We start from the raw sequence: 288358 nt of genomic DNA on the forward strand, positions 1-288358 counted from the left end.
TTTTTGCAATTCTTTTAAAAAACGATATCTTCAATGTTAATGTTCTTTAATATTAATGTTTTTTAAATTATCAAAATTGGTTGTCGTTTTATATCATTAATATTTTGATAAGTTTGTCCTAACCGTGGGATATTAGGTTAAAATAGAACTTTAAGAATATGAAGCATATGAGATTTATTTATTTATTTATTTTAATTTTCAAATTTTAGGTGGCAAAGCGATTTATGTATTAAATAATATTGAGAATATATATATGTGGGGTAGTTTAATAGTGTAAGTTATTAATATTTTTAGTGAATTTAATGTATAGGTCTAGGGTGGGTTTTTGTTGATGTATTTGGCTTGTTTTATATCATGCTTTGAGTTTGGAGCGCGGTGGTGGTGTCAAGTCCACCATCTTCCTACATTTAAAGTGCATTGTGATTTTATTTGGTGTCTGACATCCCTCATTCCTCATTAAAACGTTGGGAGCTCTTGACAGGGCCATCATTTCCTCTAGTCGCGCGAACGTGGTTATTTCGCTTAGCTTCAAAGCTTTGCATTTGGTTTCTCTACAACTATGGTCTGAGAATGATGGGGGACTAACAGAGGTGGTCGTGGGCGAGGTTGACTTCCTCACCCTCCCTAACATGGGCACGGGGATGTACATTTTAATTGTGGTATTTTAGACCACTTCAGAGGAATGGTGGCAGATGTTGAAGCATGTGAACTATGGGTCTTGGGTGACCATTTTTGGGCCTTGTGCAACGTCCTAGGACGCCATTATTGAGACCAGGAAGACACTAACATGTGTGTTGGAAGGAAATGTGTTGGACCTGGAATGCCATTTACATCATGCAAAGTTTGTTTATCGCCAAATTGCCCAATTCTTGGGTATGCAACTTTAGGGTTCATATTATCTCTCGTCTGATATAATGGATGACTCCTCGCTTTCTCTAGTGCATGTAGACACTCCCTGTGACAGGCCTCGTAGCCTCTCGCTACATCGACGCTAGTCATGCAGCGAGTCAAAACATGTCTCTCTCTATTCGGGTCCCTCCTGTGGAAAAAGCAGTAGCCACAACAGTCAAGTCAATGGTTATGAAGGCCATGTCAGCGACACTCTAAGTTTCCAACCTCCTCAAGGCTCCCTCTATTAGATGATCCAGACTACTACAAACCATGCCTCGTGGTCTAGGAGGACCCCCTTAAGCGTTAACTAACATTGTTGGTCTTTCAAGGTAGCGTTGTTATATGTCTTGTGTTCTTGGCTTTAGTTATAGTTTTGTATATTTTGTTGCAATGTAACCGAAGGGAGGCTCTCTAGTTTCTCCTTTGTGAGTAGAGACCTCCCCATATCTGCTTCCATCATATGCTTCCTCAATCTCAGGGCCATGTTCATGGTCTGTCTTTGTTGAGCTCTAATGCTTTGAAGAATGCACTATTGTGTAATTCTACTTTAATACAAAGTCCCTTTACTATATTTATTGTCATATATGTATGTATGTATGTGTATATAATAAGTTAGTTGATGAAGTTTTTATATTAGTTAAAAGAAAAAATGTTTAATAACCATGATTGTTGACTTATAAGTAGGGAAACCAAACCAACAAAAAAAGTGGTGTCTTAATCCACCTTTTTTTAGCTAAGCAATCCTAGTTGAGGCTATACATAAGGAAATTATGTATAGAAGAGTAATTTGTCCATTCTATTATTTCTAGTCATCAATTTAACATTAGAATTGTTATTTCTGTATGAAAAAAACAAAACAAAAATGAAATTAATCAGAAGGAATATTAATGTCCTCCTATGAAGCTTGAGCATTAACATTTTCATCTTTCCGTACCTCGTACTCAAAGTCTTTTTGGTTGAATTTGTGACTTTGTTATCCACTCCCTTAACTTGAAGTTGTAGCTCATTTAGTTGAAGAAGAATCTCTTGGTAAGCTTCATTCCTCTCCATTAGGAATTTATTAATTATGATCTTAATTTGCTAATATAGCTCCATAATTTTTAGATATTTAGTGTCTTTGTTTATGGTGTTTCCAATATCTAAAACTCTAGGTGCAATGGCCTTTTTATTTTTGCATCACACATAAATCCCCTTTCCATCTGTGTCTCTACTTCAATGGATTCCATCTCAAAATGAACCTCTAGTTTAGTCTGCGCCCAAAAAGTGTGGTCGAAGATGAAGCCCCTATTGGGCGTGAGACACAGGTTGATGGCGTCTTCCACTTCATCCTCTTCTGCCATAATTGTGACAAGCCATATCTCTATAGTCTAGGATACAAAGACCAAAAGTATTAAGAAGGGAAGAAACCCCTTGCTCGAGCCTACAAAGAAGAAACAATAGAGAGCAATGTAGAGCAATACATTGGTACCACACAGAAAGCAAACATATGCAATTGCTTGGTAGCAAGGCATAAAAGGTCCAGCTCACTATTCTTTCACTAGTCATAGAAATCATAACAAAATTTAGATATCGAAACCAGTGAAACTAAATGATAATCAAACTAGTTACCATCTCACAGACAAAAATTATGGTAATAATGTCTTGATCCTCCCCTCCAATACCATTAAATCCTACAAGTTACAATTTACTGTGAAAACTCCAAACATTATGTCAATCCTCGAAAAATATATATATATATTACTCTAAATATATATATTTTTAACTAACCCTAATTTGTAAAAACGTATCCACATATGTATGGATCAATGTCCCCTTTCTCATGCTTCATATTAGCCTTACATTGTGCCGAAATTTGTGTTACCCGTGTATTGTAAAATGCCAAACTCTACACCATGGAGAATTCCCACCAATAACGAAGTCAAAGAAACAAAACTTCGTACTCACACCTACTATACATTGCAGAAGACGAATCTGTGTACCTATGCCTTTAACAAAGTCAATTAATATATCACTACTCCATCGGAAATTTTCTGACTTGCAACACACTAACGAGGAAGAGTAGTTGAATAACTAAGTACACCTGTCATATAATCAAGAAGACAAAGCTTTGTACTTGGTTCGTTTACAAAGTCAATCAATATATTCCCCACTTACTTTATTATTTTTCCACAATGCTATTTGGAAATATATTTTTTGCTTTTTTATATAATATATATTCTCTTTTTAATGAGTGAGAAAAGTCATTTGGCACTTAAAATTGTTGACTTAAGTTTTCTCATTACAATCTTCAAATTTTGATGTCCAATTATATATTTTTTGTGCAAATAAAATTGGTTAATTTTTATTTTTACAAAATTCTTTTAGATTTTGAGTTGATAATATGTTTAGTTATGAAAATTAGTATTGGTAAATTATTAGTAATTTAAAGTTGTAAAAAATGTTTAATATATATATATTTTTCAAAGGAATAGGTTTTTTATTAAAAAGGAAATTTGGTTTTTGGGCTTGTATTTTTATATAATTTATTTTTTTCACTGTAATGTTATTTTGAGAGGTGCAAAATTTTAGGATTCTATTATGGCAATTTTTTTTTGCTTATGATTAGAAATAGATGTTTGTTATAGATTATGTAATAAATTCTTAGATATAAGCAAAATCTACATAATATTAATGACTTGAAACATATAAAAGAGTAACAACATTAGAAATAGATGTTTGTTATAGATTATGTAATAAGCTCTTAGAAATAAGCAAAATCTACATAATATTAATGACTTGAAACATATAAAAGAGTAACAACATGTTCACTTTCTAGACTTGGAATTTTTTTAAGTTGAGGATATTTACTCAGCTTGACTGCTCTAGTTCTTGATTCTCTTACTCTTCTTCCTTATTGCATCTTCACTAGCCTCACCTTCTGTTGGGGTTAACTAGAAACCTACAGTAAACAATTCTTCCATTTCTACCAATTTGCAGTGTATGGCTACCACTTCATTTTCAAGTTCATTCTAGAGTCGGTATAACTTAAGTTGCATCAATTCTAACTTTGAGTTTGTTAATAGTTGGAGGGATTTGTGTTCTTTTTCGACAACTACATTTTGTTGGTGGAAGGCACTCAACATGCCCTCCATCGCCACTAGCACTGTGTCGGTTACCTGATTGATGCCAACAACTGTGCATAATGAGGAACCTGGATTCCCCATTACAAGCTTAAGCGACGATAACACTTGTATGCATGTGTTTACTCTACATGCATTTAACAAATATTTATATTAAAATAAAGTTAAAATTAAGATATAAAACTTAAATCAAAAACTAAATTTTGTTATATATAGTAACAATAATAATAGATTTTTAAGGTCACGAACAAATTGGTGTATGGCACCCCCTTGTTTGTGGGATAAGGGACCCACCTCCGTGTAATGATTTGACTGCTAAAGTCTATGGGAATGTACATACTTTATCCCACTTCGAACTTGAACCTATGACCTCTTAGTGGAAAAGAGACATGTTCTTAACCATTAGACCCACTTAAGTTGTATATTATATATTTACACACATAGTTTTTCTAAAAATATTAAAAATAAATAAAATTATTTAGAATTTTTCATTTTTATTAATGAATAATCCATATTTGTAACAAACATCTCTTATATGTATATTTGAATAAAATATCACTAATTTATTTGTGAAAATCCATTCTTCTTCTTCAAAACATTATTTTTTCTTTTATCTAATTTGAAACAAATTACTATAATAAAAATTGAAATTGGTTTAAATTATCATTATTAATAATCAGCTTAGATCCATCTTAACTTTGGACCTATCAAGCTTCGAGAGGAATCAAATCTCTTAAAGTGCAATCTTCTTTGATCACTCTCAGCCCTTGATAGATTAGGAGTTAAGATGAATCTAGGTTGGTTATATATATATATATATATATATATAATCTTTACTTTATTTTTATTTGTTTGAGTCAAAATATTTATTTTTCAAAGTCAACAGAGTCACATAAATATACATCTCTTTGTCCTTTCCAAAAGAGAGAAGTCACATAAACATACATCTATGTGTTTGTGGTCAATACCAAACGTCTCAACTCTTGCTTAGTCATTATTGTCCAAAAGAAAAGAGGGAGATAAATAATCTCTAAAATATTTTAAAGATTTTTCAAAATTTATTTGTATATTTAAAAATATAATTTAAACGATATAAAATTATTTCATGAAAAAATATATTATTAAATTTAAATAGCAATTAAAAATTGAGTTGTTTAACTCTTATATGTTATGGTAGTCTTGAGGGTTAGCTCAATTGGTCGAGTACGCATCGCATAAGCATCTCGCTATGAGATGTCACAGGGTCAATGCTCCTCCACACCCTCGGGGTTAGGTTCCAATATGATCCAGTGGGGTTGATTGTAGAAATTCCTTGTAGATTCAAACTGCTAATTGTAGTTTACTAAAACAATAGACTTGAATATACTCTACTCATCACCGAAAATAATTAAAGGATTGTGAAATCACAAAGCATACAAGAGAAAGAATTCAATCAACACATTACACAATGATTTCCTAGGGAAAGCCACAGCTAAAAACCCCTGCTATCTATGTATTGCATTAGTCATAAAATATGAAAAGATTAAAATGCTTTGCTTAAGCCCGAGCAACCTCTGCATTATCTTTATTTATCTGACTGCTTCCTAGACAAGCCCAGGCCAATACTTAACCAATTTTCTGCTTGCCCAAGTCCCTATTTCCTTATGTTGTTCCTCAAGGAATTAGACCCCTATTAATTAGGGAAATTCCTTAATATCAATTACGCAATATTCATAGGTCTTCCTCTAACTGCATGTGCCACCTGTACTATTCAGATGTTCATACAAGTAATAGTACACTGTCCCTGAACTCCAATCTCAATTGGGTCTTTCTCAGATCTGACATGCATGAGTTGATTATGAGTGAATCTCCATTTAACTAGTTGATCACTGCAAGCAACACCACACTACTAGACCTCCCACTAGTTCCTCCATCAGTTGGAACTACTTTAACTGATTTTAACTCAGTTAAACTAAATTAATTAATTACAACTCAAAATAAACTCAACCAGGGCTCCTAAAGTGTAGGAGACACTATACATGACTCTAGTTAGACCCTGACCTCGAATTAACTGATCCAACTAAGTCAAATTACCTTAGCTAACTAATACAAGTTGTCATGAGATGTGGAATTACAAGTTTATTCCCAATTTAATTCAAGGATAAAATTGAATTAGGATTTTCTTGTTGCATTTTCAACATTTCTTGTTGCTATTTTCAACACTCCCTCTCAACAAGAAAGGGATTCACATCTATCCCAATTCATTACGTTTGGAATGTTTTGCATGCAAGACTTGTCACTATTTTTGTTGCTATTGCAACATATGCAACTAAAAAGCATCCAAAAAAAACAAAATAAATTTAATCAACTATGTCTGCAACTATCTACTAGGAAAAATTGTGTTGTTGTTGACTCTGCTACTGAGCCTCCTGCTCTACACTCCTCAGTATCTGACTGAAACTGATCCTCCTACTACTGAATATTGTGGGCACCCGTACCAAGGTAATGATCTATGCGACAAAGAAACCTCAATGGATCCTACCCAAATTTATGCACTCTTGGGACTATTGCTTCACATTGCCCCACCTCTCACCTAGAGGTATGGTTACATGTGCTCCCTTTGCCCACTTAGCTTGAAATTCCCCCCTATTGGAGGTTTATTCTTGAGTGGATGTCTTTACTCGGCCTCCTCTTTGCTTGTCCATTTGTGACTGCTCCACAACTTGCTAAGGTTTCTTCTGAGGCTGCATGTTGAGAGGGTAATTCATGCTCCCTCTCAACCACCAAGTCTCTAACATTTGCCTTGCTCCTCAAGGCTTTGCATGCATCTTATACCTCAAGTGCATACAGGTTCTTGACTCACACACCGATCAATTTCACCTTTCTTATGGCGATGTGTCTAAGGAAAACTTTTCCTTTGCTAAATATCACATCATAGCCATGGTCTTCCAATACTGCGAGGGAAACAAGATTCTTCTTTAGTCCATGAACATACATCACATCTGTGAGTTTATGAGGGGATCCAGACTCCCTATGAAAAGTAATTGTACTGATACCAATCGCGCTATACCTCCCATCATCTCCAAACTCTATGTTTTGCTTGAAGTCTTTCTCCTCCAAGTCACTGAAGAGATATTTATTCCCTGTCATATGGAACGAGGCACCACTATCGAGATACCACATGCTTCCCATTATAGTGATTTTCATGCATGTAATGAGAGTAAAATTAAGCTTTAATTGTGAAGCTAGAGCCTCACTTGATGTTGCTACTGCAAGCTCCTTCTTGCTTGCCTTCTTCTATGGACATTTCGTGGCATAGTGCCCGAACTCATGATAATGAAAACACTTGATGTTGGACAAGTCTTTCTTCTTTCCCTCCTCACCTTAGGACTACTTTCCCTTGGATTTATTTTCTTTGTTGAATAATGCAAAATCCTCTTCCACTTCTTTGGATGAGGTCCCATCTTTGGTGTTCCACCGAATCTCTTCTTGCACCAAGTCATACCACAAACGTTCCCACTCTAGTAGCTTCTCCCTCCCATTTGTTGAGTCCTAGTAGTTGTGCCAGCTCTAGGGAAGGCCTAGAAGTGTTAGGTTGACCAGATTGTCTTCAGAAATTATCACGCCAACACTTCCAAGCTCATCCCAACATTAGGTGAACTTGGTCAATTACTTTGGTATTGTGTCACCCTTCTCCATCTTGATTTTCCTAAACTTGTCCTTCAGTGCTAGCTTCCTGTGGTCACTATTGTTTTGAAACAGATTTGTCAAGGCCTTCCACATTGCATATGGAATTTCCTTACCATGGAGGTTCGAGACAATATGATATCGAACTCCTTCTAGGATAATCCTTCTCACCTTTGCAACACATTTTCTCCACTATGCCAGATCTTGAGCATCAATTGCTGGAGGCTTAGGAATATCTTTGTCTATGAATTCCTTAAGCTCGTTGTCTTCCAACATTGCCTCCATCATGTCCTTCCAAGCAATATAGTTCGAACTACCCTCAAGGGCATATTCGAGTCTCAATCCGTAGAACGACATCCTGCTGGCTCTGAAGTATGATACTACAAATTCAATTTCACCTACAAAAGACAAACTCGTATTCTCCTCTTCTAGAGTGATTTTTGCTCTGATACCATGTAGAAATTCCTTGTAGATTCAAACTACTAATTGTAATTTACAAAAACAATAAACTTGTTTCTACTCTACTCATTAGTGGAAACAATTAAACGATCTTGAAGTCACAAAGCATACAAGAGAAAGAATTCAATCAACACATTACACAATGGTTCCTGGGGAAAGCCACAGCTAAAACCCCTGCTATTTGTATATTGCATTAGTCAGAAAATATGAGAAAATTACAATGCTTTTCTCAAACCCTAGCAACCTCTACATTATCTCTATCTGTCTCATTACTTCCTAGACAAGCCCAGACCAATACTTAACCAATTTTCTGCTTGCCCAATCCCTATTTCCTTATGTTGTTCCTCGAGGAATTAGCCCCCTATTAATTAGGGAAATTCCTCAATATGAATTGTGCAATCTTCATAGGCCTTCCTTTGATTGCATTCACCACCTGTACAATTCAGATGATCATACAACTGATAGTACACTGTCCCTGAACTCCAATCTCAACTGGGTCTTTCTTAGATCTAACATGCAAGAGTTACTTATGAGTGAATCTTCAGTTTATTGGTTGGTCATTGCAGGCAGTACCACACTCCATTAGAGGCAACACCACACTATTAGACCTCCCACTAGTTCCTCCATCAGTTGGAACTCGTTTAACTGACTTTAACTCAATTAAACTGAATTAATTAATTATAACTCAAAATAAACTCAACCAGGGCTCCTATAATGTAGGATACACTATACATGACTCTAGTTAGACCCTCAACTCGAATTAACTGAGCCAACTAAGTTAAATTAACTTAATTAACTAATACAGGTTGTCATTAGATGTGGAATTACAATTTTATTTCCAATTTTATTAAAGGACAAAATTAAACTAGGATTTTCTTGTTGTATTTTCAACATTTCTTATTGTTATTTTCAACACTGATCCCTTCGGGTGGATCCACTCGGGACCATTTTCGTGGACGTAGCGGTCATTGATCTTTGGAGTCCGTGAACCCAATCCAAAAAAAAAACTCTTATATGTTATGCCTTTTTATTATTTAAAATCAGATGATATCATTTTTGGGCTAGAGTATGATCTTTTGTTATTCAAAATGTATTTTTGAATGCATAAATGGATTTAATGCCCTTAGAAAGCTTTGGGCTACTTAGATTATACATACTACATAGCTCAAACATGTGATTCTAACAAATCCTTGCCATATTTTGAACAAACTTAAGTAGAAGATATACCAAAAAAAAAAGGGTCAAAGCCTAGAAGAGTTAGACTACAACATTGAAAACAAAACCCCAAAAAATAAAATGTTTAACTTATCACTTTAAAATATTTGTATGTTTAAAAATACAATTTAAACGACATAAAACTACTTCCCTAATAATTATATTATCAAATTTAAATAATAATTAAAAATTATGTTGTCTATCTCTTCTACATTTTGGTTTTTTTAGTTCGGTGATACAATTTTAGATGAAATTATGATCTTTCTTTATTCAAAACACATTTTAAAATGCATAAATAGATTCAATGCCTTCAAAAAGTTAAAATTAAATTATTGCACCTAGGCGCTCTCTAGTCCAGTATGGAAGAGATGTTGTAAGGTTATGTTATGTTATGTAAACATTTTGACTCGTAAAATTACACTCCCAATAAAATAAGTACAATTACAAATAAATAAATTAAATTAAATTAAACAAATAATTATAATTATCAACTATTAATTATTAAACCACCCTAGATCTATCTTAACTACTGATCTACCAAGAGAGGGATCAAATCTCTTGAAGTGCAAACCTCTTTTAGAGTGAAAAGAGATATCCCTCTAGGCGCTTAGTAGATCCAAAGTTAAGATGGATATACTACATAGCTCAAATGATTCTAACAAATAATTACCAAAAAAAAAAAAACTAATCAAAACCTTAAAAAATTAAACAACAACATTGAAAACAAAACTCTAAAAATAAAATGAGTGTAGTCTAACCTCTCTTTTTTTTTTTTTTTTTTTTTTTTTTTTTTTTTTTTTTTTCGGGGAGAAAAAGCGTAATTTTCATTGATTTTAGAAAATTACATGTTGTAAATGCAAAAAGCATATGCAAAATAGTGGGTAGAGCCACTTACACTTCAATACTCCAAACAAAGTATTCGTGAAAAAACCTGAAGTACAGTCTTCAGGGCAAAAGACAATATGAAACCCCAGCAATCCTGCAGAAACAAGTGCCCAGAAACCCCAAAGGGGCAAAATACTGAGCCCCGGAGCAGTCTTGTAGAGGGTAATAGAGAAACCCCATACCCACTACAAAACACATCAAATAAATAGCAGTGGTGCAGCCCCAAGAGAGAGACGACAGAACCAACTGGACCACGAACAGCTCAGACTCGGCACCGAACCACCACAGGCGAAAACACTCCTGAGAAAAGAATCCGTGACAGGTAAGCTCAAACCCTGGCAGCCCAGACAATAAAGAGAGGCACAAAATGGGGGAAAAAGCTACCTGGGTAGCCACTCCTCCCCTGCCTCCTCAAACTCTCCTCCTGTATCACACGAACCAGAAAATAAACAAGCTGCCATCTATCTTCCACAGCAGCCTTCAGAAGCCCCAACACACCCAACCAAGTTGCAACGGCATGAAACAAGAACAGTGTCGGCCAGGTCCTCCACGCCCATGTTCCCTCAACGCTCCAAATCTTAGCAAAAGAGAGGCCAGCGCATGACCAACTTGCACCGTCTGCAGCAACGAAAACCATCGGATCCCGGCCAAGATGCAGAGGCGAAACTGGGGGTAGAGGTGGCTAGGGTTCAGCCTCCTCACCCCCGCACAGTGGAAGATCCTTGTTAGCGGAAGCGAAAAAATTTTTGCCGTGCAGGAGCCAAAAGTCCAAGTGTAGTCTAACTTATAGATAAAATAGGCTTTTTCACCTTAAAACAATTTCAAGAAAAAAAATGTGGTTTTTTGTTGTTTAAAATGCATTATTTAGACTTTTTGAGCAGAATCCGATCAAACAATTTCAAGAAAGAATGTGGTTTTTTTGTTTTTTTAAATGCATTATTCAGCACCTCGAGTACTCCAATTCTATTAAACAACTTAAACTCAAGCTTTTAAAAATATCTATGGGATTTTGGTTAAAATTAACCCAAAAAAATACCCTGAAAAATGTCATTTTGTCTATAAATTAGACTATGCCAATAAAATGTTTAAATTATCACACTAAAATATATAATTGTTACATTCAAAAGCCCTTTGAGCACAATATAGTAGAAATGTTGTCATGTTTAACATTTTGACTTAGTCAAAAAATATAAAAATTATAATTATCAATAAAACATTTTAACTTCGTCAGATTACATAAAACTAAAAAGAAAGATAAACATAAAAACATAACATTAATAATTATAATTACAATTAATAGTTAAACTAGTCTAGGTCTATTTAATTTTAGATCCATTAAGTATCTAGAAATATCAAATCTCACATACAAGTCAAATTTAATCTCTTAACACTCCATAAATTCAAAATTAAAATAAACTAAACTAGTATATATTAAAAATAAAAATATGTAATATGTAATATTAAATATTAAATATTAAATTTATAATAAAAATATAAAATATGTAATATTAAATATTAAAAATAACAATATAAAATATGTAGTATTAAATATTAAAAATTTAAATATTGAATTATAAATTTAATAAGATAAAAATAATACCTAATTTTTATATCAAGGTGGAGCAGATTGCAAAGGACTTATGGTATTTTTGGAATAGTAAAAGTCAATTATCCCCGCCTTTAACCACATTGGATCTTGCGTTTGGTAAGAAAAGTTGACAATGTGGACCACAACTAAACGTTAAAATATCAAAAGCCCCAACTAACACATGACCAACGTAACATTTTCCCATGATGGAAAATGATGTCACTCTTTCATTTTTCAATTCCTTCATCTAATCAACGAACTTTTGGGGATTCCCTTTTTTAATATATTTTTAAGTATCCCTTAGTCAGCTTTGAGATTAATCGATCGTTTGACCGTAATTAACGACGATTTTCTAGTTTAATTATTAAGATTATGTAATTTAAACTTTTATATATAATTTATTTTATGTTTATTGTGATTAATAGATATTGAGTTTTTATATATATAATTATATAATTTAAGTTAGAGTTAATGTTAATGTTGATGGAAAAAATAATTTATTCACATATAAAATGGTGTTATTGGAATTATGTTATATTTAATTAAAATATAAATGTGTTGATAGGTTTTTTTGGGTAGCTCAATTTGCAATGGTCATGGAAATGAAGTCTCACAGAACTCAAAGTCTTGCTATTCTTCGATGGGAGTGAGAAGTTGGACATGATAAGATGTAGTCTTACCAAACATACAAAAAAATGTTGATGGAAAAATAATTTATTAAAATATAAAATGTCATTAGAATTATGCTAAGAAATATAAGTGTCTTTTAAAACGATATTCTACAAATAACTCTCACTTTCTATCTCTTCTCATAAAATTTAAACCTAAAAATTGATGAGACTAAACTTTATACAAATTAATTAACTTACACTTAATATGTATCACCATTCTTACTTCCAATTAAATATTCTTAAAATTGGCTCATCACTGTTATTCAAAAAAAACTATATCCCTAAATTACTCACTCGAAACAAATTTTTGTTCCTAATCAAATACTTATCAAATAACTAAAATTTTCATATATATTTAATTAAAATTATTTATAAATAATAATATTTAATTTATATAAACTCCATATTTAATTAAAATTATTTATAAATAATTATATTTAATTTATTTAAACTCCTTTTCAGAAATTTCGCTTCAACAAATCTCTATTAAAGGTTCGCCTAATCTCGCGTCATGGAATTTTGTACTCCAACAAATCTCAAGGTTCGACCCCTCCTTTTGACTACGATGGTTTTGTTGAACTTTCACATCTTCCATACGATAAAACAAATTTATTGTATTTTTATAAGTTTACGCAAAGAAGAAAGGTTACAAACGGTCACTGTTTTTACAAGTTATATTATTTTTTAATAATATATGGTGGATGCTTTAATTAATATAGTATTATAATTATTGTATGAAGTTAGAAGTTATATATTATTAATAAATAAATGTTAGGAGGTAGTTTAGTTTTTTTGTAGTTTAAGTTAAAAATTATATTTTAAAAGATTATAATTTATATTGGTCAATTTTAAATTAATAAGTCAGTAGGTAAATTTTGTTCTAAAGTCTTGTTTTAGTAGAAACTCATAAATTGACTTGCATAAATTTAGTGGGTAGTAATCACTAGCAAGTCTACATATTTACAATTTTATTCCTACGTAAGTGCTAAGCAAGACATAAATAATGGTGGGAAGCAACTCATGGTAAGTATTTATTTACATCTTGTTCTTGTCCCTTTTTTATGCAAATACTTGCTTAAATCATGGTGAGATGTAATTGATTCTAAAGATGTTATTGTGTTGAGGCGCTCTCTATCACCGTATGGTAGAAAATTTTTAATGTCCTATAAACATTTTGGCTCTATAAAAATAAAATAAAAATAACCCTATATTAAATACAAATAATTTCAAACTAAAATTCTATGTTGTTGTTCTTGTTATTTGTTGAGTAGTTAACGTAAACTTCACTTGGTAAAGTTACTATGGATCAATATTATGGGTTATCATAAACCCATAGTATTGATCCATGGTATTCATGTGGAATATAATCTATTTAAAGGGGGAATAAAACACCTAAATCCATCTTAACTCTGAATCTACCAAGGATCAAATCTCTTGATATGCAAACCTCTTTTAGAGTGAACGGAGATTTGATCCCCTTCGATGCTTGGTAGATCTAGAGCTAAGATGAATCTAGACTAGTTTACCTTAATATGAGCTATTATCAAATATTTTGATTTTGGATGATTTTCTTAAGAATAAAAAATCACCGCACAAATATCTAAAAATCATGCATGAACATTATAATCATATCCATAAATTATGGCATAAAATATGTGAGTTAGTTATCCACATGGCATTGTATTGTGCAAATGCTACACTAAGAGCTTCAAGTTATGGTCCAATCAAATGTTTGAATTTATTTTTTTAATAATATTGAAAAATAAATATTAATTTTTTAAAGTTAAACATTAATTTTTTCAAGAAATCTAACTATGGGAAGTTTGAATCATTTTTTTATGGCGGAAATGAATTCAATGCCATCAAGAACCTGTGGGGCACCCAAAATCTTAAAACTTGATAGCTGTAATGTAGATTTTCAAAAAATTCCAAAATTTTTCACCGAAATTTCTATTGTTTTTTAGGAGAAAGCTTAAGCTTATTATTTTTAATTAGAAATTGATAAATAAAAAATGATTTAAATAACAATTTACCTAACTTAAATTGTAATTTAAAATATATAACTAAATTTAAAATCTTAAAATTAATTTAAAATAACAATTTTGTTAGAATTAAAAAATCCAATGGAATTTTGATTATAAAAAAAACAAAAAAAAACCAAAATCAAAAAAGGAAACAATAATACAGTTTCATATCTCATTCTTTGTATAAAAACAAGAACCAATTATCATGAAATTTTATCGTAAAGGTAAGTTTTATTTATTTTTAAGTTACTCATTAAAAAGAGGTAATACAAGTCTATATCTCTAAGTCTATCAATAAGAAAACTAGATAATAAGTATAAAAATAAGTCTATAATCATGAATATCACATCAAAAATTCGAAAATACTTTGTATAGATAGAATACAAACCACATAAATGTTTAACTAGGTTATGAAGGTTGTGAATTCTTCTAAAAGCAAAAACAATTTAAAGATATTACCAAAATTGTCCATGTGGGAGGGTATTGGTGGTTGATCATTTTCTTCATTACTATGGAAATTCAGGTTGTCTAGTTTTTTGGTTTAAATTGATATTTTGTTGTCCAATTTATTGATCTATTGTTGCAAGGCATTAATGCACAAAATAATTTCTTCTTGGGCTACATTTTTCTCAACCAAAACTTTGCCCATTATGGTCTTTATCTGCCAGTATGAATCTATTGTCTACATGCACTGATATTGTTGGGAACAAGTGTTGTTAGTGACAGGCACCCATTGAAACTTTTCTCCGCCTAAATGTCTAAAAGAAATTTATGATCGACCCATGCCTCCTGTTATGCAATGTCAATCTTTTCATGGGTGGTCCAAGTGGCATGCTCCTAATAATGGTTGGTCAAGGCCCGAGTTCAAGTAAAAATATATTTCATGTTGTGACCTTGTTTGGAGTGTGAGTGACCTTGACAGGGCTTTATAAGACACTAGGAAGAGCCTGGGAAATAAAAAGAGGAGCAAGCTATTTGAACCAACAAGAACTAACACCCCATGATAGTTATGAAGGAATTGATAACAAGAAGGAGATTTATACAATGGGAGGACAAAAGCTAGAGAACAGAGGGGGAGCGATGAAGTAGAGAGAGGAGGCCTGGGAAAAGCACAGGTAAGTTTAAAGAATAAAACAATGGAAGGAAAATGTTAAATAGGATACAAAGTCTTCCAAAGTAGTAGAAGAAAATATAGAAATGACGAACAAGACATGGAGACGCATGAGTGCTTACACAAAGTAGGTTATGCAAAGAGAGGCAAATAATAACTGTAGTGATATCATTATATCATGCCACGAAAGACCTAGAATCCCCATCCTCAATGTAGGATTGCAACCACTCCATATGAGGTGATATTTCAACTCATGGTAAATCATGATAGAAACTAAGGAAAGCTTTAAATAATTGATGTTCTCATCAGACAATGGCCTTCTTACATGCATTGCATTAATCCTTACCAATTGTCCCTGGGCCAAGAGTAGAGAAGGTGGCATTGTCGGCATACATGAGATCACAACTAATTTTTCTTAATAGCTAACTTTTGTGAGAAGCATAAAAGTATGTTATTATAGAGATATTTTTTAATTTGATATGTAAATAATAAGAAGAGATGTTTTATATTGGCGCCATCTTTTTTTTTTAAGTAAGGATTCATTAGATTACTAAAAATTTACATATAGTACAAACTTCAAGATTCTTTGTTAGACATCGTCCAAACTTAGCATGTGCAAAAAACTAAAGTGCATATCTAGCTTAGAACTAGTCTAGGGATGACCATCTGCCCATATATGGTAAACCAAATGGGCTCCCTGAATGTTCTGAAACTAGTTTGTGTCATTAAAAAAACCAAATTAACATGCAAATAAACACAAGAAGTTGAGAAAGGCTTTCTTGATTCTTGGTTGCAATCAAGGCCATGACGAGAGTTAACTTAAGGGATCATCCTGACCTTTCTTCAACCAAGGTGGTCATTCCCATTCAACTAATGTCAGGCTGAAGCTTTTGTTTACACCCTGCTATGGGTTCACCTCATGTTGCTTATCTCTTGCTACTGCCTAGCTGTTGGTGGCTTGTGTCCTCCACTTTGTTGCTCAATGGTCCTAGTTCTTCACATGTCTTCTCCTTAAAACTGCTCGTTGGCCTTTGTTTTATAGAGGATTTTTGCTCCCTATTCGTTGGCCCCAACTCCTCGGGACTAGATAGTTTAGTCCCTTGCAAGACTGAATCTGGAGGACTCGTGGAAGAGGAATTGTCTAAAGAGTTGGAGGATGTTGGAGGTGGATAGAATTGGATCCCATGGCTCCGACCAGAACATGCAGAGTTGCTCGAGGCTGGACCATATGAAATTCAAGATTGATAACTTGACTTTCCGCCACAATCGTGACCTCTTCCTGATCTCGTAGGTGTCGTCCAAGAAGATTACTCAGCACCCAGAGGCCACCTCCTGTATTTTCGATCTCCTAAGCCTCTATTTTAGCGACCATGTGTCACGCGTGTTGCAAAATATCATCGTAGAATCACTGAGCCCCATGGACATGTCGGGGAGGAGGTGATTGACGACCTCTGCCTCTCCCCCCTCGCCTAGGATGCCCATTCTACCAAACCATGTCTACTGGCTTCTGGCAACTTGAATTGCACCTACCAACTCCTCCAACCTTTGCTCTGGTCTCAATTGTGTAGATGAATGAGTGTATGGGCCACACCACTGTAAAACATATTTCTGTATCTTGATCCAACAACAAATGCCAATTCCTTGCCATTTAGCCACCCCAACGCATACAATGCATAGGGCCTATGGAGATGGTAGGCAAGTAGTGTCGCCATCCTTCAACCATAAATGTAGTTGAATTAGCTGTCCTGAAGGCCCTGAATGCCTTTAGGCGCCACTTGAACATCCAAATTCAGGGTATATTAGTGCAGTCTAACTTTTAGATGTTTTTGGATTTTTTGTCGAAATTTGACGACATAATTTTTGGCAAGATCATGAATTTAAGCTATTTAAAATACATTTTTCCATGCATAATTGCATTCAATTTACTCAAAAACCCTTTGGGATGCTTGAAATCTAAAAATTAAACAGCCAAATCTCCAGATTTCAAGCAAAATTAACTTAAAAAAAATTGAATAAACAAAAACATTTAATAATCAAATCACTGTTTTAATATCTATTCTTGAAACTTTTCCAAATTAAAATATATTTAATTGATTATTTTTAATATACTTTTTACAATAATAAAAAAATAAATTCAATATATTTGATAATAAAATGTTATTTAAATTGTTAATTTACCATTTAAATGTTTTATGTTTTTAATTATTTTTAGATACATTAGAGTGTCTCAAGTTTGTTTGTGTTTGTTTTTGTTTTTTGTTTTGATATTTTTTTAATTGTAATTTTTATTTGTTGAGATTAGTTGAAATTATATAATTAAGGTGAATTCAGATTTTTGAGGATGTTGATTTTATTTATATATTCAAAAATATGATTAAAATTAGAAACTTTGTAATCTTAAATTTTAATTAGTCACGATCATATAATTAAAGTGCTTTAAATTTTTTGAAAATGTTAAATTCATTTATGCATTCAAAATTGTGATTTTCATTAATAACTATGATACTAATTATAAAAAAAAAATAACTCAAAACAAAAACAAAAACAAAAACAAAAACAAAACAACAACAACAACGATGTCTAGATTCATCTAATTAATTCAATCAGAATTCTACATTAATGAGAACTTTGAATTTTTAAAATTGTCCAAATGTAGAAAGATTCAAAAATTCAATTAGAATTCTACATTAATGAGGACTTTGATTTTTTTAAATTGTCCAATTGTAAAAAGATTTAATTAGAATTTTAGATTAATTGGAACTTTAAATACTTGTGTAATTGTATTTTGACAATTAAAAAAAATATTACAAAATGAAAATGAAAATGAAAAGTCTGCTATTGTTTACAAAAGAAAAAAATATGTTCTCACATTCATATATGTGATTCAAAGCTAACAATCAACTAGATTAATGGTTCTATTTCACGCATGAATATTTATTTGAGGCTTATTATTGAGGGAATTTCTTTTATTATAGTTTCATTTTCATATTTCTTATGTTTACACATTTACAGGGAAAGGAACTAAGAAGTAGGCAATCTATCTAATGTTGACGCCCAAATTGTTATAATTCTTCTATACCCGTTACAATATTTTTGCACTTTCAATTGTTACAATTCTTCTAAGGACAAGAAAGACCATAATTCCTTGAAGATTTGGGTTAGAACATGCATGATCAACCCAAAACCTTACTAGAGAACTCCTTGCTACAAGAAATTTGTTCCCATTCCAACTATAAACTTTCGAAAAGACCCCTAAAATCCAGATAAATTTGCATCCCATTCTCAACTTAAATTTTGTTCTTTGAATGGCTTCTCATTATCCTTGGAGAGTTGCTTTTCGTCTTTTTTCCCACTTGGATCCAACCCAAGTTTTATGCAGAGTTAGTCATATCACCCTTTTTGAGGAACTTCTATTGACATTTTCCTTCTTTTTACCGAAAGAAGGATATTCCACTTCTGCCCGATCAGCCCAAGAGGAATTTGAAATTTAAAGCTATGTTCCTATCCTTGTCCAAAATTGGATGAACATCCCCAGTAGTCTTTCTTCCAAGTGAAATCTCTAGAGAAACATTTGAATTACTAGTTTTAATTGTGGAATTAGAAGCCTCCACACTATTGCTTATCTTTTTCTTATTTTACCACTGAAACTTCTTGATCTTGAGGAGGATCAATCTTGAGCTCTGATGATTTGATGTCTTTTTGCAAGTAATCCTCATTGCGGTGAACTAGAGGAGGATGTTACTTTGAGGTTGTATAATAATCATAATCGAAACTGATCCGAACTTATGCAGGATAGCAACAGAGCACAAATATAAACATAAATACAGAGATGCAACAAAAATAAAACTTCATTTCATTAACATCAAAGAACTGAAATATGCTTACACACAAAATGGAAATACGCTAGCTCAAGCGATGGTAGCTTATCTTTGAGAAGAGATGTGGTGGTTACATGCCTTTGAATTGTGTTACAATGAGGCTCGAAGGCTTGTTATTATTGAGAAACAATGGAAAACCCTAAACATCCAAAAACCTAACCCTAAGAGTTGAAGCGCCAAAACTATGGGCCCCGTTGGGGTAAATTGGTACATAAACTTCCTAGGGTCGTAACTTTGGCATACGATCTCTGTTTGACACGCACGATACCTCATTAGAAAGATCCATCAGAGGAATTCAACATTCGAGTGCAATCATCTATTAAAAATTTATATTTTCCCGTTTTCCAAAAACACGTCATTTAGGGCCTCAAAATGGCTTTGGAAGTTCAAAACTCGAAAACTACCAAAAATAGTAAATTGTGCTACAATTACAGAAACTGAAAGAAGTAATAGTACAATGGTGGGGGTCTAAGTGGAATAGACGGGTGACCACCAATATCCACCTGGATCAGTCCTCCCCCTTAGGAAGTAATGGCCCCCATTGCGTTGAGTGCCTCAATGAGATGGGGAAACTTTTGTCGAACTTGGTCCCTCGTGAGTCACTTACCTTGGTGCAAGAGTTGGCCATCTTTGACAACCCGCTACAGTGGGATCTTCTGTTGGTGAGTGGTCTTTATCTACGTGTCCATGATCCGATAAGTGCTTGCTTCTTCCATGCAGTCTGGGTTTAACTTTGTTGGTGTGAGTTGTTCTGCAATGTCTAATGTGTCCAATAATGGTGGAAAGTATGGCTGAAGGTGATCCACATTGAGCATTGAGTGCAAGCCAAGGAATGGTGGAATGTTGAGCTCGAAAGCATTGTCTCCTATAGACTTAGTTATGGTGTAAGGCCCATATCGCAGCGGGCGAAGCTTGCTATGGGCCCCAACAAGGTGCTCCTTTTGCAAATGTAACCAAACTTTGTCTCCCACCTAGAACTTGTGTGGCACTAGATGTTGATCATGACATTGCTTGTATTTTGCATTTTCTATGTCCAATATGTCATGGACTTGCTGACAGATGTGTTGAATGCGCTCAATGAAGTTGTTAGCCTTGTCAGCTTCAGATTGGACATGAGTCAAATCTGCGTGAGTAGCTGCAAATGGTATGATGATAGCAATGGGACATAGTGGTTGGAATATCAATCCCACCTGAAAGGGGTTGTGGCTAGTTGAGTTGTGGAGAGCCCTATTGTAGTTGTGTTGGACATATGAGAGGCTCTCATCCCATGCGTGTGGGTTCTTTGAGTTGTACATGCACAAGATGTGCATAATCATCCTATTGACGACCTTTGTTTGACCATCAGTTTTGGGGTGAAAGGTTGTGGACTTAGTGAGATTGGTATTCAACAACAACTAGAGGGTTGAGAAAAATGAATTTAGGAATTGACTGTACCGATCTAAGGTAATGGACTTTGGGATCCTGAAGTGTACCCATACTCGTTCAAAGAAGAGTTTGGCAGTGTCTTGTGTTGTGATACTCTTCTTGCAGGGCGCCATAATGGCCATCTTAGAGAATCTGTTGACGACCACAAAAACATAGTCGTTGCCATGCTTAGTAGAAGGAAGACTCGACATGTAATCCATGGAGATGGATTCCTAGGGTCGAACAGGAGTAGGCATAGGAATATACAGGTCTTACTTCTTGATTGTAGGTTTTCTAATGGCTCAGGCAGTGCAGGATCTGATGTACTTCCCAACATCCTGTCGAAGGTTTGGCCAATAAAAATATTTTTGTAGTACTGTCATTGTCTTTTCTACCCCAAACTGTCTAGCGATTCGACTATAGTGCGCCTCCCAAATCATCTTGGCATGATTGCTTGAAGGTACACAGAGGTGCCCTAGGTGGCATAATAACGCGTCCTTGAGGTGAAAGTCTGGAACCTGCTTACGTTCCAGGAGAATCTGGTATATGGTGTCAAGTTCTGGATCACTCTTGTAAAGATGTGGCCATTTTGAAGTATCGTGTCCACAAGAGTCGAGTACAATGGTCAGCGCCATGATCGACGGTAAGTTGAGGCGGTCTGCAACATTATTGATGTTGCCTTTCTTGTACTTAATGTTCAAATGGAACTGTTGTAGGTATGCGGACCACTTCTGATGGCGATCATTCTGCAACTTTCCTTGTGTTTGTATGAACTACAAGGGTTGGTGTTCTATGTGGATGACCGTTTGATTCCCCATATTGTAATGATTTCATTATCAACAAGCCTGCACAATGGAATACATTTCTTTGTCATAGGTGGGATACTTTCAGACTATGTATGAAAGTGTCTCCTGTGATATGCCACCAGATGCCCCTGCTGAGTAAGAACTGCATCAATAACATAGTCGGAGGCATCTGTCTCAATCTCAAATGGTTGTTGCAGGTCTGGTAATGTGAGAACTGGTGCAGAGCAGAGGTGATGTGTTAACTTGGTAAACACCTTCTATTGAGATTTCGACCAAAATAATTTTGCTTTTGCTTCGCCCTTGGTGACTTGACTCAAATGCCAAGTGATATGAGAGAAACCCAACATGAATCTGAGGTAGAAATTGGCAAGACCTAGAACGCTGCGAAGCTCTGTTAGAGTGGTTGGGGATGGGCAATCCCAAATAACTTGTATCTTGGTTGGGTCCACATGAACACCTCGTTCATCAATGATGTACCCTAGATATTGAACTTGGGTCATACCAAAAGTGCATTTCTCCAAATTGGCACACAATTTGTGTTGACACAAGGTTTGGAGGACCTGTCGAATATGGTGAAGGTGCTCTTCCCAACTTTGGTTGAAGATCAAGATGTCGTCCCAATACACTACCACAAATGAGTTAGTGAAGGGCCGCAAGATGTCATCCATCAACCTCACGAAGTTGTGGGGCCATTCGTCAACTCGAAAGGCATGACCAACCATTCAAAAAGGACCTCCTTGGATTTGAAGGCAGTCTTCCATACATCATACGGTTCAATTGGTACCTAGTGATAATCAGACTTCAAGTCAATCTTGCTGAAATATTTGGCTCCCTTGAGCTGGTCCAGAAGGTCATCAATCCATGGGATTAGATGCCTATTTCGTATAGTGATCTTATTCAACGCCTGATAGTTAATGCAGAGTCTCCAAGTCCTATCCTTCTTCAGTGCCAATGCGATCGGACTCCCACAGGGTGATGAACTTGGCATGATGTGCCCTTTCTACAACAACTCCTAAATCTGCCTCTTGATTTCATCGTTCTCAAGAACAGAGCATCAATAGATTGATCCGTTGGGTAGCGGCACGCCGGGGTCAAACCGATGGAGTGCTTAACCTAATAGTGTAGGGGTACCCCTATGGGTGAGGTGAAGATGTCCCTGTACTCCTCCACAACCTTGTCCATTTGTTGCTGCCATGTGGAGGAGCCTATCTAGAGGCCCTCGATGTGGCCACAATCTTGTTCTTGCCTTGAGGACGAATCATAAGGAAGACACATTTCCCAGTCTGGGAAATGATCTTATTGCATTACTTCGCAGAGATCAAAGAGATGGCGATAAGCGGTGCTACCTCTAATATCATGTATAACTTATTGCCCAAAGTAAGAATAACAGTGCGAGGCCTAGACTCATACACAACATGACACTTCCACAAGTATGGTTGGCCTAATAATATATCACAAATTTCAAGAGGAAAAACATCACACAAGACCTCATATGTGAAGGGCTTGATGTTGTAGGGAAGGCGACAATATTGGCTGACCCAAAGATCTCATCCTTGGTGAAGGCACCTAATGATGTATGATTATGGGTGTGGTGTGCCTAGTAGGCCCAACCTCTTAATGACCTCTGTTGAAATGAGGTTCTTTTGGCTTTCATTGTTGATAATGAATTACAGCAGAGACCCCTTCACCCACATTTGTGAGTGGAAGAGTCAATCCCCCTCCTTTGGATCTTCAAGCTCAATCTTCTCGATCTTGGTGGTGGCAACGATGGCACTTGGCTCCGCATCAATAATCTGCTTCCTTTTTCATTCCCCTTATCGGGTTCTGACTCAGATTTGGAACGAGCATCTGATTCGGAAGCCTCCAGCTCAACCACCAATGGCTACTTGACTCGACACTCACTTATGTTGTGAGTGGGGCTCTTATAGAACTCACACTGTTTTCCTATGTCCTTCTTTGATTTCGTGGTGTTATTCTTTGCTTGCAGTTTCAACGGTTGTCCTGGCTCACCCCGACTTGTTTTTGTCCTTTGTTATGCGGTTTGGGGGCGCCTTTCCCTTGCTTCAGATTCGCAGACCCAAAGTCTCACTTCCTCTGTTTAAATTAATGCTCGATATTAACAACGTATAGATAGCTGGTGCTAATAAAGGAGATGTCTAAGAATTCCATCTCATCCTAGATGTACTTGTGTAGATAGCTGCGGTACTTGAGTACCAAATGCCGGTTAGAATCATTGATACCCAACTTCATGCGAAGGGTATGAAAAATATTTGTGAACTCTAACACGTCTTGGTCCCTTCCCTACCGTAGCGTGGTCCACTTTATGTATTTATCTTCATAGCTCCCGATAGGGTAATATTGTTCCTTGATGATGTCTCAGAAATAATTCCAAGTGGATGCGGCTAAAAACAACGAGGGTTCCCTCTCGTCCTTCTGTTCACAGTAGGTTTCCCACCAGTCCTTGACATGGGGGGCGACTTTGAGGAGTGCAAAAGTAATCTTTTCCCGATTGGAAAAGTCATGAACCGAAAAATATCTTTCCAACAAATTTAACAATCTATCTACGATGTCTACATCTATCTGACCTTCAAATATGAGAATGCCAAAGTTGTCTTGTCCCTTAAAGGGAGTGGCGCCGCCAAAGTGGCTGTTGGATGAAGATGCGTCGCCTGTGGGTAGCTGCTGAAGGATCTAGGCAAAGTTGTCCATCATCGCGTTCCTTCATCACTCGAGGGCTTCTTCGAGCAATATTTTGAAAGGATCTCTTACTCCCTCATCTTTATTTTCTTCCACAATGGGAGGCTGTTGAGGTTTGCGTGGCTAGTCCTTAAAAAGTTCAACCAGTTCGAGCCCTAACTCCTTATACCTTGACCGTTTTAGGGACATGCAAAGAAAAACAGAGAAGGAGCAAACATCTCTGATACCACTGATCCATACTAATGCAAGAATGCAATAGAAGACAGATATAAACATAAACACAGAGATGCAACATAAATGAAAGTTCATTCAATTAACACCAAAGCACTAAAATATGCTTACATACAGAATTGAAATAAGCTAGCTTAGGCGATGGTAGCTTATCTCTGAGAAGAGATGTGGTGGCTACATGCCTTTGAACTGTGTTACAATGAGACTTGCAGGCCTATTTATTATTGAGAAATAATGGAAAACCCTAAACATCCAAAAACCTAACCCTAGGAGATGAAGCACCAAAACTGTGGGCCCCGTTGGGGTAAATTGGTACATCAACTTCCCAGTGTCGTAACTTTGGCATACAATCTCCGTTTAATGCGCAAAATACCTCATTAGAAAGATCTATTTAAGAAATACAACTACAAAGGCCCATCTTTGACAGTTTTCTGGAAAAAAATGTCGTTTAGGGCCTCAAAACGACTCCTAAAGTTTAGGACCCGCAAAACTGCCAAAAATTACGAAAATCGGAAAAAAATAATGTACAATGGTGGGGGTCCAAGTGGAATAGGCGGGTGGCCGCCAATATCCACTTGGATTAGGCACCCTCCCACCATCTTGGTTTTCAGTTGTTTTTCTTTGTTTTGATCTTCCCAGCTTTGGGACAATTTTCGAGGGAATGCTTGGTCGTGTAGCACGCTCTACAACAAAAATATATGTTTTTGTAATCTAGTTTTTGCACCAATGAATAACCAAGTCCTATTAACTTAATTCAACAAGAACTCCCTTGCTGAAATCCATTTCCACACAAATGCGAGCATATGTGGGCTTCAAGTAGTATTTTGTGTCTTTGCTTCGACAAAAGAATATGCCTAGGGCATTACCAATTGAAGTTAAGGAAGTTAGATTCCACATATGTAAAGGAAGATTGAGGAGCCTTACCCAAACCATAGTAGTCGAGATTGATGCCAAAAGAGGATCGACGGAAGGTAACAAAGAGAGTCCTGCACTGCCCCAGAACCACGGACCATAATCAGAAATCAACTCATGGTCTTCAAGTTTGTCAAAAACTGCGATAAAGAAACTTCTTGCCAAAGGGTATATGTTCAAATCATCAGAGATTAAAGGCTTCCGTTGCTTAGAAATCCAAGAATGGAGGTCTACAAGCCTCATCCACATACCATTGAACCTGCAGATTAGACCTGCCTCTAATTTTTTGTTGTTGCATCACTTAAAGTGTTAGCCACAAAGGGAACCTTAATCGAGGGAGCTTTATGAACAGCATCCCAGAGGACGGGGAGCCAAACACAGGGATCAACATATCATGATACGACCTAAAGGGAAGATTGCAAGAAACATATTTCACAATTTCGCTGAAAGACAGAGGGGGCACCATCTGACGAGAGCTCTCCTGGCTCGAGGAAGGAGCGACACCCACCAGAAATAGAAATAGAGGGCAAGACTAATCCAACTACCAATGTCGTAGAGGGACCCTTGGTAGCGCTAGAAACTGAAGCTGAGGACAAAGGAAGCCAACTGCTGAGGAGCAAGGCAAACTCTTGCTTAAAACTGAAAGCAAAGACATGATTCTAAACGCCGAGAGGGCATGATTAAAGCATGAAGTGGGGTAATAGGCAGAGATGCAAGTGAGCTTGAGAGTTCAAATGCCAAAAAGCCTATAATGCATCCCTCCATCTACAAAATACTTAAGAAAAAAAGAGAAAGTGACTAGCTAGAATTAAACCCGCTGGTGCACCTAAGAGGAACCACTTTTTTTCCTTTTAAATTAAAATTTTAATAAATTAATTAAAAAATATGTAAATTTTGATACGTACACCATCATGAGCTCAATGATTTCATTACATTCATTTATTGGGTCCACAATATTCTCTTTAATAATTATCATCCATAGGATATTTTTTCCAATATTCAATGTTAAAAAGTACTTTTACAAAAACATCTTTCTTCTCAATTTTTTTTGATTAATTGCATTTTTATTTTCTCTTATTATCTTAACTTACAATTCTAAAATCCAGTACCTAATTTAAACGGTTAACAAAACATAACCCTAAAACTATCACTGGACATAACAATAAATAATAAATAATTTTAGATATTATTCTTTAAATTAAAGAAAATGAATTAAATCTAAATATTTAGAAGCACTTTAAATCTTAATATCCAATCTAAATTAAATTAATTAGATAACAAAAATTTGTCCGACAAAAACATCCAAACTGAACCAACGCACACGGTTCACACACAGCGTCAAATCAAAACTCTGCGAGGAGAGTTTTTCTCCCCAGAACTTCGAGACTCAGCGAAGGTCCACCAGGGATGACAGTGAGACAACTAGCTATTACAATATTATTACGGGAGTGAGGGTGCATGGCGTCGGAGGAACCAAACGCGTTGCGTTGGATCCGGCAGCCGAAAATAAAATATTAAATGAATGACCGGTATGTCCGTCGAAGGACCATCGAGTGTCTATGTCTGAATCCGATCTTTAATGGCATCCTATAAATAACTGTAGCTGCATAATTTAAGTGTATCATTTAATCGAACGACACAACCTTTATTTCCCTCCGAGCGTACGAAAAAAACAAAATCATTGAATGGTTTTCATTCAATTCTCGTCTCCCAAGCTTTGGTCTCTGGCCATCTGCATTCATTTTGTTTCACACAGTACAGCTGGAATTGTTGGTGATATCCCGAACCGATACGTTTTTCGATAGAGGCAGGCTCGCATTCACAGCCTTGAGCTCAACTATGTCCCGGAAATACCCGCTTGGGGTACTTGTTCTTTGCCGTGCTTAGTAAGCAGTGTGAGGACGGGACCGCAAAGCGAAGAATACAAATTTTTGTGAGCTTGTTCTGTCATGGTAATGTTCAGTTTCTTGTATTTTTGCAGTCATGGCTGGTAAATTGACCAGCATTGCTAGCTTTTGTAGGGTTTGGAGAAGTTTCAGTAAGGGTTTGCGTTGATTTCAGGATCGTAGTCGAAGGACATGAGGTCCAGTTCGATGGATATTGTAGCAGAGAACGTTAAAGGGGACAGCCCTTTCGAACATCTTTCGGAGCGAGGCCTTTCGCCGGCTCTATGGAAGGGTAATGTTAGTATGCCGAGCGAAAATGGGAATCGGTTGAGCAGCCAGGCTATGTCTAGCTATCATTCGCGATCGAAAAGGTAACATTATCCTAGAACCGTAAGCTGATCATTTTCTGGATTCCCGGGAAACTAAGACATCATCTATTCCCGGGAAAATGGTAAGTCTAAAATATGAAATATGTAGGCTGTTGGTAAGCATTTCAGAAAAATAAGTATTTCACTGTCGATTCATCCGAGGTCTGAAATGCCTGTAGGGAGTTTGATATCACATGTTTTGAAGTTTTGGAGGGAATATTAACAATTATTAAATGATTTGCTAACTTAAATTTGAGGAAATGCTTAAGATCTCCGCAGTCGGAGGAAAATAGCTCATGTAATTTTCTTCGGGCTGAATCAAGGTGTTAAAGTGGCAAATTCAGGGACTTCATTTTCTAGAAATCTTTTTCGATTTTGATTTTGAGCCGCCGAAGCTCAGGGGCCTCCAACGTAGCTCCATCCGTACAGTTATCAGGTACCCACATCCTCACCATGGCATGGGAGGTTTACACAGGCTGCTTATAAAGATTTGACTGTTATGGTCTATCCCCTTATAATTCTGCTCGAAGCCATCTTAGGGACATGGGCACACCTTCCAAATCACCCTCATCCGAAAGGATCCAACAAAGTTGCTTGAAAGAGCAGAGTGAATGGTAAAAGCCCATTAGCCAGTCTTTGCATACCCTGAATAGGGCGGGCTCTATTTGTATGTGTATTGGTTGGTTGAAGTTTTTTGGGGTTGTTGCAGGCAACTTTATGATGACAGGGAAGTAAGTTTGATTATTCACTTAACATGGTGTTTCTATCAATGCAGTAGAATTCCACGGGGACTCCATGGAAGCCAAACTACTCTCCTCACTGCTGTTCTGCCATCAAGATTTTCATTGTGTCTTGAGCTATTATTAAAATTTATAACTTTGGGGATTCATATGTGGAATCATACCGGCCCTAGGGACACGGGCATCTTCCAATTGACCCTCATTTAAAAGGATCTAACAACGTTGCTTGAAAGAGCAAAGTGAATGGTAAAAGCCCATTAGCCTGTCTTTGCATGTTCGGAATAGGGCGTGTTCTATTTGTATGGGTGTTGGTTGGTTGAAATTTTTTTGGGGTTGTTGCAGGCAACTTTATGAAGACAGGGAAGTAAGCTTGATTATTTACTTAACATAGCTTTTCTATCAATGGAGTAGGATTCAACGGGGACTACATAGAAGTCAAACTACTCACCTCGCTGCTGTTCTAGCATTAAGATATTCATTGTGTCTCGAGCTATTGTTGAAATTTATACCATCAGGGATTCATATTTGTGATCGTGCTTGATTTTTTATAGTCATCCATGCCTGTAAGACAGTTCGAATGGTCATCTTTCATGTGGGTTGGTTTTGTTCTGTCATTTTGAAGTTCACCATAGACCACATGTTGGCTTTTTGCAGATAATACCCTCATAGCAAAAAACTACTTAGATCATTGGTGAAAAGTTAACTAGATGCAATTATGTAATGCAGGTAGATCTGCAGGTCCCTGCAAAATGGAATATGCAGTGGGCATAATAAGTCCTCCACTATGCACTTTTACTTAACAGATTTCTCATTACTCTCTCACAAATGCACTCCCAGCCTTTGGACTCTCTGCAGTAGCAACCTTCTGTCTCTTGTTTTCTGCAACAGGCTTAAAGTAGCGTTCCTATTGGAAAACACAATCCATCCATTTGAAGGCATTCGAGCCTTCCTCTCTTCTGGCATTGGACTCTTCTCGAGCCTCATATCTCCATGATCTCTTTGGCATATTTACTACACATATGACATTATGGAGGCACAAACAGGCATCCCCCTCATACATGCTAAATTCTTCAGCAATAGCATTACAAATGATGCAATCTCTTTCTTTAAATCAATTTCGTGCTCATTTAGCCATCATGGTTTCATAAATGCCATTCAGCCATTGACTGGTAGACTGATGCATAGTATACACATATATATTCTCACTATGATCAAAACATTCTCAGAGCCATCGCTGTCAAGCTCTCAAATTTCAGAAGACAATATCTTTAACAGGCATTCTTATAAACATTTGGAAAACCATCTACTCATTTATCAATGAAAATCGGAAATAGAACAGAATTACAAATATCACTCAGGCACTTGGCCTTCTTTCAACTCATCTAGCTCTATCTATCTACTCTTTGCTGCTAGGCCAGATGTTATGGCAGCTTAAATGTCCCTATAGCTGCACCCAATCTCAATCTTTTTGATCTCCCTTTATAGATCTCATTCTTTTGCTTTTATTATTATGTCTGTGGCGATTAGTCTTCTTGTTTTTCCTTTTGTTCATAGTTTTCACGGCAGTTCAATTCTTGGCCTTCTTGTATCCTCTTCATGCACTTAATGGTTCTAGCTCTAGTTCTTCAAAACTGTAACGATTTCAACCTTGGTGCTCTCTCTAAATCACCTCGGGTTCTACACATAACAGCTGCAAGTCTGCTTGTGTTTGATTCCCTCCAATCTCTTCGTCTTTTGACTGCTATTGATGCTCTGTTCCCCTGTCAATGCCTTGACATCTGCTCTTCTTCTGTTTCAATGCCCACATGGCATCCATCTTTGTAATGTTCTTGTGCCTGTTCCTTCCTGACAATATCAGGAGGCTTTGCAATATACATTGCCATTTGTCCACTCTAACGAGTGGATCACATTTTCTAATTGGATGTCCAGAAGCATATAAATTTATGACTGATAGATGTGTAAATGATTTTTTTTTGTTGGCAGATTCATAACTACTTTATCTGCTTGCAGATAATATAATAATAAAACCAATGGATCACATGTTCTGGTCAACCATCAGATAATCAGAAATATAGAAATTTATGATGGATAGATGTGTAAATGGACAACGTCTATTCTCTTGGAGCTTGCAAGAGATAGAGACCTATCGCGCCTTCAAGTATTTTTTGTTTTTTTTCGATGAGAAACAATCATATAGTGATATGGTAAACCATGAAAATGAAAATGATCAGCAAGGAAGCTATAACATATGGTATAAAATACAGAAATCACTAATTAAAGGATATCCTTTCTCTAACAATATCGCCTTAAAAGGATTACTGTTCAATTGTAATTCATACAAAAGTAAAGGATCAACAATTTGATCATACAAAATAACCAAATCTCTCTACTATACTTGATCTTCTATTATTTTGACTAGTGATGCATTGAATACAATATGTTGATGTAGCAATATTTCTTATCAATTCTAAAGGGAGACCTGATGTTATGATAATTTTAGATCTACTTTGTCTTCTGTTTGGAAACGTCTTTCATAGTTTTCTGTTCGGCAGTGCTTCAGATAACAAAGGAGCCTCTCCAAACTGGGACATATTTGTTGCCAAAGCTGGGAAGACAGCAAGGAAGGTGAGGATTACTAATGTGCATCAGCTATATCCAGTCCCATTTTCATCTAATGCCTACTGTATTTTCTAGAATCTTTTCCCAAAACAAGTGTCAAACTTTGAGCAAAGTTCACTATATTTCCCTAGTAGAAAGAAGGTCAAAAAACAAAAAAAAGGGTAAATGCTCTCTTTTTTTATTCATAAATATTTTGATTATAAAATATATATGGAAAGTTGGTTTCCTCTTTTTATTTGCCAATATATCTAATCCCTTCTTTTTTGTTTTCCTGTATGATCTACTAGGGATCAGGAACTCGTTTAAATCCAAATGCTAAAGATATAGCAAGGTGCACACCATCAGAACGACGAGCTGCATTGGAACATGATGTGAGAGCCAATTATCATGTTCTTGCTTCCTTGTTTACTGTATTGCAATTGAAGTTGGAACTTATATTATGTCAAATCCAACAATAATTCAACTTCAATCTGGCTCTAGTTCAGTTGGAGTATTAACTGGTGGTACGTTGTGGTTTGGATGATTGAAATGTTATGCCACTCGTTATGATAATCTAAAAAATGGATGATAGCAGCACTTAGAGCCAATAAGTTGATAATACTAATCCTTAGAAGTTATTGATATTGCAACTGGTTGCAATCTGACTTCAACATTGCAATCTGGCTTCAACATTCTATTCTTCTTTTGTGAATTTTGAAACTTCTTTCTCCTATAGATTTGCAATTTCTCATTCCAATTCATTTTCTGTTTTTCTTGCAAAAATTGAGGTGCTGACAAAGGAGCTTTTACAATCTTCCCACAATTTTTCTTCAGAAGATGTCCTTTCTTTCTTCTGCAGTCTAATGAGTTATAAATCTCCTATGCCTTGCGAGCAAAGTTTGCAGAAAGAACTAGATATACCTCTCATGGTTGCATTTTCAAGGGTTCCTTGCCTTTTTCAGCATGTTGTGAACTGTTTCCTTATGAAATTTCTTGTGTAGATGCTTTCCCTACTACCATTTTGTTGAGTTTTTGCATTGTCCACATTCAAATGAACAGTACTTTTGTTGTAACTTGAACTATTAATTGCAGTTAACCTCCAATTTTACACTCTTAACTTTTGTTCTACAATTTCAAATTTCTCCTTATCTTTTGTTGCAATTGTCAATTTGTTGCCTTGCATAGGATAATTGCCAGGCCCATGTTAAATTCTTCAAGTCCATCTTCAACACTCTGTTTGTGCTAGTAGCCCACACATCTTCGCATGGTAAAGCTAGCATGATTTTGTATGAATACTGATGACCTCTATAGTTATGTTAAACTTTGTCATCGCACACCAATGCTTTGCGGTAACCTTGTGCTGAAGTTGTGGAGTTTGATGTTTTGAGTGAGCTACAGAGAGATAGAGAAACACACATCACCCATCATCAGAGAAATGAGAGAAACACATGATATGTGAAGGTTATTATATATAATTAAGTTTTTGTTATATGTTTAAATATATAGGTTGGCTAAGATAAATAGAAGGCAGGCTATATATATATATATATATATATGCTGTTATTAATATTAAATTTGATTAATAATGTTATTATTGTTGTCAATATTGTTTTTTACTGCAATGTGTAAAGACCGTTAATTGCAAGTTTCCGAGGACAACTGATTCCAACTTTATCTTCCTTCTTAATCTAGAAGTCTCATGTTTTTTGGCAGGGGCACTTCATTTTGTTGACACTAGTAGAATGCTTGTTCTTATTTGAATGCTCTGTGAAAGCTATTTTTTTTTCTGCTTCCATGGAAAAAGACATATATATGAAGAAAATAAAATATACACAGCAAAGTGCCTTTCTGATGCCCCTGAGAGTTAGGTCTCTCTCCTTCTTCAAAACCTTAAGCTTAAATTATCTAAAAGATCTGCTTATACAGTCATCCAAATTGATCTTGACAATGAATACTGAAACAAAATTTACAACTTACAACTAAGAATTAGTGAGCTCTATAAGTTCTAATCGCTTCACAACTTTTCAGTACGGAACAAATTTTACACTTATCCACAGTCCGTCGGTATATGGATAACACTGCTTCAGGTGCAAAATCTTCTTCCGAAGTTTCTGCTACAAACAACTGTCCTTGAAGTCATATTTTTTCCTTAGATAATTTATCAGCCTTCTGATTTTAATACCCTGAATACATGTTGAAAATGACAAGGACAAACAGATGCCTTACCTCTCTTATCTTTTCCACAATCAGAATGAGTATTAAAAATTATCTAGCTTGTTCATTCTATTTGCCCTAAGCTTCGAATCACCCAGAATTTAAATATTGGATGTACCTCCGTCTGATGCAATATTTAGTAAGAGAAGCAAATAACTCAGCCCGATCATTGGTGCCTTGTTCACTAGCTGATTTAAATGCAATAAAAGGATTTTCTGATAGGTGTAGAACACCTCCTGCACCACAGATACTTGGAGAACCTTGGCTTGCACCGTAAAAATAATCCCCAAGCCATACATTGATCTATATCTGGAGCTTTAAGTACTCTTGGATTCTGCAATGTCCCCGCAAGGATATCTCACCTGGTGGCTCACCTGAATTGGCATTATCTCTTTTCCTTGGAATGCCATTTTGTTCCTTGGTAGCCAGCTTTACCATACTCTAGTACACGACAGATCCTTTATGATCTGAAATTGTTTTTTCTTTATACCATCTATTAAGGCATTCAGAAATATTTTCTCCGTCTCATATCCCCTTTCCATTAGTCAGTTTATAGACATCAGATGACACTTCTTTCGAGAGAAGACAATGCACAAAAAGGTGATCTATTGTTTCATTATTCAATTTTCATGGAACAGACCTACCAGGAGCTTGCCATGTCCTCTTTATCTTTCATCTTCATCTTTTTACTTAATCTTTTAACATTACCATGACATGGCTTAGGATGTTCGAGAGTGGTTCCAACCTCATTGGATTTCATACGGAGAAAGTAGAATTTTAGATTTCAATAAAAATCCAACAAACTTAATGGTTTTTCAGGATTTCAGGATTGGGGTTTCCATTGGATTTTCTGATGTACAAGGGTATGGAACTAGTATTTAATAAAGAGCACCAAGCTCTCTATGTACTTTGATGTTAGTGGCATTGGTTGTCGAACTTGTCTATCATGACTCTACTAAAAATGTACTCATCACTCAAACAAAATCTTGACATAGCATGCTACGCTTTTTCTATGTTATTTTAATGCTTAGAGGGTTATATTGATGACAAAGATCCCAATATAGGCAATGGTTTTGATGATATGTAGGCATTTGTTGTAGCATACTAGCATGATTTTATTTGGATGCTAGAGGCCATATAGAGTCTATTTGTTGATGTATTTTTGGTTATGTGCACCCTTACATGCTATATAAATGAGAACTTTTGCTTATTCGTGCATAAATGGTTTGGATTCGTTTGGATTCATATGGATGCACATGTATATATATGTTTTTCTTTTAAATTTGAATATTTTATGTGTTTTTGGTCAATTGGTTTTTTGGTCTGGTTTTTTTAACCAGTTTTGGTCCAGTTCCGACTAGTTCCCGGTCCACAAGGTTTTCCGGTTCGGTTCTGATAACATTGTTATTTTCTCTGAATTCAGGTTTCTATGATTCATGATTTATACAAAGACTCTTCGGATAAATCACATAAAGGTTTTAAAGTCGACGCGTTTTGAACCACTCACTGTGGTTCATCATTAAGACAAATATGGAGAGTCTGATTCAAGCAAACAAATAAATACAGTAGAGATGCAATGGTTAAGACGTAACGAAAAGAAAAAGAATAATATTATATTCCAAAGAGACATTAAAATATAAAATTAAAAATAGAGATTTTAAGGAAAAAAAAGAAATAATATTTTACTAATTGAGATGTTAAGAAAAACACAAAAAAGTAAAGTAAAAATAAAAAAAAATAATTAAAAATGAAATTCATTTATATATATATATAAACAAAGATAAAAATATAAAGAAAACAAATCAGAAGTCAAAGAAAGATAAGAAGGTCAAAAACCAATAGCTTAAGACCTAACGGAAAAAATAATAATAATATATTTTAATGAGACGTTATAAAATATAAAATTTAAAAATATAGAAAACTTGAGAAAAAAGAAAATAAATAATATTTAACTAAATAAAACATTAAAAAAAACATAAAAAATCGAATAGCAATACGCAATGAAAAAAATCGAAATAATATAAAAATGAAAACATATATCGAAAATAATACAAATAAAAATAAAAGAGAAGAAAAAAGAAGTCAACGAAAATCAGAAAAGCTTGACATTAAAAAACAAATTTAAGATCTAAAAAATATTATTATAAATTGAAGAAAGACGAAAAGAAATAAAATGAAAATCAAGATAATTTAATTATAATAATACTCTTAAAAAATAAATTTTTATTTATTTTTATGAAATACAAGGAATAAATAAAAATATTATTACATAATATTTTATGTGATTTATCCAGAAGAGTCTTTGTATAAAACGATGTTATTTACTTTTTATTTATTTTCACTTTTTGATGCTCATTTTATTTTCAAAGTTCATTGTCTATTATTTATATTCAATTTTACCTTTTGACTTTTCACTGATGACGTCAGATTGAGTTTTTGACTTGTCACTGTTCACTACTTTTGAGTTTGAGTAATTTCAATTTACTATTTCAGACTTCAATATCTACTGATTTTTCTTGTCACTGTTCACTATTTTGAGTTTGAGAATTTCAATTTACTATTTCAGATTCAATATTACTATTTTTCTTAGTACTAATTAGATTCTAGAATGATGAATTTAATTCAATACATCAGGATTTTTACTATTTCTGTTTCATTTATCATTATACAGTTTAATTAGAATTGAATACTATTTTACGGTTTACTGTTTAGTATTTATATTGTACAATGATGAACTTGCATGGGCTGAATTGTTATTATTGAGATTTTATCATTATTTTTTTTATTTTTATATTTTTAGAGACAAGGACCTCTATGCTAGGGACTCTGATGTCGTCTTGTCCCCTTGAATTTCCCAATTCTTTGGGTCTGCTTCCACATGTCACCCGCGTGCGCCTCCCCACTCCCACACTCTCCTGTCCTGGAAACTTGGTGAAACATTGGTTAGAATTCTATAAGATAACTCCCATCATAAAAATGTCCTTGTTTTTAATGGGTATTTCAGTTTCCAAATGGACTTCTGCCACTTCTTTTCTCCCGCTTTATCTTCCATCCTGACCTCATATAGTTTCACTTGTAATTTCACGAGGACGTATTAATTGACCAGATAATTACAACATCTTCATTTTTTAATTTCTTAGCACTGTGTTTTAGATTGAAGATATACTATATCCTTTTTTCTCCTAGTTCCCCTTGGATATCTACCTGTGAAGCAGTTTTCCATCCTTGGTCCCATACACAACTATTGCCTTGATCTGCAATGCCAGCGATACTGCATATTGCCATGTTATGCAGAGTTTGTAGTAATGATCTACATGGTATCCCATACACAACTATTGCCTTGATCTGCAATGCCAGTGATACTGCATATTGCCATGTTATGCAGAGTTTGTAGTAATGATCTACATGGTTTAAAAATTCCTGTGCATCTCATCCATGGATCCTCCCCTATATTTGCTTTATTTTTACTTCATATCTTCTACTCTGGCCACCTCCCAATCAACGGAAATGATTTCACCAGAGCCTTCCAGATAATAGAGCCTCCTCCAATATAATTAGCTCTTTCTTGATCCACTTCTTCATTTTTCTTTGTGCTATATATTTTTCATTCACAATTTTTCCCTAAAACCTTCATTTTATAACATTCTTCATACTCAAACAAGTGTATTCCCTTCAACCCCCAAACTCCGATATCTTTCAGCTTTGCAAGCTCTTTCCACTTTACCAAAGGGAAACCCTTCTTTTCCTTTACTTGTCCACAAAAAATTTAACAATTTTCCTTATATTTTTCCGTGTTTCATTTGGAATGTGGGATAAAGATGGCCAATGAATCATAATCCCTGCCAATGCTGATTTGACTAAGGCTGACCTGCCTCCTCTAGATAACCATCTATGACGCCATCTTGTCAACCTCTGTTCAATCTTTTCATAGAGCCAAATTTAGATCTGTAATCTAAATTTGGCAACTGCCTTCTTCTCCTCCATTCTGCTAGCTTGCTACTCCTCTCATGCTGGTGATAGCACACGTTTGGGGCAGGAGCTTTATGGGTGTGAGTTAGGCAGTAAACTCTTATGTCCCTCCACGTTAGCCATATGTGAATAATCCTATGATCAATGAAACAGTGGCAGCCTCCTGACTATCATGAATAACATGACTGATAGGAAATAGTTAATGCCATCATTTTACAGTGCCATTGCAGATTCTGATCTGATCCCATGTCTATCAGGATATGGTTGAAGTCTGAACTCCAATATATTAATCTGCCAATTACCGACACTCTTGTCTGCATTAACAATATTTTTGGAATGCTTGAGTTGATTATGCTTACGTTGGATTGCGTTATATTGTCAGGTTGAAGAGCTACAGATGCGTCTGGAATATGAAAAATCAATGCGGAATACACTTGAAAGAGCCATGGGTCGAGCTTCAAGTGCCATTTCACCAGGGCACCATCATTTTGCCTCTCAGGTAGTTGGAATTCTGCCTTGGTGCAAGAAGCATACCTAGTTTACACTTGCTTCTTGCATGGAAAAAAAATTCTATGCTTTCTCTAAAATTTTGAATTATAATTTGTAATATGTGTAAGTTCATATGGTTGTAAATGTATCTGTACATTGCCATGCATTTACCAGATAATAAATCAAGGAATATGGTATGTCACAGTCAACAGAATAAGATGCAAACATTCTTCATAAAATTTACACAAAAAAGTTGACTTTTTTTTTCAGAATATTTAAAATTTTTAAATGAAAGTGGTCAAATGGTGTCTAGAATAATTATTTATCATTGCTCTCTGAAGTTTCCAGGATGCAGGAGAGGGAAAATGCATCTGGGGGATGTGTAGAAGCACCTCCCCAATTGTGGGGAACATCATAGGGGATGTTGGGGTCTCCAACATAGGGGACCTTGCCTGAAATACTAGGAAATATAAATTAAAATATTTGAAAACTGAACATAATTCACTGAAATCTTATACATAACAGTGTGCCAATAACATTCATCATTACATGTAGCCATAGTTATCAAAATCAGAACTGGTTGAGGTCTGACTAGTACGGAACCAGAATTTGATGGTGAACTGGTGTACCAAAAAGTACATAAAATATGCAAATTATATATATATATATATATATATATATATATATATATAGAAAAGAAGATCTGATCTATTTTATTATAACACAAATTTACATAAATACATTACAGTCCAAAAAACATCCATACTAGGCTCTCCTGGTATAAATTCACTGCCTGATAGGACTTGGGAGTTATCCAGATTGTTTGTAACGTAGAGAAGTTATCAGAAAATAAAGGAGAGGAATAGGCCCGCCCTAAGGGAAACTAGGCCATAACATGACAGTCATTGTACTCGGAAAAGGGTCACTGTGAAGACAAAATGGAACCATTCCACCACAAGGGAAAGCAGAAACAGTGTATAGAACAAACAGAAACAGCATATGAAATACGCAAAACAGAAACAGCACATGAAATAAGCAAAAGTGTAATCAACCCAATTTAAACTAGAGACCATGACTAGAGGAATTTGGAACATTGCCTTATTCATTCGCCTGCTGCATTGGAACTGAAATAGCAGTATCTCAGGAGATTCCTTCTAGAACAGTCTGCACAATGCTGCCATTTTTTTGAATGAGCAAAGAACACAGAGTAATCAATGGACAGTTCTGTCGTTCCAGAAAGTCAAGTTGATGGCAAATTTTGTGGTGGTAGGAATCCTTGGCAAGCAGGGTGAAGTCCTCGGTGTGCCAATTGAGCTCCACTGTTGGAGATAATTTTGTATCCCTGGTGTGACTGAAGTCTAAATCAGGGATGAAATTGGAAGCAGCCTGATTAACCATTGCATCCTCCGTGTAGGTCCTTGTAAATTTTGGCATCCTCTTCTACCTCTTGGATTGCTCGCTGAAGATTTGGAGGGATGGAATCTCTGTAAGCCCATTTGTAGCATCTTCCGCATCCTGCTGAACCAAAGTCTTGTGTTGTCGGTAGCTTGTAGCAGCCTTGTGCTTCCAAGTGCCTGTTGGAGCCATCTGTTGAAGAGCTGATGTTAAGATCTAATTGCCCGAATTATTGGGAGTAGATCAGGCGATTATCTTGCCTTGTGGGAACCAAAGAATGAAATGGAGAGGCAACTGTAATTCCTGGCAGTCATGGAACTTAATGCGACAATGCAGCATAATGGTCTAGATGTGTGCTGTGTTTATGGCTGCAGCCCTCTGCATGATCCTCCCCTGTACCTTCGACATCGTTCAAACAACTTTCCACTTTTGAAGTGAATACACCCAAAACAGAATCCAGTGGTGCATGCAAGTGGAGGTCAGGGTTTGCATTGGGATGTTGAAATCTTTCTTATTTTTAGATCTTGGTAATTATTGCCTTATGATCAATAATTACACACTTGAAAAATTCTCAACCTTTATTTCATTTTTACGATTGAGTAAACATTATTAGATTGATATAAGATATATGATATATTTATTGATGTCTAATTATGATTGAGAGCCCCGATAATATACATAGTCAGGGTGTCTTTTCATTAATAGACATGTCTTATTGAAAATACATATTTTTTTTCTCCTTTTTATTATTATTAATTAATTATTGATTATTTATATATATATATATATTATATTATATTATATATATATTGTTGTACATAATATAATGTATATTATACATTGTTATTCGAAAGGGAATATCTTCCACTGCGATATAAAACATCAACACTTGCTCTTAGTGAGGAGGGTATTATTCCATGATGTTCTCCTCTAGTAGTGCCAGCCACACCCAACCACTTCACATGGTACGGGTAGGACTACCACCATAGTCTCAAGACTACGCCGCCAATACCTATGATGTTTCTCCTCTCCTAGTAGTCCCAATCACACCTAGCCACTTCACATGGCATAGGCAAAACTTGTACCAGGGTACTCATTACTCCCTCAGTCACTTCACATCACTGATCTGGGAAACCCTTGGCTAGACGGAGAGTATCTGCCTGCTGTAGGAGAAACATCACAACTCCCTCTCAACGAGGGTGGACATTTTGCATCACGCCAAGCTTGTCTCTGAAGTATTCAAACTTCACTTTAGATAAAGGCTTGGTGAGAATGTCTGTTGTCTGCTCATCTGTGGATATGTACCAGAGTTCCACTGCTCCTTTTTGGTACCATGTCTCGGCTGAAATGGTATTTGATCCCTATATGTTTTGACTTGTCATGAAAGAATGGATTCTCTGAAAGCTTCACACAACTTTGATTATCACAGTGTATCAAAGTTGGCTCTAACTCTAGATTAAATAACCCTGCAAGCAATTTCCGAAGCCACACTGCTTCGCTGGCTGCCATATATTCTGCCTCTGCTGTATTGAATGCCACTGACAATAATTTTATGCTAAACCATGAGATCACACCTAATCCCAAACCGAAGCAACATCCCGATGTGCTTTTCCTGTCTACAACATTCCTTGTCTAGTCAGAGTGTGTACAAGCTTGCAACTTTACTTCACTGTCCGAGACATCTGAGTCCATATCCAACTGTATCATGGAGGTACCTCAATACATGCTTTGCTGCTACCAATGTACATGTCTAGGCTCAACCATGTATTGACTCAATGTGTTTACTGCAAAGCATATATCCGGCCTGGTATTAACTAGGTACATCAAGGACCCGATCAACTGTCTGTATATCGTGGGAACAACCAAATTTGAAGAAGAATCACTCAAGAACTTCAGATTCGTAACCATAGGTGTGGCCATGGACTTGCAGTCCATCATCCCGAATCTCTGCAAGATCTCAATTGTATACTTCCCTTGGCTAAGGAAGATATCATCTAGTCTCTGCCACAGTTCTAATCCCAAGAAATAGTGCATTAAACCCATATCCTTCATTTCGAACTCTGAAGTGAGCTTCCTCTTGCAGTGTGCACCCATCTATGATCTTTTCATCTCTGTAAGAAACATGCCATCTACATATAGTACCAATATCAAGGGGCAATCATCTTCAACCTTGTAGTAAAGGTTGGGATCTGCATTACTCTTGGTCAACCCCAAGCTCATCAAATAACTGTCTATTCTGGCAAATAATACCTTGGGTTCCTGCTTAAGCCCGTACAAAACTTTCTTTAATTTACAAACATGGGACTCCTTCCCATGGATCACAAAACCTTGTGGCTTCTCTATGTACACTTCTTCTTCAATTACACCATTCAAGAAGGCAGTCTTTACATCCATCTGGTGTAATTTCCAACCCATAACAGAAGCAATAGAGATGATAGATCTAATAGAAATGTATCTGGCTACTGGAGCAAATGTTTCATTACAATCTTTTCCTTCTTTCTAGGAGAATCCTATAGCCAAAAATCTAGCCTTGTACTTTTATATGCTGCCATCTGCAGCATGCTTGATCTTGTAGATCCATTTTGAAGTCACCACTGACTTCCCTTCTGGTCTTGGAACCATGTCCCACACATCATTTTTCATGATGGATTGGTACTCTTCCATCATAGCATCCTTCCACACTTGTTGTTTTCCGTCTTCCTCATAAGTTGCAGGTTCTGAATCAATAATCTTACGCATTAGCGCCACATAGCTGGAAAACTTGTGTGGTCTCTTGCTCTATTTGAAGGAGCCTCTGGGAGCTGCATGTTTTCTGCTTCCTGCAACGTGTTGGGTTTGGCTGAGCAAAGTTTAGAAACATCTTTGGCAAACATCCATGTACAATCTGTTGATCTCATTTGTGGAATTGCCGGTTGTGATAAAATCACGAGTGCATTGATCCTTTAGTGAACTGTACAAGTCATGGGATAACAAGTCTGAAAAACGTCATGCTCCAACAAATAATTACATATCATCCAAACAATCGCTTATATTGGGATCCTCATCATTGAGTCACCCCTTGCATCAACATTGTTCTCCAGGGACAGTAGTCAACACTGTCCAATTTTGATGAAACTGTCTAACCCAAGCCTTGAAATATGGTAGAAAAAACTTAACATTACTAATTATTGATTTTGCCTTGAGTGAAGGGTACATTTCCCCTAAAATCATGACAGGGGAGTTGAATGATCAAGACCACCAACATCAGGGTACATAGAGGGCTTGGTGCTCTTGATTAAATGGCAGATGCATTACCTTCATATATAATAGAATCCAAAGGAAATGCTTCAATCTTGCCAATCCTGAAATCCTGGAGATTGTTTAGTCTGCTAAATTTTGTATGGGATATGAAATTCTATTTTCTCCATATGGAGTTCAATGAGGTTGAAACCACTCAGACATCCTGGAACAATTAATGGTAATGTTAATAATCCAAGTAAAAATTTATACTATCTTTTATCCTTCTTTTCAAGAAAAATTAAATAGAATATCAACTTTTACTTCAGGAATTAAATTTTATTGGTAATTGCTAGGAGGGGTGGTTCAAAACAGTGGACATTTGTAAAAAGGGAGCATGTGAATGTCTCAATTTTTGAGGGGGCCATTCCTTAGTGCATTTCCTTGCATCCCTGTCAAAAGACGACATGTGGAAACATCACCCTTGGAGTACCCATGTCCTGAGAGCATGGGGGGCATGCCCCCCCACCCTTGGAACATGCCCCTGTGTAACGTTGTCATTCACAAATCATAGGCGCAATGCAAACTTAAAATCTACTTTTCTGGAGTGGTTCTTTCTAGAAAGAGACTGTAAGTCACATTAATTTGTGTTAGTTAAATTAATTTTTAATTTCTGTGTTTGATGGAGAATACTTCCTTAACAGTGGATGTCTGTTCCTGTACTTTGCCTCCTTAAGTATATCCTTCCCTAAAACAAGCTCTCTTCAAAAGATTTCAACATAACATGGAAAACAGAGTATACTGCAAGACAAGTCTTTTTAAAAAATCAGGCAGGAAATTGTGCACAGAAAACTGTGTTTAAAAAGAAGCTAGTTGGATTCTGTTATCTGTCATGTTAACCTCGAAGCATACAAATGAAAGGGAAGAGAGTTTAATGATGCATAGGATTATTATTGCTGTATTTGATACATAGTTTAAAAACTGGCCGGTTTGAAATGGTAACCTGTCGAATCGGCTGACGGCTAGTCAGAGACCCTCAACCAATGAACTGGCAGAAAAATTTCATTTGGGTCCAGTTGGTACCTAACCAGTACCAACCAGCCCAAACTGGCCTGTTCCGCTCCAAACCTTGGTGGTCTGTACGATGGCACATGTGGTGAATTGTGGGACCTGCAAGTGGTTTTTGGAGTGGTTTCTAAGGAAACCAGGGACTGTTTCTAGTTCTGTTAGGCCTAGTTTTGCTGCTACTACTGCTGAGGTTGTAGAGGAGTCTGAGCCATGAGGAGTCCTCAGACTCTGAGCTAGATGATGTTTATGCGGCTCCTGGTGATGATCCAATGCCTAGTAGTGGTGAATCTGGTGATGAGTTTGATGAGTGACCACGTTAATCAGTGACTTGTAGTAGGCCAATGACTCAGTAGCTTGTAGCCTTGTTTTGGACTCTACAGGCCATTTAGAGCTGCATTGATTATATGTTTTGTTGATGATATGCTTTGCATTTGGTGTGATTTTGATGTATGCACCCTTACATGTATATAGATGAGCAAATTTGGCATGTTTTGTCTCTAATGGTTTGGAATCGTTGTTTGAAATCTTAAAAATAATTATTTTATGTATTTTTTTCAATTTTGGTTTTTTGAATTCAGTTCTGGTTTGAACCCCAGTTTGATAGGTGACTGGTTGAAAACCCGGTTCTGGTTTTTAAAACTATGAATTGATTATCTATTCCGAACGACTTAAAGGTTGAGGCAAAGGGTAGTCATGCTTTTATGATGATGTTCATTTATGAAGTACTCTTTAATTTTGCCGAGTGTTTATGGAAGCACAGGCATCCATATATATGCTTATCCAATTTTGCTTCACTTGTGTGTTTTGTAGAAGTTAACATATCCTTAGGTCTATGTCTTGTTACCTTCCGTTAATGTGCAAATATGGGTGTTTACTTTTAGCATTATTGTGTGAACCAAGCGTTGTGTTCTAATTAGGTGTTTGCATCAAGCTACCCAGGTTTTGAAGACCAGTAGTTGACAGTGAGTTTGTGGTTCTCAGAATCATACAGAGAGGCAGGTGATTGACTTTTTGTTGTGTGATGCAGACAAAGGAGCTAATAACGGAGATATCCGTGCTTGAAGAGGAAGTCACTAATCGCGAGCAGTACATTCTTTCTCTCTATCGAAATATTTTTGATCAATGCATAGCTGGATCATTGTCAACACAAAATTCAAATAAAACATCACCAGCACATGCGAATTATGAAGATAAAATTCTTCCAAGTACTATTTCAAGGACTTTGTTTACATCAAACAAGCTTCCCCCTCCACACCATTATGTGTCTGCCTCCAACCAAGGTTCTCAGATTGCAAATACACAGTTGCACTCAAAGACAATGCACGCCTCATTATTGAGTACGCCATCAACCATGGATGAAAGAATTCAGAGTCCGCATTCTCAATCTGCTTCCAGGGGGCAGGTATAAGCAACACACTTGGTGCTAAGCTCTTCTCAATTAGTTTCTTTTCCTATTACATATGATTTTTCTTAAAAGTAGCTTGATTAATCAAGCTAAAGCAGAGCCTAGCACTCATCTATTTGTTACGTGTAATATATAGATTTTAGAGTCATCTAATTAAGGCTTCTGAATTTTGAATCCTTATCTTTGTTGATATGATCTTAAATGGTTGAGCCTTTTTTATTAACAAAGTACTTGAAGTGGCAGTGTTGGAACAGAATTTTTAAAATTTTAGAGTTCAACAATAGATAAAGTGAAGTGTCCCCTTTCCTGCAAACAGAAATCTCTCACAGGCAAAAATAGAACTTGGCTGTTTCCTCACAAATGTTATTGGGAACACTTGTTTAGCTTACTCAATATGCTCAGTAATTTCAGATCTGAAATTATAGAGAAATCACTGACTGTCAGCATCACTGGGTAGGAAAACTCACTTTGTCACCAGCCACTTTCTAGGTTATTCTAGGTTTCTCTACTTGAATTTCAATAATAAAGTAGAAATGAAAACCAAATCTGGGAGCCAAAACACTTGGGAGGTCCCATCTGGCACTGCCTTTTAGCAATGCACAGAGTGAGACACTAATTGGCCCACTGTTTCACCAACAATGGCTGCCTGATTTTTCATAAATGATAGTTCTCGAAGAATTAGATAGCTGAAGTTGTATCCTGATAGTTTCATTCAAAATGATAATCAAAGAATATAAATAGCTGTCCAAGATGTTCTTTATATTTTAAACTCCTACGAGTTCTAATTGTTATATTTTTACCTTGCTTAGCTCTGGTAGCCTTTTCCACAGCACCAGGATGCACGTAGTCAGCTGGTACAGCAGCAGCAGAAGTAGGTGTATTTAATGCAGGTCTGTACAGCAGCAGCAGAAAGAGGTGTATTTAATGCTGGTGTATACAGCAGCATTTATGGCAGCAGTTTGCCTAGGTTCTTGTGTGTGGCAGAGCACGAGGGAGGTGTACTTATATAGGATATGAGGGCACATGCATGCTTTCTGCATCCATATGCCAATGTTGGTTTATTTTTAGTTTTCCCACCTTCATTTGAACTCAGTTCACTCCTGTTCTAGATTTAACAGGTTCCAGTCTCTAGTTCAGTCGTTCAGTTTGGTTCTGTTTTTAGAATAAGTTCTATTTCTTACTTAGAGACTGTTACTGCAAAGTCTAGCAGGCCAAGTGCAGAGCCTCACTAGGCAGAACTAGACCTCGTGGCAACAAGGTATCGACCACCGCTGTCACCTCATCAGGCTTTCTCCAGCTATTTAGTGGTAATTGAACTGCAAGGGAGGCTTCCCTATATACTGACCATCTAAAGGATATTCAACAAGAAGTATTCAAGGTGATGGATGAGGTCTAACTATTGGGATAGGGTATTGGTGGAGCCAGGAGGGCTAAGATATTCTTTACCAAAGCACAAACACTCTATCCTTAGACAACTTAAGCAAATTAGAGGGCTGTTATAAGTTACGGTTTGATATATTTTCAATGATAGGTCATCATATCGCAGCCAGAAGAAATAGCCTTAATCAATAAATGAGTAAGACTATCAATTAGATATGCAAGGTTTAGGGTTTGTAATGGAGTTTTTATAGCTGAGAAATGTATAAAACAACATTATAATGATGATATCAGCCCTATAACTAATGTTTTACAATGCAATAAATGCTAGATTTTGCTTTTTATCTATTATTTAATGCAATCCCTATTAAATGGGAAATAACACATCAAGTAGGATTACTTTTAGCGATATTTCAAAGAAACTCTAACTGTAACCCTAGATATCTAGAGTTTTAGAGAGGAGAGCGTGTTGATTTTCCATAGGACTTCTAAACTAGTAATTAATCCTTATGATTTCTTTAGTTACTCTTTTCTTGCATTCATATTTATCATAAAGCAATTACACAGAAGATCTCAACAATAGAAACTAAATGCTAGTAGGATCATAAAGAGACAACCAAACAAGAACACAAGCATTAACCCTTGGGAAAAAACCAAACAACCTTTTTCTTAGTGAAATTCTTCAGTTCAACAAGAGACACACCCATATCTTCTAGTCAATTACAAAGTCAAACTGACCAGCAAAGTAGACTTGGTCAAACCTGGTCCAACTCCCTCCTAGTCAAGTCAAACATATGCCCAATAGACTTGGTTTGGTCTGTACTGCTAGGGCCGAATTTCAGCCTCCTTTTGCACCCAAAAATCTCGGTCTTGTAGCTCTGTTATACCTTAGAAGTTTGGTCCTTTTTGTCACACGTGCGAGGTCACAAAAGGAGATCAGATCCACACGTGCAAGGGCTAATGGAGAGAGTGAGAGCTTGGTCTTCTTTTGATCAACTTGGCCTTCCTTATCGTTTTCTCCTTCGCTTGATAAATAGAAAGGTATTTGTTTGTGTGTTCCAAATGCTGGAGGATGAGTGTCTTTATATAGTCTTCTGGCTGGGCGAATGGGTGCCTCTTTGACCCAGGCCAACTTGACGAGGAGGGGGGCCAACTTGGCTTGTTTGGAGCCAAAAATTCAAATATCAAAATTCAAATTTTCTCTTTTGAAAATGACATGACGAACATGCCTTAAAATTTCTCTTTTGACAATAGCATGAAGAACAGGCTTTAAATATTTATCATTACAGATACACAAGGGCTAAAAATATTAATTATGAATACCGACCATAGCTACACAATTCAACACTCCCTCAGCTAGGGAGATATTCATAATGACTATCTAGATGTTATCATGTTGACAAATTTCTCTAAGAAAATGTTACAACAATTCATCATCAACATTAGCATCATCCAATTACCACAATCCTGGTCAACAACTATAACACATGGTAAATTATCAACATCAACAAGTTACCATAATTCCAGTCAATACCTCTGACCTATGGTGTATCCTCACCATAGTCCCGGCTGGTACCCTTGACACATGGTACATCATTAGAATTAACTAGTCACCATAATTCCGGTGTATTTAACACATGGTATACAGACTAGTCTTGGTTCACCATCATTATGGTCAATAACTTTGACACATGGTGAATCTCCAAAGGCCATACTCTACTTGAGTAATGCTGATTTTCTTCCTTGGCACTTCAGAATCAGGTCTACGTCTAAAACACGATCACAAACACACTGAAATACCCACAATATACTAGCACTTTGCACAACAAAAATCTTCAGCAGTGAAATCAATTTAGTGCACAGAGATATGAGCCCAAAGCTCAATTATTTTATTACTTCATTAACAAAAGAATTATAGGGTTCCCATACCAGGGATCATGGCCCTTGATCTTTGATTCAAATGCATACATAGTATACAACTAGGGCTTGCAATTTGCAGCATTAGATTTGCAATTTGCACACACAAAAATAAACAAGAACAAACACACAACTTACTTGATGAAGTAGCCCATCTAGATCAACCCTTTCTGCACTTGTTGTCCTTGACACACTTGGTAGGTCCTCTGCCTCCTTTGATCGGCTGCTGCTCACAAGGGTTCTGCTGTTCCAAAATCATTGCACACTTCAACTCCACAACTTACCTTCTCTCAGTGACTATGTTGCTCCAAGACTCACTCAACATAGGCTCCACAAATTTGGCCTCTCACAGTGATTTGCCACTACAAATGCCACTGTATAACAACCCTCATCAGATCTGTGTTCACCCAGTGATCTTGCTGCTCCAAGAGTCACTGTACACAGGGTACACAAGTCTGCCTTCTAATAGTGGATTTGCTTCATCAGGTCACTGTACATAGGGCAACAATATACCAACAACTCACAGTCGGTATGCCTGATCAAATACCACTGTATAATATATGTCAGCTCATTAAACACGCTGTTCATAATTGCATTTATGAACAACGTTAGAGATTTATGCTCAAAATCTCCTCATAGTCCTTGTCTTAGATCCAGGGCTTGGATCACTTTCATAGCCCTAGCATACCTTTGATCTGCCCTTAGCAACCAACCATCACTGAACATAAGCCTCATATATCTCTGTTATACTATTCATTTAGGCCTCTTCAAGATGTATCAGGGTCTCAACCCTCCTTTATTGGATCTGCCTAGATCTGAGGCCTTACAACCTTGCTGTGCCAACCTGAGTCCCTTATGACCCTCTCCTAACAGAACTGAGGGCCTTTTTTCCATGCTGTAGCATACACTGGTCTTGACCTCCTCCACAGGGCTTCGATCCTCCCTTTCAGGCAGAACGGACTCATGGCAACCCCTTTCTAACTCTATCTTGCTCAGAACACATGGCAAAGATAGCTTGTCCAATCTTCCTTAGGTCAAACTACTTAGACTTCATATAAACTCGTCCTTATTCCAACTTGTCCTTCTAAGGGTTTGCGGTTAGCTCTTATTCACATATGGCTAATTTCCCTTGGCATTCACTCTACCCACGGTGCCCTCCCTGATACTTTTGTTCACTTGGTCAAGTAACTTGAAACCCTCGACCTGCATACTTCAGGCCTCGACCTTCTATTTCACCCTACGGTGACCCTTTTCATAACCTTTTTCCTGTGCTATATCTCCTACATATGGATCCGAGGGAAGTCAACCCTAATAACAGCGTTTCAACACTCCTTCCACAAATATTTAGGGCCACGACCCTCTCCAAAACTACAACGAAACTAGACACCTTCCATACCTACTCGATCTCCTTAGACCAGGAGTATTTTAGATTCCTAGGGCTCTCTCAGCACAAGAGCGATTACATATTCTCTTGCACTTCACATCACATGAACCTCACCTTAGGCTCTTTAAATACTTTTCCTTGGGTCACTTAGGAAAACTTCTAGATCTAAGGTTTTCACTTCTTTGACCCTTAGAATAAATTATTATTTTCTCTTTTGGTCCTAAACCCCATCTTGGGTCCAAAACCCCATTTTGGGTAAATCGCCCAACAAACAACTTATTGATGGGTTGTCCTCTCTTGGAAATACCTTTCGAGCTACCAAAAAATTTAACACTCCCTCTTAGTGAGGAAGGTATTTCCTTCATGCTTCCAGCTCCATGACTTTCCTTGCATGCTCATGATCATCCTCGCATGAGTCGTGACTTTCCTTGCATAGCCATATCTGCCCATGTATGTGCCACAACTTCTTTGTACTAGGCCTAACTTTGTCTTGCATGGTGCCTGAATATTCTCGCATGTAGCATGACTTTTCCAGTGTGATCCTTGCCCGCCCTTGCAAGATCAATTACTTTCCTTTCAACACCATGAATGATCTTTCATGGTCTGTGACTGTCCTTGCACGGGCTAAAAACATCTCGAAATCGCTTGAACCTAAAGATTCGAACTTCCATAGGGCATCTGACAATTCTTCACAGTCTTCCTCTGAAGCTAGACTTCCTCTGAGTCTACACAACCTTCATTGGAACACTCTGCTTCTTGCGCTCACTCTGATCCCTGTGCTCTTCAAAGTAGCTTTGATACCATGTTGACTTTTTCCTTGGCACTTCAGAATTAGTTCTATGTCTAAAATACGATCACAAACACACTGAAATACCCACAATCTACTAGCACTTTGCCCAACGGAAATCTTCAGCAGTGAAGTCAATTTAGTTCATAGAGATATGAGCCCAAAGCTCAATTATTTTATTACTTCATTAATAAAAGAAACATGGAGCTCTTGTACCAAGGATCATAGATCTGCAATCTGGCCCCACAGAAATAGACAAGAACAAACACATAACTTGTTGAAGTAGTGTTAAAATTGGCAACTAGGGCCAAACTCCATGTGGGTCTACTTATTTATGGCAGCTGATATTTTTCTTGGATTCCTCTTGTCAAGAGACACGCATTGAGCTAAAGATCATCCGATTCCGACATGTATTCATAGAGATATGAATTTATTTGTGTTATGTGACAATTCTTCAAGGTCGGCCAGCGATCAAATTACCCCCACTTATCCTCATTGTTGCACTATAAATAGAAGAGGTTTGCAAGTCATTTGAGACACACTTTCACACCTCTTGTGATCTCTTCTTCTCCACTCGTTTGGGTTTTGGTGGAAGGAGAAATCACCAAGAGTATACGCTGCCCTAAAAGGGAGAAGCCTTAGCCCTAATGCAGACATGGAAGTGAACCTAATGCTGTCATGGAAAGAGCCCTAACCGCAGTTCTATTTGTGCCCTAGTCACAGTTCAGATACGCCCTAACTGCTGGCCTTATTCCACACTAGAAGCTGCCCTACATTCGCAATTAAAGAAGGCTCTTAGACGCTGGGAAGAAGAGGTCTCTTCCGTAGTCAAATGAGGGTTCTATGCAGCGAGAGGAGGATCCCTTCACGCTGTTCTAAAGGATACCTTTACACGCAACAAGGAGAAGTCTATATACGCTGCCAATGGATGCTCCAAAAGGAGCCCTAGTTGTTGTCTCTCACATAGTTAGATGCAGTCATAAAGAGAGAATATACCCTAGCCACATATAATAATGAGAGCTCTTTGCTATCAATGAAGGAGCTCTATGAACGCTGTCCTAATGAAGGATGATCATCACATTGACAAGGAGGCTCCTACGCAGTCATAGGAGAAGCTTTATCATAGGTATGGAGATGACCTAGGAGCAGTCACAAACTCGGATGTATGGAACATGTTTGGATACATTCTTGAAGCATGACAAGGAGCAATATCCTATCTCGGTATATGTATAGACAACATACCTGTAGGTGCTGTCTTCACAATCAAATGGATGGAGCAGAAGACCTTAAGACCTGTAACAAGAAGTAGAACAATCTCGGCATAGCTACAGTCTTGGGTGTAGGATCCCGGTGACTAGGTGTAGTCATAGAAGGAGCCTAGACAACATGGGATCTGACAGTGGTGCAGCCTCAAAGGGAAGGTCAAACAAGTCTGTCTAGGATGAGCTGTTCAAGGGTCAAGTTAGTTGGGTGCTGTGTGTAGACTTAACTTGCTGCTGGGCTAGGCCGCAGGCCATAGCCAACAACATAGAGTATTAAGGGTTGCACAAATCAGTGTGCCAGTGCTGGAACCTCTCTTGGATCACTGCAACCTTTGAAGGCCTGTTGTTGACTGTATCAAGGATGGACTGAAGTTTTATATAACATGATGTAGGTGTCAGCATGATGGGTGCAACATAGTGATGATGAAGTGCAGCATGATGGGTGCAGCACAGTGATGATGGATGTAGTATGATGAGTGCAACATAGTGTAATGAAGTGCAACACAGTGATGGGTATAGCATGGTGATGGAATCGCTCGTGTTTAGATCTGCTACCTCATGTGTCATATTCTTGGAGAAGATCGCTTCTGTTATTTTTGACAAGTCAAAATGGTGACTTCGGATGTATATGTACTATCTCTCGCTCTGCTGAACTATTGAAGAACATACGAAGAATTGATCAAGGGTTTCCCCACATTGGGGTTTGTCCCTGGCTGGCGCCACATCTTGTGTCCTATTGTCTTGGCTTGTCTTCTGTGATTTATGTTTATGTTCTATTTACATTTTACAATCATGCTAAATGTGATTGCTAATCTGGAATTGACATTAAGCTAATATGGAAAATTGAAGTAAATTTTCTCTCAGCATAGAACATACCTAAAATTAACAAGTAGCCCATCTAGATAAGCCCTTTCTGCATTTGTTGTCCTTGACACTTGCTAGGTCCTTTGCCTCCCTCGATTAGCTGCTCACAAGGGTTTTGCTGCTCCAAACGCCTTGCACACTTCAGCTCCACAACTCTACCTTCTCTTAGTGACTATGTTGCTCTAAGGTTCACTAAACATAGGCTCAACAAATCTGGCCTCTCACAGTGATTTGCCACTACAAATGCCACTGTATAAAAACCCTCATCAAATCTGCCTTCACACAATGATCTTGATGCTCCAAGAGTCAGTGTACACATGGCTTTACAAGTCTGCCCTCTAACAATGGTTTTGCTTCATCAAGTCATTGTACATAGGGTAACAATATACTAACAACTCATAGTGGGTTTGCCTCATCAAATACCACTGAATAATATATATCAACTCACTAAACACGCTGTTAGCAATTGCGTTCGTGAACAACCTTTGAGATTTATGCCTAGAATCTACTCACATTCCTTCTTGCCTTAGATCTAGGGCTTGGATCACTCCCATAGCCCTAGTAGACCTTGGATATGCCCTTAGCAACTAACCATCTCTAAATGCAAGCCTCATATATCTCTGTTACACTTTTCATTCAGTCCTCTTCAAGATGGATCAGGGGTTCAACCCTCCTCTACCAGATTTGCCTAGATCTGAGGCCTAATGACCTTGCTGTGCCAACCTGAGGCCCTCGCCCCTTACGACCCTCTCCTAACAAAATTGAGGGCCTTTTTGGCCTGCTGGAGCATACACAATGGTCTCAGCCTCCTCCATAGGGCTTTGACCCTCCCTTTCAGGCAGAACAGACTCATGGCAACCCCTTTTTAACTCGATCTTGCTCAGAACACATGGCAAAGATAACTCATCCAATCTTCCTTAGGTAAAATTGCTCATAATTCATATAGACTCATCCTTCTTCCAACTCAACCTTCTAAGGGTCTGCGACTAGCTCTTGTTCACATATGGCTGATTGCTCTTGGTATTGGCTCTGCCCATAGTGCCCTTCATCATATTTATGTTCATTTGGTTAAGTAGCCTGAAACCCTTGGCCTACATACTTCAGGCCTCGACCTCTTATTTCAGCTTGCGATCCTCCTCTTCTTAGCCTTAGTCTTGTGCTATATCTCTTGCATATGGATTTGAGGGAATTCGAGCCTAATACTAGCCTTTCGAACTCCTTTTGCAAGTCCAACAAACTTTGTAATGTGTAAGATCTCTTGGCCACTGCGTCAACATTACTGGCGATGATACTTTCACAAATATGTATTATTAGCTAAACATTGATTTTGACTTTTTCAACCCAGGCGCTTATCCTTCAGCATAGCAGTAGTAATAATAAGGGTACATCAAGTTCTGCAAATGACTCATCTTACTTGAAAGGATTTTGGTCTCTAGACTTGAAAGGGTACTAAGCCTCTTTTTCATGTCCAATGAACTTACATCATCAAAGTGTGCTTTCTTCAAATGCATATTAGTGACAATGTTCCTTTTCATTCAAAGAATAGATTCCAGGATTGAGCATCCATATTTCATATTTGCTAAATATGTCTCATTCTTTAGTACCAAAATACCCTGGCATCAACAATCAATATTGGCAACAAATGTAATGCATCTTTCAGGGCCTTTTCTTAACAATGCAAGGTCCAACAAATAACATTGATACTTCAAGAGTTTTCAAAACATCTTGCTACTGAACACATGCAAAGCAACGTCTTCAAAGAAGGGTACAAGTTTGTTATCCCATATTTCCTTAATTGACCTTGTCTTGCCTTGAGCCATGATCTGATTTGAGAAGCTGTCATTACTTCTTGAAATGTCAAGATAAATTTTGTGCTTCAGATCAAAGGTGTGTTTAGCTCCTTAAACATCCATATTTGTCTTTCTCCAAGGATAACTGTTGTAATGACAACAGATTAGACCTTTGCTATAGAGTCTAGACTTGTGATATGATTTACATTCTAGGCATCAAACAAAATTTTTATAGCTTTGCTGGCCCTTTTTATAGTTCTTTAAGTCTCATTAAACATCCCATCATTGTCGTGTGCTTGTGCAATAGAGTCCTTCAGACTATGGATTGCATAATATGCCTAGTTGACAGAACAAATCTTCAAGAAGAACTAATCAAAAGTTACATGAAACACTTCAACTTTGCCATTGATACTAAAGAATCAACCCTTCTCTTAAGAACAATTTCTTCCACAAAATTCTTTACTCTTGGATCCGCATTATGACATATGGTACAATCTTCTTGCTTGTACTTGAGATTTAGGTGAGATTCCCCTTGTTGACTTGTAATGCAAGTATATTTTAGTGAACTTTTGAAGACACCTTTGCTAGCTTTGTTATTGACTGAGGTATCTCAGACTACTTTGGATCTCCTCCTGAGAATAGGTCTTCATATCTTTCATCTGAGGTCTTTCGACCTTGTAGCAGACCTATAACCCTTTTTCGTACCTTCACACATAAGCTTGACCTTTATCCTTCTTACAAAATTTTGGACTAGAACTTCTAGAGACTTTGATTGAGATAGGTAACCTTAACAACAAATCTCAAAAAAGATCATTAGTAACTTTTGTTGAAGCATATTGGTCTGTCTGAGATAACTAGTTTGATCTCAAATGAGTTTTCTGGAGATCAATTGAAATAAGTCTCTAGACCTTTTGATAGTCAACTTCGACTTCTTTTTAGATTCTATTGGTCCTGTGGCCTAGTCTGAGATTCTTTTGATTCTCTTGAGGATTCTTGGTCTCTTGTAATAGGTCTTGTTGACCTGTTGAGACAAATTTTGAGGCCTTTCGGGCTATCTTCAAATAAATTGAGGCTTCTTATCGACCTACTTATTTCAGGGCTTTGTCGTTCTTTATTTTGGGCTATCTTCAAACAAATTGAGGCTTCTTTTCGACCTACTTATTTCAGGACTTTGTCTTTCTTTGTTCTTGACCAATGAGCATAAAAGAAAAATTTCAAACTCTCATAGCATTGGTCTCTTGGAGTTTGGAGGGCTAATTCAAGCCCAAGATTTGACTTTTTACAAAGGTTGCTCTTCCACCATAGCTCTAATACCATGTTGATTTTTCATAGGATCTTCTAAACTGATAATTACTTAATATGATTTCTTTAGTTACTCTTTTCTTTCTTTCATATTCATCATAAAGCAATTACAGAAAATATCTCAACAGTAGAAACTAAATGCTAGTAGGATCATAAAGAGACAACCAAACAATAACACAAGCATGTACCCTTGGGGAAACCCACACGGGGAAAAAACCCAACAACATTTTCCTTAGAGAAATACTTCAGTTCAACAAAAGACACACCTAGATCTTTTAGTTAATTACAAAGTCGAACCTACCAACAAAGTAGACTTGGTCAAACCTAGTCCAACTCCCTCCTAGTCAAGTCAAACATTTGCCCAATAGAATCGACCTAGTTTGTTTTGCTAGGGCTGAATTTCGACCTTATTTTGCACCCAAAAGTCTCAATCATGCAACTTTGTTATGCCTCAAAAGTTCGGTTCTTTTCGTCACGCGTGCAACGTCATAGAAGGAGGTCAGGTCCACACGTGCGAGTGCTAATTGAGAGAGAGAGAGCTTGGTCTTCTTTTGATCAACTTCGACTTTCCTTATCCTTATCTCCTTTGCTTGATAAACAAAAAGATACTTGTTTGTGTGTTCCAGATGATGGAGGACGAGTGTCTTTATATAGTCTTCCAGCTGGGCGAATGGGTGCTTCTTTGACTGGGGCTGACTTGATTAGGAGGAGGGCCGAATTGGCTTGTCTGGAGACAAGAATTCAAATATCAAAATTCAAAATTTCTCTTTTGAAAGGACATGAAGAACATGCCTTAAAATTTCTCTTTTGACAATAGCATTAAGACCATGTTTTATATTTATCATTACAAGTATATAAGGGCTAAAAATATTAATTATGAAGACTGACCATAACATCAAAATTCAACAGAGAGAACATAGTTAAAGTAGCGAGATTGAGCACCACCATCTAGACTAGTCGCTTGTTCTAAATGGGTAATGGAGTTACCTAGGGAAAAGTTGATGGAGACAACCTTAATGAACAGGGTGAGAGGGCTAAAGTCTCTTCTTGCAAACCCTAGCAACTTTCTTAAGATGGAGAATTTAAATTCAAGACACGCACAATTTAGAGTTCTCTTGAAGGATTGAAGGAAAACAATCTTGCATAGCATAAGGAATCAATATTTCAAGATAAATATAGCAACTTTAACCACGATACATTTAGAAACCCTAAGTCACATTAGATAACATGTTAAATATAGAAATATGCAATCAACTTAGAAAATTTCTATAAGAATCTCTTCAATCAATCCCAAGAAACCATCCTTGAGTAGTAATCCTTCTCCAAGAGCAATTCACACCATAGAATCACATTGCGGCCAAGTACAAAAGAAGATAAGAGCTAGTGCACACTTCTAATGAGAGAGAAGTGTGATGATGAATGATGATGAACAAGTGAATAAGACCCCCCTTTATTTAAACAAGGCTAACAAAGCCTTGTTTCACTAATTTTACAAGCAAAGCCCTAAAAAAAGTTTACTTGAGTGTTCAAATAGGTCAAAGGTCACATGCTGACCTTGAAATAGCTTTAAAACATAACAAAATGCCAAAAATAACCAACATGTGTGGGAGAAAAATGGTCTCCATTATGACGTCATCCTCCAAAATAGGCAATAAGGCATCAAGGAATTGAGGCAAGGGTCCAAGAGTACCCCTCACTCCAAGAAAGTCCCAAAGTGCATATGTACATCTTCAAAAGTTGCCGCCTCCACCATGTTGTCATCTAAGAAAAACCTTATGTCATCCTTTTCATGCATGTGGGAGTGACGTGGCACCTCTAAATGGCAAGCATCGGCATAAAAGAGGGATGTGTTAGCCCTCCAAGTCGCCTCATTGATAACCATCCTCATCGGGGCTCTAGAACAAGGTACTGTCCATCAAACCAGGTCAAGTCTAGCCTGGGGGCATCCTGTGTCTATTGGGGCACATCATTAAATAGTCCAACGCCCAAGCTTTCAAGCTCATAGTTTCAGCATTTGGAGGCTCAGCAAGAGGTGTCGTAGCATGTGGAAGCTACCCATGGCCCAACACACATATCTTGGAGGGGAAATGTTGGGGCCATGCAGTCATGCTTGCTCTCAAAAAGGGGCAAAGAACCCACTGGAAGGTGCTAAAACATTCAAACTATCCCACAAGCTACATGTATGGAACCACCTGAATGAAACTTCTCAAGATCAAGTGAGATCATCTTCTTTTTTTTCCCAAGGAAAAATCGCAATTTTATTCATTTTGAACAAAATTACATATTGTAGATGCTAAAAAGCATATGTAGAAAAACAACAGATCCTGGTAACCAAGATCAGTAACAACTCATTAGAGAGTTACACTAGTCTACTCTTTTCTACCTTTCTTTTTTTCTACTTTCCGCCAACCACTAGAGTTGGGTGTGGATGATACAATAGTCATTTGAGTTTCTTTTACATTTGCTGGGACTTCTTTATCTGAATCTGAAATTTCTGATACATGAGTTCATTTGGTACCAATTAACTCTTTTTCTGAAGTAATCATCTCAATCTGCTATTGTTGTTCTGAAGGTATTGGAACTAATGTAGAGTTATTCTCGGCCTCGTCCTTCTGCGAAGTGTCCTGAGATTTCTGTTCGTTTATGTTTGTGGTGTTTTTTGTGGTTTCAGGACCTTCTGTTTCTACTTCCCGAGTTTTTGAGAACTGCCAACCTTTTGGCTTTTGAGGTTGTCTCTTTTTTCTTTTGGGGTCTTTTTTGACTTGAGGACAAGCACTTTGAATATGACTGGTTTGAAGACATGTGCAACATCGAAAAGCCGTGTTCTCATAGTCAAGGGGTTGTGCCCACTGTAGATTGTTGTGAAACAACAATATGTGATCAGGTAAACCTTTACTAAGGTCTACCTCTACGCAAATTCTGGCAAAGGTGAAAATGCCTTTTGAAACTCGTTCTGCATCCACCTTTAAGAATTTCCCCAATGAATTCCCAATCCCTTATAATACTTTGTGGTGCCAAAAATGCAATGGTAGATTATGTAACCTGACCCATACTGGCATTTTGGAAACCACCATGGTATTTGCATAAAAACCTGGAAACCAAGGAATCATGAATAGGCACATATTGCCCCAAAACCATGTTCCCTCGTTTAAAACATAATCCTTATCTTTTGCTGTATCAAACTTTACCATGAAAAAACCCCTAGAACATAGATGTATATCACAATTTTCTGTCCATGTTGAGAAGATCCATTGATGTAGCACCTGCGATTTGGGCCAAAAGCCATTAAATCTACATATAACTACTATGGCATGGAAATCCGCATAAATCTCGTTTACCTCAGGCAAGTTGACTGTCAATGCTGGCACCTGGTCATCTGCTCCACGATATAGGGACCAGGAAGGGTGGGTGCCTGTTCTCATTGTGGCTTCGCCTTCCCTTTCACTGCATCTTTGAAAGAAATCGGGCCTTTTGAGCTAGAACCAGGGCATCCTCCAAGAAGTCTTAAGTTAAGGATGATGGTTGAATCAGGACCAATGCCATAATCTTGCACCTTGTAGTCCTCTTGCATTGATTTCCCTGCATATATCAGATTTTGTAGTCTTGCTGGGATACCCATTTGCTCTTGAATCTTTTGTTTTAGAGCTTGTAAGTGTTCCCAGTTCCAGAGCCTCATACAAACAGTTTTCCCGGTTAGTGTTTTGATAAAAATTTGGATCTAGGCTTCTTTGGGCTGATCTCGTGATTGTTCTTCAAGATCCTTCCACTTATTAATCTCATCTAGTTTACTCTCTCCTCCTGCATTCAATTCGTGCTGCAAATCATGGGCATTACCATACCTGTCTTTTGCTTCCCACAACCATACATACACTGCAATACCAGAAACGCCGTAGAAAAATCCTCCAGCTAGAAGCCTGACTTCATTAAAGGGCAGTGGATCACAATACTGGTGCAGATCTCGGATCCAGAGGCACTGTTTTGTAGATCCCATGCAAGGATTTGGAAAGTGCTGTGAGTATAACCCATTCGAGGGCTTGGAGCCTATGTTTTGAAAAGGGTAAACAGATTTGGATCTAATCACTTCGCCGGAGGTTCCTTTATTCAGAATATTGGGAAATCCAAGTTAAAACAATGAGATCGATGTTTTGTGTGTAGGAATCGGTGCTTGTTGTGATACCTCCATCTTTGCTTGTCTATTTATGTTCTTGAGAGATCGATGGATGCTGCACACGTCTGTGGCATCAAACCCCACGATTTGGAAAAACCCAAAACTTTTCTTTAGTAACCTCTCTGCTTCCTTAACTTGCTGGGTAGATCGAGCAGTTGATTCGAATTTGGGGGCTTCCACTGCACTAATGGAAGTGTAGAAGACCACAACCAAGGTCTCTTTAGGGCTTCTGCAGTCTGCATTCGATTCGAAGAGTATCATCGTCGTGGGAGTTATGAAACAACAACGCTCTCCGTGCTCCTCGCCATGGAAGAACAATTCAAGAAAATTCCAACGATTGGACTTTTTGCCCGCTCATGCGACGATCGAAACTATATGACAACCAATGATAGATCTTGCCTCTGTAGACATAAGTGGGACAAACTTCAAGGAAGGTGCCACAACCATGAGACCAGCTAATGGGGGGCCAACATTCTAATTGTAATGATGTAAGGAGGGAGCAATCATGGTGGCATGAGTTATGCCTTTCCTCGACTTGCTTTTTCCACCCCTCTAGTGTGTCTTTTACTTAATGATTTGTCTTTATTTGGTGCATATTTTAGGAACCCAAGCTTGCTTTATGCTTTCTAATAACCCTTTAAGATGTAGAAATTTTTCGCTCATTGGGTTAGAGACATTCAAGAGTTCTTTACTGAAATGAAACATTAAATGTTTGAGGAATTGGGTGATGGCTAATGAGGGGGGTAGAGCTCATGCTAGGCTTTTAGCCCATGCGCTAAATGTTGTCTAAGCCATATTTTGCATTTTACATTTTCTTTTATTGTGGCTCTGCATGATTTTGACTTTCTTTCAGCTGCATTAACATCTTGGGCCCTGACTCAAGGACATGGACATAGGGTGCCAATCTCAGTGACCAATGACTAACAACATGAAGAATGGAGATGGATAACAGGGAGAGATGGAAAGTGGTAAATATGGATCAGCTTAGACACACTTTATCAATCAATGCCTTCCCAGTAATGCCCCTCCTAAACCATAAGGCTGTTGAAATTCTATGGCAAATGTAGTAGAATACAATTTTCTGCCTGATAATTACTTCGTAATGATTTTCAAACAGTTTTTTTATGCCACTGCTATCATTGAATAATTATACTTGGAAAATCTCAACAGTAAATGCGGCGAAAACAATGAAGGTCATAGGAAGACAACCATGCATAGTAGACACACAAATTTTCACTTGGGAAACACAACCATGGGAGAAAACCCATTAATCTTTTCTGGAAGAGAAATTGTCTTTCAACAAGGTTTACAAATTAGATACTTGTTTAGAAATTCATGCCAATATACAAGTAAAAATGCCAGTCATACCTGGTCAATCAACTGCTGTTCAAACCTGTCAAAATACTCTGAAGTGAACGATGGTCAAATGGTCTGGTCAAATTGCCTTGTAGTCAACTCTCGACACTGGTCAGAAGTCTGCGGTCAAAATTTTGGACGAGTGGCCCTTGTTGAATGGTGTTGTCATTGATGCCAATGTCGGTCCTTGAACGCTCTTAATATTTTGTCAAGTTTACATCAATTGGAAGCTCCAAATGACAAGAAACCGTAGAAGCCCCACTTTTGTTGACCAAAATGACGAGGAAAATCAAGTCTCTTAAGCTCATGACCATCATCATTTGATTCTCCTTGTCATGCCAATTCCAATGGTATGTGGCGCGTCATGAGGCTCCTCACAGTTTGGGAGATATGCCCTTTTAAAGATTGAAGCCCCAACTTTGGTCAAAGGAGCCCCATGGATATACTACAAGCAAATTTTACAATATCCAAGAAAATTAACCTATCAGGGATTATACCAGCCAAATTCAAAAAGAAGGGATTTTTATTGAAAAAAATTAATCAAAAATTGAATTGAAGTAGGCCTCCAAAATAAACTTACTTTTGGCTCCAAATTGAAATTTGAAATTTATTTTCCCTCCTTCAAGTCGGCTCCCTCCAAAAATGAAGGTCGGCCAACCCTCGTACATGCCCTCTTGATCAGTATAAAAAGGAGGCTCGTTTGCTCACAAAGGTAAGACATGAATGCTGATCTTAGGTGAGATATCTCTGCAGCCCGTGTAGTCTTGAAGATCAATTTGGGAGGTCTAATTGGAGGATTGGTTTTTGGATCTTATTTTCATGGCTATTTGCTGAGGTCGGTCTATCTTTCAGAAGGGAAATTCGGGCTTCCTCAAGCAGGATCTGAGGCTTGTCTAAGTGAAAATTTAGGCCTCGGTGGTCACGTCTGAGGTCATTTGGGCTCTGTCTGCAACAATCCTGAGGTAAGTTCTTTAGACTTCAAGAAGTCACCTTTTGGCACATGATGACAAGTTTTTGTTACAGTTTATGGCTCACCTTTTTTAAGAAACCTAGGATTGTTTCACCTAAAGTCTGAGCATCTTATTGGTTGAGTTCTAGAATATTTCGGAGCCTCTGAGAATAGGTCTGTCAACTGGTTAGGGCAATCTGAAATAAATCATGAAATATTTTTGAAGTTCGGTTGTGGCACAAACATTCAGCCATAGCTTCTTTATCAATTTGGTGGCTTGTAGCTCAATTCTGTTGTCTACATAATCTTCTTTCTGTGGCATAACCATGCAGACCTGATCAGCTCTATGATCTATGCACATGAATTTTTGGCCTTGAAAACCCTTATCTATGACTGTTTCGGTCCAACAATTGATTTATTTCTGAGTTTTCTTATGAAGCAAGGGTACTAATTTCCTCCTCAAGCCGCTCTTATTTCTAGCTTTGTGGCATTGCAAGAGCATGAATTGTTGAAGACTAAACTGAAGCTTTAGTGTGGGATCAAGATCAAAGGCCAAGGATAAAAGTCTGTAGTTGACAACATCAAGCAATTTGGCCATCATCATCTCAGGGAAGATTTGAGGGTACAACTCTGAGCACATTTTGGTTAATGGTTTTTGCTAAACCTCTATGGCCATTCTTCCTTCCTTTTCAAGCCAGAAATGAAGGTGATTTGCACAGAATTTTCGGTCCCAATAGAAGGTTATTCGGCCTCTTTCCTGAAGCAAGTCACATACAAATTGTGGCTGTAGTTGAAGGTCTCCTGTGGCACATTTTTGAGTCATTCTTGTGAAGATTCCAGTGGGCAGATCTGAAGGCTTAAGGTGAGTTCTATAGAGAAGTTCTGAAGTGAACGAACCAATGGATAACTCAGTATGGCCTTAGGGTTTTGACCAGATTAAGGGTGCCATTTGTATATAAGCATTAGAACGTCCTTCTCTGAGAAATTCTTCAGGAATCAGAGCACTTTTGATGGCAGAAACCAGTAGGCCTTTGAGGTAAGCCTTGTTTAGCTTATTGAAGTATTTATCAAAGTTTGGACTATGGTGTGAATCTGATGCTTAAGTTCATTATAAAGTTGGTGGAAAAATCCTTGGTTTATGATGTTGTAAGTCAACTGCAGTAAGGTCAGATTGTTGCTTTCGCAGGCCTCATTATTAGTGTGAAGTTTGAACTATGTCAAGGTGACTCCAAATGTTTTGTTAAGGATTGTTGTGATGCATATGTTTTGATTCCTCTAAAAGGAGGTTCAATCTACAGCAGAAAACCTCAAGTGCAGAGACACTGGTATAGTAAATTCAGGACAAGAGCAGAAGAGTGAAGACAGTATCCTTTTAGAGATTTTAAGCAGCTGGCCAGTTCTGAAGTTATCTACAGGCTTGATATGTGACAGTCATTAGCACAGGGAAGATCAGTGGAAATTGAGGTATGATTTGTTTCCCAAAGAGCAGCTCTGTAATTGTTTGCATATCAACATTTTGATTAGTTCTGAAGTTGGGCATTATTGTGCATCTGTTAGTAGTTTGAGTTTTGTTGAGTTTGAATTGTTGTGAAGTTGGGTTTTGAGTATCTTGTAAGTAGGCCATTATCCCTGGTACGGCAGCTTACATATATATGTCAGAGCTTGTTGCAGTAAAAAGGGGCAGAGATAGTGTAGGAGAGCAGTAACAGTACAGTGACAAATGTTGTAGTAACATTAACAAGAGTTGTAGACTGTAAGACATTTGCAGTTATTGGACAGTGAGCAGAGTGCAGTGATCAAGAACAGTGATTAGCGTTTGCTATTGACACACATATTGAGTAGAAGCAGCAGAGATTGTTTTGACGTTAAATAGATATTGAGCACATTTGGATCCAGTCTGAAAACTGTGAAACATGGTCGCAGTGGTGAGCTGAAGGTTGGAGCCTTTAGGGCAAGTGGCAGCTTGCTGAGCAGGGTGGTGCAAGGCAAGAGAGTGGAGTCTCTTTCAAGTTTCAGGTCATAGCTTGAGAACACTTCAGGGTGGAAGGGTGGTGCTAGGGCAGGTTGGAGCCTGCGCAAGGTGTTGGAGTGTCCTTCCAGTTGGAGCTGGTAAACAGGGTGTTGGAACATCCTTTAGGTTGGACCCTGTAAACCAAGGCGTTGGAGCGTCCTTCTAGTTGGAGCTGGTAAACAAAGTGTTGGAGCGTCTTTTAGGTTGGAGCTTGTAAACCAGGGTGTTGGAGCTAGTAAACAAAATGTTGGAGCATCCTTTCAGTGGGTGCTGGTAAATTTGGAAGTTGGAGCTTTCTAATTGATGTAAATTGTTGAAGACCTATGTTAAGAAGCATTCAGTGGTTTTTCTCTCGGAAGAGTTTCCACCTAAAAATCCTGTGTCTATTGTCTCTTATATTGTGCATTGTTGAATGCTGTTGATTTATGTTTTAATATGATACTAATGTTAATTAATGCTCTGTGAAGTTAAAAATTAACTAATTGAAAGGAAATACTGATTCACCCCCCTCTCAATATTTCCAACAGCCCTGCAGCCAAATTGCGACTAGTCAAACCCTCGCACTGTGGCCTTCCTGCAGCCAACTTTCGGTCAAACTACTTGGTCAATTTTGGTCAAAGTCGGCTATATGGATCAATCAACATTGGTCAAATTTGGCTGTCAAAGTGTTGGTTAACAGTCGATCTTCTCACATGTGTGACCTCTAATGAGAGATAGAAATGATGAAGAAAAGATGAAGTACAAATTTCTCTTTTAGCTGAAATTTCTCCTCCACTAGAAAAGATCAAATGAGCTTGCTATGTTGTTATTTTGCCTCTCACATGTCTATTTATATAGAGCTCTAATGTTGATTGGAGGCCCATCAAGGTGGCTCCTCGTCATAAGAAACCCCTTCACTAATGGAGTCTACATCACAACTCAACATTAGACTAGAATTGTTTACCCCACTGTTGGGTGAAAAACCCCAATCAATAAACAATTCAAACACGCTCTATAAAAAATATCTCCCCATCCCGAAGCACAATGCGAGTATTTTGGGCCATTCACCCCTAGCCAAGTCAGCATGGCCTTGTGGGTGAATATATCAATCTCGCCTAGTCAAATCTACATGACCCCATTTGAGAATGTCTGCCCCTAGGTCATTCACCCCTAGCCAAATCAATATGGCCCCATGGGTGAATGTATCATTCCCCCACTAGTAAAATTAGCATGACCCACTGAAGAATGTCTGCCTGATGCTACAAAAACATCAACACTCCCTCTTAGCGAGGGGGACATTCCACATCACAACAAACTTGTCTCGGAAGTATACAAACTCCCCCCTAGACAAAGGCTTGGTGAGAATGTTCGCAATTTTCTTGTGTGGATATGTACTGGAGCTTCACTACTCCCTTTTGCACCATGTCTCTTGATGAAGTGATATTTGATTTCAATGTGCTTCGACCTGTCATGAAATACTGAATTCTCTGAAAGGTTGACTCAACTTTGATTGTCACAATATATCAAGGTTGTCTTTAGAACCTAATCAAATAGCCTTGCAAGCAGCTTCCGAAGCCACATTGCTTCTTGAGTTGCGACACTAGTTGCGATATACCCCACTTTTGCTGTACTGAGTGTGATAAAATTTTGCTTTCTGCTAAACCAGGATATTGTAACTGACCCCAAGCAAAAACAACACCCCGAGGTGCTCTTTTTGTCCACTGCACTCTCGGCCTAATCAGAATTAGCATATTGCTACAGCCTCACTTCATCACCTGAGATATACCATGCAGATGCCTCAACACATGTTTTGTTGCAACTAATGTACTTGCCTTAGCTCAACCATATATTGGCTTTGGGTGTTCACTATAAAGCAAATATCTGGCCTGATGTTAACCAGGTACATCGAGGATCTGATCATCTGCTTGTACATAGTGGGATCCACCAAATATGAATCTAAAGCAGAATCACTCAACTTCTTCCAATTGGTCACCATAGGTGTAGCCATGGACTTGCATTCCATCATACTGAAACTCGTCAAGATCTATATTGTGTACTTCCCTTTTCTAAGGAAGATCTCACTAGGTGTTTGCCACACCTTCAATCTCAAGAAATAATGCACTAAGCCAAGATCCTTCATCTTGAACTTCAAAGCCAACTCCTTCTTGCACTCGACAATGAGCCTCTCTATTGCAGTAAGGAACAAATCATCAACATACAACACCAAGATCAAGGGATCACCATCAACAACCATGAAGTAAAGGTCAGGATCCACATCACTCTTGGTGAAGCCCAAACTCATCAAGTATCCATTATTTGGAATACCATGCCATGGGTGCCTACTTGAGTCCATACAAAGCCTTCTTCAATCTGCAGACATGAGAGAGATTTGACCAGAAGAATGGGTGGAGAACTATGGCATAATGCTATGTGTTGACCATCATGGCACTGTTGGTTGGTTGTTTGTCAAATGAAGGGAAAATTTTTCTCCTATAGGTTACGCACTTTGGATAGGTAATAGGGACTATTTCTATCATTGTACTCATGCTGGTTTCTTTCTTTATATTATTTTCTACATTTTCTAGGAGTTGTACTTGCACTTCCACATTGTATTCATATTGCTTGTATTCCTCAGTCTCATTGACCTACTTTTGTGGTCATTCTTGACACATGAATACACTTATTTTATCTAGGATTAATCTCCATGATAGTGTACTAGATAGGTTCTCACATGCAGGATAGGCACATCAATCTAGGCCAGAATTAGGGCTTCTTACCTAACTTAAAACAAATTGATTTAGGGTTTGTGATTGTAAACCTTAGTTGTGTTTCCTATTGTATAAAGAAGATAGAGGGTAGATATCTAAGATGGTTAACAAGTTTATGTTTATTAGCCATAGCCTTAGAGTTTACTATTTTCCAGATATAATAAAACAATGATGCAAATTTTGAGAGTTCCATTTGATATTCTATGTCTTTCCAACAACTTGTGTTTGTAGATTTTAGTTTGTAGAGATAGATTTCACTTTTTCTTAAGCTGTTTAGGGTTTAATAGTGCTTCGATTTCAGAGTTTACTAACCATGCTTTGGGAAATTTCAATATGGTATTGGTGCTTATTTTTTCGAACTGTTCTGGAATCTGTGTATGGATAGGATTGCAACACATGAGAGGGAGTTATTCGAGGGTTTCAGGGGTGGGATGCTTGAGTTTTAGTAAGTAAAGCTAATCCAAACTTGTGAATGATTATGGGGTGTGATTCGTTAGTTGCTCCAAGGATTGGAGTGTTATTTTGTGTGCTTGAGAAAGACGATATGCATGGATAAGAGGCTACAGATCTATTTGAGTTTTTGATATATTGTAGTGTTTGTTTGAAGAGTTATGGTGATGACCATTCACCGCCAATCACAATTTTTGAGATTGTCACATGTTGGAGGGTGCTTCCAACTTTGTTCCATAGAAGTCCACGTTGCATATGTTGAAAATGTAACTAGTGTCGACCTCCATAATGTAATTCAAATGTACTATTTATTATAGTCATTATTATTATTTTTATTTCTACTCAAAGCATGTTCTTCATGCTTATAGGGTCAATTGAGTCAAAATAAAATTTAGTATGAGTCAAAGAAATGTAATTGAGTCAAGTTCCCATTTGGACTTCTTGTAAGAAAAGGAAAATTATTTTTGTCTTGAGTCAAAGAGTCAAAATGTCATCCACAAGACCAAATCGGCCCTCCTTGGTCAAGTTGGCCTAAAGAGGCAACTATTCGACCTCTTGGAAAACTATAAATATGAGTCAACTCGACCACTTGAGGAGCAATTCATTCACTCATCCACACACATCGATTTATGTGCAAGAAAAGGAAGAAAATCAGTGAAAGTCAAAGGAGAGAGAAATCCAAGTTTTTGCCCTAATTCTGTCCACACATGCGAGATTGTTTGAGGTTTTTTTGAGGCTATTACAGGGCTAAAATTCGGCCTTCATTGTAAGATCGAAATTTTCTGCAGTTTGACCATAATTTCAGAGGTTTGACCAGAGTTGACTTTGACTTGTTGGAGAAGACTTGGAGGAGGGCTGACTTGGGGTCTTTGTGGTAGTCTTGGTTTTATCTTGGGTCTTGGATATCTCACTTTGATTTGATTCTATAAGAAGAGGATTTCTTGGGATTTCCCCCTTGTGGGGTTTTGTTTTTCCCTAGCTTGGAGCCTAATTTTTGTTTCTTTTGTCTGTTTTTGATCTTCATGTTTTGTATATTTTGGTAATTGTTTGATGAAGAGAATACAAATTTAATAAGAAGCCAACAAACTTTCACAAGTAATTATCAATTTAAGAGAAATCAATCTTAATATACTAGCATCTTGGTTTCTGAACATGGTATGAAAGCTAAGGTAAAAGAAAGGCAGCTTGAAGATCACAATTTGTTGGCAACTTGAAGGCTCTATTATAGCAGATATCTCTCCCTCTCATAAAACAAAAGAAGAAAGTTTTGAAGACTTTATTGCAATACTTATACTTGTAGACATCATTACAATTGTTACATCCCTTTCTATCATGGCAAAAGAAGAAGACTTGAAGAATCAACCATCACTCACTTTTGAAGAAGATCATTGAAGCAACAATGTCTCTCTTGAAGATATCATTGAAGGGTCTTGGAAACATTATCAAGTTCCTACTCATTCATCACCCTTTATTGAAGGAGTCATTATAACAACTTGAAGACATTATTATAGCAGCCTTTGAAGACATCATTATAACAACCACCACTCAAGAACATCTTTTGAGACTCTTGGAAGCAACATCAACATTCTTGGAAGCACTCTTATAACAACCTCTTCTTCTTTGACAAGTAAGCATTTTACTATACTCTATGTCTTAGCCTCCTAGCCATTTACTCTATGTCTCAGCCTCCTAGTCAAATGGCATCTATTTGTAAGGAAGGCAACAAACTTGATGGAGCCTCTAATTTCAAGGCTTGGAAAAAGAGAATTGATTTGGTTCTCATAGAAAATGGAGTCATGGATTTCATTCTAGGCAAAGTTCCAGTGCCAGACAAGAGCAATGCTCAAAAGAGGCCAAATACAGTAAGAGAGAAATTAGGGCTCAAAGAATCCTCTTTGAGTCTATCAAGGATCACCTCATCTCTTTTGTTTCAGACCTGTCCACATCTAGAGAAGCCTATGACAGATTGGTGAAACTATATTTTGTCAATACTACCGGTCAAAAGATTTCACTAAAGAGACAATTTTATAGAACAAGGATATCAAAAGATGAAGATGTTGCCTCAGACCTCATGAAAGTCTCAAAATTAAAGGATCAACTTCAAGGGCTTGGAGAAATAATATTTGATTTTGAATTAATCACTTCCATACTCAATGCTCTACCTCCAGATTGGAGTGGTTTTGTAAGTAGTATCTACTCGAGAAAATATACTCTTAACATTTGAAGAACTTTGGGCTTTGTGTTCTAAAAGATGCTAGGCTGAAGGATAAGGACGACACCGAACCCAATAATGAAAAATCTTAAGCATTTGTTGCTAGATCGAGGAGTAAGTTTGGAAGATTTGGACCTCTTCGTAGATCCAACAACAACAAGAAGTCACATGGAAACTGAGACATGTCTAAAGTGCAATGGTTTGGTTGCAATGAATATGGACATTATAAAACAGATTGTCTCAAGGATCCTAAGAACAAGAAAAACAACAAGAGGAAAAAGTGAAGTGAATCACATATTGCAGAAGATGAAGAAGCCGAAAAGAAACCTAAGGTTGAAGACAACAAGGATCTTTACTATTGAAGTTGGTGAATACCAGGTTTGCAAGCAGTTTGTTTTCATTTCTTACTAAAAGATAGCGGTTAGAGTAGCATTAACAATTACATTTGAAGTATAGAATATTCTTGGGGTTCGCAAATTATAGAGTCATTGAAGAATCTTATAGCATGGGAAGAAATGGAGTTCTAGAAGGAACACTTAGTTGCATCTTATCACAAAGAGTTGAAAGAAATAATCTTATCATTTAGCAAGCAAGAATAGAGGAGTTTGGGTCATCAAAATTGTCTACGCATTATTCCATAGTCACAAGTATTCTACAATCACGTAGTAGATAAATATATTAAAATTCATCATGAAGACTTAGATCACTGATGCGATGGATCGGTAGCATTACCCCAAATGCGGATGGTTTGGCGAGACCATGGTGATGAGACTGGTGAATGAAACAACCCAACCCGATGTGATACAGAGGAAAAGTGTCATGTTCAAGAGCGACTTGCTACCATTAAAGCTTTGAGGTTCTCCCAATTTTTCCCCAGTCATTTCTGACCAGTACCTCTTTATTTTTGTCAACATCTCTTGAAATTTAAAATTTTTTCTACTACGTGAAAAATATATATGCAAAAACTATATATATTGGGTTAACATATGTGTATATTGTTTGCTTACTAAATGACTGTCACTTAAGGTAAATTTTTCACGTAGTAGAAATTTTTTTAATTTCATCATGAAGACTTAGAAGCAGTCATTTAGTAAGCAAGGACTACAAGATTTACAATGGAAGCATAACAATAGTAGGGTCAAGGTCATTATGCAACATTATAGAAGTCTCTCCAGCATGATATTTTGTTTCAAGCATCAACCTAGCGATACTACTGAAATTTAACATTTGAATGGAAGAATCATATAACCATAGTAGAAGTCTATTCTATAAGAAGAGCATGCAACTTACCAATATTCATTGAAAAAAATCCAAAAGCAACTTGGAAGCATAAATGAGGTTACTCTTATCAAAGAAGGAATCTCATCACTCTACATTTCATGGACATCATCTTCAAGGAAGTCTAAAGAAATAGCTTGATCAAAGAAGTCAGTTAAATAAGAACATGCAAGGAAGAAGTACACATACTTTAGAGGAAGTTTACATAAATACCTTGCAATCAACTATCTCAAAAGGAGACTTACATCTTCAGAGGGAGTTAAAAAAAGAACATGATGCATATAGATCAGAAATATACTTGGGCAAAAGGTCAATAGCAAAGGCATGATATGTCTTGATTAGATAGTTGAAAGGAAAGTCAAATCATTAAGACTCTCCTAGATGGTTGTTTTGACATATGATAAACATCATTAACCTTGGTCTAACAACAAAGTACATTATTGGCAAAACTCACGTTGACACAACTATTGGTTGTTATTCAATATGAAGATAGATAATGTGAAGGAAGTAATGATTGATATCAGAGGGAACTAGCAACAAGAATTGGCATGAAGAATCCTACAACTTGACTCGAGATTATATATCGATTGTTTTGGAAAACTCTAGGAAAGATATCAATAATGTTTGGGATATGATATGATTTAATGGAACAATAGTAGCAGAAGTGTGAACACTATAGAGGTAGAAAAAGACAAGATTATGATCAAAAAGGACAAGATGACAAATCGACGACAACACCCTTTAGCAAGAAGTTGAAGAACTCCGATATTGTATCGACAATTGATTGGTTAATAGTATTGATGATGGTAGAGATATTGTTGATGATTGGGCGCTGATATGGTTTCTTGAAAGTGCGTGAAGTAGAATTCTATACAAAGAAAGAAGATGTAAAAGCTTGAGTAATCAGCTGTGAAGAAAGTTTGGCTCCATAAGACGTTTGATGAACTACTTGATGCAGGAAAATTGACAGAGAACCAAGGAAGTCGAAGTGCTTTATGATTTGCAGACAGATGTAGGATGAAGTCACGAAGCTGCAGTATGTCTGCATTGATGAAGCGGATAGCCGATGTATTGATGATATTCCTTTCTATGAAAAGAAATGGGACAAGCTTGGACTTGTGTATGTCTCCTCCCTGGTTGAGAGGGAGTGAGGATGGACATCGTATTCTCCTTGTGTCATGTACTATGGCTAGGACTAATAGTCGTAAGCCTAGTAAAGGCACAAAGGAGAATGGTGGATTGGATAAGCATTTGGCACTGATATTCTTTGAGGATTTGTATCCAAGATAAGAATAGTCTCGAGTGTTGGAAATTGTAACTAGGTTCGGTCTTCATTAATGTATTTGAGTTATCATGTAATGAGAATAAATAAAAGAATTTATAATTATTATTATTATGACTTATTAAAGCATGGGTGTCATGCTTGGGTCATCATGTTTTAGGTCAAAGTCCCCATTGAGGACTTCTAGGATTTAATCTGAGTCAATAGAGTCATTGTACTTTTAAGGAGACCCTTCTTGGGCTTTTGAATCATGTAGAAAGGTTAATTATTGAGTCAAATATGAATTATGTTATCTCCACATCAAATTAGTGTTAAGATGATCAAGTCGGCCTCAAAGAAGGCTATTCGAACCCACCTAAGGACTATAAATGAAGCAGTTCGAATTCCATTTGGAGGACATTCACACCAAGCAAGTTCGTTATCTCTTGAAGTTGGGAAAAAGTGAGAAGTGGAGGAAAGGAGGCAAAAGGAGTGCGAGTTTGGTCTAGAAGAAGGAAGGAAGGAAAATCAAAGTTTTGGTGTATCTACCTCTCTCTCGTGCCCTGGTTTGGAAGATCAAAGTTCTCTTGTTGATGCCGTAGTCAGTTTCTGCATGTTGCTGCTGCTATAGGTTGAAGTTGCTATTGTTGGGTGCTGTTGCCTCGAGAAGCTATATTGGGCCAAGATCGAGGTCCCTAGGTAAAGATCGAAGCCTTCCAGTGAAGATCAAAGTCTCCAAAGCAAGGTTGAAGAAAGTGCTGCTACTGCCAGGTCAAGAAGGATTATCTGCAAAAGGTAGAAAAAGGCTGACTTGGTGTGGAGGAAAGCTTGTGTCAAGGTCTAGAGTCTTGGAATATCTTAGGAAAACTATTGAAGGAAGAATTACTGATTGGGTTTTCCCCTAGAGAGGGATTTTGCCCTGGCTGTGAGCTTATATCTGGTGTCCATTGATTTATGTGCTATTGCTTTGGTAATTGCTTGATGAACTAAAAGAAAGAAGATATAAAGAAACCTAATAAGAAATTAAGAACATCACAAGTAATTATCAAGTATAAGAAAATCTTTCTGCTTTTCTGATTTTCTAACATGGTATCAAAGCTTTGGTGATGAAAGAAGCTAAAGGCAGTCTCAAGCACTTGATCAAGGAATCATTTAAAAGGATTATTTCAGGGAAGAAGTCTGCTATATTCAAGGAAGATGTCTAACATAATCAAGGGAGAGAACAAACTCGAAGGAGCCTTTAATTATAGATCTTGGAAGAAGAGGACTAATCTCATCCTTGAAAAGAACAAGGTACTTTACTTAGTGAAAGGAAAAGTAAAGAAGCCTACAAAAGACTCTAGTGACACTGATAAAGTGAAGTTCAAAGATTTGGAATTAGTAGCCATGAACCTAATGTTAGAAGGAATAAAGGACAATCTTGTCCCATTTATAGCCAACATTGACCATGCTCAAGAAATTTATGAGGATTTGTTAAAGTTATTCACTATTAAGAACATTGGTCCAGTAGCAAGCTTGAAGAATGAACTAAGGACCGCAAAGATGACTAAAGAAGATACAATGGACTCCTTCTTTGTGAAGAGAGCAAGAACCAGAGATGATCTTTTGGCCATTGATGAAATTGTTCCAAGCAAAGAACTTGTGATCATTGCTATCCTAGGATTGCCACCTACTTGGGGTGCATTTGCTGCAGGACTCAACAGTTGGAAGGAAGCTCCCACTTTTGAAGAACTATGGATTGTTTGTAGTCAAGAAGAATTAATGATCTCATTAGTTCCCAACCCTGAGGGAGTGTCAAATGCCTATGCTGCTCAACGTAGAGGAAAATTCTGTTGAAATTTGGTACCAGAGGACAGGAGGTTCCTTAAGGCTTTGATCTTTGGCCTAGGGAAAAGTGTCCAAAAGAATTTAATTTTTCTCCTAAAGTAACTTTATAATTTTTATAAAGTTAAATCTAATTTGAAAGTGACTTTAAGTGATAAAGTTGCTAAGTCTAATTTTAAAGTGACTTTATAAAGTCAATGAAAAATTAGAAAGGAAAAGTGACTTTGGAAATAAATGACTAAGTGGGTCTTTATTAAAGTGGGGTGAATTAAAAAATAGAAAGTGAGATTTAAATGAGCATTTAATCTCAGCCATTGATCTAAATCTATTTCAGCCATTGGACTTAGGGATCACCCAAAAGTCATTTAGGGTTGGGTTAAGGGAGGAAAAGGAGGGAAAAGATCATTCATTCTTTCATGAGCAGATTGGGAGAAGGAGAGCAAGAGAGCAAAGGAGATTTCTGGACAAGGAGGAGAAAGAGGCAGCAGTTTGGCACACATACCAAGGCAGCACTTCAGCAAATCCGTACAGCTCAAAGAACAAGCAAGAAAAGGCAGATTTAGTGAGCAAAACAGTGAAAAAAATTGATTTTCAGCACGAATATCGAGGAGGCGATTTTCTGCACGAATTTCGAGGTCTGTCCGTACGGCCGTCCGTACAGTCCGTACATCCGTACGGTCCGTATAGCTCGTACAACCATTTTCCAGATTGTCTGTTAGCTGAAAAACAGATAAGTTTGCTTGCTGGAAAAATTTCTGTTTTGCTGATTTTTCGCTGAAAAATTTTCTCTGTAAAAGGCATTTTCAGAAATAAAGAAGAGCTCTCAAACTGGTTTTCCCCAAGAGTTGTAGGGGGTTTTTCCAGGGTCAAGTTGACAAAAAATCACTGAGTTTAAATGTGTTTTAATGGCTGTTTTTAATTGCTGATTTTTATTTCTGCAATTTCCAGCACTCTGAAAAATTTCCAGAATTTGTGTTTTCAGCAATATTTATTTTTTCAGTCTGTTAAATGTATGGCTATGGGAATGGGCATTTAACTACATGGGAGAAATAAGGTGAAACTGAAAACCGGGGTGGGAAAACAGAAAATTTCCACATGGTATCAGAGCTCGAGTGCTGAAGGGCAGTTTGGGACAGCAAAAGGAAAAAATACAGCTGCTGATTTTTTCACTCAGAAAATTCCAGCAAGCTGATTTTTCATAAACAACAGTTTTATCTTTACCACAGCAGTGCTATTTTTCAGTTTTAGGACAGCAAGATGTCATTGGGATTGAGGGTGGAGGATAGGTTGGATGGGCATACAAATTACAGCGTTTGGAAGGAGAGAATGCAGAGTATCTTTGAGGAGGCAGAAGTCTGGGATATCATGGTGCATACAGCACAGCACCCTGTTGTTGTGCCTACTGATGCAACTCAGTTGACAGCTTATAATAAAAAGAACAACAAGGGTAAGAGGTTGATTCTAGACGGAATCAAAGACCATTGCATTCCTCATGTGAGAGGAAAGAGCAATGCCCATGAGATGTGGACAGCATTGTCCAATCTCTACCAGAGTACCAATGAGAACCGGAAGATGGTCCTGAAGGAGAAGCTGAAGAACATTAAGATGGGGAATGATAGTGCAGCTGGATATCTCACAAAGATTACCAATGTGAGAGATGAGTTGGCAGCGATTGGAGAGGCCATTCCATCCACTAAGTTGGTGCGTATTGCAGTGAATGGCCTCCCCCGTTCATAGTTGAACTTTGCTGATGGGGTTTGTGCACGTGAGACCCTTCCCACATGGGAGAGTTTTTGGGATGATTGCATTCAGACAGAGATCAGGAAATGACAGCTTGGGGCAGCCAAGCCAGTTGAGCAGGATGAGGACGTAGCACTGGTGGCAGGAGGCAAGAAAGGCAAAGGGAAGAAGCAGGCTTCCACAAGCGGTGGTGGAGGCAAAGACAAAGGTAAAGGTAAACAGGGTAACTCACAGAAGGACTATTCCAAGGTGAAGTGTTGGAATTGTCAGAAGATGGGACATTATGCAGTTGTGTGTCCGGAGAAGAAGAAGAAGAAGGGGAAGAACCAGGATGTGGCAGCTTCAGCTGAGATTGAGGACTTTGCAGGTCGTTTTGACCGGGAGTTTGCGTTCATTACATGTGAGTCCTCTAGTGCAGGATCACCTGCCACACAGGTTCAGAGGGAGCATGCTTTTCCCTCGATTAGCGGAGCATCTACAGGTATCTGGTATGTGGACAGTGGGGCTTCATGCCACATGACAGGAGTCTGGGAGTACTTCTCAGAGCTTTCAGAGAGTGGCACTGATATTGAGGTAGTACTCGGTGATGACAGAGTTGTTAGAGCAATCGGGGTGGGTACACTGACATTTCAGAGGGAGTCCAGACCTCCCTTGAAAGTGTCAGATGTTCTTTATGTGCCAGGGATGAGGAAGAACCTCATATCCGTCTCAGCTTTGGAGGACAGAGGGTATGAGGTACTGTTCAGGGGAGGACAGGTGTTGATGTATCCCAGGGGCACTCCAGCTGATTCAGTTAGAGTGATAGGTGTACGCCATGCAAAGGTGTACAAGTTTGCATTCCAGCCCCTTTTGGCATTGAGCAGTAGTACCGACAGCAGAGCTAGCAGTTCTGAGCTGTGTGTGATTTGGCACCGCAGGATGGGGCACATGTCTCATGGAGCCTTGAGGACATTGCGGGAGATCACTACAGGTGTGCCAGATTTCAGTACTGATCACCATGATACTTGCAGAGGTTGTGCGATGGGCAAGTTTGCCAAATCCCCTTTTCCCAGCAGTGACAGCAGAGCGACGTGGATACTTGATTTGATTCATTCCGATGTGAGCGGTCGGATGTCTCATGTTTCCTTGAGTGGATATGAGTACTATGTCTTATTCATTGATGATCACTCCAGGAGGACCTGGATTTATTTCTTGAAGACCAAGAGTGAGGTCTTCAAGCGGTTTCAGGAGTTCAGAGCTCTTGTGGAGACACAGACAGGTCGGAAGATCAAGTCCTTGAGGTCGGACAATGGAGGAGAGTACACCCTTGGAGAGTTTGTTGACTATTGTGCGGAGGCAGGCATTAGGAGGGAGTTCACTGTTCCTTACAACCCCCAGCAGAATGGGGTTGCAGAGAGGAAGAACAGATCCATCATAGGGGCTGCTAAAGCCATGTTACATGATCAGGGGTTGCCATTGTTCTTGTGGGCAGAGGCCTGCAACACAGCTGTTTACTTGCAGAACAGGAGTCCGCATCGTGCCTTGGGGCACATGACTCCGGAGGAGGCTTTCTCTGGGAAGAAGCCTGATCTTGGTCATCTTCATATCTTTGGATGCATTACATACTCCTATATACCCAAGGAGAAGAGGACCAAACTAGAGCCCACCGCAGAGAAGGGTATCTTTGTGGGCTACAGTGAGACCTCAAAGGCCTTTCGGATTTACATTCCTGCACAGAGGAGAGTTGTTGTCAGACGGGATGTGAAGTTCGAGGAGGACAGGGCCTTTAGGAGGTCACGGGAGTTAGAGTATCTGGATCAGCCAGACCCTCAACAGCAGTTGAGTCAGTCGCAGGGATCCAGTGGGCAGGGATCAGGAGGATCCGGAGGTACATCTATGAGGATGTCAGGTCCATCAGTGAGCAGTGGCTCGCCGAGCCAGAGGGGTGGTGCTCCGGGCAGCGTGCAGAGCAGTTCACAGAGCAGTTCACTAGGGAGTCCACTGATGGACAGTTCACACGGTACCTCAGCTTCTACAGGTTCAGGTGCAGGCAGGAGGACAACAGACAGACAGTCAGTAGTTCAGGCTACTGATGGTGATGAGGAGGAGTTTCATTCTCCTATGGGAGAAGCATGCTCAGGGAAGAGGAAGCCCAAGTGGCTTCAGGACACCTTGAGAGATGCCACATCTGTTGCTGAGCCGAAGAGGCCGGTCAGAGAGAGTAGACCACCTGAGAGGTTTTGTAGTTATATGGCGATGGTTACCAGCATCCTTGACTCTGAGCCTTCTAGCTATGAGGAGGCAGCTAGCCAGCAGGTCTGGAGAGAGGCCATGCAGGAGGAGTATTCTTCTATCATGAAGAATGATGTTTGGGAGGTGGTGCCGAGGCCTGAGGGCAAATCCGTGGTTACTTCCAGATGGCTTTACAAGGTAAAGCATGATGCAGATGGCAACATTGAGAAATTCAAAGCGAGGTTTGTGGCTAGAGGGTTCTCCCAGGTAGAGGGAGTTGATTATGAGGAGACCTTCGCTCCCGTGGCTCGATATACTTCGATCCGCTCCATTATATCGATAGCAGCAGAGATGGGTTGGAAGATCCACCAGATGGATGTGAAGACCACATTTCTCAATGGCTTCATACAGGAGGAGGTGTACATTGAGCAGCCACAGGGCTTTGAGGTGCATGGGAAGGAGTCCCATGTGTGCAGATTGAAGAAGGCCCTTTATGGCCTAAAGCAAGCTCCCAGAGCTTGGTACTCCAGGATAGATGCATACTTGCAGGGGATGGGTTTCACAAAGAGTGAGGCAGATCCGAACCTTTACTTTATTGTGATTGGTGAGGAGCCTCTCATTCTGGTGCTGTATGTGGATGACTTGATCATTACAGGTGCAGAGAGACTCATAGAGCACTGCAAGAGAGATCTTGCGACGGAGTTTGAGATGAAGGACATCGGCTTGATGCATTACTTTTTGGGTTTGGAGGTGTGGCAGGAGGAGGGGCATTTTTTCCTGGGGCAGGGGAAGTATATTGTGGACATCCTTAGCAGATTCCACATGGAGGATTGTAGACCCATGTCGACACCGATGATCACCAACTGGAAGATGCTTCATGCTTCGGATTCCGAGTTGGTGGATCCCACATTGTACAGGCAGCTGATTGGTTCCTTGATGTATTTGGTCAACACTAGATCAGATATCTGTTTTGCAGTCAACACGATGAGTCAGTTTATGTGTGAGCCTAGGAAGGTTCACTGGGTGGCTGCAAAACACATTTTGCGGTACTTGCAGGGGACAGTGGATTATGGTCTGGACTACAGGCAGGGAGATGGAGTGAGATTGGCAGGATACACTGATTCTGATTGGGCAGGTTGTGCTTCTGATAAGAAGAGCACTTCAGGGTGTTGTTTTGGGTTGGGTTCAGCAGTAGTGTCATGGTTCAGCCGGAAGCAGCAGTCAGTAGCACTGAGTTCAGCGGAAGCAGAGTATATGGCAGCCAGTCTAGCTAGTTGTGAGGCCATCTGGCTTCGCAAGATGTTGTTTGGCTTATTTGGTCAGCCGTTGAGACCTTCAGTGATTTACTGTGATAATCAGAGTTGCATTAAACTCACGGAGAATCCAGTATTTCATGACAGGTCAAAGCATATCGGGATCAGATATCATTTCATCAGAGACTATGTTCAGAAGGGAGCTGTGAAGCTTGAGTATATTTCCACTGATGAGCAGGTTGCAGATATTCTTACCAAAGCCTTACCACGGGGCAAGCATGTCTACTTCAGAGACAAGATGGGTGTGGTGAGGAACACCTTCCTCGGTAAGAGGGAGTGTTGAAATTTGGTACCAGAGGACAGGTGGTTCCCTAAGGCTTTGATCTTTGGCCTAGGGAAAAGTGTCCAAAAGAATTTAATTTTTCTCCTAAAGTAACTTTATAATTTTTATAAAGTTAAATCTAATTTGAAAGTGACTTTAAGTGATAAAGTTGCTAAGTCTAATTTTAAAGTGACTTTATAAAGTCAATGAAAAATTAGAAAGGAAAAGTGACTTTGGAAATAAATGACTACGTGGGTCTTTATTAAAGTGGGGTGAATTAAAAAATAGAAAGTGAGATTTAAATGAGCATTTAATCTCAGCCATTGATCTAAATCTATTTCAGCCATTGGATTTAGGGATCACCCAAAAGTCATTTAGGGTTGGGTTAAGGGAGGAAAAGGAGGGAAAAGATCATTCATTCTTTCATGAGCAGATTGGGAGAAGGAGAGCAAGAGAGCAAAGGAGATTTTTGGACAAGGAGGAGAAAGAGGCAGCAGTTTGGCACACATACCAAGGCAGCACTTCAGCAAATCCGTACAGCTCAAAGAACAAGCAGAAAAAGGCAGATTTAGTGAGCAAAACAGTGAAAAAAATTGATTTTCAGCACGAATATCGAGGAGGCGATTTTCTGCACGAATTTCGAGGTCTGTCCGTACAAGTCCGTACGGCCGTCCGTACGGTCCGTACAGCTCGTACAGCCATTTTCCAGATTGTCTGTTAGCTGAAAAACAGATAAGTTTGCTTGCTGGAAAAATTTCTGTTTTGCTGATTTTTTGCTGAAAATTTTTCTCTCTGTAAAAGGCATTTTCAGAAATAAAAAAGAGCTCTCAAACTGGTTTTCCCCAAGAGTTGTAGGGGGTTTTTCCAGGGTCAAGTTGACCAAAAATCACTGAGTTTAAATGTGTTTTAATGGCTGTTTTTAATTGCTGATTTTTATTTCTGCAATTTCCAGCACTCTGAAAAATTTCCAGAATTTGTGTTTTCAGCAATATTTATTTTTTCAGTCTGTTAAATGTATGGCTATGGGAATGGGCATTTAACTACATGGGAGAAATAAGGTGAAACTGAAAACCGGGGTGGGAAAACAGAAAATTTCCACAAATTCAAGAAAGGACCGAAGAGGGAGGCTGACATGTCCAAAGTAGAATGCTATCAATGTCATAAGAAGGGTCACTACAGGAGTGATTGTCCCGACAATCCAAGAAGCAAGAAGAGAAAAAGAGATCAAGCCAATGTTGCTGAAGAAGACCTAAAGAAAGCTAATCCCGAAGAGTCTGATATAAGGGACTTGCACTACTATGTCCTTTGCTTCTAGTTTTAGATATTATATTTTGTATTTTTGATGTTTGAAATTTATAAGTTTTAACATGTTTTTGGAAAAGACATTTTTTGTTTGATAAGTTTATAGGTGCCCCTCAAGCTTTGGAGGGAGCCCACAACATCTCCCAAAGGTAAGTATCTCCTTTCCTTTCAAATTTATATACTTATTTAAGTTTTGATTATGTTAAATATTAAACACCATTCTCCCTCTATTGTCTTGATTAGGAAAACATTTGCTGTGGAAGGTCTCCCAAGACAAGGTTTGTCAAGGAACAAAGGTATGCCTCAAACTACAAAACATTGATTTCTTTTATAGTAAATGTTTATTGATTCGATAATCTGCTAATAACATCGTTATGTCTAGCTGTATTGAACCTTAATGATTCTTGTTTTGGGTGATTCATCACTTGATAAATCTACCCCCCTCATATTCTTAATTGACTTTATAGAACCCTAGACGGGTTCTCTGGAAAACCCTATCGTAAGGGTATGATAATGTTAATGCTTGAAATTTCTTAGGGTTATTGGGAAATGTTATTTGAATTTTTTGTTGATGTCATGTTTGGGGTTTTGGTATGATCATGAAAACCTTAAATTGTTAGGGTTGAAATGATGTTGTTTGAAATCCCGCCCCTTTGAAGTTTTGGCATAGTAGGGTTTGCTTTGCTAAGTTATGAAATCCTAGATCTTTAGGATTTGGTTGGGCCTATAAGAAAAACCTTTAATATGTAATGTAAGATCCTAGGAATGTAGTCCTAGGTTTATATATGTGTCCATGTGATTGAAACCCTAGCTTGGTCTAGGTCGGTATATGTCTAATGTGTTAATATTGTCTAACATATGTTATGCTTATGATTAATGATGAATTCATGAATATGTATATTGACCTAATTATTGTTGGTCATGAGTCTTAGGGATTAATATAAGCCCTTGTTTGAGTTGGATATTTTAAGATGATGCTGTTTGGTAAATCTAGGGTTTTGCACCTAAACCCTAGTAATAAATTCTCTAGTATGTGTGATATGACAATCTGAAATCTATGAATCTATATGGTGATCTAAGCTAACCCTAGTGGATGCTATTCATATTGTTGATTGAGTTGTTGTTGGTTGTTAACAACCTATATATGAAATCTAGAGGTTGTATGAAGCCCTAGTAGGAAGTCTAACATATGAATTCTAGGAGTTGATTTGTAGTTCTATATTCGATTTGTTTCTAAGGTTTGCTATATGTTGTAGCTCTGAAAGAGACATGGAAACCCTAGATGTAATGAAAGTTGATAAGCATTGGTAAAATACTCTAGGGTTTATCCCTTGTTTGGGTATCTGATATATATTGAGTTGAAATGCTTTTGTGATTAATTTCATGCTTCTATAGTTTTGGTTGTACTTGCTATCTAATTTGTGCAGGTACACAATCTTCAAGATGTGAAGATGATTGAAAAGGTTGATGTGACAAGAATAACTCTGATAAGATGGATGGAAGCCACAAAAGATTCTCCGATGTCGAAAAGAAGAAGTTGATTTCCCTAGGTTAAGAGGGAGCTTGGATAGAGAAAATCTCCCTGGTTGAGAGGGAGAGCATAGTTTTGATTGGAGAATGAAGTTTGAAGGACATGTTGCTGTATGAAAAGAAAAGTATTAAAGATTTGGTTGATAAGCTATTGTGTTTGAAAAGCAACATCAGGAAAACCTCGAAGGTTTGTGTTTATTTATGAATATTTAAAAGTATATTATTGATTGGGGTTGTGTTTGTACAGGTAAATCTCTCGAAGGTTTTGATAGCATGTTGGTTACCAATCAGTTTGATTGGGAGAGATTTGTTGTCCTCGATCTACTAGATCAAGGAGTGTTGAGGCTTTGTGAGTGAAGCATTGCTTGGGAGGACATTTGGCTGGCACTTTGTGTTGATGTCTAGGTCCCGAATTTGGAAAGGTGGTGTTGGTTATAGAGCTTTGATTTCAGATACACACCAGGATCCCTGGGTTGATGGTTAGCAAGTAAGACTGATGGTACCTATAGAGGATGGAAGCTTGAGTCCATTTTAGTCCCACTTAGATAGATTGCCTTGGTCAGGAATCTAGTCCATGGCATTGCGGTGCCTAAAAATTCTTCATGGTTCATATAGTTGAGATCTTTTGTAATTGTTTATAATGAATACCTCCCTAGTTAAGAGGGAGTGTTGGAAATTGTAACTAAGTTCGGTCTTCATTTATGTATTTGAGTTATCATGGAATGAGAATAAAGAAAATTATTATTATTATTATTATGACTTATTAAAGCATGGTTTTCATGCTTTTGTCATCATGGAATGAGAATAAAGAAAATTATTATTATTACTATTATGACTTATTAAAGCATGGTTTTCATGCTTCGGTCATCATGTTTTAGGTCAAAGCCCCCATTGAGGACTTCTAGGATTTAGTCTGAGTCAATAGAGTCATTGTTTTTAAAGAGACCTTTCTTGGGCTTTTGAATCATGTAAAAAGGTCAAGTATTGAGTCAAATATGAATTATGTTACCTGCACATCAAGTCGGCCTTAAGATGATTAAGTCAGCCTCAAAGAAGGGTATTTGGCCCCACCTAAGGACTATAAATGAAGCAGTTCGAATTCCATTTGGAGGACATTCACACCAAGCAAGTTCGATATCTCATGAAGCTAGGAAACAGTGCGAAGTGGAGGAAAGGAGGCAAAAGGAGTGCGAGTTTGGTCTAGAAGAAGGAAGGAAGGAAAATCGAAGTTCTCTTGTTGATGCCGTAGTTAGTTGTTGCATGTTGTTGCTGCCTCAAGAAGCTGTATTAGGCCAAGATTGAAGTCTCTAGGTAAAGATCAAAGTCTTCTAGTGAAGATCGAAGTCTCCAAAGCAAGGTCAAAGAAAATGTTGCTATTGCCAGGTCAAGAAGGAGCCCTAATCAATTTTCCAACACCCTACATTGATATATTTGTTGAGTATGTTGCCATTATGTCAAAGCAGGTGCAGGTTATCGTCATTGATGTCCTCAGTATGCTGGCATGCATCCATGAGATGATGCATTGATGAAACCCTAGCTCTAGGGTTTGGCCCCCTTGGAAGATGATCATACCCCACACTTGTTTATCATGATTCGTGGCATAGGACCTCTCTGGGTTGATAGCTCTTGTCTAGCTGTTTCTGGTGGTATGTGGAGCATCTTGTGGTTCCTCCTGGATTAGGAGATATGCCCAGTCAAAAATTGTGCACCCATTCTGTGGTCAAATGCCCCAACAAATGGTTGATGTGGCATGAGGTCTTCTTATTAAAACTCAAATTAAACATGTGCGGCTAAAATAATTCATTGAGGGCATCAAAATTGAATTCAAATCAACATTAAGGTCAGCTTATGGTTAACAAGAGTTTTGGCTCCAATAAAATTCAAAATTCAAATGGTCCAAATTGGAGGGAGCATTTTGGCTCCAATAATTTTGAATTTTAAAATTCAAATTCCCTCCAAAATACTAGTCGGCCTTCCTTCCAAAATCGACCTCCTCCCCTATATAAAGGTGGTATATTCACTCCCTAAAATACAAGCAAGAAGAGAGCGAATTTTCTCTGAAATCATCTGAGGGCCATGGGTAGTTTTGAAGATCAGCGAAGGAGGTCTAACTGAAGTGTGTTTGTTTGGTTTTATATGCGTTTTTGTTGGAACTCAACTAAGGCTCATTCACAGGCCTACTTGGCCTCTTGTTGAAGAGCATCTGCATCATTTCTGAAGTTGTCTTATTATCCAAGAGATTTTCTTCAAGGGCACACGTCTGTAACTGTTGAAGCTTGATTATTTTCGGCTCCTTGTGGAAGGGTGTACCTGGAAGACACTTGGACATGGGATTCGTTGAGGTCTAATTATGTTTTTTGCGGGTGGGTTTGAAAACGGATGCATGTGAAGTCAGTCAACAGTAGTTGAGCCTCTTGCTATAAGTCCAAAATATTCATCTAAGGGTATACACTGATCTCTGAAGCATTTTGACCAGGACAAGGTTTGTTGTGTGATCATTTCTTGAGGTGTTTTTGCTGATCGTTGAGCCTGATTACCCTCGGCTTCCTCAGAAACAATTTCTGGTGCATTTCTGAAGCGTATTCATCAAGAATTGATCGGCCTCCTTGAAGTTGTTTTCTCAAAGTCTGTTGACAGTGAAATTCAGAAATTTCTGTGGAGTTTCAGCCTCAGTCATTCAAGGTAAATCCGGCCCTGCTTCTGTGGGAATCCATTTGTGAACATTCATTATTTACCTGTGGCTCCTTCTATCACGAAGAGATTCATTTTGATTGCAGTCTCTTGTAGTTTCCGCTGTGCAAAAGCTTGGCATTCACTGTGGCCTTCATCTGTGGCTTCTTGATGCATATTAGTGGTTGGAGTATTTGAGAATTTGGAAAGATCCGAAGGTTGATACAAGATGTCTTGGAGCCAATCTGACTGAAGCCCTAACTAGTGATACTAGCATCAGAAAGCTAATACAAATCTGGTAATCTTCTGAAGGCAAAGAACGAAAATACCATTTGCCCTCCATCTTTGAGAGTCGTTGAAAATTGTTGTAATATTCACTGTGGCTCAAATCTGAGAGGCATGTAGGGTTTTTAATCAGATCCATGAGGTTCATTGAAGATTTGCAGGATTTTAAAGCAAAAGACACAGACCTGAGCATTGACTGGAGGAAGTTCTGCAGCATCTTTGGTTCACTATGCATTGGAGCAGCAGATTTGTGCTTAGGTCACCTATGTTGGCATGAGACATATAGTAATATTATACTACATTATGTACTGAACACTACAGCAATATGATGGGCAGTTAGACTGTAAGTCTGACTTTCTTCACTCATTTTTCAGTAGGGTTTGTTTTCTTAAGATTTTAAATAATTCACAAGGAATGCATGATAGATTACTACATAAAATGAAGAGTTTCATCAATCCAACAACAGGATTATATGAAAATCCTTTTCTGAAAAGGCCAGAAATGCTAACCTTTGAGCCTGTGCCCACAATAGGTAGAGATTCAACATCTTTATGGAAAAAGCTGAATTTGGATTTCACAAGCCAAGCGAAGACCTGTTTACACTTGGAGAGTTTCTCATGAAAGGTAGCATTACACTTGGATTTTAACAGAAATGCAATGGTGGACAGATAAACTGTGTGCCATACAAATTTACAGCTGTACCTAATCATCTGAGCATTCCCAAGGGGGGCGGGGCTTTACAAAAAAGTTGGGTGGTGAGAAAAATGTTAAATTCAGCCCGAACCATGCTGAAAGATTTTTTGTGGATGGATATTTCCAGAAGACATGCTCAACTTGTTCATCTCTACTGCAAAGTTTACATGCAGTCTTTGTAACCTTTTGAAGCCTAGTCTTGACAGCCAAGCCCTGTTGAAGCTTAAGCCACCCCAATACTTCGTGCATGGAGGAAGATTGAGATAATAAAATAGGCTGGCACCCCCTTAGCCAGTGTGTTTCAGGATTCCTTACCCCCACCTTTTGTTTGAGCCCCACCTTTTTGTTTGAGCATGGTACAAGATTGGAGGTATCTCTTACTATGTCATAAAAGTCCTTTTCCACATCGTTGGAGAAGGGCTTCTCACTATACTATCTCCAATCTCTCCAAATAGGTCCCGATTCCTGAGTCCTGAGTCCTGACCCATGGAGTTGCATCTTAGTAAATACAGTTTTAACTTTTCAGGAATCATCCTACAAATATTACTGCTTTGTTTAACCTTTGAGCTCAGTTAAGCATGCCAAGTATTCCATTGATGGTGCTGGTGGTTTTGCAAATCCCTCTAATAGAAAAGCCCTTTTCTGGCCAATTTTTATGAGAAAACATAGTTGAGTGACTAAGCTGACCTGTTGGACAATGAAACATCCCAATAAGTCTTGATGCTAGGTCCCAGGTATCCTATGGCCCATCAAATTGCCATTATAGAAAGTCGGACACCTATCTGCTATGCAACAAGCTCTTGTTTAAGTGGAGCTGAGCTCGAAAATGCATAGGCATTAACCTTATTAATCAAGTCAAAAAGTTGAAAGGGGCCTTTTAATTTGATACCCTGAATGTATTGAGCATATTAGATCGTCGATGGAATAGAAGTTGCCCTGGAGCATTACTGTCCACTGCCCTTTCTACCCATTTACCAGCAAGAGCAGCTGGAGACTATATAGACTATTATTGCTGTGAGAAGGGAGGTAGTAAGGTGTTTTGGTTAGATAGATAGCTGGAGAATAGAAATGCTCAATGTGTTTCATCTAGATATAAGATCACAATTCTGTGTTCACTTTTTCCATTAGTCAGCTTAGTCATCCTTGGATGTTAATGTAACTTATTCTTCTTGGGGATTTTATTTGAAATATCAGAGGTCTTTTCACATTTCTGGAAAACTAGTAACATTTAGCTGTGGTCTTGTATATATGACTTTTCTGATGATGGAGTGTTTGTCTAGATATTTGAGCATGAAATTACTGTCATAATGGCTTTATAAGCAATAACTAGTTAAATGTCTTGGCGAGCCACAGAGATAAGTCTGATCTCCTTACCGTAAAATGCATTGGCACTTGTGTCTAAGTTAGTGGACTTACAATATTGGACTTATTTCTATCATTTTCATATTCAGCTCTCAACTGGCAATATTGGGCTGTCATGTTATATTTGAAGTCACCTCATCGAGTCTTCCTGCATATTTTGAGTGTAATTTCTTGACAAGTTTCAAACTTTCATGTTAGTAGGACCTAGTTACATTTAAAGTGATGGTTCCTTTTGCACCTCTCTCTTTTCTCTCAGTAATTAGATGAAAGCACGGAGGAAAAATCCTTGTACAGTTATAGCAGCTGATTGTTTTTTTTTGGTTGATGCTCTTTTGACAGACATGAGGAATATGCATGTTGTTTCATAGAAAAGGCATTCTTTGTGCTTAATGAGGTTTGCTGTGTATATAGAGTAACTTGATGGTATACTAATTGTTTTCTACAGCAAGTTTCTGAGGAGTACCCTGTTGCAAGCCAGAAGAATGCAGTACCTCGTACCCTTAAAGATTATATCTATGAAGCACCAAACAGATTATCAGAGGAACTAGTCCGTTGCATGGCAGATATTTATTGCAAATTGTCTGACCCGCCAATTGTACAATCTGGGATGGTTTTGTCACCTTCTTCATCAATATCATCTACTAGTATTTTCTCCCCTCGTGATGCAATCAGTGATGGATGGAGCCCAAGACATAAGATAGAGTCTGTCTGTGATACAACTTTGAAGAATCCCTTTAAAATAAAAGGCCAAAGTCGAAATATAGGTCCGTACAGCTCTATGGTGGAGGTACCTTGGATATGTGCAGACAAAGATCAATTAGCATATGCTACCTCTATGCTTCGCACATTCAGGTAAAGTTCTTGCTTCTCAGACTGGATCAGCTTATCATAACGATTAATGCTCAAATATTCACTGAGAATGCTTCTTTGATGTTTGAACCTTCATATGTCAGTTTTTTAATCATTCCAGTTGCAACAAGTCTTTTTTCTTTGTTTAATAACTAGATGAAAGATTGAACTTAAAGTGAGAACAATTTTGCTTCTTCTAAAAGTGGAAATTCCAGAAAAGAGGACTAACAAAGAATGCAATGTGTTTGATTATCAACTAGTTAAGTTTATATTCAACACATTTTCAGCAAATGTTTGTTGACTTTCTATCGTAAGAAATGTACCTTTCATCTGTAATGTGCCTTTCGTAAGAAATGTACATATTTTACTCACTTGGAATATTGGTTTTCTTATTTGATTAGATCAATGGTGGAGCATCTGGAAAGAATTGATCCAAGCCAGTTGCAAAGGGAGTCAAAATTGGCATTCTGGATCAACGTCCATAATGCCTTGGTTATGCATGTATGTGCATGTAGTCTGCATCTTGGATTATAAATTTCATGAATGCATTTTTCTTTTGTTAGGATGCTATCACTTATCATGGTTGCTTCGAGAATGACAAAAATGTATTGGGGTTTGAAATGAACTAGATTATGTTGATTAATTAGTGAGCCTGTAGTAATTAATAATAAATATTTGCAGGATTTTATGTTTTATTGAACACATATCATTTCAGTCCATTTTGTTTGGTGAAAATAATTTGTGTTGTTGCAGGCATATTTAGCATATGGGATACCAAGAAACATCTTGAAGAGAATGCCTTTGTTCCAAAAGGTAAAAGTCCAGTCATTTCTTCATATGCTCCAGAATATTTTTCTGGGTCAACATGTAATTGAAGTTTCCTTTTTGTGGTTCTTGTTTATTGGATAAAAATAGAATCTTAGACAAGTTATCCTTATTTCAGCTTTGCTTGATATCGTGTCAATATTCTAGCACTCATGTTGAACATAAGCAAAAGCTGCAAGGAATATGTAGTTTAAACTATGATACTATCCTGGTAATTATGACTATGCTTGTTGTTATCACCCAGAAATACCTTTGAACCAAAAGAACCCAAAGGTCTCGGGTTCTACTATTATGGAGTGAAATGTTATATCCCTCTTGGAGAGATTACCCTTGGGATGCAATTCTGAGTTGGGGTTTTCAATAAACACATGATAGAATTGTATTTCATAACAGTGAGTAGTAGTCATCAATCTATAAAACAGTAAGGATCTTTATTGAATACACAAGTAGTATAGGAAGAACCCAAACAACAGTTGATTCCACAAGCAATCCACTATAATGTATGTCTGATTCAACAAGCAAATAACAGAATTACAAGGATCAACAGTTTCCCAATAGGGTATCAACACAAACATGGTTTCTAGACTTACAAACTGTAGCCATCCTCTTGCTGCCACAAAATCACATCAGCAGGCCTTGCTGCTACCTGGCACCCTTATTCACCTTTGCTGCCTTAGTCCCTAGTAAGCCAGCACCCTGAATTTACCCTTAAAACTAAGTTACCGGATCTGGCACTAGAGGGTACAGGATCCGCATCTGGATCCGTTTGAACTTTGGATCCGTGCAGGAAACAGCCACGTGGCGGATCATGATTTGCTGGAAACAGATCCTGCATGGTGGAAACTGTTAAAATTGGCAACTAGGGCCAAACTCCATATGGGTCATCTTATTTATGACAGCTGATATTTTTCTTGGATTCCTCTCTCCGAAAGGTGTAGGATTGATCTAAAGATCATCCGATTCCGACATGTACAAATGAAGTTATGAATTTATTTTGATTATGGACAAATTATCAAGGTCGGCCTCTTCTATATGTCGGCTCACCTAATCCAATAGTCACGTCTCTTGACCCCCACCGATTGGTATATATAGAGGTGCTTTCTCCCTCATTTGATACATCCAAGTGCTCATCCTCTCCTCTGAAATAGGATGGCATCTGAGGCAGGATGCAAGTGGCAAGGGTCGAGTTTATGATGAGACCCATCTCTGTTTAGGGTTCGGTTTTCTTGGGAGAAAGAGCCGCAGGTCTGTGGCATCATGCATGGAGGATAGGAGGTCTGTCTGGGCAGCATATCTCTTGATTTTGGGTACAGATTTCCTGTTGAATAGAGCCACAGTCAGAGGAATGCTTGTTGGATGGTTTTCTGTGCTATTTGGTGAGGTGTATCTTTGTTACAGGCCGCAGGAAGAGAGCCGCTACAGCAGCTAGTTGTTAAGCTGTTTGGAGGGTATGAAGGCATGGATAAGTCCTTCTCTCTAGGCCGCATATGCCCAGGCTTGAGCGCAGGCAGGTCAGAATTCTTTCATGAGTTTGGGACTGTTTTATCTTGCCACTGATTTAGGGTTGTTGTAGGGTTCATTGATGAGGAGCATCAAAGCTCTAAATCAGTGATTGGAGGTCTTCTAATGGTAAATCACAGTAATGGAGAAAGAGGGCTGAAGCAGGCAGCCCTACATAGTGACCTGGATTGCAGAGGAAAGACATCAGCTCTTGAAGCTAACTGTGTTTGTGCCCTAACCAGTATTCAGAATTGCAGTATAGAAATCTCCAGCCCTTGGTGCCAGAATTGCAGTTTCATTGAGTCATCTTCATGTTTAAGAGCTTTGATTTCAGATCTTCTATTTGGCAAGTCAGTATTTACTATTGACTTTAAATCACTTTACTCTATCTCTCTCTCTTTGCTGAACTATTGAAGAATATAAGAAGAATTGATCAAGGGTTTCCCCACATTGGGGTTTGCCCTTGGCTGGTGCCACATCTTGTGTCCTCTTGTCTTGGCTTGTCTTCTACTATTTATGTTTATGTTCTATCTGCATTTTACTATCATGTTGATGCGATTGCTAATTTGGATATTGATATTGGGCTAATAAAGAAACTAAAGTAAAATTGCTCTAAAGCTCAGAACATACCATTGTTACCTAAAATTAACAAAAATGGATCCTGTATTTGAGGAAACAGATATTAGTAGATATTAGTAGAGTGATCATGGATGAGACACTCATTTTTTGTATCATTTCAGTGTTTCAGTCTTCAGATTTATAATATATCTAATGATTTCAATTCTAAATGTTGTGATTTATAAATGGATTTGATTTTTGAATTCTAAAAGTATTTTATTTTTAATTTTTTAAAATATTATTATATTTTTTGTACTTGACGTATCCTTGGCGTATCCGTATCCTAATCCTGGTACCTTAGCCCTTAAGCCCTCACTGTCTCTTGATCTTGGCCCTTTAGGCCACTCACTGGCTCAGGAGATGGATTCCTGGCTTTTTACTGGCCCAGAAAGTTAGATCTCAGCCCTTTGCTTCCAAATGAAGATATATACCAGGCTACCAGCCCTTCATTACCTCAGAAAGGTAAATACCAACCCTTCACGCTTTAGGAAGACATACTTAAGCCCTGCTTGTTGAAATATGTAACTAGGCTCGATCTTCATAATGACATATGTAATCATGATTTTATGTATCTAATGAGAAATATAAAATTATTATTGTTATTCTTGAGGCATGGGTTTCATACTCAAGGTTATTTGTTTTATAGGTCAAGCACCAATTGAGTGCTTCTAGGGCTTGTCTTTAAGTCAACAAGTCAAATTTAGTCATTGTCATGTATGGAAGACCCTTTTGGGCATGTTACATATTGTAAAGAAAATTTATTTGAGTCAAAGTTAGAGTCAAAGACCTTCCAATACCTTGTCATAGTGCTACAAACAAGTTGGCCTATCAAGCTGTGAAGTGAGCCTCCTAAAGATGACATGTCGAACTGTTAAGGGCATCTTATAAGCCTATATATAAGGGAAAGTTGACCACATTTGATACCATGGAAGTAGCTCTCAAGAAGTTCGATCTAAGCAAAAGAAGAACAGTGAAAAAGGGAGAAGAACGAAGGAGAAAAATTTGAAGTTTTGGAACTGTTTCTGGGCTAATCTCTCACATGTGCTATATGAAACTAGGGCATCCTCTCTGTTGTCACAAGAAGCCGAATTGTCTAGGGACTATTACTGAGGTTAATTCCTTCCCTACGTGCGAAAAGGTTAGGGCATCGATTTGTTGCAGGTAGGCCAAATTGCAGTCTCCATAAGAAGTTGAATTTTGCTGTCACATCAGTCTAGCATACAAGCCAAATTGCCAAGGAAAGAGAACTTATCTCAGTGAAGGTAAAAGGAGGAAGAATTCATCATATTCTTACTCACATGTGTGGCTTAGGGTTTCTGCAGTAAGGTCGAATTGCAATCAAGAAGTTGTAGGTCCGAAATATTGGTCAAAGGAGAAATTGTATCGACTAGGAGGCAAGTTTGACTTGGGTTGAAGGAAGTTCATCAAGAAGCAGTTTGACTTGGTCTTGGAGGGATCTTGGTCAAGGGTCATAGGTCTTGGAATTTGTCATTTGATATTCTATAAGAAGAGAAGAGTTCTTGTGGGTTTTCCTCTCAAGAGGAGAGGTTTTGGGCTTGACTGATAGCCTATATCTTGTGTCCTCTTGTGTTATTGTTCTTCATTGTTTGGTAGTTGTTTGATGATAGAAAACACTAATAATAATAAAGTGAAAGAAGAAGCTAATCAAGTTAAGTAAAATACATCACAAACAATTATCAAAGTAGAGAAATCATCTAACATGGTTGCCCTCGATTTCTCAACACTTTGCTGCCTCAAAAGGATAAACTCAGCTAGAATTTGGTCCTGTAGTAAGGAAAAGTGGAGAGATTGGTTAGGGTGGAATCTTTCACCACGGAAACCAATCAGAGAAAATATTCTTAAAAACCTCCAAGAGCCTCAACCCCAAATAAAAAAGAGTAACAAACCATGACAATCAAAATGATTCTCCTCCTGAGTCCCGCCCTTGTATAGTTTCTCTTTGGGGCTTTCCCCCCTAATTTCAAATTTGAGTGACTTGCAAATATCTCCCCATTTGCCCCACTACTTCAGGAAGACAGACTTAAGCCACTCGTTGCCTCGAAAAGATAAACTCAGTCAGAATTCGGTCCTGTATTAAGGAAAAGTGGAGAGATTGGCTAGGGTGGAATGTTTCACTACTGAAACCAATAAGAGAAAACGGTCTTAAAACCCTCCAAGAGCCTAAGCCCAAAATAAAAAAGAATAACAAACCATGATTATCATAATGACTCTCCTCCCTCCCTTATATAGTTTCTCTTTGGGGCTTTTCCCTACTAATTTTCAAATTTGAGTGACTTGCAAGTTTTTCTCCATTTGCCCCATTTTAATTTTTATTATTTAATGTTACCTAAGTAATATTAAATAATAATCCAAGAGAAAACGGTCTTAAAACCCTCCAAGAGCCTAAGCCCAAAATAAAAATGAATAACAAACCATGATTATCATAATGACTCTCCTCCCTCCCTTATATAGTTTCTCTTTGGGGCTTTTCCCTACTAATTTTCAAATTTGAGTGACTTGCAAGTTTTTCTCCATTTGCCCCATTTTAATTTTTATTATTTAATGTTACCTAAGTAATATTAAATAATAATCCCCCTTTTTGAAATGACTATAGCCTATAGGGTTAGATAGGCTACTACGTCCTTCTTTGGTGTTGATTTTTCCTAGTATCCCAGATCAGGTCCAAGTCTAATCATGATAGAAAACACACTGAAATACACAACTTCAAGCACTTTGCACAGTGGAAATGTAACAGTAGTGGATCAACAAAGTACACAAAATTTTGTGTGCCCCAAAACTTGTTTTTATTTGTCTTTCCCTAAAACAAACATAGGGCTCCCGTACCAGGGATCATGGCCCTTACACAGCCCTGATACAAGACACTAGTATACTAGGGCTTGAGGTCTGTCCTTTGATCCTCAATCTGCCCAAAGAACAATGACAAAAATAACAAACTTACTTGCTGATGTAGATCCTTCAACAGTCCTTTCAGCCCTCTTTTGTCACTGACACCTCGCAGTTCTTTGCCTCCTTTTCTCAGAGAGAAATTTGGTCCTTTGAAGTCTCTGCATACCAGCTGCTCACAATGCACTTTGTCCTTAAAGAGACATTGTATAATCAGCTCCAAATTAACTCAGCTTCTCATGGTAGTTTAATCCCTCAGGTCACTGTACAATTAGCCTTCAAACAGCTGTCCAAACCCTCTTTTGGTTGAACAGAGTTCAAAAATCCACTTCAGCAACCAATCTACTCCACCATACAAGCCTTCCACACTGCCCTCTGCCTTCTCTCCCTGCCTGAGATGACTTCCTGCCCCTTCTCAAGGTCTGAGGCTAATTTCAGCCTCCTTTAGGGTCTCTGCCTATCCACAGAACACCAGCGCTCCTCCTGAGGCCTTGTGGCCCTCCACAGTAGGCTGGACAAAGGTTAATTAAGCCTCTTTCAGGGTTCGCCCTCCTCCCTATGCACAGAACAAGAGCAGACATCAAACAGAATTTATGTACCCTTTTTCCTTGCTTCGACGTGGACAGAGCCCTATCTAGGGCACAGAAACTCGCACAGAAACTTGGCCTAGCTCTCAGAGCAAACTTGGCTTCCCTTCAACAGAAACAGACCATAAACTATGCTTCTCTCCAAGCTGCGTCTCCTCCTGAGGTTTTGCGTCTCCTTTCTAGCTCGTTATGCTACTTGAGATAGGTTGCTATGATGTGTTGAGACCTCTCCTTGGTCTCCTTTATTTATATCTCTCCATTGTAGCCTTTAGGTGCCCCTTAGCCCAGCAAGGTGCCCTCTTACAACAAATAAAATAAACAATAATAAACTTTGGGTCTTTAGCCCACAACATTGGGTCTAAAGCCAACTGCTTGGTTACTTTGCCCACAAAAGCTCATTTTTGTGGGCCAATTCCACACAAACCTAGTACCCCAAGCCTTGTGGGAGTACCTCCCAAGCTACAATTTCAACACTTGGGCAATTAATTTTTAGAGGACATTACATAAAACTGTCATTGTTTAAACTTCTCCTCACTTTTGAATTGGTGCAAGCCACAATTTGATGGTTGTCTCCCTCGATGATTGCATGCTTAAACCTCGAATTCCTAGGGAAAATAGCACCTCAATTCTGCAATATAACCTGCTAATCTGAAATAAAATGCTAAAATCTGCGCTTTTCGTTTGCAAATCAGCAACAGTAAAACTTCAGGTTTATGACTTGATATATCAAAATAATGCAGAAATTTTACAAATCTGCAATAATGTTCCCTTGTTTATGCAATAAAAATTGTGGAACAGTGAACAAAGTTGACCAAAAATGTGAATAAAACACCCCAATCAATGTTTTATTGCTGATATAAGGTATACCCCTTACGAATCTGCAACTAAGTTTGGAAAACCAGGAATGATATTCCTTAGATTTTTCCTTGAGACCATTAATAAATAATTTTTTCTTGATGGCTAGCGGCTTGACATTGGAATAATGGAGTGAAATGGAAAGGAAATGTTACAAGGAGGAAGAGAATATTCGAATCTCACAAGTTCGGGAAATCCAGAAATGAAACTTTGAATATGCAAGAGCTATGCTAGATAGAATCTGGTTTTCAAATGACACTGATTCAATTTTCATTCTTAGAGTTGTAACAAGAGCACTGCTCTGAACAAATATGATACAAGTCAAATGGCTCAAAGATTTAGGTAAATAGGAAGTACCACACCTACATTTTTATAATCTCCCCACATCACTTCATGTTCAACTATGGTATTGAACGTGGGAGATTCAACCAGTACAATAACACTGACTGCTGGTCACAAATGCAAGTATGAAATGAGAAAGAATGGAAGCAAGAATAAGAAAGAATGAAGATACTGATGATTAAAATTCTCTTGTTTGCACTCCTTGTCGACAAGAGAAAAATGATTTTCTTGTGTTTTGAAAATATGAAGATCTACTTGCTGACAAAGTTTAGATCAATTACAAGCACTTAGATCTACTCGCTGACAAAATCTTAGCTATTAGATCAGCAAGAGAGATCTTTTGAAAGCAAGTTGCTTCTTGTTTTTGTTTAATCAATCCCTAGCTTGGAGAAAACATGTCTTAAAAAAGAGCATGACATATGTAAAAGCTAGGATAAAAATGTTGAAATAGTTTTAAATATGTGATGAATTATTAAATTTATTTGTGAGTAACATACAAGAAGAAAATATAGAAGACATAGATGCTTGGCCAGATCTTGAAGATGCTTTTGAAGAATGGCATGAGGAGAACGTGGAAATATTCCAGCGAGATGAGGAAAATTGCATTACAATTGTCTTTGCCGATTCTCTTTTTCTCTATGATGAGTCTTGATGCAAAGCGGATTTACAAGAGTCAAATAAGATGTCATAGCTTATATTTGATAAATCTCTCTCTCTCTATGGTGAATTTCCTAGTGAGCAAAATGCACTAGTTGAAAAGGAAACATGGGTCATTTAAAGCAGTGATAAGAAAGTTGTGAAAGAGAATTCTGAACCTGTTTCTTCTCTATTGGATCACTACCTCTAGTCCTATAACCATATTTCCATTTCTATGGGGATGACATTTTTTATTATTGTATTCCCAATGTCTAGGTTGAGCCGTTTTCGTGAATTGTCATATGGGCATTGTTATCACAAAATCTAGCATCTTAGTGCAAAGCCTTCACAAGGTGCCAAAATTAGTGGAACATCAAAAGTGTTAACAATCTCACTTTCACAACAACTTGCTTTGTTTTAGTGAAGTATAAATCCGACACAAGTGAGGCTTCCCTAGTCGGACTTAGGACTCCCAAGGAAAGATATAATCAAGTCTAAGACCTCCTAAGTGTCTACCCAATTCACCCCCAAAGGGATGTATCAATCAAGTGAAGAAGAATGTAGTTACTACAAGCATATTCCAGATTTGGTCTAAAGTGTTCTAAGATTGAGTGAGGGGGTTTATCAAGTAACAATCTCATGCAAAACAATCCCTACCCACTCAAATCTAAAAATTACCAATGGTTGTTGTAAAACTTGCATAGAAGATTGGAAATTACAATAGCAAACATATTACAACAACAATGTAATTCAGCCCTCAGAATGAGTTTTAAACTAGTATAGATAGTGCTAAAATTGATCCATAAACTGCCATGGATATTCCATTGGACAATTTGTCACAACCATCTAATAAAAGTATACTGAAATATAAAATATATACCATGAGGGTTGATTTTCTTTATATTTTCTATATTTATTAAATTATTGTTTTCTACTTATTCATGCAATATACAAAATGTGGAAAATAGAGAATTAATAAAACAATCACTCACAAACCAACATAACACCAAGATTTGACCTAGGAAAGCTTTTCAAAAGAAAACCCAACTTGAAAGTGAGGTTGCTTTGGTCTCTCTTTCTATGAATGGAAATGGTGCAAATACAAAAAGTGAGACCCGTGGCCCATGGGCTGCTACAAAACACAAACTGTTTCTGTTATGCTCTCTCTTTATCCATTCTTAGATACTTTGCTCTACTATGAATCAAAATGCACTAAAATAGAATACTTTGTTAATTTGGTAGTTCAGTGACAAATTGCAACCATGGGACTAGATTCCTCTTTTTGAGAGGACTAATTTTGACTATTGAAGCACTCAATTTCGACAAGGGAAAGCGTATTTTTGAATTAAAATCCCACAAGTGCATATTTGATCAGGTCAGCCCTAAAGCAAATTGACACCATTGGAAGGCTATAAATACAAGGGACCTCAACTTCATTTGGACATCACCATGAGACATTCTTCTATTCTCTTCCTTGGTTTGGCTTGCATAGGTCTGAGGCAAGTTTGCGGAAATTGGTTGGCACAAGTCCGAGATTATAGGGTCCGAATCTCACGCGTATTTCTAGGGTTTTGGGTCACAATCACAGGCTTGTCAAAGGCAATTTTCGACTGTAGTCATAGGCTTGCAGGTTAAAGGTAGCGATTGGAAGCTCTCAATCGCACGCATGTCTCTTCCTTCATGCGACTGGAAGCTCTCAGTCGCACGCATGTCTCATCCTTCATGCAACTGGAATCTAAAGTTTGATTTTTCAGTTGATTGAAGTTTTCACCAGTTGACCGCGGACAGTGGCAGTTAATTACAGGCTCCTGAATCAGGGTTTTGATTATTGGCATGGTTGGGTTCATCTCATGGATATTGTTTAGTTGATTTTTTGTTAGATAGGTTTATGGTTGAAGATATGGATCATTGTACTCTCTCTTTTCTGAATCATTCAATGACAATCTAATAAGAAGAAGAATTTGAAAGGGTTTTCCCCATAGTGGGTTTTGCCCTAGTCTCCAACCAATCCTGGTGTCTCTATGTGTGAATGATTTTCTTCTATTGTTCCTTTATGTTTCGCTGCATTGATGATGATATTGTTCTTTCTACATAGTTGCATATGTTGCTGAATAATGATGTAAATATGAATAATGATATGATGCCATGGGGTGAATTTAAATATGGAAATAATGAAATGCAATTATCAAAGCAAAGAACAATCTAGCCCTAAAGAAAAATAACATGGTATCAGAGTTGGCTTGAAGAAAAGTCATTGAAGATCACCCCTATGGAGACACATTTGATGGAAACAAAACAAGATGGAGGAGACCTAAAATAATGTTAGGGTTTGAAGGAAACTCTAGGAAATTTGTGTATTAGGGTTTGATAAATATTATGAGGTTAGGGTTTGAGAGAAACCTTCGTTTATGTAAATGACTTAAGATATGCAATCTAAAAATCCTAGCATGATCAACGTGAAGATGTTCTAGCACTCATGACAGATTTGATGTAGCCTCTAGATTGGATAGTCTCAATTCGGCCTTGGTTATTGATGAAGTTGATGAATATATATTGAAGGCAACAAGTGTTATATGGACAATGGATAGTCATGACTGTTGAAGGTTGGGTTAAGAGGGTGATCTCCTGTCATTAAAAGATAAGTAGTTTTCGATTTATGTTACTTCTTTATGTCTTTACTTTTGTTTAGATTTATTGATTTGATTATTACTTATACTTCTTGCTTGTGTATGTGAGTATTTGGACACTTAACGTCTTGATGAGATGTGATAAGTGGATCCCTCTTGAGGATCATTTGAGATGCAGGAAAAGATGACTAGTGCAGGAAGAGAAGAGCTATAGTTGCCCATGACAAGGAAGTTGACAAAGTGCTCTCTCCGCTAATGTCAAATTAGAAGGTGCATATGTATTTGAATACTACAAGGTATATAAGATGCATTGTTGCAATATTATATTTCGGTTGCAATATCAGATGGCAAGATAAGCCCTAAGGTATGATGAGTATCGCCTTCATAAATGGCTCATGCATGCATATGAAAGTAAGTTTGATTCATAGTACTTATGATGAGATGGTGCACTTGGTATTGGACAAGTATATTACACTCTAGTCATCATAAAGCTACATTGATTTTTGATATATTGGTATACTTGATATTTGTAATGATGAAATAATTGATGCTAAGATGCTATGACCATGATGGATATATGTTTTAGAGTCTAATATAGCTTGATTTTATAATCTAATAGTTTTGATACATGACAGTATTATAGACAGGTTGATAACTTGATTAATGGTGACTAAAGTGGCTTCCTATTCATAGGGAGAATCTCTCCATAAGATCCCTACACCTATTATCATTTGCATATATGTATAGAAGATTTTTTTTTGTTGAAGTAAGATTTTTGACTAAATATCTTATGTTGATAGTCTATAGCAAGTTCTAGTTTGAAAAGAGAGGGTTTCCCTTAGATTAAACCCCCAACCGCTTGGAAGCAATCTTATCAGTGCGGCTATAAGCCTCACAACCGCACGAAAGAAATCCTATGGGTGTGGTTATGCCTGTAGGTCACAAAATTTGAAGCTTTATGCATAAATCAGGAATGCACCAGGAGTATGACAATCCTACAGATATGGAGCAGACAACAGAAAGTTCTATGAGCAGGGAAGTTTGAATGTTTGACTTACTATAATGTGAATATGTTGACTAAACTTGTGTTTGCAGGTGACCGGAATATGCATATCAATATGTCATTATGATTTAACCATTGAGGCCAGTGTATGACATTATTTGATAACAGTTGCAAAGGGATTGATATAGATAAGCAATGTTTGGAGTTTGACATATTGCTTGATAATTCGTAGAGATGCTTTAGAACTTTGACTTGATATGTTTTGGGTTATGTATTGATTGAACTCACTGTAATAATAAATTTGAGTTTTGACCTGTTGACTAATGATTTGACTTGATATCTGATGATTTGCCTTGACGACAGTATGTGAGCACAATAATTTCTAGTGAGTAATATTGGTATTCAATAATGTTTTTGTATTGGCTTCATTGGCTTTGGCTCATTGGTTGAAGTATATACAATTGTGATTTGGTATGATATATGGATGAAACTTATTATGACTTGACCTTGACTTATGCATTCATATTTAGTGACAAAAATGATTCATGCTATGATCATAAGGATGGCTTGATAAAGGTTGATTAGAGAGTACTTGGTAAATAAAAGGTTGTCGTAACTTAGTATTTGGATGTAAGCTCTGCCTGACATTTGGTCCAAAGAGTTTGTCACAGTGATTTGGCATCTAAGACTTGATAAGCTGAATTAGTTGATTTGATAGTATAGTATTGATTTGTGTAAGGTTGAGCATATTGGTTTGGTCAAGTGTTATGTTTGCAGAAAGCATTATATGAAGCAAGTTTCCCGAGCCTGGTATGTCTGTATTGACATTTATATGGTGAAGCGAGGAAGATGTGCCAATCCAAAACTCTACTTCAAAGGTGGTCCAAGTTATGGCTTTGATTTTGGTTTTATATGCTAATGGTCTATTTGTGATAGGTTATGAGCCTCTGATGATCAAAGTAAGAGGGATTCGGTCTTTGAAGTTTGGAATGATGAACCATGGCATGATGAATTACATTCTGAAGTTGGGAAAAGAAAAATCTATATCGTGAAGCTACTGAAGAGTTGTTGGAAAATGGAAATGCAAATCCTTGTACACTTTGATGGAATTTCAAGAAGTTATGAAGAGATGTTATTGAACCTGACTTGGCAAATGACAGTTGATTGAAGCATTGATGTTCCGTGAGAACACCCATCCGTATATATATATGTTTTGCATAGAATCCGCGTCAATTCATGATTGAGCCTCTTCATACAAATTGAGTTGCTACCAAGCACCCTTAGAGATATTTGCATGGGACGATCAATTTTTGGTCTGAGATATTCTTCCTATGATATGTGATCGCATGGATGTTTAATGTTGTTATTGATAAGATGAGTGCATCTGGGTGTTTCCTTAGTATGAGATCTGCCATGATATTTTTGGATGATAAGTTCGTAGCTGTAAGCACGACCGAGGTTGAGTATGATGTTGCTAGTATGGCTAACTGTGAGGTAGTATGAAGAAGCTATTTAGAGAATTGTTTGGGCTGGTTCTTAATATGACAAGGATACATTGTGATAATAATGAGTGGGATCTAATTGGCAGAGAATCTCGTATATTGCTAAGAATGAGATGTCTTCATTGAGACAATGCTGCTATATGAAACAAGCTTAGGCTTGTGGTTGGCACCTCTGTGAGAGGGAGGATGAATAAGGTATCCTTTTTGTGATATATATTTGTTCTAATATAATATTTGATTTGATGTCTTGCATGAACAGGAGACTACTATTATGACATGATGATTAAGTTGATATCGGATATGAGCACGATGATATGTTTTTGATCTATAGAGAGTAGGACTAATGGAGAACACTGAGCTGAATCTTCCCCCACGTCTGAGCTCCCAGGGTGAGGAATTGAGATGGAGGGATCCTGGGGTTGAGGGATCTCTAGACAATAGGTTCGTAGATGTTGCTCCCCTATCTGTTACCCATAGGATTGGAGATGTTGCTCCCTTATCTTGGTCTCTGCAAAGTATACCCCAGTGGGCATCATACCCACAAGTTGGGCTTGTTGGGAATACCGCTTCCTGTCTGGCCAACGGGTTGAGAGTGTACTTGGGGGTGTACAACCCAAGCTGATTATGATGCAGGTGTTCTACCACATGACTCTTGAGGGTCATTGTTGGGAAGATCAGTGGGAATAAGATGGGTTGAGATGTGCTCCCCTATATCACCTATTGCTCGATATGGGGTTGTAGATGTTTAGCTCCACCATGAGATTCCAAGTTGAGATGTGCTCCCCGATGAGATTTTTGGGTTGAGATTTGCTCCCCATTATAGTTCTAGGTTGAGACTAAGCTCTCCGATGTGGTTTTAGGTTGAGATGTGCTCCCTGATGTTGTTCTGGATTGAGCTAGGCTCTTTGATGTTGATGCGGGTCGTAGAATTGACTCCCCACTGATGTTTCCCAGGTAGTAGCATTGGGCTCCCTGTTGCAGTGATTCTGGGTGGTAGCAGTGGCTCCCCTATGAATAAAGGGTCGTAGAATGAGCTCCCCTCCAATATCAAATTCTTCTTCTTTTAGATTCAAGAATGTTCAGCATATGAGTAGGGAAAATCAAGAGATAAGCAGGAATAAGCAAGAGATGAGCAGAGATGAATAATGATGACATTTAGATACTTGAGATTGGATATGATTTGATGACAAGATATTTGCGATGATTACATGGTGTAGTTGGAATTTCTCCCTAGCTGAGAGGGAGTGTTAATTTGGCAACTCAGTGACAAATTCCAACCATGGGACTAGATTCCTCTTTTTGAGAGGACCAATTTTGACTATTGAAGCACTCAATTTGGACAAGGGAAAGTGTATTTTTGAATTAAAATCCCACATGTGCATATTTGATCAGGTCGGCCCTAAAGCAAATTGGACACCCTTGGAAGGCTATAAATACAAGTGACCTCAACCTCATTTGGACATCATCATGAGACATTCTTCTATTCTCTTCCTTGGTTTGGCTCGCACAGGTTTGAGGCAAGTTCGCGAAAATTGGTTGGCACAGGTTCGAGATTACATGGTTCGAAGATCGGAGCGTGTTTCTAGGGTTTTGGGTCATAGTTGCAGGCTTGTCAAAGGCAATTTTCGATTGTAGTCGCAGGCTTGCAGGCTCAAGGTAGCGACTAGAAGCTCTCAGTCGCATGCATGTCTCTTCCTCCATGTGACTGGAATCTAAAGTTTGATTTTTCAGTTGATTGAAATTTTCACTAGTTGACCATAGATAGTGACAATTGATTACAGGCTCCTGAATTAGGGTTTTGATTATTGGCATGGTTGGGTTCATCTCATGGATATTGTTTAGTTGATTTTTTGTTGGATAGGTTTATGGTTGAAGATATGGATCATTGTACTCTCTTTTTGCTGAATCATTCAATGACAATCTAATAAGAAGAAGAATTTGAAAGGGTTTTCCCCATAGTGGGTTTTGCCCTAGTCTCCGACCAATCCCGATGTCTCTATGTGTGAATGCTTTTATTTTATTGTTCCTTTATGTTTCACTGCATTGATGATGATATCGTTCTTTCTACATAGTTGCATATGTTGCTGAATAATGATATGATTCCATGGGGTGAAATTAAATATCTAGATAATGAAATGCAATTGTCAAAGCAAAGAACAATCTAGCCCTAAAGAAAAATTAACACTCTTTCTATGTATGGAAATGGTGCAAATACAAAAAGTGAGACCCTTGGCCCATGGGCTGCTACAGAGCACAAACTGTGTTTGTTATGCTCTCTCTTTATCCATTTTTAGCTACTTTGCTCTACTATGGAACAAAATGCACTCGAATAGAATCAAACCCCTTTTCATCCTAGTGGCTCATTTATAACACAACTTGATAGCCAACTAGAGGTTAAATTTGACCCATTCAACCTTCAATATAAGTTACAACTTGACCCTTTAGAGTCTTCATCGTATTGCCCACATGGCTAGCCTCTATTCCATGAGTAATGGGGGTTGACGTGGTGTCCTCTCGGATTATGGTGGTCAATCATGATAGGTCAACTTTTGGGGGGCATAAATTATGTGTATGAACTTCGATTGATGCTATTCTTGCACTGTTGGAAAGGTCTTCGAGTGTAGAATAGCACTAGGCGATGTGATGCTTAGAAGACAAAGTTTGACCCCCCAAGAAAGTGTCCTTTAAGGTGTCAAAGTGGCCCTAGAAGGTTTCTGACCTCAATTCTCCAAACTGGGTCATGTCGCTAAAATTTCTCTTGCAAGCTGATTTCTCTAATTTTCTTCCTTGAAAGCATCAAGATGGATGAAAAACAATATAATGATTCAATCCAGATAAACAATAATGAATAAATCTAGGGTTTAATTGCTTTTTTAAAATACAAATTACAAGGGATTAATAGCCAACTAAAACAAGATGTCTTGCCCTAATTATTCAACAAGGCACACATTATCCAACAAAATTATTTTAGTTTAAACATGCAAGAAAACATTACGATTTTAGGTGAAGGATATGAAAGAAAACCCTAGAATTTCAGGTTAAGAATATGCATGAAAGCATGGATGTTTAGGGTTTTTGATGGCTAAAAATTAAATGTAGGCTAAAGAAAACCCTAAAGTTATCTTAAAATAGAATAAAATTCAAATTTATTAAATATGATTGACTAAAGGGAGAAGTCTAGTGCCTACTATATTTTTTTGGGACGTATGGGGTCGATTAAGGACTCCCTTGAAGAGATGTAACTCGATTTGAGGGTGATATCTAGGGTTGTTTGCTACAGACCCTAGAAAATCCATGGAGTACCTTACTAAAAACTTCAAGATGGTTCAAGGGAAGATACTCCACTAGAAACATTGCAAAAGTTTTGAAAAGAAAGGTTTGTTCAAGAAGAAGATAGCTATGTTATGAATATAAATAATTAATAATCAGTAGTTAATAATGATTAGTATATTGAAGAAGCATGTCTCTAAGGATAGGACTATTCGTGAAGGGGCTCCTTGCTTAGTATATAAGCATGGCTCTCATTTGTAAACATGTCATATCTCTTGTACATTTAACATTCTTATATATAAATATTAATTGTCATATTATGGATGTTTACATATTCTTGATATTTTGAATATTCTGCCGAGTGTATGAACTTTGTTCGTTACGTTGTTATCAAAGTTGCGTTTTTTGATCACTAGGCTTTTGTTCAGGCTTTAGCCACAATCTCAATTTTTTTTGGAGTTTCTCTAGTGCTAGCGTCCGCGACGAAGTAAAAAAGACAAAAAAGGCCTTTGGACTTCAACATGACTTTTGGACTTTTCCTAAAGACTCTTTTGTCCTTATGACTTTTCATATTCCACATATGACTCTTGGACTTCCACACATTACATTTTGTCCTTTCCTTTTGATAATTACATCATTACATCATTACATCCATAAATGTTGTGGCAAGACACATGGACACACATGACATTGTGAGGCATTGGTACAAGTCACAACTTGACAATGATGACATGGATTTCATGATGAAGTGGCAATGCCAAGCTATTTCTCTTACTGCTTTGTCTTCAATCTTCATGAGAGGTTTGTTTAGTACTTCATCTTCATGAAAGATCTGCTTTGTTCTTCATCTTCACCCTCCAAGGGGCTGAATGGTATGGAGTCTTCATGTGGTCCTGATCTTTGGTCTTTTGTCGTAAACTGGTGTTCCTTCATCTTCTTGCTTGATGACCTCTTCATGGTTTCAACTTCACAAGTGTCTTTTAGCATAGTCTCCTTCTCCTCCTCTCCGGGCATCATCTTGTCATGTCAAGATATAGTACCTGCAAGTGAAATCCACTCATGACAAGACGACATTAGTTTAGAAATCTCCTAGTCTAACTTGCTTCATGAAAATGCTAATTGAGATTGAATTGGGTGTTGGACTGAGAGGAAGACTCAAGGGTTGCGTAGTGTGCAGTTCCAAGGGTTAGGAGTGATGGACTGAAGCTTGAGACTATGCAATGCACAGTTTTGGAGGCCTGGGCAAGATCACTGTGCAGTTGAGGAGCTCAGTGAGGCAATCTTGAGCCTTGAGACAACGTAATGCACAGTTCTAAAGGGAGATTGGTTAGTGGATTGCATATTCCTTGATTCAGGGACACAACTTGATGACTGAGATTGTGCAATGCACAACAAGAGACTGGTTGGGAGGTAGGATTACGCAGTTTTTGAGGGAAGGGAGGCAATCTTTGAGCACTATGATTGTGCAATGCACATTCCTGGGAGGAAGAAACTGTGTATTGTGTTGTTTCAGGAGGAAAGGAATCAACTTGAGGCTTGCTACTGTGCAATGTGCAATTCAAGGAGGCTAAGTGAAGTCAAGGTTGGTCGGGCAGGAGGCTTTCCGAAATTGATAATGGGATCAATGGAGCAGATATGAAACCAAGGCAAGACTTGAACATGATCACACACTCAAAGCAATCAACGACACAACATAGAACACTCAACACATTATAAACAACATGATCCCCTTAATGCAACGACGAAACAATACTCTCCTCCAAGTGCGACACTTAGGGTACACTTTGTGACGACAATGACAACACTTGTACGACAATGCTCAAGACTTGGGGAATATGTCTAATGCATGTCTTTATGATGAATAGGACACAGTAGTGCAAGAGAATGCATCAGAACTTCCCTTTAAGAATGTACAATTGACTCCCTTCGACTAGGTGCGACACTTAAGATACCCTTTACAATGACAGTGACAACACTAATACGATAATGCATAAAAATTTGGGAATGGGTCTGATACATGTCTACATGGTAAATAGGACCCATTGGTACCAAAGTTGCCCCTTGAAATGAACAATAACTCTACCTTTTGCGATGTGCGATACTTCCCATGCCAAAAGACGACACTTGCGAAAGTAAGAGAAGAGTGCAAACAACACTTGCAAAGGCTCAAAGAAAGTGGAAGCAGCACATGCCAGAGCGAAGATAACATGAAAATGACACTTATCAAAATGAATGCAAGCAAAAATGACAATTGCAAATGTGAAAGCGACACTTGAGAGAACAAAGGTGCGCCAGAGCGACAGTTGAGAAAACTCACCGAAATGAAAGTGCAATTACAATCGAAGTGAGGGAAATTGTCAATGGAGAGTGCACACTAATTGTCGACATGTATTGCACAGTGCACTGTGCTTATGGATTGCACAGTCACTGTCACTAGTGATTACACAAGCCTCGCCTTCAAGAGTTACGCAATGCCTATTTAAGCTTGCATCAAAAGAAGTGTGTTTGTGAATTCATCGAAGACAGAACATGTGTGAGCAAGTGACTTTGACACTTAGAAGAAGACTCAATACTTTACGAATCATTAGATGACCGCAAAGTGACCATAGAACGATAGATCACAAGATCCTCAGTGGGCTCCAAAATTCAAGTGTAAGAAAACTTATGGAGGGTGTTTGTCTCAATGAAAACACTTGGTTATTAGTTAGTGTCAAGGCGAGCATGGGGGCATGTTAGGTCCAGTGGTGCAATCATCAAGAATCCTTTGTGCTAGGTCAAAGAAGATCAACGCCTTGGGTCCTAGGGGTTCTTTGGGACATGCATCATCTGCTCAATTCATCACAATGCCCAACACTCTGATGTAATTGGGAAATGGTGCATCTGCTAAGTCATCAATCTCTTTGGAAGGCCTAGGTACCTGTGTAGTGGGTCCCCTCAAGGCCCGGGCTGTAGTGGACCACCTGACAAAACTAAATTAAACTTCAGTGAAAGCAACTATTCATTAGAGACTAAGATCATATAAGCATCTAAGTGGACCAAACAAATATGGGAAGGGCATATTAATACTTCAAACTTGTATCACCTTTTGATATCTAACTAGACCAAGTCTCGCAAAGGTGTCCCTTACCTTGATAGAGGTGGTTAATGATCAACCCTATTAGGTGCTTCTGACCCCTAAGGAGAGGTGACATTTCCAAGGTCAACCCCTCAATCAATAGGTGTTAGTGAAAATGGGTGGTAATGGAGGGGAAAAGGTTTCATGGCCAAGTGCCATGGTCAAGGGGATCAACTGATGGGAAGTCCACATCCTAAGTGTAAAATGTAAAGGGTGGAGCAATCGTGGAGGCATGATTTACCTTGCTTGGCCAATGTTTTCGACCCCCCTAGTGTGCCTTTTCCTTCTTTCTTATAGTTCTTTTTACTTTGGGTGCATAACTCAAGGGTTAGAGTTTGCTCTTTATGATATAACATTTAATTTTAGCCCTTAATATAAGACAATTAATTGCTCATTAGGGTTGGCACATGAAAAAGTTCCTTTTGATGAAATGGAGCATCAAGTGCTCAGGAATCAGGTGATGGTCAAATGAGGAGGGTAGAGCTCCTACTAGTATTTTGCCCATGTGCTATCTTATGTCCCGACCATCTTTTGCATTTTGATTTTCTTCTTTTTCTTGCATTGTGGCCATATTATGCTTTTTAATTTAGCCGCATCAACCTACAAGGCAACATTTCCTAGCCCTACACAAGGATGTGTGAACAGGAGGGCGCCAAATTCCAATGAACCAATGACAAGTTAGGTCCGAAATTGTCAAGTATGGTGTGGAGGAAAATGAACATGCCATATCAATCCGAGTTTCCCAAGTAGTGCCCCTCCTATGACCCTAAGGCATCAAGGGAGGTCCCACTGGACTAGGGCTAAGGATTAACCCCCTTGGTAACGTGAGAGAATAGATTTACAGTCAAGATTGATCAATCTTCTAGATCACCCCTTTATCCATACTAAATGCCCAAAACAAACAAGTATAAGCACTCGATTGCAAAATGATCAAAGTACCTTTTGAATAGTAACCCTTGTTCATCCAAGAGGAAATGCTGAATGGTGAGAGGTATGTGGTTGATGTAGGTGGCAGAGGCGCATGTATATTTTTATCGAGAAGTCAATGTCAGGGGCTGTTGGTTGGTTGGCTGTCAAATGTAGTAGAAAATTTTCTCCTATGGGGTTACCCATTTTGGTGGGTAGCACCCTTCTCCAATAAGATTTTTCCTCGAAGCTTTACTGTTAAGGGTGTTACATGTGCTGAAACTAAATAATAGGATTTCCCTATATTGCTACATTCTTCTTGCCATTGATGATGATCCATCCATCCAAACTCAGTCCTTTTCGGTCTTAATCCTTAAGGGTTGGTCGTTGCATATTTTTTTTGTTTTGTTCTGTTGATTCAATGTATTGTTTTTGTGACTTCTCTAATTTGTAGTAGTTGATGGTCTTTGATAATATTTGGTTGAATGATAACTCTATAATGCCCTATTTGATGAATATTCCAAATTATTCTTCGATAATTGTCATATTGATCTTCTTGTCTTCCATGAGATCTTTCCTGGTAATGAGGATGTCGATATGGTTTCACATTTGATGGGTTTCTCATTTTGAAGCTTCCCATAGACAAAATTATTGTGAAAATTCAAAGATGACTTGTTTGAAAGGGATTTGGGGTCCAATCACAAACCGCAACTTCCACATGGTATACATTTGAAATTATAGTGAACCAAAATCTAAAATTTCAACTAGCTATACTTGATGTCTATCTTGAGTATCCTCAAAATTTTAATGTTCGAAGCTTTCCAAAAAAAAATTATAGTGAAAATTCCAGGATTACTAGTTTGAAACCAATTTTAGGACCAATTAGAAACCCTAAATTCCAAAGGGTGTATCTTTGAAAGTGTAACAAGCTAGAATCTGGAATTTTGACCAATTGTACTTTGATATTTTGCCTTGGTCTCAAAATTTTGCTGTCTAAAGCTTCCAAGAAAAAAAAAGTTATAACAAAAATGTGAACATGACTTGTTTGAGACTAATTTCAGGATTAGTCACAAAGCCTAACTTCCATAGGCTATATCTATGAAAGTATATTGAACTAGAATCAATTTTGACTATTGGTACTTTGCTCTATCTCCTTAATCTTCTCAAAATTTCGTGACCCGAAATTGCCTAGAAACAAAGGTATTGTGAAAATTCCACATTGGCTCGTTTGAAGCAACAAAACCCTAGGATCATAGCTTTGATACCAAATGTATAGTCCAAATACATAAAAACCAGAAGTGCACACCATGTCCACCAATGTGAGCGCGAAGAACAACTCCAAAATCGACAATAAAGATAAGTTACACAATAACTCCTTAAAGAATAGGAAAACCTCCTCCAAATACCCAAGTACATTAATACATCCCAATTCAGTTGTACTCAATGATGACAACATGATCTCTATATATACCTATTCACACATTACACATGTTGCCCCTTCATCAGTAGGTCAACCCTATTACATATACACTTACACATTACATGTACTTTTATCCCCATATATGTCCCCTTGGGGTCATACCATATACATTTAACCAACACATGCCCCCCTTGGGGTTATAACATTAGGTATCATCTTCAAACATCACTATAGCCAAGGAATTTATGCAATTTTCTAGGTTTAGGTATGGAAGGATCATCATTAACCCTTATTAGATATGTAAAAATCCAAGAAGAGGAATATTGGTTTGGGGTTTACTTCATGGGTGGTGTCATTAACATGCAGGATTACATAAGATATTCATGCACATGAGTGCCTTTGTAGAGGGAGCGTTTATGCATTGAATTACCCTTTCCTCGACATTGTGTCTTACTACTCTTTTCTTGCCTTTTTTCTTGTATTCTCTTTTCTATTACATTGTTGCACAAAGTCCCTTTTTCTTGTATATGCGTTTTATTGCATAGGGGTTTGAGATGATTTAATTTAGTCCTTTTTAGTTGTGTTTCATTTCATAGGACTTGGGGTGATGGCCTCATAGTGAGAGGGTAGAGCTCAGGCTTACTTTGGCATTTGATTTATTCGCATCCCTTTATTTTCTTTTCATTTTGGAAATTTATACTGTGCTCTTAATTTTTTTTATAAAGTTGTTTCAACGTCGAGAATCCAAATTCCCTTCTTCTCATGGTATTATGAAGCATAAACCTTTTTGTGATACACATAAAAACCAACCCAAAAGAAAGGAAATGGAGGAGGGACAGAGGGAGCATGTTACGTATGGAAAGGGAATTGGGCACATTACCCCTGTGAAAATCCTCCATTGGTATCCTTTCTACACAAAACTGGCAACACTTGACTGAGAGATTGATGATGACCACCAAGGTGAAAAATGTAAAAGATATAAATTCCAGGCATCAGAATTCATTATCTAATTTAGCCCATGATCACTACTTCTATGTCAAATACATTAGGTGTTCACTTTTTATATGCAACAGTGGACAAATGTACCTTGTGTGTTGGTGCCATATTAAATGAGTGAGCTGAGCATGATATGAGAGGCATCTATGGGCAATAGTTTGTGGATATTTTTGAATGTCATCATCAGGGCCACTGTCTATGATGTGTATCATTGAAGAAAATATATCCTCTTGTTACCACTAGATGTGGGGTGGTAACAAGCATAAAACAACAATGCATTTACTCATTCAAAAATAGAAAACCCAACAGTACAAAAGTGGTGGACATGGATTTTCTTAGACCAAGTCTCCTAGACATCTTAACTCAGCCTGGATGCCATGTTTGATTTGTTGATTCCTAGTGTTCTGTTTCAACCATATTCGTGAATTGTGATATGGGCATGAAACAATAATGCAAATATTCATTGGGAAGAATAGAAAACCGATGAAATCAAACATGCAAGAAGAGAAGGGATTTTTGTGATGTACACATGCATGCCATATTTTATTTTCAATTTTAAGGTACACAATTGGTGGGGAGTGATCATTTTAGACCAAGTCTCCTAGGGTTACAATAAAATTATACATATATAGGTGAGGGATCAAGTTTGGCCATGTCACCTTTGAATTATTTATGACAAGATGGAAAAATCAAAAGATAAAGTGTAATTTACTATTATAATAGGTCAAATTAAATTCATTATGAACCAAGGGATTGACTCTTGTCAATTCCTGGTTGAGAGAAAATTATCGTTGAATTTGTTGATGGGACACACTTTCCACTGAAGGAGTGATCTGAAATGGAGCAGATTAGTAATGCTGTGCTAATTCCCTATTCAGAATAAAACCCAAGATGCTTATCATTTGCTTATCAAGTGCTTAAGGATTAACCATTTTTGCTTAATTAACGAATTCCCATGAGAGTTTCTTATGTAAATATTATAAACAATTTAACATAAAACATATGCTGAACAACAACAAAATAACAACAAAGAACATCAAAATACAACACACAACACGGAGATTTGATGAAGAGTTCACCCCTATTGGGCTACGTCTCCTTGGTCTAGCTTTCAATGCTTGGGCCTTTCTATTATGCTCAAAATTACAACAAAATTGTGTTTACAATGCTCAAATGCCTCTGAAATCTGTTTCAATAAGTTCAAAATAACCAAAATTGCTAGAATTGACTATTTTTGCAACCAATTTGGATAAGAATTGAAGAATTTATGACTTCTCCTAGTTTTCCCACTATTCGTTCCACAATTTGCTCCACATTTGGCATGATCCTACAAATTAGCCCCAAAAGCTGCTAATTGGGCGAAAATTTTGCCGCGTGGCGGGCCATAATCTATCGGTCGAATCACAAATCGCAATCGGCAAGGATCGGCGGGCTTAAGGTCTGTGAACATGGCGGTGGTGTGCGCGGACTCGATAGGAGTATTAACCGAAGCCTATAACCTTATTGCATCCGGCATATCGCGCTCAACGGAAAACTAATGGTCTTGGATATGCGGGACTGTGCAGTATTGTGATTTGCGATTGCGATATTGCATCGCAACCCTGATCTCACAGGGGGCCGATTTTGCTGTACTTCACTCCCTTCGCCGATGTGCGATTGCGATTTATCGCATTGCAACCCTTCCTTGCTTGGGGCTGATTCTTTAACACGATCCTGCGACTTACGATTGCGATATGTGAGGGCCAATGGTGGCCTGCCACTTGGCGCCTCCTCATTCGCTGAAGGGCCTCCCACATCATTCAATGTTGCCATGTAAGCAAGTCAAATCTGAACTTTGACTTGCTATAACTTCTGCATACGAGCTCAGAATTGAGTGCCGTTCGCACCGTTGGAATCAGATTGACGATCTCTTCGATCTGAAGCTAAGTTTAACAAAATTTTGACACTTTGATTTTTGAGCATAATTTTGAGCAGTTGTTCAAGGAGGATATAATTTGTGGGATCTATATGTTGGTAATATTGTCATGACAGAATGTTTGTCATGAACACGTGTAGAAATGTGAGCTTGTACACTATTGGTGTTTAGCATGGAGAAGAATGCCCCCCCTGCTTAAGAACCATGCATGCCATGTGGTGTTGAACTTCATTTGAAAAAGTGATAACCTACAGAAGCATTGGGGGCCTTGAGAAGGATGCAGCATTACATGCTTCAAAGCTAAAGTGAGGGTAGTGATTGATGAAGTAGGATGAGAATTGGGCGGTAGAATTGATGTTTGGAAGGGCACTTCCTTACTAAAGTGGAAAGCTTGTGGTGAAGGTTGTTGTAAGGAGGGAAGTATGGATACAAAAGAAGAACAAAGAGTTTTGAGTTTATGAAGATTGAGTTGCTTAGCAGCTACTTGTCCAACTTGAAGGGTGGAGGAGGTGAGCTGGTAGATTACCATCTCGAGTGTAGATTTTTTTTCTTTTTGTTTTTTTAATTACTGCAAAGAAATTTGTCCTTTTAACCAGAGGTTTCCTAGACCTTATCCTTCGAAATTTACAGTCTGTGCAGTTACGAAATATAAACTAAACAACATCAACAACATCAACAACATAACATATTTCAACTCTTAATTATCATAGTCTACTAGGCAATTCAAGAGACAACATACCAAAGTGTGCCAATAAGTTTCAGTTCTCTAGGGCAATCATATCATGCATATAACAGATCTGAAAATCATTTGTTACAGTTCGTAAATACAACAATAAATCTGCCATATTTTTTTTCTCAAAATAAATGTTAAATCACTTAATACAGTCAACCTTAACTAATGTGAAATCAACAAGACATACAAGTGTTGAAAAGTACAAAACCATGAAGAAGTAGAGGGGCTGAAATTAATAATATTCAATTACAGGTATTGAACAGCTGGAAACTTCATTAATGTGGCTGAATATGAAGTTCATGTACATACCATAGCCTTATCCCAAGACTAGTACAATCCTCTACTTTCCAAAATCATAGCTAGGGAAAACAATGAAAACCATAGCTTACACCAAGGACCTCCAACAACCATGCTTCAGACAAGCATGTTCTTAAAGGCAAGAAGTCTCCTTTCCTCTTCTTCAATAAGTACAACCTATGGTTTCATTTTAGATCCCTAATCTCCAAGTCTCAAGAGACGAAACCATAACTATAGTATTCAGGATGCTTTAAGCAACCCTAGTAACTCCAAGACAAGAGAGATAAAGCACTGAAGAAGAAGCATAATAGAGGGTAAGAATAGTCTGCTCCTCTTCATCACATTTCTAACACAAGAACTAACAAATATGAGTGAATATGAATGGAATCTCTCCAGCCTCTATATATGTGAGAGGTAGTGTAGGCCAACGATACATATGTGGATTCATGTCTTCATAGACATTCTTCAAAGACACAAGGAGAGTGTTGTGGTTCAAATATACACATGTCAAGCTCCAAGGTGATGTCTAGAAGCAAGGCTTCAAATACAAGGGTACTCCATGAGGTGTCTCAAATGTTGGCTCCAACAAACCTCCCAAGCCATGTATTCCACTAGGTCCACCCCCCCTTTAATCATTATTATTGCAACTTGTGTTTCCCTAAGTCAGCTCCAAGGCTTTATTCAAACATCCAATCTACTTAATGTTGCTAGGGCCCAATTTCCTAATCTAGGATGTAAAACACTCCTTTTCCAAGTAGGGTGTTCTTTAAGAAGTAACTATCTTCATGTGGTCAACATGTAGAATATTTCCAAGCTATTTGAAGATATCAACACCCTATGGAATATTGTCTTGCAGGCACCCAACTAACACTAATCAACCATTTAGGAATCCATATCCAATGTGCAAATTTATCACGTACCATCCAAGGTGTTGATCATACACCATGTACCGCAAATCACATGAGATGTCCCAAAACTTGGTGTAAACACTATTGGAGTAACCCTGAAAGCAAGCACTAAATTTGTGGTGTTGTAGACCCTATTACCCCTCATGTCAACAATGGTACACATACATTTTTCATTGCATTTGTCACCATCATAAGGCGATGGTCACAAGTCAAAATCCTTGTAGAAACCATGTGAGTCATTGTATTAGGTGTCTTAGACCTTGTCATGGTCGGCCATGGCATGTCCTTGTGGGCTAAGTCCTTGGTCTTTTTGTTTCGTATAGGATCAATGGATTTTGGATGGGTCTTGAGAGGAATCATGGTTTTTTCCTCTTTGGTCTCGATTGCTCTTTCTTGTCCTACCTTCGTGTCTCCTTATTCCTTCTCCCTCACTCTCTCCTTCCTTATCTTCTGCACCCTCTCCCTTATCTTCTGCACCCTCTCCCTTTAACTTTTCTCTTTGGTTCGTCCCCTCCTCAACTTCCCTTCGTGGTTTCCTTACCTCCTCTCCCTTTTTCCTAACTCTTTTCCTTATTCTTTCTTATTTCCTCTCTATTTCTCTACTTTCTTATTCTTTTCTTTCCATTCCTTCTTTTAATTATTCTTCTTTGTTATTATATTTTTCTTTTCTACCTTTTAATCTTTCCCCTATTCTTTGGGATTTTTCACGTGGGTCAATCCTTTCCTTAGTAATAAGCTTTTTTATACCACTTTTAACTTTTTCCTTTTCTTTAACCTATTATTCCCCTTATTACATGTGCTTATTTCATAGTTTAATTTTTTTTTTTTTCATCTCAACATCTATAATTTGTTCCTTATAAATTAGAATCCATGACACTTTCTTGATATATCATTTTATGAAAGCTTCTTTGGTCCTTGATTATGGGTGGAGTGTCCAGTCGAAATGTTGAACATTTCAAGTTTCTGTACACAATCTAACTCTAGGAACATCTCAAGCATCATGACTCATGGTTTAGAGGGGCCTACTTATGCATGGGTGATCATTGGTATATGGGCCATTGTTAATTTGGCAGCTGAGTGACATTCCAACCATGGGACTAGATTCCTCTTTTTGAGAGGACCAATTTTGACTATTGAAGCACTCAATTTGGACAAGGGAAAGTGTACTTATGAACAAAAGCCCACATATGCACATTTGGATAGGTCGACCCTAACAGGAAATTGGTCACCCTTGGAAACCTATAAATACAAGTGATCTCAAGCTCATTTGGACATCACCAAGCATCATCTTTTTTTCTTCATTGATTGGTTCGCACAGGTCTGAGGTTGGGTCGAGGAAAGAGGTTCGCACAAATTTGACGCTGGGTCGAGGAAAGAGGTTCGCAATTACAATGTCTGAAGCTCACACATGTTTTAGGGTTTTGGTTTTCAACCACAAGCTCGTCAAAGGAAATTTTCGGCTATAACCACATGCTAGTAGGCTCAAGGGTGTGGTTGGAAGGTTTCAACTGTACGTACCACCCTTCCTTTGTGCGGTTGGGTTCTAGTGCTAAATTTTGACATCTGACCGCAAATAGGGAAAGTTGTCTTTGATATATATTGATGCTGGGAATAAATTTCTGAATGTTGTTGGGTTAATTTTGCTGGATGATTTTGTATTGGGCTCATTGTACTCTGCTGAACATTTTATGACAATGTAATAGAAGAAGAATTTTCAAACGGTTTTCCCCCTTGTGGTTTTTTTCCTTGGTCTTTGACCAAATTTGGTGTCTCTTGTTGATGTTTTGATTGTCTCCTTTGTCATTGCATTAACTGTTTTATCTTCAACTATTGTTGATGATTGGAAATATTAATTGTTATTGAAAAGATTGCTAATTGAAGAATTGAATTGGGCTAAAGTAATTGAAACAACATAGAGTAGTGTGAAAATTAACATGGTATCAGAGCTAAGGTGAAGGACAAGCCCAAAAGGAGACAAGCATTGAAGCAATCATCTTTGAAAAGTTAAAGGAGCCTATCTAATCAAGTCGAGATGTCTTCCTCTTTCTTCAAGGAACATGAGAAGTTGGGTGACTCTTCTAACTTTGTTGCATGGAAGATCAAGTTGGAGATCATAGCTGATAACAATGATGTTTTGGAATACATTCAAGGAAAAATATCCGAGCCTTTTGAGAATGCTTCCATTGCTGCCAAGAACAAGCACAAGAAAAGTGAGTTAAAAGCAAAGCAAATTATAGTCGATGGTTTACAAGATAGTCTACTTGCGTATGTTGGAAATTTGAGAATGTCTAAGGACATGTATGATAAGATAGCTGACATGTATGAAGCCAACAATTTGAATGAAATCATCTCCTTGAAAGATCAACTCAAAGACAGGAAGATGAAAAAGGGGAGTTTATGCAATCCTACATTATGAGGATATCTCGTCTCAGAGATCAATTGCAAAGAGTTGGAGAAACTGTGCTTGAAAGGGAATTGGTGATTGTAACTCTTAGAGGTCTCCCTGCAATTTGGGGAACTTTCATTACTATTATAAGCAACAACAATGCCTTCCTGTCATTTGATGAGATTGTTGGAAAGCTCACTCAAGAAAAACCAAGGATGATATCAAGAGGATGGATTCAAAAACATGAAGAAGGAGAACCTGCTGCATATGTCACTCAAAACAAGAAGAAGGGGAAAGGAGGTCCATCAAATTCAAGAAAGCCTCCACCTCGAAATGCAAAAAGAAGGAATGATAGAACATCATCTCACATTGAATGCTACAATAGTCACAAGAAGAGTCATTGTGCTCGAGATTGCCCGATAAGAATAATGGTCCATGCTACAACATTAGAAGCAACAATAACAGGTTTGATGATCGAAGAGGAGGAGATGGCTAAAGGAATGATCACAATGGAAGAGATGAAAGGAGAAGAAGAGATACTCCAAGTGACCATGAAGAAGATCGTCGTCCCCAAAAGAAGTCAAGATACTCCAGGTACGAAAGTAATGTTGGCAATCAATGTGAATATATTCTTGTTTCTGCACTTACTAGTTCCTATTCTTTGGATTCATGGGATAGTTGGTTGGTTGATAGAGGGACAACTCACCATTTCTCTGGGTATAAGGAAGTTCTCTCTAATTTGGTAGAGAGGGAGTCAAATTTGAAAATTATTCTTGGAGACAACTCCACTCATCCCGTTAAAGGCTTTGGGTATGTCAAATTCCATTTGGAGTCTGTAGAATTTGTTTTGCTCCAGGATGTGATGTATATGTCGAGATTGAAGAAGAATTTGGTATCAATATCTGCTTTGGAAGACAAAGGGATGAGGGTTGCCTTCATCAGGGGAAAATTTCTTACTTGGCCTGTTGGATCACCCATGAGAGATGCATTCACATTGGGATCGAGATTTGAAGGACTCTATAGGGTTACTGGAAGACCTCTTCTAGCATTGGTCCATGATACTAATCATCTAAGCGAGCTATGGCATTGAAGATTGGTCCATTTACATTATGATGCTCTTCCGAAATTGAAGAAATTGGTTTATGGTATTCCCGATGTTCAAGCCCAACATGATGGAGTATGTCTAGGTTGTGCCAATGGAAAGAAGACAAGGGGACCATTCCCCTCTAGCGAGAACAAGAAAAATGACATCCTCCATCTCATTCATTCTGACTTATGTGGTTTGATGCCTGTACATTCTATTGGTGGCCATCTCTACTACATCACCTTCATTGATGACTTTTCAAGAAAGACATGGATATATTATTTGAAGCATAAGGATGAAGCCTTTGAAATGTTCAAGGAGTTCAAAGCTCTGGTCGAAAATCAAACAGGGAAGAAAATTAAGATTTTCAGATCTGACAATGGTGGCGAGTACATTTTGAATGAGGTCATCGATTTTTTCAAAAAGGAAGGTATCAAGAAATAGACGATTGTGCCATATACTCCTGAATAAAATGGACTAGCTTAAAGAAAGAATAGGTCTATTGTAGAAGTTGCTCGTGGCATGCTCCACGATCAAAAGTTGCCAAAGTTCCTTTGGTGAGAAGCAATAAATGTCGCCGTATATGTTCAAAACATTGTGCCTCATCAAGCATTGGAAAACAAGACGCCTGAAGAAGTGTTCACAAGTGTCAAGCTCGATGTTGGCCATCTCCGTATCTTTGGCTGTTCCGTATATTTCCATGTGCTGAAGGATAAAAGCAACAAATTGGAAGCCATGGGAAGAAAATGTACATTTGTTGGATATTGTGAAAATTCTAAAGCTTATAGAATATATATTCATGGTCAAAGGAAGGTTGAAATTAGTAGGGATGTAACGTTCGATGAAGATGCTACCCTTGGGAAAGCAAGGGACCTTCCTCTGCCTCCTCCTCCTGAGAAGAAGAATGATGATATGGATATTATGGATGGTCCTTACTTGCCTAAACACGAGACATACATTGTTGATGATCCCATGGAACCCATGGATCCCTTAGATCCTCCTACATGTGATCCTCTTGCCAGGAAGAGGCCACTTTGGCTTCGTGACACTTTACAGGATGACAAGAGACGCGTTCCCATTTGAAGATCATTTAGAGAAAGCAAGAAGCCATGCAGATACCAGGGATATGTTGCAGCTATGAGCACTATGATTCAAGCCGAACCTCCCACCTTTAAAGAAGCCATGAAAGAACAAGTTTGGATGGATGCTATGGCAAAAGAATATGAGTCTATTATGAAAAATGACGTATGGGATGTTCTGTCGAGAGTAAAGGGAAAATTCATGGTGACTTCAAAGTGGCTGTTCAGGATCAAACATGGAGTTGATGGAAGCATTGAGAAATATAAAGAAAGGTTCGTGGCCCGAGGATTTTCCCAGGAGGGAGAAGATTATGACAACATATTTGCACCTGCCGCTCAATGTACATCCATTCGTTCGATAGTTTCTCTTGTCGCAAGTCAAGGATGGACCCTACATTAGATGGAAGTAAATACAACATTCCTCCATCGCATGTTACATGAAGAAGTGTATGTTGAACAACCACAGGGATTTGAAGTAGAGGATTGAAAGAAACATGTTTGCAGATTGAAGAAGGCATTGCATGGTTTTAAACAAGCCCCTAGGGTATGCTACTCTCGGATAGATAGTTATTTGGTGAAGTTGGGATTCACAAGAATCAGTGTCGATCCCAACCTCTACTTCAAGGTAGTCCAAGGTATGTCGTTGATTTTGGTTTTATATGTTGACGATCTATTCTTGATAGGTAGTGAGCCCTTGATGATCGAGTGTAAGAGGGAGTTAGCCTTTGAATTCGAGATGAAGGACCTTGGACTTATGCGCTACTTTCTAGGCCTTGCGCTGTGGCAAAGGCCCAAGTAGATTTTCCTTTCCCAAGGAAAATATGTCATGAATTTGTTAGAGAGATTTGGAATAACAGAATGCATGTCCTTGTCCACACCGATGGAAATCAATTGAAAGTTATGTGGGGAAGCTGTAGGACCCAATTTGGCGAATCCATCTGAGTAGACAATTGATTGGAGCTTTGATGTTCTTAGTAAATACTCATCCAGACATATGCTATGCAGTGAACATGTTGAGTCAATTCATGACCCAACCTCTCCATCCAAAAGGATTCCTGCTAAACACATTTTGAGATATTTGCATGGGACGATCACCCTTGGTCTGAGATATATTGTCGGAGATGTTTGACTTCATGGATATACTGATAATGATTGGGTAGGAAAAATTGTCGACGAGAAGAGTGCGTCTAGATGTTGTTTTAGTCTTGGATCTGCCATGATATCTTGGATGAGCAGGAAGCAAAAGTCCATAGCATTAAGTACCGCCAAGGCTTAGTACATTTCCGCTAGCATGGCTAGTTGTGAAGTAGTTTGGTTGAGGAAGCTCTTTGGAGAGCTATTTAAGTAAGTCCTAGACACTATAGTGATATATTGCGACAGCAAGAATGGGATCCCGTATTTCATGACAAGTCCAAGCACATAGAGATTCAATATCATTACATTCAAGACATGGTGTGAAGAGGAGCAGTTAAACTCCATCATATATTTTGACAGATGAGAAGATTGTCGAAAGGGAGGTTCTTGGTCTTCAGAGAGCAACTTGGACTGATGGATGTGACCCCTCCTGATAAGGGGCATCACTGATCGAGAACATTGAGCTGACTCTTCCCCCCTGTCTGAGCTCTCGGGTGAATAATTGAGATAGAGGGCTCTTGGAGTTGAAGGATCTCTGGACAATAGGGTCGTAGATGTTGCTCCCCTATCTATTATCCATAGGGTTGGAGATGTTGCTCCCCTATCTTGGTCTTTGCAGAGTATACCCTAGTTGGCATCATACCCACAAGCTGGGCTTGTTGGGATTACCACTCCCCGTTTGGCCAACGGGTTGAGAGTGTACTTGGCGGTGTACAACCCAAGCTGATTATGATGTAGGTGTTCTACCACATGACTCTTGAGGGTGATTGTTGGGAAGATCAATGTGCAATAGGATGGGTCGAGATGTGCTCCCTTATATCACCTATTGCTCGATATAGGGTTCAAGATGCTTTTCTCCCACATGAAATTCCGGGTTGAGATGTGCTCCCCGATGTAGATTCAGGTTGAGACGTGCTCCCTGATATTGTTTTTGGATTGAGAGGTGCTCTTCGACATTATAGAAGGTGGTAGCTAATGCTAACTGATTCTTCTTCCTTAGATTCGAGAATGTTTCAGCAGATAGAGTTGAGTAGAGATGGGACATGACGACAGGATACACATGATTATTACATGATGTAGTTGGAATTTCTCCCTAGCTGAGAGGGAGTGTTAATTTGGCAGCTTAGTGACAAATTCCAACCATGGGACTAGATTCCTCTTTTCAAGAGGACCAATTTTGACTATTGAAGCACTCAATTTGGACAAGGGAAAGTGTACTTATGAAGAAAATCCCACATATGCACATTTGGACAGGTCGACCCTAATAGGAAATTGGTCACCCTTGGAAGCCTATAAATACAAGTGACCTCAAGCTCATTTGGACATCACCAAGCATCATCTTCTTCTCTTCTTCATTGATTGGTTTGCACAGGTCTGAGGTTGGGTCGAGGAAAGAGGTTCGCACAGGTCCGAAATTACAAGGTCTGAAGCTCGCACATGTTTTAGGGTTTTGGTTTCCGATCGCAGGCTCATCAAATACCGCTATAACCGCAGGCTAACAGTGTCAAGGGCATGGTTGGAAGGGTTCAACTTGATGTACTGTCATTCCTTCGTGCAATTGGTCTCTAGGGCTAAATTTTGACATCTGACCACAGTTGACCGCAGACAGGAAAAGTTGTCTTTGATATATATTGATGCTGGGAACATATTTCTGAATGTTGTTGGGTTAATTTTGCTGGATGATTTTGTATTGGGCTCATTGTACTCTCTGCTGAACATTTTATGACAATCTAATAAAAGAAGAATTTTCAAAGGGTTTTCCCCCTTGTGGGGTTTTTCCCTGGTCTTTGACCAAATCTGGTGTCTCTTGTTGATGTTTTGATTGTCTCCTTTGTCATTGCATTTACTGTTCTATCTTCAATTACTATTGATGATTGGAAATATTAATTGTTATTGAAAAGATTGTTAATTGAATAATTGAATTGGGCTAAAAGTAATTGAAACAACAGAGTAGTGTGAAAATTTAACAGCCAATCAAGCCTGCGTTAGGGTGCACCCATGTATCACTACTAGATAGTTCTCAACATGGCAGTCTTGCAAAATAAATAGTTTCACATTTCTAGAGGCAATTCATGTTTCTTGTTGCAAATGGTCTCAGAAGTAAAGAAGTCCACTTATTCTCAAAATGCTCAGATTGATGAGGGGATGGCATGTTACAAATGGCTAAAGTTCAACAGGTACAACAAGCTTCTAGGTGGCAAAAAAGGGGCAACATTGGTTAGTTTTTTGCATGCATTAGGTCAAATTTGGACTATAGGAAAAGAGGAACTATACACGTCTTTGTTTTCCCAAGTTCCTATGGGCAATCCAATAGATGGGTGTGATGATGTGTCAGGGGCAACGATGATGTGGCAACTGTGTGGAAAATTGAAGCTAGATCCAAATGAAATCAAGGCAAATCTCAACAAACCCTAGTTACAAAAGGATCAAATTCCTCAAGGCCTTGGAAAACCAAGTATACGATGGCCAAATTGAGTTGTACTAGCCATTTGCATTGAGGTACTATGGAACAAGAAGTTGATGAGTGGACACTTTTTCTGTAGTTGCAAGGTCAAGAGGTTCCTGCTTCAATGAAATTGAATTCTTCTTCAATCAAGTCGAGTTGTAGTATGGACCAAGTGGAACTTCATGTAGCTGTTAGAGTGGAACATTGAGCTTCCTAGGTGGATGTTGGGTATTTTTGGGACATCTCCAACTTCTGGGCCAAGTGCAAAGGGAACATTGAGTTTGCAAGTGTCATGAGTTAAGTTGAGCCCCTTGTGGGCAAACTATTGACGTAAATGTAATGTTTTATAAAACATGTGGATGACAAATATAAATTTATTTTCCTAGAAGAAGAGTCAATGAGTTTTTTATAAAAGGCTAGCCTTGCCTCTAGATGATTGTTGTTGATTTGCGAGATCACTATATGGCATAATAAAGCATTTATTGTGCAAACCTTTGTGTACAAGCATTGTGTGGTTTGGCTTTTCCTATTTTACATTTTCTTGATCATTATTGTAATTGGGGTTTAATATATATTTTTTTTCACACAAAGTAAGATTACACAACAATTGGAAGAACAATCTGTTGAGGGGCTACATAAGCACGTGGAAAGGGTGGACTAGGCGCCAATTTGCTTCATTCTTTTATTGCAAGTGGGTTGCTTGGATGAAGGTTGGACCAATCTTCTAAGAGGAAGGAAAAATTTGGAGGAGGGTAGTATTCACTAAACGGTTGATTCAAAGATTTGAGACACCATGCTAGCTCTCTCTCCTAGTTGGATGTGAAGGTGTGAAAGAGTTTTAAGACATAAGTGGGGTCGATATTCTCTACTTGAGACCAAGCCCAATTCATTGTCCAAGATACTAGATCGACCTAAGTGCAATTTGTGGTTAACAACTTGGCATCTTGAGGTAAATTGTTGTGGTACAAGGTAAGACATCTTCAACGACCATTTATATATTAAAAACCAAAATCCTTTTTAATTTTCTGTTTTAGCTTAGCATAATTAACCAGTTGATTTTTCAAGTTTTATATCTTCAATAGCTAGTCTTTACACCTTGGGGTTGTGAGTTATAAAGTTAAATCTTAGCCGAGGATGAGTATACCAAGCCTTGAGCTTTTAGCACTTTGAGCTAAAAGGCCATGAGAAGCTTAAAGAGGTTGAATCTTCAGGAAATGTATGCCAAGTCAAGAACACACATGGAGACAAGACTAAGAGGCTGACATTCCAAAACAAGAAGCAATGGGTTCAAAGATAAGGAGAAGAGTTTCAAGTGGGTCATCTAGTCCTTGTCGATAACAATCCCATTCCATTTAGGGTTCATGGAAAAGTAGGAATTGGATAATTTTATATTGTTAAACTTGATGTTGAACTTCCACCCACTCCGGTAGGAGGCAACCACCATACTTTGTTTAATGGAACCTGATATGTATCCTAGATAAGTAGTTGCATTGCATATTGTGTGAGCATCCTACTTATTGCATTTTTCATGCTGTTGTAGATTAAATTGTATTTAGTTAGCTTTTTCTTTTCAAAATGGATTTTCGTTTATTACATAAACGCACAGGTGACGATCAGTATCCCGTACACATACTAGCAAACAAGTTGATTTGAGTATGCAGGTAACAAGTCTGTCAGCCTAGGGATTGCTAAGGTTCTCATGAACCTCAAGTTGGAGCCAGATGTTACCCACCAAAATGAGTAACCCCGTAGGAGAGAATTTTTTCTCTTATCTTGGACAACTAGCTAGCCAACAACCTTACACATTGCTCAGTGATGATGATATGCCACATTCCTCCCCATCTGTACTAGTTATGCACCTCTCACCATCTGACATTTCTCTTGAATGAATGTGGGATACCACTTAGCAAGTACTTTAACCTTTTTGCAATCATGTGCTTTTACTTAATGTTTTGGGCACTCTAAGATGGATAGAGGGGTGATCTGGATGATTGACTGATCTTCACTGTAATCTTTTTCTCTCACCTTACCTAGGGGGTTAGTCTTTGGCCCTAGGCCAATGGGATCTTGGTATGTTGCTCTTTGACATAAAAGAATTGTTCCCTAATCCAACTAAAAAGTACCTTGCTTAAGCCATTCACATACATCACCTTGAACCAATTGACTTGGAACATCTTTTAGGTGATATGTACTGGGAAGGCTCTTGTGTGGTGGATTTCACTAAATAGCAGGAGCTGGAATTCTAAAGTGACAGTGGAAACCACCTCATTGTTGTATCTCAGTCTAGTTCTTGCTTTGTTAGTCCTCTCACAAAGCCTGCTAGATTTTGAGGCAACAGGGATCTCTTAAAAAATCAAACCCTTGTTTTTGATTTATATGGCTGCTGAAGCTGGTTGAAAATCCCCTTGGGTGACTTCTTAAGGCCACCACAAGGGAATATGCTTCCAACCTTATGATGAATTTACCTTTCCCCTTTTTTGGCCCCATTAAAGAAGTCAAATCTTTTCTCCTTGGTAAATCCAATATGTTTGTTTCTTTCTTGTAGGTAGAGCCTCAGTCATGAGATCTATCGTATACATAAATTATAACAAATATAGTTTTTTCATGCTATGGTAGTTGGTAAATTTTGTAGCTGGCCTCCCAAGTTCCTGGTATGCTTTTTCTGTTTTTTTTGTTCAATTAAAATATATATAATTTTAACGTCAAATGTTTGCCACATCTTGGTGATTGTATCATACCTGACCATTGTCTCTGGAACATGACATTTCCAGGCTGCATACAACATCGGAGGTCACTCTGTTAGTGCCAATACCATAGAGCATTCCATTTTATGTTGCAAGACATATCGTCCTGCACAGGTACCTTTAATCTAATATTCATTAATCTGCCACATAAGTCTTTTATTTTATTTTATTTTTGCTGGAGACACATGGATATAAATTCCAGATTCATTCTCATTTTGCATTTTGAATCTTACTAAGTTGCTGTTTCTGAAGTGGCTTGAGACACTCCTTTCCACTGGAGCTAGGATTAAAGCAGGAGAAGTAAGACGTACTTTTGGGCGGAGATATGGTCTTGAAGATCCTGAGCCTCTTGTTTTTTTTGCTCTTTGTGGTGGAGCTCATTCAGATCCCGCGGTATGTGATCTTTGCCACCAACATAGAATTTTTCTTATTGTGTTTGTGATGATTCAATTTTTAATGCGTGGATATTAAATGTTTTAGAGGCTCCTGTAAAAGACTTTTACCATTTTTGGTAACATGGTACACTTGATATATAGGTGCTGTCAGGTTCAGACTTAAGGCTTTCACAACACGGGATGCATGTGTCATTCTTTTCTTCTTTTCATTATGTCTTTGATAAATGTTTCATATTATTAGAGATTTGCTGCTAGACTATGTTTTTGAGACTATCCTTGAATGTTGTGGGTGACACTTCAGCTAGACTACTCACTTCAATTGTGGGACCTGCATTTTAGGCATAGCATCCATTTTAATGAAACTGTGAAATGCAACTGAATTCTGTACTTATTTTTAGGTTCGTATCTACACTGCCAAGAATGTGCATGATGAGCTTGAAACAGCTAAAAGGGAGTTCCTTCAGGCAAGTATTGGCATTCAGAGTCACAAGAAAGTCTTTCTACCAAAGATTCTTGAACGATATGCGAAGGAGTCATCGATCAGCTTAGTAAATTTGCTTCATTGGGTGTCTGAAAATGTAGACAAGCAGCTTCAAAATGCTATCATAAAGTCTATTGAAAGAAATCCCCAAAAGAAGTCAGCCCAGTGCATTGAATGGTTGCAATATAATGGCAGTTTCCGTTACATCTTTACAAGGGATTTAGCTCTAGGGTTGGCATAATATTTTCTCTTCCAGGCTTTTCACACCAACACTGGATTTATCTCTGCTGGGTATTCACCAATGCTGTGGATTGTGTGCATGGGAGATCTCCCATTATGATCTTATGGTCTGGATTGCCAACCTCTGTTGAAGTGTTGCAACAAGAACTCCATATTTCCCCAGTGAAATTCACGTTTTACCTTACCTTGGATGATTTTCCAGTATAATGTGAACTAATATTAGCCAACAAGTGATGGCAGCCGTTATCTTATGCACAGAACAGAAGGTTCTGCAATCTATCTATGAGGAATTCCTTCTTTTTGACCGCTAGACATAATTTTGCAGCCTTAATTGGGCTACATTGTTGAGATAGTAAGGTGTACGTGTACACTCTTATTTGCTGTGTAGCGTTTGCCTTTGTATATTTTACAGAATGATCATGTTTTTCATCATCTGGGAGAGAGACCAAGGTTTCATCAGCAATCTTCTCAAAGCAAAATTGCAAGGTATAATTTTATTCATAACTATTTTAGCTTGTGTAACCAGAGATACGGGCTTTTCCTTGATGTATTTAAAGTTTGAACATATTTGATAGGGCTACCGATCAATTGATCTGTCGATATTTATTTGTCTGGCTATTTAAAAACGCAACAGTGGTCTAACCTTTGCAGTATTGGCTGTGTTTGCAGTATGGACAATTTATGGATATATGCTCAAGTGTCGTTTAATTCAGACATGTTTCGAGTGAAACTGGAGTTCATTACTGTACATACAGAGTGAAATGTCAGGTGGAGTGTGTACAAATTTCGTAGGGTTTATGGTGAATCTTAAGTGCCGCACAACTGTGACAGACATTACTTGTCATCTGAGTTAATGGTATTTTGGTCGTTGCCTCCAATATCAATATTAGAAGCACCTAATAATTCTACATGATTATGGGCTTTTTATTATGCGAATCGTGACTGTCATTTAAAATATAAACGCAATGTTTCCCTTAAATTTTTTATCAAAGCTAATCCATCTATCATGTTTATATAATCACAGATTTGGGTTGATTTCGTAAATCCCATCACATCTGCAAGTCTAATTGAAAATATATTAAGGAATGCATAGCTATCGAATAGTATACATAATAAATTTCCTCTGGAGGCCTCTATTTATACGACCTTACATTTAAAACTAGAAATGTCCCAAATTTGCAATTCTTCTATTCTTTAAGAGATGTTTGAGTCGCTATTGTGTTGATTCACTCAATTTTAATAGGCAAAGCAACCTGCTGCTCCATATTGTCATGAGAGGGGAGCTGGGAGGCAAGAAGATCTATTCATTACTAGCAGTAGAAAATTGCTTGACATAGGTTAAAGTTTAGATTGGGTTTGCCACAGATTGTTACGAATTAATATACTGGATTATTGCATTGTGATGAGCTTGGTGAACTTATAGAACACTACGAATTTCTGCAGCTAGGATTAAAGAGATGTTTGATAATACACTTTTGTACTGCCAAATCAGATAAACAGGTTACTTCGAGTAGGGTGTGTTTTTTCATATTTTGTTACATGGAGTTATTTTAAAGCAATGAGCTTGCTGAGGCTGTATTTTAGTAAATTCTTATTGGATGAGCTATGAGAGCAGAGTTATGGCGAAGGAAAAATATTAGGAGTATGCCATTTGATTCGGTGTCTTCATATTCTCAAGCGAAGCAATTGATTTATTGGGTTAGTTACGTGTTTCTACAGGACATAAAAAATTAGAAATGTTTGCAAACATGATCCTTCTTTTGTTGGATGAAATTGAACCAATAGTGTGGCATTTATTTCATTCATAGTTGATAACAGCGCCAGAGTAGTAAGCTCCTTGCAATAATATTTACTTTACATACTTCTGCCGGCAATGTGTGAGAGGCATCTGTTGGGTGGGCAACTAGCGTTAGTAGATTTCACATTGGCAGTCTAGCATAATGTCACACACAGGGGAGAGTTACTGCTTATACTGGCAATATAGCATTTTGATTCTATAATAAAAAAAATTACTTATATGATAGGTAAGCCGAACTTTGAAGGGCATTTAAATCCTCAAACAGGGTTCAGATGTTGCCGCAATGACTGAAAATCCAATAGACACGTGACTAAATTGTGAAATGTGCAAATTAACCTGAATTTGTATGGTCCTTTACTTGAAAATTTTAAAGCAGTTGAATTTGATACTTTCAACTAGGCTCACTAACGGCCATACACCCCAAACTCTAAACACAGAGAATCCATATTTGAGAACATGAGCAGTTTAATTCTTTCTCAATGCATTCACTAATGATGTCTAAATTATTTAAAAGTTATTTTGGTTGTTTGGGCAGACTTGTATATGGACACTGTACAAGTGAATATATATCCAGATAGTTGAAGGTTTTTAATGATGAACTTGACTAAAAGGTGTAACATCAGAAGTAGTATTGTTAAAGAAATAAATCCTTTTGGTGTAATAAGTCATTTGGATATCTTAATGGTTGATAACATGCATCTTTAAATTTAGATATAAATTTAACATGTTGCAGTAACATGCGTCTTTTAATCAAGATATAAACTTGACATGTTTAGATAATATTTATCTTTAAATCAGTATATAAACACAATACTTTTCACATTTCCTGGCAGAGATGAAGGAGAAGTTTAAGAGCCATCATGCAACGTAGTTATTGGTGGCCCTATGCAAGCTACCTTCTTAAGAAATTATGTGGGATTTTGAAATATAAAGTAACCCCCCAGTCCCTCCCATGGATGGATTGCCTTGAGCTACTCCATGAAAGGAAGCCCATGGAGAACTATGAAGAATTTGAATGGCCGGTCTGGATTTGCAGATAGGCTTAAGAAACAGAGGAGGAAAAGCACGAAAGGTTTTGAATTGTTATTCAAAGAGGAAATGGAGGCCAGTCCTCAAGAATTGTGTGGTTTTGGCTGATCCACATACCCCAAACCACAATGAGAGGAAGGGCCTTCAATTTTTTTTGGGCGATGAGAATTTAACCTTATATTTAGGGCATCTTCTATGGATACACCTTCCTACATAAGATGCACCCAGTGACTTTTGAATTTCCTTCCAAACTTCTTTAGAGAAGATCAATCTAGGAATAAGTGAAATTGTTTTACATTCTTTGCAACAAACACTGTAGTCCCCATGTACAATGAGAAATCTCTTCTATAGAACATCCCAAATTTGTGTGTCATTATGAAGTAATAATCACATGAATCAGTCCCTAGGTACAAAGAAAGATCTCCTCTATAGAACATTATGAAGTAATAATCAGATGAATAATCTGGTTTTTGGAGGTCATTTAAGCTTCCATATTTTAACCCCACCAGAGGGTCAAACTTGTTTAGTGTTCTTGGGCAAAAGTAGTGTAATTGATTTTGAGAACATACCCCCTAGAGGGGTTGGGGAACCATATCATTTGATTTGTTTGATTTATTGGGGCCGCAAATGAGTTTTTGAAGGCTTTGATATAGGAGTCACAGAGGGGAATGAAATCCCCTTCGAGATCAAGTTCTCTACTAGAGAGCCAACGACTTTGACTTGTGAGGAAATATTATCTCATGATGGAATGAAATCCCCTTCGAGATCAAGTTCTCTACTAGAGAGCCAATGAGTTTGATTTTGAGAACATACCCCCTAGAGGGGTTGGGGAACCATATCATTTGATTTGTTTGATTTATTGGGGCCGCAAATGAGTTTTTGAAGGCTTTGATACAGGAGTCACAGAGGGGAATGAAATCCCCTTCGAGATCAAGTTCTCTACTGGAGAGCCAACGAGTTTGACTTGTGAGGAAATATTATCTCATGATGTAATTGAAGAAAAAGAAGCCATCTATGTTGGGCCATTGTATGAGTGGGTTAGGGAGATGGCGATTATTTCGACACTTGATCCATGCATTCTTCTCGTTGAGAAATCTAGGGTAGCTAGATTAGGTGATTTCTCTTACGATGATAACTATTTATGATGCATTTTTACTTGGTTAACTTCTTCTTTCCTTTATTATTATTAGTGTTCTCTATTATCAAACAACTACAAATAATAAAGAATAGTGAGATAGTAGGACAAGATGTAGCCAATCAGCTAGGTCTAAAACCTCTCCAACTGAGAGGAAAACCCATCAAAATTCTTCTCTTCTTATAGAACTTCAATTGATGAATTCTAAGACCTATAACCCTTGATCAAGATCCTCCAAGACCAAGTCAACTTTTTCCTTCTTGAAAGACTTCCAACAACTTCGACCCTAGCAACAATTCTACAACTTCGACTTTCATGCAGCGTCAACAACTTCAACGTCGCAGCTTCACAACTTCGACATTGTAGCTTCAGAAAATGATGTAGCTTCACAACTTCGATGCAGGTTAGGAATTTTGTCTTGCCCAGTAACTATAGAAACCCTAACAAAAGAGAGAGAGAGAGGCCCAAAACTTCAAACTTGTTCTTTTCTTTCTTCGTCCTTGTCCAACTTCTATCTTGTGGAGATCGAACTTGTTTGAATGAATGTCTAAATGAGGTTGAATTCCTTCTTATTTATAGGCTTGTGAGGGGTACAAATTGCTTTCACGCTAACTTGTCTCTTCATGTAGGCCAATTTAATCTTTGTGCCATGACGAGGTCTTGGAGGGTCATTCGACTCTATTTTGACTAATAATTTTTTCATTACAATATGTAACATGCCCAAATGGGTCTTCAATACATCACAATGACTCAATTGACTTTATAACAAACCTAGAAGCACTCAATGGGTGCTTGACCTAAAAATAAATTTCCCTTGAGCATGAAACCCATGTCTCAAGAACACAAATAATAAATTTATTTTTCTCTTTTCATTAAATACATAAAATCACGATTACATATGTCATTATGAAGACCAAACCTAGTTACATATTTCAACGCTCCCTCTTAACTAGGGAGGTATTCATAATCCATATAAGGTACTTGGACATTCTCAATCTGAAGAATTTTCATAAAAAGAGTCGAATTAGTAACCCTTCTGTATAGCATCATATCATCCAACATTTTCACATAGCAAGGCCTTGACTAACAACTCTATTTCTCCACAAGATCAGAGCACAATGCTGGCGAGACCAATGGTTTATAGATACACTCATCATTGTCTCTCTCCGAACATACCTTACTTGGGTTCTCTCAAAGTATGTTCCACCAAGACTATTCTTATCTTGGATTCCTAGTCCTCAAAGAATATCAGTGCTCTATGACTACTATTTTAGATGCCCTACTACATCTTTAAAAAGTATCAGATGCCAAATGTTTATCTAATCCTCCATTCTATCTTCCCAGGTGGAGACAAGAATGATGTGTCCATCTCTCCTCATGGCCTTCACTAAGACTTATGGTTGTTAGTCCTGGTCTAGTGCATGACACATGAAGTAGAGAACCATATATATCACACCCCCTTATCCAGGGATGACCAATCCATTCCATAAAAGGAATGTACCTAAGCTCCCTCTTAATCAGGGACTTGCTTCCAGCAGCTCTCTAGGTGGATATCATGGGACAACCAAATGATTTTAGGACTACCTCTTTTGATGACATGAGTTTATTGTTTGTTATGGAGCCTACATATTTTGGGACTTCTTCATAGGGCATCGACCATCCATCACTTTCATTCGTGAATCATGTTAGCCATGTCATCCTTTATTTCATTGGAAAGTGATCCACGAGTCCATATCTGGTCTTTCCTTGATACCTTGCTACCTTCTTTACATCATGTTTCCTTTAGCATCTTTCATCCTACCACATGAGTATCAGTGGTATATGGCATCTACAACTCTTCCTTTGGTAGCCTTGCATTAGCCCATCCATATATTGTTCAAAAATAAAGAATGAACATTAAATCTAACTTACCTTTGTGATGGTCTTTTCATCATGACATTTGCTTCTTGTCACATCAACATCTTGCAAACGTATTGACACATCTCTAAGATATACAATGTCAAGGGTCTCCTTCTTTTTCAGACTTTATACGAGTCTTCACACTTTTCCATGGAGATGTCACAATCAATCCTTCTAGTCATCAGATGCTTATTTCCTTTTATGTGACCATAGTTGCATCATTCATGATCTCTCACTTTCTTCACATATTGCTTCTCAAGAACTTCCATTCATAGTTCTTTCATTTTTGTCAACCACTTCATATTCCATATGAGGACTTATGTTGATTTCATCTAATCAATATGCAAACCATGCCTTTATGCATCCTTCCAAAGGAGGAGATCCTTTTTGCATGTGGTGGAGCTTTTATCTACGCTATTTGCAACTATATGACATGACTCAATGTTATCAAATACAAGCATACATACCTCATCTCTTCCTTTTAGTCATCGAGACTTCCTTCAGAAGCTTTTTCCATGATTGAAAGTATTTCAATCATCTTGACCTCCTTCACTTCTTCGTCATCATACCATCATCCTGCGAATCCCATACAAGGTGGAATTCTCAGCGAGACAATTGCTTCGAATAGGTGATTCTTTCGATGAAGATTCCAACAGAGGATCTTAATCATCCTTATCCTGCAAATGCTTCCTTTTGAATAATGTATAATGATCTCTATACTAGATGACTTTCTTCTTCCTATAAGTATTACTTATGATTCTACTAAGGTTACCTAGAGCTACATCCTTATGTAGACTGATATAGACTTCTATTTTAGCTATCTTTCATTCTTCTTTATGATGATGTCATGAGCTCTTGCTTTCAATCATATGCTTCTATGATGCCATCTCCTTATATGATGCATCCTATCATGTTTCAAATGATTCCTTCCATGATAACTATACTTTACAATAGAAAAACAAAAACTTGAAAAGAGCTAGATGAGGAAGACTAACTCAATCATAGTATAGATCTTTTACTTCCTCCTCCTTGGATTTCTTCTTTTCAAGTTCTTCCACTTCTTCAGTGATATGGGCTTCTTTCCTTTCTCTTTTGTTATTTCGTTCTTGAGCTTTGGACAATCTCTGTTGTAGTGCCCATATTCATGACAACCATAACATTGAACCTTCAACGTGTATGTTTTTATTTTCTTTGGTATGAGGACCAAGCTTCCCAATCTTCCTTTTTTCTTCTAGCCATTGTAGAAAAAGTTTGAGCTTGCTCACTTGATCTTACATCGATTTTTTCCTTCAATGTGGTTTCTTCGATTTTGCACAATGATCATAGTTCATTGAATGGAGTGGCTTCCTTCTTCACATATATGCTTGATGTGAAGTTGCCCCATTCCTCTAGTAGTGCATTGAGCACTATGGTAGTCATTTCCTTGTCAGAAATTATTTCTCCCAACTTTTGGAGTTGGTCTTCTTATTTCTAACACCCTCATAAAGTATGAGGATATTCCTTCTTTTGATATCTTCATCTTGTAGAGCTTCAACTTCTCGGTGGCTTAACAATTAAACCTTTAACATGACCAACAACTTCATTTTCTATGAGGATCAAATGTATCCTCTTCTTCCATGCAAGGAAATTTTGACGACCTAACCAATTTGTTGCCGTCCTTGCAAAATGAAGTCATTTTGATAGATAGATATAGATATCAATATACTTGTCAAGTGAAGATACACCTAGATGATGAAATCTTCAGCTTGACGCCTTCTTGATTTTGATGATGATGTAGATAATAGAAGATGTCTTCTTTCAAAAGTGATCCTTGGCTCATAGGGAGATCACATTGATCAACACTAGTCAAACTTGTTTCACAACCTCACATTTTTGGCCCTTTTTCATAATTTCGATTTGCTATAGGAGTTTTGCAATTTTAGTCTTTTTTGTAGAAACCCTAGGTCTCACGTGTGGCTGGAATATGGATAGATTTGCCTCCTTTTGACTTCACTTGACCTTGACTCCTCTTGACAATTTGGCATGCTAAATTGTTACAACACTGGTAAAAAATCTGTTTAATAAAGTTAATAAAGACAAAAATGGTAACCATGGCCATGAGACATATTCCAAGCTGAATGTTGGGCAAAAACATAGTTATGGGGCTCACTTGCGATTAATTAATGGCTATGAAAATTGGCAAAGACAATGGCAAAGGCTTTGGAAAGACATAAGATATTAATTGACATTTCATTTATGAAAATAATGGAAATTAGGAGAAAAATACGGTGAAAACTCCCAGGTTGCATGTGAGGAGGAAAATGAAGGAAAATAATGGAAAATTGAAGAAATTAGAGGCCTCACCAATAGAAAAAATTATGATGATTAGTTGATAGTTTTTTTGTCAGTTTTAGCTTGGAGCTTTGTATTTTACTCTCTCTCTCTCATACTATTGAACACTTTTGAGTTTTCTTGGAACACCCTCTGCCATACTTGGGATTTGGAGCAAAAATGAAAATGAAGAGCATGAAAACACAAGAGGACATCAGGATCAACAACTTCAATGATTTTTCTTATAGGTACCGAGTTGCATGTATGATTTTCTTGCTAGTTTTGGCATGCATGACATATGCATGTGGTTTCTTGGTTATGATTTGTCATTGACATGGAGGATTGCCTGGATTGACGATGGCTTTTCCTAACCTTTCCATTTCTTTGATAGCCATGGTGTTGTGGGTGTATTTCCTTTTGTTTTCTAGTTGGTTCTCATGTTCCTTATGGCTGTGGGTTGAGTTACTAGTTCCTAGAAGCCTTGGTTGGATAAACGCTCTGGAAGCCCTGTAAGAGTTTGGGTTGAGTTACTAGTCCTGAAAGCCTTAGTTGGACCAACGCTATGGAAGCCCTTGGTGGATTGAGTTACTAGTCCTAGAAGCCCTTGTTGGACAAACACTCTGGAAACTTGACAATAACTGTGGGTTGAGTTACTAGTCATGGAAGCCCTGGTTGGAACAAACACTTTGGAGCCCTGGACAACTTGGGTAGAGATAATTTCGGTGATGGTTAGTGATGTACGAGCATGAGGTGGAATCACTGATTGAGGGTTGAGGTGGTTTGGCCTTTGGAAGCTATGGTTTGGTTTTGTTGGATTTGTTCCATGAGATCTCACATTCATGCTTGGAATATGGAATGGCGGTGATTAACTGGAAGAAATATTTGGTTCAACCAATCTATGGTCGAGTGGTACATGGAAGTCCGAGAACTATTTGCATTTTGCATATTTTAATAAGAGCTCATTTCCTCTTGTATTCGATGGGTAAATATATTTGTTCATATGTGGTTTTTATGGTTGTTACATCTTTATTATTTATGCTAAATATATGCTGGTTATGAGGACGTTTTATGATTGTTTTGATGTATGGCTCTCATCATGTTTTGATTAAAAAATGAATAAACAATGAATATATGACCTAATAGATGATAATGCAACTATTGTGATAATGCATCAATACTTACAAATCTCAGATAAGTATGAGACCCCTGTGCTCATTTATGTTGTTATGACATGTTGATTACATATTTGTGATATGTTTGAAGAAATTCTTGCCATGGCTAGCAGGGTTTAGTCAAGTCATTGATAAAATGTTTGCATTAGTACCCTTGTTTCTATGTTATTTATCATTTTTGGAAGTTTTATGAAGTTTTGGGCAGTGGCTTGAGCCCTAGCCCTGAAAAGGTGGCACATAATCCAGGGTCGCTGGCACATAAATGCTTGAAAAAGACCACAGTCGCATGGATGCCTTGTTGTGGGAGTGACTAGAGGGTCACAGTCGCATGCATGCCTTGTTGTGGGAGCGATTGAGGCTCTAGGGTAGTGAAAAAGCAAGTTGCCTTAGGGGTTGGCCACTTGGAAGGGTTAGTTGACTCTTGAAGGCTCTGTAGCATGCGTGGAAGGTCAGATTGGTATTGTCTTGTTGGTAACACTTCCTTAATTGTACTTGGAGAGTTGAATCATGTCATAATAACTATTCGTCACATGTTTACCCCAGTGGACTAGTTAGCTTGGGTAAATGTGAGAGGAGGGAATTACAGAGTGGTATCAAAGCATGGTTCACCCCTTGGACTGGATGGGCGGTGTGTGTTGCTTGTGCATACAGGTTGATTACATACGTGTTCCTTAAGCTTGTGGTCTACGTGCTTGTTTCATATGCATGGCATTGGTCATAGTTGTAGTGGTGTCGCCATGTGATATGTTGTCAGAATGTGTTTGTCATGAATGCATGTTGGTGTTTGTATGTATTATATATGTGTGCGTCGTACACATGTTATGCATACATTGTGTTTGGTTGATGTTGTAGTTGTGAAGTCATGCGTGGTAACTGAATGATGGTTGAGAGGATGTTTATATACTGATATGATTATGATTATACATGTATTGTGCTAATCTAGTTGATCTTGCAGACGAGATATCCTCCTTGAACTAAATTGAGGTATATTAGTTTTTTTATGATTTGGTTTAGTTGACATGATATATCTTGCAGGAAGAGAAGATCAAAGATGACTAGTAAGATGGTAGACTACAATTCATGAGATTCTCCTTATAGATCAAATGAGGAACATGATGAGGGATATTCTCCTGACATGGCAGACATTCAATCACAAGAGAGACTTGCTAGGGCACATGAGAAACAAGCAAAAGTCAATGTAGTGATTCTTCAGAGCTTGTCAAACTTCCAGAGGTAGAGACCACTTAGAATTAGTCATGGATAGGAGGATAGGACTAATGGAGCATATGGTAGTAGGTGACATGGTGGGCACAGGTTGGATAGAGATGACACGGTCAGGGATGGAAGATTTTTGGATACATCTGATAGACGAGGTAGTGAACATGGACTTTACTCTAGTTCTAGTTCAGAAATGTATCATGGTCATCATCATTATCATCCTTACAGGAGGAGTGATAAGGGGTATTTTCCAGATGAGCTCAAGAAAGAAAAGCCACCTACATTTGATGGGGAAATGAAGAAGTCACAGGATGCTGAAATATGGTTTTTTCGGGATGAATACGTTTTTCAGATTGCATGATTACTCAACGAACATGAAGGCATCAATAGTGACATTCAAATTTAAAGGTAAAACATATATTTGGTGGGAAGATGTAAAGAATTTCATAGGTATTCAAGATGAGGATTTGACTTGGAGTGAGTTCAAGAGACTATTTAGGAAGAAATATTTATCAAAGAGATACTATGATGACATGGCAAAAGAGTTCTATGAGTTGAATATGGGATCCATGACTGACGAGTATTACACTAGAAAATTCTTGGAGTTATTGAGGCATGTGCCTTACCTTAAGGAGGAGAAGGCCAAGATCCAACATTTCATCAGTGGGTTGCAGGTAGTGTTCAAGGACGTGATTGATTTTGATGAGCCTAGATCATTGGAGGATGCCATCCGGAAGCTAAAACATTGTTATGAGCAATCAAACCGTAGATATAAAACTAAGCTGGACTGGAAAGATAATGAAAAGAATAATGAAAATGGGACAAGAAGTGAACAAGTCCTCAAGATACAAGTAATAAAGAGAATGCGACACCACATAAGAAGTTCAATGCATTTGATAGAGGACAGAGATTTCGGTCCGAGGAGAAGAACGAGGGTGCAGGTTGGAAGGCTTTGTAGTGTTTGACTTGTGGAGGATAGTATCACAGGAGAGATTGTCCACAAAATTAGGGTGGTAGACCGCAAATCTATAGTGCACAAGAAGCGCAGACAGTGGGGAATGTTGGATAGAGTGTTCCACGGATCTATGCAACATTGGAGAGCAGGAAGGAAGATGACCAGGCATCTATTATTGAGATGGATGGTAAGATTTATGATCAAGTTGTTTATATTTTAATTGACTTTGGATCTAATTATAGTTATGTTAACTTTGACCTAGTGGATAAGTGTGGTTTGAATAAAAAAGTGCATGCAAAATCTTGGTTAGTGCAGTTGGTTACATGTACAAAGAAGAGAGTTCATCATTGGGTAAGAGTTTGTGCATTTGAGTTGAATGGTATGCCTACATCAACACATTTGAATGTATTGCCGTTGGGATCATATAGTATGTTGTTGGGTATGGATTGGTTGTATCTTCATAGGAACAAGGTGGATTGTTATAACAAGGCTATTGAGTGCCTAGATGACAATGGAGAACAAAGAGTCTTGTAGGGTAAGAAGAAGGCAACATTAGTTAGAATGGTGACAACTATGTAAGCGAAGTGTAGTCGCAGGAAAGGGTGTGTGTTATTCATAGTGCATATTTCCAGTGACAAAGGTAAGGAAGTTGAGGACGTGAATGTCTTGAGTAGGTACCCGGTTTTACAACAGTTTTAGGATGTGTTTTTGGCAGAGATTTCAGAGTTGCCGCCTCACAGGGAAGTGGACTTTTTTATTAAGTTGGTACCAGGGGCAACAACAACATCAAAGACACCTTACAGGATGAACACACTGGAGTTGAAGTTTCAATTGAAGGAAATGCATGACAAGGGATGAATTAGGCCAAGTGTGTCGCCTTGGGGTGCACCAGTGTTGTTTGTGAATAAGAAAAATGGTACTCTCAGGTTATGCATTGATTACATGATGTTGAACAAGGTGACCATTAAGAACATGTATTCATTGCCAATGATTGATGATTTGCTCGATTAGTTGAAGGGAGCAACAATGTTCTCGAATATTGATATGAGATCAGGATATCATTAGGGACGCATTAAGGAAGAGGACATCTATAAGACTGCTTTCTGGACCAGGTATGGGAATTATGAGTTTGTTGTAGTTCCATTTGGTTTGACTAATGCTCCAGCTACTTTTATGTGCTTGATGAATAGTGTCTTGCGTCTTTATCTGGAAAACAATGTTATTGTATTAATTAATGATATATTGATGTATTCTAAAAATGAGGGAGAACATGTCGAACACTTAACAACACTATTGAGATTTATAAGAGAACATTAGTTGTATGTCAAGCATAGCACATGTAGTTTCTTTCAAACAAAGGTACACTACTTGGGGCATGTGGTTTCCAAGAAAGGCATAACAGTGGATCCAGAAAAGATAAGGGCTATCATGGAGTGGGCAACTCCTAGGAATGTGGATGAGGCAAGGTCCTTTATGGGGTTAGTGGGTTATTACAGGAGGTTCATCAAGAGCTTCTCACATATTTCTTATCCTATTATGTCATTATAAAGGAAGAGTAAAAAGTTTGAATGGACGGAGGCATGCGTAGCTAGCTTTGAGCAATTGAAGCAACTGTTGACAAATGCTCTAGTTCTAAAGATTGCAGATCTAGACAAAGAGTTTGTGGTATGTAAAAATGCTTGCAAGAGAGGGATTGGTGGAGTCCTTATGTAGGAAGGACAGGTAGTAAGCTATGAATCAAGGAAACTTAATGAGTACGAGCATAATTATCCAACACATGATCTTTAGTTGGTAGCAATCATCCATGCTTTGAAGATGTGGAGGCACTATCTTCTTGGCAGGAGGTTTGTATTGATGAGTGATCACAGTGGATTGCAATATCCATTTGACCAACTGAACCTGAATTCGAGACACGCTAGATGGTTGGCCACAATCAGTGAGTTCGACTTTGAAATCAAGTATATTAAAGGTAAAAAGAACATGGTTGCAGATTGTCTTGGTAGGAAGATACAAGTAAATCACATACCAATTATGCGTTATTATGGGACAAATTTACAGGATTGAATCTTGCAGGTAGGACAACGAGATTACAGGTAAATGGAGCTTATGCACATATTACAACAGGGTAAAAATGATGAGGATGAGGACGATCATCTCACAACAGACGACTTGGTCAGAGATAGGGACGTGATCTATGTGCGAGATAACAGTGAGCTCAAGAAGCTTATCTTGAGGGAATTTCATGTTAACCCATATTTAAGTCATCCAAGATATCATAAGATGTTGAAAATAGTGAAGAAGTTTTATTATTGGCTAAACTTGAAGAGGGAAGTGACAGATTTTGTCGCTAGGTGCTTGGATTGTCAACAGGTAAAATTAGAGTGTAAGCGTCCAGGTGGATTACTACAAACGATTCCGATTCCAGAGTGGAAATGGGAGGTTGTTTCCATGGATTTCATTACAAGTTTTCCAAGGAAATGTAGACAACATGATTCTATTATAGCTGTGGTGAATAGGTTAAAAAATGTAGCGCACTTCATTCTAGTAAAGTCTACGTATTCAACTAATGATGTAGAACAGGTCTTCATCGGAGATGTAGTGAGATGGTGTATCGAAGAAAATTGTGTCAGGCATGGATGCCAAGTTCACTTCTATATTATGGAAAGAGTTATTCATAGGTTTGGGTACAGAGTTGACCTTCAACACAGCTTATCATCCACAGATAGATGGACAAATGAGGAGGGTCAACAAGATATTGGAGTATATGTTGAGGATTTATGTGATGCATCAACAATGGAAGTGGGAAGAGTATCTTCCACTGGTTGAGTTTTCTTACAACAATGGGTACCATGAATCTTTGAGGATGAATCTGTTTGAGGCATTGTATGGGTGGAGTTATAATACTCCCATCAATTGGAGTGATCTAGTGAATATGGTGTTGATAGGACCAGAGGTGTTGGTAGAGATGGGACATAAAATGCAGGCGATCAAGAAGAATCTAAAGGCATCACATGATATACATAAAATTATGCATATCAGAACATGATGTTTAAGGAGTTTCAAGTTGGGGAACATGTGTACTTTCACATTAAGCCCTAGAAGAGCTCCTTGAGGATTAGATGACGTGCCAAGATGGCACCTCGACTTTGTGGACCTTTCAAGATTCTTGAGAGGATTGGAACAGTAGCCTATTGACTTGCACTGCCTCCGAAAGTGAAATTCCATGATGTACGCCATGTGTCATTTCTTAAGAAGTATGTTAACGGCGCTGATCATGTATTGATTGGTATGTATTGCAAGTGGAACCAAAAGGAGAATTCCAGTCAGAATCTTAGTGCATTTTGTAGAGAAATATGCTCATGCTTCAGAACCGAGCAATCAAATAAGTTAAAGTGCAATGGAAGCACTTTGGTCCCAATGAAGCTACATTGGAGATGACAGATCAAATACATGCTATGTATCCTTCTCTATTCGCTGGTTGAGCGAAGGTTTTTGGCATATGGTTTGGTTTGATGTTTTGGTATATGTATATATGTATATGAATGTACATATTGCCATGAGATGTGTTATACAAATCCAATAAGCTGTATGGGTGTCATGTCATTATGGTTCTCATGTGGTTATGTATTTCATGTTGGCTTTCTTTTCAACAGGATGATCATTGTAAATACTGCAACGAGCTAAGTTATAAAGCTCCATGGGTAGTACGTTTTTCTTTTTAGCAGTCTTGTTGGTTGTAGGTGTCATTGAACATCAAGGATGGTGTTTCCTCAAGGGGGAGGGTTTTGTTAGAACCATGGTCATGGGACACGTATTCCAAGCTGAATGTTGGGAAAAAACATAGTTATGGGAATCACTTGTGATTAATTAATAGCTATGGAAATTGGCGAAGGCAATGGAAAAGGATTTGGAAAGACATGAGACATTAATTGACATTTTATTTATGAAAATAATGGAAATTAGGAGAAAAAGAAGGTGAAAGGTCACATGTTTCATGTGAGGAGGAAAATGAAGGAGAATAATGGAAAATTGAAGAAATTAGAGGTATCATCAATAAAAAGACTTATGAGGATCAGTTGATGAACCTTTTGTCAGTTTTAGCTTGAAGATCTCTATTCTACTCTTTCTCTAATACTCTTGGACACTTAGAGTTTTCTTGGAGCACCCTTGGAGGAGTGTGGCATACTTGGGATTTGGAGCAAAAAGGAAAAGGAATAATAGGAAAGCGCAAGAGGACATCGAGATCAACAATTAAAACGTGTTTTACTTGCAGGTACTAAGTTGCATGTATGATTTACTTGCTAGTTTTGGCATGCATGGCACATGAATGTGGTTTCTTGGTTTTGATCTATCATTGGCATGAAAGATTTCTTGGATTGACAGTGGATTTGCCTAGCCTTGCCATTTCCTGGATATCCATGGTGTTGTGGGTGTCTTTCTTTTTGTTTTTTGGTTGGTTTTCATGTTCCTTATGGTTGTGGGTTGAGTTACTAGTTCCTAAAGCCTTGGTTGGACAAACGCTCTAGAAGCCATGTAGCAACTTGGGTTGAGTTACTATTCTTGGAATCCTTGGTTGGAAAAACGCTCTGGAAGTGCTTGGTGAGTTGAGTTACTAGCCTTGGAATCCCTAGTTGGACAAACACTCTTAAAGCCCGACAACAATTGTGGGTTGAGTTACTAGTCCTGGAAGCCCTGGTTGGAACAAATGCTCTAGAGCCCTAGACAGCTTGGGTAGAGGCCAATTTGGTGATGGTTAGTGATGTCTGATCATGAGGTGGAATCAATGGTTGAGGGTTGAGGTGGTTTGGCCTCTGGAAGCCTTGGTTTGGTTTTGTTGGATTTGTTCCATGAGATCTCACATTCATACTTGGAATATGGTAGGGGGTGATTGGATGGAAGAAAGATTTGGTTCAACCAATATATGGTTGGGTGATATGTTGAAGTCCCAGACTTGGTTGCATTTTTCATATGTTAATAACTCCTTTCCTCTTGTATTCGATGGGTAGATTTACTTGTTAATATGTGGTTTTTATGGCTGTTATATCTGTGTTATTTTTGCTGAATATACCCTGGTAATGAGGATGTTTTATGACAGTCTTGACGTATGACTCTCATCATTGTTTTGATTAGAAAATGAATGAATAATGAATATATGACTTAATAGATGATAATTCAACTATTGTGATAATGCGTGAATGCTTACCAATAAATCTCAAGTAAGTATGAGACTTCTATGCTCAATTATGTTGTTATGACCTGTAGATTACATATTTGTGATATGTTTGGCGAAATGCTTATCATGGCTAGTAGGGGTCCAGTCAAGTCATTGATCAAATGTTTGCATTAGTACCTTTGTTTTTATGTTATAATTCATTTTTAGAAGTTTCATGAAGTTTTGGGTAGTGGCCTGAGCCCTGGCCTTGAAAAAGTGGCACAAAATCTAGGGTCGCTCGCACATAACTGCTTGAAAAAGGCCACTGTCACATGGATTGCTTGTTGTGGGAGCGATTGGAGTGTTCCACTCGCATGCATGCCTTTTCATGGGAGCGACTGAGGCTCTAGGGCAATGAAAAATCAAGTTGCCTTAGGGGTTGGTCACTTGGAAGGGTTGGTTGGCTCCTGAAGGTTCTGTAGCATGTGTGGAAAGTCAGATTGGTTTTTACATGTCGGTTCCACTTCCTTAACCATAATTGGGGAGTTGAATCATATCATAATAACTCTTCGTCACATGTTTACCCCAGTGGACCAGTTAGCTTGGGTAAATGTGGGAGGAGGGCATTACATAAATATTCCTTATTTGACCCAAACTTTGGCTCCTTTGAGTGGCTGCATTTTTTTGACTTACATTGCTGCAAATGATGCCATAACCTTCTTATGTGTGGAGGAGAATTAGCCCAAAACAAATCAGAAAATGCTTCACTCTTTATTCTTCCTTTGTTGGGTATTAGATTCCTTTCTCTTCCTTTATCGAGCTCTTCTTGATGATTGATGCTCTTGATGTTTCCAAGATTATTTCTTCATACTTTGGACCTTGAGTATCCTTCTTTGTGTTTCCCTTCCTTGATGTAGTCACCCTAGCGCTGATACCATTTTGAGAAATCTAGGGAAACTAGATTAGATGATTCCTCTTACTTTGATAACTGCTTGTGATGTATTTTTACTTACAAGCAAACATCTACCAAATCATAAATAAAAATGAGACAATCAGACAAAATATGTAGGTGATCAACTAGGGCCAAAAACTCTCCAACTGAAAGGAAAACCTATCAGAATTATTCTCTTCTTATAGAACTTAAATTGATGAATTCAAAGACCTATAACCGTTGAACAAGACCGTCCAAGACCAAGTCAAAATTTTCCTTCTTCAATGACTTCCAACAACAAACTTCGACCTTCCAACAACTTCTCCAACAATTTCGACTCCAACAACAATTTCTCCAAATTTGAGCTTGATGCAAATTCAAAAACTTCAACCTAGCAGCTTCATAACTTCGATGCAACTTCAAAGTTTCGACCTCGCAACTTCACAACTTCGATGCAAATTCACAGCTTCAATGCAACTTCACAACTTTGATGCAACTTCAAAGCTTCGACCTTGCATCTTCACAACTTCGATGCAACTTCACAACTTTGATGCAACTTTAGAATTTCATATTGCCTAGCAACTGTAGAATCCCTAACAAGAGGGAGAGAGAGAGAGGCCCAAAAATTCAAACTTGTTCTTCTTTTCTTTCTTCGTCCTTTTCTAGCTTCTATCTTGTGGAGATCGAACTTTCTTGAGTGAATTTCCAAATGAGGCTTGTCAGGCCAGGCAGGGACTCCACAAAGCAAAAATTGATTCGTGTATTTTATTCCATCAGGTAGGTCTATTATATACATGAGGGAGAGACTGTTCAGTTCATCTCCTGATGACTGTTCATATTTCTCATTTATTTATTTACATATATTTACCCAATCACAAGGATTAGGTGTCAACATCCCCCCCCTTAATCTGAAGGGATGTTGGTGAGTCCAAGCATCATTCTGAATCGTTCAAGCTTTTCTCTTCCAAGCGCTTTGGTGAAGATGTCTGCAATTTGCTCATTTGTGGAACAATGACGGAGATGGATTGTTTTGGCCTCAACATGATGTTGAATCAGATGATATTTAGTATTGATGTGCTTCGTTCGATCATGGAACTTTGTGTTCTTGGCCAACTTTATTGCAGAGGTATTGTCAATCATGAGTGGAGTTGATTGTACTTGTTTTACCTGCAAATCTTCAAGAATTTTCCTGAGCCACACAATTTCTTTTGGTGCTTCAGCTGCTGCCACGTATTCTGCTTCTGTTGTGGAATCTGCTGGAACTGATTGTTTGCGTGATCTTCAGGAGACAGCTCCTGATCCAAGACTCATAGCATATCCTGAAGTAGATACCCCAATTTCTTTGTCTTTATCGAAGTCTGAATCAGAGTATCCAAACAAGCTGAAGTCGTCCATCTGTGTAGACTTGATTCCAAAGTCTTGAGCTCCCTTCAAGTACTTTAGAACTCTTTTTGAAGCAAACCAATGTCCCTCACAAGGCTTTTGCATAAACTTGGAGAGGATTCCAACAGCAAATGAAATGTCTGGTCTGGTAGTAGTTAGGTAGTTGAGACTTCCTACAAGCTGTCTATACTTTGTTGCATCCTCAAATTCCTTTCCTTCAATATATGTGAGCTTTAAGTTTTGTTCCATTGGAGTAGTAAGAGGATTGCACTCTGTCATGCCAAACCTGTTCAACAGATCTCCAATGTATTTCTTTTGAGAAAGAAATATGGACTTTGGATGTTGGGTTACTTCAATGCCAAGATAGTAATGAACATATCCCAAGTCAGTCATTTCAAAACTTTTCCCCAATTCCTTATTTATGGATGCAATGTAGCTTTCATTGTTCCTTGTCATCAAAAGATCATCTACATATATCACAAGATATACAACTGTTTTGCCAACTTTCTTGACAAATAAAGTTGCATCATCAAGATCAAAATGTTTGAAATTGAGTTTCAGAAGATGCTTAGTTAGTTTTTCATACCAGGCTCGCGGTGCTTGTTTGAGGCCATACAAGGACTTCACAAGTTTGCATACTTTATATTCATGTCCTTTCAAAAGAAATCCTTCAGAATGGGACATAAAAACATCCTCTTTTAGATCTCCATTCAAGAAAGCAGTTTTTACATCCATTTGATGTACTTGCCAACCGTTCTGAGCTGCTAGTGCAAAGAGTGTCCGGATGGTAGCCCATTTTGCTGTGGGGGAAAAAGTCTCCTCATAATCGACCCCTTCCTTTTGTGCAAAACCTTTTGCCACAAGCCTAGCTTTGTGCTTGTCAAGTGAGCCATCAGATTTATACTTGTTCTTGTAGACCCACTTGCAGCCAATTGGTTTGATTCCTAATGGAGGATCAACCAGCTTCCAAGTGCTGTTCTTTATGAGGGCATCATACTCCTTTTGCATCGCTTCTTTCCATTCATCATGAGAAGAAACTTCTTTGAAGGAAGTTGGTTCAAAATCTGTAAACAAGTTCAATTCACAATCATAAGAAAAATCCATATCAACAGGTGAATTAGAGTCATCTACATCACCTCCATTTTTCCGGTTTGAATTTCTGGTTCCTGTCTTTGCAATTTCATCAGGATGAACACTTTCAAGTGTCTTTGTCACCCAGTTTGGGGGACCTTTTTTAGATGGTCCAGGCTGCTCCGTTGATTGAGTTGGGACTGAATCAAGATTGAGTCTCTCAATTCTATCAATTACATCACTTAAAGCATCATCCGTTGTTGGAGTTTTATGCGGGGGAGAGTGTTCTTCAGAAGAAGATTCCACATGTTGATCTAGTATAGGAATCCCCCCTTCAAGATGTGGAATCTGATTATCAAATTCTTGAAATGATTTTGCTTTTGCGAATCTATCCAAGCGATCAAGTTGCCGCTCAACAACATTGTCAGTTTTGGATGATTGAAGGAAAATTACATTTCTAGATACAACAAATTTCTTATTTACTTCATCATAGAGGCGGTATGCTTTGGAGGTGTTTGAATATCCCAGGAAGATACACTTATGACTTCTAGCACCAAGTTTGTTTCTATGTACATTTGGTATCAAAGCATAACAGGTGGAACCAAAGACCCTGAGATGCTTTACCGAAGGAACATGTCCTTACCACATTTCATATGGAGTCTTGTTTCTTATAGCATTAGATGGACATCTATTCTTTATATATGCAGCACATAGAACAACATCAGCCCAAAACATTATCTTTACATTTTTGAACAAGAGCATGGATCGTACCATATTTAAGATTGTCCTATTCATTCTTTCAGCTACACCATTTTGTTGGGGATTATAAGGCATAGTTGTTTGATGTTTGATCCCATGTTGGCGAAGATAGTTTTCAAATTCATTTGATGTGTATTATTTTCCATTTTCAGTGCGAATGGACCCAATATGAGATTGTGCATCATTTTCAATCCATTTATGAAAATTCTTGAATGTTTGAAAAGCATCAGATTTGTTCTTCAATAAATAAACCCAACACATTCTGGTGTAGTCATCAATAAATGTCATGATATATTTATTTCCATTTGCAGAAGGAACAGGGACTGGACCACATAAATCTAAATGAATGAGTTCAAGTTTCCTATGTGCTCTTGAATGTGAATCATGAAAACACTGTTTGCTATGCTTTCCTAGAATGCAAGCATCACATTGTTTAAGTTTTCTAGGAATTGTAGGCAAACCAGCAACACCACTTTTCTTCAATAAGTGGAGACTGTCATAGTTCAAATGTCCAAATCTAGCATGCCATAATAAACTTGATGGAAGTGTACCTTCTTCATGATGAGACTTGTATGAGAAATGTTGTGCATGAGCAGAGGTTCCTTGCAGCTTGATAAGCCTTTCTTCTTCTATTCCCCTCATAACAAGTGAGTGGTCAGATGCTTTTCTTACCTCAAGCTTGCCATCAAACATATGAATGGAGTGACCTTGCTGGCGGATGTGTACCAAGGACAACAAGTTTCTCTTGAGTTGTGGGAGATATAGAACATGATGCAGAAGAAAGTCTGGAAGACCAGGCAGTTTAAGCCTGATTGTGCCAAGCCCCGATGGCTTGATTTTTGATTGATCTGCAAAGTATACTGCTCCATCAACATTGTCAGTGAAATTTAAAAAAAAATATTTTCTATTAGTCATGTGGTAAGTTGCTCCTGAATCAAGCAACCAATCATTTTTCCAAGAATCAAGTGAAGCATTAAATAGATCTTCGTTTACTCCAATGTTACATTGTGCCACAACATAGTGAGCGGATTCAGGTGCTTTAGCTTTGTCTGTATCATCAATTTTACCTTTCTGTTGGTTTCTTTTCTGCTCAATTTTTTCCCATGGTAGCTTGCATGTAGAGGCATCATGTGATCCATTTCTTTTGCAGCGAATGCAGTGCAAATCTGCCTTTTCTCCTTGAGAATGTCTGCCCCCCTACCTCTGAAATATCTTCCTCTTCCTCTTCGTCCACCTCTTCCTCTTGTAGAATCTTGAGTAGGATGCTTTTATTTATGAGCAAGGCACACAGTCTCTTCAGAAGATTCAAGGGCTTTCTTCTTTCCAAAAGCTTTCTCTCTTTCAACAAAATTTTTCACAAGAGAGTCAAAGTTTATATCTTTGAGATTTCCATTTGCTTGCAGTGACTCAAGATAATTTGAGTAAGTAGGATAAAGTGCCTTGAGAAAAGCGATAAGAGGAATATCCAATTCAACCTTAGTGGATTTGATATCATGCATTATAGACTTTACTTCAGAGGCAAGAGCAAGAGCATCATTATTTTGCAGTTCAAGAGTGGAGAATCAATTGTAGAATTGAGGCTTCTGTGATCCATCATAGTTATAAAAAGAATTTTGGCTTAAATCACATATAGAAAGACCTTTGTTGACGCGTTTCGAACCAGCTGGTGTGGTTCATCGTCAGGGAAAGTTGAAGAAACAGATCCAGTCTAGCATGTTAAATAGTCTAAGCAGAGACTCCAATGGCTACAAAAGATTAACGACTAATTATTGACTTTAGGACCCAGGTCAAATTTTCATTTATTAATTTACTATTATTATTATTATTATTATTTATTATTTTATTTATGGAACCAAGTTAAATTAGGTAAAAATAAATTAATGGTTAGTTTTTTTTTTTTTTTTAAATTCATTTATTTCTTTAAATTATTATATATATATATATATATATATATATATATATTTTAATTAAAATATTAATATTCAGTTGATAAGAAAAGATTAGAATTAATAAAATTATATAAATAAATACCGGGTTAGTATAAAAAGTTAGTTTATTTGTTTACTAAATTATTCATTAATTATTATTATTATTTATTATTTTATTTATGGAACTAAGTTAAATTAGGTACAAATAAATAAAACAAATTAATGGTTAGTTTTTTAAAAATAATTCATTTATTTATTTAAATCATATATATATATTTTTTAATTAAAATAATAATATTAGATTGTTAAGAGAAAATTAGGATTAATAAAAATAAATACCATATTAGTTTAAAAAGTTAATTTATTTGTTTATTAAATTATATATATATATATATATATATAAAAGGATGTTCATAAAAATATATAAATAAATAACATAATTTTAATGGTTGGTATAAAGAGGTAATTTACTTGCAAATTATTTATTAATTAAAAAAAAGAAAAAACATATATATATAAATATAAAAAAAAAGGAATAATAATACTAATAATAATAGTAATAATAAAAACATCAATAAATAAATAAATAATATATATATATATATATATATATATATATATATTAGTTAAGATTATATTTACTAATATCAATTAGGAAAAAAAATCAAACGGGAAGAGCGACATAGAAACAAAGAAGGCGAAGGACTGGAAAAAATCCAATAGAAAACCAAAGATCAAGGAGGAAAAGGAAGAAAGGAAGGCACCAGGGGGAACGACGAAAGCGCAAAAGATAAAAAGGGAGGGGGGAAGAGGAAGAAACACTAAGACGAAAGGGCAGGGATCCAACATCTACTGATCTTCCAGCCGTCATCTCTGTTGAGATTGTTAGGCCTTCTTTCAATTTCAATAGCTTCCCTGAATTTACGATGATGGAACTGAGCAACTTTGGCAACAACCTTGGCCTCCTCTATACAGACTTGATGCTTGGTCTTATCCACATGCTCTGCTAATGCTAAAGACTTGGTTCTCCCATGTCTTAGGTGAGCTGCATGTTCGCAAATTCTTTGATGGATGGAGCGCCTTGTTTCCCTGATATAGGGTGTCCCACAAGAACAAGGGATCAAATACACACCCTTCATGTCTTTAGGGTCAACAGGATCTTTCACCGATCGGAGGGAATTACGAATGGTGCTGAGGGGCCTGAAGGTTGAGGGAATATCAAACCTCCTAAGGATCCGAGCAATCTTGTCCGTGGTTCCCTGGACATAGGGAAGATGGACACCTAGTCGGCGCTCCTTTGGTTCTTTCTTAATTAACGCATTTCTAGAGGCTTTAAGGAAAGCCTTCCGACCAAGGCGCCTACTATATCCATTCTCCACAAAGACATCAAGGAGATGGGATCTCTCCTTATCCAAGCTCTCATTATCCGAAATCCTAAGGGCACGAGTAGCGAGGGTGTTAAGAACACCCATCTTCTGAGCCGGGAAATGATGGGAATTGACATGAAGATACTGCTCAGTATGCGTTTTTTTTCGGAACACAGAGTGGGAGAGAGAGCCGTCCTTATTCTTAGAAATAAGAATATCCAGGAAAGGGAGGCAACCATTGTCCTCTTTTTCCATGGTGAACTTAATAGTAGAGGACTGACCGTTGAGGTGATTGAAGAAGTGATCCAGCTCCTCTAGGCCATGGGACCAGATGACATTAGTGTCATCTACATACCTTTTACAAAGCTTGGGAAGGAGACGAGCAGAGGCTAGAGCTTTGGCTTCGAAATCTTCCATAAAAAGATTCACAACAATCGGGGAGAGGGGGGAACCCATGGCAACACCACAATTCTGTTCAAAGAACTCACCCTCAAAACAGAAGAAAGTGGAAGTGAGACATATCTCAACCAGATGAGCGGTATCGGGATCTGTTAGGCGATAGATCACTTCCAAGGCCTCCTTTATAGGGATGCAAGTGTACAGGGAGACCACATCAAAGCTGACAAGAATGTCCTCAGGGTTAAGCCTAATATCCTTGAGCTCCATGATGAAGGATGCAGAGTCCTTCACGAAGGACTCAGTGCGGCCAACTAGGGGCTTAAGTTTAAGGGCAAGAAACTTGGCTAGAAGGTAGGTCGGACCACCAATGGTGTTGACGATAGGCTTCAGAGGGGCCCCTTCCTTGTGAATCTTAGGCACCCCATAGATCCTAGGAGCGATGGGACTGCTCTCAATGAGTTTGTGGCACAGGGAACCCACCGAGCTACTAGACTTGATGGCGAGAGCCACTGTCCTAGAGATCTTCTTCAGAGGTTTCTTGGGCAGTTTTTTATAACTTCCACTATTGTGAAGATGATCTAACATCTTCTTACGGTAATCATCTTGGTTAAGGATGACCGTAGACCCTCCTTTGTCAGCGTTTAGAACGAAAATATTTTCATTCTGATTTAAGGACTTTAGGGCATAGAATTCCTCCTTGCTGAGGTTCCTCCGAGGGGGCTTAGCCTTCCTAAGGATGACAACACAATACTGCCTAATAGTGTCTTTGATATTATCCAGAAGATCTCTAATCCCGTATTCCACGTCACAAATAATGTCATCCACCGGGATTTTCCTCGGGGCAAGGGAAAAGTTTAAGCCCTTGCTTAAAAGACTAAAAACGGACGGGGAGAAAGAAAAGCTCGAAAGGTTAACAACTTTATTATTTCAAAAAGAAGAGGGAAGGAAAACCTCCTTGTCGAGGTTCTCATAATAATTGCTATTGGCAGGAAATTCTTTGCCATCATGCCATAAAATGTTAGTACCACACAAGTTATTATCATTATTAAAACAATTATTCTCCTCCATATTATTATATAAATAACTATTACTAATACTATTGTTATTCTTACTATTGTATAGATTATTATTGATATTAATGTCCTTCTTGTTAATATTATTAATAATAATACTCTCATTATTATTATTATTAATGTCCCTATTATTATTATTATTGGTGTTATTAATATTATTATTATTATTAAATAAATTATTATTATTGTTCCTAATATTGTATAGATTATTATTAATGTCCTTATTATTATTAATAATAATACTCTCGTTGTTATTATTATGTAAATTGTTATTATTACTAATGTCCTTATTACACTCATCATTATTATATAAATTATATAGACTATTATTAATATTCATATCCTTATCATTATTATTGTTAATAATATTAATATTCATACTCTCATTATTATTACTATATAAATTATTATTATTATTAATGTCCCTATTCTTATTATTGTTAAAGTTGTTAATATTATTACCCTCATTATTATTATATAAATTATTATTAATGTTCTTATTATTATTGTTATAAAAACTAGTATTAACAAAATTATTATTATTCTTGCCCCTATTATTATAATTCATATTATTATCAAAACACCTCTTATTATTACCCTTATGCCTATTATCATTACAGCTGAGTTTAAAGTCATAATTATGAAGATTATTGATATTAATATTACGACCCTCCTTAATAATACTACCCATATTATCGAACCTACCACCGCTATTAACCCCAAACGCCATACGACAGTCAACGCAGGCGAGCGCCTTGCTGCCAGACTGCCTCCCGCACCTGGTGAATGGAAACCGACCTTGATCCACGGACACTGAGACAGAAACACTACTCCAGCCAGCCTCACCACCGCTCGATGGTGAGACAACACCAGTCCGCTCAGCACTATCACTGATCTGGTCCTTCGAGCGCTGAAGCAGACATCCAATGCGTGAGGGCGATACCGAACTATCCCTACGGACAACCACTTCTCCATGATTAAACGACGGCTGGAAAGAATCAATATCCCCTCCATCATGGTTATGCGATTGAAAGCCAGAACCAATACTTTTGCCAACACCGTCAGCACTCCGGGCAATCGAGTAGCTGCGCACCGGAGAACTGCGCGCGCAGCTCAGTAACAGACCCTGGTCGTGAGAGGGAGAGGCAGCATTTCCCCTCCGGTCAGCAGCCCCATCACCAATCATACGCTGAAACGGAGCACCTGAGGGCCCCGTAAACCCAGGGACCAGCTCGCCCACCGCCTTTGAAGCCTGACTAGCTGAGCGAGGCAGTTTGGAGAGTTTAATCATGAGTTGAACAACTTCAAGTGCAGAATGTGAGTCATACAGTTATTTAAGCTTTTGTAAGGCTTCAAAGGTAGTTGAATATGACGAAATATGGCGACTCACCTCTTCATTTACAGATGCTGCGAATAATGCATAAGCTTTGCTGTTTTTGTTTTCCCAAATGACGAGCTCTTTGTCTAAGGTAGGTTGTACTGGGTCATTGTCTCCTTCTCCGACACACACTCCTTTCCACAACTCATTGAAAATGAGGGTGTGTTTTATCATCCGGGACCATTCAGGATAGTTCTCCTTGCCAGTGAGAACTATTCCCACCATGGATATGATTGAATGCATTCTGTAATTTTTTTTTACTTTTGCTCATAGAAAAATACTTTTTCCAATATACAGTAAAATTGTACTCAAAAGGGCATTCCTGGGACTCGGCAAACGGTGTAGGTGTGGCAGCAATCAATGTAATACACCAAGACTGTGTATTAAACATAAAACATAACAGTAGCTTCCTTGATATAGATTACCGATTATTGAATCTTATAAGCCATGAAAAATATATATACGCAGACTTCACATCAATATGAATAAACGCACGAAGCTATATTTTTAGTAGGGAAATAGATGTTTTTCCACCACTACCAGTCACCCATCGGAGACGACCTCATTTCAAATATATATATATATTATATTGGGAAATAGAAGTATTTGCATAACTACGAAACCAACACCCAACAAACATATTTAATCTGCCATCCTGAGATTTGGAGAGGAGAGCTAAAGCTATCCCCGGCTCTCCAGAAATGCAAGCGGAACTAGCTGGCGGACAGTCCCATCATATAATGAAATTTTTGCAAGTATTTGCTATTCTCACCTGCCGAGGCTTGGAGATCACAAGTAACTCTATCGTCCCAAAGCCATTTCTCCTCGATTATTGAATCCAAGAAACAACGTTTTCTTGTATGGTTAGAACGTTGGTGCGTTGAGCGTGGATCTCAGGAGGCCGACGGTTTGAACGCAAGATCTCATGCGCAGTTTTGAAACAGAATCGCAGCACAGGGTTCACAATGGAGGGCACGCAAGGTTCAGAAATTAGAGATGATTTCAATCATAATCATAGTATGGACAGTCCTGCATTATGTCTGCCATATTCCTTTACCTGCGCTCTCTGTCCATAAACGTTTCATAAAAGCGTTGACACTGAATTATATGGAGAGCAGAGAAGCAGATAAGGGAGTTACAAGGCACAAGAGCTAAAAAAGGAGCTGGCTTTGATACCATGTCAGGCCAGGCAGTAACTCCACAACGCAAAAATTGATTCGTGTATTTTATTCCATCAGGTAGGTCTATTATATACATGAGGGAAAGACTGTTCAGTTCATCTCCCAATGACTATTCATATTTCTCATTTATTTATTTCCATATATTTACCCAATCACAAGGATTAGGTGTCAACAAGGCCGAATCCCTTCTCATTTATAGGCTTGTGAGCGGTACGAATTGCTATCTTGAGGACGACTTGTCCCTTCATGTAGGCCAACTTGATCTTTGTTCCATGACGAGGTCTTGGAGGGTGTTTTGACTCTATTTTGACTCAATAATTTTTTCTTTACAATATGTAACATACCCAAATGGGTCTTTTGTAGGTTTTAACCCTGTACAAAAATTACTTGTAAACGAACTCTTAAAAACAGAAAATATACAATGGTGACAACACAAAACTTAAAATAGATAAACAAAAAGATTTTCCCCTGGATCCCAAAACTGAGACTACCAGATTGATTTTTCATTATATTCCTTTCAATGTTACAATAAATATATATACATGCTGAAGCATACATAAAACCTAATCCATTAACCCTGGATTTGAACATAATCATAGTTCCCTTGACCAGATCTACAAAATACCATGGGCAGAAAACCATCATGCCCAAAACCATGTGCAAAATCCAAGCACAAAACCATAGAAAGGTCTGCCCACCTAATATAGGGTCCAATTTTTTTGCTTGAGACGCTTCCTTGGACCCTGTGAAGGGGGTCTACCGCTCCCTGCAAACCCATCGACAGGGGGGGCTTCCGCCCCCCTTGTGACCCCCCTACTGCACCCAGCACAACGAAGGGGGATCTGACTGCCCCCCTATAATCTCCCGGCTTCGTGCCTCGGGCTAGTTGTGGAAACAATATAACACACACCCAACATCTTCAATACATGACAATGAATCAATTGACTTTATGACAAAATTAGAAGCACTCAATGGGTGCTTGAACTAAAAACAAAGTTCCCTTGAGAATGAAACCCATGCCTCAAGAGCACAAATAATAATTTTTTTTCTTTTCTTGACATTAAAAACATAAAATCACGATTGCATATGTCATTATGAAGATTGAACCTAGTTACAAATTTCAACACTCCTTCTTAACTAGGGAGGTATTCATAATCCATACAAGGTAGTTGGACATTCTCAATATAAAGAATTATCATAATAAGAGTCAGATTGGTAACTCATTTGTATAGCATCATATCATCCAATATTGTCACACAACAAGGCCTTGACTAACAAATATATCTATCCACAAGATTAGAGCACAATGATGGAAATACCAATGATTTATAGACACCCTCACCATTGTCTCTCTTCGAACATACCCCACCCGGGTCCTCTTAAAGTATGTTCCACCAGGACTATTCTTATCTTGGATTCCCAATGATCGAACAATATTGGTCCTCTACGACAAATCTTATATTGGATTCCATACCACACCCTCAAAGAATATTAGATGCCAAATGCTTACCCAATCCTCCATTCTATCTTCCCACTTGGAGAAAACAATGATGTGTCCATCTGTCCTTATGGCCTTCTCTAAGACTTACAATTGTTAGTCTTGGTATAGTGCATGACACATGAAGTAGGGAATCATATCTGTCACTCCCTCTTATCTAGGGATGACCAACCCATTCCATAAAAATAATTTACCCAAGATCCCTCTTAATCAGGCCCTTGCTTCCAACAACTCTCTAGGTGGAGATCATGTCACAACAACCTGCTTGTAGGAATCTATCTTTCGATGTCATGAGTTTATTCTTTATTATGGAGCTTACATCTTTTGGAACTTCTTCATAGGGAATCGAACATCCATCACTTTCATTCATGAAGCATGTTAGTCATGTCATCCTTTCTTTCATCTGAAAGTGATGCATTAGTCCATATCGGGTCTTTCCTTCATACCTTGTCACCTTCTTCACATCATGTTTCCTTCAGGATATTTCATCCTATCACATGAGTATCAGTTGTAGATGACATCTACAACTCATCCTTTGGTAGCCCTACATTAGCCCATCCAGATATTTTTCAAAAATCAAGAATGAACATTAAATTAAACTTACCTTTGTGATGGTATTTTCATCATGGCATCTACTTGTTTTAACATCAACAACTTGCATACATATTGATACATCTCCAAGATATACAATGTCAAGGGTATCATTCTTTTTCAGACTTCATCAAGTCTTTATGCATCCTTCCAAAGGAGGAGATCCATTTTTCATGCGGTGGAGCTTTATTCCATGCTATCTGCAACTATATGACATGACTCAATTTTATCAAATACAAGCATACATACCTCATCTCTTCCTTTTTGTCATCTAGACTTCCTTCATAATCCTTTTCCATGATTCAAAGTACTTCAGTAATCTTAACTTTCTTCACTTCTTCACCATCATACCATCATACAATGAATCCGATACAAGGTGGAATTCTCAACGAGACACTTGCAATCATCCTTATCCGGCAAATGATTCATTTTGAGTATATGACTATCTTCTTCCCATAAGTACTACTTATGCTTCTACTGAGGTGACTGAGAGCTACATCCTTCTATAGGTGACTACTATATACTTCTATTTTAACTATATTTCATGCTTATTTATGATGATGTCATGAGCTCTTGCTTTCAATCGTATGCTTCTATGATGCCATCTCCTTATATGATGCATCCTATCATGTTTCTAACGATTCCTTTCATGATAACTATTCTTTACAAGAAAAAAATTGAAACAAAAACTTGAAAAGAACTAGGTGAGGAAGACTATCTCAATCATAGTATATATCTTTTACTTCCTCCTTCTTGGATGTCTTATTTTCAACTTCTTCCACTTCTTCAGTGATATGGGATTCTTCCCTTTCTCTTTTGTTGTTTTAGTTCTTGAGATTTGGAGAATCTCTCTTGTAGTGCCCATATTCATGACAACCATAACATTGAACCTTCGTGATCCAGGTCTGGGTGTGACAAAGGACCCTTCCAAGACCTTTTACTTTTGTGATGTGTTAAATTGAATTTTTAAAAGAACATTAATGAATACATCTGCATGTTGTAAAGAAGAGGAACATGTCAATCAGTAACACATGAAAACATAAGCCATTGATAACGGAGTTCGTCCAGGAGGGACTACGTCTCCAGGCCCCGGTTTCAAGATGGTGTAGGCCGCTGCATTAAGTGATGTCAATAGTGGTGATGTACATAAGAGATGATGTCGCTATCATACAAGGAAAATGCCCTCATGTAGGAGTGGATCCAAGATATGTTCCACTACAGGAACTCTCAGTCAAAAGACTCCTATCATTATGACACAAACTCATGCATGACGATAATGAGCATCCTGCTGACATGGCATAAAAGGGATCTCCATGCAAACATACATGATGACAACATGAGTATCCCATCAACATACAACAAAGGGATCTTAAAACCCAACTTGACGAATCATAACAAGTACATCCCACAGATGAATCTGCATCACATCAAGCAGGAATCATTAAAACAAGTAAGAAACAAGATCCCACATCAGACATCAAACAATGATCTGTGCAACACAATGCATGGCAAAAGAAGTACATGAACACACTGCATATACATCACAAGCAAGGGCCATTTGAAGAAGCGGATGTTAAACTATTGAAGCTGGTCGTACCATCAAATTCATTGCGTTGAATCTCATGGAATGATTACTCGCACACTGAATGCTGACACCTGCACTCCACTTAGAAAAGTGGCTGGAAAATAAAATGAGAAAATGAAAAATCTGAACGCACCATCAGATTTGTGGCGTCGAATAATGCAAAATCGACTGTCAAATTTTTTAATTTTGAGAGATTGAGAATCTGGGGCTTAAGGAATCTTCTAGATTCCCCTTAAATTCCTCAAAGATTCTACTCCATGGGTGGATTGGAAATATGCAACTCAAAATGTGAATCCGACCTCGCCATTCGATCCCTGCAGAAAAACGTGAAAAACGATTGTAAACTTGACTATATTCCGACATGGAGAAAAATTACCTCGGGAAAATTTCAAGGATCATGGTTTCGCTCCCTGTTTCTACAATGGTGATGGTTCCACTGCATCGATTTTCATGCGCGCTCCTGGCCTCCTCCATCTCCCCACACACTAATAAAACTGGGTTTATATAAGTTTCTCTAGGCGGATATTCCAATGTAATTAGTTTGGTGTAGTGGTAAAAATAAGCATTACTTGATGAGGGGTCGAGTGGTCAAACCCCTCCCCTCTCATTTTAACACAATATTGTTTTAAAAAAAAAATTATTTGGGGGTTGGGTCCGCATTGGGTGGCCCGCCTCTATAACTCCTACAATTCACAATGGGCATTAAATTTTTTGAGGTACCGTGGAGGGTATATTACATTTATTGGGCGCATTATTGAATGGATGGGCCATTGCTATATTGTTGGGTTGGTGTGTGTGGGGGTGCCTGGGAGGCGGGCCGGATGTAGTGACCAGGCGAGTTTCAGCCCCGCCACCCTCGGCTTATGGTTGTAGGTTATGTTTGGTGGGGCATGGGCCAGGTTCACTAGAGGTGGCCCGCCCATTGCCCTTGTAATAAGTTTCAACATATGTGGTGTTTGGATGGAGGGCTTGGTGGGGTGATGGCCGCCGAGCCAAAATTAATATTTTAAATTTTGTTAAGGTCTTGGGGGGGGGGCGAAGAGGGTCATGGCTTGTCGACTCAAAAATGTAATATAATTTGGGGTCCCCGTGGGGTTGGTGGGGGTCATGACCCACCACCCATTTAATATATTTTTTTTGTTAACAAAAAAAAATAGGCCATTTTTCAAAATTCGAATTTTGACCGTAGGAGACAAATTAATCAGGCCACAAATTTGCCAGAATTTGGCCTAGGTTGGCCGGAATCCGATGGCCAATTTTTTTCCAAATTGCGGCCTCCTTAAGCCTGCCCAGTCACCAAAGTCAATCTCAACTTTGACTACCTGTAACTTTCACATACGAGCTTGGTTTGACGAACCGCTCACACCACCATGACTAGGACGACGAGATCTACACTTTGGTCATGGTTTGAAATCATTCTGATCATTTTGATTTTCGAGCTTCCATATGCCCTCTTTGTCCCGTGTGTGTCTTTGGATCCACCTAGATCAATCCTCCCCACTGAGGAGCTTTTGGGCCTCCAAAAGCATGAAAAACAATATGCAACTTTTCTGTACCTTGTCTACATCACAAGCATCCTGAAAGGCCTCGCTTCCATCGCCTTCACCAAGTTTGTTCTTTAGAGCCTTAAGCGATGAGCTGACACTTGCGACCTCTGCAACTTGTAGCACATTGTTTTGAAAATTACATGCTTGTCTTAAATGACCAACTAACGACCCAAGTGTCCCACACTTGCCACGAGTTTATAACACATACTTGGTGGTCATGTTTACATGAAGATGGACGCAATACCCAGCTATGAAAACAAGGCCAACATATCATTGTTGCTTCAAAAAGTGATGGAAAACACATCATCACTGCAACACATGATTTACAATAATAAGGCGAAACACTATTTTCCTTGACAAGTGATGGAAACACGCCATCACTTTTACATTTTGAAATGCAACAAATGATTTACAAAAGCATGACTATGACAAGACAACATATCTAGAAACCATTTTTCACTTATCAATGTGATTGGGTCATCTCCTTGTGGTGGTTTTTCTTGTCGAACAATCGTTTCACCTGGTTCATGCACCAACACCCAGTCTTTAAGGTGCTACTCTGGATGGAGCCTCCAACAAGTGGCTCTTTGATGGCCACTTTTTTCGCAATGACTGCAATGGGTTTTCTTCCTCTAGATCTGCTTACCATGTTTCTTTACCTGCTATTGAGGGGGTATTTCATGCCTCATCCTTTTGTGTGTTGCCATTCTTTCCCAACACTTAGAAAATGTATGGTTATGCAATCCACAAAAGGTACATATTTTTCAATTCCATGGTTCACGTTCATCCCGAACAACATGATTATAATCGAAATGAGCATTCGAATGTCAAGAGTGGTTATACCTTTCCTTTCCGTCTCTGGTGTAAGTATGGTGATGAGAGCTTGCCTTAGCTCTCTCCCTACAATGGACACTGCCATGGGATGATGGAGATTTGTTCCCATCATTCTTTTTCCTTGATGATTTTGTCGATGTCTCGGAAGAATCTGACACCTCCAAGCATTCTCCCTCGGTGTATCTCAAGCCTGCAAATTGAGGTCTCTGCACAACCTCCAATGGTTGAGTTATGCCTTGGTTATTAACACCAAGTTATTTTTCCTCCTCGTGCCTCGTCCTGGTAAGGAGCCTCATTTTTGTCCCTATAATTGGGATCTCCACATCTCCAACAGAAATCACTATGTGACGACGAAACCAAAAGGAAATCAACATCTTTTACCTCCTCTGTCGATTTGGAAAGAACTGATGAGGGCTTCTCATCATCTGTTGTTGGTGGTTCGCTAGCTGTCTTAGCGCATTCCCCAACTTCCTTTCTGACATACCCAAGTCCTGCCCGACGGGGTAATTCTTCTACTTTGATGGGGTTGACAATGCCTTGGCCATTAACGCCCAAGACTTTTCCTTCATACACCATTCTCTTTAGCAATTTGGAGCCAATTCCTGTGGTATGATTTTCAAAAACAACAAAATCATCATCAAGACACATACATGAATTCAGAGAACTACTTTTTACCTCACATGGGTCACGCTGCAGCTTTTCTAAGGCTTCATCCTTTGCTTGCAGCTGTCGTAGAAAACTATGTTTTTCCTCTTTCTCTTCATGTAGGCACATCTTCAATTCAACGTTCTTTGTTTGAAGGTTTTGGCTATTGTGCTTTAGTTCTTCCAGGGCCTCTTCTGTGGCTCGAAAATGAAGCTGCAATCGCCCATTTTCCTCTGTCTCTTTCTGTAGAGTTTCATACATTATCTCCACCCTTTTGGAAATGTTGAGCATGATTTAGTACATTGATTTTTCATCCTCTGTCGCCGCACGTTCCATTGTTCACGCTGCAATTCACATCCACGCAAAGACTGCTCTGATACCACTTGATCCAGGTCTGGGTGTGACAAAGGACCCTTCCAAGACCTTTTACTTTCGTGATGTGTTAAGTTGCATTTTTAAAAGAACATTAATGAATACATCTGCATGCTGTAAAGAAGAGGAACATGTCAATCATCAACACATGAAAACATAAGCCATTGATAACGGAGTTCATCCAGGGGGGACTACATCTCCGGGCCCCAGTGTCAAGATAGTGTAGGCCGCTGTATTAAGTGTTGTCAATAGTGGTGATGTACATAAGAGATGACGTCGCTATCATACTAGGAAAATTACCTCAAGAAGGAGTGGCTCCAAGAGATGTTCCACTACAGGAACTCTCAGTCAAAAGACTCCTATCAGTATGACACAAACTCATGCATGATGATAATGAGCATCCCGCTGACATGGCATAAAAGGGATCTCCATGCAAACATACATGACGACAACATGAGTATCCCATCAACATACAACAAAGGGATCTCAAAACCCAACATGATGAATCATAACAACAAGTACATCCCATAGATGATTCCACATCACATCAAGAAGGAATCATGAAAACAAGTAAGAAACAAGATCCCACATCAGACATCAAATAGGGATCTATGTAGCACAATGCATGGCAAAAGAAGTACATGAACACACTACATATACCTCACAACCAGGGTCCATCTGAAGAAGCAGATGTCAAACTACTGAAGCTGGCCGTACCATCAACCTCGCTGCGTCGAATCTCATGGAATGACTGCTCGCACGCTGAATGTTGACACCTGCACTCCACTTAGAAAAGTGGCTAGAAAATAAAATGAGAAAATGAAAAATATGAATGCACCATCAAATTTTTGGTGTCAAATAGTGCAAAATCGACTGTCAAATTTTTGAATTCTGAGAGATTGAGAATCTGGGGCTCAAGGAATCTTTTATATTCCCCCTAGATTCCTCAAAGATTCTGCTCCATGGGTGGACTGGAAATCTGCAACTCAAAAGGCGAATCCAACCTCGCCATTGCAATCCCTGCGGAAAATTGTGAAAAATGACTGTAAACTTGACTATATTCCGACATGGAGAAAAATTACCTCCTTGGGAACATTTCAAGGATCATGGTTTTTCTCCCAGCGTCCATAGCAGTGATGGTTCCACCTGCATTGATTTGCGTGCACGCTCCTAGCCTCCTCCATCTCCCCACACTGAGAAAAATGGGTTTATATAAGTTTCTCCGGGTAGATATTCCAATGTAATTAGTTTGGTGCAGTGGTAAAAATAGGCATTAGTTGAGGAGGGGTCGGGTGGTCAAACCCTGGCCCTCTCATTTTAACACAATATTGTTTAAAAAAAAATGTATTTGGGGGTCGGTCCGCATTGGTGGCCCGCCCCCATAACTCCCGCAATTCACAATGGGCATTAAATGTTTTGAGGTACCGTGGAGGGTATATTACATTTATTGGGCGCATTATTGAATGGATGGGCCATTAATATATGGTTGGGTTGGTGTGTGTGGTGGTGCTCAGGAGGTGGGCCGGCCGCAGGAGCCGGGTGGGTTCGAGCCCTGCCACCCTCGGATTATGGTTGTAGGTTATGTTTGGTGGGGCATGGGTCGGGTCCAACGGAGGTGGCCCGCCCACCGCCCTTGTAATAAGTTTCAACATATGCGGTGTTTGGATGGAGGGCTCGATGGGGTGATGGCCACTGAGCCAAACTTAATATTTTAATTTTTGTTAAGGTTTGAGGGGGCTGACGGGGGTCATGGCTTGTTGGCCCAAAAATGTAATATAATTTGGGGTCCCAGTGGGGGTGGCGGAGGTCATGGCCTGCCACCCATTTAATATATATTTTTTTGTTAACAAAAAAACAAATAGGCTATTTTTGAGAATTCGAATTTTGACCATAGGAGACAAATTAATCAGGCCACAAATTCGCACGAAATTTGGCCCAGGTTGGCCAGAATCCGGTGGCCAGATTTTGTCCAAGTTGCAGCCTCCTTAAGCCTGCCCAATCACCAAAGTCAACCTGAACTTTTATTTCCTCTAACTTTCACATACGAGCTCGATTTGACGAACTGTTCACACCACCACTATTAGGACGACGAGATCTACGCGTTGGTTCTGGTTTGAAATCATTCTTATCATTTTGATTTTCGATCTTCCATAAGCCCTCTTTGTCCTGTGTGTGTCTCTGGAGCCACCTGGATCACTTCGACATGTTATTCTCCTTTTTCTGATGACCAAGGTTCCCAAACTTCCCTTTTTCTTCTAGCCATTGTAGAAAAGGCTTGAACTTACTAACTTGATCCTACATCAAGTTTTTCCTTCACCCTAGTTTCTTTGATTTTGCATAATGAACATAGTTCATCGAATGAAGTAACTTCCCTCTTCCCACAGATGCTTGATGTAAAGTTGCCCTATTCCTCTGGTAGTGCATTGAGCACTATGGTAGTCATTTCCTTGTCGACATTATTTCTCCCAACTCTTGGAGTTGGTCTTCTTATTTCTAACACCCTCATAAAGTATGAGACTATTCCTTCTTATTTTGATATCTTCATCTTGTAGAGATTGATCTTCTTCTTTTGATGGTTCAAAAATTAAACCCTTAACATGACCAACGACTTCATTTTCTATGAGGATCAAATCTATCCCCTTCTTCCATGCAAGAAAATTTTGACGACCCAACCAATTTGTTGCTTTCCTCCCAAAATGAAGTCATATTGATAGATAAATATAGATATAAAGATACTTACTTTTCAAGTGAAGATACACCTAGATGATGAAATCTTCAACTTGACGCCTTCTTGATTTTGATGATGATGTAGATAATATAAGATGTATTCTTTCGAAAGTGATCCCTGGCTCACATGGAGATCACATTGATTCCTTGATGATGACAATGCTTTTTCTTGATTTTCTTCCTTCAAGTCAACACTAGTCAAACTTGTTTCACAATCTCACATTTTCGGCCTTTCTTCAGAATTTTGGCTTGCTATAGGAGGTCTACAATTTCAATCTTTTCTGTCGAAACCCTAGGTCACACATGTGGATGGAATATGGATAGATTTTCCTCCTTTTGACTTCACTTGACCTTGACTCCTTCTCTTGACAATTCAACTTGATAAATAGTCCTTTGACCGAAAATTTGGCTCCTTTTATTGACTCTAATTTTCAGCTTTCATTGCTACAATGGTGCCCTAAACTTTGCATGTGAGGAGGAGAATAAGCCAAAAATAGATAAGAAAATGCTTCACTCTTCTTTATTCTTCCTTTGTTGGCTATTAGATTCCTTTCTCTTCCTTGATCGAGCCCTTCTTGATGATTGATGCTCTTGATGTTTCCAAGATGATTTTTTTATACTTTGGTCCTTGATTATCCTTCTTTGTGTTGCCCTTCCTTGATGTAGACACCTTAGGTGTGATACAATGTTGAGAAATCTAGGGCAGCTAGATTAGGTGATCTCTCTTACTTTGATAACTGCCAATGATTTATTTTTACTTTACTTAGTTAACTTATTATTTCTTTTATTATGATTAGTGTTATCTATCATCAAACAACTACAAAATCATAAAGAACAATGAGACAATAGGACACAAGATGTAGTTGATCGGCTAAAGCCAAAACCTCTCCAACTGAGAGGAAAACCCATCATAATTCTTCTCTTCTTATAGAACTTCAATTGATGAATTCCAAGACCTATAACCTTGAACAAGACCCTCCAAGACCAAGTCCAATTTTTCCTTCTTGAACGGATTCCAGTAACAAACTTCGACCCTAGCAAATTTTTTTGCAACTTCAACCTTGATGCAGATTCAACAACTTCAACCTAGTAGCTTCACAGCTTTGATACAACTTCACAACTTCGACGCAACTTCACAACTTTGATGAAACTTTATAAATTCATCTTGCCTAGTAACTATAGAAATTATCAAGGGAATAGTAAAATGCTCAAAATTAAAAGTGTTCAAAAGTGCTCGAAACTTGCACCAGAGCGTAGATCTCGATGACCTGAATCAAACAAAACTTGAATCACTCAAAATCGATATCGTATGCTCCCGATATCATGTTATGATATCTTTCCCTAATAGGCAAAAACATTGCAAGCTGGTTACAAGACTTTTGACTGGGCAATTCGTATGATGACTGGGCAAGATGATTGGGTAGGTTGATTGTACAATGTGGGCCAATGACTGGCTGCCACTTGTCCTCTCTGGATTGGTTTGAATTTTGGTGATTTTTATTGGTGGTTGAGTTTTCAAGGTGGAATAATGGGGGGATGGCACATGGCATAGTTATGGGCTGCCAGGTTAAACCCTAGGGTTCACTAAAATTTTGTATGGCCAAATGGGCGTCCGAGGGAGTCGAATGCATGACCTATGGACTGGCAGCACATAGCCTTACCGCTCCGTCGCTGGGGTGGTTCTTAATAGCATTGGTGGAACAATTATATTTAATGGGTATGTGTTTTGTTATTGGGTGTTGTAGCTCTGATACCACTTGCTATAGCTCTCATACCACTTGTTGTAGCTATGATACCAGCAAGTGGTATCAGAGCTACAACACCCTTTTCAGATCTTTGTCCACGTCTCCTCTTTCACAAATTTGAATTTAAATTTTGATTAAGGGTGCTCTGATGCTCCTGCATCAGACTCCCAAGGTACAAATTTTTTATGACCTCTTGGTCATATGCCTTCTTGGTCTCTGGTAACAACATTCTTGAGATGAAACAAAACCTCTGTAGTAGCAAGTCCTCCCTGCTACATGATACCTCACTAAGCTTCTCTCCTTTGAGCTCAGTCTTTTGGCATCTCTCTAGTTCTCTCCTCTGGAACCATATGAGCACTCCATGCTCTAGGCTGTTGCAAATCTTCTCACCTTCCTTTGCTACTATCTGCACAAAAATATAAAGACCAACACTGACTAATCCGCAATATAATCATACTTCTTTCCAATGCATGCAGAATCTTCTTCTGCTCTAATACCACTTTGATGCAACAAAGTTGCATCTTTACACAATTCGCGGACATGTGGGTTATGGCCCATGAAAAATTGAATTAATTTCCATTGTGCACTTTGATCGTAGTATTTAAATCGTAATTCCCAAACGTTTCCACCCGAGTGTGATCTACGTTAAAGGACTTTGGCTGAATACAATATAACTCCTTGACTGTCTATCTCTCGCTTGATTTATGTGGCAAGATCTCAACCCACGTTACCGTCTTAAAACAATCCTCATGCAGATATGAAATTGAGCCTCACGAACAAACACACCCAAACAAACAATAACAAATATAACTGAACGCCCAATCTTCATTTCTTCACAAAAAAAATATGTTTAAAGCTGAATCTTATTTAAAACCCCACAACTATAACACATGATCCAGAACTGTCCAGAATACATAAAAATACACAGATTTTTATTTAAAATCACAAGCCAGATATTACATTTCTGGGGCCTTCCAAGGTTTTGGTCCTCACTCACAGATCTACATTGTAGCTGGCTCCTTCCCACAAAGAATAGACTTTACTTTTTAAAAGAGATTACAATAGTGTGGATCATCTAGGATCCACGATTTCCTCCCGAAATCGCTCCTTTTTAATTACATGTCATATTTGGAGAACAAATCAAATCTTCTAGAAACATATGGATTTTACCTTTGAGGGAATAGATTTATCATTTTAACTAAATTTAATGGAAATTAATGCCCCTTTTCAAACCTTTGTCCACGTCTCCTCTTTCATAGCTTTGAATTTAAATTTTGATTAAGGGTGCTCTGATGCTTCTGCATCATAAAACAAGCATAAATTAAACACCATGTCGACTATCACATAGCATATATCATAAAGACACCTTGTGCCTCCTCAAAACATACCATCACATGCATGTACACACACACATCCCTAAAATAGTGTGATGGCTGAAAATAAAGTATGCTGCAAAATATACTATAGAATATGTGCCAAAAATAGAAGTCTGCATGAAAGCTAAATAGTGAAGCAAAATTTGAAATATTATGTAAGCTCCGGACATGAAGTATATCTATCATCTAATTTCTTTCCCTTGCTTTTCTTTTCTTTTCCTCCCCCATGTGTTTTTGGATGCATGTATTCAAAAGAGACATCTTTCCTCTTATTTGTCCCTAAAACACTAATGTGAGAGTGTGAGGAAGTGGCTTCTAAGGACGAGTGTGCAAAAGCTATAAGTGGGTGGATTTTTGCTTCAAGTATATGATTTGGAGAATGAATATGTTGGTAAAGGTGCTGAGTCATGGCCTATGAAGCAACTAAAGGAACTCAATGATTAAAGAGTAGAGGGGTACTAAATGGTGTGAAATAGATGACCATTGAGCATGTCCTGATGATGGCCCAATGGGATTTGGGTCCCATCCATCAAAATAAAGTGGCTACTAGTGCGGTTGTGGAATTTGTAATGTTATGGTTTGGTAACGACATATTTTGAGAAGGATGTGGAGTGGGATGATGAGGTGAAAGGCCTCCCATGTAAAGATGCCAATTTTGAATGAGTTGGTTAAAATCCTCAGAGTCAACATCGAAATGGATAGAAAATCTAATTTTCTTATTACAATTCTCCCTGCATAACACATTTCCTCGCCTAACGTGCCCCTTTATATTATTATGTGAACCTCTATTGTGAAAGCTCATTATAAGTATTAGCTGAGTTATCTATTGTACAATGTGATCTTCAAACCATGAGATAATGAACAACAAAGTACATCCAATTTATAATCATGTCTATTTGATTTCTAGGATGTATGTAAAGACATTGACAAGGAAAACATTACAGGCGGGAAGGGATGGCACATGCATGGCATAGAAAACTAACTATCAACTAAGTTTGATATATTGAGATTGAAGGTACATAAATATCCATAAGAACATGTGCTATAATTTTTTTCTTAGCTTCACAAGAAAAGGATGAAACTTGGGAGTGGTAATGAAAGGAGTGTAAATCATCAAGTTGATAATATTTAACATCCAACAAGATTGTTCAAGATTTTATTAGTGGCACTGTAACAGACATACAATTTACTGTCTCCGCATATATATATATATATATATATATATATATATATATATATATATATATATATAAGGGTATAGCCAAATATGCAATGAAGTGTCATGTGTTACCATGGATAGTTGATGGATTGATTATGTAAGACGATATTGTTGGGAATTGGATAACCCAAAGCTCCCCATGTGTTTCGCTACACGTGCTAAACCACCTCTTGAGGATGTGTTAAATATGGCAATGTGTCACACCTGCAGGTTCTGGTGTAATGACAATAATGATTACAACAAGTGGTATCAAAGCCAAAGTTCTCAAGTTTGAAACACCCCCAACTAGCGCTGGGGGAATATTATTGAGCATTGGATAATTCAACACTCCTTGTGTGTTTTGCAACATGTGCTTAACTTCTTCACATGGATCCATTAACTTTAGCAATGCACCCAGTACTAACAGTCAAGTGTAACATAAATCATAATTCCATCCTATATAAGGATAAGTATTAAATAAAATGTGACCAAATATGTTTCGAGATTGTAGATGTTTCTTAAAACTCACGTTGTCTGGCATAGAAAATATTAGGAACCTAACATGCCACATAGGGGGGCACCATATAGGTGCAGGGCGATGGAATGTGTCAACATGGTGACTGCATGGGCCTTTTCCTTAGTACAATTTATTTGTAAGATTGAGCGCACAATGTTTGCTCAAGAGTATGCATTTCTTTAGCTTGGAAGCGATAATTGGCTCTTACTGGGTGGTCTAGAATAAGTTTTGGCAAGAATATAAATATGCATGGCGTATATGTATAACAAAGTGATATACTATATGAAGTTGAGAGAGCATGTCTCATAATTCATAGAAGAGTATGGCAATAGAATATGTATTAATAGGCATGCAGCTTGATCAATTATCAACTTTGGAATGGAGGACTGGGTTTGATATGTACAGCGGGTAACCCATGTTTTAATTTCCCAAACGAAATCAAGCTTCTTTTCAAATCTGGAAAAGGCCTCTTATGAGAAAAATGAATGATGACAATAATCCAAAAATTTAATGTCAAGATTAGCGAACGAGGTAAAGATGCAATGCGAAACATAACAGTATGGGTCATGCAGTATTAATAAACATCCCCTGTGAAAAGAGGTTGCTGAAAGAAAAATGTGGAAATCAAAGCGCATTTACAGATAGAGAGGATTTTTACTGGAATGTGATATGCGTGAATTGGAAGTAGAGGTGGTGAAACGTTATTTTACAACCAAAGTCATGGAATTCTCTCTGGTATTTCTGTGAGGAAAAGAAAAGTCCAGTTCTCAAACATATGTATGAGCCTGCTCTTTTTATCATTAGACAAAAACATGTTGGGTTACTATATGCTTCAAGAACGAGCCAGTATTTCTATACATGTAGAGTCGAGTTTTCACATAGGGTAGTGATGACGTAGGGAGAAAGTGTGAAATGGGTTAAACCTTTTACAATAAACAGATATAAATGCAGAAGACTTTTGCGGAAACAGACCACCATTTTTGTGAACTAAAGTGGGAGTTTAAATGGTAGGTGAATGTATTTGGAATTAGTTGTTGCGCAGAGCCAACGTTTCTTGACAATCTCAACCAGGGTTTTAACAAGTGCTTCGATATTTTCCACCCAGTTCTTGCTATCAAACTGAAAGGAAAACTACTCACTCCATGCAGGTGATGGCCTGAAGCTTGACTCAGTTTCGGAGCATGTTAAATGTATTTACTCACTCAACTGCCCGCTATTAAACTACTATAAATGCACAGCTGATACAAATTGTAACACACGAGGCCATCGAATCTCATATCATATATCAGTTTGTGTTGAAACAAAAAAAATTAACATATCCACAACACATCAATGTTATGTAATTACATTTTCACCATATGAAACGTATAATTTATAAGGATTCACCATTTATACAAGACTTAATACATTAACATTCAAACACCAACAATTGTGTAGACTTAATACATTAATATTCAAACACCAACAATTGTGTTGAGATATCAAATGACATTTTTAGGTAGTAAAAATTTGTTGCTCAAGAACCAATTTTTTTTTTTCATTACTCTACACAAAAACTTTTCCAATGATGCAATAATCACCTCAACTAAAGACCATATGCAAAAGTTATCCTACTCGAAAGTGTTAGGATATTCCGACACATAGGATATAGTTAAGTTCAACTTGGTCTAGTATAGAGTTAGGTTAGAGTTAGGTAAAGTGTGTTTCTTTACCGTTGTACATTTTGTAACTTACAATCCGACGGTCACGATATGTAGTGATCCGACGGTTCACTCTCACCTCGGTATTACCGACACTTGATCCGTGGCTTGACACCCGATTGGTCCATGAGTTCTATTTAAAGCGCATGGAGGGTCATTGTTCGGGTAATCCGTGCATGAGAGAAGCTTATGTAAATTTTCATTCTTTGATTAATAAATTGTCTGTACCCACGTTGGGACAGGCCGTGGACTGTTTCCCTCCTTGCACTCTGAGGGTTTTAACCACGTCAAAAATACTGGTGTATTGATTTGAGATCTGGTTGTGAGCGGTGTCCTCTTGGTATTCTTTCTGAGGAACTTACCCTGTAAATTCCTACATGGTATCAGAGCTATTTGAGGGCCGCGTCCGTTGGTGATCCAAATCTGAAGCCGGTAGAACTGCATGCGGCTGTCGTTTCCTAGATCTGCTGTTTCTGACTGCTTTCGGGCCGAGAGGACTGCTCTATTGCGTTCAGAGCATCTGTTTCAGTGAGGAACCCCTTTCGTTTCACGCGAAAAGGTTTCCGGTAGCCCTAGCTGCGTCATTTTTCAGATCGGGAGGTATACAGTGTTTTTTTTGCAGTTTACTGTCATTTTCTCTCTGCTTATTTCGGTTTCGGTTTATTTAGCCTTTTTTTTTTTTCCGGATCTATACCTTTCATTTCTGCGTATGCTCTTTGCCCTGCGACTCTGTGCGATCTGGGCAAATCAGAAACAGAAAGAAAGGATTTTTCTCATGCGTATGCTCTTTTCCCTGCACCTTACTGTGATCTCGGAAAATCAGAAACATTGAGAAAAATATTTAGTTTTTCGGCTAAAAGCTAACTTTGAGATTTTTTTTTTAAAATTTCTAGTTTTTTGGCTAAAGCTAACTTCGAGCCGTAAGGTTCGTTTTTCTTTGGATATTCGTGTTGGGTTTTGTGTTTTGTGTTTTGTAGGGGAAAAGAGTCTTCCCAAGGCAAGCACGCAAATCGAGGCCCCCCCCCCCTCTCTCTCTCTCTCTCAAATATTTTGTATAGATCAATTGGTTCAAAGACCTTTTAAGAGAGTAGAGGTCTTGGGTTCAAGTCTCCATTTTGTGGGGGCGGATTTTTTCATTCCCGCACATTCGCGCACTTTGCCGGCAACGTCAACAATTTTTTTTTCAAAAAGCCATAACTTCTTCATCCGGAAGCCTTTTTCAGAGCCGTTTTTTTTAAAACCGCCTATTTTTTCGAGATCTATCCATTGGACCACTTACTTTCAGCATCTTCAGCTTTTCAAAAAATGGAAAGTCCATGCCAAGTCATTCTTGACAGCACTAACTACTTCCAATGGGTAGCCTACATGGGAGATTTACTTAGAAGTAAAGGTCTCTTCAGAATAGCCACAGACCAAGAGAAGAAACCCAAAGATGAAGACAAGGCCGAAAAATGGGAAAATCGACAAGATCAAGCACGTGGTTTGATAGGAATGTCTGTTTCTCCTGATCTTAGATTCCACATTGCAGAAATTGAAACTCCTCATGAAGCATTAGAAAAACTTGCTAAAGTTTTTGGGATTAAAAATGAAATTAGAGCCCATCAACTTGAGAATGAGTTGCTTACTTTGGATCCTAATAATTTTTCTTGCATTGAAGATTTCTTGTCCAAATTCAAGACCCTTAGATATCTCTTGGAAGGTGTTAAAGTTAAGAAAGAAGATGGTAACCTTATTTATTCCATCCTTACTAAGTTGGGACCAGCCTACTCTGTATTTGTTTCCACTTTCCATTCTACCAGGGAAGCTTTCATTTGTCAAGGCAAAGACTACAAGCCCCCTTCCTTTGACTCCTTTTGTGATTCCTTAATAAGAGAACAAGAAAAACTCTTACACCTTGGTCTTCTTAATCTTGGAAACTCTTCCTCGAAAGCGTTAGCCGCCCAGCAGCAACCAAATTCAAAGAATCCTAAGAAGTCTTATCCTCAAAGGAATGGTCCTAAACCAACTCAGCCTCAAGATGAAAGATCATTTCAGCAATATGACAAGACCAATAAAAACAAATGGAAGAAGACTGACAGACATTGTAACTTTTGTAATCGAGATGGCCACTTAGAATCTAAATGCTTTAAGAAGATGGAAGCCTTGGAAGCCGCAATGAAGAAACATAACATCCATCTGGAGCCTACTTCAACTTCAACTTCCGGAACGGCATTTTCTGCATGTCATCGTCAATCATCTCAGTCTGGTTATGCATTAAATGTATCTTCTTCTTCTTCTCATTCTCATGAGTGGCTCATTGATTCTGGAGCCTCTTGTCACATGGCCAAAAACCAAGCCATGTTTTCTTCTTTAAATGATTGTAACACCAAAAATATATATGTTGGTGATGATAGATCTCTTAATGTTGTAGGGACTGGAACTGTTCATCTAGACAATGGTCAGTTCAATGATGTATTATGTGTTCCAAACTTATCCTGCAACCTTCTATCTGTCTATCAGATAACTCATTCAGGTGAAGGTAAAATTGTTGAATTTTCACCTCATGATGTTGTAATCAAGGATCTAAAAGATCCTAAACAGATTCTAGCTACTGGTCTTGCTGATGATTCCAAAAGGTTGTATAAGTTTCACAACTTTGGGTCATCCCATCTTCCCTCAGTATTTGTTGCTCATAATGATGAAGTGAGCAAACTTTGGCATGAGCGGTATGGTCACTTAAACTATCGCTCCCTTCAGCATCTATGTAAAGAAAACATGGTGACAGGTCTTCCTATGGTATCTTGCAAAGATGGTGTTTGTTCCGGATGTGTACTCGGAAAACATCATCGGGACAGTTTTGACAAACGTGCCTCTTGGCACGCCTCAGCCCCTTTACAGCTTGTGCACAGTGATTTATGTGGTCCTCTTCCTGTTGCTTCATTCTCTGGCTGCAAGTACTTCTTAACTTTCATTGATGATTTCTCCAGACGCACTTGGGTATACTTCTTAAAACTCAAGAGCGAAGTATTTACCACCTTTTTGGCCTTCAAAGCATTCGTTGAAAAACAATCTGGACATCAAATTCTTAAGCTAAGAACTGATAATGGTGGAGAATATGTTAAAAATGCATTCATCAACTTTTGCACCGAAAATGGAATTCAAATGCAACATACTGTTCCATACACTCCACAACAAAATGGTGTAGCTGAAAGGAAAAATCGCACCTTAAAGGAAATGGCTAATTGTATGCTGCAATCTAAAGGACTCAGTCTTAGTTTTTGGGCCGAAGCAATTAATTGTGCAAATTATATAATCAATCGCACTCCTACTATGGTTCTAGAGAATATCACTCCAGAAGAAGCCTGGAGTTCCATTAAACCAGATGTAAGTCACTTTCGTGTGTTTGGAAGTGAAGCATGGGCCCATATTCCAGATGAAAAGCATAAAGCCTTAGAACCTAAGAGTGAGAAATGTACTTTTGTTGGATATTCTGAAGATGTAAAAGGCTATAGACTTATTCCATTTAAGTCCAAAAATGTTATCATTAGAAGAGATGTAAAATTTGATGAAAATAAATCGGCCTGCGAGCCTAGTCCGGCGGATGTGCCACCTCTTCCTATCTCTTCTATCTTTGAAAACATTTCTTCTTCTGATGATGAAAGCGAGGATGATAATCCTTCCCCACCTTCTCAGGATCCTCAACTTCCAAGATGGGTCCGTGCTACTCGGGATGCAGCAGGTGATCTTGCCGGTGATCCTACAGATCAGCGACGTACACGTTCTCAGTTTGAAAGAGCCTCTTCTTTACTGGCTCAAGCTCCAGTAAATCATGATCCTGACACTTTTGCAGAAGCTTCAGGCCATCCACATTGGGAAACAGCTATGAATGAAGAATATCATTCATTGATGACAAATGATACATGGGATCTTGTTCCTCTACCAAAGGGACGCAAACTTGTTAGATGCAAATGGGTTTACAGAACCAAGTATGGACCAGATGGGAAAGTTGATAAACATAAAGCTCGTCTAGTTGCTAAGGGCTTTTCACAGGTTGAAGGCATTGACTACACTGAAACCTTCTCTCCAGTTGCCAAAATGAACTCTATCCGCCTTGTTCTTTCCCTTGCTGCCTCTTTAAAATGGGAAGTCCATCAAATGGATGTTAAATCTGCCTTCTTGCATGGTGACTTGCAGGAAGAAATCTATATGGAACAACCCATTGGCTTCATACAAACAGACTCCAGCCTCGTTTGTCGACTTAAGAAATCCCTTTATGGCCTCAAGCAAGCTCCTCGAGCTTGGTATGCCAAAATGGATAGCTTTCTTTTAGAATCTGGCTTTTCTAGGTGTCATTCTGACAATACTGTCTACACCAAGAAAGTGGGCAACTCTCTCATCATCCTTGTTCTTTATGTTGATGATCTTATTCTTACTGGTAGTGATCCCAACCTTATAAACCATGTGAAGTCCAGCCTTAAAAAGAAATTTGAAATGACAGACTTAGGACACTTACACTATTTTCTCGGTCTTCAAGTCTTGCAATCCCAAGAGGGTATTTTCCTTTCCCAGTCCAAGTATGCTTGTGATATTCTTCGTCATTTTCACATGGAAGACTGTAAGCCAGCCACTTCTCCCTTTCAGTCTGGAGTCAAACTTTCAGTCTCTTGTACTTCTCCTGAAGTTGATGCTACCTTATACCGTCAACTTGTCGGAAAACTCTTGTATTTAACCCATACTCGTCCTGATCTTTCCTTTGCTGTTGGCCTTGTTGCTCGTTTTATGCAAAACCCCCGTGAAAGTCATTGGAAAGCAGCTAAAAGAATACTTCGTTATGTTCGAGGTACAGTACAGTTTGGGATTCATTACAGTGCCAAAGCAGCTCCTCTGTTAGTTGGTTTCACTGATTCTGATTGGGCTGGTGACCTTGATGATCGGAAGTCTACTGCCGGTTATGTCTTCACTCTTGGTTCAGGACCTATTACATGGGCTTGTAAGAAACAGGCTGCCATTTCTCTTTCATCAGCAGAAGCAGAGTATCGTGGTGCCGTGGAAGCTAGTAAGGAAGCCTTGTGGCTTCGTCAGATCCTATCAGAGTTTGGCTTTGAGCAGCAGCATCCAACCACACTTTGGTGTGATAATCAAAGTGCCATTCAGCTATGCAAAGATCCAGTCCAGCATCAGCGCAGCAAACACATTGAACTACACATGCACTTCATCAGAAAGCTCATTCATGACCATGTTCTTGAAGTGCAATATTGTCCAACAGATGATCAGGTTGCAGACATCTTCACAAAGGCTCTCACAGAGGCGAAGTTCACTAAACTTCGATATATGCTTGGAGTTCAGGAAGTTGTCACTAAGGGGGGATAGGCTCTAGTGCCTCCTTCCTTCTCCTATTGTGTCATATTTGTAAATCCTTCAATCCTATCCCAAGTTGTTCTTAAGGGGGGATGTTAGGATATTCCGACACATAGGATATAGTTAAGTTCAACTTGGTCTAGTATAGAGTTAGGTTAGAGTTAGGTAAAGTGTGTTTCTTTACCGTTGTACATTTTGTAACTTACAATCCGACGGTCACGATATGTAGTGATCCGACGGTTCACTCTCACCTCGGTATTACCGACACTTGATCCGTGGCTTGACACCCGATTGGTCCATGAGTTCTATTTAAAGCGCATGGAGGGTCATTGTTCGGGTAATCCGTGCATGAGAGAAGCTTATGTAAATTTTCATTCTTTGATTAATAAATTGTCTGTACCCACGTTGGGACAGGCCGTGGACTGTTTCCCTCCTTGCACTCTGAGGGTTTTAACCACGTCAAAAATACTGGTGTATTGATTTGAGATTTGGTTGTGAGCGGTGTCCTCTTGGTATTCTTTCTGAGGAACTTACCCTGTAAATTCCTACATGTTGGTCTTCTCATTTTGACCACCATATTTCGAGATGATGCCACCTCAGCGTCCATTTTTCATGGAAAATGGGTGACCCACATGATAATGATGATGAAGATTCTAGAAGAGTCTATATTGTAACTCCAGTTAAGAATTGAAGGAGTCAAACTTAACCACTAACAAACTATCGAACTATGTTATAACAAGACCACTAGGAGGAAAAGGGGTTCCATTCTATTTGAGTGCATTTTGTTCCATAGATAAGCAGAGTAGCTGAGAATGGGCAGGGAGATAAAAAATAGAGAAAGTTTTGCATTATAGTAGTCCATGGTCTATAGGCCTCACTTATTTGTACTTTCATCCATTTTTCATTCGGAGAAAAAGAGTAGAACAACCTCACCTTCTAGCTGTGTTTTCTCTTGAAAGGGTTTCCTGGGTTATATGTTGTGTTAATTTGTGGTTTGTGAGTTTTATCTAGCTATTCTCTAGTTTTACATAATTATATTTTGCATGTATATGAAATAAACAATAATTATCATATCCATAAATCTAAGGAGAAGATAACCTTCATAGTGTAGAATTTATATTTTTAAGGAAATTTTTATTAGATTTGTTGTGATGAATTTTCTAGTGGAATATCCACTACAATTTATGGATCATATTGGTATTACAGGTAGGTTTATTTAGGTATATTTTAGGGATTTGTAGGGGATCTATATCAGTTAAGCTAAAATTCACAAATCCCTACTCATGGATTCTCTAAATAAATATCATGATCCTGCAAAGGAGAGGTTTGTGTAGCTAGAAGCAAAAATTGATGATATAAACCATAATGTGAGCCTCTTGATGGAGGCCCTATCCAATAAGCGCGAGCTATTTGGAGAAGATGGAGGTTCTAATGTTGAGGTCAGATTGGATCCTGAAATTGAAAAATAAAGAAGAAATAGAGAGGGATCTAAGAAAGAACCCGAAAAGGATCAACCAAGTTTGAGTGTCATGAAATATTCATAGTCCCTATTCAAAATGGAAGTGAAGGTCAACATCAAGTCATATCAAGGTTATATATGCTCTAAAGCTAAATCATTGGTTGTAGTAATTAGAAGTTTATTTTGATGTTCATCATATAGAGGAAGGAAAAATATTTTGTTTGCTAAGATGAAATTAGAGGAATATGCCTTGACCTGGTGGGAAAGCCACATAGATACCCTGATGTTGGAGGAAGATCCTCCACCGATTGATTGGGAGGATTTCAAAACCTTCATAAAGTCACAATTTTATCCTATCATGTATCTAGAGGACCAGTGGATCTAGTGGCATTAATTCAGGCAAAAGTAGGGGAAGAGTGTACAAGAGTACACCACAAAATTAGAAATATGGCCATAATATTAGGTATCTCCCAAAAAACCCATATTTACTCCTCAAGTATTTTGGGGGTCTACACAACCATTTGTGGAAGAAAGTGATGTTGTTCAAGCCAATTTAAATGGATGAAGCTTTTGTATAGGCATAATACTCGGAGAACATAAGCCATAAGAATGGGAAATCAAGTGGGTCAAAGTAGAAAGAGTACCAAGATGCTTCCGAGGAGGGGAAGAAGCAGTACATTGGGGGAAATGAGAAAAAGGAAACAACCACAACACACTGGTGCAAAAATACCAGTAACAACTACAACCACTGTAACATTAATAGTCAAACAAAGGAGAAGTGTTAGAAGCTGCATCCAGAACTTAATCCAAAAATTAAATAGAGATATGAAAAGAAGAAGAATCTCATGTCCATTGATTCATGCAACCAGGATGAAAGAACCTCAAACACAGATGAGATCATCTATACATCAATTTAGAAGGAGGTGAATTAAAGTAGCCCTCAACAACAAGAAGATAAGGAAATGATTAAAATATTCCATATAAAGATACCTGTCAAGAAGACAAAGTTTGATGCTTTGTTCAACTTAGGATCACATGAAAATCTCATTGTAGCAGAGTTGGTCAACAAATTGTGATATGAAGTTTACGATCATCCAAGCCCATATCCATTGGCATGGGTAAATAAGGATGCATAAATAAAGGTAACCAAATAATGCAAAATTAGATTTGTTATCAATGCTGATTTTATTGATGAAGTAGAACTAGATGTATTTTCCCTTGATGTATGTGGAGTGATGTTTGAAATGATGTACATACATGATGTAATATTCATGCAGAGCACAAACTAATATCGCCTCATCAAGGATGAAAAATCCTTGACCATCAATGCACACACGGGCAAGTACAAAATTTCATTGGTAAGTGCCAACCATGCCAAGAAAATGATCGATTCAAGCAAGAAGTATGCTTTACTATTTTTAAGAGAAAACTAGTCTGTAGAAGAGGTGGTGAGAGAAAAGTCATCTCGGGAGGGTGTACTAAAAAAATAAAACAACTGGAAGATTTGCTACAAGCATATAGGGATGTGTTCCACGAGCCTAAAGGGCTACTGTGTAAGAGGGAAGTGACGCACGAGATCTAACTATTGAGAAAATTATATGCTATAATTTCCATTACATTTTAATGTCAACCCAGAGCTAGTAATCTTGTGAATTGCAAAAACAGTATGTGCAAGATCAAAGTTAAACTATCCTATCATAATTGCAAAAATCTAAAACTCTTTATGAAACCAGTGAATATTCCTCAAGTTCTTTAGTTAGATTGATTGGGACTCGATACGATCACATGTGACAAAATTGCAATTAAATCATATGTTGCATAATAAAATTTCCAACATTCATATCGACTTGTCGAAATTTCTTTGAAAAAGTTTTCTAATCTATAACAAATTCTGGAAATAAACACATATTAAAAATGAAATGAAAGAAATTAAAGCTACAACTAATGTAATTAACTAAAGTAAATAAAAAAGAAAACACAATGTATATTAGAGCGCATGGATCCTACCAAACTCACAGTTTAACTAATCATATAAATACCATACTATACATAAACATCATATATACATGAAAGATAAAAACAAAATTATATCATAAACACATAAAACCTCTACACAACGATATCATAATGGAGAGCTTTGGATTAATCTCTAAAAAATGTCAACGGTTCCAAAATTATCAATTAATTGTTCAGCGTGTTCACCCCCTTTTATGCTTACAATAATTTTCCTAATAATATCATACAAATTCTATCACATCATTGAAGACGATGAATATAATCAATTAATTACAACCTTGTTTCAAAGAAAGAATCACAATACGGAATTTGCCCAAAATATTAATAGAATCCGTGTAGCAAAATTTGGACAAAGGATGCAATCTCTATTTTTATTTTTCTTCATAAACGAAGTAACTTGAAGAGTTGTAAGTTCTTGTAGTAATTATAATATTCACGCTTTAAAATGATTTAGATCTCATTTAAATACCAAACGAAAAGAAAATCATGCCACATAACTTTTAGTACCTTATGGATGCTTGATATGACAATTCATAGAGCAAAGTGGATGATATGAAGGTAAAAAATTATTGGGTAAGTCAAGGGAAAAAGAGTGCAACAGTTGAAAAAATTGTGTACAAAGCTATAGCCCAACATCTTCTTCAGTTTCAAGATGTTTCTAATCCTCAAGCAACTTGATAAAAATGTTGTCTTACATGCTTATGTATCCCATTGTTGATTCCTTGTAGTAATGTAAATTTTGACCGATTGCTCCCCAATTTACCTTTTCTAAAACTTATCCTAATAATGTTTTACTTCATAAGAGTTTTTGCTACAACATAGTAAAAGAAAATAGAAACATAACCGCAACCATCGCGTTCAATTTCTATGAATGACATAAAGATATAAGTCAACGCTTGTCAATGCCATATGAAATAATGGATAACTATTAGGATCTTGTTTTGTTACTTCAAGGGGTAAAAGATCCCATCTCTCCTATGTTGATTTGTAAACTGCCGTGGATATTCCACTAGAAATTTTGTCATAATAGATTTAATAATATTATGTTAAAACTTTGAAAATTCTACACTATTATAGTTTTTTAAATTTTAAGATCCGTGGATTTAACTGTAATTAGTGCATGCATGTGACTGCAAATTATGCAAAAAAGTAGAGAACGAAAAAATAAGCACACACACACACACACACACAAGACACAAGATATGCTCTCTGGGAAACCCTTTAGGGAGATAACCTAGCTGGAAGGTGAAGTCGCTTCGCTCTCTTTCTTTGTTTGGAAATATGGTTGCAGGTATAAAGAAGTAATGCTTGTGGCCCATGGGCTGCTACAATGCACATATCCTCTTTGTGTGCTCTACCTCCTATATCTCCTAGCTATCTTTGCTTAGCTATGGACCAAAATTCTCTCAAAAGAACGAAATGCTTCTTCCTCCTAGTGGCTCGGTTATAACACAACTTAATAGTCTACTAGTGGTTAAGTTTGACTACATCACCTCATAACTAGAGTTATAAAATAGACTCTTCTAGATTATTTTACATCACAAACATGTGGCTAGCCCCTTTCCATGGATAATGGGGGCTGATGCGACATCCTCCTGAACTATAGGTGTTGAAAACATGAAGGTCAACTTATGAGTGGCATAACGTTTGCATACAGACTCTAATTGACACGCTTCTTGCGTCGTTGGAAAGGTCTCTGCGTGTAGAACAACATGAAAATATGCATGCTAAAACAACAAATTTTTAACTCCAAAAAACATCATTTGATGCCTCAAAACACTCCTAGAAAGTTTCAGGCCCCATTTCACCAAGCTAGGTCCCGCCGGTAAAAACAGTCCAATGAGTTGATTCCTCCACTTTTTCCACTCCAAATGCATTGAGATAGATGTAAAGCAATATAATGATCCAATTCAGATCACACCTCCCCATGGATGTGGTCCCCAAAATCTTTTACTGAATGAACTAAGGAATTTTTTCCTCCACCTTCTCTCTGGTATACCATTTAGCTTTGCTTGGAAGTTATTCCTCCGACCCAATCTGCCAAAGGTCATGCTGCACCTATCTTGTAGTTCTGGAACTCTTCTGCAAAAAAGTATCTTCGGTCAACTCTGCTTGAGCGTCTAGTGCTAAATCCTCCACGGAAGGTAGGACCTATTCCTCTTCCTGATCTAGCAATGCAAGACTTATAGAGTTTCAAATTCTCTGCATTCACAACTGAATAAATGTGAATATATGATGGTAAACTGAGTCGATAGGCATTATCATCCACCTTTTCCAGTATCTCAAAGTGATTTGAACTTAAACATGAATGCAACAACTTGTAGATATAATCATAAACACAGAGATGCAACAGAAAAACACTTCATTTCATTAATAGAAAAATATTGAACTATGCTTACAAACATAATGGAAATAAGATAGCTCGAGTGATGGTAGCTTATCTCTGAGAAGAGATGTGGTGGCTACATGCCTCTGAACTAAGTTACAATGAGGCTCAAGGGCCTTTTTATTATTGAACAATAAGGGAAAATCCTAAACAACCAAAACCCTAACCCGAGGAGATGTAACACCAAGAGTTTATGGGCCCCGTTGGGGTTAGTTAGGCAGCCAACTTCTCGGGGTCAAAAATTGGTCATATTATCTCCGTTTGACGCGTATGATACCTCGTTAGAAAGAACTCTCTGAAGACTAAAATTTTTTACAAGGTTTTTCTAATAATCACGAAGGATTTTTTTCCAAAAAAATGTTGTTTAGGGTCTCAAAACAGTTTCAGAAGTTCAACGCCTGAAAAACTGCCAAAAATAGTAAATTGTGCTACAATTAAGGAAACATATGAAACTTACTGGAGGGGTCTAGGTGGAATAGGCGAGTGGCAACCAATATCCACCTAGACCATTCCCCCCCCCTTAGGAAGCAATGGTCCCCATTGTGTGCAGAGCCTCCATGAGGTGAGGAAATTTCTGTTGAACTTGGTCCCTAGTGAACCACTTGCCCTAGTGATGGAGTTGGTCTGGTTTAACAACTAGATATAGCTGTATCATCTATTGCTGAGTGTTCTTGATATGTGTGCCCATGATATGATCAGTTTTGGCATGTTCAATGCAGTCCAGGTTGAGCTCTGTTGGTGTGAGCTGTTCTGCAATGTTAGATATGCCAACAATGGTGGGAAGTATCGCTGAAGGTGATCTACATTGAACACTAGGTGTAGACCAAGGAATGGTGGGATTCTGAGCTCAAATGAATTGTCACCAAAGGCCTTGGTGACGGTGTATGGTCCATATTGGAGTGGGCGAAGCTTGCAGTGGGGTCCAACAAGGTGCTCTTTCTGCAAATGAAGCCAAACATTGTCGCCCACCTGGAACTTGTGCGACACTCGATGCTGATCATGGCATTGCTTGTACTTAGCATTGGATCTGTCCAATATATCATGGACCTATTGGCAGATGTGTTGAATGCACTCAATGAAGTTTTTAGCCCTTTCAACTTCAGACTACACGTGACCCAAATCTACTTGAGTGGCTATAAATGGTATGGCCACATCAATGGGACATAATGGCTAAAATCCTAGACCTACCTGAAAGGGGTTGTGGCATGTTGAGTTGTGGAGAGCTCTGTTGTAGCTGTGTTGGACATAGGGGAGACTTTCATCCCATGTGCATGGATGCTTCGAGTTGTACATGCACATAATGTGTACGATCATTCTGTTGAAAACCTTTGTTTGGCCATCAGTTTAGGGATGGAAATCCGTGGACTTAGTGAGTTTTGTATCCAACATTGACTAGAGACTTGACCAAAATGCACTCAGGAATCTACTGTCCCGATATGAGTTAATGGATTATGGGATCCCAAAGTGTACCCACACTTGATAAAATAAGAGATTTGCAGTGGCCTTTGCTATGACACTCTTTTTGCAGGCCGCCATGATGGCCATCTTAGAGAATCTGTCAACGACCACAAAAACATAATCGTTTCCATGCTTAGTTGAAGGAAGGCCTGACATATAATCCATGGAGTCAAATTCCCAAGGCCGATCAGGAGTAGGTAGAGGAGTATATAGGCCTTGCTTATTCATGGCTGGTTTAGCAATGGCGTAGGCAGTGCATGATCTAATATACTACCCAACATCCTGATGAAGTTTCGGCCAATAAAAATACTTCTGTAGTACCACCATTGTTTTCTCTACTCAGAAATGTCTAGCGACCCGACTGTACTGCGCCTCCCAAATCATCTTGGTATGCTCACTTGAAGGAACACATATGTGTCCCAAGTGACATAACAGTGCATACTGAAGGTGAAAATTTGGAATTTTCTTCCCTTCCAAGAGTATCTGGTATATGTTGCCGAATTCTGGATCACTCTTTTAAAGATTTGGCCACCTCGATGTCTTGTGCCCACAAGAGTTGAGCATAGTGATTAGCACCATGAACTGTGGTCGGCTGAGGCAATCAACGCCATTATTAGTGATGCCCTTCTTATACTTAATGTTCAAATAGAACTATTGCAGATAGGTGGACCATTTCTGATGGCGATTTTTTTGCAACTTCCCTTGTGTCTATATGAACTGTAGAGGCAGTGGTCTATGTGGATGACCGTTTCCTTCCCCAAAATGTAATGTTTCCATTGACAACATGCCTGCCCAATGGAATACATTTCTTTGTCGTAAGTGGGATACTTTTGCACTGTGTCTGAAAGTGTCTCACTGTGGTAAGCCACTGGATGCCCATGTTGAGTAGGAACTGTACCAATAGCATAGTTAGAGGCATTTGTCTCAATCTCAAATGGTTGTTGCAGGTCTACTAATGTGAGCACTAGTGCAGAACATAAGCGACTCTTTAACTCAGAGAACGCTCACTATTGGGTTTCCAACCAAAAGGACTTTTCTTTTGCTCTGTCCTTGGTGACTTGACTTAAATGCCAAGTGATATGAGAGAACCCCAACACGAACCTATGGTAGAAATTGACAAGACCCAAAAAGTTTTGGAGCTCTGTTAGAGTAGTTGGGGTTGGCCAGTCCTGAATGACTTGTATCTTGGATGGGTCCACATGTACACCCTGCTCATCAATGATGTACCCCAGATATTGAACCTAGGTCAGGCCAAAGGTGCATTTTTATCCAAGTTAGCACGCAGCTTGTGTTGTCGAAGGGTTTGAAGGACCTATCGAATATGGCAGAGTTGCTCTTCCAAACTTTGGCTAAAGATCAAGATGTCATATAAATACACCACCAAGAATGCATTGGTGAAGGGCCGCAAGATGTTGTCCATCAATCTCATGAAGGTTGTAGGGGCGTTCGTCAATCCGAATGACATGACCAACCATTCGAAAAGGCCCTCCTTGGATTTGAAGGCAATCTTCCACATATCAGAGGGTTCGATAAGCACTTGGTGATAACCTGACTTCAAGTCAATCTTGCTGAAATATTTGGCCCCCTTGAGCTGGTCCAAAAGGTCATCAATCTACGGGATTGGGTACCTATTCCAGACAGTGATCTTGTTCAGCGCCCGATAGTCAATACAGAGCCTCCAGGTCCCATCCTTCTTCTGTACCAATACAATCAGGCTCCCACAGGGTGATGAGCTTGGCCTGATGTGCCCTTTCTGTAGTAGTTCCTGAATCTGCCTCTTGATCTCATCGTTCTCCAGAATAGAGTGTCGATAAATCGTTCCATTGGGCAATGGCATGCCCGAGGATAGATTGATGGAGTGCTTGACCTGACAGTGCAAAGGTACCTCTGTGGGTGAGGCGAAAATGTCCCTATACTCCTCCAATGTTGGGTTGTGTTATATTCTTTCCACGACTAACCTACGTAGTGAACTGGGGGGTTAGAGGGGGGGCGGGGCAGCGCCCCGGGAATTTTTTTTTTGGACCCTATATTAGGTTGGGCGAACCTACCTATGGTTTTCGGTCCATGGTTTTGGACGCGATGGTTTTCGGTCCATGGTATTGGATGCTTCGACATGTATAAATATGTATTGTAACATTGAAAGGAATATAATGAAAAATCAAGCTGGTAGTCCCGGTTTTGGGATCCAGGGGAAAATATCTGTGTATATGTGTTTTATGTGTTATGCTCTCGCATTGTTTATTTTCTGTGTTTTAGAATTCGTATGCAGGTAATTTCTGTATAGGGTTAAAACCTACATTTGGTATCAGAGCAGTTTTGGCTTCAAGGGGACGCCTTTGTTGCTGAGGGGTTTCGCTCGGGCCTGTGGTAGACCCTGTTCAGTGGGAGATCTATGAGATCGATTCTGGTGGTGAAAGAAGATGGCGAGCAGCGGAAAGATAGAGATCGAGAAGTTCAATGGTCAGAGTTTTGAGTTGTGGAAACTCAAGATGGAGGATCTGTTGGTGGATAAAGACGAGTGGATCGCGGTAGATCCAGGTACTAAACCAACGAGAGTGACCGATGAAGAATGGAAGAAGTTGGATCGGAAGGCAAAGAGCACAATATGATTATGTGTCTCAGATTCAGTATTGATGAATGTATCAGGGGAAGCTACGGCGAAGGCTTTGTAGGACAAGTTAGGGACTTTGTACCAATCTAAGTCTCTGGTGAATAAACTGTTCCTGCGGAAAAAGCTGTATAACCTGAGGATGAAAGATGGAGACTCGGTGACAGAGCATCTGAACGCATTTAATACTGTGGTAAGTCAGTTAGCGTCTGTTGATATTAAAATTTCAGATGAAGATAAGTGCATCAGTTTGTTGTGTTCTCTTCCAGATTCGTGGGATAGTCTGGTTATTGCAATAGGTAGAAATGCAACTGCTTTGCAGTTTGATGAAATAGTCTCAGCCTTGCTGATGGAGGAGATGAGACAGAAAAATATGGAGAGCCAGAATGGCGATGCCTTGTCTGTACGAGGATGGTCCCAGAATAGAAACAAAAATAAGTCATCGAGCGGGAGATCTAAATCTAGAGGGAGATCTAAATCTCCAGGAAAACCTGTAAAGGTGGTGTGCTGGAAATGCGGAAAGGAAAGGAACTTCAAAAGGGACTGTAAATCTAAAGCTCCTGATAAAGGAAAGGGATCTGATGATGCTCCTTCTGCAGAGGCGAAAACCACCTCAGATGAAGGTGGGGATGTGTACTTGGTTTCTTCAAGTACACATGTAGATCATGAGGCATGGTTGATTGACTCAGGTGCATCCTTTCACTTCACTCCCCATAGAGAGTGGTTCTACGAGTATTAGAAATACGATGGTGGTGATGTCTTCTTAGGAGATGATAGGAAGGCTAGAATCATTGGTCGCAAAAAATTCAAGTTGAAGTTGCAAGGTGGAAGGGTTAGAACACTTCCGGGTGTTCTGCATATTCCTGCATTGGCCAGAAATTTGATTTCTGTAAGCAAGTTGGATGATGCAGGTGTAAAAAACAGTGTTTGAGAAGGATACCTGCAAGATGGTTCAGGGAGCACTGGTATTAATGCGGGGAGTTCGGACTGGAACTCTGTACAAGCTGCAAGGTAGCACTGTTGTTGATGGATGCAACAGTTCTGTGGTTCCTGAAAGTGGAGCTGAAAATCTAGTGGTCTCTGGAGAGAAGACCATGTTGTGGCATCAAAGGCTTGGGCATATTGGAGAGAAGGGCCTTCGAATAATTAATGGTAAATGTATGGTAGAAGGTATGAGTAATAGCTCTCTGGATTTTGATTTCTGTGAAAATTGTGTATATGGGAAGCAAAATCGGGTGAGTTTCCCCTCTGGTGCTAAGAGGGCAAAACAGATATTAGAGCTTGTGCACATTGATGTGTTTGGACCTGTGAAGGTTCCATCACTGGGTAAGTCTGTGCACTATGTATCATTTATAGATGACTTCTCAAGGAATACATGGATATATTTCCTTAAGAAGAAATCTGAAGTCTTTGACAGGTTTAAAGAATTTAAGGCTCTGGTGGAAAATCAGACAGAGAAGAAGATAAAGGTGTTGAGGACAGATAATGGTGGAGAGTTTTGCAGCAAGGAATTTGAAGAATTCTGTAAGAAGTGCGGTAGAGCATGACAGAAGACTACTCCATATACACCTCAGCAAAATGGATTCGCAGAAAGGATGAACAAGACATTGATGGAAAGGGCAAGAAGCATGCTCAGTGGTGCCGGGTTAGGACATGAATTCTGGGCAGAGGCGGTGGATACTGCATGTTACTTGGTCAACAAGTCACCTTCATCAGCGTTGGAGGATAAGACTCCACAAGAAGTATGGACTGGTAAGAAACCCTCTCTTTCACATCTGAGGGTATTTGGATGTGATGCATATGTACATGTTCCAAAGGAGAAATGAACCAAGTTGGATAGTAAATATGAAAAGTGCATCTTTATTGGGTATAAGGATGGTTTAAAGGGTTATAAGCTTTGGAACCCAGTCACATGGAAGGTTGTGTGCAGCCGAGATGTGGTGTTTAGAGAGGTAAAAGATGTTATTAAACATGAAGTTCAACCAAAGGAACCTGAGAAGATAGAGTTTGAGCTAAAGGAGGAAGAATCAGACTCTGCAGCAGAGGAGGAATCAGAAGATGAAGAGCCACAAACTCCGGCTGTGAGAAGATCAGTTCGAGAAAGGAGGCAACCAGAAAGGTATAGTCCATCTGCTTTCTGTTCAAATTTTGCTTTGTCTGTTACTGATGATGATCCCATAACTATGAAGGAAGCAGTGGATTCAGAGGATGGAAAACTTTGGAAAGAGGCCATGGTTGATGAAATGACATCTTTGCACAAAAATGAGGCTTGGGATCTGGTGGAGTTGCCGGCTGGAAGGAAACCCATTGGCAGGAAATGGGTGTTCAAAAAGAAGACAAATGCAGAAGGGAACTTGGAGAAATACAAAGCTCGGTTGGTAGCAAAAGGTTATTCCCAGGTGCCGGGAATTGATTTTGGTGATATTTTTTCTCCTGTTGCCAAGGTAACTTCTATTAGGTTACTTTTATCTGTTGCTGCTGCTTTTGATTTTGAGGTAGAACAGATGGATGTGAAGACAACATTTCTTCACGGGGATTTGGACGAGGAAATCTACATGAAGCAACCTGAAGGCTTTGCGGTGAAGGGTAAGAAAGAACTGGTATGCAAGTTAAAGAAGTCTCTGTATGGGTTAAAACGGTCACCAAGGATGTGGTATCAGAAATTTGATACATTTATACGGGGACTTGGATTCACCAGAAGCAAAGCAGATCACTGTGTGTATTTTAAATTAATTGGTGACCGTGTTATTTATCTAGTCTTGTATGTGGATGATATGTTGCTGGTTGGAAATGACAAAGAAATTATCCAGGACTTGAAGACCCAATTGTCCTCCAAATTCGACATGAAAGATCTTGGTGCTGCAAACTATATTTTGGGCATGGAAATTAAAAGAGATCGGGCAAAGAGGAAGCTTTGGTTAAACCAGAGGAAGTATGTCAAGACAATACTGCAGAGGTTTAATATGCAGGATAGTAAATCGGTGAAGGTTCCTATTCCTGTAGGTGTGAGGTTATTTGCTGAACAGTGTCCCAAGACATAAGAAGAGGAAGAGGACATGTCCCGTGTTCCATATGCGAGTGCAGTTGGTAGCTTGATGTATGAAATGGTCTGTACTAGACCAGACATTGCACATGCAGTGGGAGTATTGAGCAGGTTTATGTCAAAACCAGGGAAGGAACACTGGACAGCAGTGAAGTGGGTTTTCAGGTATTTGCGTGGCACTAGTGATTATGGTTTGTGCTACCAAGGAAGACCAGGATTGGACAGAGTGTTGGATATTCGTGGCTTTGTTGATTCGGACTGGGCTGGAGATCTGGATCAGAGAAGATCTACAAGTGGGTATGTGTTTAACCTATTTGGAGGTGCAGTCAATTGGATGAGTAAGAAACAATCTGTAGTGGCACTATCAAGAAACAATCTATAGTGGCACTATCAACTACAGAGGCAGAATACATGGCAGCCACTCATGCAAGCAAGGAAGCAGTTTGGTTGCAGAGATTGTGTTCAAGTATGGGGTTAGTACAGGGAGCTATAAGAATAGACTGTGACAGCCAAAGTGCAATTTTCTTGACAAAGAACCCTGCTTATCATTCAAAGACAAAGCACATTGATGTTCAGTATCACTTTGTGAGGGATATGATAGAAGACAAAAAGGCGTTGCTGGTAAAGGTGGACACTTTGAAGAATACTGCAGATGCATTGACAAAATCTGTGAGCTCTAAGAAGTTCTCTTGGTGTAGAGAAAAAATGGGCATTTCAGGGCTAGAAAAATGACTAAGCTCTCCTGTGGCCCCCTGTGGAAAGAAAACAACAACTGGGAGATTGTTGGGTTGTGTTATATTCTTTCCACGACTAACCTACGTAGTGAACTGGGGGGTTAGAAGGGGGGCGGAGCCCCCCCTTCGTTGCGCCGATTGCGCAGCGGGGGGTCACAGGGGGGTTTGAGGGGGGCGGGTAGCCCCCCTCTACGGGGTCCGGGGCAGCGCCGTGAGAAATTTTTTTTTGGACCCTATATTATGTTGGGTGAACCTACCTATGGTTTTCGGTCCATGGTTTTGGACGCGATGGTTTTTGGTCCATGGTATTGGATGCTTCGGCATGTATAAATATGTATTGTAACATTGAAAGGAATATAATGAAAAATCAAGCTAGTAGTCCCGGTTTTTGGATCCAGGGGAAAATCTTTTTGTATATGTGTTTTATGTGTTATGCTCTCGCATTGTTTATTTTCTGTGTTTTAGAATTCGTATGCAGGTAATTTCTGTACAGGGTTAAAACCTACATCCAAGACCTTGTCCATTTTTTATTGCTATGAAGAGGAGCCTTGCCCGGAAGCCGTGGCCATAACCTTTTTCTTGCCTTGGGGGTGAATCATACGGAAGACGAATTTCCTAGTTTGGGAAATGATCTTACTGCATTTCTTTGTAGTGATCAAAGAGATGGAGGTAGGCGAGGCTACCTCCGATATCCTGTACAACTTATTAGCTAAAGTAATAATCATAAAGCAAGGTTTAGACTCATATAAGACATGTCGCTTCCACAAGTATGGTTGTCTTAATAATACATCAAAAAATTCGAGAGGAGAAACGTCACACAATACCTCATCCGTGAAGGGCTTGATGCTGTAGGTAAGGTGACACCATTAGCTGACACAAAGATCTCGTCCTTGGTGAAGCCACCCGATGGTGTATGAATTTGGATGTGTTGTAATCTTTAGGTCTAAATGCTTCATGAATTCTGCTGAAATGAGGTTTTTTTACGCTTCCGCTATTGACAATGAACTGCATCGGAGAACCCTTCACCCACATCTATGAGCAGAAGAGGCGTTTCCCCTCCTCTAGATCTTCAGGCTCAATTTTTTGGATCTTTATGGTGGCCATAATGGCACTGGGCTCCACATCAATGATCTGCTTCCATTTATCAGTCCCCTTATCGGGATCTGAATCAGAGTCGAAAGCTACGTCTGATTCAAAAGCCTTAAGCTTGGCCACTAGTGACTACTTGGCCTGACACTCACTTATATTGTGAGTGGAGCTCTTATGGAACTCACACCATTTTCTCATGTCCTTCTTCATCTTGGTGGTGTTGTTTTTTTCTTGCGGCTTCGGTGGGTTGTCCTAGGTAGCCCCTCCTTTGGTCCCTTGTTATGTGGTTTGGGGGTGCCTCTTCCTTGCTTTGTATTCGCAGATCCAAAGTCCCACTTTTTCTGTTTAAATTTATGCTCAATCTTTACAGTGTAACGATACACCGTGTTGAGTGAGGAAATTTCTAGGAACTCCATCTCATCCTGGATATACTTGTGTAGACAGTCGCGGTACTTGAGCACCAAATTCCGCTCAATATCCTTGATACCCAGCTTCGTGCGAAGGGTATGGAAAGTATTTGTGAAATCCGACACATCTTGGTCCCTTCCCTGCCATAGCGTGGTCCACTTTATGTATTTATCTTCATAGGTACCGACATGGTAATATTGTTCCTTGATGGCATCTCGAAAATAATTCCAAGTGGGTGCAGCTGAAAAAAGCAAGGGTTCACTCTCATCCTTTGTTCACAATAGGTTTCCCACTAGTCCTTGACGTGTGGGGCAGCTTTGAGAAGTGAAAACGTAATCTTTTCCCGATTTGAAAATTCATGAACTGAAAAAATATCCTTCCAATAGATTTAACCATTTATCTATGACTTCTTCATTTATCAGGCCTTCGAATATGGGAATATTGAAGTTAACTTGTACCTTAAAAGGAGTGGTGCCTCCAGAGTGGTTGCTGGATGAAGATGCATTCCCTGTGGGTAGCCGTCGAATGATCTGGGAAAAGTTATCCATCATCACGTCTCTTTGTCGCTTGAGGGCTTCCTCGAACAAAATTTTGGAAGGATCCCCTGCCCCCTTGTCTTTCTTTTCTTCCGCCATGGGAGGTCGTCGGGTTTTGTGAGGCTGATCCTGCAATGGTTCACCCAGATTGAGCCCTAACTCCTTATACTCTGACCTCGTTGGGGACATGCAAAGAAGAAAAGAGAAAGAGCACACCCTTTGATACTACTTATTCGAACTTAAACAGGAACGCAACAACTTGAAGATATAATCATAAACACAAATATGCAGCAGAAAAACACTTCATTTCATTAATGGAAAAATACTGAACTATGCTTATAAACAGAATGGAAATAAGATAGCTTGGGCGATGGTAGCTTATTTATGAGAAGAGATGTGGCGGCTACATGCCTCTGAACTGAGTTAAAATGAGGCTCAAGGGAATTTTTATTATTGAACAATAAGGGAAAACCCTAAACAACCAAAACCCTAACCCAGGGAGATGTAACACTAAGAGTTTATGGGCTCCGTTAGGGTTAGTTGGGCAGCCAAATTCCCAGGGTCGTAACTTGGTCATATTATTTCCATTTGACGTGTATGATACCTCGTTAGAAAGATATCTCCAAGAAATAAAGTTGCTGACACAATTTCCATTGAAATTGTTGGAGGAATTTGCCAAAAAAAGTTGTTTAGGGCCTCAAAACGGCTCCGGAAGTTCATGACCCGAAAAACTGCCAAAAATAGTAAATTGTGCTACAATTAAGAAAACATATGTAACTGACTGGGGGGGTCTAGGTGGAATAGGCAGGTGGCCGCAAATATCCACCTGGATCGCAAAGGGACCATACCTTAAAGCCTTGAATTTTTTTCCAGGCCCCTACAACCTTTCCTTGTTCAACTGTAGCCATACTCTGTCTCCTACATTGAATGTTTTCTCTATTCTGTGCTGATCACGCCTGACCTTATACTTCTCCTGTGAATTCTAAAATGTTTCCTATACTTGTAGATGGATCTGCCTAATCTTCTCTATAAAATTTTCAGCCCTCAAAGCATCTTCTGTAATATCTTCCCTCTCTCCTCCTTGTTGCCCATATGCAATATCCAAAAGATGAAGGTGGGAAATATCCCAAACAAGTCCCAAATGGGGACTTTCCTGTAGAAGTGTGTACCGCTCTGTTATAAGAGTGTTGTATATATATCATATTTTCATCCCAAGTCTTTGGATTCCACTATTGGTATGGCATGGAGCAGTGTTGCTACCACTGAAAATGAGGCTATGAATTTCATCAGGTACTGTGCTTCCCCAATGAAAATCCTGACCTCAAAAACATTAGTAGGAACTGACCATTTCATGATGGCCTCCATCTTGGAAGGATCTATCTTCAACTCTCCTCCACTCATCATATACCCCAGATACACTAAGGATTGCTACGCAAACTCACACTTTTTGAGATTTTCTAGTAGATGGTGCTTCTACAATGTTTCCAGCACCTGCGTCAAATGTGAAATATGCTCCTCCCAAGTAGAACTATATAATAGTATATCATCCAAATAGATAATAACAAATGAATCTATAAAAGGGAGCAATATATCATTCATTAATCTCATAAACGTAGCTGGTGCATTACATAGGCCAAATGGAATAACTAACCACTACAAACCTTGCCTAGTTTTGAAGGTGGTCTTCCATGTATCTTCTTATTTGAATCAAACTTGGTGATATGTAGACTTCAAGTCCATATTGCTGAAATAATTTGCTTGCTGCAACTGATCTAACAGATCATCTATCCTGGGAAGGGGGTATCTGTTATTGAGCATGATTTTATTCAACACCCTGTAATCTATACAAATACGCCAAGTCCCATCATTCTTTGGCACAATGATGATCGGTGACCCACATGGTGATTTACTCGATCAAATGACACTTTGTTTGAGCAACTGTTACAACTATTTCTTCACCTCACTTGATTCTATAACAGACTGCCTATATAACCCAATATTTAGCAATGGGGAGTCCGACAATAGCTGGATCTCGTGCTCCACTTATCTCTTAGGAGGTAACCCTTTAGGTTCTCGGAACACATCCTTGTATTCCTATAAAAACTCCTCCATTTGTTGTTTTGTTTCTTAGTACACCTCTCCAGGGATGCCTTTCCTCTTATTGACTACTCTTCAAACTTAATTTCTCTTAAAAACAACAAAAAATACTTCTTGTTGGTACTGATCAATTTCTTGGCTTTGTTGGCACTTACCAATGAAATTTTTGACTTGCCTTTGTGCCTGTTGATGATGAGCAATTTTCCATCCTTGATGAGACAATACTAGTTAGCTCTCGTCATGAATATTGCATCACGCATGTACATGTATGTACTCCCAAACATGACTCCACATACATCAAGGGGAACCATATCAAGATCTACTTCATCAATAAAATAAACCCTAATAGAAAATATAATTTTTCACTGTATTGTTACCTTCATCTCTTTATCCTTATTTACCCATCCTAGTAGATACGGGTTTGGATGATCATAAACTTCCAACCCAAACTTTTTGACTAACTCTGTTGCAATGAGATTCACTTGTGATCTTGAGTCAAACAGAGCATCAAACTTTGTCTTCTTTACCTGTATCTTTATATGGAAGAGTTTGGTCATTTATTTCTTTTCTTGTTGTTGAAGGCTACTAAGATTCACCTCCTTCTACACTGACATACAAACGATCTTCTCATCCACGTTTGAGCTACTTTTGACTTGGTTTCTCATATTAGTGGCCATGAGATTTTTCTTCTTATTATCTTTCTTCTTGTTATTTGGGTTTAGCTCTGGATGAAACTTCCATCACTTCTCCTTTGTTGCAGTGGTTGCTAGAATATTTGCACTGGTGTGCTGTGGCTGCCATATTTTCCTTCTTCTTCCCCTCCTTAGAAGCTTCATGTTACTCCTTCTGCTTTGATCCACTTGATTTCTCTCTTTTCAGACCTATTTTCTGCAGGTACCGTGCATATACATAAGCCTCATCCATTGATTTTGGCTTGAACTACATCACTTGCTCATGCAAATCTGGGTTCTCTGTAGAAATACCCAACATTATAGTCATATTTCTGAATTGTTTAGTGTACTAATGCACACTTTGGCCCAACTTTTTCCTAAAGTAATGCTGCCAGATCTATTGGTCCTCCACGTACCCAATGGGATAAAAATATGAATTAATGAGGGTTTTGAAATCCTCCCACTTAGTCATTGGAGGTTCTCCCTTCTACCTCAGGGTTTTTGTGTGGCTCTTCCACCAGGACAATGCATGGCCCTCTAATTTCAGCCACACTAATGAGATCTTTTTCCCTTCCTCAATCTGATGGACGCTAAAATAAACTTCCAGTTGCTATGAAAATTGGTTCAACTTTAGAACACCGATCTCACTATGGTATGACTTGATATCGACTTTTGCTTCTATTTTGAACAATGATTGATTCATGACACTCGAATTGGGTTGATATTTCTGGGGTTCTTTCTTCAACTGGTTCTCTGTGTCTTCTCGATCTCCTGATCCCCCTTCTGATTTTTCCTCTACATTCGAACCCCCATCTTCTCTAAATATCCCCATTTTATTGCTTAGGGATGCCATGAGGAGGTCTACATTGCGGTTTATATCCATGACTTGTTGTTCAAGCCGTGAAAACCTCACCTCTATAGGATCACGAGGTTTGTTTACAGGTCCGTCAGCCATGATTAGGGTTTTACGATTTTTGACCCCGCCGAATTAGATCCCCTGCAAATATCCACAAATACCCAAAGAAACCTGCTATGATATCAAATTATCTGTAAACTACCATGGATATTCCATTGGACAGTTCGTGACAATAAATCTAATAATATTATATTAAAGCTATGAAAATTCTACACTATTACAATTTATTAAAAATTAATATCTGTGGATTTAACTATAATTAGTGCATACATGCAAATGGAAATTATGCAGAAAATTCGAGAACGAAAAAATAAGCACACACACAAGAAACAATATATGCTTTCTGGGAAACCCTTTGGGAGAAAACCCAACTGGAAGGTGAGGTCGCTTCGCTCTCTTTCTCTATCTGGAACTATGGATGCAAATACAAAGAAGTAATGTCTATAGCCCATGGGCTGCTATAGTGCATAGTTACTCTCTGTGTACTCTACCTCCTATCTCTCTTGGCTATCTTTTCTCAGCTATGGAACAAAATTCTCTCGAAAGAACAAAATGCCTCTTCCTCCTAGTGGCCCAGTTATAACACAACCCGATAGCCTACTAGTGGTTAAGTTTGACTACATAAACTCTTAAATAGAGTTACAAAATATATCATTCTAGATTCTTTTATATCACAAACACATGTCATCGGGGCTGACGCGACATCCTCCCGAACTATAGGTGTGAAAAAAAGAAGATCAACTTCTGAGTGGCATAACTTTTGCACATTGACTCCGATTGACGTGATTCTTACACTGTTGGAAAGGTCTCAGTGTGTAGAATAACATTAAAAGGCACAAACTAAAGAGTAAAAGTTTTACCCCATAAAAATTTCTTTTGATGCCACAAAATGCTCCCAAAAGGTTTATGAAAAACTGGGTCTCACTGGTAAAAACGGTCGTGTGAGTTGGATTATCCACTTTTTCCACTCCAAATGCATCGAGATGAATGTCAAACAATATAGTGATCCAATTCCAATAATATGTAACTAAAAGTGAACCCATAACAAAAAAATTTCGTCCATCTTCAAAGTTCTAGATGAATAACCTTTGACTCATTATGTAACATTTTACTTGCTCATAAATAACTAATAATTTCTCACAATTCTATATGATTTCTTAAGGAAATGGATGTTCACCGTGATGCCAAAGTTTTGAACTTAATTCACAATGTTTATAGAAATTCGTTTCAATCTTCCATTTAATCTGATTCTAAATAAATGAAGAAAAATCTCTCAATTGTAAATCACCAACTACCAAATTTGGGTTCCAAATTGATCCAGGATCTTTTCTTTTGTGAATTTAGTAGAATTGCATAAAAGAGCATGTAGAACCATAAATGAAAACACTTAAATAATAAGAAGCATAAAAGGAGACCATAAGTACAAATACACCAATGTTTGATAACATAGTGTCTAGTCAATTTAATGTCTTAAATTGCTCTACATAAATTATCAACCTGGGTATCGTAAACTGATGAAGTGTGGTGCACCATATGTGCTTAGTTAACCTTTTTCTTACTTCATTGTTTTATAGTTTATGTTGTTTTGGGGGTTTTGTTCTTGTTGGTTTCCTAAAGTTTCTAATGCAAATGGAAATCATATTCTAAGGTCTTAAGAATACTTTTAAAGAACAAGTATGGATAGAGATTTCAAGACAAGGCCTATGTCCCTAATGGTAACTTCCAAAACTGAGCACTTCAAAAGATCTTAAAACATGTTATTGATGGAATTAGTACTTAAACAAAAGTGTAAATATGCAACTACTTCAATCAAAATAGAATGCAACAACCAATCAATGAGCTAGTGACTATGAAACCCAGTATCCTTGCTGCTGTATAAAAAAAGAAAACTGAACTTAAAGCAATTCAAAAACTGTAAGCAAAGTAAACTAAATCATATTACATCAACCCATATTCTGCCCCTTCATCTTTCGACTCGCTCTGGCTATAGGAGGCAATCATAAACAAATTGAGTAATCTGATATCTAAATTGCATAAAATGAAACTAAGATCAAACTACGCATTCGTACTTCAATCCCTCACCTTTCGACTCGTTCTGGCTATAAGAGGTAACCGAAAATGACATGACTAATCTAATCACTAACTTGCATAAAAGTAAACTAAATCATATTACATCAAATAATATTATGATTCCTCACTATTTGAGTCACTTGGCTATAGGAAGGTAATCATAAACAAATGGAGTAATATGATATCTAAATTTGCATGAAAGTAATTGAGCAAAACAAAACTGAAAGAAATAACAATGTTGGAATTAGAACTTAGAAAATAAATCAGCAGAAGGACAAGATGATTCCATCATGTCATTAGTCATTAAAAAGCTATGTGCATTACTAATCTACAATCAACCGGTTGAACACACTTGCATGAATTAAAATTGCATGAATGAAAAATCTAATCTATCAAACTTAAAAGCAATCAAATGACATAATGAAATCAAAGAAAAATTTACAAAATGAAATATACTCTACCTTACATTCTAATCTGCTCCATGACATCTACTTCACATCTCCTTCCATGTTGAGAACATTAAAGCTTTATTCAAATTCTTCAAAATTACAAAGTACAACAAAGCTCTCCAAAGCTTTCAAAAGCCATCAAGGAAGAACTACAAAGTCACAAGCTAAAAAGACTTAAGAACTCCAAACTCTAAGCTAACAAATGAAGGAGAGAGATCTCCTATTTATACAAAAAGATGAGAAGCCATCTCATTAATGAGAGTCCATGAATTTATCCCTCTACCTCTAGAGTCCTAATCAAAATGGGAACTGATAAGACACATGTCTTCTTAGAGTTACAATACAATTAGGAGATGTGACACATATCCTCATGATCCCATGATTCTTTCCACTCAAATTCGAATTTTGCCTTAGAGTGCCACATAAGGGTTTTCTAGAAGCCTCCTTTCAACCTACACATGTCAACAATCTCAACCCATTTGTTAGGTATAAGCATATGCACATTATTTTCTAATTTTTAACCACAAATTCACTTAAAAGGCTTAGAATTAATAAAGATTGGAAAAACATAAATGTGGCCCAATGATAATGAAAGTGGGATGAATGTGGTGACATAGTAGTGAAATGGAGGCGATATAATGGACATACTAGTGAAAGTGTAATGGAAATGAATGACATTTTCAAGACTCAACATACCCCCCAATTGAAGCTATTGCATGTCCTCATGCAATATATATTACATTAACTCTTTCGATCCTTGAGCTTTGGCTTAACTTTGCATGATATCATTTGATAACTTTTTATTTCTGCAAAGTGTTTCACTTGAATTGCAACATGGTTGGTTCTTGTGTTACAACCATTTTTTTTGTTGTTGTTGCCTTCTATTTTGATCTTTGAACTTTGCGTAATGATATTTTGATTATTGTTGCAAAGTATATCTTTATTGGATTGCATGATGGTTGGTTCTTGTGTGACAACCATGATTTTGTTTGTATCCAATTTATCCTTTAAGCACTTTTTTCAAAAGCCATTGTATGCTCATAATAGCAATGTAATAATTAATATATGTTGGAAGTATGTGAGCTCCCGAATATGATATGGACATGGCAGAATATGAATGTATTCCCCACCCAACTAATGGTATTGGCAATTTTATGAAATGAGGAAGAGAAATGTTTTTCCAACAATTATCATTCTAGCTTTTTTATGAAATTCTATGGTCAAAAGTTAGAAAATGACATACCTTCACTTACCCTTTGGAATGGATGAGTTGTATGTGTAGTGGCTGAAAATTTCTGATCATATTCTTCTTCAAGTGGCTGAACAAGAGGAGTCATGGATAGAGAGATAAGATGAATTTTTATTGCTTCTACTAAAACTTGCTAAATCTGCTCCAAAATGTTGAAAATAATAGTCTTCATGTCTTCAAAACTCACTGGCACAATTCCTACTATGTGAAAAGATGTTCTGATGTCGAACATAGTAGGAAATTGTTGGCTTAGTGGCCATTAATGAATGCCACTAGTCAACACGAGAACTCTCACCATTGATGACAATGAGAGTCAAGATGCCCAAACACATCTTGCTAGGTACGAATCAATTTGCTGAAGTCGAGTCACCTAGAAGATCTGACGAACAAGGGACGTTAATGTATTTCCATTGTTTGTCAGCATGAGGACTTGCCATTAAGGCATGCAAGCCTCAAGGTGTTTTTACAAAGAACTTAGACTCAAAGGACTATGGACTCAATATTTTTCATTGAAGCAGGACTTATTTGCGGAATGAAAATGACAAGGAATGGAAGATGAAAATGGAAAATGGCAATGGAGAGTAGAAATGGAAATGGGCAATAAGCATGTGAATGAGCCTCTTGCTTTTATTTGTGGGTTATGAATGGACAAAAAGAGATGGAAAGTGTATGTGAATGTAAATGGAAAATATGGAGTGAAATGAGGTGAATGGTTTATTATGAAGTATGGATGTGATAGATGGACGTGATGGAGACAATAGTATCTGAAATTTTTTCAAGTGTTTGGATCTGATTTTGCATCAGCATATTTCCTCTTTGTTGCTGATCATCCTCTTATGAAACAAATTGGTCTCTTAGAGAGACACCATTCTCTTGTAGTCATTTGTCCTTCCTCTTGGAACCTGCAAAAAAACTAATACTTCTTCTGCAATGGAATGTAAGATTACCAAAGGAGAGAGGTGATCAATCTCTCTAATTATGATATTTACACACAAAACTAAGAATTTGTATTAATGAAACAAGTTCTTAAATGAAAAATCAAAAGAATTTATACCTGCTTTGGAATTGGTGCCCCAAGTTGAATGTTGCTTCCTTTCAGCAATTTATTTCATTATTTGCCATTTCAAACTCTAATGATGGTTTTATCATTGTATAGATCTTTTTGAGATCTTTCCAACGATACTTAAATCATCAAAATCTGATTTTGTATGAGAAAGATAGGCTGATTTGAACAATGAGGTTTTTCTGGCTGCGGAATTAGAGAACAGCTGCGGAATTGGACTTTAGTTGCGGAATGTGCACAGCTTCTGTAGCTAAAAATCTTGAATAAAAAGTTAGCCATTCATCTTTCATCATCAATCCAAAATTAATCAATACCTTCAGAAAAATGAGCAAATAACTTATTCATTTCATTGATTCAATTTTTTTTTTTTTCTTGACATGCAGCGACTTTGTGATAACACTCAACTTGACTTCCTTTTGACCGGGGTCTTTTTCATCAAATTGGATCAAATGAATAGGACATCATCCATGTACTGACATTCCCCGAGCTACCCATGTGGCTTTTTTTGCTTGATGACACATGCAACCTAGAGATTAACAAAACAACTGCGGAAAGTTGAACCAGCTGCTGAAAGTGGCTTGTTTCCATAGCTAATGAAAACAGAGTGTAGAAAATACTGTGAAATGGAGTGGCTGTGTGCGTGGAAAAGGAAAAAAATGTGGAGGAGTGAAGGCTTATGTGAGCACAGTGGAAATGAATCCGTAGTCAAATTAACCACGATCCATAATCACAAATGGAGTGTGAGAATATTTCCAAACTTTGAGTTAAACGTGGAGGAAAGAGGATTCATGCATTCCACCCAAAGCGATGCATGCATTCCACCCAAGTACAACACATGGAAAATTGAATGCAGTAATTACTCCGACTATGCCAAGAGGATTCCAAACCTCCATCATCATATGATTGGACCGTTCTGAAGGTATGATGGAGCCATTAGTATTCCAAAACTTCTGATGACTTTGTCTATTCTATAAATATCTACACCAAGAATTGCCAACATATGAGCCGATTGAGTGTATGGAAAGAACATTCGATTGACAACAAAGCTGATGCAATTTCCCACCACTATAGGGATTTTCTTTATATTCTTTCCAACATTTATAAGGTCAACAATAATCTGCGGTGAAGTTTTCTTTGTTCAAACAATTTCAAGGATTGGCATCACACGCGCAGGACTGAAAAATGTGCCCCTACTATACGGTCTTGAACATGTGTTTTTGCACCAATGAGATTGAGATCAATCGTAGACGTATTCGAGGCCAAGATGCTGTGAAGAGCCGTACCCAACCAGATCACGTAATGGAGAGTCGTTTTGAATTGGAACTGTTGTTTAATAGGTGTTAATGATTTGCAAATGGGTGGCATAAGGGCAGAAGACGTGGTGGCAAAGGGTGGAAGACGTGGTAGAGGTAGAGTAGGTGCCAGCACAAAACCAAATTAGAATTCCCCTTTCTCAGGCACGCCGAATTAAATCACAGCCTGTTCATTTAATTGAAATTCCGTTTTTTTTTCACGCGGAAATAAAAAATGCGCTCCAAAGAACCGCGCATTTCTCCCAAACCGCCACGAATCTCTTCAAACGATTTCTAAGTTATCTAATTGACCTAGTTGGAAAAAAAACCCATGTTTTAGTTTTTCTAAATTGACCTCCATTTTTCCAAATCGTGCTCTCAAAGTTTGCATTTTTTCTGTTCTGCATTTTTTCTGAGCTGATGTTTTTACTTTTCTGCATTTTATGAATTGCTGCATTCGTTTTTTTTCTTGTTTGATTTGCAATTTGAACACAGGGAAATAACAAATGAACAGTATAAAAATTTTCAAAGACATTGGCATTGTTTCATTTTTTATGTTCAGGTATTTTGACTGTAAGTGATGGTTTCACGGAGGCGGAGCAGAAGATGGAGGAGGATTGCAGAGTGGACGTTAGCAAATTCATAAAATGACTGGAGAGTGGTGTATTGGATTGAAGAAAACAAAAGTTTCTTTATCCTTTTGTGAAGATTTGAAGTCCTGAGAACAGAAATTAAGAACAAAAAATATTTGGTTCTCTCGGACTTGCCAATTGATAGATCATTCCACCATTTCTTAGATTGCAAGATAGGAAGGAATTTGGATACCTTGATATTAATGCAAATTAATCGGTAGTTCTATTGATATTTCAACACAATGGGTTGCCAATGCCTTTTCTACAAGATATCTATCTAATCCTTCATACCCTTTCTTTGAAAACCAGAACAGCAGAAGTCAAACCAAATTCCAAAAATGCAGAGTTTGTATTTTAACACAACAGAGTTTTGATTTATCTGGTTTTTTTTTTTCATAGATACAGTGCATTTTTTTTTTATGTTGCAGGTTTGTTTCAGGCCAAAGCTTGATCAGGGAGGCAGAGTTTTTTGTTGAAGCCACAGTGGAAGCTAGGATTGAAGACAACCATAGATTGTTTTCCTTTTTTTTCTTCTCTGAAATTGTAAAATTTTATAAAAATGATTAATGATTTTCAATTTCAGGCAGCAAATACTTCAAGAAAAACATGCTAAAAATAGGACTTTGACTGAGGTCCTAGGCTGGTTTTTCATCGATATGAGCTGGGTGACTAGGATAGGATCCATGTCGGGACAATTCTGGAGATGCCCATGTGGTCGATTTCTTCATTGGATGCTTGTAACCTGCTAAACCTTGAAACAACTGCAAAATTCTCAACTAGCTGCGGAATCAGGGCACTTTCTGCAGGTAAGTTGCAAAACCTTATTAAAACAGGGTACAATGTTATGGGGACCACTACAAACCATAACCAGTCAATTTTGGACAATTTGAACCTATCAAAGCAGTTGAGTTTCATTTTTTCATTTTTTTATTTATTGAATCAATTGAAATGATGAAGTTTATTTTGTCTCCTTTTTTTTTTACATAACAATCCTTTTTCTGATCCTCCAGATCACACAAACTGCAGGAGGAGAGCATACTCAAGAATTATTAATTAATTTTTTTTACTTAACAATCTTTTTTCTGATCCTCCAGATCACACGAAGTGCAGGAGGAGAGCATACTCAAGAATTATTAATTTTTTTTTCTTCAGATGTAAGAAATAAGGTCTCCTAATTACACTTCCCCAGCAACGGCGCCAAAATGTCTGGTCAATTTAATGTCTTAAATTGCTCTACATAAATTATCAATCCGGGTATCGTAAACTGATGAAGTGTGGTGCACCATATGTGCTTAGTTAACATTTTTCTTACCTCGTTGTTTTATAGTTTATGTTGTTTTGGGGGTTTTGTTCTTGTTGGTTTCCTAAAGTGTCTAATGCAAATGGAAATCCTATTATAAGGTCTTAAGAATACTTTTAAAGGACAAGTATGGATAGAGATTTCAAGACAAGGCCTATGTCCCTAATGGTAACTTCCAAAACTGAGCACTTCAAAAGATCTTAAAACATGTTATTGATGGAATTAGTACTTAAACAAAAGTGTAAATATGCAGCTACTTCAATCAAAATAGAATGCAACAACCAATCAATGAGCTAGTGACTATGAAACCCAGTATCCTTGCTGCTGTATAAAAAAAGAAAACTGAACTTAAAGCAATTCAAAAACTGTAAGCAAAGTAAACTAAATCATATTACATCAACCCATATTCTGACTCACCTTTCGACTAGCTCTGGCTATAGGAGGCAATCATAAACAAATTGAGTAATCTGATATCTAAATTGCATAAAATGAAACTAAGATCAAACTACGCATTCATACTTCAATCCCTCATCTTTCGACTCGCTCTGGCTATAGGAGGTAACCGATAATGACATGAGTAATCTAATCACTAACTTGCAGAAAAGTAAACTAAATCATATTACATCAAATAATATTCTGATTCCTCACTATTTGAGTCCCTTGGCTATAGGAAGGTAATCATAAACAAATGGAGTAATATGATATCTAAATTTGCATGAAAGTAAATGAGCAAAACAAAACTGAAAGAAATAACAATTCTGGAATTAGAACTCAGAAAATAAATCAGCAGAAGGACAAGATGATTCCATCATGTCATTAGTCATTAAAAAGCTATGTGCATTACTAATCTACAATCAACCGGTTGAACACACTTGCATGAATTAAAATTGCATGAATGAAAAAACTAATCTATCAAACTTGAAAGCAATCAAATGACATAATGAAATCAAAGCAAAATTTACAAAATGAAATCTACTCTACCTTACATTCTAATATGCTCCATGACATCTATTTCACATCTCTTTCCATGTTGAGAACATTAAAGATTTATTCAAATTCTTCAAAATTACAAAGTAAAACAAAGCTCTCCAAAGCTTTCAAAAGCCATCAATGAAGAACTACAAAGTCACAAGCTAAAAAGACTTAATAACTCCAAACTCTAAGCTAACAAATGAAGGAGAGAGATCTCCTATTTATACAAAAAGATGAGAAGCCATCTCATTAATGAGAGTCCATGAATTTCTCCCTCTACCTCTAGAGTCCTAATCAAAATAGGAACTGATAAGACACATGTCTTCTTAGAGTTACAATACAATTAGGAGATGTGACACATATCCTCATGATCCCATGATTCTTTCCACTCAAATTCGAATTTGGCCTTAGAGTGCCACATAAGGGTCTTCTAGAAGCCTACTTTCAACCTACACATGTCAACAATCTCAACCCATTTGTTAGGTATAAGCATATGCACATTATTTTCTAATTTTTAACCACAAATTCACTTAAAAGGCTTAGAATTAATAAAGATTGGAAAAACATAAATGTGGCCCAATGATAATGAAAGTGGGATGAATGTGGTGACATAGTAGTGAAATGGAGGTGATATAATGGACATAATAGTGAAAGTGTAATGGAAATGAATGACATTTTCAAGACTCAACACATAGTTCACCCAATGTGGGATATGTCTCCGGGGCTAGCTGCAAAAGTGGAGAGCCCTGTTCATTCATCTCAGTAAAATGAAAGGAAAGTAAATGCAAAAATACATCATTATACCTCCATTTTTTAGGGTGACCAGAAAATTGGTTGCCTAAAACCCATACTATATTGCATCAGCAAAATCCTTGTGAAATTTCGAGTAAAATGAGTATAAACTCAACTATATTCCACCACCATCATCTCTAAACCCATAGAGAATATTCAAGATTACACAATAGAATATTTTCAAAATATTCCCTAGAATATACTACAGAATATTTTGCAAAATATTCCCTAGAATATATTGCAGAATATTTTTCAAAATATTCCTTCAAAATATGTGCCCAATGCAAGGTTTTGTGGTCTAGTTCCCGTTCGAGCGATTTTGGCTCTGTCAAGGTTCCACCTCCACTCACCGTTCTGTTCTGCATTCTTCCCGTTCAACTTCACTCATGGCTCTGCTATTGCCGAATGAAATGAGTCATTTAATATAGCCATGGGATGACAGATAAATCAAAGCCCACTAACCCGACAGGTTGGTTGGAGTGACTGTGTGTAGAATGTTGAACCTGACAAGGGTTGTAGGTTGAAAACCCCTACACACTATTTTAACATAAAATGTTTAGATACTTTTGAATTGTCTGCCATTACAATCCATCCATATATATATATATATATGTATATATATATATATATATATGTATATATATATTAAAACTTCCCATTAAATTTATATTTTTAAATGTTGTTTTAAATTGCCCAAACTATCTGTCCATTTGTGGGTTGGTTGGGCCCAAATGGCCAATAGATGGGTGCCATGTGGCACTGTTTTATTGGGCGTCATGGATCCCTGCTATTGGGCCAACAAACATTCGCCAAATTTAGTGGGATGCCACAAGATTCGGAAATTCCTCCAACTGTAGTGGTGTTGATACTTTTAACTGGAGCTCCACCAATTTTAGCCCTTGATCGCCAAATTTGGATGGGTTGATGATTTTGGTGTATGTCCAAATTTATATGGAGCATAATTAATTTGTCCCTTTTGCCAATTTTGACCATAATTTTGACTGGGCATAACTTTCGCATATAAGATCAGATTAAGGCTCTAATTGCGTTGTTGGATTCCTTGTAATGAGATCTTCGGCTTGGTCCTTGTTTCACTAAGATTAAAGGACTGTTATTTTTGGGACATTAGGGATCCTCTTGAATCAATCCTCCCTACTGAGAATATTTTGGTCCTCCAAAAGTATAAAGAGGAATTGCAAGCCTATGCACTCCCCCATTTCTTGATCTGCATAACAAATGTCTCTGACATGCCACACCTTTTGCTCCTTCACCTTTATAGTTCAAAACCAAAATGATGAATGTGACACATGTATCCATATGAAATCTGCTGCTGCCACTGCATGTATCACAACTTGCAAGATTACAAGAAATACCTTACTTTCCAAGAGTTTATAAAACACTCATGGTCAAATTTTACAATAGAACCCATATCCCTTGTTATCCAACTAAATGCCAAAATATCACTATGTTGCATATTCAAGTGATGTCATACACTTCATCACTTTTACAATTTTTTCCCATCTAATGGGTCTTAAAAAGAAACATGTGATTTTACAATGGTGACCATACTTAACTACTTAAAAAGGCTACCCATCTCTTACTTAACTAGGCTAATGGGATTTCTTCTTGTAGGTAGATTCCTTGTTGAACTGCTTCATCATATAGTTCCTTCACATGTGCTTTCATATGCTCCTGATCCTTCTTTGGGCATAGCTTGATGGATATTCCAACATGTGGATTTATGATGTCCACCCTTTTTTAAATGGATGCAATGGTTTTTCCTCCTCCCTACTTTATTAACCTTTTTTTGTGTCTCCTTCCTGGGCGACATAACCTTTGTTGAATGGTTATATTTGGTGCATCCTTGGCGAGGAAAACTTGACTCAGTTCTTCCTTTGAAATTCTCACTATCACTAGAAGGTTTGATGTGCTGTGAACATCTTGCACTGACTCAGACTTATCACTTGAAGACTCTCCTATATTTGTGGGTCAGGAGTGTCTTTATTTTTCTTCAGCTTCCTCTATGACATAGCTCAATCTTGCATACTGAGTTAGTTCCCCTAGTTGGATGGGATTCATAATATCCTAGCCATTAACTCCTAGGCCCTTTCCTTCATATCCCATCTTCTTCATAAGTTTCGAACCAATGCCCCCGATATGCCTTTCAAATGCACTAAAATCATCATCATAATAAAAACATGAAATTGAATAATGACATACATTGTTTACCTATATTTCTAATTCTTGGGTGGGTGATGATGGCTTTGCTGAGCCTTCACTACACTTCAACTTTTCCAAGGCCTCTTTCGTAGCTTGTAATTGAAGATGTAATCCTTGCTTCTCCTCTTTTTCTTCTTGTAGCACTCTTCTCTGTTCTGCATTCGCTACTGGAATTCTTTGGTTGATCTCCTCAATTTCTTGGATCCATACATTCTTTGATGTTCTTCCCATTATTGGTCCAACACCTGAAATCCCAACAACTGCCATCTTCATCTCATCACCAGAATCAAAACCTAGGTCAATTAGTCCATCACTTTCAATCCCAACAATGGTGATCTTCATCTCATCGTTTGAATCAAAGCCCAGGTCATGTTGCACTGTAGCAACAATTTTCTACTTCCCTTTGCCACCACACTTCTTAGGCTTCAATTATAGATGCAATTTTCATCAATGCTCCTCACCATTTCCTTCTTTCTCACAATGAGTGCAAGAGTGATTTTCTTCCTTTTTCTTTGGTGTTGTTGTTTTCTTTGCATTGTCATCTGGTTCATGCTTTCCCCTATTTTCAGGGTGAATATATTTCACACTAGCTTCATCAAGAGAAGTGGGATCAAACAACAACAATGAATTCCGAAGATAACTACGTAAAGAACCAATATATTTCATCAAAGTATTAGGTGAATCTAAAGGAATGCCCGTTGCTAATGTTTACTTCCTTAATTCCTCTATGAAATTTTGAACACTACGACCTTTTCCTTGTCTAAGATATTGCTATTCCATTATGGATTTTTTCCGGTATCCCAATGGATAAAATTTCCTTCTTAATGCAAAAACAAATTCATACCAAGAAGAAAGGAGTTTACCCATAGGCCTACTAACTTTCTGAAGTTTTATCTCCCACCATACAAGAGCGATGTCTCCTAGTCGAAGAGATGCTAACTAAATCTTTGCCTCATCCTCTTTGATCTATTGTATTCAACAATATACTTCAATTTATATGATCCAATTGTTTAGCTTTTTTGCATTAGATTATCCATTAAATATGGGAAAATCAAAATTCACATCCAACTTAAAAAAAAAAGGATTTTTATAAGCATTTCTATGATGACTTTTTGAATGATGAGAATGAGATGAAGAAGATGAAGAACATTCACTGGAATATGGAGATGGAGGTTCAAGAGGTTCTCCTCCATTTCCTTGATTTACCAAAGTATGGTCCTCTGATTTCTCTTTCTTCTTCTTTTCCTTCTTCACTACCCTCTTCTCATATTCCGCAAAATTTGTATCTACGATGTTTTCCATCTTGTAGAAGGTTTTATGGAAATTATCGGTGCGAACATTTCAATTATCCATTTTCTTTCTTTGTGTTTCACGTCCAATCTCGGGGTCAAAAGACTTGAGTTTTACTTCACCCATTTTGAGTTTGGCCTTGGTTACCATCCACACATGCAATTCACATAAGCAAGAAGATTGCTCTGATACCAACATGATCCAGGATCTTTTCTTTGGTGATGATAAAAAAAATTCATAAAAGAGCATGTAGAACCATAAATGCAAACACTTAAAGAAGAAGAAACATAAAAGGAGACCATAAAGATAAATACGCCAATGTTTTACAACAAAGTTCACCCATTATGGGCCATGTCTCCAGGCCTAGCTGCAAAAGTGGAGAGGCCTCTTCATTCATCTTAGCAAAATAAAGGATAGTACATGGAAAAATACATCATTATACTTCCATTTATGAGGGTGACCTGAAAAATGCGCTTCTCAAATCCAAAATCTAACTACAAAAGTGAAATCCTTAAGAAATTCTAAGTAAAATGAGTAAAAACTCAACTATATTTGCCCATTTTTATCTCTAGAACTCCCCAAAGAATCTTCAAGATTCCATAGTAGAATATTTTAGGAATATTCCTTGGAATATACTGCAAAATATTCCACAAAATATTCCCTCAAAATATGTTCCTAGTGCGAAGTTCCGTGGCTTGGTTCCCGTTCACGTAGTTTTGGCCCTGTCGAGGTTCCACCTCCGTGCATCATTTTGTTCTATGTTCTACTCATCGGTCTCCACTCTATTGTTGAATGAAATGAGTGAGTTAATATAGCAATGGGTCGGTGGATAAATCAAATCCCGCTACCATGAAAGGTTGGTTGGTGTGACTATGTTTAGAATGTTGACCTCGGCGGGGGTCGCGGGTTCAAAACCCCCGCGTACTATTTTAAACATAAAACATTTATACAATTTTGAGATGACTGCCATTACAATCCATTATATATATATCTATATATATATATATATATATATATATATATATATATATATATATATATATATATATATATAGATATATATATATATATAGATAGATAGATAGATAATGACCGTTAAATTTATATTTTTAAACATTGTTTTAAACCACCCAAATTATCCACAAATTTTGGGTTGGATAGGACCAAATGGTTGCTAGCTAAGTTCCAAGTGGCACCTTTTGATTGGGCCATGTAGCCCCATGCTATTGGGCCAAAAATAATTCTCCAAATTTAGTGGGATGCTACCAATTTTGGCAGTTTCATCAACTATAGCGGCGTCACTACTTTTAACTAGAGCTCTGCCAATTTTAGGCCTTAGTCACCAAAAACGGCCAGACCGCCAATTTTGGCACTGGTCCAAATTTATCTGGAGCATAATTTGTCATTTTTGCAAAGTTTGACCACAACTTTGACTGGGCATATCTTTCTCATATGAGCTTGAATTGAGGTGCCGTTTGTGTTGTTGGATTCCTTGAAATGAGCTCTTTGACTTGGTCCCAGTTTTGCTAAGATTCAAAGACTTTGATTTTTGGGCCATTAGGGTTCCTCCTGGATCACAAATGGTGTTCTATTCTAAAATGAATTTGCATTGATAGAACTCAAAAAGAACTCACAAATAAGATTGTGATCTCTGTCACAACAATCATTGAAGATGGAGGTGAAATCAACCATTGTGTGAATTTGATGTTTCTCACCTTTAACTAACTAGTCCATTTGGAATGCTATCCATTGTTATGTCATATAGATTGAATATAATTTAGCTAGTGCTCCGCATGATAATAAATGGACAACCATATCATAGATTGTTGTATTTCCTTTTCTTTAACTTGTAATTGATTTTTGAATTGAAGAATTCTATGTTTCCACTTGGTTTCTTCCTGTAAATATTAGTTGAACCATTTTTCTTGTAAATTTTCTATTTCAAGCTTGTATTGATCTTAGTAAATGCTACCAATATTGTATAGGTAATCTTTTCATTTCCAATTTACTATGTTGATCCTAGTAGAGGAGAGAAAAATAATGTTTGTAATAATAACATCTAGTATTCGAGTAACAAAAATGTATACTTATGAGGTTTTTGAATATACAAACTATCTATTTGGAGAAATAGGACTTGTGATAGTAATTTCTATTTTTGATAAAACATCTAAACTAGTGGTATCAACATTATTTTCCTTTATTTCTTTTTGCATCAACAACTTGATTTTGAGTAGTCAATTATGCCGAGAAAGCTTCTTATTTATCCTACGCCAAACTCTAGCCTGATTCTTTAGGGTCTTAACCTTATTTTTCAACTTAGCATTTTCTTCTCTTATCAATATTTCTTGACCTTTCTATTATGGGAATATTGTGTTATTTTGAAGTAGGAATATCTTCAGCCTCTATAAGTTCAAAATTTTGTGACCAAAGGTTTCTTGTTAATGATCACATTGGAAAATTTGAGAATGGAACTTCTAGCTATGAATATTGTCTATTTTGTGCTTTTAGTAACATTATCCTGTTCCATTCCTAAAATCCTCTTTTTATTATGAGTTACACAACATGTTGCTACAATTTTAGTTACATATTGTAAAATCTTCCTTTTTCTCGCAGAACTTCCAATCCCTTCATAAATTTGGTATGTATGGGTGTTTTCCATAAACCCTTTTCTTTGAACATGAGAGTTTTTAATATGATGTGCCAAAATTCCTTTAGCTTGTAGGAATTCATCCTAAGAGACAAAATATTTATATAACTTAGTATAAATTAATAATTTTATAACCCCATAATGGAAAATACTATTAATGGCATTTTCTAGATGCTTCTGCGTCACAGTGGAAATTTTGGACAAAATTTTCCACAACTAGTAAGCAAGATTAATTGGAGCTTCTCCTATTAAATGCAACAGTAATATGATATAGGAAAACAAAGATGTAATGGAATTCACAAGTGAAATATCTTTGCAAAATATAGAACACATCTACCCATTGTTCTTTTAATGAATTGCATAAAGCACCTATAACCCAATTTGGTTATGGAGCTCCCTTTCTCATAAATTGCTTCCACGCATATGAAATCTGAAGCTTTTGATGTTAAAACCATTTCACTTATGTTCTCTATAATCCTATGGATAAGGAAATTTTTACTTTAGAAACAAGAAGTAATAAACCATACACTGATGCAATTACACCATCATAGGTCATGGAAAAGGAAAACATGGCTTCATCATTATACCTATTAAGATGATAAAAGAAGTACAATAACCCAACTCTATGAAAGACTTCCATACACTCAAGGAATTCATTAAAAAAACACAAGAGATTCAAGTTCTTGGCATCTTGTTGTAGCCACTGGTTGATTCCTCACGAGGCTAAGATATTGTGCTATTGGTTTCACTTAAATAATCAAGAGTTACACGTTTCAAACTAAGGTATGGGGGGAAAATAGGAGGGTAAGGAAAATCAGGGTAAACAAATTCAGAATGAAATAGAGTATCATATCTTAATTTTTTATCACGAGGAGTAATAATGAATGGTCGATGTTTCATAGACAGGATCAAGGTTTTGATTCAAATATCACACAATTAATTATATAAAACAAAGATATATCACATGATACATATATATCATCAAAAGTTATGGTTAAGGAGTATGCTAGTTTCATAAAAAGATTAGGCATGTTAATGGCATCAAATTTTCCAAATTCTATCATTTAAATGAGAAATATAACCATACATGTCTCTTTTACCTTACCTGGAATTTTTAATATATCTATTCATTGAACTTTGAATTCTAATAATATTCCTAAAACTGAGCTTGAATTCTCTTCTTGAAAATTTGTTGGAACTGTATGAGCTGAGTAAAAATCTATTGCTAATTTTTATTCATATTTAAAATTTCCTGCATTGCTTATTTTGTACTGACTTCTGTAAGTATTTTTAGAGTTCTAATGAATTGTAAGGTCTTCGTCCTTTTTCTTCTCTATGTAATCTTTCCCATGTGAATAAATTGTGCTAATGTTGAACATAAGAAACAATTATTGGATTACCAACCATTGAGAAGGTTTGTTAACCAATGTGAGATATCATATCTTTGATATCAATGGGAATCAAGGCACTAGGTACACTTTATCAGGTATGAATGGATATAGTGAAGCCAAATTAACTCTAGAATTCACCCACTAATAACCATTAATGTATTTTCTTAGTAGATGATAAGGATACCTTCCATCAAGGCATGAAAGCTTCAAGGTACCATAGAGATGTCTCAAGTTTTAGACCCAAAAATTTTTCTCAAGTCAATGGGTTGAAACTTATATGAAGGAGAGCATAAAACTGTATGATTCTACAAAAGATAGAACATAATTTATTGGGAATCCGTTTGGCCAGTTTCCTAGTTTTCTAACTGGATCCCTGCTAAGTTGCACTAGACAAACTGATACCTTTATACTATACTGAGACATGAGAAGCCAACTGCTTGCATGATTTGGATGCCAAGATTTGTTTAAGAATGGAGTGTTGGAGCTTTATGACTGTCTCAAACCAAGATTCAATGTAATCTTGATTTTCTCCACTTCCTGGTTCAGTATCTTCCATTATCATGCCAAGTAAATCTTCGGAAATATGCTCTTTATTCATAGAATCTGGAATAAAAAAGGTAATAAATTCTTCAGTTTCAGGTTCCAAAATGTTCTCTTCATTAGCTAGTGTCCATGATTGTTGGGCCTCTTCTACAAATTAAAAGGATCACTTAGAAGGCCTCTTAGATCTTCTTTCTAAGTGTGTTCATGGATTATTTTTCCTTTTTATGAGGCATGTTTCTCTCCAATTATGAATTTTACATTGGAACAAGGATTGAAGAAATTCTTGTAATGATAAGCCCTTCTTTTCTCAAAAAGTTCTTGAACATCTTCAATTTATTATATTGTTCTAGAGTTCCTACTCATATGTGGATTAATTTATTTTGGGGGGTTCTGACAGTACCTAAAATCGATTGAAAATAAATAAATTAAAATGAATTCGAACACACATAGTCAAAATCCATGGGATGATTAAGCATATACTGAGGTCTCAAAAGAGAAATGGTTAACATATAGTATTCTACACAACTATGCCTAGTAGATAAAATCAAATGCTTTAAAAATGAAAATGTCAGGAATTGAAATCAATTCTCAATTTAGTCTAGTTTGTTAGATTGGTAATGCACTAGGGCATTTTCCACTGGTAAGAGAAGAATATCACTCTGGTAGTGTTTTATCCAATCGAATAAACACAACCTAGCACTAAATGAGATATCAGGAATACACTATGTCCTTTCCTTGTGAGAGAGAAAGTGGAAAAACACTATACTTGGTATTGTACTTAACTTATCAATAAATTTATCCTTAATTCATTGGCTAATTTAAGAAAGAAAAATTAAAGAACACTACTCTTGCAAGAAGGAAAACACACTTTCTTGGAAAAGAACAATCAAGGGTTCAAAGGAACTCACTATAATGGTTGTGCATGTTCTTACCTCTCATATGACCTTTCCTCCTCCAACAAGTTGTGTAATTTAAAGACAACCTACCTACGTAGACATCAATCCCTTTAGCACCTCCTCGAAAACAATGCAAAAATTGTTAGGAAAATTATATGCTATAATTTCCATTACATTTTAATGTAAACCTAGGGCTCGTAAACTATTGAGGTGCAAGCATAGCATGTGCAAGGTCAAAGTTAAACTATCCTATCCTAATGGAAAAACTCTGAAACTCTTTATGAAACTAGTTAATCTTCCTCAAGTTTTTTAGTGATATTGATTGGGGCTTGGTCTGACCACATTTGACAACATTGTAAAATCATATGTTGCACAATTAGTACATTTACAATGCTCACATCAACTTGTTGAAGTGTCTTTGAAAGAGTTTTCTAATTTATAACAAATTCTAGAAATAAAAACACATATACTAGAAATGAAATGGCAAAAATTAAAGCTGCAACTAATCTAAGTAACTAAAGTAAATAAAAAGGAAAACACAATGCATGCCAGAGCATGGGGTTCCTACCAAATTCAACATACATTGTGGAGAAACTCACATATTAAATAATATTATAAACATCAAATATACATAAAATATAAAAATTCAACTATATCATAAACACAAAAAACTCTACACAACAATATCATAATGGAGAGCTTTGCATTAATATCTAAAAAATTCCTTTTTTTCAAAATTATCAATGAATTCTTCAACGTGTTCACTCCATTTTATGATTACAAGTGATCTCCTAATAATAGTAGTCAAATTCTATCACATCGTCAAAGGTGATGGATAGAATCAATTCATTACAACATCGTTTCAGAGAAGGAATCACAATTTGGATTTACCCAAAATATTAAGAGATTATGTGGGGAAAAATTTGGACACAATAAAGGTGGTGATCTCTCTTCTTCTTTATGCTAACAAAAAGGGGCTACTTGTGATCTAGGTTTATCCAATGGAATCTTCAATAGACTAACTGCTTCCTAGAATCCACACAAAGCACAAATTCCTATTTTCATTTGACTATTTCTTCCAAAAAAAAGTAACTACATGAACTACAAGTTCTTGTATTAATTACAAGATTAGTGCTTTAAAAGGATTCAAATCTCATTTAAATAGAAAAATAAAGGAAAAAAATACCAAGTAGTTTTTAGTACCTTATGGATGCCTGATATGAAAATTCAGAGAGAAAAGTTGATGATATGAAGTTAAAAAGGTAGGAAAAGTAAGGGAAAACAAGTGAAACATTTGAAAATTTTGAGTACATACATGAAGCGTAACACCAAATATTGCCATACTTCCCATTGATAAACATATAGGTAATCCATTATATAAGAGAGTGAGGTGAAGCAACAATTTCAACAATTACTGTAATAGGGCTTTATTCGACCAAGTAGCTCTCGATGTGGGTCACCCATCATCATTGTGCCAAAGAAGGATGAGACTTGGCATATGTGTATTGATTATAGGGTGTTAAAAAAAATTACATTCAAGAACATGTGACCCCTTCTCAGGATAGATGATTTTTTGGATCAGTTTCAATAAGCCAAATACTTCACTAAACTAGACTTAAAGTCAACATATCGTTAGGTTCGAGTTGGAGAAGAAGATACCTCGAAGATTGCCTTCAAAGCTACGCAAGGTTTGTATAAGTAGTTAGTCATTCCATGAACCAGTTTGATATTGGTGGCCACCTATCTATTCCACTTGGACCCCCACCATTTTTTCTTTCATTTTTTTAGTTTCCTTAATTGTAGCACAATTTACTATTTTTAGTAGTTTTTTAGGTCCTGAACTTCCGAAACTGTTTTGAGGCCCTAACAGTGTTTTTTTCTGGAAAAAAGGAAAACTATTTTTTGTAGTCGAAAGTTATAATCCTTAGATAGATAATTTTAATGAGGCATCATGCACATCAAACAAAGATCATATGCCAAAGTTACAACCTCGGGAAGTTGATGTACCAATTTACCCCAACGTGGCCCATATTTTTAGCGCTTCATCTCCTAGGGTTAGGTTTTTGGATATTTAGGGTTTGAGCCTCATTGTAACATAGTTCAGAGGCATGTGTTTGCCACATCTCTTCTCGGAGACAAGTTACCATCACTCGAGCTAGTTTATTTCCATTTCTGTATGTAAGCATATTTCAGTTCTTTGATATTAATGAAATAAGTTTTATTTCTATTACACCTCTATGTTTATGTGTATATCTATATTTTTTTGTGTTCTTGTATAAATCCAGATTAGTGGTATTAGAGCGGTCTGCTATTTCTCTGTTTTTCTTTGCATGTCCCCAATGAGGTCAGGGATAAGGAGTGTTACACAGTAATTTGTCACCGTCCCTGTTACCCCTTTCCCGCACTCTGGAGGACTCATTCCGGGACTTGTGAGCAGTGACATAACTTGAAAACACTTGCATTATGTTCCCCTAAGTATGGACTTCATATGCCTTGAAGACATCTCCTGCAAAATATCCTTAAAAAGTCCCCTTTTTCCATTAGCGCGGATCCACAGTGTATCACCCGCGCCAATGAAGGAAATTCTCCAAAGAGGGCACACTTATTGGCACTCTGTCTCAGAGTATTACCCGTGCCAACCAAGTTTGGAAAAGTTTGTTCACAAACGCACGCCCGAGAGTTTTTTCCTTTCGACTCATGTGGCTTTTCAGGGATAATGTCAATCTCATGGAGGTCAAGAATCATCATCCACAATAGCTTTTCGAGGATAATGCTTATCCCATGAATGTCTGGATTCATTGTATCTCTTCCTCCTCCTCCATCTATAAAAGCTTGTTCTGGTGCATTTGACAAGCTAGTTTTGAGTATAGGGAGAATGATACTGTCAGAAGTCTGAGAGATTGTTGTTGAGTCTTCTTTGCATTCATAGTCAAAGAGAGAGAGAAGCTTGTTCCTGATCCCGACAAGCTTTGCAAGACATGTGTAGCTGATCACCCAGCCAAAGGAGGATTTGACGTCAGAACTTCGGTTGTATACTCCTTTGTTGATTATCAATAATAGATGACTATCATTATGGTTCCATTCTTGCTGTTCATTATAATGATGATTGAATTATATCTTTTCTGACCGATATATAATTGCATCTATTGGGTTTTATGCTTGTATTGGTATCGTTCTTTGCATGTGCAGGTGTCCATTCACGGAGATCGTGAGGATCGTGACTGGCCGGAGCAAAGGAACAGGATCGTCAACTCTCCTACAACACTAGCGTTGGAATCCAAGTAGGTTCTCGTAATCCACCTTTAATTTGCAATTAGGAACCTGCATGATAGTATTGTTCAATTGTTGCTAGACCCATTTTGGGCTAGTGGGATCGCCTCTGTCCGCAGAGGGGATTTACCTCTTCAACAAGGAGTTAGGGATCGAACTAGTTGAACCTTTGTAAGACCAACCTTGCAAACCTTGATGACCTCCCATGGCTGAAGAAAATAAAGATGAGGGGGAAGGAGATCCTTTCAAAATATTGCTTGAGTAAGCCCTTGAGTGACAAAGGAATGCGATGATGGATAACTTTTCCCAGATCCTTTGATGACTACCCACATGCAACACATATTCATCCAACAACCACTCTAGAGGTGCCACTCCTTTTAATGTACAAATTAACTTTGAAATTCCCATATTTGAAGGCCAAATAGATGTAGATGCTATAGATAGATGGTTAAAGTTTTTGGAAAGATATTTTTCAGTTCTTGACTTTTCCAATCGGGAAATGATTACTTTTGGACTCTTTAAAGTCACCCCACATGTCAAGGAATGGTGGGAAACCTACTGCGAACAAAAGGATGAGAGGGAATCCTTAGTGTTTTTAGTCACACCCAATTGGAATTATTTTTGAGACACCATCAAGGAACAATATTACCCTTTTGGTAGCTATGAAGATAAATACATAAAGTGGACCACGCTACGACAGGGAAGGGACCAAGATGTGTCAGAGTTCACAAATGTTTTCCATGCCCTTCGCACGAAGCTAGGTATCAAGGAATCATAGTGGAATTTGGTACTCAAGTATCACGTTTGTCTACACAAGTACATCCAAGACGAGATGGAGTTCCTGGACATGTCCCCGCTTGACACCGCCTTTTGATACACTGCCAAGATCGAGTAGAAATTTAAACAAAAGAAGCGAGACTTTGGACTTGTGAATTCGAAGTAAGGGAAAGGAGCCCCAGAATTGCAGAACAAAGGACAAATCCAAGGCAAGGTGACCCAAGAGAAACCACTGAAGCCACAAGAAAAGAACAACACCATGAAGAAAATTAAGGACACAGTGAAATGGTGTGAGTTCCATAAGAGCCTCACTCACAACACAAGTGAGTGTCAGCTAAGAAATCATTGGTGGCGGAGCTGAAGGCTTTCAAATCATATGCATGTTCTGACTCTGAGCCAGAAACTAACAAGGGGAATGATAAAGGGAAGCAGATCATCGATGCGGAGCCTAGTGCCACTATGGTCACCACCAAGATCCAAAAGGATGAGCCCAAAGATTTAGAGAGGGGGTAGCAACTCTTCCACTCATAAATGTGGGTGAAGGGATCTCCACTGTAGTTGATTGTTGACATCGAGAGACAAAAGAACCCCATTTCAATAGAGGTCGTAAAGTGGTTGGGCCTATAGACCACATCACACCCACAGCCGTACACCATTGGGTGGATTCACCAAGGGCAAGATTTATGCGTTAGCCAACAGTGCCACCTTCCCTACAACATCAAGCCCTTCATAGATGAGGTATTGTGTGATGTTTCTCCTCTTGAAGTTTGTGATGTATTATTAGGCCAACCATACTTGTGGAAGAGGCATGTTGTGTATGAGTCTAGGCCTCACACTGTTATTATTACTTTGAGAAATAAGTTGTACAAACTACCAGAGGTAGCACCACCTACCACCATTTCTTTAATCATTGAAGTTATCACCAAAAAATGATCACCTAGCCACTTCTAACTAGGCGGATCGAAATACACCATGTAGATTTAATTTTACCATAGTAAAATCACTTTCACTGTGGAAAATAATTTAGTAAACCACTTTTATTAAATTAATTTTTCTGATTTAAATAAAAAAACCCATGAGAATAATTAGATAGATCATTATTGATTTTATTTTATCTAGGAATAATTATTAAATCATTATTCCTTGTCACATTTGATTAAATCCCTTGGGAATATTTAAATAAATCACTATTTATTTAACTTTCCTTATTTATGTTATTAGAATAATTATTAAATCACTATTCAATAATTATTTTGATTTCACACCATTCTTAATTCTCACGAAATAATGAATAAATAATTTTATTTGTTAATTATTTCTAAATAAAGATATTTAACCATTTTAAATATCTTTTGCCTCTCCAATAAATATAATAAAATATTCCAAATGGTTAAAACTTGATTTGGTTAATATTATTTTATTATTCTCAATTTTCGAGATTAACTAAATACTTTGTTAAAAATAGGATGGTTTTTTCATTCATTCTTCACCATGATCATAATCATCGTCACCATTATCGTCTTTTTTCTTTGATCTCTCATTTTGAGTTCTCCACATTTTTTTGGGTTTTTCACATATTGAGAGAGAAGATCATTTTCTGAAGCATTAAGGACATCAGAGGACCCATCCCAGGGAGGGGGACTTATAGACCCATCTATAGATCTCCTTCACCAGGTGTTATTAATAAAGTTTTTGTTTTTTTTGTTTTCTTTTTTTTTCTTTTTTTAAGTCTTTCCATTTGGGTTATTACATAAGATATTTTTCAATACTACTTTCTATTCTAGATCATCAATACTATTATTGCAGGTTTTCCATTTTTATTGCAGATATGAATCCCTAGCAACCATCAACTTGTTGTGAGGGTCACTTGTCACCTAGTGACTTAAGTGAAGTGTTTTAGGTACACCTTTCAAGAAATTTCACACTAACAATTGTGAAGCAATGCAGTAAGATTATTTCGCAGACCGAGAAATTTGTTTTACTTCTGATTCGTGTTAATTTTAGGCAACAATGGTATGTTCTATGCTTTAGAGAAATTTTACTTCAATTTCTTTATTAGCACAATATCAATATTCATATTAGCAATCACATCGACATGATAGTAAAATGTAGATAGAACATAAAAATAAATAGTAGAAGACATGCCAAGACAAGAGGACACAAGATGTGGCACCAGCCAGGGAAAAACCCCAATGTGGGGAAACCATTGATCAAATCTTCTTTTAGTCTTCAATAGTTCAATAGAGAGAGAGTACAATTTACAAATCTGATAATTTATAACAGCAACAAGCAAAAAAAGATCCCTAACTAGAAAATTCAATGCTGGTCAACAGGGCAGATTTGACCCTCAACAAATTGGTCAAATTCAGACAACATCGGCCTCCAAAAAAAAGATAAAACAACCCTCAAAATAGTCAAATTCAACCTAGTCAAAGTCTAGTCAAACAACCCACCTACGGTCATCCCTAGCAACAGTCAACGCTGGTTAATAGTCAACATTTAGCCTTGTTTTCTATGCCCAAAATGCGGCATGCCCAAACAGAGATAGTCCTCACAAAAACAAAGTCAAAGGAAGTCAATGCATGATGGTCAACACTTGGTCAAACTGTTCAGAAATTTAGTCTCTTGAAATTTCGGCCTTCTGAAATTTCGCTCTCCTGAAATTTCGTTGTCTTGAAATTTCGGCCTCCTGAAATTTTGGTGTCTTGAAATTTCAGACATGTGGAGAGAGACAAGCCCAGAAATATGTACCCAATCAATGAGGGTAGAGAGAGAGAAGTGTGAAGATGAGCGTGTCCAAATGACGCTAAGTCACCTTCTATTTATATGCAATGTTGAGGATGAATAGACATGACTGTTGGGCTTCTGAGCCTACATAAGTTTACTGGCCAACCTTGACTATTTGACCATAATCAAAATAAATTCATAAATTCATTTGTACATGTCATAATTAGATGATCTTTAGATCAATCCTACACCTCTTGGAGAGAGGAATCTAAGAAAAATATCAGCCATCATAAATAAGATGACCCATGTGGAGTTTGGCCCTAGTTTCCAATTATAACACTCCCTATCAACTAGTGAGAACTCCATCTGCTAATCCATCTGCCAATCTGTACTATCTCTTCCATCAATGCACTGCTCTGCACTACTCTGCTCTACTATGCTCTATTGAACTATGAAGAAGAATAAGTGATCAAGAATGTATCATACCATTCTCTACTGACCCGAAGTCAGTCCCAATCAAAGGAGAGTGTGTCATACCACTCTTATTGGCCTGAAGTCAGTTCCAATTGATCCAGATCAATATCGGTCATCCTAGCATAGGGAGTACGGTAGTACACGATGCATCTAACAATAGTACTATGGCCTATATCCTCATTTCCCTACTCATTGACCAAATGAGAGGTACTTCCCATGATTTCTAGACGGCATGGGTAGGATGTCTCAACAGGAGAAGGATGAACCACTCATCTTGCCTACATGTCGCCAAGGGGTATCGTAGGGGAAGGCTGAACCACTCACCCTATACACAAAAAACCACTAGGGGAAGGCTAAACCACTCACCCTATGGTTTCTCATCGCTCCAAGGAGTACCCCAAGCCCCCTGGAGCTCCCAGAGCTCAATTTCCATCTCATACATGACCCTCATAAGAAGATCTCTCCATGACTCCAGGTCGTTCTATGAAGGCTAAGAAATTGACCTTCCCTAGGGGCTTTGTCAGAATATCGGTGACCTTCTCATCGGTCCCAATGTGATGGAGCCTTATTAATCCTCGTTGTACCATATCCTGGATAAAGTGGTACCTGATATCTATATGCTTGGAGCGATCATGAAACACGAGATTCTATGATAATCAGATCCCACTCTGGTTGTCACAAAGGATCACAGTGGTATCCAAAACATGTCCAAACAACTCACTGAAGAGCTTCCTCAACCAAACAACTTCACAGGAGGCCATACTAGCAACTATGTATTCGGCCTCGACGGTGCTCAAGGAAACCAATTTCTACTTCCTACTCATCCAGGATTATCGAAGCAGAACCCAAAGAAAAACAACATCCAGAAGTGCTCTTGTGATCCACCACACAACCAGCCCAATCAGCGTTAGAATAACCATGCAACCTCACATTTCTGGCAATGTATCTCAGTCTATGAGTGATTATGCCCCAAAGATATCTCAGAAAATTCTTGGGAGCAATCGAATGTATATGATGAGGCTCAACCATGTATTGACTCAATGTGTTAACTGAAAAAACATATGTCTTGATGGGGGTTCACCAAGAAAATTAGTGCTCCTATGAGTTGATGATAATGAGAATCATTTCCCAATTCAAGTCCAGCAACACTACCACATAACTTCTTAAAGTTAATTTCCATCGAAGTAGTCATAGGCTTGCAGTTCACCATCCCAAATCTTTCCAATAACTTCACAACATATTTTCCTTGAAAGAGGAAAATTTCAACTGGATTTTTCTAGACCTCCAACCCTAGGAAGTAGTGCATCAGTATGTTGACGGTGATGGACCCGCCAACATGTCAAGGGGATCTCCCTGGTAAGAAGTCCCAATTAGACCTCAGGTCGTTTAGTGTAGGAGTCGCAGTAGTGGGTCGTAAGGTAATGCCTTGACTACAATGTCGCACTGAGGAATGTAAGATAACTTTGTTAGTAGTAAGGGTGTGACTGTTGTAGTGAGTCAAGGAAGGTGTATGAGAGGTTGTAACACATAAGGAGGGAGATAAGGGTGAAGGTGAGTTCCAGGTTGAAAGGGATTAGTCCCAACTCGGCTAGGAACACACAACACAAAACGATATACACAACTTTCGGCAGAGCAGTCCACTCGGATGTGGTAGCCACAACATACAAGGTAAGATAACACATACATCACTCACGGATTAGTCCGAATGAGTGCAACGATTGTTACAACAAGGTTCATGTGAAAGGTCTGCGTGGTGTCCGGCAGAGCAATCGACATAGACAGGACAATATTAACACCATATACAACAAATTTGCAACAAGATTCATATAATTGCATACGAATCAGTTCATACACAAATACATAAGTTAAACAACATATATCATTAATAAAACCGGAGCAGTCCAACTACAATAACAACATATGCATGAAAATGTGTTGGCTCTTATTATATAAAAGTGTAAGTTCCAATGATACAATACATCCATGTAAACTTGCTAGCCCCATCAGTGAAATGTTACAGCCACATCTGCCTACTCCTCCAAAGAGATGTACTAGCTCCGTGCAATGGAGAAGCCAAGGCACATTACAATAATGTCCAAGCTTTCTTCAAGATAGTCTTAATAGAAGCTTGGCTGACCAAAAGCCCATCCAATGAGTTATGAGGGACTATTTATAGAAAAGGGTGGCGTGACCCTTGACATTCCCCTTTGTGACCATTCAACTACCCTCATGACTCTTCACCTATTCTATGACTGTTACATCCATTATTGAGACTTGACTTACACTTGACATGACTCAACATTACAATGCACATGTACCTATGTGAACAATGGCTTGAGCAAGCCTTGCAATACATCACTCACATTCGGTCCGCTGTGATGAGACCAACTCTTTGACATGCTTGTGATGGTGAAGGTGGTCAGTTGATTCCAAGCTTGGTTGTTTGTGATGGTGTGCATGCACCTCATGGTGATATCTTGCTAAAGCGAGCTCTTGCCTCCGTTACAACCGATGCATTGGTTTGGCTCTTCATCCAACTCGTCTGCTAACATGCGCATGGTCTTCTTGGGTGCGGTTGAACTGGAAACACACTGATGCATAGTGTCAGTGCTGATCTTTAAGTCTGTGCTAGTGGTCATGCACATCAAATTGCCGAAGTACATGTTCAACTCTAGTTGGACTTGCTTCTTGTCTTCGCATTGGTGAGTGTGTTGAATGGGTTGGATTGCATGTGTGCGCTCAATGACATGCATGATGTTGAATCCCTTGCATGCGATCAACAACACTGCTCACCATGTATGCTCCGTGTTAGCTGCTGGGATGGATCTTTAATTTGTACAGACGTAGTTTCATCCGTGAGTGCATGTTGCGCTCACTGTTGTTCCTATTCCCGCTGCAACTCATTTGTATGTTTATGCATCTTCATGTTCTTCCTAAGTTGCTACTTCATCACATGCAACTCCTTCTTTGTTCCATTCTCTGTCTTTGTACAATCTTCATGCCGCGCCGTCACCTCATAGTGTTAGGTCCCTATACCACTAGTGTAACCCCTTATTGTTATTAGTACAACCCCCTTATTATATTTTTGTGCCCATGTAGTCCCCATATTGTTATTATTGTGCCCCATAGAAGCCCACTATTGTTATTATTGTGCCCTTACATTATTATTGTTATGTCGGTTCTGATTATATTATGACCCCTTAGACTCCTATATATAGAAAGGAGGTCTTGTCATTTGTATCATCCAAGAATTATTCATTTGTGTAATGTAAAGGAGGTTTCCACCTCGAAGAGGCTAATTTCTAAGGCGTTCATCTATCTTTTCTATCTTTTTGTTAGCTGGTTTCATAACATTTGGTATCAGAGCTATGGATTCTAGGGTTTCACTGCTCTAAATAGGTCATTGTGGCATTGCCGCTATAAATTTTTTGCTATGAAGTTTCAGATGCTAAAAAAAAACCATTTGAGAAGAAATCGGTCTGAACCTTGCGTCTGAATTTGAGATCTTGTCTCGCTATATTTTCAGAGATATGATTTGAGGAAGTTAGGGTTTTTGCAAACTCCATAATTTCATCTCAAATAGGTCATCGTGGAATTTCCGCTATAATATTTTTTCTACAAAGGTTTAGACTCTAAAATTAAAACCCATTTGAACCAAAATCATGGTGAAGCTCAGGTCTGAATTTCAGATCTTGTATCGCTATATTTTCAGAGATATAATCTGAGACATTTAGGGTTTTTGCAGGCTACCGAATTACATCCTAAACAAGTGATCTTGGGAAAATTGTCATAACTTTATCTCTAAGCATCAAATTAAAATTTCATAAGAAGTTGCAGAAAGAGGACGGACTGTAGTTTTCAGCGTACCGGTTTCAGTTCCTAAGGTTGAAACAGTGACACGTGGCACTTCCTACAATTTTGCTCTACTGAATTGTGGGAGATTTGACATAACACTTCTTTAAAGAATCCGATATTGATTAGACTTTCAGGTTTAGAAATAGGACTCAGAGGGCTACAACAGGATGAAATTTTAGAACTTGGAGATCTAAAATTATAGAGTTACAATCGTTTCAAGCTCGAGCTCCTAAAATCAACAAAAAAGCGAGATGAGGAAGTTTGATGGCAAGGATCCGATAAATTGGATACTACAAATGGAGAAATATTTTGATCTACATGGCCTACCACTGTTACAAAAGGTATTTATTGCATCTAATTATTTAGAATTGGATCAATTTTTATGGTATAAAGGGCTTTGTTCTCATAAACCACTTGTTACGTGGTCAATTTTCACGGAGGAAATGATAGCACATTATGAGGATACAAAGAGAAACACCTTATTTAGCCTATTGATAAATCTTAAACAAAAGTGTTCAATGGTAGAGAACATTGAGGACTTTCAAAAATTGAATATAAGGGAAAATGTTATTCTAGGGAAGAAGAGGATTGATGTCTCCATAGGGACTTTAAAGGATAACATTGAACATGAGGTTCGCCAATGGGAACCTGATTCATTGGAGTGGGCAAGAAAAGTGCAAAGCAAAATTATGGCAATGAGGAAGTCTACCCCTCACAACTATAAATATGGAAGTATTGTTTCTCATATCCTTCCAAAATATACAAGGTTGACACCACAACAATTGGAAGAAAAAAGAGCAAAAGGGCTTTGTTACAATTGTGATAAAAAATACACTAAGGTCATAAGTGTGCTGAGAAGAAATTATTTTACATAGATTATGAAGAGGAGGAAGAAAAGGATCATGAAACATCAAAAGAAGAGGAGGTACACCAGGAACCAACCCCAGAGAAAGAAGAAATGAATCCGGCCATATCTTGTAAAGCATTGGCAAGATTTACCACTCCTCAAACTCTCAAGATAGAAGGACACATCAAGAAGAAAAAGGTTCAAGAAGTGAAAGATCACATCGAGAAAGAAGAAATGAATTTGATCATATCTTGTAACGCATTGGCCAGAATTACCACTCCTCAAACTATCAAGATAGAAGGACATATTAGAAGAAAAATGTTTAAGAAGTGAAAGATCACATCGAGCATCAAGAAATGAATCCGACCATATCTTGTAATGCATTCGAAGAATTTACCACTCCTCAAACTCTCAAGATAGAAGGACATATCAAGAAGAAAAATATTCAAGCAGTGAAAGATCACATCGAGCATCAACAACAAGTTCTCCAACTTTTAGAGGATAACGCCACTTTGGTGCAGAATCGAATGAAACAACAGGAAGATCAACATCACAGTGAAAGAATTTTTGATGTAGGTGATTGGGTATTTTTGCAACTACATCTCAAGCAAGCAATTTATGATAAGGAAATGTTGGAAATATTACATGCACTTAAGCAATGGCAACCTTACCTAATGGGAAGACACTTCAAGGTAAAAATGGATCATGATAGTCTTAAATACTTTTTATAACAAAGATTATCTTTAGAAGAACAGAAAAAATGGGTCACAAATATGTTGGGTTATGACTTTGAAATCATCTACAAAAAAGGGAAGCAAAATGTTGTTGCAGATGCACTCTCAAGAAAGGATGAGGATGTGGAAGCATTGTTTTGTGCTATTTCTATTATCCAACCAGATTGGATACACAAAGCAAGGGATGAATGGAAAAATGACAAAGAAGTGTGGCCACTCATTCAAAAGTTGCAGAAGATCCCAGTTCAAACAATATTGCCAGAACTTTATGAGGAAGGAAAAATCATATTGGAACCTGGATCATTCACAAAAACAAGAACCCGACAACTATGAAATCGATCAATTTCAGAGTATCTCATCAAGTGGAAGAACTTACCCGCTGAAGATTCCACATGGGAGGACAAGAATTTTGTACATAAGCATCAAGAACTACTCAAGCGTTGAGGAAAACACTTTTTGAAGGAGAGGGGCATGTTAGGTCCCTATACTACTAGTGTAACTCCTTATTGTTATTGGTACAACCCCCTTATTATATTGTTGTGCCCATGTAGTCCCCATATTGTTATTATTGTGCCCCATAGAAGCCCACTATTGTTATTATTGTGCCCTTACATTATTATGTCAGCTCTGATTATATTATTACCCCTTAAACTCCGATATATAGAAAGGAGGTCTTGTCATTTTATCATCCAAGAATTGTTCATTTGTGTAATGTAGAGGAGGTTTCCCCCTCGAAGAGGCTAATTTCTAAGGTGTTCATCTATCTTTTCTATCTTTTTGTTAGCTGGTTTCATAACACATAGCTAGAGTCTCCAAAGTTGCCTTCATCATTAATGGATCTGCTTGAGCTTGCAACCTTGTTCTGCCTCCATGTTTTCAACAACCCTCCTCTTGCATTCGTTGCATTTGGTATGTTGTCTTCAGTTGTTGTTCATGATGCTTCTCACTGTGATGCTGCTGCTATCATATCATTATGTCCTTGTCTACGAACAACTTGATGTCTTCGTGGGTAGGAAAGTCCGTAGACAATTGATCGACTGCATCCCCAAGTGTGCTATGAATGGTGTCTTCATCTTTGCTCCCCTAGAAACCATTGTACCTGTATTGATGAGAGGTAGATGAACACCTACAATACCTAGAGACATGGAAACACTCATGACAAGCAATCTGCCAGTCAAAAACCAAAATGAACATGAGAACTAACTTGCAACATAACTCGGTGAATGATCATGAAGGTTGCGAATTTCAATTGGGATGTTAGGAGACCGACTACCAAGACTGCAAAAGGCACAGTTTGGGCTGCTGGAAGACTAACTGACTACTGGAACTACACAATGCATAGTCCATATTGGCTACTGACTGCTGGGATGCGCAATTCCAGCTGGGAAGGACTGCTAGCCTAGGGACAGATTTGCGCAATTTCTTGGGCCAAGTAGCCACTGTCCTCTAGAAATGCGTAAAATAGTCCCGAAGGCCAGTGCTGGGCAAGAATGCACATTTTTGGAGAGGAAGGTGAGCCTTCCTTTCCCAAATTGCGCAATGTAGCTTTGGTGGAGGCAGAGTTTGGGCCAAGGTTGGCTCAACTCACTGACGAGCAACTGAAAGAAAATAAGACAGGAATGCATGACGACATTAAGTGATAGTAGAAGTGATCAACAGTGAATGCGAAACATGAATGAAAGATTTAGCAAACAAATCAACCTGCATGTGGGTGAGGCAATTTTCCTGTTGGGCGAGTGTCCATGCAAAATAGTTTCATGCACGCGACAACAGTGAGTTAGCAACGAAAACCGAAACGGACCTAGGACAATCTAGAATACATGTAAACGACAACAAGCACGCATTCAAATAAATCAAGCAAATAATACTCACACAAGCAAAAGCACAAAAAACGATAGAAATGCAGCACAAGGCATAGGAAGCAGGTTTACCCCAAAACAACTGAGCTGAATGTGCCGACTGCTCCTAGATGTGATGTGGGATGTTAGAGTTGAAAGGTTGATGTGAGGAATGAGCTCTGCAACATTCGGATGATAATTTTTGATAACATCAATGTTTTGATGCGCATGCCACAAATCTAGGGCAAGTGACACTTGGTGGGAGGTTTTTGAATTGCTCCTTGCATGTAACCTCCAACTACTAAACATAGATCCCTGAGACAAGGGATGCCTTTGTATGCTACCTTGGGAGAAGAATCCTATGCATGCAAGTCTGTCTTGCTCGGTCCCGGAGGGAACCAGTCAACTCAGCTGCACATGCAAAAGTTTGTTCAACTGCTTGAAGGAAATGCACATTTCTGGTTGCGAGTTGGGCTGACCACTTAGGAGATTTGCACAATTTCTGGGTAGAGTAACTAACTGCTGCCCATATTTGTGAAAATTTTGGGCTGAGCAGCCTTGCTGGGGAAAATTTCACAATTCCAGCTGGGAGTGTTGACTGGCAGGGTTGCGTGATCTTGGAGCCCAGCAGGCTGCGAGACAAGATTGTACAATTTCTAGAGGGAAGGATGGTTGCCCTCCAGAAATGCACAATTTTCATGGGGGAGCTTCTCAACTTGCATCTGGACCAATTCTGGGTGAAAAAACTGTGAGGGGAATGCATTAAGTTATGATCGACAGGCTACCTTTATGCAAGCAAGATATTGAAGCTTGTGAACTTGATGAAGCAAGACAAGCTACTATGAAAAGTTGGAAGCGAGGTTCCAAAACGAAGCTAAGGCAAAATTTTGGAGGGTGGTTATAGCCGCTACAACACTTGGCGACACGCTGATAGAACTCCAGCTCTCTGAATGGACCTTGTTCAAGAAAAGCAAGTCTAACACCTATGGAAGTATTGTTCAGCTCTTAGCTCATCTTGGTTTCACACTAGCTTGATTGTAAGATGTAGCACCTACCAAGCTCTTGGTTGATTGACACACATTCCAAGCCAAGGCAGCACAGTTGTTTTGATTGGGATTGAGGGCTATATAGGTACACAAGCAGTATAGTCGTCAGAGTCTTAGTTTCATCTCTGGTGTTGCTTCACTGCCAGTAGGCCTGGATAATACCCTGACGGAGTTACATAGGAATGCAAACATGGCTCTGCTGCCAGCAAGCCTGGTCAGTACCCTAGCAGAGTTACTTGCATCACCTCCCTGCACAGGAAGTATTTCTCTTCTTTCGCCTTATTCATTTTTCACTTAGAATTTTTTATTTTTTCATCAATTTTTTTATTTTTCATTTTTTTCAATTGTGCATAGCACTTATTCATTTTACAGGTGGAAGAGGGATCCCGACTTATTGAGAGTAGAATAGGTTGTTCCAGCAGAGAAGTAGTTTATTGTATCTCTGACGTGCATGTTAAGGTTTTCCCCCTCACCTTACTCTACTTGACTGAGCTGACAAGGGTTAACCCAGAAAAAAACGACTAGAGAAGGTGACACGAGTTAGTGTGTAAGTGTTGTGTTATCACCAAGGTTCACTTTGAACAATACGTATTTTCCTTTGACGTATCATGGACTAAAAGTAACAAGCTCATCATACAGAGGCAAGATGACAAATAACCGAGTCGTGATACCTGTACAAGCCCTCTTGTATTTTACCCAGCTCATTTTAAGAGTCACACATGGTTTCATGCAAAACTAACCTACAAATGAAACAAACAAACTAACAAATAACAAAGCAAAGAAAGAGCAGAAGAAAAGTGAAAGAGAAGCAAGTATGAAAACAAGCAAGCAAACAAACAAGTAAACAAAGCATGTAAGCAAACAAGCATGCAAGAAAGAAACTGAAAGCAAACACTACTTCTACTCCTACACTAACAGTGCATGGGCCTGATCACATGAAGTGATACTTCCAATGCAGCCATTGGTGCATTGGTAAACCCATGTTGGTGAAGGCTTGGTCCGTGTGCAACCCAATTGTGTGAACCAACAAACAAGAAAGATATAACAATGAAGACAACCACACTTCGTGTTTCAAAGCACCCATGCGTCATAAGAGAGTGCAAGTGCATGACGGGCGATCCGTGGACTTGTCATGGTGTTGTGTGACACTATGTGCAATTTTGAAGAATAAGCACATTCTTGACCGTGACATGAAAGAAAATGAAAGGAATAAAGATAACTTGTGTCATGAATGAGTTCTTGCAATGTAATAATCCTCCAATGCATGAGCAATGGGATCATGCAGTTCGAGTGGAGGAAATGTGATCTGTGAGTGAGATGGATCTTCAATGCATGCAGATGAGCGATGAGGAGCCTTGGGTGATTGAATAGTTTCATGATCGGAAGTGAGACTAGCCCTATGAGTGTGAGGGCCCGATATAACCATCGGCTGAGGCTAAAGTGCCTCGACAGTCTTGGCTGTCTCAAATTCATCATCAGGTAGATCATCATACAATGTTGGCTTTGAAATATCATTTGTGATAGATTCATGATCATGATAAAAAATGGAAGAAAATGGATCACGATCGCCACAATCAGAAAAATTAATGAATCCTTCAACATCCTCATGATCAGATGAATCAAACAGAGGGGTAGATGAAAAGTGAGAAAGCTCATCCTCTATTTTTCCATAAAAGACAGATGAAGGGTCAAGTGGATTTTCAATGAGTAACTTATCCTCTCTGTTGTCGAATGATGGACTAACATCTGATGAGTCCTGTGAGAGATCAACAATGGGTGCATCCATGGATGAAGACACACATGCAAAATCATGGATGGCAAGTTCACCAAAGAGGTCAGGAAAGAACGGAGGGGGCTCATATGGAAGGGAGTCATCCTTTTCCAAGTGTTGATGTTCAAGCTCTCACTCATACTCTTCATGAATGACATCAAATGTTGGTTTTGCAACACCACCTGCATCAATGGGTTGTTCCTTATTCACAAAAAGTGAAGAGTTCAGAATGGATGAACACAAGACATCATCATGCCGAGGAACACCCGAGTGTGAAGATGGAGGTGGAAGAAAAGAATGCATATGAGAGCTTGAATGAATCACAACCAAATCTGCGCGAGAATTTAGTGAAGTGATGTTGGGAGAGTGTGAAGGATGAACAGGTGTGTGAGAATGATCCTCAACATCACTGGGCAAGGGTGGAGCTGTTGAGAGGAAGGCGGATAGTCAGTCAAGACAGTGACCACATCCACATGAGATTGCACACCACCATCAATGAAGAATGTTGAGCGAGGCTTGATTTCAAAATTTCTCTTGAGACGGGTAGATTTCTTAAGGAAATACTCGAACCGGTCCCAAAGATAAGCAAATTTCATCTGGCTCCTCGGAGCTTGAAACTGCAAGGCACGGAAGTGCTGCGAAAAATCTGTAACTGATTCATGTGGAGCCCTTTGTTGTTGTAATAGTTTCTGGTCAAGGTGGTCTGGATCAAAATGATAGAATGTGTCTTTAATAAGATCACAGAAGTGCTTGAAAGAGTGCACAGTGTCAGTGAGTAGGCTAAGCACCCAACGAAATGGAGATTCACAAAGTGTGTATGCAAGCAGCAAACCACCCGTTTGTCAGAAAACTCATCTTCTTCATGAATCATGGAAAGAAAGTTATGTAAGTGCTTAGGCCAAGCCACTTCACATTCACCATCATATGTGTGAGTGGACAAGAGTTTGAAAAGCTTCCCCATGATGGAGACAACTTCACGATTTGAAAAACACCGTGGGGGAAGAAGGGTGCAAGACTCCATGAAAGATGCGCAAAGGTTCAAAACTAGATGAGAGGACACACCTTGTCATTAGGCCCTCCTTATAGTGCCGGAAATGTTGATGGTGTTGGACCTGCCAACATGTCAAGGGGATCTCCCCGGTAAGAAGTCCCAATTAGACCTCAGACCATTTGGTGTAGGAGTCCCAGTAGTGGGTCATAAGGTAATACCTTGACCGTGTTGTCACATAGAGGCAAGTAAGATAACTTTGTAAGTAGCAAGGGTGTGACTTCTGCAGTGAGTCTAGGAAGGTATATGAGGGGTTCTAACACATAAGGGGGGAAATAAGGGTGAAGGTGAGTTCCAGGTTGAAAGGTATTAGTCCCAACTCAGCTAGGAACACACAACACAAAAGGACATACACATCTTCAGTTAGAGCAGCCCACTCGTATGCGGTAACCACAACATACAAGGTAAGATAACATGTACAACACTCACATATCAGTCCGAACAAGTGCAACGATTGTTACAACAAGGTTCACGTGAAAGGTCTGTCTGGTGTCCGACAGAGCAGTCGACACGGACGAGACAGTATGAAAAACATATACAACACATTTTCAACAAGATTCATATAATTGCATATGAATTAGTTCATACACAAATACGTAAGTTAAACAACATATATCATTAAGGCAACCAACGCAGTCCAACTACAATAACAATATATGCATGAAAATGTGTTGGATCTTATTATATAAAGTGTAAGTTCCAATCATACAATACATCCATGTAAACCTGCTAGCCCCATCAGTGAAATGTTATAGCCACATCCGCATGCTCCTCCAAAGAGATGTACTAGCTTTGTGCAATGGAGAAGCCAAGGCGCATTACAATAATGTCCAAGATTTCTTCAAGATAGTCTTAATATAAGCTTGGCTGACCAAAAGCCCATACAATGAGTTATGAGGGACTATTTATAGCAAAGGGTGGGGTGACCCTTGACATTCCCCTTTGTGACCATTCACTACCCTAATGGCTCTTCACGTACTCTATGACTGTTACATCCACTATTGAGATTTGACTTACACTTGACATGACTCAACATTACAATGCACATGTACCCATATGAGAAATGAATTGAGAAAGCCTTGCAAGACATCACTGACACTCGGTCTGCTATGACGAGACCAACTATTTGACATGCTTGTGATGGTGAAGGTGGTGAGTTGATGCCAATCTTGGTCGTCCATGATGGTGTGCAAGTACCTCATGGTGACATCTTGTTGAAGTGAATTCTTGCCTCCATTGCAATCGGTGCATTGGTTTGGCTCCTTCATCCAACTTGTCTGCTAACATGCGCATGGTCTTCTTGGGTGCGCTGAACCGGCAAAACTTTGATGCATAGTGTCTATGCTGATCCTCAAGTGTGTGCTGGTGGTCACGCGAATCAACTTGCCAAAGTACATGTTCAACTCCAGTTGGACTTGCTTCTTGTCTTCGCCTTGGTGAGTGTGTTGAATGGGTTGGATTGCATGCATGCGCTCAATGACATGAATGATATTGAATCCTTTGCATGCGATTAACAACACTGCTCACCATGTCTACTCCATGTCATTTGCTGGAATCGATCTTTAACTTGTACGAGTATAGTTTCATTCACGAGTGCATGTTGCGCTCACTGTTATTCTTGCTCCTGTTGCAACTCATTTGTCTATCTGTGAAGCTTCATGTTCTTCTTGAGTTGTTGCTTCAGCACATGAAACTCCTTCTTTGTTCCATTCTTTGTCTTTGTATGATCTTCATGTCATGTCGTCACCTCATAGCCGGAGTCTCCAAAGTTTCTTTCATCATCAATGGATTTCCTTGAGCTTGCAACCTTGTTCCGCCTCGTGTTGTCAACAACCCTCCTCTTGCATTCGTTGCATTTGGTATGTTGTCTTCAACTGTTGTTCATGATGTTGATCACTATGATGCTGCTGCTATCATATCTTGATATCCTTGTCTACGAACAACTTGATGTCTTCGTGGGTAGGCAAGTCCATAGACACTTGATCGACTGCATCCCCAAGTGTGCTCTGAATGGTGTCTTCGTCTCTGCTCCCATGGAAACCATTGTACCTATACTGCTGAGGGATATGAACACCTGTAATACCCGTAGACATGGAAATTCTCATGGCAAGAAATCTGTCAGTCGAAAACCAAAATGAACATGAGAACTGACTTGCAACATACCTGGGTGAATGATCATGAAGGTTGCGCAATTTCTGTCGGGAGGTCGGGAGACCGACTGCCAATACTGTAGAAGGCACAATCTGGGTTGCTGGGAGACTGGATGACTGTTGGAACTATGCAATGCACAGTCCATTCTATCTATTGACTGTTGGGATTGCACAATGCACAATTCCAACTCGGAAGGTCTACTAGCCGAGGGACAAATTTGAGAAATTTCTTGGGCCAAGCAGCCACTGTCCTCTAGAAATGCGCAAAATAGTCCTGGAGGCTAGTGCTGGGTAGGAATGCACATTTATGGAGAGGAAGGTGAGCTTTCCTTCCCCAGATTGTGCAATGCAACCTTGGTGGAGACAGAGTCCGGGCCAAGGTTAGCTCGACTCGCCGATAGGAAACAGAAAGAAAATAAGACAGTGAATGCATGACGACGCTAAGTGATAGTAGAAGTGATTGACAGTGCATGAAAAACATGAATGAAAGATTCAACAAATAGATCAACCTGCATTTGGGTGAGGTAGTTCGCCGATTGGGCTAATGTCTGTGAAAAATAGTTTCATGCATGCGACAATAGTGAGATAGAAACGAAAACTGAAACAGAGCTAAGGCAAGCTAGAATACATGTAAATGACAACCAAAATTCAAAGAAATCAAGGAAATAGTACTCACACAAGAGAAAACAAAAAGAGTGATAGAAATGCAGCACAAGGCAAGGGAAGCAGGCTTACCCCAAAACAGCTGAGACGAATGTGCCGACTGCTCCTAGATGTGATGTGGGATGTCAGAGTTGCAAGGTTGATGTGAGGAATGAGCTCTGTAGCGCCCGACTGATGAGTTTTGATAACATTGAGGTTGTGATGCGCATGCCGCAAATCTAGGGGAAGTGACACTTGGTGAGAGGTTTCTGGGTTTTTCCTTGCATGTAACCTCCAACTACTAAACATAGATCCCTAAGACAAGGGATGCCTTTGCATGATGCCTTAGGAGAAGCAACCTATGCATGCAATTCTATTTTTCTCAGTCACGGAGGGAACTAGTCAACTCAGTTGCACATGCAAAAGGTTGTTCGACTGCTTGAAGGAAATGAGCATATCTGGTTGGGAACTGGGTTGACTGCCCAGGAGATTTGCACAATTTATGGGCAGAGCAGCTGATTGTTGCCCAGAGTTGCACAAATTCTTGGCTGAGCAGCCATGTTGGGGAAAATTGCACAATTCCTATTGAGAGTGTTGACTGGCAGGATTGCGCAATCTTGGAGCCCCACTGGTTGTCAGATAAGATTGCACAATTTCTGCAGGGATGGATGGTTTCCCTCCAGAAATGCACAATTTTCTTGGGGAGTTGCTCAGCCTATAGTTGGACTGAGTCCGGGTGAACAACCTATGAGGGGAATACATCACGCTGTGATCGATAGGATGCCTTTGTGTAAGAAAGACACTGAAGCTTGTGAACTTGATGAAGCAAGACAAGTTGTTGTGTAAAGTTGGAAGGGAGGCTCCAAAACGAAGCTAAGGAAAAATTTTGGAGGGTGGTTGTAGCTGCTACAATACACTCCTAGGTCCTTCATCTCAAATTCAGAAGCCAACTCCCTCGTACATTTGTGAATGAGAGGGTCTGCACTTGTTAGAAAGAGGTTGTCCACATAAAGTACCAAAATGAGAGGTTTATCATTTACAACCTTAAAGTAAACATTTGGATCAGCTTCACTTCTAGGGAATCCTAGCTTCATCGGATAGCTATGATCCTCTCATACCAAGCCTGAGGTGCTTGCTTCAATCCATAGTGAGCTTTCTTCAACCTGTGTACATGATATTCCCGATCATGAACTTCAAACCCCTCGGGTCATTCCACTTATACTTCCTCTTTGATTGAACTTGCAAAAATGTGGTCTTCACATCCATCTGATGTAGGTTCCATCCTTATGAGGCAGCAAGTGCTATGATCGAACGTATAGTGGTGTATCGGGAAACAGGTGCAAATATCTCATTGTAATCTATACCTTCCTTTTGAGAGAAGCCTCGAGCAACAAAGTGAGCCTTGAACTCTTATGCACTTCCATCAGCTCCATGCTTGATTTGTAGAGCCACTTATAAGTGACAACCAATTTGTCCCGTGTCTAGGAACCACATCCTAGACATCATTCTTCATAATTGAATCATATTCTTCATTCATAGCATCCTTCCATACTTTTTGCTTCATGGATTCTTCGAATGATGAAGGCTCATTTTCAATGATAGTGCTCATGGTGGTCAAATATCCTTGGTACCTATTCAACTTCTTGCTTTCACAGAAAGTCCCCCTTGGTGCAATGTGCCTCTCAGCATCTTCAAGAGTCTCCCTTAGCTATGAGGGTCTCCTCTTAGAGGAGGAAGGATCATGAGGGAGTGGATCAATAGGATCCATAGGTTCATCAACATCAGGCATCATTTCATCCTCTTTTTCACCCTGATTTCCTTTGTCATATTCTTTGTCCTTCCTTAGGATAGGAAGGTTTTTGATCTTCCTAAGGGCCATATCTTTGTCGAAGGTGACATCATGGCTTATCTCAACTTCCTTTTGACCAGCCACAGAGCTTCTATATCCCTTAGAATTTCCATTTTAGCCCACAAATATTCTTTTCTTTCTAGATGCACCCAATTTGCTTCTTTTCTCTTTCAGCACATGAGAATATATGGGGCTTCTAAAAATTCTAAAATGAGATACATTGAGTTTCTTACCAGGGAAAATTTCTTTAGGAGTCTAGGAGTCCAATGCTTGATGAGGGTATCAGTTTTGAACATACACATCGGTATTTGCTGCTTCAGTCCCTAGGATCTTCTGACAGCCTTGATCATGAAGCATGGCACAAACTGCTGCTACAATAGAGAAATTCTTCCTTTCAGCCACACTATTCTACTCAGGAGTGTATGGAATTGTAGTCCCCCTCTTAATGGCAGATTATTTGCAATAATATTAAAGTTCATTAGATTCGTACTTGGTCCCATTATCAGTCCTCAATATCTTGGTTTTCTTCTTGGATTGGTTTTCGATCAAGGTTTTGAAGTGTCAGAACTAGGTGAACACTTCATCCTTCTTCTTTAAGAAGTAGATCCAGGTCTTGCGAGAATAATCATCTGTAAAGGTGAGATAATATAAGTATCCTCCCAAAGAGTTTACGAGAATCATACTAGATATGTTGGAGTGGATCAATTGCAATATATCTATGGTCTTGCTATTAATTGAGGGGAATGGTCCCCTTGTAAGTTTTCCTTCAGCACATCCCGAACATACACCTTCATGCTCTACTTTGAACTCAGGCATACCTGTCACCATCCATCTCACATCAGGGTGGGCCTTACAATGAAGATGGGTAAACCTCTGGTGCCATAGTTTATATTGTAGAGATGTGTCGTTGTTGGGTTGTGTTATGTTCTTTCCACGCAGTTAACAGGGGTTTGAAGGGCACCTGTAACCCCACTTTATGGGGTCTGGGGCAGCACCCTGGAAAATTTTGGTTTTGGACCCTATGTTAGGTTGGGCAAACCCACCTATGGTTTTGTGCATGATTTTCGCACATGTTTTTTGGACGTGATGGTTTTCGGTCCATGGTATTGGACGCGATGGTTTTCGTTCCATGGTATTGGATGCTTTGGCATGTATAAATATGTATTATAACATTGAAAGGAATATAATGAAAAATCAAGCTGGTAGTCCCGGTTTTGGGATCCAGGGGAAAATCTCTGTGTATATTTGTTTTAAGTGTTATACTCTCGCATTGTTTATTTTCTGTGTTTTAGAATTTGTATGCAAGTAATTTCTGTACGGGGTTAAAACCTACATTTGGTATCAGAGCAGATTTGGCTTCAAGGGGACACCTTTGTTGCTGAGGGGTTTTTCTCGGGCCTGTGGTAGACCCTGTTCAGTGGGAGATCTGTGAGATCGATTCTAGTGGTGAAAGAAGATGGTGAGCAGTGGAAAGATAGAGATCGAGAAATTTAATGGTCAAATTTTTGAGTTGTGGAAACTTAAGATGGAGGATTTGTTAGTGGATAAAGATTAGTGGATTGTGGTAGATTCAAGTATTAAACCAACGGGAGTGTCCGATGAAGAATGGAAGAAGTTGGATCGGAACGCAAAGAGCACAATATGATTGTGTGTCTCAGATTTAGCATTGTTGAATGTATCAGGGGAAGCTACAACAAAGGCTTTGTGGGACAAGTTAGGGACTTTGTACCAATCTAAGTCTCTGGTGAATAAACTGTTCCTGCGAAAAAAACTATATAACTTGAGGATGAAAGATGGAGACTTGGCGACAAAGCATCTGAATGCATTTAATACTGTGGTAAGTCAGTTAGCATCTGTTGATATTAAAATTTCAGATGAAGATAAGTGCATCAGTTTGTTGTGTTCTCTACCAGATTCATGGGATAGTTTGCTTATTGCAATAGGTAGCAATGCAACTGCCTTGTAGTTTGATGAAATAGTCTCAGCCTTGCTGATGGAGGAGATGACACGGAAAAATATGGAGAGCCAAAATGGTGATGCCTCGTTTGTACGAGGACAGTCCCAGAACAAAAACAAAAATAAGTCATCGATTGGGAGATCTAAATCTAGAGGGAGATCTAAATCTCCAAGAAAACCTGTAAAGGTGGTGTGCTGGAAATGCGGAAAGGAAGGCCACTTCAAAAGGGACTATAAATCTAAAGCTCCTAACAAAGGAAAGGGATCTGATGAGGCTCTTTCTATAGAGGCAAAAACCACCTCAGATGAAGGTGGGGATGTGTACTTGGCTTCTTCAAGTACACATGTAGATCATGAGGCATGGTTGATTGACTTAGGTGCATCCTTTCACTTCACCCCCCATAGAGAGTGGTTCTGTGAGTATGAGAAATATGATGGTGGTGATGTCTTCTTGGGGGATGACAGGAAGGATAGAGTCATTGGTCGTGGAAAAGTAAAGTTGAAGTTGCAAGGTGGAAGGGTTAGAACACTTCTGGGTGTTCTGCATATTCCTGCATTAGCCAGAAATCTCATTTCTGTTAGCAAGCTAGATGATGCAGGTGTAAAAACAGTGTTCGAGAAGGATACCTGCAAGATGGTTCGGGGAGCATTGGTTTTGATGCGAGGAGTTCGGATTGGAACTCTATACAAGCTGCAAGGTAGCACTGTTGTTGATGGGTGCAACAGTTCCATGGTTCCTGAAAGTGGAGTAGAAAATCTAGTGGTCTCTAGGGAAAAAACCATGTTGTGGCATCAAATGCTTGGACATATTGGAAAGAAGGGCCTTCGAATACTTCATGGTAAAGGTATGGTAGAAGGTATGAGTAATAGCTCTTTGGATTTTGATTTCTGTGAAAATTGTGTATACGAGAAGCAGAATCGGGTGAGTTTCCCCTCTAGTGGTAAGAGGGCGAGACATATATTAGAGCTTGTGCACAATGATGTGTTTGGACCTGTGAAGGTTCCATCACTGGGTAAGTCTATGTACTATGTATCATTTATAGATGACTTCTCAAGGAATACATGGATATATTTCCTTAAGAATAAATCTGAAGTCTTTGAAAGGTTTAAAGAATTTAAGGCTCTAGTGGAAAACCAGACAGAGATGAAGATAAAGGTGCTGAGGACAGATAATGGTGGAGAGTTTTGTAGTAAGGAATTTGAAGAATTCTTCAAGAAGTGTGGTATAGCACGGCAGAAGACTACTCCATATACACCTCAGCAAAATGGAGTTGCAGAAATAATGAACAAGACGTTGGTGGAAAGGGAAAGAAGCATGCTCAGTGGTGCTAGGTTAGGACATGAATTCTGGGCAGAGGTGGTGGATATTGCATGTTACCTGGTCAATAGGTCACCTTCATCAGCGTTGGAGGACAAGACTCCACAAGAGGTATGGACTGGTAAGAAACCCTCTCTTTCACATCTAAGGGTATTTGGATGTGATGCATATGTACATGTTCCAAAGGAGAAACAAACCAAGTTGGATAGTAAATCTGAAAAGTGCATCTTTATCGGGTATAAGGATGGTTTAAAGGGTTATAAGCTTTGGAACCCAGTAATAAGGAAGTTTGTGTACAGCCAAGATGTGGCGTTCAGAGAGGTGAAAGATGTTATTAAACATGAATTCCAACCAAAGGAACCTGAGAAGATAGAATTTGAGCTAAAGGAGGAAGAATCAGACTCTATAACAGAGGAGGAATCAGAAGATGAAGAGCCACAAACTTCGGCTGTGAGAAGATCAGTTCGAGAAAGAAGGCAACCAGAAAGGTATAGTCCATCTGCTTTCTGTTCAAATTTTGCTTTGCCTATTACTGATGATGATTCCAGAACTGTGAAGGAAGTAGTGGATTCAGAGGATGGAAAACTATAGAAAGAGGCCATGGTTGATGAAAGGGCATCTTTGCACAAAAATGAGGCTTGGGATCTGGTGGAGTTGCCGGCTGGAAGGAAACCCATTGGCAGCAAATGGGTGTTCAAGAAGAAGACAAATGCAGAAGGAAAGGTGGAGAAATACAAAGCTCGGTTGGTAGCAAAAGGTTATTCCCAGGTGCCAGGAATTGATTTTGGTGATATTTTTTCTCCTGTTGCCAAGGTAACTTCTATTAGATTATTTTTGTCTGTTGTTGTTGCTTTTGATTTTGAGGTAGAACAGATGGATGTGAAGACAACGTTTCTTCACAGGGATTTGGAAGAGGAGATCTACATGAAGCAACCTGAATGCTTTGTGGTGAAGGGTAAGAAAGAACTGGTATGCAAGTTAAAGAAGCCTCTGTATGGGTTAAGACAGTCACCAAGGATGTGGTATCAGAAATTTGATACATTTATACGGGGACTTGGCTTCACCAGAAGCAAAGCAGATCACTGTGTGTATTTTAAATTAATTGGTGATTGTGTTATTTATCTGATCTTGTATGTGGATGATATGTTGCTGGTTGGAAATGACAAAGAAATTATCTAGGGTTTGAAGACCCAATTGTCCTCCAAATTCGACATGAAAGATCTTGGTGCTGGAAACTATATTTTGGGCATGGAAATTAAAAGATATCGGGCAAAGAGGAAGCTCTAGTTAAACCAGAGGAAGTATGTCGAGACAATATTGGGAGGTTTAATATACAGGATAGTAAACCGGTGAAGGTTCCTATTCCTATAGGTGTGAGGTTATCTGCTGAACAATGTCCCAAGACACAAGAAGAGGAAGAGGACATGTCCCGTGTTCCATATGCAAGTGCAGTCGGTGGCTTGATGTATGCAATGGTCTGTACTAGACCAGACATTGCACATGCAGTGGGAGCATTGAGCAGGTTTATGTCAAAATCAGGAAAGGAGCATTGGACAACAATAATGTGGGTTTTTAGGTATTTCTATGGCACTAGTGATTATGGTTTGTGCTACCAAGGAAGATCAGGATTGGACAGAGTGTTGGATATTCATGGCTTTGTTGATGTAGACTGGGCTGGTGATTTAGATAAGAGAAGATCTACAAGTGGGTATGTGTTTAACCTATTTGGAGGTGCAGTCAGTTGGATGAGTAAGAAACAATCTGTAGTGGCACTATCAACTACAGAGGCAAAATATATGGTAGCCACTCATGCAAGCAAGGAAGCAGTTTGGTTGCAGAGATTGTGTTCAAGTATGGGGTTAGTACAGGAAGCTATAAGGATAGAATGTGACAGCCAAAGTGCATTTTTCTTGGCAAAGAACCCCACATATCATTAAAAGACAAAGCACATTGATGTTCATTATCACTTTGTGAGGGATATGATAGAATAAAAAAGGGTGTTGTTGGTAAAGATGGACACTTTGAAGAATACTGCAGATGCATTGACAAAATCTATGAGCTCTGAGAAGTTCTCATGGTGTAGAGAGACAATGGACATTTCAGGGCTAGGAAAATGACTAAGCTCTCTTGTGGCCCCCTGTGGAAAGAAAACAAAAAGTGGGAGAATGTTGGGTTGTGTTATATTCTTTCCACGTAGTTAACAAGGGGTTTGAAGGGCACCCATATCCCCACTTTATGAGGTCCAGGGAAGCACCCCAGAAAATTTTGGTTTTGGACCCTATGTTAGGTTGGGCGGACCCACCTATGGTTTTGTGCATGATTTTCGCACATGTTTTTTGGACGCGATGGTTTTTGGTCCATGGTATTGGACGCGATGGTTTTCGGTCCATGGTATTGGATGCTTTGACATGTATAAATATGTATTGTAACATTGAAAGGAATATAATGAAAAATCAAGCTGGTAGTCTCGGTTTTGGGATCTAGGGGAAAATCTCTGTGTATATGTGTTATAAGTGTTATACTCTCGCATTGTTTATTTTATGTGTTTTAGAATTATTATGCAGGTAATTTCTGTACGGAGTTAAAACCTACAGTTGCAAGACATGGCTCCCAATGGACTTCCTCCAACTTGATACAAAGTGTCAACCCTAAACCCAAGAGTAAAAGCATCTTTAAAATTTCTTTTCCAAACAGATACCTTTCCATCAATGAATTCCACCTTGAATCCTTTGTCCTCCATGGCTAAAATGGAAACCAAGTTCTTCTTGAGATCAGGTACATATAGTACTTCTTGTAAATGAATAATGTTACCTTGATTCAATTGAAGGGTAACATTCCCTACTCCCTTCACAGGATAGGTGGCATCGTCTCCAAGGATGATCGGCAAGTTTGTATCCTTTTCTACCAGATTAGATAGGGCTTCCTTGTATCCGGTGAAGTCCCTTGAGTCACCACTATCAATCAACCAATTTCCCAAAGTGTTTGAAGGAGAGGAAGTGGAGAGGGTCGATATAAGATAGTACTCTTTTTTCTTATTGTTAACAACATTTGATTCTTCATACTTGGATTTCCTTGATTTCTTGAAGGGACGATCATTTCCTTGATGTCACACATTCCTTTTTCCTTTGCCATTGGACCTGTCATTCCTTTGATCGTTGTTGTTGAAGTTGCCCCTGGAATGATTGTGATCATCATCATGTGATGTGTCCCTTCTATTTGGACACTCCCTTGCATGGTGGCCAAACTTATTGCAAACAAAGCAACTACCCTTCCTTCCTCCCTTATATCCAGGCTTTCCATGGAAATGACCTTTAGACCCTGAGTGGAGAATGAAATGGGGTTGATTCTATTAGAAGGCATTTCTTGATCCATCATTCTTGCTTCTTCTTGAATGCATCTCGACTTCAATTCTTCAAACCATGGAATTCGATCATTGTTGAGGACGACGGTTCTAAATACATACCACTCAAGTGGGAGTCCTCCAAGGGTGATGAGAGTAAGTTCCCTGTTAGGAATGACTTCTCCAATTGAGAGTAGATCATTCTTGATCTTAGTAATACTCAATAAATAGGATTGAATATCATTGTCCTTTCCCTTCTTAATATCCTTCAACTTATTCTTGAGAAATAGAATTTGATTAACATTACTAACCTTGAACATGCCAACCAACCTATTGTAGATCTCCTTGGAGGTTTTCAATTCGAAGATTTAGGCCACCAGATGATTGTCAACAGAATCCCTGATAATGTTATTTTCTTTGACTTCATCCCTATTGTACTTGGTATTCGCAACAACCGGTGCATTTGAAGGAGGGTCAGGGATTTTACCCTACACATAGTCCATCACTTCTTTTTCTTCCAAGGTCAAGTCAAGAGACATCTACCATCCATGATAGTTAGATTTATCATGGAGCTTGTCTTCAGCTGGGAAGTGGGATGAGGAATCCATTGAACCTTTTTCCTTGTCCAAATATATTTGGTGAATGCTCTTTCACTCTTTCTTGGGCTTTGTCTTCACCTCACGTCTAATACCATGTTAATTTTAGGAAACAATTGTATGCTCTATGCTTTAGAGAAATTTTACTTCAATTTCTTTATTAGCCTAGTACCAATATTAAAATTAGCAATCACATCAACATGATAGTAAAATGCAGATAGAACATAAACATAAACAATAGAATACAAGCCAAGACAAGAGGACACAAGATGTGGCACCAGCGAGGGACAAACTGCAATGTGGGGAAACCCTTGATCAAATCTTCTTTTAGTCTTCAATATTTCAACAAAGAGAGATAGTACAATTTACAAATTTGATAATTTATAACAACAACAACCATCAAAAGAGGCCTAAATAGAAAAGTCAACGCTGGTCAACAGGGCATATTTGACCCTCAACAAATCGGTCAACTTCAGTCAACTTCGTATTGGAAATAATACTAAGATGGGGGGGTGAACCAATATTTACAATTCAATAACTTTTCATTTCACAATCATATTTATATACACTACTTTAGTGAAGTGAACTTGCGTGTGCACACAACTGTGATTGAGGAAACCAACGTATACCCAGAGAAATTATGATTTAATTAATTCATCATGTGTTTATCTTTAATCATTGCATCATTAGTTTATTATACCTTAACTATGTGCAGTAATAACATAATAAATCATCACACTTAAGCAACACAAATGAACACCAAGATTTAAGGTGGAAACCCAATGCAGGAGAAAAACCACCTGTTGTTGTCATCTCTGTCTTCTTTTTAATATAAAGAAAATCTATTTACAATCTTGTACTGGTGCATATTCATCCCAGTTCACAGGCACCCACTTGTAGAAGGCTACAACCTTCTCTCGTTCTCCAGCTTCTAATGTAAGGGAGATACAACCCCCTAGATTTTGTACTAGCCGATATGTTTAGTAGTATGTAGGCGCTGGCCTACAGAAGGCTATGACCTTCTCTATTTATCCAGGGACTATGTTTCATAAATTTTCAGACTGGATGCTCCTGGTACACAACAACAAAATATGAAGGCCTCATTTTATCAAATTTTCACACTGGACCCATCAAAAACTTTGAAGCTCAAACTCTATAATAATAACTGCATCAACCAACAACCAGTCAATCTGAACAGTCAGATCACTGTCACCAGAACACTATGCTGAACCCAAAAACCTGCATCATCATTCAGAACCAGTTGCAACCTCAAAAATCATACATCAGAATGCATACGCTACTTTAATGAACCCAACCTTCATGTATACGCTACTTCCTTTAACCAAACCTACGTATACCTCCAAAACTACTGAATCATAAAACTTTTGAATCAAATCTGTACCAACCAGTAATATTCTGAACATCTACTATCAAATTACAGAGATCTAAACAGTTAGCAACAAAGATCACCCTTCTCACTTAATCAATCAATCAATCAGACTCAATCTCCTTATGCATTCAGTTCTACTTTTAGATCTAAGAAGACATCATTGACAAACAATAGTAAACCAACAACATTGATCAGATAGATCAATCATTTTTGAATAACAAGCTTTTCTTTTGAATACACTAATTGGAAGCTTCAAACTAGTGTGTAAACACACCTTTACCACGGCAAACCAGTGTATATATTTTCAAATACTAACTTACAACTTCGTTGCTATTCTAGACTTCAGACATACCCAGATCATGACATTTAAAGAATAAAACATGTGTAAGCAACCAGATCTAGCCCAACCAATATCAGATCATTCAATGATAAGTCATTTCAGGTCTCATGATCCTGATCCAACATTGAACTCAAGGTGCACACAATATTTCAGATTATATCATAATCATAGCCCCTACAACATAAAATATACTTCAGATAAAAGTATTCCTGAGAAACCCTTTTACTTGCACACTTGGCCCTTTGATCTTCTCCTCCTTATATAGTTTTTGGCCTTTCTTAATACCTCAAACCAAAACAACATTTAGAACCTGTGGTATCCTTGGACAAGATCAAATAGTCTTCACTCTGCTCGATATTGTGGGCTAATACCATGGTATTGACCATTGGTATTCTTTAATATTGAATTTCCTTGATTTTCCAACCCATATGTGCTTTTCCTCTTGTGAAAGTGCATGCATATGTATACGCTCTTTTTGTTCTATTAACCCGCGTGTATATGCTGCTTTGACAAGGTGAACCTGCATATATAGCTTAAAATACCTTATAAGATCCTTTTACTTCAACTTCTTGATTCTGATCAATAGACCTTTGTTCCAACTTCCCGTTCTTCTGTACCAATGCCCTGTTACCTCTTAATTGACCCGTTACAATGTGAGTTGCTCTTTATCAAATTTGAACTGACTTGTGAGTGAGTTGCCATCAAGAACAACACGTGTATCATAATGCCAACAATCTCCCCCTTTGGACTTGATGGAACCCATATTGGTGTTGATTACTTCAAGTTGTTGAACCTGTTATAGATATCGAGGAACACCAAAATAATCTCCCCCTTTGACATCAAGGGAAAAGGGCAAACCAATATATTCTCTCCCTTTGAGATACACTATGTTGTCCATGCTCCCCTTGAGTACATGCAGAGTCTGCAGAGATATTTTTCAAAATAATAACATGACTTTATAACTCAACTATGTGAGTATGACCTTCCTATCACCAATGACTCATACATACATCAATCACCCAACCAAGTGGGGATACACCAAATTTGACTCATCCACACAACCAAGTGGGGATATACAAATTGTTTATACATTACTGAAATATAGCTATTATTACATCATCCTTCCAATGCATAGTGGGGATACAAATTACATCATATGTCCAATAGGACTTATTCAAAAAGAGACTCACATAGGATGGAGATGGGTGTAGAACATGTGATTTGAATGCCTTGCAATGTTTGCATCATCCAGACTAGTTGTGTGCAGCAAGATGCAACAACCACATATTCTGCTTCAGCTGTAGATAAGGCAATCAAACTTTGTTTCTTTCTAAACCAAGATACTAATCATGATCCCATATAGAATTCACCTCCACTAGTGCTTTTTGATCATCAATATTTCCTGCCCAATCTGCATCTGTATATGCATGAAGAGTAAGATCTGTATCTTTAGGATACCATAGATGAAAGTCTTGAGTTCCTTGAAGATATTTGAATATTATTTTTACAACCTGAAGATGTGATTCCATTGGATTTGCTTGGAACCTTCCAACAATTCCTACCGTATGCATGATATTGGGTATGGTACTTATTAGATAAAGCAGAATTCCAATCATAGATCTGTATCCTGGTTGATTCACTGTAGGTGATTCATCGTTAGAGCTGAGACTACATCTTGTTACCATTGGAGTACATACTGGTTTAGAATATTCCATTCCATATTTCTTCAGAATCTGAGATATTTGGTTTGTGAAAGAAAAATACCATCTTTTGTTTGTTGTACTTGTAGACCAAGAAAATAAGTTATTTCACCAAGTAAGGACATTACAAGTCTTGTTTCATAACTGAAGCAAAGTTCTGACTCATAGATTCTTCATTTCTAGCAAAGATGATATCATCAACATAAACAACAATAATTAGCAGTTTATCATTATTAATCTTTGTGTATAAGTTTCCGTCTGCAGATCCTTTTGTGAAAGCTTGTTGTTGTAGATATTTTTCAAGACGATAATAATTGGGCCTTGGAGCTTGTTTTAGACCATATAGAGCCTTTTTGAGCTTGCATACAAGTTTTTCATCATTTCCTAGAATGAATCCTTCTGGTTGTTCAATATAAGCTTCTTCTAAATATCCATTAATAAAATTTGATTTTACATCCATTTGATATACTTTGAATTTTCGAAAACTTGAAAGAGAAAGAAACATTCTTATGGCTTCAAGTCTCACAATAGGTGCAAAAGTTTTTTCAATGTCTATACTTGCCTATTGAGCATACCCTGTACAAACAAGTCTTGCTTTGTTTCTAATGACCTCTCCATTTTCATTCAACTTATTCTTAAATATCCATTTTGTTCCTATAACATTTTTATCATGAGATCTAGGAACTAATTCCTAGGTATCATTCTTTTCAATTTGGTCAAGTTCTTCATCCATGGCCTTAACCCAACATTCATCTTTGCTAGCTTCATTAACATTCTGTGGTTTTATGGAGGATAGTAATGCTAGATAACTGGAAGTTCTTGTAAGATTTCTTCTTGTCTGTACTCGAGACCTTTTTTCTCCTAGAATTTGAGATTCTGGATGATTCTTTTGAACATACCTAGATGGAGTCTTTTCCCTATCAGTTGTATCTTCTTCTAATGATTCATTGGTTTCTTCCTCTATATAATTTTGATTTGATACGGGAAAGCATTCACCATCTTCCTCATTTTCATCTTCCTTTGTTGATTTCATCTGTTCCGAATTTCTGCATGCTTCATCAATTACTACATTAATGCATTCAACAATTTTTCAAAGTCTCTTATTATAACATTTGTAACCTTTACTTCTAGACAAATAACCAAGGATAATTCCTTCGTCCACTCTAGGTTCAAACTTACTAAGTTTTTCATCAATATTTTTTATGAAACATTTGATTCCAAAAACTCTAAAGTGTTTTACAGTAGGAGGCTTACCATACCAAAGTTCATATGGAGTTTGATCACTATTTACCCAAACATTAGCTTTGTTGAGAATAGTCACGGAAGTAAATGCAACTTCACCCCAAAAGGTGGTAGGAGTTCCAGATTCATCAAGCTAATCTCAAGCCATTTGTTGAACTATTCTGTTCATTCTTTCCATTACGCCATTTTGTTGAATATTTTTTGCAACAGAGAACTGCCTTTTTATTCCATGTTGTTCACAAAAATAAAAATAAAAATTCATCTGATATGAATTCTCCCCCTCGATCAGATCTGAGACACTTGATTTTTTGATCTGATTCATTTTTTACTAAAGCTTTGAAGGATTTAAACTTTTCAAATGCTTCATCTTTATGCTTTAGTAAAAAAATCAAACACATTCTAGAAAAATCATCAATGAATAAAATGAATTATTCTTCACCGCAGGGTGACTTTTTCCTTGTTGGCCCACACAAATTAGTATGGATGAGTTCAAGAGGCTTACTTGCTAATCCTTCTTTCTCATTGAAATGAACTCTGGTTTTCTTACCAACTTGACATGGTTTGCAAATGGTATTTTCTAGGATGCTGATATCTGGAAGATCACGAATTGCCTTGAGCTTGCATGATTTTCTTAATTGAGAAAAGCTTAGATGCCCCAATCTTCTGTGACATAACTAGTTTTCATCAGTTTTTCTTAGATAACATTGTTTTTTTCCTCCTTTTATTATATATAGATTTCTTGGAGTTCTTGTACCTTTGATTATGGTCTTTCCTGTATCAAGCTCACAAACCACAAATCCATTTGATCAAAACACAACTTCATTTCCTTGATCACACATTTGACTGACACTCAATGAGTTATGTTTTAAACCATCAACATACATGACATTTTCAGCGTTAACCTTTTCTTTCAAATAAACTGAACCTTTACCTTTAATGACAGTTGGTATGTCATTTCCGAAGGAGACATTCTTTTCCTTTTCTAAAGAATTATATGAATGAAGTTTATCTATATCACCTGTCATGTGTTTAGAGCATCCGCTATCAATGTATCACTGATTTTCTTGTCCTTCTGCAAACAGAGCTATCCCACATCTTTCTTATTGATATTCATTGTTTCTCCATACCTTGGGATTTGATGATGTTTGCTCCTTTTGAATTGTTTGCTGAAATTTGCTCCTACATTCAGATTCTTCATGACCAAATTTATTGCAAAACGAACATTCAATTTCATCTTCAAGAGGATAAAAGTTATTATAAGAACTTTTCTTGATTCACTGTTACGCTCCCTTGATTTCGTGCTTCTCTAGTCATGATAGTTTTGTAAGCAACATATTGAGCAGCCTTATGCCCAGAGTTATGGCATGAAAAGCATTGTCCATTAAATAAGTTTCTGTGATCATATAATATTTTGATATTGTTTACCTTTTGGTTTATGCTTTTATTGATGTTCATCCTTGGAGTAAATTGAGCATGATTTACTTGAGTACTTTTTAGCTTTTTGCTGACGATTGACATACTATTCATTGGTATATGCTGCTTCAAGATAGATTCTGGTGGTCGCTGACGGATTTTTTGATTGGGATGATTCTTCAGTATATCCAAGACCAATCTTTATAAGAGGAGAGCGTTGTACCTTGATGATTTCATTTAAAGTTTCTAATACTTTAGCAAATCTAAGATTAAGAGATTTTGTCTCCTCAAGTTCTTTTCTTAGACCCACAACTTCACATTCTAGTTTTTCATTGTGTTTTTCTCTTTCAGTGAGTTGATGTGTCAAAGTGTCTATGATCATATTATTTTCTTCCACACAGATTTTTAGTTTAGTGATTTCTTCAAGAAAGTCTTCCTCTTCTAAGGCATCCAAAAAATCATCATTTTTATAAGCCATGAAGTTTATAATCTTGTTCAGTTTCATCTTCATCACTATTAGATAATCCATCACTATATTCATGAGCATAGTAACTTCTTCTATTAACAACTTGTTTCCTATTGCATTTTGCAAACTCCTTTTCTTTTTCATGATTATCTTTATGAGGACATTTTGCAGCATAATGGCCAACTCTACCACAAGCAAAGCATTTGAATGGTAGCTTAACTCTGAATCTTACGAAATCCCATTGAAGCTTCTTGAAAAAGTTTACCTCATCTTCTTCTTCTGAAATATATCCTGATTCATTGAGAGATTCCTTTTCTTTTCCCTTTCCTAAAGCTTTGAAAGCGACTTCCTTAATATTTGATGGACCTCCTTTCCTCATTTCAAAGGTAGTTAAAATTCCAATAAGTTGAACAACAGTACTAGATTGAAGATCCTACTTTTCTTCTATGACAGATACTTTTGACTCAAATTTAAAAGACAAAGAACTCAATATTTTCTCTACCAAAGTAGCCTCCTTTATTTCTTCACCCAAATTCTTCATACAATTTACAATCTCATCTACTCATAAAAAGTAACTAGAAATGCTTTCATCATTATGTATTTTGAGAGTTTCATAATGTATTTTGAGAGTTTGGAGCTTAGCACATTTTACCCGGGAGTCTCCTTTGTAGCTTTGAATGATTTTGTCCCATATCTCTTTGGTTGTCTTGAGCTGCATGACTTTGACGAATTCTAATTTTGACAAACTTCCCAATAAAGTATTGACTGCTTTGGAATTGGTTTCGTATAACTTCTTACCCATTGTATCTATAGGTATTGCTACTGGAAATTGGTATCCTCCTTCCACAATTTCCCAAACATCAGCTCCAAGTGACTGAAGATAGGCTCTGGTTCTTATCTTCCAATATACTAAGTTGTTTCCGTTGAATATTGGTGGTTTGATAGATCCCATTCCTTCGTGATTGTTCATCTTGAGAGATCTCCCTTCAAGCGATCAAGCTTCTGCTGAAGGACCTGCTCTGATACCAATTATTGGAAATAATATTGAGAGGGGGGGAGTGAATCAATATTTACAATCAATAAATTTTCATTTCACAATTAGATTTATATACGCTACTCCAGTGAAGTGAACTTGCGTGTGCAAGAAACTGTGATTAAGGAAACTAGCATATACCTAGCGAACTTATGATTTAGTTAATTCATCATGCGTTGATCTTTAATCAGTGCATCAGTACTTTATTATGTAGTAACTATGTGCAGTAATAAAATAATAAACCATCACACATAAGCAACACACATGAACACCAAGATTTAAGGTGGAAACCCAATGAGGGGGAAAAACCACCTGATGTTGTCATCTCTGTCTTCTTTTTAATATAAAGAAAATATGTTTACAATCTTGTATTGGTGTAGACTCATACCAGTATGCAGGCACCCACCTACAGAAGGCTACAACCTTCTCTCGTTCTCCAACTTCTACTGGAAGGGAGCTACAACCCCCTAGATTTTGTACTAGCCGATATTTTTATTAGTATGTAGGTGTTGACCTGTAGAAGGATATGAACTTCTCTCTTCCTCCAGGGACCACATTTCATAAATTTTTAGAATGGAAGCTCTTGGTACACAACAACATAATATGAAGGCCTCATTTCATCAAATTTTCACATTGGACCCATCAGAAACTTTGAAGCTCAAACTCTATAATAATAACTACATCAACCAACAATCAGTCAATCTGAACAGTCAGATCACTGTCACCAGAACACTGTGTTGAACCTAGAAACCTGCATCATCATTCAGAACCAGCTACAACCTTAAAAATCATACATCAGAATGCATACGCTACTTTAATGAACCCAACCTATGTGTATACGCTACTTCCTTTAACCAAACCTACGTATACCTACAAAACTACTGAATCATAAAAACTTCTGAATCAAATCTGTACCAACCAGTAATATTCTGAACATCTACTATCAAATTACAGAGATCTAAACAATTAGAAGCAAATATCACCATTCTCACTTAATAAATTAATCAATCAAACTCAATCTCCTTATGCATTTAGTTCTACTTTCAGATCTAAGAAGACATCATTGACAAAGAACAGTAAACCAGCAGCACTGATCAGATAGATCCGTCATTTCTGAATAACAAGATTTTCTTTTGAATAAGCTACTTGGAAGCTTCGAACCAACGTGTAAATGCGCCTTTACCAAGGCAAACCAATGTATATATATGCAAATACTAAATTACAACTTTTTTGTTATTCCAGACTTCAGACATACCCAGATCATGACATTTAAAGAATAAAACATATGTAAGCAATCAGATCTAGCCCAACCAATATTAGATCATTCAATGATAAGTCATTTTAGGTCTCATGATCCTGATACAACATTGAATTCAAGGTGCACACAATATTTCATATTATATCATAATCATAGCCCCTGCAACATAAAATATACTTCAGATAGAAGTATTCTTGAGAAACCCTTTTACTTGCACACTTGGCCCTTTGATCTTCTCCTCCTTATATAGTTTTTGGCCTTTCTCAATACCTCAGACCAAAACAACACTTAGAATCTGTGGTATTCTTGGACGGGATCAAATAGTCGTTACTCCACTCAATATTATGGGCTAATACCATGGTATTGACCCTTGGTATTCTTTAATCTTGAATTTCCTTGATTTTCCAACCCATACGCGCTTTTCCTCTTGTGAAAGTGCGTGCATACATATACACTCCTTTTGTTCTGTTAACCCGTGTGTATACGTTGCTTTGACAAGGTGAACCTATGTATAAAACTTAAACTACCTTACAACATCCTTTTCCTTCAACTTCTTGATTCTAATCAATAGACCTTTGTTCCAACTTCTTGTTCTTCTGTACCAATGCCCCGTTACCTCTAAATTTCCTGTTACAATGTGAGTTGTCCTTTATCAAATTTGAACTGAACTATGAGTGAGTTTCCATCAAGGACAACACCTGTATCATAATGCCAACACTTCAGCCTCCAAATAATAAGATAAAACGACCCTCAAAATAATCAAATTCAGCCTAGTCAAAGTCTGGTCAAATATCCCACCTGCGGTCAGCCCTACTGGCAGTGAACGCTGGTCAACAATCAACGTTTAACATCGATTTCTATGCCAAGAAATGCGGCCTACCCAAACAGAGATAGCCCTCAAAAAATGGCAATCAAGGGAGGTCAACGCATCCTGGTCAATGCTTGGTCAAACTGTCCAGAAATTCAGTCTCCTGAAATTTCGCTCTCCTGAAATTTCTGACGTGTGGAGAGAGACAGAGGCCCAGAAATCCGTAACAAATCAATGAGGATAGAGAGAGAAGTGTGAAGATGAGTGTCTCCAAATGAGGCTAAGTTGCCTTCTATTTATATGCAACATTAAAAATGAATAGACGTGACTGTTGGGCTTCTAAGCCTACATAAGTTTGCTGGTCGGCCTTGATAATTTGACCATAATCAAAATAAATTAATAACTTCATTTTTACAAGTCAAAATCAGATGATCTTTAGATCAATCCTACACCTCTTGGAGAGAGGAATCCAAGAAAAATATCAGCTGTCATAAATAAGATGACCCATGTGGAATTTGGCCCTAGTTGCTAATTTTAACAATTCGCCCTCAGGGAAAGAAGAAGATTTTCGCCACAACATCTAGACATGGCTCCTCCGTACAACAAAAATAGATTGACAAGGTTGTGGAGGAGTACACGGACATATTCACCTCATCCACATGGGTACCTATACAATATCAGGTCAAGCACTCCATTGATCTGGCCCTGGGCATGCCGCTATCCACTAGACTGATCTATCGACACTCCATTCTAGAGAACGATGAAATTAAGAGGCATATTCAAGAGGTGTTGCAGAAAGGGCACATCGGGCCAAGTTCATCACCCCATGGGAGCACGACCGTGTTGGTACAAAAGAAGGACAAGACCTAGAGAATATGTATTGACTATCAGCCATAAGTATTCGAAATAGGTATCTAATCCCATGGATTGATGGCCTTCTGGACCAGCTCAAGGGGGGGTAAGTATTTAAGTAAGATTGACTTGAAGTTTGGTTATCACCAGGTATTGATCGAATGCCTCGATGTGTGGAAGGCTGCCTCTAAATCTAAGGAGGGGCTTTTTGAATGGTTGGTCATGCCTTTCGGCTTGACGAATGCCCCCACAGCCTTCATGAGGCTGATGGACGACATCTTGCGACCCTTCACCAACTGATTTTTGGTGGTGTATTTGGATGACAGTTTGATCTTCAACAAGAGTTTGGAAGAGCACCTCCACCATATTCGATAGGTCCTCCAAACCCTGCGGAAATACAAGTTGTACACAAATTTGGAGAAATTCACTTTTGGTATGACCTAGGTTCAATATATAGGGTACATCATTGATGAGGGAGGTGTGCATGTGGACCCAACCAAGATACAAGTCATTCAGGATTAGCCAGCCCCAACCACTCTAATAGAGCTCTACAACTTTATGGGTCTTGCCAACTTCTTCCGCAGGTTCGTGTTGGGATTCTCCCATATCACTTGGCCTTTGAGTCAAGTCACCAAGGGAGGAGCGAAAGTAAAGTTAGTTTGGTACAAATCCCAACATAAGGCATTTTTCAAGTTGAAGCATCACCTCTGCTCTGCACTAGTGCTCACATTACTAGACCTGCAACAACCATTTGAGATCGAGACATATGCCTCTGATTATGCTATTGTTGCAGTTCTTACTCAGCAAGGGAATCTAGTGGCATATCACAATGAGACACTTTCAGACACAACTCAAAAGTATCCTACCTACAACAAAGAGATTTATTCCATTGTGCAGGCCCGCCGACAATGGAAGAATTACATTATGAGGAAGGAAACGATCATCCACATAGACCATCAACCCTTGTAGTTCATAGAGACACAAGGGATGTTGCAAAACAATCACCATCATAAATGGTCCACATACATGAAATAGTTCCATTTGAACATTAAGTACAAGAAGGGTAGCGCCAACAATGTTGTAGACTACCTCAGTTGACCACCGGTGATGGCGCTGACCACTGTGTTTGACTCTTGTGGGCACGAGAATGTGGGGTGGTCGCATCTTTACAAGAGTGATCCAGAATTCGGAAACACATACCAGATGCTCCTGGAAGGCAAGAAAGTTCCAAATTTTCACCTCCAGGATGCACTGTTATGCCACCTAGGACACCTCTGTGTTCCTTCAAGCAAGTGTGCCAAGATGTTTTGGGAGGCGCACTATAGTCGAGTCTTTGGATATTTCTGGGTAGAGAAAATAGTGGCAGTGCTGCAGAATTATTTTTATTGGCCGAACCTTCGACAATATGTTGGGAAGTACATCAGATCCTGCACTTCCTGCGCCATTTCCAAACCAGCCATCAAGAAACAATACCTATATACTCTTCTTCCTACTCGTAGTCGACCTTGGGAATCCATCTACACGGATTACATGTCAGGCCTTCCCTCTACTAAGCATGGAAATGACTATGTTTTCATGATCGTTGACAGATTCTCTAAGATGGCCATTCTAGCAGCCTTCAAGAAGAGTATCACAATAGAAACCACTACTAAGCTCTTCTTTGAACGAGTATGGGTACAATTTGGGATCCCATAGTCCATTATCTCAGATTGGGACAACAGGTTCTTAAGTACATTTTGGTTAAGTCTCTGGTCCATGTTGGATATCAAGTTAATGAAGTCCACAACTTTACACCCCTAAACTATTGGCCAAACATAGGTTTTCAACATGATGATGTACACATTCTGCGCATGTACAACTCAAACCATCCATGCACATGGGATGAAAGCCTCCCTTATGTCCAACATAACTACACCATAGCTCTCCATAACTCATTTGGCCACAACCCCTTTCAAGTGGGATTGGGATTCCATCCACTATGTCGCATTGATATGGCCATACCATTTGCAGCTACTTAGGCAGACTCTTCTCATGTCTAGTTCGAAGATGATAGGGCTAACAAATTCATTGGTAACATTCAACATATCTGCCAGTAGGTCCATGAAATATTGGAAAAAGTCAATTCTAAGTACAAGAAATGACATGATCAACATCAGGTGCCACACAAGTTCCAGGTGGGCAACAAAGTTTGGCTACATCTGCAGAAGGAATGCCTTGTTGGGCCCCATTACAAGCTTCACTCGCTCTGATATGGGCCATACACCATCACCAAGGCTATAGGGGACAATTCCTTCAAGCTCAACATTCCACCATTCGCTAGCTTTGACTCAGTATTCAATGTGGAATGCCTTCGGCCATACTTTCACCATTGCTGGATACATCCGACATTGCAAAAAAACTCACACCAATAGAGTTAAACCTAGACTGCATGGAACAAGCCACAATTGATTAAATCATGGACACGTAGATCAAGAACACTCACCAATAAAGGATCCAGCTATATCGATTTGTCAAAGCAGGCCAAATCCTTCATTAGGGAAAGTGGTTCACTAGGGACTAGGTTCAACAAAAGTTTCTCCATCTCATGGACACACTTAATGGACACATAGAAGTTCATATGGAGGGGGGACTTATGTAGGTTGATATTGGTGGCTACTCGTCTATTCCACTTTGAACCCTACCATTGTTTCTTTCAATCTTTTAGTTTCCTTAACTGTAGCATAATTTACTATTTTTGGCAGTTTTTTGGATCCTGAACTTTTGGAGCCCTTTTGAGGCCCTAAATGACGTTTTTTTGGAACAGGAAAACAAGAGCCCTTATTTAATGATTGTAGTATAAAGTTATAGTCCTCATATATATATTTATAACAAGGTATCATGTGTGTCAATCAGAGATCATATGTCAAAGTTACGACCCCGGGAAGTTGATGTACCAATTTACCCCAACGAGACCCATAGTTTTGGCGCTTCATCTCCTAGGGTTAGGTTTTTTTAATTTTTTTTCACTGAAGAAATAATAATTTTATTCAAAATTGAGTAAAATTACATGTTGTAGATGCTGTAATAGCATATGCTGTAACAAAACTTGTTCTGCTAAGAACAGGATCTAAAAAAATATGTAGCTATCTATCTATGCTTTCCTACCTTTCTTTTTTTCCACTTTCCGCCAACCTTCATTGTTGGGCGTGGCTGTTACAATAGTCATTTGTACTTCGTTTGTGGCAGCCATGATTTCTTTTTCAGAATCTGAGCTTGTTGTAGAGTATGCTCGCTTGCTGCCCCCAATTTCCTGGCCTGGGTTCTCATATTGCTGCTGTGGGTTACTTGCATTTGGATCTGTTGCATATTCAATCAGATTTTCATTATTCTGTGAGTGGAGTGGACTGCTTTCTTTGTTGATTTCTGGGTTATTTCTTCCATCTTTAGCTTCTTGAGGTATACTGGTGGTTTCTGCATTCTGTTCCTCTTCTATATCCTCTGCCCATGTGGCCGTAAACTGCCATCCTTTCGGCTTTGATGGCTGTCTTCTTTTCCTATCTTTTTTATTTTGTGGGCATGCACTCTGAAGATGACCAGTTTGTCGGCATATGCGGCAACGAAAGGCAGTGTTTTCATAATCTAGTGGCTGTGCCCATTGCTTTCCATTATGGAGTAAGAGGATGTGATCTGGTAAGCCTTGACTGAGATCAACCTCCACACAGATCCTGGCAAAAGTGTAGATATCCTTTGATAGGCGCTCATTGTCCACTTTTAAGAATGTCCCCAAGGCGTTGCCGATTTCTTCCAGTACTTTGTAATGCCAAAAGTGTATAGGTAAGTTAAATAATTTTACCCATACTGGCATTTTGGAGACTACCATGCTGTTGGGATCGAAATTCGAGAACCATGATTTCACAAAAAGGCCTGCATTGCCCCAGAACCATGCTCCTTCGTTCAATGTATATTCCTTGTCCTTTATGGTGTCAAATTTGACAATAAAGAATCCCTTTGAACAGAGATGGATATCACAGCTTTCTGTCCATATGGAGTAAATCAATTGACGAAGGGCTTCCGGTTTGGGCCAAAAACCATTGAACCTACATATCACTGCTTTGGTTAAATAATCAGCATGTATTTCATTTACCTCTGGTATGGCAATTGTTAATGCAGGGTTCTGTGTTGTCTGCTCAACAATGTAGGCCCCTGGTGTTGTAGCTTGCTGTTCTGTTTTCGTTTGTGGTTCCATCTTCCCTTTTACTGCATCTTTGAAGGACGCAGGTCCTTTTGAGCTTGTGCCGGAACAGCCTCCGCGGAGTCTTGTGCTAAGACAGATTGTTGAGTCGTTTCCTATACCATATTCTATTAGCTTGCGCTCCTCCTGCAATACTTTCCCTGTGTAAAGAAGGAGTTGTTTGCATGGAGGGATTCCAGTCCTTTCTTGTATCCTCTGTTTGAGTGTTTTTGTCGCCTCCCATTTCCCTATCCTGATGCATATTGTATTCCCTTCCATGGATCTGATAAAGAGAGTACTTTTTATTCCTTCGCGCGTATCCAAAACGGGTGTTGTTTGGATCTTTTGCTGTTCCGTCATAATCATCCCATCTCTCTGTTCTCTGCTTCGATCTATGATCTGAAACTGTGGTCCAGATCTGTGAGGAGCCTTTTTGTTATCACGCATCCAGATCTGAGTTTGTTGTAGAGTGATTTGTATATTAGGTAATAAACCCATTTGATCAGTGATGGATCTGTGGTTTTTACTTACATGTTGTTTGCCGATCTGGTCTTCTTCAGCGCATTTGTCCTGAAGCTCAGACCAAAGGGGTATTTTGGCAGTTTCATGTCCCCAGATCTGTGCTGCATTCTGCGTTCCATGGTCAAACGGAGGTTGTTTGTGAGCAGGCAACTCGTCCCATGTCCAATCGCGCTCATCCCCTTCCAGCACTATAGCCAATCTCTTGCCTTTGCGCTTGTGTTCGGCTGGTTTGTAAGCTCCAGGTTCTGGCCTTGCATCAGATCTATGTGCCGCAACTTTTAAATCATCCCATTTCAATTGTAGTGCTATGGCAGCACCCCTCTCTGTTCCAGAAGCCCATATACAGAGAATAAAACCCGTAATCAGCACAGGGTATTTTTCTACAAAGTTCTGTAGCGGCTTTTCTAACCCCAAAAGGCCAGCGTTTCCATTTTCGTCATTTTCTGCCACATAGCATACTGTCCAGTGCCCGATCCGCGGGTGTTTCAATAGCATATCCAACCCATTTGAACCGATTGGGGATTTACCAGCTTTATGTGCTGCCTTTGAAACCACCATTTGCAGCAGATCTAGCCGAATTCGCCCCTCCGATCTGCTTCTAACCCATAACTGCTGCAAACAGCAGGAAACCCTTACTCTTGGCAGTGCATGGATGATCAGTTCTAGTCGAGCGGATTCAGGCTTCTGGCTTGTGGAGTTACCGAAAGTTTGGCAGATGCGGGTAAGGCGAAGCAAAGCCATTGCCATCACAGAGATCTTCCCCCTGGTTTCGATACCTTTTCATTGGACTGTTATTTGGGTTAGGTTTTTTGATGTTTAGGGTTTTCCATTGTTTCTCAATAATAAATAAGCCTTCGGCCCTCATTGTAACATAGTTCAAAAACATGTATCCACCACATCGCTTCTCATAGATAAGCTATCATTGCCCGAGCTAGTTTATTTCCATTTCTGTATGTAAGCATATTTCAGTTCTTTGATATTAATGAAATGAAGTTTTATTTTTGTTGCACCTCTGTGTTTATGTGTATATCTGTATTTTTTTCATTTCTGCATAACTTTGGATCATGACACTTTTCTTATGTAAGGCACTTGCTATGCTTCCAAGGTTAATGGATGACATACTGCACTATTTTATATATTCATTTGTCATTTTCCATTTTACTGATATACTGATATATAGTGCTATTTGGAAGGAGCGCATATCACATTTGAAACAGATGTTGAGGAGATTAAAGAAGCACCAAATGTTGGAAAATATTAGGAATTATGATTTTTCATAATAATATTTCGTGTATGTTGGGTATGTGATAGGTGGAGGAGAGTCAAACATATATTCTTCCAAGATGGAGGCCATCATGAAGTCTCCACTACCCTTTTATGTTTCTGAAGTCAATATTTTTAAACAATGTAAACTATCAAATGAGAATTGTGCTGAATACCCATTTTTTTGAGGTAGAAAAAAATCATTTGATTTTGAAAAATGTTGTTTCAGAATACACATTTTTTTTGGAGCATATTTTTGACACTTTTAATTTTCTCATGTATCAAGTATGAGCATTTTTTTAAAAATGTTAGTGATTTTCATGTTGATTTTGAAAAATGTTGATACAACATTAACCCCTTTTTTTAGAGGATTTATTTTAGACACTTTAAATCTTCTTATGTAAGTATGTACATTTTTTTTAAAACGCTTTCATGTCGACTTTAAAAAGCATCAATATTTTTTTGAGGCATATTTTGACACTTTAAATTTTCTTATGTATCAAGTATGAACATTTTTTTAAAATGTTAGTGATTTTCATGTTGATTTTGGAAAGTGTTAATGCAACATCAACCCCTTTTTTTAGAGGGCTTATTTTTGACACTTTAAATTTTTTAATGTATTAAGTGTGGATATTTTTTTTTAAATGTTGGTGATTTTCATGTGGATTTTGAAAAACACCAACATTAGTTTTTTTAAGACATATTTTTAGCACTTTAAATTTTCATATGTCCTAAGTATGCACATTTTTTTTTATGTTTTTAACTATTGGTTATTTAACTATTTTTGAAGTTGTCTTATTCCTCTTCTTTTTTTTCATCTTAAGATGTTTGTTTTTTAAGGGTTTTCCAAACTTGTGCTTTTTGTTTTTCTTTACAATTTTTTTTATAGTGAAATTTTTATTTATTTTTGCAAATTTAAAAAAATAATAATAACATTAATATGTTGAGGTTTTGATTTTTTATATGTTTATATATCATTAATTAATACTTTAATACACAAAAAATAATTGTCACTGAAAATAACAATTTTAAGCAATTGACAAAAAACACATTTTACATATAGATATAATTAAAATAATACGTATTAATGGACCTTTTCGCTAAAAATGACATGTTAAATAAAAGATTTTTATGAAAAAAATGAATAAGAGTAGTGGGAAAAATAACAAATATTATGAATTTTTTATGAATTTTATATCTAAAGATGATGACATTTGAAATTATTTTTTTCCAAACAAAAAATGATACACTTAATTTATTTTGTAAAAGTACCAAAAAAAAAGGTAAAAATAATAAAGCATACAATTAAAAAAAGAAAGAAAGAAAGAAAATAATTAAAAATACAAAAAAATAAAAAATATAATTAAACAAAAAAAAGTTTGAAAAAAGAAACATTACAATTAAAAAACAATTAAAATAAAAACATTTAAAAATTAATAAAAAACAATTAAAATAAAATTCAAAAGAATTAAAAAAAACATTTAAATAAAATTAAAATTGTACAAAAAAAATTCAGCAGCCCCGCCCAAGGCCCGTCAGGCCCCATTAAGGCCTTTGGCTAGAATGGGTGAGATGCACGCAAACCTACCCGCCTTGGCCAGCGGCCCGTCAGGCTTCGTGGGCAAACCCTCGTCGATTCTTAGAATCAGCTAGGCCCACCTAGGGGCTCGTGGGGCTATGAGCCAAATGGTGGGGGCTGCATACAACCCCTCCCACACTGTCCCACGAGCCCTTGGGCCTCATGGGCAAGCCCTGTATTTTTTTTTGTTTTAAGAGTTTATATATATATATATATATTTATTTAATTTTTTTTTTATTATTATTATTTATAATTTTTTTTTTTTAATTTCTTAATTATTTTGATTCTTTTTATTATTATTTTTTTAATTTTGTATTTTAATGATTTTTGTTTTTAAATTTTTAAATGTTGTATTTTAAGAATTTTTGTTTTTAAATGTGTGTTCTTTTATATATTTATATATATATATATATATATAATATGTTTTATCTTATTTAAAAAAATAATAATTTTTGTTTTTATTTATGGCTTAAAATTTTTTCCCTCATTTGTTTTTTGAAATATTTTCTCACTAATTTTCTTATATTTGTTTTTTTTTGAAATGTTTTCTTCAATCATTTTTTTGTTAAATTTTTATGAATTAATTTTGTTTATTTCTTTTTTTTACATCTTTTTGTTTGATATTTTTTTATGTTTTTTTTAATATATATAGTTTTATTTATTTACTTTTTGTTATTTTTGAAAACGTTTTGTTTTTCTTTTGTCCTTTTTTTTAGTTTTAAGTTTTGTGAATGATTTTTTTGTATTTATATATTTATTTATTATTTTGTTTTTGTTTTTGTTTTTTGTTTTGTTTATTTATATATTTATTTGTAAGGTCCATGTCAATCTTTGACTAGCAACTCGACTCCATTATGTACCAATTTGAAAGTTGATTTTAAAGTTTTCAATATAATTGATTAAGTGTGCCCCACAAATGTGACAATTTTATGATTGATTTTTAAGTTTCCATTGTAGTGGGTTGAGTTTGCCTACACTGCGTGTCAATTTGATGGTTTATTTTTTAAGTTTTGTTGCAATGTGTCAAGTTGTATTAGACTAAGATGTTAAAATCGCTACATTTTTAGCATTTAAAAAAGGAATTACTCTTGGTATAATGAATTTCATTCAAGTGTTTATTTAAAAAAAAAAAATTAATCATATATTTTTTCCATATTGCCATGGTTTAAATATGTTGAAAACTTAAGGTTTTTTATAGTCACAATTGTCGGTTTTAATTCCATGGTTGAAAATTTATGAAAATTTTAAGGTTTTTCTGTGCCATGATATCTTATCTTTAATACTATGGTTGAAAACAATTATAAGTATTTTATCTTTAACACCAAGGTTGAAAATTATTGGAATTTTAAGGATTTTCAGAGACGTTGTATTTTATCTTTAGTGCCATGCCTGAAAATGATTGGAATTTTAAGGTTTTTCGGAGTTATGATATTTTATCCTTGACGTCATTACTAAAATTTATTGAAAATTTAACCGAACAAAAAAAAACATTATTCGAGCATCAACACTTTTTATTTTCAAGTTGTTTTTTGCATTAAAAAAATTGGCTTTTATTGCCATTTTTAAAAAATGTTGAGAATTTACCCAAAAAAACACACATACACGTTATCCTAACATCAACACTTTTGTTTACAAGGTGTTATTTGCACAAAAAATTGGATTTTATTGCCTTTTCTACCATTTTTATAAAATCTTGAAAATTTACCTCGAAAAAAAACAACACTTTTCGTTTTCGGAGCATTTTTCATGTTTTTTTTTTGGTTTTTTGGATAGAGTTCTCATTTTGAGTTTACAGTTCACGTTTGATAGTTTAATTTGTTTTTATTGGAACAACACAATAATTGAGGAAATTGATAACCTCATTTTGAGTAGTAGAAGCACCACTCCATGCTATAACAATGAGTAGTAATATTTTCTAATGGGGAAAGGGTTAGCATAGTATTTTGATGAGTTACAAAAGAAGATAAGTCAAGTATTAGTCGTGTCATTACCAAAATTGAAACAACCCTTCAAAGTGGAGAAAAATGTGAGTGGGCATGCTATGGTAGTGGTATTGATGTAGGGAGGAAGGCTTGTATGGTACCACTCTTAAGTATTTTATGGGGAAGTTTTCAAATACCCTACCTATGATAAGGAACTCTATGCCTTGGTGCAAACTATGAAGAAGTGGAAACACTATCTAATGGGAATGTTATACGAGATTTACGATTGCAGACAAAAGTATCTCCCCTAGGTCGGTGCCTAACCTAGAACAACATAGAGACAAGGAACAAAATTCTTTTCCTTAAAGTAAATAGATGACAGAGTAAGGCCCACCTAGAATCTGTTATGAAACCAGCTCACAAAAAGATAGAAAATATAGATCAACGCCTTAGAAATAAGCCTCTTCGAGGGGGCAACCTCCTTTACTTTACAAAAATGAACAATTCTTGGATGAATCAAATGACAAAACCTCCTTTCTATATATAGGAGCCTAAGGGGTCACAATATAACCAAGTCGACCTAACAATAATAATATAAAGGCACAAAAATAACAATAGAGAGTTTCTATGGGGCACAATAATAACAATATGGGGACAATAGGGGCACAACAATAACAGTAAGGGATACAACGACAATAGTAAAGGGGGGATCACTAGTATTATAAGGACCTAACATGCCCCTCTCTTTCAAAAAAGTGTTGTCTTCAACACTTGAGTAGTTCTGGATGCTTCTGTATAAAATTCTCATCCTCCCATGTGGAATCTTAAACGGGTAAGTTCTTCCACTTGATGAGATATTTTGAAATTGATCGATTTCTTAGCTGTCAAGTTCTTGTTTCTTTTACTTCTTCAGGTTCCAATATGATTTTTTCTTCCTCATCAAGTTCTGGAAATATTGTTTGAATTGGAAGCTTGTCACCGATAACCTTATTTAAGCATGAAACATGGAAAACTAGGTGCACTTGTGAAGATGCAGGAAGCTCCAATTTGTACACCATAGTACTTATCTTTTGCAACACCTTGTATGGACCATAATACTTTGGTGATAATTTATTATCATTCTTAGCTTGCTTAAGGGACATTTGTTTATATGGTTGTAGCCGTAGGAATACCCAATCACCTACATCAAAACTTCTTTCGTTGTGATGTTGATCTGCCTGTTGTTTCATTCTATTCTCCGCTAAGGTGAGGTTGTCCTTTGAGATTTGGAGAACTTGTTGTTGATGCTCGATGTGATCTTCCATTGCTTGAACCTTAGAATTTTCTCTTAAATATGATGTGATGGATGGTGGATGATATCCATAAAGTGCCATAAATGGGGTCATTTTTGTTGTAGTATGGAAGGAAGTGTTATACCATCATTCAGCCAGAGGCAACCATTTGATCCATTGTGTCTGTTTATCAGATACAAAGCAAAGAAGATATCCTTCCAAACATTTGTTTACTATCTCCGTTTGCCCATCAGATTGAGGATGATAAGATGAGCTATGAGCTAACTGAGTACCAAGGCAAGAAAATAATTATGTCCAAAAATTTCCAGTGAAAATGGGATTTCTATCATTTACAATAATCTTTGGGTTTCCATGTAGCTTTTGAATTATTTCAATAAATGCAGTAGAAACTGTACTCGCTTTAAATGGATGAGATAATGCACAAAAGTGTGCATACTTGGTAAGTTTATCAACTATTACCATGATAACACTCTTTCCTTCGGACTTGGGTAAACCTATGATAAAATCCATTGAAACCTCCTCCCAACGCTGGCTTGGAATGGATAAAGGTTGTAATAGTTCTGGGGTCTTAATTGTTTCAACTTTATTTTGTTGGCAAACCAAACATTCCACCACAAACTTTTGAATATCCGATTTAAGGCCATCCCAAAAAAATCATTCTTAATCCTGTGGTAGGTTTTTAGAAATCATGAGTCCCCTCCTAAGGGAGAGATGTGCAATTCCCTAAGAATCTTTTGTTTGAGTTGGGAATTCTTACATAGGTGTAACCGATCCTTGTACCATAACGAATTATTTTTCCAGCTAAATGTATCAAATGTATTGGGATCTTGTTGTATCTTTTGAATGAGTGCCCACACTTCCTCGTCATTCTTCCATTCATCCTTTGCTTCATTTATCCAATCTGGTTGGATAATAGAAATGGTGCAAAGAAATGCTTCCACATCCTCTTCCTTTCTTGAGAGTGCATCTGCCACAACATTTTGCTTCCTTTTTTTGTAGATGATTTCAAAGTCATAACCCAAAATCTTTGTGACCCATTTTTGTTGCTCTTCTGAAGATAATCTTTGTTCTAAAAAGTAACATTTAAGACTATCATGATATGTTTTTACCTTGAAGTGTCTTCCCATTAGGTAGGGTCTCCATTTCTTAAGTGCATGTAGTATTGCCAGCGTTTCCTTCTTATAACTAGCTTTGTGTAAATACTTTCCTTTGATTGGACGACTTTTGAAAGAAATGGGTCTTTCTTCTTGCATTAAAACAACACCAATTCCATTTCCTGAGGCACCACATTCCACAATAAAGGTTTTTGTGAAGTCCGGTGTAGCTAAGACTGGTGCTTGGCACATTGCCTCTTTAAGATGTTCAAAGGTCTTCGTTGCTTCTAGAGTCCATGAAAATGCATCTTTCTTCAATAATGTTGTTAAAGGTGCTTCTATTCTCCCATAATTATTAACAAACTTGCGATAATACCCTGTCAACTCGAGAAATCCTCGTAGATGTTTTATGGATGTGGGGATTTTCCATTCCTTAATGTTTTTAATTTTTCTAGGGTCTACCTTAACACCTTCATGAGATACAATATGACCCAGATATTCCACCTCTTTTACTCCAAAGAAACATTTGGAGATTTTTGCATATAATTGTTTCTCCTCCAATAGTTTGAGCACCATGTCAACATATTGGACATGATCCTTCCAAGACTTGTTGTAGATTAGTATATCATCAAAAAATACTAACAAAAATTTTCTAAGGAAGGGTTTGAAAATGGAATTCATCAAACCTTAAAATGTAAAAGGTGCATTAGTAAGGCCAAAAGACATGACCCAAAATTCATAATGACCCTCATGAGTTCTAAATGCTATTTTTGGAATGTCTTTAGTTTTCATTCTGATTTGATGATATCCTGAACGAAGATCCAACTTGGTGAAGTAAATTGGTCCATGCAATTCATCCAATAATTCATCAATGACAGGAATGGGAAATTTACCTTTAATAATGAGCTTGTTGAGCTCCCTATAATTTGGACACATGCGCCATGATCCATCCTTCTAGTGAACCAATACTACTGGAGCAGAAAAATAACTTTGACTAGGTTGAATTATACTAGCCTCTAGCATTTTTGCAATCATACGTTCAATTTCAGTGTTTTGGACATAGGGATATCTGTAAGGCCTGATGTTTGGAGGAACACTTCCTCGATAAAATTAATAGCATGATCATGATCACGAATAGGTGGGAGGCCTTTAGGAGACTCAACTACTTTGGAATGATTGTCCAAGACTTTTTGGAGATATGGAAAAATGGATGATTTTGATGTGGGAACCTCTAGTGAAATTATGCCTCGTTGTTATTTCTTTAGAAGCTTTGTCATTCTGTTAGAGCTAATTATCTTTCTCAGTTTCCCTGCGATACCCCTTAATTCAACTTCCTTTCCTTCAGAAGAGAATTTCTTCAAAAGTTCTTGAAAATTAAAAGCTATTGTACCCAAGGATTGTAGCCATTGGACTCCTAGTACAACATCAACGCCACCCATTGGAATGGAAAGCATTGGCTATTCAATACATATTCTCCCATGGATAGCTTGATGTTATAGCACTTTCCTGAGAAATTTATGGTTCCTCCACTTGCAACCATCACTTGACACTCTAGTGCTGAATATAGGAAGCAATTCAATTCCTCTGCTATCTTACAATGAATAAAATTATGGGTACTTCCCGAATCAATCAACATTATTACCTTTTTCTTCTTGATATGCCCTTCTATCTTGATAGTTTGAGGAGTGGTAATTCTAGCTAATGCATTACAAGATATGGTCGGATTCATTTATTATTTTTCAAAGGTTTGTTCTTGGTGTATATCATCTTATTTTGACATTTCTTGTTCTTTTTCTTCCTCCTCTTCACAATTTATGTAAAATAATTTCTTCTCGGCACACTTATGACCTTTAGTGTATTTGCTATCACAATTGTAACAAAGTCATTTTGCTCTTTTTTCTTCCAATTCTTGTGGTGTCAACCTTGTAGGTTGTAGATGGTTAGGGGCAGTAACACTTCCATCTTTATGATTGTGAGTGGTAGGCTTCCTTGTTGCCATAATTTTGCTTTTCATTTTTCTTGCCAACCTGAATGTCTTCTCCAATGAATCTGGTTCCCAAAAGCGAACTTCATGTTGGATGTTAGCTTTTAAAGTCCCTATGAACACATCAATCCTATGCTCCTCTGGAATATCTTTTACCCTTATATTCAATTTTTGGAAGTCCTCAATGTGCTCCATCATTGAACCCTTTTGCTTGAGATTTATCAATTGGCTAAAAAAAATGTTGCTTTTTGTATCCTCATAATGTGTTATCATTTCATCCATAAAAATAGCCCAAGTGACAATTTGTTTATGAGAGCAAAGCCATCAATACCATACAAAATGATTTGGTTCCAAATATAAAGTTGCAATACGTACCTTTTGTGTGTTTTGCACATTATGGAGATCGAAAAATTGCTCCATCTGTAGTATCCATGTTTCAGGATCCTTGCCATCAAACTTCCTCATATCGATCTTTGGAACATGGTGGTTCAACGATCCAACGTTAGAGTCTATGAAATGATGATTAACATTTATTTTGTTCTCATCATGGGTTTCCCTTACTACCCTTTTGCCATTAGTAAGCATTTCTTGTAGAAACTTTGTCAAATCTATCTTCAAATCTTCCATGCCTGTCTTCAAATCTTCCATGTCTGTCTTCAAATTGTCCATCTTAGCTTCCATGTCTTTCTTTAAACCTTCCATCTTAGCTTCTATGTCTTTCTTTAAACCATCCATCTTAGATTCTGTTACTTTTTGTGCAAGTGACATTTGTTGCATTTGGTCTTGTAATTTTGATATATCATGTTGCATTTCTTCCTCTTCTTCATGAGTCATGCTAGAGCTTTCAGGTTGCTTACTAGGTGTTTCCATTTTCTTTCTTTGGGACATCAATTAGCGATAATAATGCTTCACGATGCCCTTTGATTTTCTTCAAACTAATTTTTCAAACCAAGCTTATGCAAAAAAAAAAAAAAAAAAAACTACACACCTTTTTTTTTCACTTTGTAGGAGCTTGATATTGAATCTGATGTATTTATGTAATTTTAGATCTCCAAGGTCTGAAATTTCTTCCTACAGTAACCCTTTAAGTAATATTTCTAACTCTGCAAGTTTGATCAAGATTGGATTCTTCAATAAAGAGTTATGCCAAATCTCCCACGATGACCTGAGTATAGACTTGTTCAGTAGAGCAAACTTGTACGATGTGCTGCAGGTCACTGTTTCAACCTTAGGATTTGAAAATGGTACCCAAAAAACTACAATCCGTCCTCTTTCTATAACTTCTTATGAAAATTCAATCTGATGCTCAACGAGAAAGTTATGACAATTTTTCCAAGGTGACCTGTTTGGAATGTAATTTGGGGATCTTCAAAAACTCTGAATATATCTCTGAAAATATAGCGAGACAGGATCTGAAATTCGGAGCCGTTGTTCAGAATGATTTCTTCTCAAATGGGGTTTTTTTAAGCTTCTGAAACTTTGTAGCGAAAGAGTTATAGCGCAAATCCTATGATGACCTTTTTTAGATGAAATTTTGGAGCTTGCAAAAGCCCTAACTTCCTCATATCATATCTCTGAAGATATAGCGAGACAAAATATGAAATTCGGACCTGAGGTTCAGCGTGATTCCTTATCAAATGGATTTTTTTTTAGCTTCTAAAAAGTGAAAGAAAAAAAGTTATAGCAAAAATGTTATGATGCCCTGTTTGGAGCAGCGAAACCCTAGAATCCAAAGTTCTGATACCAAATGTTATGAAACCATCTCACAAAAAGATAGAAAAGATAGATCAATGCCTTAGAAATAAGCCTCTTTGAGGGGGCAACCTCCTTTACATTACACAAATGAAAAATTCTTGGATGATTCAAATGAAAAAACCTTCTTTCTATAAATAGGAGTCTAAGGGGTCACAATATAACCAAGCCGACCTAACGATAATAATATAAATGCACAAAAATAACTATAGAGGGATTCTATGGGGCATAATAATAACAATAGGGGGACAATAAGGGCACAACAATAACAATAAGGGATACAATGACAATAGTAATGGGAGAATCACTAGTATTATAGGGACCTAACAAAATCCTTCACGCACTCCACTCCTTTAGCTTAGAAGCTCCAATTGCCAAAATTAGAACCTGTACAGTCAAATGACACAAGCCAAGAAACTACGAGATCTATGCAGTATCATCTAAGTACTTCATTCAATATATCAACATGGTATTGAAATATATGAAATAACAACATCACATATAGGAAAACAATGAATTCTTTGCATTAATATAAATGGAAGGAGATTACAATCGTAGGTAGCAGTTGATCTTGTAGAAGAGCTACTCCAAGTCGTTGAATTGTCCTTTCCTTGTCACAATATGCACCTCCAATCACCCTAAATGCATGAGATGATGACCACTCACTGCAGCAACATAAGAGCATAACCATTCACCAAAAGCCAACTCCCAACCACATAGAAGGCTGGGAATATATAGAGAAGTAGGGTAAATTGGGAGTTCTGATCCAATTACCAATCCAGGGTAAGAGATCCACCTTTGATGGAGGGATTGAATCAAAGGATAAGTGGTGAAAACTCTAATTTAGGGAAGGATATGATCCAAATGTTTTATCCAAGGTAAATAGTTGACAGAACTTCTGGAAACTTCTAGAAGGGGAAGCTTCCGGAATCTCGACCATTCTCCCGGATTTCTAGAACCAACACAGGTTCAAAGGGGAGCAACTTGCTAGTGACCAACACAGGCCATAGTGGAGGAACCTGCTGGTGAATGCACCCTAGTAGGCTTACAAGGAGCGTTAGTCCTTAAATTGGCTTAGATGAAGCAGTTTAGGGATGAAACTTTGGGAAATGATAGATACATGCTTAGGGCTTTGTGTAAGATGGTGACAAGGGGAAATATGATGTTGATTGATCCCATTAGGAGGCTCATTGATCGGATGTGACAAAATGGCCTATAACAAAATGCCCCCTAGAGTGCAAAGTCAGAGATGATGATTGATGACTGAAGTTCTTTACAACATGACAAGTAGGGATCAAGGACAACCAACAAGCTTCATATGTTACAATACATTTACAACATGACATCTTTGTTTGCTAACGGAGGCATACCCATACTCAGCTCATAAGTTAACATAACATGTATAATGATCAAAAGACGCATCCACAGATGCAACTGGTGGACCCATGACTGGATGACTGTCTATATGATCACAACCATCATACATTGTGATCTTTGTATAACTCTTGAAATCACAGCCTGGATGGATGAAACTAGATCTGGGGTCTTCTATTTTATTCATACGATCAACCAATGTACGAGTCTAACCATGTGAATCAATGAGCTGGAGTCAAACATGGTAGACACCATCTTACCAATGGATGATGTAAGCCCTTAATAGACACGAGAGAAACCACCAGTGATGTTAATAGCTCTCAAGGTACTATAGTACAATCCGTTTGGTGTGAATGAATGATCTGATGTCGAACACCACACAAAATATTTTGGTCAAAGGCCATTGATGTAAACCTATCATCGAGAGCAAGGAAAATTTCCATTAATGTTTGCAAGCACCAAGGTACCAAGGGGTGTTTCTAAGTCCACTTCCTGAATGATGTACTGATGTCGACAGGAAGTGACTTGTCGCAGGAGGGCCTTGATGTATCCCCTATCAACAATAAAAAACGGGTATGATGATTGAGACAAAATGATCAAAATGATGCTGATATGGAACTGGATCAGGAAAGGAAGAAATGAAACAAATGCTTAAGAGTATTGTAACATAGATCAACTGAATGAATTCTCTTGAATACTCTGGCGACACTAAATGGAGTTGACAACATTGACCCAAAACCGAAATGGAGGCTCTGAAAAATAGTATGATAACCAAAATACAAGCAGATTACCCAACCCAAAAACCACAAAGATGAAGTGGAAGAGTGTCGTGTTCAAGAGCCACTCACCGCCATTAGCAAAATGGAATCCCTTGTTTTCCCAATTTCCCCAACCATACTAGTTAGTGCCTCTTCATCTTTTAACAAGTTTGAGGAGGATAACATATGATTGATCTGTAAGTTCATCCTTCAGATGAATCCCTCCGAGTATATTTAACGAACTCTGAGAAGGAGTGGTTCGGCCCCGTCACAATCGATGCGTCCATCATTGTTTGATGTTTTTACGAGTCCATCGAAGGTAAAACTTGACATATTTTTCATGTTTAGAGAGTTTGAAAAAGAGGTGAAAAGAAAACTCCAAATGTAACTTTTCGTAGGTAGTCCCTTAGGTCCAAAAAGGTAGAAAACGATACCTAAGAGAACATGTTAGCCATGTTCGACTAAGGTATTCCTTTTTCATAGTTAGTCTATCTCAGTCCGAAAAAGGGTTAAACTTATACTGAGTAGACACATTTTCATTTACTTTTACGAATTCGAAAAGACAAATGCTCGACAATATTTTCATATTTTAGGAGTCTGAAAAGAGCTAAAAGAGGACTCCAGGGGGTTCCTTTTTCGTAGGTTTAAAGAGCCCGAAGAAGATATAAAAGTGTACTCTGTGGTCAAAGTAACCTATTCAAACATAATGAAAACCTGGTAGCAACTGTCAACCTGCTCAAAACACCACAAGAAGGATTAAACATACCTGTTTCATAGTAAAAAAGAGGCATATATAGGTTAGAATACTAAAAATGAATACAATAACGAGAAAATGAACATAAATATTCACAATAACTTCTCATTTTTACCATTTCACATTTTACCTTCGACAATGAGTATTTAGAGCCATTTTTCCCTCAATTTTCTTTAGTTAATCGCGACCAATCCAGGAAACCATTTCAAGTGCCATCGCTTCTGAAACCTTTCTATATATTACTACGGTCCATTTTTGAGTTTTCATGCAATTTTTTTAAGGTTTTGAGGCCCTTGGGTTCATAAAAAATTCCCTGGGACCAACGCACCCCCCCTGTGTCAAAAACTGCATTGCACCTAGGCAGAGTAACACTGCAGGTAGAGGTGCAACGCCCTAGTAAACACTGTTGGGGTGCATTGGGGTCATTTTCCTAAGTTGTCTTTCAGTTTTGCCTCAAATTTTGTCAAGTTTTTTGCATGGGAAAGAGCGTAATAGATTCCTTGTTGATGTGTTAGGTATCCATTAACACAAAATGACATTCATCTGGCGAGAAAGAGAACATGAGGAACAATATTTGAATGTGGAAAATGACCATGCTACCATCCAGGCGCTCAAAATTTTTGGGTTATTGAAATTCTTCTAGCTTGCTGGTATGAGCCAACAAATGGAGTTGTTGAAGTACCTTGTTCATTCATGGGATATTCAAGCACATAATTTTAGGTTTGGAGAGAATCTACTCAAGATACAGGTAGAGGATATTTACTTTATGAAAGGTTTGTCAAAGCGAGGTGCTCCCATCTCTCTTCTAGGTGGAAGAAGTGGCAGCGAGACGGTGAAAGACTATATCACTACCTATTGGAGACCTTGAGACCTTCCCAGTAGGGATGGAAAGATCAACATAAAGGATTTAACCCAATTACCTCTAAGAATGATTTTGTTCATTATCACAAGATTGGCAGGAAACTCAATACTACATGTAGTAAGAAAATCATACATGCAGTATGGGATAGAGTGTTTACAACCAGCAATATTCAACTGGAGTGAGGGTGCCTTGGTCAATTTGAAGGAACAACTTACCAAAGCAAAGGAGGAGAAGTTGAAGAAATTCGGCTATGATGCGATCTTAGTTTCTTTTGCTCTCGAGCAAGTGCCACTACTGTAGCCTCAGCAAATTGTACTTGATCCCATCGATCCAAGGACCCCACAGATAAGGAGGTGGATAGACCATATGAGCTGACATGTAGGGCCATCAACGATCAAATTTTCACCAGCCTTCTTTAGATGGCTACGCAAGAAATTCATCATTATCGATGATTATCCTTATGCAGGGATGAATTTTTGTGATGATCCCGAGCTTGAGTTGCCTTAGGGTGAGAAATGGGATGCTTCAAGTAATATACTTTGACCATTAAGTTTTTGAAAGTTTTACGATTTTTTTGTATTTTTTGATGTTCTTGAGACTAAACTATTTGATGTTTTCCTGCAGACATCTAACCTATTTGACTAGTAAGTGCTACATATCTCTGTCGCACAAAGAGACATCCATAGGAGGAAGCAGTGAGACCAGTACATGTCACTTCGGTGGGATGGGATGTGCTAGGTGATCCAGATGTAGTAGAGATCTTATCAGAGGTGGAGTGCCAAATGGAAGTACTAACACACGAGATTGATGAGACCGTGGTCAATTAACTTCCATTGTGACTTCAACGACATACTATCAGAGTGCCTAGTAATATTGGTCAATTATTGCGCAAGATAGCTCGTGTAGTGTTGTTTTATCATGAGCACTAATGATTTGCCTACTTATATGTTTTGCATGTAGTTTTCATATGGACGATGCAACCATATGTGTCTCGGGGCACACATTTTGTAAAACCAAATTTAATATATATATATTTCAGTGTTTCCTAGTTCCTATTTTTCTTTCAATATGATGTGATGTGAATTGAAAGTTATTTACATTCTTTGTAAATGTCGATTTAAAATAAAATTAGCTAGGGAATCTACTAATGTTTTCATATTTCTAGAAATATGTTCATATCTTATGAAATCGAAATGTCCTTCTAAAAGACGCACTCTCAAAACCATGCGAAGGATGGCATGATTTCTCACTTAATAGATATCCACGGGTTGTAGTACTATGAGCTGTGATTCAAGCATGATGACTATATGGCAGATACCATGTGAAATAACATTAGAAAATAGCTCAAGCACTGCACTATACTCAACGATGTTGTTAGTCAAGTGACCAGTGCAAATCCCTTGCATTCTCACTAGCTCACCATTCAGAGTAAAGATAGCCCACACTGCAAAGGATAGGTTCTGAGTACTACGGCTAGAACCATCGGCATAACCAATATACGGTTCGAGAGAGGTTGACATATACAATCCAAAAGTAAAATGAATCAACAGAAACCACATGAAACTCTAAAAAACACATTGTAAACACACTCAACACACCTATAGATAGTATGTACACAACGTACTATGCATGGGATCAATCATAGTATTTTTTGAGGTACAACCCATTTCTAGGCTGCACCAATGGAGCTCCATCGAGATCTATTAACTCATAAGCCCCTTTTGCAAGGACACACTTGACAATGTATGGGCCCAACCACATAGGCTAGAACTTTCCTCGACCTAACTTGTCGACCTCTTGGTCATATAAGAGAACCAGATCTCCTTCCAAGAATATTCTAGGCTTGCATTTTTTTCATATTGTGCTTTGATGCATCTTTTATGGGATTCATTGGCTAACATGACATCGTGCTAGGTTTCATCCAAACAAGTTAGATGTAAAAGACGCTCCTCCTTTGCGTAGGTAGCAGGGAGAAGTTTGATAGCTAGTTTCAAGGATGGGAATTTCGCATTCGATGGGGAGGATCACTCTCAGACCATACACCAACTAGAAGGGTGTCAATCCAGTAGTAGTCCTAACTGAGGTTCAATATGCCCACAAGGAAGCAAAGAGAAGCAAGTACTAGTCTAATTTGTGGACCCCTATCATACATTTAATAATAGTCTTAAGAACTTTGTTAATCGCCTCAACTTGTCCGTTAGCCTGAGGATAATGGGGAGTGGAATTTTCAAGTGAAAGTACCAATTTAGCAGCTAATTCGGTCATCATATGATTCCGAAAGTGATTCCCATGATATCTTACTATTGCTTGCAGAACACCGAACCTAGCAATCACGTGGTTGAAGAAAAAATATGCAGTCGTTTCACCAATATTATTGAATGTAGGCATCGCTTTGGCCCACTTAGTAAAGCAGTCAACAAAGACAATGATATATCCATGCCCCCCAACCGAGTGAGGGTTACATGCCATAAAATCGATGCCCCATTTTGCAAAGGGACCAATGATGACAATGGGATGCAACAAAATAGGCAAAGCATGAAATTTTTGATCATAGATCTGACACGCATGACATTTCTAGACTGCGAGGATACAGTCGTAGAAAATGGTGGGCCAAAAGTAACCAGCACGTAATATTTTTTGTGCGGCAGCATAACCAAATAAATTTCCACTACATGCCCCCAAGTGGAATTCATTCAAGGCTCTCTCGACCTCCTCAAGAGCGAGGCACCTCCATAAAATCATATTGATACCATGACAGTAAAGCGTGTCACTGATAATCACATAGTTTCAGGATTGGTATTGGATACGTTGCTGCTCTGAGCAAGAGGTATTAGGACGAAAAGTACGAGTCTGGAGATAGATGAGAAAATATCCATACTATGGGTCAGATGACGAGATCAGGAACAATGAATCGTATGGGATGGAATCTTCAAATGTATATTCAACATCAAGGGAAGGGAGAACACACATCAGCTCGACAAAAACTAAGGATTTCTTCGACATGGATTTGATGAATTCTAGGTCGAACTCTTGGAAAATAACTATCCACTTAAGAGTATTTCCGCCCAACAATTGACGTGACAATATGTATGTCATAGGGTTGCAATCTGCAATGACCATAGTTTTGCGAAGCAAGATGTAATGGCGAAATATCTAGACGACTTGAACGATCGCCAAAGCTAACTTTTCCACATGAGTATACCAGATCTCGGTATTGTTGAGGTTCTGAATCAGATAATAAATGGGATGTTCAGTCCCCATATCGTCTTCTTGGACCAACACCATAGCTATAGTAGAGATGGCGACAACAAGGCACAGGAAATAATCGCGTTGATAGTCGGGGCGATATAAAAGAGATGCGCAAAACCAGTACATCTTTCAAGGCATCAAACACTTTCTGTGCAGTGTCATCCCAATGGAAGGGAATCCCATTTTTTCAGTAAGCGAGTAAATCCTTCGGTCAATTCAACGTAGTTAGGGGCGGACCTCCTTAGGAAATTGGATTTCCTTTGGAGTCTTTGTAACTGAACAAGAGTGGAAGGCATAGGGAACTTAATGATTTCCTGGACTTTCAAAGGATCAATATGAATTCCTTGTTTGGAAATGACGAAGCCAAGGAGCTGACCAGAAATAAAATAGAACACACATTTGTACAGGTTGAGTCGAATTTTATAATGTCTACAACAAAGGAAAATTGCCCATAAATTCGTGGGGTGATCAACCTAATGCTTTGAGTGAGCTAGGATATCATCTAGATATGGTTGTATGATATGCTTGATGTCATGGAAAGCGTGGTCTATCGCACGTTGAAACGTGGCCCCTGCATTCTTTAAATCGAAAGGGATATTTCTATAAGCAAAAGTACCCCAAGGAAAAATAAATGTGGTTTTAGGTTGGTTTGCCGGGAGAATGTTTATTTTCATCAACAATCTGGTTAATAAAAAGGGTTGGGTAGTTTTCCTTTGGACAAGTTCGATTTACGTCCCAATAATCGACACATACTTGGCTTGTGAGTTGTTTCTTCATAACAAAGACAATGTTTGATACCCAATTAGTTAAAGGAAAGGGGTATATGAAACCAGCCCAAAGAAGCTTTTTGATTTTAGCTTTTATCCCAGCCACCTTCTTGGGATGGAACGGATGGAGGCACTACCAAACGGTTTTGGCATAAGGATAAGTCTTGATTTCATGCACTATGATGTTTGGGTCGATACCTAGCATTTCCTCGTATGTCCAGGAAAAGACATCTTTGAACTCACGAAAAGGGCTCGATAAATATTGATTTCAAATGACGTACAATATGCTCTAATGTATAAATTTTCTACTATTCTTGGTTTAATCGAAATATTGAGAGGGATGGTTTCTTTGATATTCGAAAGGTTCTTTTCAGAGTTGATCTCATGAATGGAGACAAAATTCGTAAAGGGTTCGACAAGATTAGGTAGGTACACACCACTGAGATTATCTTCAATGGTATCTGTGAAGGAGGAACGATGATGATGTTAATCCCACAACATGTTGTCTGACATCATGATCTCCATGATGCTTTCGTCGGTAGAGAATGTACGCAAGAAAGGATCAGAGGGCGTGCCATAATCCAATTATCGATCTACACAATTAATAAAAGAAAAAGTATGGGTCGCACAAGCCAAGTAGATGGCTTCGTAATCTTTCTCGGTGGGGCTAAGTGACATTTGGTCACCAAAATTTTTGATGCTAGTTTCATACTCCTCCCATGGAAAGATGAATCTCCCTTGCAAGATCCTTGCAAGGAATCCCAAATTTCTCTCCACAACTTATTAGGTTTCCTAACACCCAAAACCTTGAAATTAGTTGGCTACATCAAGAAAAGTAATGTGATTGTGTTGATGTATAGTGATAGCACCCACACTTTTACTCATTGGAGAGTGGCACAAGAAACCCATTGTTATGTAAGTGACATATATAATTTTCAAATTGATTTCCAATGGTAGTATGATGAAATGTCAGAGGTAATGTGAAACTCTGAAATTATAGATTGTCCAGTATGATTTTAGTAGTCACATGTTTTTAATTGAAATGGGTGGTTTTGATAAAGTTGTTAAGGTAGAATGGTTATACACTTTAGGAATTCTCACCATGGATTTAAATAATAATACATGAGCTTCACTCAAGGGATTGAGAATTAGATCCCTTGAAATTATCACCTTTAATCATATGAGAAGTTGTTGAAGAAAGACAACTTGAGTGTTATTGCACTAATGTCATAAAAGTAGTTGACGCCATCCTTCAAGATATTAAACTTGATTTGAAGCTACTCTTCTCTATGCATAAAAAAGTACTTGAAACACCATAAGGTTTACTACCTTCATATAGGGAGTATGACCATCATATTCTCCTCATTCCATGTATTCAACCACCTAATGTGCACCCTAATAAGTATTGTTTTGCACAAAAAAATGAAATTAACAAAGATCATTTATGAATTTTTGGAGGAAAAATTCATATGTACTACTACTAACCTTTAATCATCACCAATTGTCATGGTATTAAAGAAGGAAGGTACTTGGAACATGTATCCTAATTTATGGGCTCTCAACAAGTTGATCATCAAGGACAAATTTCCTATCCTAGTTATTAATAACCTCTTGGATGAACTCCATGAATCCAATCTTTACACTAAAATTAACTTTCATTCTAGCTACCACTAATCAGGATGAAAGAGAAAAGTATACCTAAGACCACCTTCTATACACATGAAGGTAAATATTAGTTTTTATTGATGCATTTTTTCCTTTTCAATTCTATATCAACATTATAGTCTCATGAACAATATATTTCACCCATTCTATGCAATTTTGTGCTATTATTCTTGGATGATCTTATGATCTACAACAAAATAATATACCACATAGAGAATGTTGATAAAATCTTGTAACTCCTATAGGACCACCAACTATTCATGAAATGATACAAATGTGATTTTGGGGCTTTAGAGGTTGAATAATTGGGCCACATTGTAAGTCTAGAGGCCATACAATTTAATCCCAAGAAATTCATGGCTATGCAATTGGCTCTATTCCAAAAAACTAAAAAGTTTGCATGGATTCTTGTGACTAATAGGCTCGCTCAAGGAAGGTCTATCTCTAGACTAGAAACAAAGAGAGAGGACAAAGTCCTGGGAAGCAAAGCGCTGGAAGGAGGAAGTCTATGTGTCGAGGAACCAAATGCAGAAAAAGAGGAAGGACTTGACTTGTGCTTGGAGGACATCCTACTCAAGGGTCTAGGGTTTGGCATTGATCAAGAAAAAAGCTTCAATAAGAGAAAACTTACTGAAGGGTTTTCCTCTCAAGAGAAGAGAGGTTTTGGCCCTGGTAGAGAGCCAACATTTGTGTTCTTGTCTTTATGTTTTTGGTAGTAGTTTGATGAAACACACACACTAATAATAAGAAGAAGATCAAGCTAAAATAATTGTAAAAGTGCCTCACAAATTGTTATCAAGTCAAGAAGAATCACACTATACCTAATTGCCCTAGATTCTTCAACACCGTGCACACAACTGCAGGAACCTTCCCCTTCGCCTAAAAACTGAAAACAGACTTCTCTTACTTAGATCATTCACTCATAGATTGATTCTCTATCTCTCATGACTCTCTATGACTCATTTTTATATCATTCTCTATTACAATACCATGGTTCGCGAACCATGGGCGGGTCACAAAACAACTTAACTTCTAACAAACTAAGGGGCTTTGACCTTCCCAAAGCCCCTTTGACTCCTATCGACCTGTGTGCTCCACTCCTCAAAATGCGGAGACTTTACAATACTTTTTACAAAATTGACCCCAAGGGACCTTGTCCCAACAGGGTGGATGGGTTGCAACCAGTCACATGCTACCACATAACTTGTGGTAAACCATGATGGTTTCCATCGTGTAAGGGGGGGTACCCTCTTGTTAACTTTCGGATGGGCCTAAGCCCCCTCCTATCATCGCTTTGCCCAAGCTTCCTAATCTGACGACGCTCAACCTTCTTGACGTTTTCAATCTTTTAGGGACTTCTACACTTGTGCTGCCCTCTTGAGCTTTTCTTCCATGGTTCGATAGTTGAAGGGCTTTTAGCCCATGGGTGCTAACCTCCTGCCCCTCTATGATCCGAAGCAATGATTGAGGGATTTACCTCCACAACCCTCAGCTTTCTAGGCCATTTCATTTGTGGTTTACTTCTAGATGGCTCGATGCTCGACAAACTTGTTCAACCTTTTTGATCTGTGCTTTGAACTTCTTGATTGGTGGACCAGTTCGACCTTCTTGCCCTTGGTCCATTGACATCAATGCCAATTATTACCAACACAATACAACTATGAAAATATGCAAAAAGAGAATGTCTTTTAAGTTTAACATAATCATCATTAACAAGAAATATGAGGAAAAAAACACTGTGAAAGAAACATTTCTTTGTGTTATAGACACTTAATAGACCTTATTGCAAATTGAAAATAGTTACATTTATGTTTTCCTAAAACTAAATTGCATTTTTCTAATGTCTAAGGCCCATTTATAAAATGTTACTCGGCCCTTTTCTAAATTGCTTGAAATTTGAGTTTTTTCAGAATTGACCACTATAAAGGCTCTGTAGAATACTATATAGTATAGCATGTTATGCTTGCAAGCAACTACAAATGTTTAGGGCAAACTCTAAATTATAATTATTATTATTGTCCTAATCTATCGCTGTCGGCTAAATTTTAAGAGTGCACTCTTGCTGCCCAAGGGATGCGTGCCCATCCCGAAATGCACTGCAACGCAAATAACATTAATATAGTATAACATTTTGTGAGAAAGAACAAAAGCATTCCATTGAAAGCAAATTTCGATATAACACCTTGTTAAATAATATTGCACAATCACATAAAGGAATGCAATGAAGGCGAAGGGAAAACAACAGCCCAGCATAGTTTTCAGTGTAAATCCGTGTAAAAGCTCAACTGTATATTTTGAACTTATCCAAAATCCCAGCTTGATTGAATAGTGGCAATCTACAAAACACGAAACTGCAAAACAGAAGGAATCAGTGACCTGAGAATTATTATTTTGGTAACTCCCAAAAGTTTCATCCAAAATGGATAAAGGCATCCAACCCCTCTGATGTTCTTCCAAGCACCTCCTACAATCTACTTTAGACATACTGATTGAGGAATTCTTCAACAGCAGTGTATTTCACATCTGGGTAGAGCTGACTGGCCTCTACACCATCAGGTCCAATTTCAAAATTTGTTTGATCCCCTTTTACAAAAATAGAGTGCTCAATTGCCATGCCAAGGTTATCTGGGAATGGTGTTTCTGCATCACCCACCATAGCATTTTATGAGACCAGTTATTTTCTCATTCTATAGTCTGAAGAGATTAAACAAGCATAGAAATACCCATCCCACATTTCAGTTACCAAAAGCAACTGTAGCCAATAGACAAAAATCAAGAACATATATGCGTAAAATTATTTTAAAAGATATTTGTACTTAAATGGCAGGGGGAGGAGGAAAATGAAATTTGCACAGATGTCAGGGGAAAATGAAAAAAATATTCCAAATCCTAACCTGTAATTTTTTTCAGGATCTCTTCCTCTGGTAGATACAACTTCTCCACAGTCTTGCCAATCTTTTTCTCCCATAGAGCTACAAGTTCGTTGAGAGAATAAATGTTGGCAGGAAGCCTAAAATATAGGGTCTTGTTCAGAGTTCTGGGGTCATCCACCGCCTTGATTGTGAATGTTCCAATATCTTCCTCCTTCACAAAAACAGCTGCGTATTCATTGTGGGGTGGATTAACAACCACTCAAAGACTACATGATAGAATTCAAGACATAGATAGAAAATTTTTGAACAGGGAATACATTGTAGACCATGCTAATCATAAAAGGAAAATTATAAGCAGACAGCAAGTTGTAAATACCTTTGGCATTTCCATCTCCAAATATTACAACTTTATCTCTTGGGGGGGCAGTAATGTCCAGATGCCCAAAACCTGGCAAAAAGTACCTAGCAAAGCAATTGTTTGAGACATATGTGTAAGGGATGCCTTCTGCCTCAATTGCCCTACGAATTTTTGCTTTGTTTTCATACATGGTCTTTACAGGCTCCACTGCATGGACTTTATCAGCGTCATTTCCAAACTCAGACGGCAAAAACCTCTGTAAATATCATCACCAATAGTTGTGAAAAAGCATTCTGAAATGATGGATCGGATCTACTTACAGCCCATACAGTCAAAACCTCATCAATAGCACTATATACCTTGATGGTTCCAACCTCCTTAATGGCCTTGATAATGTTCAGCTGATCCATCATCTGTGGTCCCTTTGCTGCCGAAATAACTACATCGACTTTCTTGATTGCTTCCACAAGACTTGCCTGGTCCTCTAGAGATCCCTGCACATAGGTGATCGTATATCAGGTCAAGCAATTGAGCATATCCTAAAAGATGAATAGCACCTACTTCTACAATGCCCCGTCTAAAACAACATATTGCCTTGAACACGGAATGACCTAGCACATTTCTTTTCAGATGATCAGTCACAAAAATTTATAACAGAATTCCTACATTATCGAATCCCAATATGGAAAAAATAACTGTAAACCCTAGTCCCCTCTATAGAAAAAAAATTTAGAGCACATTTAGCTGTTGATTTGCATAATCCATCATAAAATAGGGTCAAATATGGATACCAACAAGAAGAGAAATTGAAATAATGTCCACAAATAATCAGAATAGAGTCAAAATGAAACCTCAAATGCCTCTGAAATAATTTTTAATAAAGTGAAAAACTGTTCACTTGAAGCAGGACAGAACTGTCATAACCAGTCAAAGGGTACAGGCTACAGCACAAAGGGGATCCGATGTAACTAACTGTGTGTAGTCCTTCCTGTGAACCACTACTCAGAATCATTTACATTGGATCATTATATTATTTTTCATCAATCTTGAAGCATTTAGTGCAGGAAAATTGGAGGAATCCGTTCACAGGACCTTTTTTACCGGCAGGTCCCAGTTTGTCGAATTGGAGTTTAAAACCTTCCAGAGGCCGTTTGAGGCATTTAATGAAGATTTTAGGGTTCTAAAAACTCTCATTGTATGAAATCCCTAGTGTTGTTCTACACTCAGATACCTTTCCATTGCGCAAGCATGACCTCAATCAGAGTCCATATGCAAAGTTACGAGACCTGGAGATCGACCTTCCTATTTTGTTCACTATGATTCAAGATGATGCTACATCAACCTCATTACTCATGGAAAAGGGGCTAGCCATATGACCATGATGAATGAGACTCGAGAAGAGTCAAGTTGTAACTCATGCTGTGGGTTGAATGGGTCAAACTTAGCCCCTGGTTAAGGGTCCGACCATGTTAAGGATTTGATTCTATTTTAGTGCATTTTGTTCCATAGTAGAGCAGAATAGCTAAGAGTGGATAGGGAGAGGACAACACAGAGAGGGTTTATGGGTTTATATTCCGTAGCAACCAACAAGCAATAGGTATCTCTCTTTTGTACTTGCACCATTTTCCATTTAGAGAAAGAGAAAGCAGAGGAGCCTCACCTTCCAGTTGGATTTTCTCCAGAAAGAGTTTCCCAAAACATATCTTGTGTTATTGTGGTTTTGTGAGTGATTGTTCTATTTGCTCTTTATTTTGCGCATTTTATATATTGCATGCATAAGAAGAAACAATAATTTAATAAATCTAGAAGGTCTAAGGAAAATTAACCCTCATAATAATTATTTTTAAATTTAAGCAAATCTTTATCAGATTTGTTGTGATTAACTGTCCAGTGGAATATCCACCGCAGTTTACAAATCACAAGGTATCAGAAACTTCAGCCAGAGTATCAATCTGTACAACTAATGAAGTTGGTAAGCTGGTTCTGGCTAGGATGGGCTGGATCTAGTGTGTGTGGGAGTTTGTCACCTTGTTTGAGAAATGATCCATTTTCATACCCTAAAGAATAAAGAATCAATTTACAGTGATCATGGTGATCGGTTCTCAAAACCCATTTCAAAATGGAATGCCGAAAGAAGCATATTTACTACTATAAACCAGTACAAATATAGTATATACTGATTAATACTCCTGACCCAGTTCACATAATAAGGAACCATGCACAGAAAAATGCGCGTAGACAAATAGTTCATACTGATTACTTACCACAACCCAGTAGATAAACGATAAAGTAAGCATAATGCGAGAAAAAAGCAGTCAATTATAGGATCTGCTAATCAGGGTTCAAGCTTCCCTACCAATTGCAAGGAATCAGCAAATGGGCATACCCACAAGAAACGAAGAGTGCAGAACAAACTTATGCAGATTGATTTTCAGAATAACCCCTTACAGCAACTGAGAAAAGCAGCCTTCCCATAAAGAAATAAACACTACAGATTTTTCGCATGCTGATGAGTTTTGATCTGAAAGTCGGGCAGAGAACTTACACGGAGTATATTAGCTCCCGATTCCTTAAACGATTCCAGAAGCCGAGCCTTTTCAGGATTAGAAGTAGTAGACTCTCTAACAAGAAGGAATGTGGGATGGCCGAGAGCAAGGCTGGCTCTGGATATATAACTACCAATGTAGCCTGTTCCTCCAATTATCAGAATTCTGCTGCTGTTTGCCATAATATCGAAGTCTGACAGAGCGTTCTCCTTTCGACTGATTTGGGAATTCTAAGGAATTGTTGAGCTGCTCACCTTTGACTTCTTATTACGCCAAAGGCGTTATTTTAGGGGACGACCCACCGACCTTCGTCGTCTGTCAAAGGCCACTTACGATCTGCCATTTATTTTTAATCTTATTACAAAATGCCACGTATTATATATATTTTAAACGCCTGCATCATCCGAGACCAGTGTTGATCACTCCGAGCAGAGGGGAAGGGCTCCATTAATGAGAATCTGCGTGGCCATGCCCACTCTCACCGCGAGCAGCTGAATCATCAACCCGTGCCCGTCGCCCACATCAGAAGCCATAACAAGGACTACCCTGCAATTCCCCCGGGAGTGACAAATTTCAAGAAGCTTGGCTAATCTTCTTATACATACACAGGCCTGCAAACAAATAAAATTTGAAGAAATGACAAATTTCAAGAAGTTTAAATATATATCTTCTTTGAATTCATGTTTAATAAATAACATGAAGGGCATGTTCATGGAAAGTAGAAATTTGGACATAAACTCTCTAAGGAAATCAGAGATTTGGAAAATTAATTATTGTATTAGATTTTTTTATTTTTTAAATTTTTTTTGGTTTGAGATTCAGTGATTTTAAATAAGTTATTTATTTATGATTATTTTTATGAGAGGGTGAAGAAGTGGGATTGAAACTAGTGAAATAAATCACATAGCATCAATCATCACTTCCAGTGCTTGTACCTGGTAACCGGACTTCTCAGGAGGTCCCCTGTAACGACCTGCGATCCTTGAGCGCTCCACTCGAAATGCAACCGGCGGTTGGAAGTGAACGAAGTGCGACTGCGGTTGGTGTGCGAGCTCTAACTCGTGCGAAGGCATTGTGGAGATATGTTATGCGCATAGAGAGAGGGTGAGCTGATGTTTATATGGATTGGAGACACGGTTTAACATATGGAGGCCGACCACACTTAGAAGCAAAAGTCGACTTGGAGTTAAGGGCGTTTGCAATGAAGTGTGGGCGTGGGGAGGTCGTTTGGGCAAGCCACGACCTCGCCCTATGGTTGATATATATTAGCCTTGTGTGGAGCTCATTTGGACAAGCTCTCAACGCACAAGATCTTCGCTCATGAGAGGAGGTGAGCAGATTTGGAGGTAGACACAGCAAGGTGTAAAGGCGCATGACTTGGTAATGCGCCCGTTCTTGGGTGAGGCTACACAAGGAGTAAATGCACATCTCGGTTGTGGGTGAAGGGTGCGGGCAAGAGCGCCCGGCGGTTGGGTGAGGGCATGCACGGGTGTGTGGTGCCCGATTTGTGTGAAGGTGCCCGACGGTGAAATGGAGGAGCGCCCGGTTTGTGCAACGACTTGGCACGAGTTCTTGGGTGGCTCGGGTAAGCGCCCGACCATCGTGCAAGTGTGCACGGTGACTTGGTGAAGTGTTGAGATTGTGAACGGAGGTGTGTCTTGGGTTGAGGCGTCCGTGTGTGGCGACTTGGAGGCGCGCCCAAGTTGGGCAAACAACACGATCGTGCAACGAGGTGAACGAAGGGTTGG

The 288358-nt window shown here is 38.0% G+C and overlaps 2 protein-coding genes across 2 annotated transcripts; one reads left to right on the forward strand and one right to left on the reverse strand.

Annotated features, from left to right (window-relative positions):
• The first annotated feature begins 26873 nt into the window (after positions 1-26873).
• On the forward strand, positions 26874-128030 carry LOC149261365 (electron transporter, putative (Protein of unknown function, DUF547)). The gene is made up of 13 exons (XM_089422044.1): positions 26874-27509; positions 27619-27814; positions 31104-31176; positions 31458-31541; positions 37715-37831; positions 44528-44902; positions 87658-88064; positions 88463-88562; positions 88815-88874; positions 125921-126007; positions 126146-126286; positions 126687-127495; positions 127679-128030. Exons 2-12 carry the CDS (start codon positions 27636-27638, stop codon positions 127008-127010), a joined length of 1947 nt encoding a protein of 648 aa, XP_089278170.1. The 5' UTR covers positions 26874-27509; positions 27619-27635; the 3' UTR covers positions 127011-127495; positions 127679-128030.
• A 155037-nt stretch (positions 128031-283067) lies between these two features.
• Positions 283068-287210, reverse strand: LOC149261366 (phenylcoumaran benzylic ether reductase IRL1-like). Its single transcript, XM_089422047.1, has 5 exons — positions 286610-287210; positions 284424-284558; positions 284083-284320; positions 283728-283931; positions 283068-283473 (listed from the first exon to the last, which is right to left on the reverse strand). Exons 1-5 carry the CDS (start codon positions 286790-286792, stop codon positions 283310-283312), a joined length of 924 nt encoding a protein of 307 aa, XP_089278173.1. The 5' UTR covers positions 286793-287210; the 3' UTR covers positions 283068-283309.
• Positions 287211-288358: the final 1148 nt, after the last annotated feature.

This window comes from Pinus tabuliformis, chromosome 6, assembly GCF_031772625.1.
Source record: "Pinus tabuliformis cultivar Carrire ecotype Pingquan chromosome 6, CPIR1, whole genome shotgun sequence".
NCBI lineage: Eukaryota > Viridiplantae > Streptophyta > Pinopsida > Pinales > Pinaceae > Pinus > Pinus tabuliformis.

Bases quoted from the DNA above. Each gene is read 5' to 3' on its own strand.
- LOC149261365 (XM_089422044.1), top strand. From the start codon at position 27,636: ATGAGGTCCAGTTCGATGGATATTGTAGCAGAGAACGTTAAAGGGGAC. The intron at 88,065-88,462 runs GTAAAGTTCTTG...TTATTTGATTAG, and splicing joins TCTATGCTTCGCACATTCAG to ATCAATGGTGGAGCATCTGG. The intron at 126,008-126,145 runs GTACCTTTAATC...CTGTTTCTGAAG, and splicing joins AGACATATCGTCCTGCACAG to TGGCTTGAGACACTCCTTTC.
- LOC149261366 (XM_089422047.1), bottom strand. From the start codon at position 286,792: ATGGCAAACAGCAGCAGAATTCTGATAATTGGAGGAACAGGCTACATT. The intron at 284,321-284,423 runs GTATATAGTGCT...TGATATTTACAG, and splicing joins AGGAGGTTGGAACCATCAAG to AGGTTTTTGCCGTCTGAGTT. The intron at 283,932-284,082 runs GTATTTACAACT...ATGAATACGCAG, and splicing joins TGGAGATGGAAATGCCAAAG to CTGTTTTTGTGAAGGAGGAA.